This window comes from Pezoporus flaviventris, unplaced genomic scaffold, assembly GCF_033815535.1.
Source record: "Pezoporus flaviventris isolate CSIRO_AGI_PZ_B2104156 unplaced genomic scaffold, CSIRO_AGI_Pfla_v1 ptg000025l, whole genome shotgun sequence".
Taxonomy (NCBI): Eukaryota; Metazoa; Chordata; class Aves; order Psittaciformes; family Psittacidae; genus Pezoporus; species Pezoporus flaviventris.
The window spans coordinates 7,535,258-7,821,915 of record NW_026892573.1 but is presented as its reverse complement, the minus strand read 5'-3'; the positions used below and the strand labels follow the sequence as shown (position 1 = coordinate 7,821,915).

At 42.4% G+C, this 286,658-nt stretch overlaps 9 protein-coding genes and 1 long non-coding RNA gene across 21 annotated transcripts; 4 read left to right on the top strand and 6 right to left on the bottom strand.

The window, feature by feature from the left end:
* Positions 1–7,457: 7,457 nt before the first annotated feature.
* Positions 7,458–11,799, bottom strand: KCNRG (potassium channel regulator). The gene is made up of 2 exons (XM_061457397.1): positions 9,780–11,799; positions 7,458–7,911 (listed from the first exon to the last, which is right to left on the bottom strand). Exons 1-2 carry the CDS (start codon positions 10,355–10,357, stop codon positions 7,659–7,661), a joined length of 831 nt encoding a protein of 276 aa, XP_061313381.1. The 5' UTR covers positions 10,358–11,799; the 3' UTR covers positions 7,458–7,658.
* Positions 11,800–11,902: 103 nt separating this feature from the next.
* TRIM13 (tripartite motif containing 13) lies at positions 11,903–18,058 on the bottom strand. Of its 3 annotated transcripts, none has more exons than XM_061457395.1 (2): positions 17,711–18,058; positions 11,903–13,234 (listed from the first exon to the last, which is right to left on the bottom strand). In XM_061457395.1, exon 2 carries the CDS (start codon positions 13,229–13,231, stop codon positions 12,002–12,004), a length of 1,230 nt encoding a protein of 409 aa, XP_061313379.1. In that variant the 5' UTR covers positions 13,232–13,234; positions 17,711–18,058; the 3' UTR covers positions 11,903–12,001. The 3 variants fall into 3 exon arrangements, with proteins under 3 accessions (XP_061313379.1, XP_061313380.1, XP_061313378.1); XM_061457396.1 differs by having other exon boundaries at positions 17,900–18,032; XM_061457394.1 differs by lacking the exon at positions 17,711–18,058 and adding an exon at positions 17,533–17,651.
* Positions 18,059–26,295: 8,237 nt separating this feature from the next.
* On the top strand, positions 26,296–35,994 carry SPRYD7 (SPRY domain containing 7). Its single transcript, XM_061457393.1, has 5 exons — positions 26,296–26,431; positions 27,738–27,854; positions 30,910–31,076; positions 32,109–32,211; positions 34,764–35,994. The coding sequence occupies exons 1-5, from the start codon at positions 26,311–26,313 to the stop codon at positions 34,859–34,861; spliced, it is 606 nt and encodes a 201-aa protein (XP_061313377.1). The 5' UTR covers positions 26,296–26,310; the 3' UTR covers positions 34,862–35,994.
* A 37,493-nt stretch (positions 35,995–73,487) lies between these two features.
* On the top strand, positions 73,488–126,931 carry KPNA3 (karyopherin subunit alpha 3). 2 transcript variants are annotated; one of them, XM_061457386.1, is made up of 17 exons: positions 73,488–73,654; positions 93,312–93,356; positions 106,496–106,585; positions 107,094–107,123; positions 107,216–107,268; positions 107,358–107,453; positions 109,650–109,735; positions 112,577–112,663; positions 113,049–113,218; positions 114,311–114,355; positions 116,932–117,063; positions 118,350–118,478; positions 120,133–120,237; positions 120,373–120,444; positions 120,543–120,705; positions 121,602–121,696; positions 124,206–126,931. In XM_061457386.1, exons 1-17 carry the CDS (start codon positions 73,571–73,573, stop codon positions 124,302–124,304), a joined length of 1,581 nt encoding a protein of 526 aa, XP_061313370.1. In that variant the 5' UTR covers positions 73,488–73,570; the 3' UTR covers positions 124,305–126,931. The 2 variants fall into 2 exon arrangements, with proteins under 2 accessions (XP_061313370.1, XP_061313371.1); XM_061457387.1 differs by lacking the exon at positions 116,932–117,063.
* A 10,929-nt stretch (positions 126,932–137,860) lies between these two features.
* Positions 137,861–139,963, bottom strand: ARL11 (ADP ribosylation factor like GTPase 11). Its single transcript, XM_061458177.1, has one exon. The coding sequence runs from the start codon at positions 139,192–139,194 to the stop codon at positions 138,589–138,591; it is 606 nt and encodes a 201-aa protein (XP_061314161.1). The 5' UTR covers positions 139,195–139,963; the 3' UTR covers positions 137,861–138,588.
* A 3,801-nt stretch (positions 139,964–143,764) lies between these two features.
* LOC133271402 (uncharacterized) lies at positions 143,765–146,435 on the bottom strand. Its single transcript, XR_009744125.1, has 2 exons — positions 146,328–146,435; positions 143,765–145,058 (listed from the first exon to the last, which is right to left on the bottom strand). It is a non-coding gene; the product is annotated as an uncharacterized LOC133271402 (long non-coding RNA).
* Positions 146,144–171,892, top strand: RCBTB1 (RCC1 and BTB domain containing protein 1). Of its 4 annotated transcripts, XM_061457379.1 has the most exons (12): positions 146,144–146,215; positions 151,794–151,964; positions 152,792–152,942; positions 153,421–153,587; positions 155,519–155,677; positions 156,636–156,743; positions 157,660–157,802; positions 163,760–163,950; positions 166,645–166,771; positions 167,257–167,408; positions 168,108–168,238; positions 170,948–171,892. In XM_061457379.1, exons 2-12 carry the CDS (start codon positions 151,821–151,823, stop codon positions 171,086–171,088), a joined length of 1,614 nt encoding a protein of 537 aa, XP_061313363.1. In that variant the 5' UTR covers positions 146,144–146,215; positions 151,794–151,820; the 3' UTR covers positions 171,089–171,892. The 4 variants fall into 4 exon arrangements, 2 of the variants coding, with proteins under 2 accessions (XP_061313363.1, XP_061313365.1); XR_009744124.1 differs by lacking the exon at positions 167,257–167,408 and having other exon boundaries at positions 170,948–171,085; XR_009744123.1 differs by lacking the exon at positions 170,948–171,892 and having other exon boundaries at positions 167,237–167,408.
* Positions 171,893–173,520: 1,628 nt separating this feature from the next.
* On the bottom strand, positions 173,521–192,096 carry PHF11 (PHD finger protein 11). 2 transcript variants are annotated; one of them, XM_061457391.1, is made up of 10 exons: positions 191,947–192,093; positions 190,766–190,901; positions 186,692–186,799; positions 185,815–185,948; positions 183,134–183,180; positions 180,334–180,392; positions 178,218–178,284; positions 177,096–177,218; positions 175,790–175,861; positions 173,521–174,415 (listed from the first exon to the last, which is right to left on the bottom strand). In XM_061457391.1, the coding sequence occupies exons 2-10, from the start codon at positions 190,871–190,873 to the stop codon at positions 174,276–174,278; spliced, it is 858 nt and encodes a 285-aa protein (XP_061313375.1). In that variant the 5' UTR covers positions 190,874–190,901; positions 191,947–192,093; the 3' UTR covers positions 173,521–174,275. The 2 variants fall into 2 exon arrangements, with proteins under 2 accessions (XP_061313375.1, XP_061313376.1); XM_061457392.1 differs by lacking the exon at positions 173,521–174,415 and adding an exon at positions 175,462–175,535 and having other exon boundaries at positions 191,947–192,096.
* An 11,741-nt stretch (positions 192,097–203,837) lies between these two features.
* Positions 203,838–220,881, bottom strand: SETDB2 (SET domain bifurcated histone lysine methyltransferase 2). 4 transcript variants are annotated; one of them, XM_061457382.1, is made up of 14 exons: positions 220,753–220,881; positions 219,952–220,011; positions 218,457–218,579; positions 216,936–217,001; positions 216,041–216,143; positions 215,202–215,768; positions 213,826–213,945; positions 212,465–212,634; positions 211,805–212,033; positions 210,110–210,197; positions 208,460–208,568; positions 207,389–207,717; positions 206,099–206,187; positions 203,838–204,169 (listed from the first exon to the last, which is right to left on the bottom strand). In XM_061457382.1, the coding sequence occupies exons 1-14, from the start codon at positions 220,763–220,765 to the stop codon at positions 204,052–204,054; spliced, it is 2,184 nt and encodes a 727-aa protein (XP_061313366.1). In that variant the 5' UTR covers positions 220,766–220,881; the 3' UTR covers positions 203,838–204,051. The 4 variants fall into 4 exon arrangements, with proteins under 4 accessions (XP_061313366.1, XP_061313367.1, XP_061313369.1 ...); XM_061457383.1 differs by having other exon boundaries at positions 210,113–210,197; XM_061457385.1 differs by having other exon boundaries at positions 212,465–212,607.
* An 18,501-nt stretch (positions 220,882–239,382) lies between these two features.
* Positions 239,383–286,262, top strand: CAB39L (calcium binding protein 39 like). 2 transcript variants are annotated; one of them, XM_061457378.1, is made up of 10 exons: positions 239,383–239,619; positions 239,825–240,056; positions 248,691–248,833; positions 260,794–260,958; positions 265,604–265,722; positions 271,329–271,497; positions 275,109–275,168; positions 276,686–276,751; positions 277,415–277,558; positions 284,784–286,262. In XM_061457378.1, exons 3-10 carry the CDS (start codon positions 248,732–248,734, stop codon positions 284,961–284,963), a joined length of 1,005 nt encoding a protein of 334 aa, XP_061313362.1. In that variant the 5' UTR covers positions 239,383–239,619; positions 239,825–240,056; positions 248,691–248,731; the 3' UTR covers positions 284,964–286,262. The 2 variants fall into 2 exon arrangements, with proteins under 2 accessions (XP_061313362.1, XP_061313361.1); XM_061457377.1 differs by lacking the exon at positions 239,383–239,619 and having other exon boundaries at positions 239,642–240,056.
* The last annotated feature ends 396 nt before the right edge of the window (positions 286,263–286,658 follow it).

Below are 286,658 nucleotides of genomic sequence, written 5' to 3'. Positions count from 1 at the left end.
TAATCAATATTGCAAACACTGATTTTGAATGGCAAGATTTGCCACAGGCATCTAGGAAGAAATTTAGACGTGGTGCAGTAGGGACCATTTATGGCAACAGCAACATTTCCAGAGCCATCTTTTTGAGAACAACTTCTTTATGGGTTTTTGAATTAGAAGCAGCTTTGCAGTTTGTTTGTATAGACAAGTTTGTGCACGCTGTTCTGAGGCCCCCAGGAGAGTAAACACCAGTTCCCAAGCACTGGTATCACAGAGCACACAAGCTTGCTAGCCACGCTGACCTACATGCCCTCCAGGAAAGCAGCACAAGATTTGGAAGAGATAAAAACCCGATTTCTTTGAGTGTACCAGTTCACCTGCTTCTTTCATCAACAGGGCAGAGTGTCTTGCTGTTTGAGCTGGAACATTCAGAATGTTTAAGTTCTGCCTTTTCCTCCCAACCACTGAAGTGATTTTGTAACAGGTTAGTGCCCACAGAGATGTAAACCAGCCTGAAGGAGCTGTGTGGTCTTTGTAGCAGGAGTCATTGCCTTCAGAAGACCTGTGTCCTTGTCACCACTTATTTTAGAAGAACAGAAATCCACATATTCATATCCTGAACACTCCGGGTGCTATCTCCTAAGAACTGTTACATCCTCCATTCATGGCTGTATCTTGGTGCTGGGTGTAGACAAGAAATAAGTTTAGATCCATCCACAGAATATAGAAGATCAAAACTGTAGCAGACTAATGTTCTGCTAGCCTTGTGGGACTTCATGTGAAGTTCAGCTTTTCCATTCAAAACCTACCTCAAAAGTTCAGTGAGAGCATGGGTCAGGCTTTCAAAAGGGAAGCACAAGAGATTGCTACAGTGCAACTCTTATAAAGGGCAACCCACAGAAAACAGAGCAGTCACACAAGTGTCCCTGTGCCTGTTTTTCCAGTCATGTTCTGCAGAGAACCCCTGAAATAAAAGATGAGCCTAGAAAAAAGATAACCTTTTGCCCATCCTTTTCCTTACATATTCGTAGAGATTTCAGGACTGTGTATGAACACTAGTGAACAGTTTTCCATTTACATTCTTGGCATGGCCATAGTAATTGTTAAGCCATTAATGTGTTCCAGGGATGTACAGTTTACTGAACCATCTTCAGAAGACAATCTTTTGAACAATTGTAGGTAGCAAAGAAAAATTACATGGCTTAAGGATTGATTTCCAAATAGGGGAAAAACTGTAAACCAGTCTGCTCCAGGTAGTTTACCAGTTCATGGAAAATTAGGAACTTACAAATAGGGTTACTGCTCACCCTATTGCACCTGAAATTGAAACAAAGGCCACCAATAGGATGTACCCAGGAGGCTTATGACCCCAGTGCTATGCTTTTGTTCTGCCCTGCAGAGTTTGTCTGTCTGGCCACCAAAAGCTCAGCCTCTGTTCCTAGATGTGAGGTACCAACACGATTAACCCATCTTATGTCCAGATACTGCAATGTTTCATTTCACAGCACAGATGCAGAAATTACATCCAAGACAGAAATTCTGTTCTTCAGGTATGTAAACTATTGGCATAGGATGTTCTGCAGATCCACTTACTGATCACATTAGGGAAAAAATAACACATCCCTGTAGTCTCACGAATGTTTAAGTCTCCCATCTAGTCATTCTGTGCCTTTTCCATGTTCCTTTAGCAGCTATCTCCCACCCATTCATTCACACTCATAAGATCTGCTTTTCCTTGTCTGGTGGCGCTGAAATTTCTGACAGCTCTGTTAACTGCTCTCCCTTCAATACAATAAGTTGTGTCTCTTTGGTCCCACAAAGGCAGTGATTCTATCCAGCCACATTTTATTCCTTAACCCAATCTCTGTGATGGGCAAGAAGGGAATTTGCTGCCTTCCATGGATCTCTGCCTGCCCTTATCACATAGCCTCTTCCTCTATCCTACTAGTGACCTGGCTAAGGAGCAAGGTGAAGGCACAGTATAAAGACACAAAGATTAAAGGATAGAAGGATCAGCGTGCCTTCCATTTGTTGTTGAATACAACACTGTAAATAAAATGGTATGACAGCAATTATTTTATTACTCAGTTTAGTTATCACTGGGGAACAAAAACCATAGGCTTTTCAGAGGGCTCTCAATGAAAGCTACAAACTGCCTTTGGAATTCAGAGAAAACTGAGTTCCCATCTCCAAAGTGCTAGTAAAACACCAGACTGGATGTTTCCAATCTATCCCTTTTTTTTCCAATGGAGAATCAGGATGGAACAATGTTGCAATGTTTTATTCTTCATAGTTTCAGCCAGCGCTCAGCTGACTGGTGTAGCAGAAACTTGCTTAGAGAGCAAAGCTCCAACTACATTCTCTACAGCAGACTTGCACGCATTAGTGTTTCCAGCCTTTAGGGCTACATTCATCATTCTTCTGACCAGAAAGAAGCCACCAATTATTGAACTGTTGTGTTAGAATGGGAGTAGAACTGGAGGAAGGACTCTTGGAAAAATTTACACATCAGATCATATTTCAGGGGTTATTTCAGCAGAAGCTACATGATGGTCTAGAAAATGGACATGCCCTTTTATTTAATAGAAGTCAGATTTATTTGTATTTTATATGATGGCTAGTGATTTACATCCCACCCACCCATTTGAGAGTATTCAGGGCTCCAGGCATATCTCCAGCCAGTTCCAGACTATTCAAATCATTGTTGGTCCATCCATTTACTAGTCACAACAAGGCCTTCTGTGACTAATTATGGCCTGACTGCAGCAGGAGAGGCAGCTTCAAAGAACGGGTCTCTTCAGACGCACTAGCAGTTCTCTTGATTCCCAAATTCTTTGTTTATGTGGATTACACTGAGTTGACAGATTTAACTGGGCTGTTGAAGATATGTCAGAGAAGCAGAGTCACTCCCTTTTATTGTTTTCCTAAGACATAACAGTCATATGCATCTGTCACTAGAGAGAGGAAGTTCTCCATCACTGGACTTCATTTTAGGATTTCATATGCTTTTTCAGAAGCATCTGGGAGTATATCAATATAATATTTGGTAAGGAGTTGTATTTCCTCATGATGCACTGTAAATCTTTTATTGTAGATCCTCCCACTGTTTATTGTTGAAAATCGATAAAAATAAACCTTGTAAAGCTAAAGCCTGGCAATGGTTCAGCACAAATCAGAGGGAAGGAGTAAGAGGCAATGAGTTTCCCTCTCCATCTTGGATAGCTCCCAGCTTGTTTCCCAATGAATATTCAATAACACTTTCCAGCAATCTAAGAACAAATTAAATAAAAAAATAAAAAAATCAAAGCTCTGAACACTTTGTTGTAATGTCCAACAGAAATTCTGTTCCACTTTGGTGGCTTCCTGGTAGTGAATTCAGCTGCGAATCAAAACAGCCTCACCCAGATTGTGTGTTGATATACCTTCAGCTCGCCCCCTCCAAAGACAGACACAAGCACATCAGCCTTGCTCAGTTCAGACTAAAGGAGTTATTTTTGTGCACTGGAGAACTGGAAACCAACCTAAACAGGTAAAAAGTGGGAACAGCCCAATGTGGAGAAAAGTTTCTTTGAAGTCAGAACCCTTGTTTGCCAGTCTGTCCAAGCAGGACAGGATGCAGTTACTCCAGCATCATTCTTTTGCCCTGTGGCTATTAGTTCCTCATATACTGCACCTTAGGGTGGAGTCTTGTACTATTTCCATGAGGTTCAACTATGCAGGGATGTGAAAAATTGTTTGGAATTATTTAGTAAAAGGGAAACTTCCCAGTACTACGGTCAGCACTGAGATCAGTCGTTTTTAGTCTAAATGTAGTGTCAATTGCAATAGCTTTATTTAAGCATCAATTCTGAATCAATTACACAATCTTATGAGCACAGAGTGCAGACTGTATAAAGAATGCAGAGACTGCACTTCCAAGAAGAATAAAACTCCTCATGAATCAACATGGAAATCAATCCTCAAAGAACATAGAGGTATTTCATGTCAGACTCTCTCCTTCCTGGCATCAGCAGATTACTGAATAATTCAGGTGGAGAATAAATGATATGGCCCCCAAAGAGATAAGAAGAACATGGGAGAACTTCCTGGGATGTGAAGAAGCAGTCATAAAGTTACTTAAAAGCACAAAAATGTAACCAATCACTACGAAAGGAAGCAAACGGGGCAAGAACAGGGGGATGGAAAAAGTGACGTGTCTTTACCTTGTTGGGATATCCAATAGGCACCATGAGACTATTGATAAAGCCTTTGGCAGCCTTGAATATAGAAATATAGGATGAAACCCAACTATAAATGAGGGAAAAGTGATTAAAATAAAAAATATAAGACAAATGAAGTGTTGTTTTTCTGAATCACCTTCCTTTGCAAATCCAGCAAACTGTCACCTCTTTTCTGATGATGTATTTCTGCCACATAAACCTGCAGTCCACGTAGAACAGAGGGGCAGTGTTATCTTACTGTTGAGTTTGCTTTCCTCCTAGTGATCTCACTGTGCTGGCAGTCCCCTTGTGTGTTAAAAAGCAGAAGAGGGCTCACTGCTTGCTGTAAGTGAGCGGCAGGACTGACCTCCAGCACTACAGCATCTCAGGGAGCAGAACAGTTTACACATCTTTGCTGGATCCAAGGAAGAATAAAAAGGCAAACACAGCAGTAAGTCTACTGAAATGAGCAAATCTTGCACCTTCCAGGAAAAAGGAATTCTCTTGATAAAGTTGGCAATGGCTTGAATCATGTCAGAGATCCCAAATTCCAACTTCATTGGAAAAAGATGTATAAATGTTTCAAAATCCCATTGCTATTGAATATAGACCAAGATGTGAGCAATCAGAGCTCCTTGTTCTGTCACATGTAAAAGCATGGCTAAGCCACCTACAATAAACTTCCCACACTGCAGAGATCCCATTTTGAGTTACTAGAGCTATTAGTTACTCTTTCTTCTAAATAACTTCCCCAGTGCCTGCAGAATATGCTGTATAACACTCCAAAGAGGGCACAGAAAAAATTGCCATCCTGGTTCAGCAACACTCTACAGTCTTACAAGGTGGAGGGCAGCAGCTACCCAGGCCAGCTGAGGATCCTCATAGTAAATTGGTGCTATTTTCACGTTCATTTGTCTGCAAATGAACATACTTTCACCCCTTCCCTGTGATTACTGCCATTTAGTTGTAGCTTGAAGCTATGCCACCTGTAGGTCTATCAGTGCTGCTCCCACTTTCTATAAAGAAACTCAGGAATGTGCATTTTCCAGAGCCAAAATATTACATTCATAGGATGATGTTTGTGCTGAATAAAAATTAACCCATGAGGGGAACCAGGGAGTATTCAGTACTAGCCCATCACAAGCTGTTCCTGAAATGGTTATTCCAACTAATCACTTTGCTAAAGCCATGGAGCATCAGTAACGGCATAGTTTAAAACTCCAGGGCTTTTTAAAATTGAAATATTTCCTATTTTCTTTCAATTTATTTAGAAAAAGGTAATCCAAACTTTAGTCTTCAAAGTGGCTGCTGCAGTAGAAAAATAAACCCACTATTTCTGTGGTTGGTGAAGTAGCCAATTTTGTTACTACCAGGTGTTCTGATACTATTCTCAGTTAACACTGCTGCTATCAGCAATCACTGAAGGTGTGGTGTTTAAACACAGCTTCAAATCCCTTTTTTTGCCTTTCCCTCTTGAAAACTGTCATTTTTGTCTTGTGCTTCTTGCTGTTGTTGGTAAGCCTCTTCACCAGCAATATTCACAGTCGCTCACCCTTTCAATGCCTGTCATTAATGGTTTCAGTTTTATCTCAAGTTGAGGAATGGGAACTTTCCTGGAAAGTCAGTACATGGACCTCAAAATGAACTTGGAAAACTAGTGCTGTCTTTGTAGCACAGCAACCTGTCACAACAGTCACCCCATACAGCTTGTCTGCTGTGTCACCCAAATGCTGCCCTCAGCAAACTGACCTTTCGAAGGCCACCACAATAGGCTTTCTGACACAGACCTTCACAGGTCTTCACAGAACAGGCTGGGCTGGGAGGGACCTGAAATGATCATCTGTCCAGACTTTGGTGGGAAAGGGAGCCCAGGGGAGATCATTTCACATCCTCTCCAACCACATCTTGAAAATCTTCTGCAATGGGGACTCCATCACATCCCTGGGGAGGTTGTTCCAGTGAATGATGGTTCTCACAGTAAAACATGTATCAAGATGAACATATCGACATTATTGACAAAAAAAAATCCCATTTGAACTGAAAGCATCCACTCTAATGTTCCTGAACATTTATTACATTATAAAACTTGTAAGCAGTTTAAGAGCTGTAGTCCCATAATCACATTAATCTCAACCCAGAAGGCTCTGGAGAAAGAGGACCTCATTGTTGCCATTGAACTTCTGAACTTGTGTTAAGCTAAAATGCACTGCAAAAGAAAACAGCTGCCTGATAGCGGCACCACCAGCCTGGGAAAATCCCATTCATGGAAACTCCTAAGGGCAAGAAACAGACGGGTAATTTCCACTACCCACCCCATTTTTAAGTGCTGCAAATAAAGTTATAAATTCACACTTTAAAGCTAATGAAAAGGCAGGTCTCGGCTGTAACTTTGGGAAGATGGTGGTTTATCAACATCAAAATTCAGATTCAAATAATGAACCCTTGAAGTTATTGCTGTCTTTCCCTGTCTTGAAGGAAGGACAAAAGATTTTTATTTCTAAGGCCTCATTAACTTACCTCTCCTGGTACTTGAGCTAATTTTGGCATCTTTACAAAGCATTGTACAGGGCTGATATTCGCAAGGCTTTTAAAGCCACTTCTGCCAAGCCTTCCTCCTAAATATGTTTTGCACTTGACAAGTTTCTTAATCCTTTGTACTATGCTTAAAATTGTACTAATTCTCCCATCTGAGGGACTGTTTATCACATTTTCATTCTGTTCATAGTTCTAAAAATCTTGTATAGCTCTAGAAATCAGCTGACCCTTTGTTCACAAAGAACTTTATCATTTCATTCTCAGCACTACAGAGCAGTTTAATGCCTTTGGAGTGGGAGGAGAGGACAGAGGAGTATTCTGCAAGAGACAGTAGTAACATGTTATTTCATGACTCACTATTTGTGGCTTTACAGAGCCACTTTCTCATGCCTGTAGCCATCCAGCAATACAACCTGGGGTGTTTCCCTTCCGTTGCTTTCTGCTAACTGCAAGAGAGTTAAGTGTATGTGCATCTCTTGAAAGCAGAAGCAATATTCAGTCGTTGAGGTTTGCATTCCTCCTCCAGCCACTTCTCCAAACTGCTGAGATGACAGTTGTGTCGATCTGTTATTTTCTCATGTAGTATCATGTATTTAAAATCCACTTGCAGATTAGCACAGGACATAGAAATGATTTTCTAGCAGAAACAGCTGATTTTTTGTGAATCCTAATATGAATTTTAGCCAGAGAGAAAAAAAAAAACCAACCTCTGAAAATGGTGGAATCTGGTCCACAAAACCCGTATTGAATCTGTGGTTCTTTTATTTAGAGTTGAAGAGGGTGGAGTAGTAAAAAGCAGGAAAGCAATTTTTTCCTTCTGAATACTAGAAAAAAAACAACTTGTTTGTTCCTTCCCTCAATAGTTGCAGTTTGAAACAAGTCAGAAAAAGGCCACTAGCACTGACACACCCCTCTTCCACCTTCAGCAGATGAAAATAAAAGCTTTTATTTCCCTTTCTGCACTTGGCTTCTCTTTGCCTGTGCCACCCTGGAGCTCCCTGCGGTGTTCTTCAGTGTGAGGGCAAGGCCTGCTGGCCTCTTCACCCTTTCAAAACTGAAGCATTCCACTTTGTCTTCACCAGAGACTGTCCTGGTGCTTATGAGGCGAAATCCATCTCTGAGTAAAGTGTCAAGTAGCAGGCCTAGCACGTTTGTACCATTAATCAGCTTTCTATTATCTGGCTTTATGGAAACATACCTAAAATAAGGAAAAAATAATCAGTTACAACACACTTCAGTGACTTCCTGAAGAATGGAATAGATCTTTCTATAAAAACAAGCCAGCCCTCAGACAAGGCAGGTCAGCACAGTTGCACGGGTTTATGGCCACCAAGGTTCCACGTTTTTTTTTACCTCCTTTAAGGACAATTTAACTCTTCCCCTCATTATTAGAACAGTAATTCCCAGCTCATCCAGTTACATGTAGGGAAAGAAGCACTTTTCTTTCACCTCCACCCCAAAACTTACTTACTTAAGAAATAGCTGTGATTGACCTCCACCTCTTTTCACTTATGTAACACTCTACGTCATGCCACAACAGTTCTTCAGGTAAGGGTAGATGATGGAAAGGACAGTGAAGTCACATTCACCCCAAGAGCACCACTTTTCATTACACAGGATCTCTCTACAAACAGTGCCATTTATTGCAAAATTACCTTGTACAGCAGGTCTTGTGGTAAGAAGTATGAAAATCATTTTCACATTGCTCAAATTATTCTACTTGATATAAAGTAAGTTTAAGAATCTATCCAGACACTGTGAGGAACAGAAGTCAGGTAAAAATACTATTAGAAAATACATAAGTTGACAAGGGTGAAACTGTTCCATGGTTCAGAGGAAAGTACAACAAATTATCACAGAAAGCACAAAAAAGGTGAAAGAGTATGTGCCATCACAAAGGATAAGTCAATAGAAATTCAGCAGGCAACATAATCAAACTCAACTTGTTTCATTACTCAAGATTCTACAGAGGAATACTTTTACTAAGTGTAAAGAAATAAAGTAAAGGATCAAGAATATTTTCCCCTATTTAAGTTGCCATAACCTACTCAACCAGTTGTTGGTCCATTAAAATGAGTAATGCATTATAAAGTTAAGGTCTAGCCCACAAATGTATGTTGCTTTGCAAATGCAAAGTAGTTTTTCTTCTACTTGCTTAGCTAAAGGAAGCTAGAATATAAACTTTATTATAAATCAAAAGACTGCTGTGTTGATTCACATACTCAGAATAACCCTTTTGGAAATATTTCAATAAAATCCCAGATGTTCTAGTAGCCACAGAGAACAAATTAGGTTACATTTTGTTATACAGTAAAAACGTGTCTCCATACAGTAGAGGCATCCAGCAAAAGCTTGTTTAAAAAATTTAAGTTGTCATTAGAATACAATACTGCCACCACAAAAATCACTGATATACAGTAATCTTAATAAAAACAAAACCTGGCACTTGAATTGAAAGAAAAGCCACTGTGTAGCATAGAATTAATAATCTGCCCCTTCTCCCTCCCCCTAGGAAAAGGTTCTACAAAAGCTTTCAGCCCCCAAATTGGTATCCTACTTCCACTGGTGTCTTTAGCCCTGTTCAGCTGTTCTCTTTTGCCTCTTTTCCATATGAAAGTCTTTTGGATCATGAGCTAGTAGAGATTTTAGGCTTCCCCAGTACTTCATTCCTTATTTATTTTGTTTGCTTTGCTTGATTTTACTCTTGTGCTTTTCAAGTCCTCTAGAAGGTCACTGATGCTGTGGAATTCTAAAGCCTGAGAGAGCGAATGAGGAGGAAAGGGCAGAGGGAGAGAAAGACCCAAGAGAACTCAAACCCAAACATCAAGATCAGCATTTTAGAAAGCTGAAGAACAGGCAAATCCGTGTAACAAATTAAACTTGAGTATTTCAGAACTAGAAAAAGATAAAACTAAACTAGCAGAAAGAAGGAAACTTACTTCTTTTCTCTCAGACAGCTGTCCGATAGCTACCTTAAAATGATCTTTGCTAGCATGTAGCATGTACTTTATGAGCTAGAAGTCATTAAGACATCTCCATAATGAGAAGCCACACAAGGGAGAGTACCTGGCCACAAACCGGTCACCAGCGGAGTAGTCAGTACCGCACCGAAAAACCATGTCATGGTGAGAAGGTCTTTCCAAAGGAAGTGGAGCAAGTGGTTTCTGAGAAGGAAAACAGCTGTTCCAGCTCTGTCCTGACTGCTGCCCCATGAACACTGTGATCTGTTCAGCTAGTGTCTCAACAGTGGCACTGCAGGAACTAAAGATCCGGAAAAAGGCCTGCATCTCTTGGAGAGAAAAACGCACTTCCAAGATCTCCAGCCTTGGCTTCAGCAAGTGTTCCTGGCTCAGGAGGTCAGCCAGAGTGTAGAGCCCATAGAATTCTGCTTCCCTCTGCAGCCTCTGATAGTCCGAGAAATCAGTTGGTAAGGAGACCTGGAGAGTCCTCAAGAAGTCCATGATGTAAGTAAACAAAGTTCCATCTCTGTCCACAAAAAACTCTCCATTCACCAGATTAAATTCCTGGTCATCGTCATTCAACATCCGTGCCAGCCTGGACTCTGGGAACTGCTGCAAGGTAGAAGTCCTGGTTACAAATCTCACCCCTCCCACACTCAGAACCACCACCTCTCGATTACTCATTGCTATCTCAGCCACTCACAAATCGTAAGTCTCTGATCTATATGTCTGTGACTTGGTCTTTCCTGAACTGCAACGCATCTGCAGCTGCAAGAACCATTCAGTGATTTTACCAAGTGTTTGGAGCGAGGTGTGGAGCAGCGACAGTATTCCCAGGCAACAAAGCTGTAAATATCACGTACAATAGCTTTGTTTGCAGGGTTTGGTTGCTTGGAAACTTTGATTCTTGGAATTTAATGTTTCATTTTTGAAATGAACAGCATGCAAAGACTACTGGAAGACAGTGAATTGACCGTCACAACTTATTAAACCTTGAGAGAGGCTAATGAATATCCCCAAAGTATGGCACACTTCATGTTTGTTTCCCAGAAAAGTCAACTATGTGTTTTCATTCTATATATTGGTGCTCACAGGATGACTGCAAAAAGAGGTTAGATGCTCTTCAAGCAATACATCTTAGTATTGTATGCTCTTAATGAAGGGCACTTCAAAGAAGTCAAGCTTACAGTTCACTCTAGACCACTGTTAACCACGGCCAAGACAATACACTCAGAAAATTCAACTAACTCCTGAAACAAGGTACCCAAAAATACAGTAACACTAGAAGAACCTATGTATGTTCCAATGCTAAAGCACTAACAACATCCATACTCCTGTCACTTTATGCACTCTGTTCCAAGGAATCATCCCATCATTTTTCCTGGCTTTTGGAATGACGATCTGGAGTCAGAGACAAGTGGGAAACTGCTCTACCTGCCACCTTCACAGGGCTACAGTGCAAGCTGCCTTCCTGCAGCTGACCCAGGCATGCCTTTCCCTGCACTAAACACATTAAGGCCACTTTCAATAAAGTGTGGCTTCAGAGAAACATGAATTTAGTAAGACAGCTCAGTTATCCCTGCAATTTGATGCTGGAAAAGTAGACTGCAGAGTATGTACTACCTGTAGAGCACATACTACCTTGTAGCTTGCTCTTCTCTTACCAACCTCAACTGATTTCTCTTTACCCTAGAATTTATGCTTGTCCTGAAGATACATTTTTTGATAGAACATGTAAACAGCAACCTACAGTAATCTGAATGCACAGGATATTCACAACATCTGGTTATACAAAAAAATACATATGTCTGTTCTAGGAAGAAGTAACATCCTCAGACAGAAAGTGGTTCCGGAACGTGAAGGATGCACACTATATTCTGCAGTGGCAGGGCTGTCCTCAGCCAGCCTCAATACAGTGCTCTTCTCAGTCACAACTCATCTTCCTCTTTGCCAACCACCTCCCATTTAGTAAAAACCAGTGTTTTTAACTATGACCTCTGAGGAAGTGACACTTTTTATCTTATTCTACAATTAACATTAAACATACATACACAGTTTCGCCCTATATTTTGGTAAGAAGAATGATTTACAGCGAATAATATTCCCGTAATCGCCACTAAAAGGAGAATCCAAAACAATGTGTTTTTCAAAACTTCATTTCATCTTCCAGTTAATCAGCACTCAAACTATGTGAACTGTATGAATGTTTTGGAAACATTTTGAATCTCGGAATGTTTTCACTGGAAGACTTAAAAACCCAATCAATTTTAAGAAGTTCTATGTTTTGCTCACCAGATCTCTCTTACTTCTCCTATTCCTGCATGGGCTTCACAACAGTTTATACTTGCACACAAACTGTGCAACATTATCTAGTACAACCAATGTATAGTTTTTACACTTTTCTCTTAGAAGTGAAGCTCCATCTGTCATCTGTTCCCAGTAAAAGACTGCGTGATCTGCTATCTCCACCGTATCTGCCAAATAGGACAAGTTAATTGCAAAGAAGTGAGATCTCCAGCACTGGAGATTGTCAACAACTGACTCCACAAAGGACATCCTGGTGACAGCAAGAATAAGCAAGCAAATAAGAGAATTCACTATAAATCTGCGCGAAAAGACTGAGAAAATCTTGAATTTAAGAGTGTTGTTTTCCTGAGGCAAGGAAAGTTTGTCCACATCAACTAGCTTTATGCCATTCCACTGGCTGGTATCAAAGCTCTTCATTGTAGGGCTGATGTCCACACTGGAACAAGGTAAAGGAGTTTCTTTAAGCACCTTGATTTTTTCCCTGAACTCCTGCATCTGCTGCAGAAATATAATGGGTTCAGACACGTCTTTGAAGGCCTCTGCAATGTTAAAAGCCATCCGCTGCTCCTGCAGAATGGTGTTCAGTTTATTGATTTCCGGGTCATAGGCCTGCATCACTGCAAGCTTCATGGTCTCAAAGTCAGAGAGGATCTCATTGCGCTTCTGCTCCAGCGTGTGCTGCAGCTTCTCGAAGAACTCCTTCACTTTGTCCGAATCTTTGGTCAGCATCTGCAGAGCTTTCCTCTTACTGGTTTCTAAGGTATCCAGCCGTGAGAGGGCATCTCCACAACGCCACGTTTCAAAGCCCTGAAAAAGGGTTTCAAAGGCCCGCTTCTCCTGGGAGTAAGCTTCTTCAATAGAACAGAAAACATGCTTTGTATGGTCACCACGGGTGGCACAAACCCCACAGATCAGCTGCATGTCTGTCCGGCAGAAAATGTTAAGGGGTTGCCCGCTGTGCACTTTGCACACGGGCATTTTTGGAGTTACTTTGATTTTGTTGTACTTCTCCACGATACCTTTCAGGGAGTAGTTGACTTGCAAACTGTTGACGCCAGTAACAGGAGTTTCCTTCCTGCACGTGGGGCACTTGAAAGGGGACGGCCTCCAAAGAACATTCCGCACGTTTCCATCAAGAATTCCTTCCAGACACTTTCTGCAGAAATTGTGGGAACAGGGCAGGACACGAGGATCATCAAACAGGCTACAGCAAATGGGACAGGTGAGATCTTCCTCTAGGAGCTCCATCATATCCTAGGAAAGAGAAGAAAGGTAGTAACAGGAACTTAGGAAATTTATTTCTCTTCTAGGGAAACCATGAAAAAACAATCTGCATCTGAGACACAGCTCAGTGAGAAAAGGATCTGCCTTTTTCTCCAGTACCTCTAAGACAGATATACCCCTAAGACAGCTGGGGTCCGCAGCTAGCCCAGTTAGCAGTGGTATCTGGCCACCAGATGGTAGGCACAAGAACAGCTCAGTGCCCAAGCAGAACCATTTCTGGACTCCCAACTAAAATTCTGGGAAAAAAAGGCTTGCCAGACCCAGCAAGGACTCTGAATGAAAACAACTCAGGTACTCATAACAACAGTTCAAGACTTATATCTTTCCTCACTGACACAATACACAGAAACTGGATTTTCACAGAAGATACTCAGCCAACATGCCCTGCTAAGATTTGATTACACTTCACTTGCTCAACTCCTCCAGGCCTTACAGTTTCAAAGCCCATCTTCAAAATTTCTTCAGCTAAAGAGTATGTTATGTGGTTCTGTGCTCTACCTGCAAAGCCAAAGGTGAGTCACCACACACTTAAAAAGTCAGCTTTCCTCTTGCTCCTGCAATATACTTAAATAACCAAGTGAACATGGTATTGTGCAGCTATTCAGCACAAAGTTAAAATACTTCCAAGATCAGCTGATAATTCAACAGGAAACAAAGCTGTTCACCAGTTTTCCTCATCTGCAATCTCTATTTCCAATTCCACTCTTAAGGCATTCACACCTCAGTAATTTCTTTCTGTGGACAGGACCTACACGAAGAGGATTTATCATGTAATTCTTTCAACTGGAAAGTCTCTGTGAAGGGACCCAGTGCTACCCTCACAGTGCCTCTAACCAAAGCCAAGTTCTCATTTGCAGACACCTTGTAACTTCCAGCAAACTCTAAGAAAACACACAGCTAATAAAGACCAAAATGGGTGACAATTTGTATTAGCCAAAACTCTCACTTAGTTTCAAGCTATAATTACAAAGATGCTTCCCTTGCATAAATTATTTCCATATTATACAATATGCAGTCATATATAAGTAATACAGATATGTAATAAAATTCCATTTATAAATGAAAAGATGTATCACAAAGAAGGAACATCAAAGTACTGCTGTGACAGCAAGGCGCATGAATGAGCTCTTTTAAATTAGTTTTGAAGTTATTACTAAGGTTTCTGTCCCCTCAAAGAAATATGAAGTTGAAAACATGGGAGCCAAGAGGACAGCTGCAAGGGAAGATCCATGCATGTTCATGCACAGCACTTGGGAGTATTGTGTACAGTTCTGGCGTCCTCAACATAAGAAGGACATGGAACTGTTGGAACATGTCCAGAGAAGGGCCACGAGGATGATCAGGGGACTGGAGCACCTCCCGTATGAAGACAGGTTGAGAAAGTTGGGGCTGTTCAGCCTGGAGAAGAGAAGGCTGCGTGGAGACCTCATAGCAGCCTTCCAGTATCTGAAGGGGGCCTATAGGGATACTGGGGAGGGACTTTTCATGATGGACTGTAGTGACAGGACAAGGGGTAATGGGCTTAAACTTACACAGGGGAAGTTTAGATTGGCTATAGGGAAGAAGTTCTTTACTGTGAGGGTGCTAAGGCACTGGAATGGGTTGCCCAAGGAAGTTGTGAGTGCTCCATCCCTGGCAGTGTTCAAGGCCAGGTTGGAGAGAGCCTTGGGTGACATAGTCTAGGCTGAGGTGTCCTTGCCCACGGCAGAAGGGTTGGAACTTGATCATCTTAAGGTCCTTTCCAACCCTAACCATTTTATGCTGCACAGAAGAATGAAAGCAATACCATTGATCCAAGGAAAGCAAAGACCACTACAGGTAAGAAAAGCAAGGTCAGTTCTGAGTTTCTTTCACAAGAGGACCCATACAGTCACAGTGAGACTTCTCAGTAAAAGCCATTCTCGAGAAATGTGGTTCTGGGTTGCCAGCTGGGCTTAAACCATGACAGGTGTAAGCAAACCTCACATGCTTTTCCAGTGACAAGGAGAGATATTCCCTTGTTTGAACAGGGAGAGTTCGAAAAAGTTGCCAGCTTTTCTACTCAACCTCAGGACTAAGGTCATTGGGCAGAAGAAACCCAAAGAACCATTACAGCTAGGGACAAAGCCTCAGAGAAAAGCTCTAAGGACTCCACTACTACCTAAGGTTTCCTGCAAGACCACAGATCCCATCCAGTAAGTTCAGTTTCTGTGAGCGTGATTTTGAAGCACTTCTCAACACCAGAATAAGCAATGCTTCTCTTCCATCCTCTTACTACAGCTAAATAGAATGGGATGATGAGAAGATCATGATTTTGCCCTATACTCTTGAATCTTCCTCTTTATAACTAAGCCTCAGCAATAGCACAGAGATCGGTTTGGCTTGTGTGTTAAGGGAGTAATAACTACAAATGTCAGTTATTAAAAGGTCAGCTCTCCATCTCTTAGTAAACGTAAATTCACATTGCAGAAAACATTTGCTGTGCTCCACCTCCTTTAGCAGGAAGGATTTCACTTCTCAGGGAGCTGGAAAAGCAGCTCTGCATGCCTGAGAGTGAGGACTGCAAATCACTGCAGAAAATGCTTACTACAACATGTTCCATTAAAATTGCAAGACAAACACAGAAGACTTTCATGCTCCTAAAAATACAAAAAAGATACACAAAAAGGTTTCAGGATCCAAAGAAAACTGTTCTGTTTCATTCCAACCCCACTTATCCAATTAAATAATTACGCTTTATAAATATAACTGAACTTTCAAACCATTATATGACATCATTAAAACCCTTGGATTTTTAGAAAAGGAAATGGGCAAGTCTACAAGGGTTTTTTTTTTCCCCTTCTTACAACACCACTAACACCAAACCAACAATACTGAAAACCCGTATGACTGGCTGGAGCAGCTGAACTTCCGTCTTGGTTAGGACATTAATTGCAGCGAGTAAGTCATCCGTGGATTGAAATATCCCTTTGTATTAGCAACCTGGTCCTTGTGTGAGAAACTGCAGCAACATTTCAACTTCTCCACTGGGAGTTTCTCTGTGTAACTTCTGATGCAGGTTTGGATGGCCCTGGAATTCTCCACACGTAGCACGTGACCCAAAAGGCACAGTGTTTTTTTTTCTGTCATCTGAGCTACATAAGCTTTCTGGGTACAAATCCAGCAGATGTCACCCACTTCAGAAAGAGCCACTTGCACAATTTATCATTAGGAAGATGAACAGCCAAAGAAATCAAAACATAAATGCAAAAATAACCACAGTAGCTTTTCCCCACACTCCAGAGACACTCATTTAGCGTGCTTCTCAGCACAGACACTGGCTAATGCCAGAAGCAGGCTGAAAGCAAAACCCAAACTTCACCAGCCGTCAAGCGAAACAAGAAGGTAGCTCTTGAATTACAAGCTTCCTGCAATAGCGTGTAAGGGTTCCAAATAAAACCTAATCGAGTCATGTTGCATTTCCACAAGCAACTGAGCTAGTCAGAATTCTTGTCTCCCTTCCTTTGCAAGGACCCCCGTCCTTGTCAGGCCTCTTACAAGCAATTTCCTCCGCTTTCTGTCAGGCTGGTGTGTTGAATCGGCCCAGAAAGGGGTCTCGCACAAACAAGGTAGGAGGAACGGTGATGGGAGCTCCTCCCTCCAGCAGCAACGATCTTAACCACCATCAAGAGGACCCACAACCTAATGGAGGGTCAATGTAGACGCTTGAAACATGGGACTATCGAAACCTGGGTGCAGCGGGTATTCAGGCGGCCAAAAAGAGCTGAGGAAAGTGGCCATGCTTTAAACCATGGCCAAACTTTTTCCAGAAGAACCAGGTGGATCAAACACGTTCAGCCTTCAGAACGCCTGAGAGGCCCGGAGGAACAAGCAACCCTGGTTCGGCGCAGTCGCAGGCCCAGGCAAACGGTGTCCTCCCCAGAGCCCGACATGCCGACCGCGCAGCGCCAACGTCCGCTCCTGCGCTCGCTGCCCCGTCCCCAGGCAGGCTTTCTCTGCCTGCTCCGGGCTACAGCCCCGCTCCTCCGGGGCCCCCGACACGCGCCTGGAGGGCCATGTCGCGCCCGGCCCCGCTCCCGGCTTCACAGCTGCCCCACCGGCCACCGCTGCTCGGGAGGGGCCCTCTCCGCAAGGCCCAGAACGACGGAGGCGGGAGCAGCGCTGCCACCCGAACCAACGGCCGCGCCGGCCCCCCGCCGACCGCACCATGCCGGGGCCTTCACCCGCCCGGCGGGGCCTGCCTCTCCCGCCGCCCGGGCGCGGGCCGCATCGCCGCTCCCGCTACTCACCATGCCGGCCCGCGGGGAGCGGAGAGGCCGGGGCGGGCGCAGGGAGCGGGCAGCCGCGGAACCCGCACCACGCCGCGTCCAGACCGGCCCCCTCGCCGGGCCCCAGCCTGTCGGCTTCCGCTCCCGCCGACCCGCCTGGCCCGGCCCAGCGCGGCCGGGCCCGGTGCCCCCCTCTCACCCCGGCGAGCGCGGTCAGTGGCGGCGGGCGATGCCGAGGGCCGCCACCCGCTGTCCGCCCGGCCGCACGCCCCTCCTCGCCGCCGCTCGGCACAGAACGAGTGGGCAGGCCGCGGCCCCGGCCTCTGCTGAAGCTGTCGGTGGCTCAGGAGCTGCTGCCCGCAGCCCCGGCCCGGGTGCGCCCACCCACCTTGGCCAGCGGCCGCCGATCCGACCCCGGGGCAGGCGCTGCTGCAGCGGCTCTTCCTCCTCCACTCGCTGGCGGGAGGCAAAGGAAGCCCCCGAGGCTGCCCAGAGGGAGGAAGGGAAGGAAGAACGGGCGGCCTCGCTATCAGGCGGTGGATGCCTCTTTCCTCAGCCCCTGCGAGTGTCTCCGGCGAGATGCTGACGGGGTTCTGTTGTTTATTAACCCTGCCAAATTAAGCTTGAGGCTACAGCTCACCAACGAGCGCTGCGCAGCCTAAGGAGGAGCACTGCTGGGTGGCGATCCGGACGAGCATCTTCCACATCCTGAAAGCACTCATTAAACAATTAACATCATTTTAGCCAGGTATCCTTATGTGCTTCATAAAAGGATAGAGATGTATTCCTATTTGCTTTAACGCGCTAGCTGTACTATTTCCTACCAATGAATCTGTTAGAGAGTACCATGGCCTCTTATAACTATGCAGGTCTCCTGCCCTAACATGGGCTAGTCCCAGGGAGATGGAGCACGATGGATCCCACATCTGCCTGGGAGGACCCTCAGCTTACAGGTCTGTGAAACCGCAGCTGGAAGTGCTGAGACCACAGAGGATCTTTGTGCTTTATATCTTCCTTGCAGTCCTTCTGTTAGATCTCAAGTCAACAAGTCTCACATCAAAGCCAAACTGAACTTCCGAGTTAGACTTTGTGAAACACTACATCAAAAGCTGTTCCCAAACACATGTACTCTGCCTCCTGCACCCCTGTCACTCCCGTGCTCTTCACTCACCCACTGCAGTCACGTCACTCATCTGCACGGTGGAGTCTATTCACATTCAGGAGTACCCACACAAGTACTGTCACAGGCTATACCGTATTTCTCTCAGACGGAGTTCCCTCATGCAGCTGACATCTTTCTGCCAATTGTTTAGGAACCTGGAATTTTAAACCCATTCAATAACATGCCAAAGCTGTGGTTCCCCAGTTCACTGCAGCCAGAAGAGGAAGCAGTCTCCTCTTCCTCACCTTCCCTCCTGATGCCTGGCCTGGCCTCTCAGCTGGACTTAACAGGAACAGTTGGATCAAGGACAAGTGTTTTTGGAAACCCCTTCAGAGTGTTCATACACTGCCGTATTTCATCCACTGTCAACCAGAAAGCAGCCCTGGAAGGCAGAGCTGCTGCACAAAAGCAACCAAGACCTTCAGGTGCTCTTAACATCCTGCTTGTTTCTTCCTAATTGTCCATCATCTCCTTTGTCCATCTGTCCATCATCAGATCATCCCAGTTTCTGAAAAGCGATAGCTTAATCCACTCTTCCACTACCCAGACTGTGTTCAAGTGATATCCCAGTGCTTGTACTTCATGTTTTCAAAGTACCCCTGGTCTACACTTTCCCAACAGCCATTTTTATATCAAGAACTTCCTGATTCTTCTAATCTTCTCTGTGATTTTATGGTTAAAAACATCATCAACAATAGGGCATTTTAGATTCCTCACTCATTATTAAGTTCATACATTTCTCATACAGCTTTTTTCCTGAGATATTTTTAGAGTACATTTTATTCATCACTAATTCTTTGCACTGGTCCTACTCTGTCCCCTTATAAAAGAAGAGGAGCTGTATCAGCATGAGTGGACACAGAATCCCACAGAATCCAAAGAGTTGGAAGGGACTTCAAAAGATCATCCAGTCCAACCCCCCTCCAAGAGCAGGGTAACCTAGAGTACATCACACAGGAACTTGTCCAGGCGGGCCTTGAATATCTCCAATGTAGGAGACTCCACACCCCCCTGGGCAACCTGTTCCAGTGCTCTGTCACTCACCTGCCCATCTGTGATATCTCCTCTTCATTTGAAGATGTTCTTGTCCCTCTTTGCCTGGACTTCTTTCTTTCAAAAGATGAAAGCCTAAACTTGGGCAAACACAGCATGGAATTTCTGTTCTTGGTGCATGGAGACAGCGCCCAGCCAGTGCCATGCTTAAGTGTACCATGACTGTCCCGAGCACATCAAATATAATTTGGGCATTTTACTACTATCTGATCACTAGAGTTGCACACAACCACCTGTTTTGCACACACATGAGTTCATCTTTCTATACTCTTTTTAACCAGTTGTTGTTTATAGAGGTCTTTTGATAGCAGCTTGCTTATGAGCTTGCATTCCCACATCTGAGAGCACATTGTGTTCCTGAAGCAACATCAGGGACCATTTGTTGAAGCTTCTGAGAAAAGTTCTGGCTGATGCAAAAGAGCGTTAGTAGATCTGTGGCAATATTTCCCTATCTAATAAGGAAACAAACCCAAGGGAAATCTAGGCTCAAAGGAGAGGCCCACTTGGAGGGAAGCGTTAGGACAGATGTCACCCACAGGAGGGTTGAAAACAGGGAGGAGTGTGGAAGGAATTATAAACCAATGGCAACTTCAGCTTTATGAGACAAACACCATGTTTGTTGTAAGACAAAGGGATAGTGCCTAATGTCATCTGTAAACTGCATAGAGAACCCAGATTGTGACTCTTCTGCTTAAGCATTACAACAGGGATTTCTGAGCCTGAAGCTGTGTGCTGTGTTCAGTCAGAGGCCTCAGAGCCAGCTGCTGCTGCCCTCCCTGCCTGTACCAGCTCTGCAGCCTTGGCACATGTGTTACTGAGCTGATTCACCCACTAGGCCAGCAGAACGCTGCTCCTTTTTCTTTGCCAGAGTGAGCTTCCTGCTGATTCAGTGGGTTACACCAGTTCAATCAGCAGGTCTAACGTGAGAGGAGTGAGGAAAACAGGAACAAGATTCTTCCCTTTCTGTCGAAGCAAGCCGTTAAAGTGACTCAAGCTGTAACAGGTAATTTTACCCTGCGAGGTAGATTCACGGGGGTTAAGGCAAGCTGAGATGTGCTATTGGCAAAAGACATTATTCCATCCTTTTCCCTTCCCTTAGTCATGCTTTCCTGATGCCTCCTCTCTGCTGGCTCCAACATTCATGCAGCCACATGTTAAGCTAGATCAGCTAGCCAACAGAGCTGAAAGCTAATCTAGTTTAAAAACAAAGGAAAAGTTTTTAGTGGGATCAGTTTTGGCATCCAGCTGATCCCGCAGCCGAGCAACCACCAGTGCCAGGACGAGCCAGTGAGAGGGCCTGTTTTGGTGGCAGCCGGCACACACGTCAGCATAAAACACAAGTGCCCCCACAGGCCATACTTTTCACAACTCCTTCCAGCCAGCTATTGCCGGCGCTGCTGCCAAAAGTAACACAGCCTTGCCCTTAGGCCACACCAGCTGCTCATTCCGGGCCCCAGGCACCCCCTGTGCTGCGCTGGAGATGTCTAAAACAAAACTTATTGATAAATGTAGCTGAAGTTAAAAGCAGCTTTTTTGTGTTTGTTTTTTGTCCTCCTGGGTTTGTATTTCCCATCAGTAAGGCTTCTCTGAAGCCATGCTATCAAAAACCTACCTGTCAGACTGTAACTGTCTTCTAGAGTGAAAAACCAAAGAAAAGAGGTAGTTGGGGTCATTTTCCAGTCTCACCCTTGGCTGCCCTGAAGGAAGTTAAGGCTTCACCTCCTATTGCAGAATTGTCAGAGTACACTCCTGGACAGTGACTTCATAAAATCAGACTCACAGAATAGTTTGGGTTAGAAGGAACCTTTAAAAGTCATTGGCTCCAACCCCCCTGCAATGAGCAGGTACATTTTCAAGTTGATCACACTTGAATCATGCTGCTTTATTCAGCTATGCTGGTGTGAGCCTACCCTCAAATGGAGAGGGACAATCGGACATGTATGATGCAGTTGCTGTGAGGAGCTAAATACAGACATAAACCTGCAAGAGCTTTGATGCAGATAGCAGCTTGGTAAGACACTGTAAGCTAACACGAATAAACTATTCAAAACAGCTCTGTGTATCAAACACCTTACTCATGTACATGTTTCACAATTATATCATATCTGACCACATTTCTTTTCAACAGATACATCTAGACTATATTAGACACTCCAAAAGAGGAATCAGAGAATACATATTCTTGTTATTATTCCATAAAAGCTACTTTTAATATGCATTGTAGAAATACTAGGCATTAAAAATCCATGAAAGGTCATCAGCAGTGGAAATGATCAACTGCTGTTTTGAGGTCTGAATTTCAGAGACTGTTTTGATACTTGCAGGGTCCCCAGTGACCATTTTAGCAGTACTGGCAAGCCCTGTAGTTCCAGGTACAGAACTTTGACCCACACAGTTAACTAATATTCAGCACTTTGCCATGTTTTATTTGGAGGAGTGGGAGGGGGGATCAATGATGAATTCAGTTAGCTCTTTAGCGTAATCCTATTTATTTACAAAGAATGTACAGCCATGTCCCATTTCCTTGCATGCAGAGGAAGCAAATGGGAGGGAGTGCTGCGCGGCAGTCCAAGTTTGCTGCTCTAGCAAGGATTCTTGCCCAGAAGAAGCTGTCCCTTGGCTTTTTCTCAGGGCCATACACCACTGCTTCTCCCACTGTCTGCTGGCTCTCGTGTGGTGTTTCCGGCCCCGGACATGCACACAGGCAAACACAGCTGCAACCAATCTGTGCTCTTGCTGCTGCATCTGCGAGCAGTCCCTCGAGAAATGGCTCTGACTTTCCCCAAATTAGTGCTTGCTCATACGAGCCCGCTGGTCCCAGTGCTTGGCCACACACCCCTGTGCCATCGGCAGTGGTTTCCAGTCTTCAGCAGTCTTATGCCATAAAAGAATTGAATTGCTCCTTCCTGAACAAAGCACGGCCAGCGTGCCTGTCAGGTTTAATGAGGTTTGTGATTGCCTGGAGATCAAAGCTCTGCTCTGGTGGGTTTTGCTTAGATTGCATAAAGAGGAAAGGAGCAGTGACCTCCAAAGTAAATAGAACAACGAGGAACAAAATTAATTTTCATATACAATTTCTTCTATGATTTGGCAAGCATCAGATTAGCTGTATAAACCAGAAGACTTTCTACAGAACATTAATCCTCACAAGAACACATTATAATGAAGATTTCAAAAGTACAAGCACAACCTGTTTTTCATCTGAGACCTTGTCTGTATCATCTTCCAAACCACAGGCCTGACCCTAGGAGTGGGACTGCTTTCAATAAACAAACCTTGATTTTCCAGTCCTGCACCATCATTTTCTTCTGTGCAAGCTGCATGGAGATGTTCCTAAAGCCATTCCAGCATATTTAACCACTATTTTTTTTGCTGGTTTGCACAGGTGTAAGTGCCTCTGCAAAGCCTGTGGCAGCAGAGAAGCAAGTCCCAGAGGATTTTACTCACAGGACGAAGAGGAATTATTTTTCTGAGAACTGGTTCATTGTGTTGCATTACATACTGAAACAATGGGTGAGAGAGTTCCCCTCTTGCACACAAATTTGGTGGTATCAGGGAACCTCTCTGAAACATACTCGTCTGCAGGCAGTGTAGATCTACTTTGCGGGGCTAATGAGAGATGGTTGTATTTTCTGAATGAAGCTGTGAGCTAGAAAACAAAACAAGTCAATGACCACCATTTTCTTTTGGCAGGACCTCCAAATACGCCTGCATTTGTGAAATGGACAGGACCAGTCATTTTCCTGTTCTTCTAACGTGGTTCCCAGACAAAATGTCTCTGCTGCTACTGTTCAAGGAAATAAAGTTAAAACCCTGTGAGCAACAAACATGTTTAGACATGCTGAGCATAATTTTGCTTCCGGTGTGGGAGGGTTCTAAACACTTGGCCTCCCCAGTGAAAGAAATGCACATTCAAGAAAGGCAGAAGCTGAATTAACCCTTCATTACCAAGCACAGTTATACTTCTAAATACTGGAGCCCAGATCTTCATTTCCTTGGGGAAATGTGCCCTGTAAAAATGTCAGTGTTCAAATATGCTCTGAACAGGCTGACAAGCACATTTACAGATAAAATACTATCCTGCTAGAATTGCTCACCTCATCCTCCAAGACAGGCATATGGATAAGCAATGTTTCTTATCAGCTGACTTTTGCCTTACTTTCACTGGACCTATTATCTGCTTGATTTTGTCTAGCACTGGAGCCTTCACAAACATCTTTGCTGCTGTTCCTGCACAATTCATTGTATCACCAGCTGCTGACAGGGTGCTCAGCAGCCAGGCTCCAATCCTGCAGGGAGAGAGGATGGGCGCAGGGATAAGGGCTGCACTGACCTTGGTCCTCCGAGGCTTCCTGCCTGCTGAGCGCATCAGCACTGGAGTCAGTGTGCTCCGAAGAAGCACCGGCAACTTTTCCAAGCTGTGGCATGTACTTCACCCCATAAGTGCTGCAGTCTGCTCACCTGTAAAACCAGCCTCTCAAGTTAAGAAAGAAGTGGAGCAGGAAACTGGCAGGAAGGCACAGCCAGCCACTGCTCCCCAAGGCCCCATCTCCTGGAAGTCCAACTGATTCGGCAATGCTGACTTCATGTGGTGAGATGTGTTTATATTCCAGTGCTTCTTTTGGGGAAGAAAGGACTTCCTGGGTCTCAGAGGAAAAAAAATGGGATGGGGAGTCATCTGGAGTTTGAGTCCCCTTCTAAGTTTGGGGTTTGGGGTTTTTTTAACCATATTAACATTTGTCTTTCAGCATTTACTGCAGCAAACCCGCAGTGTGTGACAGACAATAAAAATCCCGCAGTGATTTAAATAGGTCTAATTACATGAACAACAAGCCACCAATAAGAATCATGATGCCCTCCATATGAAATAAACATCAGTTTCCACCTAATATGTACTTCTTAGAAGTTCAAGACTAATCCCATTTGGCGTATTTTAAGGAAGTGAGCTCTTGACCCCAAATGTTTATGGGCTGTAACAGTAAGGCCAATAAAAGAAAGGAAGCATATTTTAAAGCTGCTCTTAAAATCAGATTGGTTTTAGGCACAATTTTGAGAAAGTGTTTCACTTCATATTTCAAGTAATGGGGTAAGTGTGACTGATACACCCCATCCAGACCAGTAAGATATTTCTTGCTATGAAGATTTCTTTTAACAAGGGTTTTTGAATATTCGCTTAACCCCTTACCCTCCTAAAGACAGACAACGCTGTACCACATGGGTTACATTAGTTGCATCATATTATATACTGTAATAAAACAGTAAGGGAGTTTTGTAGGTGAAATGCCACGGAATCATGAGAAACAAGAGTTTTATCCCAAATTGGTTTGGAAAGAAACAGACCTTTAAATGTAAGTATTTAAATTATCTGCAAAACATTTTAGGACAGCAATTTATGGCACAACATGTCTTGGCTATTTGCCTGTAGATAAATATAAATGTGAAGTAGATACAGGTGGGCTTCTATAGCCATGTTATCACTATTTGTTATACTTGTTGGAGCCCAGTTTGTGGCCCCTGTTCTGGATGCTGTAGGGACAGCTCTAGGGCTTTTGCTAAAGAAACACTTGTTTAACCTGAGGCTACAAGCAAAGCTACAGCTTTTTTAATTAAGTGGCATTCTGCCTCTATGAAAGGGACGCAAAGCTGGTTCCAAAGCTTGCTTTGCAAAACAACTGCTAAGTGCAATGATAGTATGTTGGCTTTTCACTGCAGCAGTCTTTGCGGTTCAGTTTCACACTTACCAAAGCTTCTGAACGAATGAGGAGGTGCTCTAGAAGCAAACAGGACCCAGAGAAGTTAACACTCACAAGCCAAACAGGTCTGGAAGATGAGGAGAAAAGGAAACACACAAGGAGCAGACACCATCAAGGCAACCATGGTAACTGGCCTTGGCTGCACAAACCTTTGCTTCAAGGAGTCCTGTCTCTGTCGACTTTTCTGAGAAAGAATTAAAGAAGGGAAAGAATGAATAAATGAATAAATAAATAAATAAATAAATAAATAAATAAATAAATAAATGGGGTTCTTATGGGGTTCCTGTTACTTGGAGACAGAAATAACTGCCCGGTACATTTCCATGCCCTTCCATGTGGCCCAGCACTGTGGAGTGCGCTGATGTGACGTGCACTACCTGCCCATCATGATCAGTTTCCTCTTTCATTCATGTAGATATATATTCTCACATTATATATATATATATATATATATATATGTCACTTGTTCTTTAGGTGGCTGCATGCAGAGGCTTGTGTACTGACACCTCAAGCCAGCACCACGTTACCCCACAGCTGCAGAGGAGAGGATTTCTGTCCTGCACTCGCTTCCATTTGAATTTTCACTTCCTGAGGAAAGATGGAGGTTTAATGGGATTTTATTTTTCAGGCCGTGCTGGATTTCACGAGGCCCCGCGTGGACAGCTTGTCCCGGGCGCCGTTGCTCGCCGCCTCCCGCCATGCCGCACCGGAGCGGGCATACGGGCAAGAACGCCCGCCCGCCCCGCTACCTCCCGCCCGCCAGGGGGGGCTGCCCCGCCCGCCCCACTGGCCGCTGTTGCGCCTGCGCGGCGCGGCAGGGAGCGGCCAGTCATGGCCGCCTCCATGTTCTGCTGCTTCTCCTGGTGCTGCTTCTCCTGGTGCAAGGATGGCGGTGCCGGCCACATCCCGCTAAAGGAGATGCCGGCGGTGCACCTCGACACGCAGCGCATGGGTAAGCAGGGAGAGGCGGGACCTGGTCTCCCTTCGGCCCACCATGAGCCGCTTGTGACGGGCCGTGGGGAGGGAAGGAGAGCGGAGAGTGAGGGTTGGCAGCGGCGGGGAAGGCCGCAGGTCCGTGGCGCGGCGGGGCTGACCTGTGAGGCGAGCGGGAGGGTTGTACCGGGGAAGCCTGGGCGCGGCGCTGGTAGCGGTGTGGAGTTATCTTAATACCGTGTAACCATACTGGCCGGAGGGGGAATGTGCCCGGCCCCAGGCGCCCTCTCTCCTCCCAGGGAAGTGTGCTGGGAAGTCGCTTTTGGGCTACTTCTTCGGAAGGATTTGGCAGTTTTCAGGAAGAAATCTCACTTTGGCTTAAATTCAGTCGAGGCTTATCAGCAGAATGAGTATGTAGGGGTGCATCTCAGTCTCAGAGGGGTTTCCTGAGGAGAGAAGGCAGCCTGATAGGGCTGAAGATTCTGGTCATTCCACAAGGGATGGTGATTCAGAGCAGGGAGTTGCAGCAGTGAAGGTGCAGAATGAGCCACGGGAGTCTGGGCCATACCACGTGTTGAGGATGAGCTGTCCACAAAGCTATGCCTGGGAGTTGTTTAGGAGAGAAGGGATCTGGGTCAGCTGCAGCAGAACAGGGGATAGAGCTAGGGGGAAGGTGGTGTGGCTGATCCCAACCACTCAATTATTAGTCTGGTTTTATTCATTTGTATCAGTGAACTTTGACTGTTTCCCATGTTTCTCACAGTGACAACAGTGCCTAAAGATGAAGTGTTCCACTGGAGAAGAAAAATTTGGCAGAGGGCTTCTTTTCTTCTCTCTGTTTTGGCAGGCATGTTTCTAATAAAAGGATTTTGTCAGAGAATAACTAAACACCTTGCAGTTCCATCCAGTGTTTCTACCCAATATGCCTTTTCTTCTCTTGGCAGACATATTTCCTCCAGTGTATAGAGAGAGGGTACAGGGTTCTGGTCTCGTAGTGAACCCTTTCTGACTAAATAGTAAGTTATTCTTCTGATGTGGCTGAGCAAAGGTTGTAATCAGCATGGTGCCGTGAAACCCAAGAGGCAAAATTAGAGCAGTGTATAGATTTTAAATAAATAAGCCCTAGTTGGAAGATGAACTACCCCATAAACAGCCTTCCTTTTCCTACTTCAAAGCATAGCCTATCATCATTGTTCTCACAAGCTAATGAAGCTCTTAGGTGGGGAGAAAGAACAAAAACAGTTCTCAGTGTTTAGGGCTTTTAAGCGCTGCTTCCAGACTTCTAAAGATGTTTTGAAGTTTTGCGGGTGTTTTTCTTCTTGCAGGAACAGATGTTGTGATTGTTAAAAACGGCAGAAGAATATGTGGCACGGGAGGCTGCTTAGCCAATGCACCTTTGCATCAGAACAAGAGCTATTTTGAGTTTAAAATCCAGTCCACAGGTTAGTCAGCAAAAATGTACAACTTTAAACCTGGAAGGTGCGTTGGTTTGACTGCGGGTGGTCGTATCTCCAGTGCCGAGTACATGAATCTTTCTGATTGCATCCTTGAACTTGTGAATGTTGGAGAGGTCTATAAGCTGACATTGTGTAACAGGAATTTTTTTTTCATTTTTATCATGGCTCTGAAATATTAAAAAACATGGTAAGTATATTCTAAAAGAGCGCACACCCTAAAAAAACACCATATTGTTTTATATGCTGTTATGTGCATGGTTTTCGGTTAGCATATGTTAGAAATGTTTTTTGGTAAATAAATGCTTATAACCCCATAAAATACTGTCGCTGTGAAGTATTTTTTTTAATAGTGCAGTTTATCCAGCAGTGTTTATAGCTATTTGTCTACCTCCATTTGCTTTTAACATGCACTGTGTTTGCCCAAGCAAGGGTAACACTCCTTGTGCTACACTTCACTCTTCAAATCAAATGTGCAGCACTTACTCCAACACCGCCTTATCAAGAGGAGCCTTTCAGCACCCTGTTTCTTCGTTTTGCACAGATACGGTGTAAGGCAGCTGAAAGTGAATGGAATTTGGAAGCATTATGTTTTTACTAATACAGTCAACTTCACTAGTACAGAGCATGCTCCAGGCTTGCCTGTTTTCTGACATTAAAAATTACCCAGTATTTTTAAAAAAGACACTGTGAAAATGAAGTGGTTCTTTCCCTAACTACATAGGGAGAGGAAAGAAGGGAAGTGTTAGTCCAGAGACAGACAGGCCTTACAGTACCAGCTGGAGCCTGAATATGGCCTTTTCTGGGTAAGGGTTATTTGTGTTCAGTTGGGTTGGAGTGCAGGCAGCATGAACACAAATCTGTCCAAAACACCTTGCAGTCAAACCAGTTGCTTGGTTTTAAACTGTATGTAAACCCCAGATCAGTCTTAGTTTGGCAATTTTAGTATCCTATATGTTTGGGCAAGAATCCACAGCAGCTGTTATTTATATATGGTCATTACTCACACAAATACATATCCATGTTCTTCTGCTTGAGAAACACAGGAAATAAACTCTCCTGGTTCTTGTGACAGGAATAGACAAGACAAGCTGTGTCTTGTCTATTTCTGTGCCTCAAGGCAGGAGGACTGTAGATCACTTAACTTAAAACTTTGATTCCCAGAAGTGTTACTATGGGGTCACCCTGACTATTGGAAAGTCATTATGGGGTCACCCTGACCATTGGAAAGGTTTTAGGAGTGTAATCTGAATCTTGTTCACACTTTTGTCCTTTTCTTCCTGGGTATGTAAGAATAAGAATAAATTGGTTTGCAATTTTGTCTTTTGAAACTGATTTTATTATATTTTTGCCTCATTTTAGTCTTCTCCAGATTAAACAGCCCCAGGCTGGTTTGTTGGTTTTTTTTTTTTTTTATTCTCCTTATAGGTGATGTTTTTACATTTTTGATTGGTTTTGTTCAAGAATATTTCTAATTGAACTAATTTGTCTTGAGATATGATGCTCAAAATGGATGCTCTACTCAAGCTGCAGCAGCAGTAGACATCCTTCATCTGTTGTACATACAGTGTGTTGGCTTTACATGTGCCATATGTCCAGAAGTTTTTCACAACAGTAGGGCACAGGCTCGTGCTCAGCATGTGGTCTATGATAACCCCCATATTATATTCATTGAGCAGCCTGCCAAGCCACTATTGTGTTTGTGCCACTTAGTGTTCCTACTGTTCTTCATAATTCAGAAAAAGCAAATGCATTTTCCTTCAGACCTCTTACCAGTTTGTCAGGATCATTTAAAACTTGAGGGGCCTCTGAAGAGGTTGCAGTCCTGTCAGGTTGGTGTTGGCAGCACATTTAACAAGCACATCATCACGTTACCCAAGTAATTGATGTGAATATGGAACAGTATCTGGCCTTGTGCATTCACTGCAAAACCTCAAACCCCACTTGAATCATCTTTTTTGATTTGATTTGACGTGATGAGTAGTCCTGGAATACAGTTTTCTAACCAGTCGTGCATTTATATTGCTGTAAAGGTCTAGACCATGTTTTCATAATCTGAAAAGGTCTAGACCATGTTTTCATAATCTGACTATTTCAATGTTGTATGAGTTTCAAAAACATTACCAAATCAAGATCTGTCATATTTACAGTTTCTTCTTTTTCCCTAAGAATAGTCTCACCAGTGGGAAAAGGAAATATTGTTCACAAATCCATGCTAGTTTGATTTATTTTTTACATTCTCCTACAGTTTCAGAGTCTCTTTTCGTATTTTTCTGGGAATAAAAATTAAGCTAAGTGATTACAATTCTCTGGATTTTTTTTGCAGGATACATGCTGGTTACTTCTATTGATTGCTTGTACTGGGTCTGTCCAGCATGGAGATAACTTCCTTCATAGCAGCTCCTGTGATGCTCTTAGATTTGTGACCAGAACAATACTGATAACAGGCTAATGTTTTAGTTATTTCTGAGCAGTGTTTACACAGCATCAAGGCCTTCTCTGTTTCTCACTCTGACCCTCCAGCAAGAGGTGGGGAGGGGACACAACCGGGCAGATAATCTGATCTAACCAAGTAGATCCTCCATGCCATGTAATGCCATGCTAAGCAACAAAAGGGAGAGGAGTGGCTTTAGGGAGGTTAGCCATCTTTTGCTTGGGAATTGGCTGGGCCTCAGTCTGCCTGTGGGAGGTGGTGAGTGATTGCCATTACATTCTTTTGGTTTGGTTTGTTTTCTTTCTTTCTTCCACTTCTCTTTTGCTTGTTAAACAATTTTTGTCTTTACCCACAAGAAAAATTTTCTTGGTTTTAGTCTTCTTTCCCTCTTCTACCATCTCTCTGCGGCCTGTGGGGGAGAAGTGAGTGTATGGCTGCTTGGTGCTTAGCTGCCTACCAGGGCTAACCTGCAATAGTTCTGCTATGTCCAAGAGATAGTAGTAGTATGGCCATGGCACTGGCATTCTGTATTCTGTCCTGATTCAGGCAGTCTTCAAAATAATGAGGTTGGTTTGTTTGTTTTCTTGCCATGTTACTGTCACATTTTAGGGATTTGGGGTATTGGAGTTGCAACTCAGAAAGCAAACTTGAATCAAATTCCACTTGGTCGAGATGTCCATAGCCTGGTGATGAGAAATGATGGAGCTCTCTACTATAACAATGAGGAGAAAAACAGACTACCAGCAAACAACCTTCCTCAGGAAGGTGATGTGGTGGTGAGTTCCTTAAGCCTTTACTTTCCAGATGTTCCTAGATTCCCCTTATTTACAGCTCTGTGGTCATACTGACCATTTCAGTACAGTTCTTCAGCTTGCATCTCCCAGTTTGGGAAGTGCTGATACAAAGTCCCATTGTGTTTGGATGGATTAGCAGCCTGGATATCAGTGGACTTCAGTGGTCTTCATTCTCATTGATGTATTTGTGAACGAGTGACAGACTTTGCCAGTGTTTGAAAAGTAGCCTCTAATGCTCTCCTGCAGTGTAGTTGCAGTATCTACCTGATGGATAACTCCCATCACAAGGATCCTACATTGAGATGGGATCTTCCATTCTGTGATTCTATGAAAAGTAGCTGATGTATTACTGCTAATTCCCCAGTTTTCATTTATTTTATTATGTCACAGAAATAGATTTCTGAAGTACTGAGGGACAACACAGATGGTCACACTCAGCCATACCAAAACAGTGACAGAAGTCATTTACCTAACAAGTAATTTATTACCTAGTTAGTGTTTGCTTTCTGCTGTGTAGTTGACATATTTATAGTGTTGTGTATGAACCCATGATCTCCTGCTGCTGGCAGAGTAAATGTGCTGAGAGAGGTTTCTGTATGGAAGCATGGACAGACCGCTCTATACTAGTTATTTCCATGAGGAGATATAAACAAGAAGCCCACAAACTGCTTAATATTGAAATAATTGAAAATTTTATATATCCTAAACATTTGATAAGGAACATGTTGAAGAATAGTTTGGAAAATTGTTTTGTAAACCCAGTGAGATATGGGATGCAGTACTGTGCTGCATCCAGACTGAGTAAGCATTAAGGAATCCTGAGTATCTGCAAATACAAATGTTACTGGTTGTTTATTAACTTCTAGTCTTTTGCTGGAATATTTCATGCAGGGTTTTCTAGGATGCTGCGGTTTGCATGATGGTGTTGCCTGTGGCTAAGAAAGCTAAATTAAGCAGCAGTCTTACATGTATAAAGTTGTTGATGGGTTTTTTGTTAATTTTCTGTGCTTTTAGGGCATTACATATGACCATGTAGAATTAAATGTATATTTAAATGGGAAGAACATGCATTGTCCAGCTTCAGGAATCCGAGGGACTGTCTATCCAGTGGTCTATGGTAAGTCAGAGATTTTCAAACTGTTTCTTGGTATGGGTCCAGAAGGTTGGGGAGTTACTGCACTCAGTCTGAAAATCGCCAGGTAAAAAAATTGTGAAGCAGATGGAAAAAAGAAAAACAACAAATTCAAACTCATGTAGACTTGTGGGCTAATCTGCTTTCTCTCTGAAGCTTGGTATTTATGCCTGTGAATTTCGCGTACTTCATAAATGCATTCAGTGTTAAATGCAAATAGATACTGAATTGCTGTTTGTATTTTCTTCTGGAAGTAATAACTTTAATGTAGCACTAGTACAGCTGCTGCTGTAGTGGTACAGCTCCTTGCTGCTGTACCAAATCGATGCCCAGTTTTGAAATCCAGCAATTGGTGAGCAAATTGTGGTAGCTGTTTTGCCAGCAACCATCAATACAGCACAGCAGTTTTGAACAAGAAACAAATATCATATCCAATTAATCCCTGCAAAGGCAGTTTAAGAAAGAATTTATGAATTATGGAAATTGGAATTTGGCCAAGGCATGTGTTAACAATTTACTTTTCCAGAACTTGGCGGTTGTTTTGTAGTTCTCCAGTAGTCAGAATTCTGTTTAACGTCTCTTCTGAAAGGCATCACTTCCCCCAACTCAGTGCGTAATCAAAGCTACACTTGTGGCTTGTAACATACAGCAAATGATAACTGCTCCTTGGATTCCCTCTGTTACATCTACAGCTATCCCCAGCTGTATTATCTTTATTCCTGTAAAGTAAGTAGTAGCCTCTGCCAGGATATCATTAGCTATGTGATGTGGATAATTTTTTCCTGTCATGGTTGGTTCCTGATGAACTGTGGTCATGTTCCCATTGATACATTTGTAATATTGAATTTTATGAGCAGGAAGAAAATCCCCTAGGTGTGTTGTAGAGCCTTTGAAGTCTATAAATGTACATGACAAATTTTATCTTTCCAAGTTGCTAGAGTGGAAATTTTGTCTGTGATGCGTTCTGAAGCCCCATGATGGCGCTGCTAAAAGGCTGTTGCGGGCAGTAACTGCCCTGCAGCACTGAGGGATCTCGTGCCGAGCACTGCATGAGCAGCAGAATTGCTGTGGTAATTCATTGGTGCATCTTCCCTCTGTTTTGGAAATGGTGTAACATAGAATGAAGGGTGCAGGTGGATCTCAGAAAACATTTGGTGGCATGTTAGTCTACCATAAATAATTTTTTCTCTGACTAAAGAAGTTCCATGCCTGGAGGATGTGCAGACCTTTTATTGCCAAGCTCTTACTATCATCTTCCACAAGTGGGCATAATTTCATCATAATTATCATGTCTTCTACTTGTAGCTATAATAATTGAGGTCTGCAAATAATTTTTTGTGGTAGTTACTTAGTATAAGCTCTAACTATAGATGTTCTTAATTTAACGTGAGCTACTTCTAATCACGTGAAGGGATTTGAACATAGAAAAGAGAATTCCATAAGCATTACTCTATCCATAATTCAGACCAGAACTACAGAAACCTTTTAAAAAGAAACATCATAGGGCAGGCAAACACAGTATCAAGCCTGAGAATGTAGAACAGAAAAATGGATTTAAAGGTTGTTCTCGGCAGCAGCTGTACCTCAGGCACTTATATGGAAGTGAGATGCAAACACTGTGTAAGTACTGCAAAACTGAACAAATATACTAGTAGGAGTTTTAACTGAGCCTAGGAGGTGAAAATTCCCCTTGCCTCTGAGATATCTAAATTCTAAGCCAAAATAATGAAGGTGAAGCTTTTCTGTTTTAATATTGCTAGTGTACCAGGTTCATCTTGGAAAGAAGTTGCCTTTGAAAGAGATCTTGTTTTTCTGACTGGTATGGTATTTCCATTTGCTAATGCAATATATGAAGGCTTTGCTGTGAAAATCCTCAGCAGTTTCTTTTCTAGAAAGTGTATCTACATTCAATGTAGAAACACTCGCGTCTCGGATTATGCAAAGGATCAAACATTGGGAGAGGTATCGTAAAAAAACCATTAACTTCTAACTTAAAGAAGCAAAGATGCTTGCTTTGCATCAGATGGTCTTTGCTAAAAAAGATGGTCTGACACCAACCATTGCAGACGTCTGAAACCTTGTAAATCTCCCGAAAAATCATTGCACTCCAGCAGAATTAGAAAGTAGACAGAAAAATATGCAGCTGAGGAGGTGACACCTGTGCCATGGGTGTCAGTAGTGTCCTTAGTCTGGAGATTTCTGGAGAAATAGAGTAGAAGATTTTGAGGAAATGGTCTAAAGCCCTGCTAATGCTTATAGTGAAATCAGAGGCAGCATTCCCATTGACTGCACCAAGGACCATTACTGACTAAAGAAAACAGCAGAAAAGAAGGATGATTTCCTCTCTGTGGGTGTGTGTGTAGGGCTTTAACATGTTTGTTGAAGGGATGTCTTTTAAATGTATTAGATATATATAATGGATGAATTGGAGAATATTCCTGGTTTGGGCATGGTGTATAACTTAGTAAGACAGTGTGGTAGAGGATCAATGTGTAAGTGTTCCTTCTCTGATTCCTTCTTTCGGTTCTCTTCTGCAGTTGATGACAGTGCCATTCTGGATTGTCAGTTCAGTGAATTTTATCACACACCTCCACCAGGGTTTGAAAAGATCCTTTTTGAGCAACAAATCTTCTGAATGTCTTCGTACTGAAAATTTGCACCCTGCACTGTTAGAAAAGCTTTGTCATCTTAAATAAAGCTTCACTTTACATTTAGGAACCATATCTGTATTTTAAGTAAGTACTTGTGACTGTGGTCTGCAGAATTAATGTGTTGACTGCAATACCAGGTAACTGTGCTGCAAATATGAGATTTCTGGCAATGGTTTGTAGTTGAAAATGAGTGTTTGGGGCAGTGTTTTTCTCCGATTTGTACTTGATGCATAAGGATACTAAGGGATATTATTGTCATCAGTATTACATTCAGTATTTTGAAAAAGCCTGGAGCTCTGTAAAGCAAATAGTTCTTATGCATACGATAGCTATGGAGATGGATAGTTCTCTTGATTTCCCCCCCCCCAACTTTTTCACCAGAAGTTCGTGCTTTGTTTAAAGGGAGCACTGTGTGTCCAGCATGTGAGTTGGAGTTGCGGTGTCCCAGTTGTGCACAGTGACTAACCATACAATGGCATAACTAGCAGATAGGTACTTTTTCTGCAAGGTATAGTTGAATCCATTCCCTCAGTCTTAGACAAGCAAATGTAACTTATTTATTTCTCCTAGCTTTTAATTTGCTTTTATTGACACAAATAATAATGACACTCTCTAGTAATACTTTTTTGTTGGACCTTAAAAATGAAACCTGAACACTACCTGTGTGTTTGAGGACCACCACGCTGCATTACTGGTGTAGGAGAGCAAGTACAGATCACTCAGTTTGGTTATGTGAAGAGTCAGGTGGGAAGGCTAGGAGATGTTAGAGTGAAGCCTTACATCTTAAACTGTAAGTTAGATTATTCTCTTATGGAATAGCATATTTAATTTCTTTGTGAATCATTTATGAACGATTGATGGCTAAGATATTGTTCTAAAATGTGATGCCCTTGAATATAAATTATGAGATGCTTTTTTTTTTTTTTTTTGCTTTTGTCTCATTTAATATACTTCCTAAAAGAATTTTTACTGTGAAGAAAATCTTCATACTGAATGTTTGTGTTTTGCTCTTCCTGGGTTAATGCATTTTCATAAATGAATTATTTTATTTAAATATTTTTAGAAATTACCTGATTCTGGAATTTTCAAATACAAACAGCTTTATCAAAGCCTTTCACAGTATCACAGCATGCTAGAGATTGGAAGGGACCTCAAAAGATCATCTAGTCCAATCCCCCTGCCGGAGCAGAAACTCCTAGATAATGTTACACAGGAATGTGTCCAGGCGAGTTTTGAATGTCTCCAGGGAAGGAGACTCCACAACCTCCCTGGGCAGCCTGTTCCAGTGTTCCGTCACCCTCACTGAGAAGAAGTTTCTTCTCAAGTTTAAGTGGAACCTCTTGTGTTCCAGTTTGTACCCATTACCCCTTGTCCTATCATTGTTTGCCACTGAGTAGAGCCTGGCTCCATCCTTGTGACACTCCCCCTTTAGATATTTATATACACTAATAAGGTCACCCCTCAGTCTCCTCCAAACTATAGAGACCCAGCTCCCTCAGTCTTTCCTCATAAGGGAGATGCTCCACTCCCTTAATCATCTTCGTTGCCCTGCGCTGGACTCTCTCCAGCAGGTCCCTGTTCTTCTTGAACTGAGGGGCCCAGAACTGGACACAATATTCCAGATGCGGTCTCACCAGGGCAGAGTAGAGGGGAAGGAGGACCTCTCTCGACCTACTAACCACCCCCCTTCTAATACACCCCAGGATGCCATTGGCCTTCTTGGCCACAAGGGCACAGTGTTGGCTCATGGTCATCCTGTCGTCCACTAGGACCCCCAGGTCCCTCTCCCCTACACTGCTCTCTAACAGGTCGTTTCCCAACCTATACTGGAACCTGGGGTTGTTCCTGCCCAGATGCAGGACTCTACACTTTCCCTTGTTATATTTCATCAAGTTATTCCCTGCCCAACTCTCCAGCCTGTCCAGGTCTCGCTGGATGGCAGCACAGCCTTCTGGCATGTCAGCCACTCCTCCCAGCTTAGTGTCATCAGCAAACTTGCTGATAGTACACTCAATTCCCTCATCTAAATCACTGATGAATATATTAAATAATACTGATCCCAGTACTGACCCTTGAGGCACTCCACTAGTTACAGGCCTCCAACTAGACTCAGCCCCATAGACTACAACTCTCTGGCTTCTCTCCTTCAGCCAGTTCACAGTCCACCTCACTACCTGATCATCCAGACCATACTTCCTCAATTTAGCTGTGAGGATGCTGTGGGAGACTGTGTCAAATGCTTTGCTGAAGTCAAGGTAGACCACATCCACCGTGTTATTTCCTCATAAAAGGCTAAGAGATTGGTCAAGCCATGTTGACTGCCCCTCTTAACCCTCTTATCCTTGATATGCCTTAAGATGGCACCAAGGATAAGGTGTTCCATCACTTTCCCAGGGATAGAGGTGAGGCTGACCGGTCTATAGTTACCCAGGTCCTTCTTCTTGCCCTTTTTGAAGACTGGAGTGACATTTGCTTTCCTCCAGTCCTCCGGCACCTCTCCCGTTTCCCAAGACTTGGTAAAGATGATGGAGAGCGGTCTAGCAATGACTTCCGCCAGTTCCCTCAGCACCCGCGGGTGCATCCCATCTGGACCCATGGATTTATGGATGTCCAGATTGCTCAACTGGTCTCTAACCCATTCCTCATCGACTAAGGCAAACCGCTCCATTGACCTGACTTCATCTAAGGTCTCAGGGGTACAGGGCTCTTCAGGACTGCCTGCAGCAGAGTAGACAGAGACAAAGAAGGCATTCAGTAACTCTGCCATCTCTGTATCTTCTGTCACCAGGGCCCCCATCCCGTTCATCAGTGGGCCTACACTGCCTCTGGTGTTAGTTTTATCTGCCATGTATTTGAAAAAGCTCTTTCTGCTGTCCTTGACCCTTCTCGCCAGGTTTAATTCTAAGGAGGCCTTAGTCATCCTAGCTGCCTTCCTACATCCTCTAGCAGCAGCCTTATATTCCTCCCAAGTGGCCAGCCCCTCCTTCCATGACCTGTAAACTCTCCTCTTCCACTTAAGCATACCCAGCAATTCCCTATTTAGCCACGCAGGTCTCCTGGCCCTCTTCCTTGACTTCCTACGTGTCTGGGTGCTCTGATCTTGAGCTCGGAAAAAGCGATCCTTGAATGCCAACCAACTATCTTGGGCCCCTTTACCTTCAAACAGCCTTGCCCATGGGATTTCCCCTAGCAATTGCTTGAAAAGGCCAAAGTTTGCCCTGCTAAAGTCCAGGGTTGCAATTCTACTTGGTATTCTACTAGTCCTACCACACAAGATCCTGAATTCCACCATCTCATGGTCGCTGCAACCAAGGCAGCCCTCAACCCTTACTGCTTCGACCAGACCCTCCTTGTTAGTGAGGATGAGATCCAGCAGTGCTCCTCTCCTGGTTGGCTCATCCACCATTTGCAGGAGGAAGTTATCATCCATACACTGGAGGAACCTCCTGGACTGCGGCTGGGTTGCCGAGTGGTCCTTCCAGCAAACATCAGGGAAGTTAAAATCCCCCACGACAACCACAGCTTGTGACTGTGAGGCCGCTCTCTGCTGCCTGTAGAAGGCCTCATCAACTTCCTCACCCTGATCTGGTGGTCTGTAACAGACACCTACGACAGTATCCCCCCTGCCAGCCTGCCCCTTAATTCTCACCCACAGACTCTCAACTCGCTCGTCATCTGTCCCTGGACAGAGCTTGGTGCATTGTAGTTGCTCCCGTACATAAAGAGCAACCCCACCACCCCGCCTGGCTGGCCTGTCTTTCCTGGAAAGGACATAGCCCTCCATGACTATATTCCAGACATGTGAGCTGTCCCACCATGTCTCTGTAATTGCCACCAGATCATAGTCTCCTGACTTAACACAGGTTTCCAACTCCTCCTGCTTATTTCCCATGCTGCGCGCATCGGTGTACAGACATTCCAGGGAGCGAGCTGAGCACACCGATTTCACCCTAGGATTATAGGAGGCCTCCCAGTCTTCATCAATTCTGGAGTGCTGCCCCACTGGGGCAAGCCCAGCTACAACCCCATCCCCCTTCGAATCTAGTTTAAAGCTCTCCAAATGAGCCCTGCTAATTCGTGCCCCAGCATCCTTTTGCCTCTGTGAGATAAACCTTTCTCACTTGTCATTGTCCAGACTGGTGCCCTATAAAACCAGCCGTTATCAAAGAATCCAAAGCCCTGCCTGTAGCACCAGTCTCGAAGCCAATCGTTTATGAACTGAATCTTCCCATTCCTTCCCACATCATCAGTGGAAGATGGAAGGAGTGAGGAGAAGATCACTTGAGCCCCAGACTCTTTCACCATCCGCCCCAATGCCCTGTAGTCTTTCTTCATCCCCCTCAGACTGCGGGAAGCAGCTTCCTCCCCACCTGTCTGGAAGACCAGCAGCGGGTAGTAGTCCGTCGGGTGCACCAGGTTGGGGAGCGCCCTGGTGATATCCCTGATCCGGGCTCCAGGCAGACTACACACTTCCCTATGATGAGGGTCAACTCTGCATATCGGGCCCTCTGTTCCTCTCAGAAGGGAATCCCCTACTACAATGACCCTTCTTTCTTTCTTAACAGAGGCAGTCTTGAGGTGCAAAGTCGACCCCCTTTTCCTATGTGGCCTCGTGGGCTGGCCTTGCCCCACATTCTCACCTACCTCTCCTTCAAGATCCAGGGCCTCGAAGCTATTACCTGGGGAAGCAGGGCAGGAAGGGGGGAGGGTTTCCCACGACGCTGAACTGGAACTCGCTTCCAGCCCTCTTCGTCTTTTTGGTCCCCTACCTCTGAGCAACAGCTACAGGGCAGGGGGTGGCTCGGGCTATCCCCCTCTGTCTGAGAGGGCAGGGGGTCCATCCCCTTTTGGGGGGTATCTCCCTGGAACCGTTCCGACTGGCCCGCCAGGGAGTTACTCCACCAGTCGATCTCCCTTTCACACTCCCTGATGGTCCTCAGCGTCTCAACCTCCTCCTTAAGTCTTGCCTCCAGGCTAAGCAGATCTTCTACCTGCTCACACCTCACGCAGGTGGAATGCTGTCCTCCCTCCCCCGGCAGCAGCAGGCTCTGGCACTCCCTGCACCCAGAGACCTGAACAGCCACGGTCTGGGACAGGGTCTCTGTCTGAGTTGCTGCAGTCACCTTACTGCAAGCTCTCTTTCTGGAGGCAACCATATTGGTGCGCAGTCTGGGACACCAGCAACACGACCTGCTTGTTCCTCCCTGCGCCCGGTGGGCAGTGCCGCGGCGCTGCTCTCTCAGAGGCTCTTTCAAGGCAAGCGGCAGGGGAGCGGTCACCGTCACCGTGGGAACGCCCCCGCCACGTCAGCCGCTCTGTCGCAAGGGCTGCTGGGGCTTCGGGGATCGGGAGATGTCGGGAGTCACTGTGGGAGTGCGCTGTCCCCTCTGATTTTCCTCATCTCCGTTGACGCTGGCGGTCGCTGAAGCGTGCCGGCTGTGGTTCTAGCTGGGCTAGCTCCGATCAGCTGACTGACTCTGATCACCTTACAGTTTTCTGCATCCGTCTTTTCATTTGGAGTGGTCCATGTTTTCCTTCCCTTTAGCCTTTCTATCAAATGACGGTGTTGGGTAGAACTTTTTGGCCTGAAAGGAATGATGCCCTTGTCAGCATTATGGTATAAAGCTCAGCTTTATATAAAGTGCAGTTTTATCATCTCCCCTTCAAATCTGCTCTGCTTTGCTGCGGTTGGATACATAATCTAAGTTAAATGAAAATTCCTGTGTTTTGCTTCAGTTTCCCCAGAGGACAGTTTTGAGCGATTTTCCTGGTAGATATTGCTAGGACAAAAGCTTCTGTGGTAGGCTGGACACTGGGTACCCACCAAAGCCACTCTGTTACTCCCCTCCTTGGCTGGATAGAGGAGAGAAAATACAATGAAAGGCTCATGGGTCAAGATAAAGAGAGAGAGAGTTCACCAATTACAGTGATGGGTAAAACAGATTCAACTTGGGGAATTCGGTTCAATGTATTGCCAATTAAATCAGAGTAGGATAATGAGAAATAAAGCCAGATCCTAAAATACCTTCCCCACACCCCTCCCTTCTTCCCAGGCTTAACATCTAAATTTTGTTACCTCTTCCCCCCCAGCAGCAGTGCAGGGGGATGGAGAATGGGGGTTATGGTCCGTTTGTCACACATTGTCTCTGTTGCTCCATTCTCCTGACGGGAGGACTCCTCACGCTCTCAAATGCTCCACTGTGGGTTCTGTCCCATAGGAGACATGAACTTCTCTAGCATGAGTCCTTCCCATGGCTTCTTCACCAGCTGCGTCAGCATTGGCTCTATTGGACAGAAGCTTCTGGCAGCTTCTCACAGAGGCCATCCTTAGAGGCCTGCTGCTACCCAAACCTTGCCATGCAAACCCAATACAGCTTCCAGACAGACTGAGCTCCAGATGGCTGATGCAGCCCTCCAAATCCTGGTTGGCAGGGAGTGGCTGGGACTGCTCTGTGGGGCCAGGAATGATGTCCCTCTGCTCTTCAGTAGAGGTGCTGTTCTGGAGAAGCTGTACTGCCAAATGTAGGAATTGCAGAATGCAGTGAGCAGCCTGCACTGCATCAGAGAAGATGAAATAGAGATGGGCAGGATTTTCTCTGAAACTTAACAGCTTGAAGAGCTTCAGATCCCATCTGCAGCAAGGAAGCAGGCAGTGTCTTACCTTGCACTATTAAGGTAAGCAAAACCTCTGGAGAAGGGGAAGGATGGAAGCCAGGGACTTCTGGCAGCAACAAGGTTCCTGGCCCACTTAACACAACTGCAAAATAGGCTCACTGCTCTCAGAGTTGATGAGGAGCTAGACGTGTCTTCAAGCAAAGAACACGGTCCACTTAACTCCAAACAATGCAAGACTTACCAGGAATAAACAGTGAGTCATTGTAATGAGTGACTCCCAGCTGCAGGGGACAGAGGTGCCCATCTGTCAACCCAACCAATTGTCCAGACAGGTTTGCTGCCTTCTGGGAGCCAGGATGTGGGGTGCTGTGGAGGAACTACTGAAGCTCATCCAGCCCTCTGACTATGACCTCCTACTGTTACTCCATGTGGGCGCAAATGATACTGCCAGGGGCATGGGAGCCGAGGTGCTGGTGAGGGGAGAGGGAGTGAGGAGGAGGGCACTAACAGGGCAAGCCAATAATTAGCCGCAGAACTGGTGTTGGCAACAGGGTTTTGGGTTTTATGTTTGTTTGCACATAAGCTCCTGCTTGGGAGAGATGTAGGATAAAGCTATTTTTGCCAATAGGATGGCTGATTTCATCAGGAGAGCTTTAAACCAAGAATGACAGAGGAGGGACAGAGGGATGGGGTGACAGGTTAGCTGAGCAAAGGGCATGGGTGGTGTGTTGGAAAGGGATCACAAAATCAGCAAAATAGGGTTTAGGATGTTACTTTCAGCACTTGCATGTAAGCAAGAAAGTGCCTACAAGTCACCATTATGGAGAAATCCCCAAGCTGTTTCTAGGAATTCAGCAGGCTGAGATGCCTCTCTGAAGTATCTGGAGAAGGGTGATTAAAGATGGTGAAGGTATCAGAGCATCTCTCCTATGATGAAGAGGCTGGGAGAGCTGAGCCTATTTAGCCTGGAGAAGAGAAGGCTCAGGGGAGTCCGATCAATGTATATAGATACCTGAAGGGAGGGTGCAAAGAGGACAGCGCCAGGCACATTTCAGTGATTCCCAGTGACAGGACCAGAGGCAATGGGCCCAAACTGAAACACAGGAGGTTCCCTCTGAACATCAGGAAACACCGTTTTACAGTGAGGGTGACTGAGCACACTGGCACTCCAGTCCAGACTAGTTGTGGAGTCTCCATCCTTGGAGATACTCAAAAGCCATCTGGACATGGTCTTGGGCAACTGGCTTTAGGAGGCCGTGCTTGAACAGGGCAGTTGGCTCAGATGACTTTTGGAGACCCCTTCCAACTTCAGCCATTCTGTGATTATTCCTTGAGGTGATGCTGTACTAGTTGACACATACCATAATGTTTCTGTCATCAAGTTTGTCAGCTCTTCAAACTTGAACTGATTATATATGAATACAGAGATATACATACATAAAAGGAATGGGAAGGCATGTGTTCTTTTTCCTTTTGATAGCTTTCAACAATGCCTTCAACAGTGGTTCTTTGCCATGAAAGACTACTGAGATGAAAGTGCTTCTTGTGGAATGATACTTCCCATGTTTGTGGGCAAAGGAGGAAGTATCTAAAGAGATTCTTATCACTTTATCTAACTGCACCCAGAAAACAACTTGGTTTTTTCAAGTCTGCTGTGTTTAAAAGTATTTAACAGTAGAAGCTGCTACCTTGAGCTTAATGTAGACTTCCTTTAAAATTTAGAGATGACTCCTTCAAGGCTGGTGTTTGAAATGGAAAATATTTTGATAAATGTAAACCATTCAAAATAGCGGCTAAATTCACCAAAAATATGAAAAGGGCCTGCTCTTATAGCTCACAGTGGTTAATTTTTCATCTTAGACAGAGATACGCATTTGTAATACCACACAATGTAACTACCTCTCTTGTGTAAGAACAGAAAACTTCTGGTTTTATAACTGGTGACACAGGGAAACTCTATAAAATAAGGGGTATGTGTGTGAATAAAAGATTACTACCATCTATTTATCAAAACGGGAAAGAGAGCACTGCTTTCACCTGAAAGTCAGTTTTGTGGTGATAGTTCATGAGAGAAGCAAGGGTCCATTGCACAGATCAGAAGATGGGCCACAGAAATAGAATGTGAATTAACCTGTCTCTCAGCATATCATTTCAGTATCTGGCAATAAACCCAGATGTTTTCCCAGGTGTGTTCCAAGTTCCATCTTTGCCCAGAGGAATCAGCTTCAATTCCTGTTTCTAGAAGTTGCACTAGAAAGTAGCTTTCAGGTAAGATTTAGCAATATATTTACTAGTAGCAAATTCTTTTTAATACGAATGAATCATGCTTCCCAGTGAAATGGTTGAGGTATTTCCATTAATAGTTTATACCCAAGTATCTTCTTCATCTTTGAATGTTACAATTCAGACACTATTTCTTGGAGTGCAAAACTTTGTATTGAAAAATCCTGTATGTTTTCTGAGTGCTTTTGAGATTATACTGTGGCAGCAAGATACAAAGTCTTTCTTTGTGCATCCACAACAGAACTGACAGGGCACGTAATACAGGTTGCATATAGTTCAGTTGAGTTGTTATTTTTTGTAATACTGAAACAGTTTATGGTGCTTTGGGGATAGATGAAATCGGGTAGTACTATTCCAACAAGCTTAAAATCCTACTTAGATAATATAAACCTAGAAATACTGTAAAAATTGCCTGGAAAGGTACTACTTCACAAAAGAATCATGCCAGGATATGGCAACGTAGAAGACCTGCAAAGAGAAACTTTGTGATGTGCACTGGGTCCTTTAAATCCCATTGAGAACAGTTCTACTCCCAGGCCTACAGAAAGCATTCAGAGATGGCAGGATCTGCTATTCAGGTGCAAATGTTCCTGAGAATACAGACTTCCATGAGCATTCTTGCTGGTTTTCCTTTTCTTGGGAACGTACTGCCATGCATACATCTGTGTGCAAAAACAATAGAAAGAACAGGGTCCTAGTAGTTGATGTGGATTTCTTAACTTTATCTGAGTAAGTTCTTAGTTTATTTTTGTAGTACTTACTCATCTTTGTTATCATTTTGTGTTGGTGTTGCTTTGTATACTGACTGTCAAGCTCATGGCTGAGATAAGGTTTCACAAAGGTCTATGATCAGATTAGCAAAACAGATTTTTACGTCTTTCTGAATCCAGGCTTTACAGTCTAAGGATCCAGCCCCCCCAAGATACCTAATGTGTTAAGAGTCAACATGGCTTTTGGAAACAGTTAACTATTACCTCTTGCTGTAGTGAGGGACCTGGTTGCATAAATAGATCCAGAACTGTGCCACTAAGATATTTGCAGGAAGCCTGTGATAGAAGATTTGGTATACATCTAAGTACCTCTTCACTGCTCCTTTCTTTGCCTAGTTCCACAATAAAATACTTCTCAGGTTATTGACATTTTGGATATGGATTTCAAGGCAAAAGCTCAAAGGGCTAGAGATCGTTCTCAGATGCACAGTGTCTGACCTTTGTTTTTCTTGAGTCCTTCATGTAAGCTGTCTGATGTGGCAAATCTTGGTGTCTTAAATGTTGAATTTCTGCATGTTGAACATTTGCAAGAACAAATAGTAGGACCAGTTCCTTCCTGAACTGGCTTCTGTGAGAGCCCTGGTTTTCCCCCCTTTCCTCCCTCCCCCTTTAGCTTTTCCTAGCCCCTTTTCTAGCCCTGTGTTGGACCTAAGGAAACCCACCTGATCAGGCTGCCAAATGAGTCAGCAGAAGAGCTCTTTATCTCCCCATGTGGCCCCAAATGTCTGACACTTCCAGGGAAGAGGAATAGTTGCTTAGACACTGGAATTTCCTTTGCTGCAGTCAGGAGAGGTGGGCTGGGGATTGAATGAAAGAACATTCTTGTGGGGAGTCATCTGCTAAAATGCCAGAAATTCAGTGTGAAAAGAAGTGCATAAATAAAACTAAGGTCACTTTTCCCTAATACCATAACATGCCAAGAAGAAAATTATATCTTTGTGTATATGTATTTAGGTTGCATTGTGCCTGCAATCTAATTCAAGATAATGCAGGGAGAGCAAAAATAGCAGCCAAGTCACATCCATGGAAAACTCTGGCATGTTTAGCAGACAAGACAGTTCCTAGCTTCAAGAAACATGAAGACTTGAGTCATATTTCTTGGATGCGCTCATTAAATTGGCAAGCAGTACATGTTAAAATCCCCATTGTTGAGAAATCTAAATTCCCTTTTGCCTTAAAATATCTGCACTTATCAGTATAAGATGGCTTATGACCTTTCCATAAGTGAAAAAGAATTACACTGAATAATGCTTGCAGTAGTTCAGTGAGGATTTTGTGTGGAAAAAGGGCAGCTCTGGGCCAAAGTAAATTCTGGCAAAATCGAGATAAGCTGGTGGAAGCAGCTTGTTGGTAGCGTGCTCCAGACAAAGGCATCTTTTCCTGTCTGTGGATGGAAATGGTGCTTCCCACTCCGGGGGTGGGGGGGGTGTCAGGAGAACACATCTAGAGAGTGTGAGGCCATGTTCAGGCTGCTCATACCCTAATGCCTGTCACAGCTCCATCTCCATTGTCTGAGGAATCCTGTCTGAACAGTCTGAATCATTCATGACTAATTTGAATGTAGTAGTTATAACTCCTAAACTAAGCTCTCCTAGTAGGGGGTGTGAGCACACCTTCAGACATTACAGTAAAGGGAGGGCCATCTAATTATCCAAAGAGTCTGTATTTTGCTAGAGATTTCTTTAGGAAATGATTGAACTGCCTGTAACCTGTTTCCTCTCTTCTTATCTAATTCATAATCTTTTCTTCATCTGCTGTAAAAAGGCCCATTTTCCCACTGGTATTAAAACAAGTGAAGTGCCAGTGATTTATTTGTCGCAGGCTAACAATTCCCAAATTTTGGGAAACTTAGTCTCTTCTTAAAAAGTAATGGTCAACGTAATCCTGTTGGCTAAAGCCCCTGCGGGAGATGTATGTCGCACAGCAAAAGAGCTCTGCTGATGCTGCTCGAATGATTTTCTCAGAGTGAGCAGTTGTGACAGATGGCCTTTTTTTCCCTTTTTCCATGTATTGCTGGAGCTTTTCCTTGCAGAGCCATGCTAGTTGGGATAAGGAGGCAAACTGAGCTGCCTGGAGGCTTCTCAGCAGGATCAGCACAATGAAAGTTGGGGCTTCAGGGAGAGGAGCCAGAGCTGGACCAAATGGTGAGGGCAAAGCCAAAATCCTCTGCATTTGCTGAGTTTGCTGCTGTCCTGGTAAGGTGAGAAGGGAAGAGTCAGTGACTAACTGGTGGGAAAGCACACCTCTCCCACTCCAGCAGCACTCTGGTAGAGCACTCCCCTAAATATTTTATCCCAGGTCACACAAAAAGTCTGAATCAGGTGAACCAATCCAGCTCTATTGGTGAGGAGAGGGAAGGGCTGCTATCCCCAGCTAACACAGTGTGCAAGTGGGGAGGAGCTTCTGGGCTAGTGAGTGTTAAACTGTCAAAAGCATTGCTTGTGGCTGCATCACTCCTTACTGCATTCAGGAGGGTGTTGCCCTGCTTACAAAAAATATTCCAGTTTTACTGAAATAGCTCTGTCTTCGCTAGACGTGCTTCGCAGGATAGCACGCTGCTATTCCGGTACTGATAAAGCTGTCCTGTTGTGCAGATAGCCTTAACACCACTGCTATTTCTTCTCCTCTGTAGAATGGCAATCATAATATTTCTGTTCCCTCATCCTTTGTCTTCATCCCAAGAGCCAGGGATGTCAGATCCATCCCAGGGAAACGGGCAGATCCCCCAGGTTTTGCTGTCAATTCGGCTCTGCATCTGTTGCTCCACAATGAGCCTCCCACTGAGGGTGGTTGTGGGGGAAGGTAGACTGTGACCTTCTGTAGCAGTGATCTGCTTAGCTGTGCTTTATTGTTTAGTACCTTATTGTTGCTTTCAGGATTGCTCTGTAAGTAAGTAAGTTCCCCTTTAGGGCCATCTCTGTTTCTGCCCTTTGTTTCTCTTCCTTCCATATTTTCCTGTCTCTGAATGCACCGACACACAGTATTTATACCAGTGCAACCCCTGTTGCACTGATATAGAAGGATCTGCAGTTGCTGGTGTTAGCTTGACTGGTAAATTTCTTGGTGGCTTGGGCTGCTCTTAAGAGCCTGGAATCATTTTGCACCACAGTAACTTACACTGCAGCAGTTTCTGTGTGGTTCCTCTCTCAGTCTGTGTGATCTTGTCTTTGTGTGGAGTTGTGCTGGCCTGCAGCCAGGCTCCACTTGTTTGTGTCCATGCGCTCCAGAAACTATAACACATTCTCCTAGTTAGCTCGATGCCCTGCCTAGTCACAGTGCTTCCACCTGGTCCTGGTTTCCTTATCCTCTGAGGAGAGAAATAAGCACAAGTCCTGATTTCTCAGCAGAACTGCTTTGACCATACACAAAGATGCTACTATTGCAGTGGCAGAGCAGAGCTACAAGCAGGGTGGCACTTTGTGAAGAACAAACAGGAAGAGTTAAAACTGGCCTGCAAGAAGGCTGAAAAGCAAAGCCTGATCCAGGCACAGTGCATCTCCCAGCCAGTTAGCCACTTGCCTGGTGTGGGCTCCCTTTCCCTGTGCCACACACGTTCCCAGCCACAGCAGGTTAAAATAAGGGCAGCTTGCTCTAGAAATGTGGTTGTGCAAATCCCAGCATACCATGTCTGCATTACGAAGCACATGATGTATTCTGATCCCATGAAGGGTGCATTTAGACAATAGTGTAAATCACTAATTAATAAAAATTCTAGACACAGATTCTGTTCAGTATGTCTCATCAAGGCCTTTTGTTGTTGTTTTAATTGGGAGACCTTTAGCAAGGCTTTTTATTTTCAGTCTGTATGTGTTTGAAAAGGTGCCTTTTATCAGCCACCTTTATCTGTGCGCTCTCACAGTTTGTTACCAAAACCCATCCAGTAGCAATATTCAAAGTCCTGAAAGCAGTGTCTTGCACAGCACAATGTTTAGGTGCTAAAAATGAGCTTGAAAGTTGCCTAAATGCTTTTCAAACTAGCACTGGAGAGGGACTCTTCATCAGGGCCTGTAGCGATAGGACAAAGTGTAACAGGTTTAAACTTAAATGGGAAGTTCAGGTTAGGTATAAGCAAGAAATTCTTTACTGTGATGGTGGTGAGGCACTGGAATGGGTTGCCCAAGGAAGTTGTGAATGCTCCATCCCTGGCGGTGTTCAAGACCAGGTTGGACAGAACCTCGGGTGGCATGGTTTAGTGTGAGGTGTCCCTGCCCATGGCAGGGGGTTGGATCTTAAGGTCCTTTCCAACCCTAACCATTCTATGATTCTATGATTTTATGATTCTATAATTCTATGATTAATTGCTTGTTCAACCTGGATGGTGCCATTAGGCAATGGTTGGTTGATGCCAGCTAGAATCAGTAGCAAACAGCTGGCAGCAAGACTGCTTTTTCCCCTTTCCCAAGTTGGCCCATTCCCAGGGGAGTCTTTGGAAAGTTACTCAATAATAGCAGAGGGAATAACTGTTTCAATCCCAGTTCCTGGAAAACAGGCAAGGGCATATAGCACTTGTGCAGTTAGTTTCACACAAATTAACTTGAATCTTTTGTAACACTCAAGAAATATTTACATAACTGACTTCAAAGTCCACACTGGCACCAATAAGGGTGTCCATGTTCATCCTCTTCCTCATGCTGGCATTAGGCTTCCATAAAATCTCACAAGCTGTCCAGGCCAGGGAACAGACTAATTTTTGAAACACTGGGGAAAAAAGCATGAACAGCAGCTATGTCAGCTCTGAGGGGAATAAGGGAAGAAAGAAAACGTCTTTTTTTTCCTAGGCAGAAGCCTGAAGTCCAGTCTGTGCACCACTTCTCTGCTGTTCAAGAAAAAGGCTACAGGAGAGGGGTGGAATTTCCCTCAGAAACACACACAGAGGTGTAAGAGGTGTAATTCTGGGCGCCATACACAGGTACTTTCGCATAATAACACATTTCACCCTTTTTCGTGGATGCAGGTTACACTGCTAATACTTTTTGGCTGGAATATCTGCTTCCACACTCAGCAACAAGAAAAGGAGGCATGGGGATTATATAGTGGTAGAAGAAAGAAAGTAAAACTTTTGTGTTTGAACAGGGCCTGAGTGTCAGGAGCAGCACTACAATCTGGGAACAGTTTTGCAGAGCCGCATGTTTCAGACTAATTCTAGGCTGTCAGTCTGTGGCAGAGAGAGCTTTTGTTACTTTGGGTAATTCCTTTTCTCATGCAGTTTGAGGGAGCAGCGTCCTACAATTGAAAGCAGTTTGCTTTTCAGTCTATTGAGAAACTAAAAGGTTCCTAATTCCAGTTCCAAGAAGCTTAGCTCTATGGCCACATGTTTCTTCTCAAAAAGGAGCATGGACAAGCCACCTGCCTTACAGATTTTCGGAACGACTGTGGTAGGTCATGTAATGCATCCATCTGACTTGTAAGCCATGTAAAACTATCTCTTCTTAGTTGAGAAATACCTGTTTTCTTCAATGCATAAGTGCAAATAAATGCACACAAAAACCAAGGGACTCCAATGGAGGTGCAATTGCATCCTTTTAAAGATGTTAATTAGTTAAAGCTAAAAGCTTGTTAAAACTTGGAACCAAAAGTGCTTATAAATTTTTTCAGTGCAGTCTGAACACTGGGGCTGTGCAGGATAAGGGGGGCTCCAACTCTGCAGAGCACCTTCAGTCCTGTAGCTAGGAAAGAGCTGATCTTGGTGACAGGTTTCTGGACCCAACATAGAGAATGGTCCTTCTCCCGTCCTCAGGAGTCACCTGTACAATGACACTGAGCTTTCCTCCTTCTGTGCAGGCAGAGAGCCTGGGAGTTACCTGGAAGTACAAGTCCTCCTGCCAACTTCACAAGGGGATGGGGAGTGACAGCAGCATGCAGGGACTTACTCCTCCAGCACTTTGCTACTACACAAGGCTGCAGCAGCCAAGTCGTGTAAGGCCCCAGCTTCATCCATTCCCCAAGTACGGCTCCTCCAGTTTACAGCTCCCTCTGCAGCACCTCCCTGTGGGAGGCCACCAACATGCCCTACCACGCACAAAGACATTGTTCTAATTAATATCTAATAGTCATAAATGGGATTGTGTATAGGTCTGTGGTACCATTTGAATATGTTGCTGTTGAAATCTGATTTCTAATGACATCAGTGATGTTAACAAAGAAGGAAAACTGTTTCTTTTTAGTTGCAGGAAACAAACAGCAATCGTGTCTGCTTTCAGATAAGTCATAAGATCTGGAAAAATATCCACTAGCAACATTATTTGCATTTGCAAGAAACATTGCTGCTTTGTCCCAGTATATTCTAATGAATTCTTTTAGTCATGGTAATCCCTTCGTAAATATCGAGAGTGACAGATCACTGGAACAGGTTGCCCAGGGGAGTTGTGGAGTCTCCTACGTTGGAGATATTCAAGGCCCGCCTGGACAAGTTCCTGTGTGGTGTACTCTAGGTTACCCTGCTCTTGCAGGAGGGTTGGACTAGATGATCTTTTGAGGTCCCTTCCAACCCTTAGGATTCTGTGATTTCTGTGATTCTGTGATCCCACAGTGTGGTAGTGGCATTTTAATCAGCAAGCTTTGTGGAAGGTGAAATGTCCGAAGTAAGTGATAAATTTGAGTTTCAAGTGTTCTGGGAAATAGGCTGTTTTGGGAGGGGGCGACCTTCACAACCACTTTTGAGATGAGCCCCATAAAAACCTCCTAAAAAGCCTCTGGAAATGAAATGAGCTAATGTAGCAGTCCCCATGAGAGGACAGACTTGCAGTCAGATGGGAACAAAGGCCACATGAGAGGAAATACAATTTAGTGGATGTTAATTCACACCTATAAACTACTGTGTGTAAAAGCAGCTGGGATTCAACTCCCCAGTCCTTTTTCCAAGTTAAAGTCATGACAAAACATTTGCAGCAATAATGACTTAGTCACCCTTTGAGAATGGCTCCTGGGGGGAACTGAACAGGGGCAGGATTTAAGTCTGGCAGCAGCACCACAAGTCTGGCTACAGATGCCCAGAAAGGTGTTACTACTTCTGCTTCTTCTCCCACTGATACTGTAGTAGTGCAGCTGCATTGTGGAGTACACTTCTGTTTCAGCAATGAAATGGCACATAATCACTAAGGAGTCTAATCCTAACAAATTATTATTATTATTATTGTTATTATGGTTGCTCTCTGAGAAACCTATCTTAAGCATGCCAACGTCTCCAGTTTGCATGCCAATGTCTCCAGTTTGCATGCCCTGAGTATGTACTCAATGTTAATCTTAAGTGATACATTCCTGGGTGTCCTTCAAATTTTCACACTAGTTTTTTTGCTTGGGAAGGGGTGGGACACTTGAGAGGGTTGAGCTGCAGCCTGCCCCAACCTTTCACAAAGTTCGGAGAGCCTGTGGTGCTGGGGTTCTTACCTGTGACGTGCTCAGCTCACCAGCTCCTCTTCCCTCCTGAAATCTGGCTCATCTTGGGCAATAATCAGTCCTTTCCATTTTTCCTTGTGAAACTCCCTGTAATGGCTTCAGAGCTTGGATGCAAACACCTCTGTTCAAAATGCAAAACGATAGGAGCAGATGCCTTTATAGCCAGCAAAAGGCTTGAAGAAGGGCAGATTAAAGAAACAGCAAAAATTGAATATATAACATTGCCACACAGAGAGGAGCTCTCTCTTCGAAATGAAGCAATTAACATGTATGGACTCATTCTGCCGGGCTGGGAGGAAGCAAGAGGCACGTTATTTAAACGAATTTCCATGTAGCCCATGATTATCATTAGGATTCATTCAAACACAGGCATTCAGTAAAGCTCCTGCTCTGTGGCTGGCTCTGTGCTGCCTCTCTATCAGTACCTATTGTTTCATAATCTCACCATACTCGACGCTTTTTTTACCCCAACCAAGTCTGCCTTGTTTATTACCGTCCCCACTCACTAAGCCGAAGCGTGATAACAATGCACGGATTCATTCCCCTCTTTTCCTCATGTTAGCTGAAAGAGTGATGTCTTCTCCCCTAATTGCAGAGGATCTCTTCAACTTTGCGATTTCTGTATGGAAAGCTTGTTTAGGGGAAGGCGTGGGGATATACATAAACCTGAAAACTCCCTGACAGAGGAGATAATTGCTCAGAACCCTCCTAAACAGCTCTGCACAAGCAAGCTTCCACACGACAGACGGGAACCTTGCATACGCTCAGCAGCCGTGGGCTCTTTTCCTCTGTCCCAGCCAAATGGCTTCCCTCTGCTAATAGCAGTGCAGCTCATGTGGGCTCTCTGTGGCCAGATCTGGCTGTTCCTGGCTACACTCTGCCCAGCTAGATCCCATATTGGCCTGCAGTCGAATGGGATGGGGATGCACTGCCAGGGGCAGAGCTTCTGCCTGCACAAGCACCAAGGCACCAGCGCAGCATGTTTCCTGCAGGCAAGGAATCATCTGGGGGCAATTCCCCTCTCCTTCACAAGACGATGGAGCTTGTCACAAATACACAATATGCAACAGGACAAGGATTAATGGTTTCAAACTAAAAGAGGAGAGATTCAGGATGGATGTGGGGAAAAAAGTTTTTACAATGAGGGTGGTGAAACACTCTCAGGTTGCCCAGAGAGGTGGTGGATGCACCATCCCTGGAGGCATTCAAGGCCAGACTGGGTGTGATTCTGGGCAACCTGACCTAGTGGAAGGTGTCGCTGCTTATTGCAGGTGGTTGGACCTTCGAGGTCCCTTCCAACCCAAACTATTCTATGATTCTGATCTCACAGTTTTTAAATTATTCTCTCCCTCTGTTCTGATTCAGAACAAAGCCAGGGTCTTTCTGTTGTTTTGGAAGCACTGACCTCACTGAGGGGGAATCTGGCTTCCCAAATGTCAGGGGAGTCCCCCTGCACTTGCAGCATCCTGTAGCAGGTGGGTTGCAGCATCAGGAATCCCATCCCTGCCCAAGCCCCAGCATGCTTACATCTCCCTTGGCACCTTCCCTTGCCCTTTGTCCTCTTCCACAAACATCTGTGTCTCCCAGCATGGGCTGAGCACATCCAGCAACCGGGCAACCCCACTGCATGGAAACACAGACCATCACTCACCTCTTTCCTGCTAGGAATATGTTGCAAAACCACCCCTCCTTCCTGCAGAAAGCTAGACCTTTGTCATCTTCCACAAAACCTCTGCATTTCTCCTATCAAAACCTTAAAACAATATTTTCAGGAGCAATTTGGAGCATGCCTCAGTGTGGATTAAGCCCACTGGAGCTGGGCTGTGTTTTACCTTTCAGCACGCTGTGCTTCAAACATGCACTCTTCACAGCGTCAAAGCCTCTCCACCCACAAGTGAAAGGAAAATGAAGCACTAGGCACATAAACCACAAAATGTAACATAAACACATACATATTTCATATATAATGTGCCTATATAAAAAAAAATTATATAGCTTATATATCTATATATACACACATGTGGAGTATTTATACATAAAACATTGATACTCTATAATACAAATCTATACTTCTATACTATGTTCATGTATTTACATTTATAAAGATATAATATGGCTATGCAGTGTATTTGGGTCATTGGTGTTTGCTCAAATAAGATGTTTTTCAGACTGACCTTTTCCCACATGTCTGAGAAGAGAAGCCTGTGCCCCAAGGTGGATGTCTGTGGTTCAGGTACCGCAAGTGGGGATGGACAGAAGGTCTTGGAAGAGCTTCGACACAGTAAACAGAGAGACCTTTAGCAAGTGCCGGCCCAGAGCTTTGCTTTAGATGTCCCTTATGTGAGGGGAGAAGGTGCTTGCTCAGTTCACCCCACTTGCCTGAAGCTGTACCTCTGCAGGTTATGGTAACCTTGTGGTATCCCAGATCTGACCAAGACAGGAGGAGGACCATGTCCAGTGGGACAAGGAGCCGCACTCAGCACAATGAAAGGTCACCATCACCCAAAGCAGTTCTCTATGGCCCAGGCTCTCCAGGGTGGGTTTGGCTGGGCTGCAGGTTTCTGGCTCTTGCTTCTTCTGCTTTATAAGTGTGAGGTGCCCTCAACTCTGAACCCTCTCCAAGCTTCAGCATCAGCGTGAGCAGGATTTTGAGGTTCACAACTTTTGATTTAGAGTTGGGAGCTGTGGACTGAGCTAACCATAGCCACTAACTCCTCCTCTGGAGCAGGACCTTGGAGTGTTGCACCACAAAAAGTACCTTCCACTGCAAGACAATCACTGGCTGCTATGTGACTCTGAAGGGACCTGGAATCATGTGTGACATGGCAGCTGGCCATGGCATCCACCTGAGGGTGCTGAGGGAGCTGGTAGCAGTTCTTACCGAGCCACTGTCAATCATTCAGCAGCAGTCCTGGCTGACTGGGGAGGTCCCAGCTGACTGGAAGTTAGCAAAAATGATGCTCATGTACAAGAAGTACCAGAAGGAGGATCCAGGGAACACCAGGCTGGGTCCCGGTGCCAGGGAAGGTTATGGAGGAGATCATCTTGATGCCGTCACACAGCATGTCCAGAACAGCCAGGTGATCAGGCTCAGTCAGCGTGGGTTTGTGAAATGCAGGTGCTGCTTGACAAACCTGATCTCCTGTGATGAGGTGACCTGTTAGCAGATGAGGGAAAAGCTGTGGTGGTTGTCTACCTAGATGCCAATAAAGCCTTTGACACTGTTTCCCATGGCATCCAGCTAGCAGCTGGTCACAAGTGGTGTTTCCCAGAGCTCAGTATAGGAGCCAGTTCTGTTTGATATCCCTATCAGTGATCTGGAAGAGGGGACTGAGTAGCGCCCTCAGTAAGTTTGAGGATGATGCCAAGTTGGCTGGGAGTTGATTTGCTGGAGGATAGGGAGGCTCTGCAGAGAGATCTGGACAGGCTGGAGGGATGGGCTGTGGCCTATTGCGGTTCAATGAGGCAAAGTGCTGGGTCCTGCATCTGGGCCACAACAACCCCCTGCAACGCTCCAGGCTTGAGGGAGAGTGGCTGGAAGGCTGCTCAGTGAAAAGGACCTGAGGTGCTGATTTGACAGAGCTGAACATGAGCCAGCTTGTGCCCAGGCAGCCAAGAAGGCTGACAGCATCCTCACCTGTACCAGCAGGTGTGGCCAGCAGGGCCAGGGCAGTGATCATCCCCCTGTACACAGCACTGATGAGGCTGCACCTCAAATCCTGTGTTCATTTCTGGGCCCCTCGCTACAAGAGAGACACTGAGGTGTTGGAGCAGGTCCACAGAAGGACAATAAAGCTGATGAAGGGCCTGAAGCACAAGTGTGATAAGGAACAGCTGAGCAAACTGGGGGAGGTTTAGTCTGGAGAAGAGAAGGCTCAGGGGGGACCTTATCACTCTTTACAACTGCCTGAAAGGAGATAGAGCAAGATGGGGGGTCTCTTTCTTCTCCCACATAACAAGTGACAGGACAAGAGGAAATGGCCTCAAACTGTGCCATGAGAAGTTTAGACTGGGTATTAGGAAGAATTTCTTCACCAAAAGGTTTGCCAGCCATGGGATAAGGCTGCCCAGGGAAGTGGTGGAATCATCATCCCTGGAGGTAATTAAAAGATGTGTAGATGTGGCTCTCAAGGACATGGTTTAGTGGTGGACTTGGGAGTGTTGGGTTAACGGCTGGACTCAAAGATCTTAAAAGTCTTTTCTGACATAAGCAAGTCTGTGATTCTATGATTCTATGTGCTCACCTGTGTTAAAACAGCAAAAATGCGGAGTCACGAGAAACAAACCCAGGTATCTAAGAAGGGTTTTTGCCTTCAGTTTGAGCCTTGAGAGCACAGCCAGATGTGCTAAACAAGCCTTCCCATCCTAAGGCTGCTAGAGTTAATATAGGCAGACAAAACCCCTAAACAGAGCAAGAGAGGAAAATGTAAGAACCAAAATAGCAGCATTTTGCAATTTCTGTTTTCTGAAGCATGCAGACATACTCACGAAGACATCTTAACTCTGTCCTCCCTCCAGCAGAGGAAAGCCACAATAAAATACTAATGGCAGTGCCTTATTGTCACTGAATGCTGATTTTTCCACCCCTCATTTTTTCATCCTTATCCCTTGTGAATTCTGAAGTTCATTTCCATATTTTCTGAAATTTTCATGCCTCATCTGGCACTGAATTTCACAGCAATTAAGTCCCCAGGACACATCAGTTGTGGAAGGGAAGCCTGGGAAATAAGCCTGTCCGTACTTCAGGACATGCCTGAAGATGGACATTGCACAGCTAATGATTAATCATATCATGCATAATAAAAAGGATGGTGACGACTGTGCAAAGATTAACATATGGAAATGACACTGTAAATATTCTTCACTCAGCCTTTTTGCTTTTTGTCTTGATACTGCATTTGCTTCTTGGAATGTTAATATTGAGAAAGAATTAAACGGATTAAATTACAAATCCATCAGCACAGACGTATTGTGTTCCTGCATTTAGGGTGTAAAAAAGATACAAATAACTTCCTAATTATTTCAAAATATTTAAAGTAAAATAGCAAACAAGCATTAAATTAGCACTCCAGTACAGATTGATTGATGCTAGCTTATCCAGACTCAGGGAGATTTTTTCTTCCTTGGATAAAATGAGCACTGCAACGCGGTGTTGCCAAAGCATGGGCTGACTATGGATTCTTTGGCCCAGCTGATCCCACCAGAGTTCAGCTTTCAGGTTCCTAAATTACTTGTGCAATCCCAGCTCCTGTAATGGATTCACCTGCCACTCAATGTCCCAGTGTCTTGCTTGGGCCTGGCTGGCTCTTGGCATGAAATCCACAGCCCTACAAACTGCAGCGATGCTCCTCGTACCTGCACAAACCCGTCAGAGCTCACCCAACCCAGCATCTTGCAACCTGGCATGACCCAGCACATCAGCTCAGGGCATCCATGTTCTCCCTTACTCCCTTACCACTTGAGCTCTGCCCACCATCTCCTTTTGCAGCAGGCTACAGTAGCACCCTTGGGGAACAGGCACAAGGCACATTGCAGCCAACATGACACATCCCAGGCCATCATGCTGGCCTACAACTGGCCACCCCAGAGGGCTGCTCTCATCCCTGGCACATTGCAGAGGACAGACAGCACTGAGGATGGAGGTGCCCAGCTGTGGGGCAGTACTCCGTTGCATCCAAATAACTGTGACTAGGAGGGGACAAGGGGACCAGCTGTGTGAACAAGTGAGACAGCGCAGCACTGGGTGACCCCTGTAAGCACCATCCAGGCAGAAGGTGCTCCGGGCTCCCTGTGATGGCAGAGGCTAAAGAGACCTTCCTCCACCTTAAACCAGACTCACCTTCAGCACAAGGCTAACAGGGATGTAAGCAGTTAATCCCTGTGACTTTCTGAGTGCGATTTTACACAGCCCTGCCCCCTCCTCCTCCTTTCTACCCCACAACCTTAACATCATACAGTTTTCTTTCATTTCAACTTTATTTCAAAGAAAAACAATTACTCTCTAGCCAATTTAAACAACTGTCAAATAACCTGCCATGACCAGGCAGAGGGGAAAAAATACCCTGCCCTCCCCTGCCAAGTTGCTTTCCGAAGCAATATCTGCTCCTCCAGCCGATTACAGGTGTCAGGTTGCTTCAGGATCCCTTGGTGTGTTTATAGGATGATCCATCAAGGAAACACATTACATAACTCTGAGCTCATAGGTTTATCCAGGCAACTGCCAGATCTGTGCCTGCAGAAATACAGCCTGGGCCATGGGCCCCCTTCCTAACATAGGGTGACTTTGATGCAGACCTGGGTTCGGATTCTTGGTCCATGTCCTGCCTGGAGACCTATACAGCTGGAGCCTCTGCCTGGGCAGAGGTCCAAGTGCTCAAGGAGAAAACTTTAGAGGAGGAGGTAATACTGTTTAGGGCAGCACCCAAAGATGGATTTTAATTCACAGCAGTGTGGGAACCTGGAGAAGGTCCTTTTCTCTTGGGTAAGCCACAAGTTCTCAGCTTACTGAAGATAAAAGAGGTAGCATTATAGTTCTCAAAATATGGTAAAACTGTGATTTTGTAGAACTTCATTTCTTGTCACCCAGAAGAGGCAGTAGCTTTTCCCACTTTCTTTCCCCAACACACTGATGTTTACTGTGCACCAGAAACAGCCCTTGTGCTTCAGTGTCTTCCTTGTAAGCTCACCTAAAATCTAACACTGTCAGCAGTTTGCCATGTCCATCACCACGAGACAGTCAGTACCCTGAAACAGTCATGCTGTTGCAAAACCGCTTTGGCATATAATTCAGCAAGCACTGCTGCTCATTTAACCTTTCCATCCTGCGTTGTGCCAAGAACTGCGAATGATTTTAAGAGGGTGACTCGCATCCCTCAGCAATTTCCAAGGACACTGTCTTCTGTTTAAAATAATGAATATGTGATTCATGGTCAGTAATTTCATTGTTTATATGTGCTTTTCTGCATTTAAGAAGTCCCTGTCCACGGAGGATGTGTGTTTGTGTTGAGGCTGAAGGTGATGGGTACAGCCCATACCATCCACACTTGCTCAGGCAGGCTGAAGGAGATAATCTGATAATCTTTAATCTTCCTACCTTCTCCCCAGATTAAATAGATACCAAAAGCTCTTGGGATTTGGCTTAAATCCGCTTCTGATCTGGGTAAACTGAGTTGAGATCAGGTATTTTTACACCATAGTGTGTGGTTTCTTACATATAAACCTCCTCGTATAAGGACAGCTTGGAGAAAGGAAGGGAAGGCAAATTAACGGTCCTACAATGACAAAGCTATTCCCATATTTCCTGGGGAAAGCTGCTTGAGGGCCCCATCGGAGCTGTCCAAAAAACCCCACACCAGCCAAACTCTCTGTGAAGAAACCCATGTGCAACAAAACCAGCACCAATGCCCTTTACAGGAGTTGTGCCTGCTAAAACTAAAGACAAAAGATGATGCTTGGAAAACAAATTACTTGAGCCTTAACTGGGCTCTTTTTTGCTGCAAGCAAAATACTGTAGATGAGAATGGCAAGAAGTGGGGTCTGCCAAGGTGATAAAGAAGGGTCCCTGGTGCCACCAAGTGCAGGGAAGATCATTGACCAGAGCAGGCACCAGGCCTTTAGAGCTAAAATATAGTTAAAATTCATGAAGCAGCATTTGGAAAGGCACTCACAGGGTGTTATTTTGAAGGGTATGTAGAGAAGGAAAGGTGGTGGCCAGTCTAGATCTGAAACAGTTCAACTTGTGCCCCTGCTTCATTAGCAGCAGGCATCTGCTGTGGGTCTCTTCCCCATTTTTTGCTTCTTGCAGGTGATTCCTTGAGCCATGGACAGGGCTGGTACCTTGGAAAGTCATTGCTGTATTAGACTGGTTTGGACCTACACTTGTGACAGTTATCCATATTGCTGCTGGCATTCCACATGTCTATCACTGTGGCATCTTTCATTGCCATGACAGAGGTCTGATGATGATTTGCCAGAAATGCAACCTGGACAGCAATTAAGGAGAGCTGAAGAAAGGCATCTGCCTTCTAATTTATTGCTTCATTTCTTGACATCCTTTTGGGGAATGAACTGAAATGTAGGTGCTAAATAATACTCACTATGAGGGATTTATTGCTATTTTAATCCTCTAAGTAACTTACAAAAACTACAGCACCAAATAACATGTGTATATTGGTCAAATATATCTAAGACGTGACATTTTAATAGCTGCATCTGTCTTCCTGAATTGCATTTCTACTGAATTTACAAAGTGTAATCGTATTTCATTCTCTCCCTACCAATATGGGTTTCTAATGATCTCCACAGAAATCTTATCATTTCTGCATTAGCTGTTAAACATAAAAGTTAAATGTAAAGTGAAGGTGAAGAGTAAGTGGCCTTCTTCCCTCCTCATAATTCACAAGGATTTCCCCCCAAGCTTCAGGACCCCATTGTATATTCCCAATGTTTGATACCACTCAAAAACGGAACTCTAATTACTAGCAAACCACCAGCAGCACCTAACGAGAGCCTGAACAAAACCCCAAACATATTAGCTATCAAACCAGGTATTTACATCTAACTGCATCTCAGTCTTTTGAGCCTCCGTAGTAAGCACAGATGTTATTTCTGGAACTTTCCCCATAGCAACCTACCAGGTTTTGGATATAACAGCCATCAGTCACTTCAGGTTGAGCACTTTTGGAGCAGAGAGACCCCCTGTATTGCTGTCATGGCTGTAAGTTTAAATTAAAAAGCACAGTTACCTATCTTTTGTAGCCTGGAGCACTGTTACCTCTTCAGATACAAGGAAGCCGTATTCCTTTTACACTGCCAGAGCAATGCCAGGGATTCACCAAGCATTCTCTATACAACATTCAAAATATAATAATTAAAATCTGTGGCACTGACATAATTATCTGAACTCTCACTTATTACCAGTAAGGACAGAAATCCGATGGGAATTTTGGCAGAGCCGGCACTGATTTTCTGCCAGGGAAGGAAATCCCCATAGCCAGGAGGGTGGCTTTCAGTTTCAATTCCACTTGCCCTCCCTCTTGTTTTAATGCCGCCATGCTGAGTGCTGACAAAGGACGTGGCAATGTGCAGAGCAGAGAGGCAAGAGGGAGTGCAGGGTCTGCCAAGGAGCTCTCTGAAGGGGACCCACCCGGGAGTCCCTCCCAATGGGGGCCCCTGTTGCTATCGTTTTTCAAAGGGGATGAAGAAGTCTTGCAGGGGGTTGCGGTTTACCATTGTTGGTTTTCCTCCCTGCTTGCATTTACCTTGGCAGCAGGGGAAACACTGAGTCATGTTGCTGCAGGGTCGCTGGAGGGCTTCTGGGAGGCCCTGGTGGTCTCTCATTTAGTCGCTGGCCAAGAGCAGGAAAACCAGCCTGGGAAAAGGGAAAACAAAACCCCAAACTCTCTCCCTATCGCTCTTTCCCCTGGATCAGTTCTCTGACCTGGTTCACCACCAGCCTGCCAACTGCCTCTACTGGCTCATGGTGGAGGGCTCTGGAGCAGAACCATCCCTTGAGGCTGGGCTGGCAGGAGAGGTACTGCCCAAAAGGCAGCACTCCTCTCCTCACCGAAAGAAATTGGTGTAAAATACCAGTTTCAGCTAAATTTTAGTAGCCACACGGGGATGGCTGACACCCAGTTCAACTCAGCCAGATTTTACATTGACTACATTGAATCACCATAAAACTATCTGCAAACAAATGCTTACAAAGAGCTCCCTCCCCTCAGAATTACTCCACACTCACTTTTCTTTTCATGTTATGTTGTCATCATCATGCTTTGGCTTACACAGAGCATTGCCAACACTCACAGTGTTTGAGGCTGCACTTGAAATCCACTGCAGCTTAAGACACGCAGTGAAGTGCTCCTTATTGGTTTCCTTCCTTCTTTCCTTCCTTCCTCCCCTCCTTCCTTCTTCCTTTCCTTCCTCCCTTCCTTCTTTCCTTTTCACTTCCTCTCCTCTTCTTTCTTCTCCCCTCTTCTCTCCTTGCCTGTTTTTCCTGCTTTTTATTGTCTCTGCCTGTTTCTTCTTTTTCCTTGCCTTGCTTTCCCTTCCTCTTTCTTGTCTTGCTCTGCCCTCTTATTTTGCCTTGCCTTCCTGCCTTGCCCTCCTTTCTTTGCCTTGCCTTTTCCTCCCTTGCATTGCCCCTTACTTGTACCTTTTCCTTGCACTGGGAAAGATAAATAAAAGCTGAAATATCCCTGCCAGGCTCACCCTGAAGACAAAGCCAGACTCAGGACTGGATTAGCTCAAGGCCCGCTGCTGGAAAGGAGCGGTTGGTGAGTCTGTTTCACCAGTGTGTCAGATGTCCCTGTCCATTGGTGGATGCCAGGACAGGAATGGCAGTCTGCTGCAGCGGTGCCTCTGGGCTGCAGCCAGGCACCCCGTGCGAAGCTCAGAGGTCACAGACCCCTATTTCCTTCAGCAGGGCCCTGGCAAGTCTGGTGAAGCAGCTGGCATTGCCCCATTCGTGGTTCCTTGGATGCCTCAGCCAAGATCCATTGGGACACATCAGAGTGCCCTTGTGCCAGTTGGCCTGTGAGAGCCAAGCAAGGAGCTGAAGGCACTTTCAATTAAGCAAGCTCCCTCACAGCTGGTGAGATGCCATTGTAGGAAGTGGTTGTTGTCACCCGCTCTGCTGGTAGTGATAATAATTGAGACAATTTAGAGCTGTACAGCTCCATTTGGGAGTGCTTCCCAGCTCCTGGCTCTGCATGTACCTCTCAGCCATGCTCTGGCTTTGCAGTGTGCCATCCAGAGCCTGAAGTGTGTGACACTAAGGGGTCCTATCTGCAGCTCTGCATCCTCCTCACTGCTCCCTGTCTCCCATCATGCCGCTGGCTTCTCTGAAGACACTGAGTGGTGGGCTTCCCTTGTGTCAACCTATGTTGGTTTTGTCTCATTCTCATGGCCCTGCACCTGTGAGCCCTGTTATGAGTCTCCTATGAGAAGTGATGGCCACCAGTGTGAGAACCACTTTCCTTTCCCACCTCTCTTCCGGTTCCTGAGCTGTTGCTCTCAGCTTACATTAGGGGACCTACCAAAATGCATGCACAAAGCTTCACAACCAACCTGTGTGACCCATCAGCATGTGCTCCCATCAGCACTAACAGCTTTGTGAGCAGGAACAATGAAAAGGGAGCTTGAGGGGGTGAAAAAAGAAAGGATACATACAGTTATCACAAGAAATCTGCTTGCAGGGAGGGCACCCACGCCAGCAGAGAGGATGCCGAGGGGAGGACACTTCCCTAGGGACCTCCTGTTCCTTCTCCTCCCAGCTGGCCACGTGGGCGAGTTTTCCTTTCCCTCTGTTTCTCTCCTTTCATTTTTATATGTTTCCCAAAAGGCAGCTATTACATTGAAGTCAATGCATGCCACCAGCTACAGACCCCATGAATAAATCTTTGTGCAGGTCCATCTAACTCAACATCCTCTGGACAACAACATGGGGGAAAGCAAATGGTCCCCATCTTTCCACAGGACCCAGTGCTCCCCCAGCCCCTGGCACTCCTGCACTGGGATCACATAGAGGGCAGGCTCCATACAGAGCTGAGCAACCAAGAGATGAGGTGCATGTGATACCTGATGGCCTTCAGGAAAAGGTCCATCCGGGAGCACCCTCACAGGACCAAATCAGGGTCCATATGAAAGGCAGATAGCCTTTCATATAGCCTGTGTAGCTGATTCTTCCTTTATCACACATTATCTTCAAACACTTAAGTTAGCATCAAAGATTAAAACCAATTCCTATTCTTAACCAAAACACCTCACAAGGCTTCCCATTTTCATTAACAGCTCCAGTCCAAAGGGGAATACATGAATATACAAAATGAGGTTAGGATCTACTTTCCTGCCTCTCCTCTTTCATGGCACAGTTTCAGCCATGTTTCACTGGGAAGAGCAATGCCTAATGGGTTCCTGTGCACACGAACCACGTCAGGTATCATTAGAAAGCTATTCAGAAGCATGCATGCAGGCCTGTTTCAAAAAGTGATAATGTAAAAATAGCACTCCCTCCTTTGACACATCTGACCAAATAGAGCAGATCTCTACATGTGCTTGGAAAATAGCTACTTTCATGACCAAAACAAAACTCTCTCCCTGCAAGCACGCACCCATATGCTCGGCCTTACGCATGTGTGGCGTCTGGTTTATTCAGTCAAAATAGCTGCACACATTGTTATATTCAAGATTTGAGAAGCTATTGCCATGGGGACTGAAGATCCAAATAGATCCTGAGATCAGATCACAGGAGGTTTTAAAATAAAATTGCCATTTCTGCCAATAATCATGTGAAACCAGCTTCAATGTGTAAGCGTGGGGACTCGCGTTTTAGGTGACTTCTTACAAACTGAAGTTACTGAAACAAGAAGAATATTATATGTTGTTCATAACAGCCTTGTACCAAATGTATAATTATTTAAATATGCAGAACATCTGCTCAAATGAGCAGGAGATATTGGCAGTAGCCAGCTGTATTGGGTCTGTGGTGGTACCAGAAGCATAACTACACTTGAACATTTTTCCATCAAGGCATACAAAGGGAGTTGTCCCTAGTTCTAGATTCACATAGCACCGCATCTGTGAGTTTCTTACCTCTGCATAAGACAAGCTATTATACATATCTATATATATGTATATAAAATTATACCAGAGTAGAAACCAAAACTTGCTTTGCAGGACAGAAGTTATTGGAATCTGCCCTTATTTCTGCATAATCTCTGCAGTGAAGTGATCTCAGACTGTGCTACCAGCTCTGTCAAATGAAGTGATGTCAGGGCAGATTAATACTTGGGTATGAGAACACGAAACAAAATCCACCTTTCTAAGGATGCTGTAATCAGAGCTGCATTAACCTGGGATGGAGACAGCCTGCTCTGGGTGGGCGGGGGGGGCAATGGTTGCACAATATGCTCACAGCATGGAAATGCATGTTGTGTTGGTGGACTGAGGTGAGCAGGGCAAACCAGAAGCCCCCCAGATGCACCTCAATAGATCTTTGCCTTGTCTGTCATAATTGTTTGTATTAAATTGTCTCTGTTTATACAAAAAAAAATTAATCTGATTTAGCAAAATCAGATCAAATACAAGTTAAGGCTTGTATGTGATAACCTTTAACAATGTGAGCACTAAAGATACTTTGGGATCACTGCAAGTCCATTTTGAGATACTTCTGCTAAAAAAACATAGGCCTATTTTCTGTAGTGCAAATGTAATCCTGCAGCTCTCAGGGACTGCATTTAGGAGAAAAAGTGTATTGCTAACAGGTGCCAAAATCTGAAACTGGTCATCATGCTTTGAGATCGTGTGGTGGGTTGAACCTGGCTGGACACCAGGTGCTCACTAAGCTGCTCTATCACTCACCTCTGCAGAACTGGGGGAGAAAAAAAACCAAAAGACTCTGACTACAGCAAAAGACTCATGGGTTGAGATACAGACAGGGAGATTACTTACCAATTACCATCATGGGCAAAACAGGCTTGACTTAGGGAAATTAGTTTAATTTATAGCAAATAAGATCAGTAGGCTAATGAGAAATAAAACCAAATTTCAGAAAACACCTTTCCCCCACCCCTCGCTTCTTCCAGGCCTCAACTTCAAACCTGATTTGCTCTGCTCTGGCACCTGGAGAACCTCCTCCCCTCCTGCACTGACCTTGGTGCCCGCAGAGTTGCTGCTGTCATATATTCTCATTCCTCTCTCCAGCTGCAATTGCCCAGTTGCAGAGCAACTCTTCTCCTTTCTTGAATATGTTATCCCAGAGGGGATACCACCATCACTGATGGGATTGGCCTTGGCCAGCAGTGGATCCATCTTGGAACAACTGGCATTGGCCCTATTGGAAACATCTGGCAGCTTCTCACAGAAGCCACCCCTGTAGCTCCCCTGTAACCAAAACCTTGCCACCCAAACCCAATACACATGGTAATGTGCTGGCTATTCATATTTGTGCCAGCCAAATCCATCTGACTATAGTGGATCAAACCACCATTTCCCCATCCATCCACGGACATGTGTCAGTTAATGTGTATTACTCAATATCTGTTCAAAACAGCAGTGTCACAGCACCATGCTGTTTAGGAAGTTGGCAGAATGGCTTCACATTATGATTTGGAGGTGATGAAGGTCACTCCATCCACAGAGCTCCAAATCTGCAGTTAGGTTTCTCCAGAAGTGATCCTCCAAATGGATCCACCAAACAAGAGGCTACAAAAGAAGAGCCATCTTCTACCCTTGCACTGCTGAAATACAGAGAGCTTCTAATGCACTCTCATTGCTTGGGGCTGTCAGCACAAGGAGGTTTGTTAGCCTGCAACTTTGCAGACTGCTGGCATTCCAGAGACTTTACAAGTGTTCACTAAAATGAGGTTGTCTTGTCTGGATTGCCTTTGGAGACCAACTAGAGCCAACCAGGTCACTCACACATTTCATAGTCCAACTGTAGCCCTGAGATGGGCATACAGGCTGGTTTACAGGAGATTCAATACCTTTGGTGAGCACAGGCCATGGGTGTGTGTCCTGTCAGCTGGCAGGAGTGGGTGCTGACAGCACTGTCCACTGCTGAACCTCACCAATACCAGGCCTGGCAAACACACCCAGCTCCACATTGATCATCCCATGTACACACTGTGACCACACGAGAATGTGCAGTACCATCACCCTGCTGCAAGTGATACTGGTGAGGTACAACCATAGCAGATTGCCCCAAGCACACCCACAGTCTTCAAAGAGAGTCCAGATGGTTTGTGGTAGGTGGTTCCTCCTCATGCTAGAGCTTACAGGCTGAAATATACACTGTGGCTGATGACAGTTGTCCCCATGAGCCTAGTGACCATCTCCTCATAGATGGAAAGAAACCTTCAGTCAAGCCAGGACTCTTGTAGGATGGAGTGCAGGTGGCTTTGGGTGGCTGAGGCCCAGGGCTCCAAAGGAGGCTTTTCCTCACCCGCTGTGACAATATCCACCTTGCCGCAGTCTCCATAGGTCCTTTGAGGATCCTTTTTGTCTAGAGGATGCACTGAGACAGGCCTCTCCTGGCAGCAATGCCACAGCCTGGTAATGGCATAGCTAAAGAGCCTGGTTTCTTGGCCAGAAGGAACATGTTGGAAGCCATATGTGATCATACAGCTGGCACAAGGTTATACCTGCACCATGCCCCCAAGGTTATAATACATAGGCTTGCACCATTAAGGTTGTCACCCAGGAGTTCTGACTCTCCCCTCCTCTTTACCAAAGAAGAAAATCTCTCCTGATCCAGAGGGTGAGGAATGTGACATCCCGTATCTTGTGACTTGCATGTTTAAAGGAAATCTTTATTACCTCTGCAGTTTCCCAACTAGGATGACATTATTTACCTGGTTGCATACTACTTCTGCATTCATCTCTGTCCCAGACTTGCTTCCCTCTTGCCGTCTCTACTACCATATTCTATACATCCATAATGAAAAGAAGAAAATTCCCAATTATGCCAGTTAAATTATACACTTCTGTTGTATGGACAGTCACTCCCAGGTCCTCGGGGACTTTTACTGTATACTCTGCATCTCTTTGACTTCTCCTTCAGGTGCAGCATAGTCTGCACCAGGGACTTCCTGGTCCTTTTTGGCTCTGGGAATGGGCTTCAACCCATGCACCTCCAGGCTGCTTATGCTGAAAGCTCTGGGCCATGGAGCAGACTGCCTGGAGCTGTTCCTACCACAAAAAAAAAAAAGCAAGCCGTCAGGTTTTGCTGTTTGTGGCACAGCCCAGCCTAGCCCAGCCTCCTGAGCACCTGCAATCCAAGGCCAAAGCCTAGGAGGCTCAGCAAACAGTATCTCAGGAGCTGTGCTTGGTCTGAAGCTCTGGGCAGCAGGGCATTCTGGCTCCTGATCACCATCTGCCTTAAATGTGGGAAGGCTGTCCAGACCCTGTAAGTGTCTGTGACCCCTCTGGTTCCATGGCAGCCTGGCGCTCAGGCATCAGTACAAAGGGATGTCTTCAGCTCCAGGTGGGTGCCCGAGCCCTGAGCACATCCCCCTCCTCCTGGGGCTTGGGCTGCCTGGGCCCAGGGCCAGCTTTGACAGTGCAGCTGCCTGGCCTTGAATCAAAAAGCTGTTTGAGCACAAGCCTTGGCAGGGATTCACTCCCCTTATCTCAGGAACTGCTTTTAAGCAGGGCTCCTGCCCTTGGTTTCTGCCTGAGCTACACTGCAACTATCCCTGTAGCTGGCCATATGACTCACTGCTCTGGACCCTGACATGAGCTGGCACCTGCCTCATCACTATGGTCTTATCTGGTGATTGGGCTTTTGACTGACCTCAGCTGCTATCACTCAACCAAGCTCTTTGTTTTTGCATACTGTGACAGCAGACCCTTGTCCATGAAGCCCCCACCCCATGACCACCTTCCCATAACTCTCAACAGCAGCCCACCTTCTTGTGTGGAGCTGCCTGACAGTGGGAACCAGCAGAAGATGAGGAACCAGTGTGTACTTACTCTGGGGTTTCTTGTGAGAATAGCAGAGGAGGAGAGTGATGCTCTGTCCCAGGAGGAGCTTCCCCTAACTCTCCTTCCAGTCAAACCATGGACAAAGATGCTGAGACAGCAACTTGGCTCAGACTGAACACAGAGGGCCTACAAATAACCAGGGGTTTTACAGTTCCTCCTTCACTAACAACATCCCCCAGATTCTGGAAGCACTAGCAGACCAGCCAGCTGCTCCCTCAATGCTTCTGTTCCTGGTCTGCAGATAATGAAGTATTTGTAAGTGCCAGCTCCGGGATCCTCACTGGCTCTTCCAAAGCCAGCCTCACACCAACTCCTTCACCAGCTCTTTGTGTCACCCACAGAAGTGACTTCTCCCAGCAGCAAGGGCAGCTCTCTGGGACTGATACTGGCATAGACATCCTGAGAAGGGTCCTCATTTCCCTGAGCTCCGTACCAGTCCACCCCCCTCCTGAGAGCCCAGGGAAGCTGCCTGGATTTGCAAAGTGCCATTGACTGTGCTGTCTATGAGTAACAGGATATGGTGTACTGCTCAGAGAGGTATTTAAGAAGACTGCCGGTTCCTTGGAGACACTGTGGGAGGACTGGTGACACCCATAACCTACTGCTTTGAAGCTGGAGGACCACGCTGTACCTTGAGAGTATTCAGGTGACAAATTCATAGTGATGTAGTTCACTGAACACTAGTTTTCTGCTGTAAGTATAAGGACTATCGCAGGTCAGACCAAAAGTCTGTCTTATTCAGTATTGTATCTCCAACACACACCAGTAAATGGATCTCTTAACGAAAACATAAGAACAGGAGAAAAAAGTGATGCTTCCCCTACCACTTTCCCAGCTTCCAACCATTTTCAGAGTAGGGGTTTCCTGACCTGGGCATATGGATCTTTGTACACAGCAACCTTCCATGGGCTTCTCTTTGGCGGACCTATCTCATCTCTCCTTGAGCGTGTGTTACCTCCTAGCATCCACAGTATTTCAGGGCAGCCTTTGACAAAGCTGGAGCCTTTACTAGGATTTACCTTGCATTCTTTATAAAGCCTTAGTTACCATGAGGTAAGAAGGTAACTATTTTCCTATGAAGACAAATTTTTACGTCAGTGATAAAGAGAACTGCAAACATGCATTAACAGTCTCACCAAAATTATACATGTATCTTAAAACGAATGTCAAAGGCATTGTTTGTAGGGAACTTTGCCTTAGTTTACATTATGAGTTACTCATCCCTTTTGTCAGAGCAACACCTGATGAGACTCTGCTTAGCAGGTTGCTGAAGAGCTATACGAGTGGTGGGACAGAGTGATCTGAACAGGGACCCCAGACATGCACGTGTCTGACCCTGCACTAGTCACTCTGCCTCTAACAGACACGAGAAAGCAAGGCATGGGAGTTAACATCTGCTGGCAGTTAGCACACAAACAGTGGCAAATTTTGCAGGAAAAAGCTTCCTCTCGCTCTGCCGTGCCAACTGTAATACACGATTACAGCTGTCATGTCACCCAAGTCAGAGATGATCTGGGATCCCATTTTGAGATGGGCAAACAAGACACGAGACCCATGAGTGGTTAACTTAATGGGCTAAATAACAACTCTTGTACCTTTCTGTTATTACAAGTTGCATGATTTTACAGGCTATTCTTGATGGGTGGTTTGTAGCCAAGTCAGCAGCAGCAGTTTCAGATGACATTGCCAACTGCCAGTTGCCAGATGCCTTGCCAACTGCCCCACTCCTCTGCTGGGGAGGCATCCTCACCTCCTCCAACCCACAGGTCTTGGCTTCAGCTGCTCATGGCTGGGAACAGAGAGACTGAGGAGCTGACACGTTTTATTTGCCTCTCCTGCACATTCTAACACCTACTTGCAAGGTGGGACTGACAGCAGGCAGCATCTTAAAGTACTGCACCTATCTCCCCAGTCATTCTTGGAGGGACTGCCAGTAAGAGCATGACTTGGGTTCATTACATTTCATTTACTTGCTGGTTTTCTTGCAGCTCTATTGACTGGTGGACATAGACAAAATCATTGACTGAAAAAAAACAAGTGACTGACTAGCACAGTGGTAGTGCCCTCTGACTCTGAGCTGCAGGTGGGTTTCTGAGCTAGCCATGTGCACTTCCCAGAATATGGCAATATCACTTGCTGGGTTCATTTCATTTTGCTGAAGCCAGCCAGTCATCCCAGAAACAGGCATAGCTCAATTCTGTTCAGTAATGGGACACCCAAAGAGTTGTTATCACCCCACATCTTTGAATTATGAAAGATCTTTTCCTCCCCACAGCTCTTTAAGCGATAAAATTTATGTTTTTGGGACACTGAAGGTACCCAATGACCTCAGTGGCCTAACCAGTCTCTTTTTCCCCCTTTCACTCCATCACCCACGTGCCCCATTTCATTCCAGCCAGGATATCAGCCTGTGCATCTGGGCCAGGGCTGCAGTAGAGCTGGAAACCAGCACTGCTGCAGCATCACTGGAGCAGGGATCTGAAATAGAGTGCAGGGCGGCTGCTCAGGGCCAGTAAATCCTATTAATGTGTTCACAGCCCTGACATATATTTCACAGGTATTGGTGACAAAAATATGTTGATATGAAGCTCATATGGTGAGAAAGAATGGCCACCCTGAACCACACAGTTTGTTCAGTTTTAAAGTATCAAAATGTTCATTCCTTATATTTTAATACTGTCTGTTACTTAACAGTGCCGAAAAATAGTATTTGCTTAACTATATCAAAATATTTTTTTTGAGTACATGCAAGTTTAATTATCTAGTCAAGTGCTCCACCAAGAAGCTTTATTCAGGCAGTATAACTAATCAAACTTTCATGCAGCTCTGTTTAAGAGGCATTCAATTCCTGAGTGTCTACTAAGACTAATGAAATGCACTGCAGAAACTCTGAAAGGCTTATATCATGAATAGGAGAAAATGGGAAAGAAAAGACATTGCCACAGTTGTATCTATAAATCCTATCTAGTGGAATGGGTGTAGATTTATGGATTGGTAAATTGAGTTGTCCCAGTCTGGAGACACTTCATTTTTTTATTTGCAAGTCTTCCTTTTACCTCAGAGATTATGTCGGATGGAGCTGAACAAAGCTCTTTTGTTCAAGCAATGGTGAGCACCTCCTCCAGAGGATAACTGCAACAATCTTGCCTGGCAGGGATTGGATTGGCATTGCTCAGTTGTCCTATGAGGCCTGAGTAAGCCACAGCTGGCAGCTATGGCTACCTTCTCTGGCAGGTAAACCGAAGTTCTCAGCTATGGAATCTGCTCTAGCTGCTCTCTTGAAGACAGCTGGACAGCTGGATCCAATTCTCCTCCAGAAGAGCAAGTGCCAGAGCCTAGAAGCCATCTCTGACATTACCAATCTTGACAAACACCAGTCACATCGGTCATGCCATTTGGGCTTTTGCTGCTTCTGGCTCCTTCTCTTCTACTGCTAGCAATAACGGTGCAGCACATGCAGACAAAGCGTTAGGTAAAGGCGTGTAGGAATGTGCACTGGAAGCTGAAACGAGAGGAATGGAAGTGCTACGTTGATCCCTCAGATAAGAACATTTGGCACACAGCTGAACGACAGTAAAGAAGAGCATTAGTCTTCCAGATTTTTATTCATCTCCATCAGGCTGCAAGCCTTGTTTTGCCAGAACTGTGAGTTACAAGTTACAGACATTTGAATGATATAAAGAGGGGCTGGGGGGAGGCAATTAAAAAGCCGAGCTGTCAATTAGAGGGAGAGACTCTGAGAGAAGTCTGTGAAAGGCTTATATATAGCTATAAGGGTCTGTTGCAGAAACTGATGTGGCATAAGATGAGCTAGATATGAACATTACATGTTTTTGTTGTTTTGTGGGTTTGGTTTTCTTGGATAATTTTCTTCCAAAGAAATAATTCTCTGCTTTGTAGAGGGTGTTAAGATCACTGCTGACCACTGTCTACAGCTACACCACCCCCACACATCCTCTTTACTAGCGGGGAAATACTTGGTGTGACTTTGACTCAGTCTGCTCTGCCCAGGCTGCTATTGATCTGAAGGTCCTGAGTCTGTTTGCAGCATATACAACTACCACCACCGCCACACTAGCAGCTTGGGGGGTTTGGATGCAGTGATTTTGACACTCTGGGGAGAATTTGTTGGACTGACAAGAGACCATTATAGCAGGTACAACACCCTAGGGAGGCACACGTCTATCGTGTGCACGCGTGGTACGAAGGGTGTGTTTGCAACGCACTGGATTTGCCTTCCACGTAGCTTGCTTGCATGGCGGGTGAGCTGAAGAAAACTCAGGGCTTCACAAAACATCTGGATTTGCTGGGTGCGTGTTGTGAAGCATTTCCCAGGCAACACACAGAGATGTCAATGCGGTCATGGGACACAGAGGGAAGTGTGTAGCAGGCGCCTGACACACTCCTGGCAGACAGAGCTGCCAAGGACAGCTTCACAGTGAGCCGCGCCAGCGAGGTCAGCAAACGGTGCATCTGGGGGGAACAAAGCTGCAGCCAACCAGGGTGCGGGGGCTCCTGGAGGCCGGGGTTGCCCTGAGCCCGCTGCAGGCCCTGTCAGGGTTGATTCCCCAGGCCCCCTCATGCGCACGAGGCCACAGAGGAGCCTTTGCGCTCCCTGCTAGGCCCTCCCCGCCGCCCTCAGAGAGCTACAACGTTCAACATTTAGCCGGATCCACTAGAGCGGAACAAGGGCCGAGGCGTGAGGCCGGCGGGGTCGCCGCCCGCTCCACGTGAGAGGCCGCCGCCGAGCCGGGACTACAGCCCCCAGGATACAGCGCGGCACCGCCGCAGTGCAGGGCGGGAAACGCAGTCCGCAGCCCTCGGCCCCGCCGGGCCCCCTTGGGGTTGCGACGCGGGGCGGGGCGAGGCGGAGGGGCCGCGCCGCGATTGGCGGAGCCCGAGCAGTACGTCACGTGCACTCGCGGCCGCACTCCCGTCACTCAGCAACGGCGCGCGCGCTCGGTCCCCCGCCCTCCTCCGTCCTCCCCCCCCGCCCCCCCCCCCCCCCCCCCCCCAGGCTCGTCACGGAGCGTCCCGCTTCCCCCCGCCCCCCTCTCCTCCCCCCCGCCCTCCCCTCGCGCGAGCCGCCGGGAGCCGCCTCGCAGGAGCTGGGAGCCGTCGCCGGGAGCTGCTGCCGCCGCCGCCATGGCCGAGAACGCCGCCGCCGCTGCCGCCGGCCTGGAGAACCACCGCATCAAGAGCTTCAAGAACAAGGGCCGCGACGTGGAGGTAGGTGCGGGGCCGGCGGGGACCCGGCTGGTCCCGGCCTCCGCCTCCGGCGAGCGCGGGAGGAGGGGCCGGGGCCGGGGCCGGGGCCTGGCAGCGCTCAGGTCGCCGCCGGCGGGCGGCGGGAAGGCGGGGAGCGGCCGCCGGGGCCGGCGGCGGAGGGGGAGCCGCCGCGGGGATTTTTTTCCCCTTTTTTTCTTTTTTTTTTTTTTCCCTCCGTCATGCGGGCGCGGCCGGCGGGGGGTGGAGGAGGCGGTGGCGGGGGGAAGGGTTGGCGCTGCCGGGCCGAGCGCGGTCCCGGCGAGCGGCGTGCAGGCCTCGCCGCGCCCCCTCCACGGCTCGCCGGGATGCGGGGGGGGCCGGTGGGCCTCTCGCCGGCCGCCGTGCCTGGGCCGGGCCGGCGGGATGCACCCCCGTGAGCCCCCCCAGCTCCCGGCTGCCGCCTTCCTTCCCTGCCGTCCTTCCGCCCCCTTCCCGGTGCTCGGCGGGATCGGGGCTCGGATGGGGAGGACAATGGTGCCGGCTGCCTTTTGTGCCAGTCCCTCTGGGCGGTAACAGCGCTTCCGCCGGGGCGAGGGGCTTCCCTGACCGCCCGGCCGTGCCTCGCTGAGCTGCTGCCGCGGACGGGGGCCTGTGCTGGTGGTGGGAGCCGCTCTCGCTCTCCGATCGGCCTTCACAGAGTGCACTGGGCTGGCCCATTCTGCTTCCTGCACTGCCTTAGATCAACCCTTCTTTTTTTTTCCTCCTCTCTGTTTTTTAAATGCTGGTAGGCACATCAGTGATGGTGTGCTGGGTGTCTCCATCTAAATCGGGAAGGAGTGCGGTGCTTACTAAGGCTAATAGGGTAGTAGGTTACTCCTTCAAATTTGAGAGATGCTAAGTGGTTAGAAGCTTATTCCCTGGAGGTATTCCAAAGGTCTTCTGAATCTGTGTGTCATTCGCGGGGACATCTTCAGTTCTAGTCGCAATTGAAAAGGGAGGAAATCCCAAATCTTATGTTTAGGTTTCTGTAAGAGGAAAAAAAAGGAGGAGGGAGTTGTTCTGAAATCAGACTAGGATTGGAATCGGATTAGGATTTGCTAGACTGAAAACCTAAATACGTGTTGGATTAGTTTGACTTCACCCCAGGGTGTTTTCCATGCTTCTGTTGATCTTATCACTTAAATTCACTTCTGTAATCAGCAGGACCGGAATTTTAGTCCTTTGAAAGTATGTTTTGTAATATAGCAGAATTCACACCTCTACTGCTATTGTTTGGGTGGGGACAATTTTATGCAGGTCAGGCTTAGCAGCAGCAGTGTCTTTAAGATGACATTCACAGCGTAAAATAACCTTTATCTTAGATTTTGCTTAACTTGGTGACAGTTAATCTTTCTCACAGAAAATATTGTATGTAAAGAGTATGGCAACTTCAACACTTCGGGCTAACATTAGTAAATGTTAGAAAGGAACTAAAAATTACCCATCCTTCTGTTTAGCAGTTGCTTTTCAGGGTAAGGAGGAGGCGTGGCGGGTCTCTTTCTCCCCTTCTCATCCAGTGAGACTCTTCCTGCTGTTCCTCATTCATTTTGTCCTTGTCTCATCTCCCTGTATTGGTTACTAGCTTTGTTGCTGCTTTCTCAGTCATTGGCCTGAATCCATCAGAGCTCTAAACAGGGAAAGGTTAGGTATGTTCTTGCCTAGTGCGAACCGATCTGTCATCCATACTTGCTTATATTATAGCATGCCCGAGACTAGGGGAATTAAATATCCGCCTCTCTGGAGGCAGGGAAGAAGGAAATTGACTACCTAAGCTGGACCGAAATTAGTTATACAAGACCAGCTAAGGTAGCTTAGCTCTCATTTCCTCCTGAGGAGGAGCAATTATTTTGGAATAGGGTATTTGCTGTTACAGAGGACTGTGTCCTCTGGGGTTTTCTTCCAGTGTGCTGACTGACTTCCTTTTGTGGCTGAGCCTAAAACTGGTAGGTAGGTAGTTCCAGCATGTTAATGTGGTTAAAGCTTTCACCCTTGCTTTTGAAAATGGTTAAAATCTAAGAAGTATCTTTCTTTTGTCAGCAGCAAAGAGATGAAACACAGAAATATATTGAAGTTGGACACCTATGGAAACATCCTGTAATGAAATGTAGATTCATTAAAAGGATTGTAAAGTATTTGAAATGTGTCAGCATCTTTTAAAACTATTCATATCAAATATTTGAATTTTTCTCTTACATGTTTTTGACTCTTCTGATCATGGTATTTCTTTAAAAGTTTGTTTTAGAAGTACCCTTCTAAGTAAACTGTAGCTAGTCTCTAGAAGTAAAACAATGTAAGGTAACTGAAAGAGGTTAGATTTAGATTAGATATTAGGAAGAAATTCTTCACTGTGAGGGTGTTGAGGCACTGGAGCAGGTTCCTCAGAGAAGCTGTGTCTGCCCCTTCTTAGCAATGTTCAAGGCCAGGTTGGACATGGCTTTGAGCAGTCTGGTGTGGTGGAAGGTGTCCCTGCCCATGGCAGGGAGGTTGGAACCATATGATCTTTAAGGTTCCTTCCAGTCCAAACCAGTGTGATTCTGTGGTGGAGAACGGAAGGGCATAGCAATGCTATAGATGCATTACTTACTGTGCCTCTCTTTGAGATAGTGGTACACAGACTGACCTGCTGATTGGACAGTTTGTTTAGTGGAGGTTATTGGTTCTCCACAAAATGTTTCTTTTCTAAATCAAATATTATATGTAATTCCCAACTGTGAGCAATAACATACACTTGGTTTGGTCTCTGTGCTATCATAAGGAGTTTTCTGTAAAGATCCTGCCTCCAATTTTCTGTACCTAACTTTGGAAACCAGGAGGCATCATCAGTGCCATCATTGGCATTGATCTGCATCTACACATTTTGTCAAATTCCACCAAAGAGAAACAAATGGTTGGTAAGATGGAGCAATAAATCATGGTATGAAATCTAGATTATATTCTTTGGAAAGTCCAGAATATTGAAGCCGTAAGTTTGAAAACAGTGGCATTTGAGTCACCTTCTGCCTGGAAACAGTCGCTGCCTTTGAAGACATTAGGCTTGAATACATTCTTTAGTAATCTTGCTTTGGCTTCTAATAAATACTGGTGAGTTATTATTGATCCCCTCTGGGTGCATACTCTTCTGGCAGACCAAAATACTTGCTCCTTTAATTTGTAGTTAACTCATATTTTATTACTGGGTTTGCTGGGCCATATAATTATCTTTGCTTTTGGTTAGTGCAACTTTAAGGGAAGCGAAAGGTGAGTAAGTACTTTAGATTTATGTTAAGACAGACCTCAGTGCCACATGCAACTTCTCGCTGTGCTTTTTCTAAGAGCAAAAAAATGGGTCTGTAGAGCAGAAGTGAAAGCTTCTGAATCCTTGACCTGCATAGCCTCACCCTACGTTTCCTAGTTTCAGATTTGGGTAGAATTTTCTTGGTTTTTTGTTGGCTTCCTCTGTTAAGGAGGCAGTGTTGGGGATATAGAACTGGAATTCTGATTTTTGACATATTAATACTTCATAAAGTATTTAGCCCCCAAAAGGGATGATAGCAAAATCAAATGCCAGAAGCTAATTGTTAATCCCTTAATGTGAGTTTTTACTCTTGCTTTTATTAGTGAGACTCTTCTATTTTTATAGGTACTGACATGTGATTAGCAGCAGACAGAGCTAACCTGAACCTGCAGAGCTGAGCGATAAGGAGCCAAGACACTAGTGGCTTCATCTGGACAAACAACTGCCAGAACAGTTTCTCCTCACAACCTTCTCAATTTTCTATTCTCCAGGGGTGTGAAAAGGCTTTTTAGTTCCTCCCATATATTGAAGAGAAGGCTTTCCAGTGTTCCTCATAGGCATGCAGTCTTCGTAAGTCTCTGTGGGTTTCTTCTAAATGTATGGTACTGATTATTCCAATACAATTCAAGCTTTATAGGACAAGATTAAATAGGTGCAGTCAATTTGTTATGCCCCTTGTAACTACTCCATCTGTTTGTTTATCTTGACATCTAAGATAGCCTAGCTTTTAGAAAACCTAATTTGAACCTTCTGATTTTTTCTGTTTGCAGTTCTTCAGCCTAGTAACACCCTTAAACGTTTCGACTCCTGTAACTTCCTGGACTAGAAGTGTTACCTGTTTTTTATTACAGTAGCAGGTACCCATATGTTAACTCACTGGTCTGATGTTTAAAGTGACAGATCAGACAATTCAGCCTATTTATTTTTGTAATTAGTTAGCATCCCTCTCTAAAACTGAGGGAAAATTCTTGATGAATGGAGATGCTGTGATTTGTAGTGCTGTCTGCATGCTTTACTTGGAGGGGTGGGGGGGTGGTGTGGTACAGTGTGACTGTGGTCATGTAATTAGCAAAATGCTTACTGGATCAAAAGTAGAGCTCCATGTGCATTCATTTAGAAAAAGAATACTGAAACAAAAACCTCACCATCAAACTAGTGAGGAGTTAGTGTGTTATAACTGTTTGTCAAAACTGGGATTAAAATTTCATTTTTTGTTTACTTGTCATACCCTAATCACAAGTCAGAAGAACACAAATCCTTGAACTGCGTTGCTTAGACCATAGGATTAACCTCCTAAATTTGTTGGAGGCTATTTACCAAAAGGAGACATGACCACTCTGTCATCCTTCACCTACTCCTGCTCTATTTGATTTTAAGCTTCAGAGGTCTTGGCCACTGATGTCTTTTCCTGAGTTTACAGTTTCTTTTGGGGCAATTCTATCACCTTTTGCTCTGTATCACCTGTGGGTCCAGGAACTTTCAAGGATTATTTTTATTCTGTGCCTTCAGGACCCCAACTGCAGCAGAGGCACAGGAGGAACCTGAGTTTATCCCAGATCTCCATCATCCGTTATGTCAGGTTCAGTGTAATTACTGTTGCTTCTTTGCTAACAATGTGGATCTGATTCTTGAGGTTGCTTGAATTTACTCACATTTTTTTTTGTCATGCTGCTACGAATTTTTTTGCAAGCTGAGGAATATTCTGTGGAGATCAAATCTGTACAGTCTCTGGGCATCTAAGAAAGGTATAGGCTGACTTAAACCCATGTTCCTGTCACGTGTCAAAAGCTTATTGCAGTGGAGGTACAATAGCTGCACAGTGCTAACAAATGAGCAGACATGCTGCTACCAGCTCATTTCTTGATTCTTTTATGTGCACTGACAAGTCTGTTTGCTGCCTTCCTGTACTTCCCTTCAGACATTACCTGAAACAAATAAAGCTTGTAGCAGTCCCAGAAAGCCTGTTACTCCCAGCTACTTTGGAAAAATCCAGTTTCTTTCAGGAGCTGAGTTTTGCAGATTGATCAGCTTTCTGCCTTTCACTTTGCTGGCACAGGAATGTATACCCACAAAAGGATGCCTGGGAGGCAGTAGGGCTGCAACAGCTGATTTAGGTTCGTTTAAGGTCCTGTGGACCTGCTGTCTCAATAGCCTCACTGGCTTCCTGAATCTCAGTAGGTTAAGTGAAAACACGGGTGTCAGGTAGGTTCCTGTTGAGAACTGGATTTAATATATGATCCAGTACTCTCATGCATTGTTTCTAAGCTCTGACTCCTGCAGCTTTATTACCCTTTAAAGCCAGTATATATACTCTTGGGAGAATACAGGTGTATATGTTTGTACCTTGGAAAGAATTACATGGGTAGGAAGAAGAAGGTAATGTGGGAAGCCGCCTCTGTTACTATTGCTGCAGAATGCTCCAAAGTTTAGTTTGCAAGTAAACATGCTGTGAAATGTTTGTGACTCTTGCCAGTATATCCATTTAGATATACTGTCTTAGATTTTCCCTGTCAGGTTCAAAATCAGTTGAATGCATTGCATTTTAAAATGCTTAAAGACACACACACCTTAAGAGGTTATTGTTCGTTTTGGCAATACCTGTGGAGAAAACAATTTGGAGATGACATCTCATGATAAACATAATCTTCATAAGCTGATTGGGATCTGTGCTTGCTGTACTGAGGCCAAATTATTGCTGTTTGTTTTTGTGATATACCAAGCCTTTGCTAATCTCCCTGTAATTACAGGATTTGTTTTCCTTCGTTCTTGTGTATCTCCAACACTACAAGTAACTAAGAGTTACTGGTTCTTACACTACTTTAGAGATTGGTATCGCGAAAGCTTCTTCTATTAAACAATTGATTTTTGAACTCACAAATTGTTGAAGTCTGGTCTAAGTTGTAGCATTAGCATACTAGCTTTAAGAGCTCTTTAACTATTTTTACATAAGTTTTTTGAGGCTTTCCTAATATTTGTGCAGTTCCAGCACAAATCTAAGCAGGACATTCTGTTCCCTAAAACTGTGTTATCTGAAAAGACAGTGATTAGGAGGCTATACCAGCTATGAGTGATCAGGTTTGTATTTATTGTGGGATTGGAAGTGAAATTAGGCATCTAATTTATAAGATTAGGCTAGAAGAAGCAATGAACTGGTTGAAGCTGGTGGGGTGTGTCATCAAGGAGTAAAGACAAATTATGAGTGAACTGACTTGAAATGAAAGAGAAATGTAAAATGCATAGATTTTCCAAGAATAGTCTGTCAATTGTCTATCAAAATACCCAGCACTGTGAAACTTTGATACTGAATTTATATTTCTGATTACTTCTGTAATAGTAGAAGCTGTGAGCTTTGCATTCCACTTCATAACATTTGACATGGGTAGTCAGAAGAGCTTGTTTCTTCCAAAAAATTAGTCCTGCATCCAAACTGTCTGTGCCTTAGACTGAACTAGTTGCAAAGCTATTTACTTCTTTATTTTACTACTCCCTTAGCTTGCTGAGCCAGCCCTTCAGATCTGGAGAAGACTAGTGGCGGCTCAAAGAGGTCAATGTGAAGGAGAGAAGGTATACCTTATCCAGTGATACTTAACTGCTGGATTGTTATCCCTTCCCAGTCAGATTGACACAATTAAATCTGCTGGGGAAGCTCTATATCATTTCTTATGGGCCAGCTGACACTTTTCTCCTTTCTCAGGTTAAGCAAATGTTACAGTCAGTTTTAAACTTGTTTTTTTGTGTGTTTAGTAAGTACAGCAACTAAAAATAGGAATATATATTGTATGAATGGCTGTGGAACAGGAGACAAAATTCGTATCTTCCACATTCAAACACTTATTGAATGATTCATTTCCCTCATATTCTGCCATGTCTGACCAGCTGAGGATCTCTGGTGCATTTTTAACCTTGGTTTTGTCAGATTTATTAGCAGATGGATGTTGTGATGGAGGTGGTGATAGGTGATTAGCAGAACTGGAGGAGTGGCTTCCTCATAGTTTGACTTGTTAGCCTTGATGGCGATGTATTTTAATGTGTGCTCAAACCCCATTGTGAACTCGCTGGTGTGGAACATAGTCAAAGCTTGTCTGCATGAGGAGAAAGTGGTTGGAAGGCAGTCAGACAGGGTGCTAGGGTGACTTGTGGCCAGGCTTTCAGAGATGTAGTAAGGGATTCCTGGCCAGGTGCAGTTCTCAGAACATCCCAGTCCTTTTTCTTAGTCAACTGCATTGTAAGTCAAAGTTGAAATTATGCAGAGAGACATTGTGTGTCCCTCTCAGGTAAGCAGAGGTCACCCTAACCAGCAGATACGGTCTTTGCATGCAGCTTTTTCACATCAGGGTCTTGCTTCTTTTCATGCCCACAAATGTTAGATGCAAAGTCAGTGGTAGTGATTTCTCTGCACCAAAAATCTGACTTGCAGCCAGATAAAGAAGTGTTTCCACACCAAGAAAGAATCTTGAAATGAGAGAGCCCTGCTAGGAGTCAGCAGGATCCTGTTTACTGCTGTTCGTTCATCAGGAATGCAAGAAGAGCGTAGGCTTGTAGCAGGTAATGTTCATAATACTGAACAAACAGCAGTGAAGAGCAACATTCCAGACAAGAAGAGGTGTTTAAGGAGCTCTGACACATGCAGTCAATGTGAGGGTGTCTTTTAGCAGTTGAAAGTCTGGCAGTACCCTCTTGCCATGCGCATTGATGATAGGGGTATGGCTCACTTTATTTCTGTACTCAGAGTAATCTGTATTTTGGTGGACCCTGTAGCTGTGAGGTTCGAAGGAGTTTTGTACTGGTCCTTGTTTATTAAAATCAGACCACTTTTTGTAGTCTAAGCAACTTCTTAGGACTAGCTGATACCATTCTTATGAAAGGATGCATAAATAGGAATTCTGAGAAACTGAAGGTATCCTCAAGGAGAGATGTATGATACCGAAAATGTTCAAACGACAGAAACATGGAATTAAGGCTTATGTCACATTATGAAAGTGAGGTAGAGGAATCTAAAATTCATGATACTGGAATGATTAAATCAGGAAGGTTGCTAACATGACTGGGTTCATAAAATACTGTGGGATGTTGCTGGAGTGTATTTTCTAATTCCTGATGTTCCATCTTCTTCCTGGGTTGTCAGCTGGGTTTATTGTTTTCTCTTGCATCTTAAGCAGAATGATCTCTTCATAGGTTTAATTAGGCAGCTAGCGCATGTTTAATCTTTTTTTTTGCCTTTTGATTATATTTTTCAAAAACCAGAAAAAATCTGATTTCATTTGGGCCATGTAATACTATACAAAAAAAACTTGCTGTGGTTGAACACAGACTAGCTCTCTAGGGACTTGATTTGTTGGGGTGGTTTTTTCATGCCACCCTGTGAATGTATGCAAATTGCAATGGGATTTTTTTTCCTCACTTCACAGGGAGATGGTTATAACAATACATCTTGGAATCGTAGAATGTCTGAGACTTTGATATGACAGTTGAAGACTGTTTAAGTATTTGGAAAGGGAGTGTCTTTGTTCAAACATAGATTTCACAAGAAGGTATCTGGCTACTGTTTAGCCTAGTAGGTTTTCTTGGGTTTTGTTTTTTGGGTTTTTTTTTTTCTTCCTAGGGGAAACTAGTATAAATATTCAGCAAACTGAAGAATGTCTGGTCTTGTGTGGCATTTGCCCCAGAAGTCTGAGGCCTTTCTGACCAAACACTTCATTTTGTAAGTAGATTCTTGAAAGTTGTTATCTACAATCTATAAAAGCTTTTACATTAACAAAAAAAAAAAAAAGAGGACACAAGTCTTTATGCTGATCCAGAGATCAAAATTTTAGTCTGATGTATGCACTGAGTTACTGTGAGCAGTCATCTTCATTTTGTTCTGTTTTCTGATTTCATGTCTTGTACGAAGTGAAGACAGTATTTTGGCTGTGAAGTATGACATTAAAAGTGGTGGATTTGTTTTCTGGTAACATCTATTAGAAAAAATCTGAACTTATACCTCTGAATTTGATACGCAAGTGTAGACAATACTTCTTTTGCCGGCTCCTTCAGGACCACAGGTGGGTTTCATCAGGTCCCATACATTTGTGCACATTCAGGCTCCTAAGATGATCTCAAACCTGATCCTCTTCTACAGTGGGCCTGAGGTCTTCATTCTCAGTCCCTGCATATTTGCCTTCCAGGACTTGGGTGGCGTGGTCATAGCATTTGCCAGTGAAGACTGAGGCAAAGAAGTCATTGAGAACCTCCACCTTCTTCATGTATGGGGTAGCCAGTTCTCCCATTTCCTTCTGGGAAGAGCCCATATTATCTGTCTGTCTTTCTTTGCAACATACCTATATAAGTCCTTCCTGTTATTGATGATCTCCCTGTCCAGACTCAATTCTAACTGGGCTTTAGCTTTCCTGACCTGATCCCTAGCTTCCCAGACAGTGTCCCTGTATTCTTCCCAGGCCTCCAGGTAGCATTAAAGGTGGTGGATTTGCTTTCTGGTACATCTATTAGAAAAAAAACCTGAACCTATACCTCTGAATTGGGGTCTTCTAGGCTATAGAATAGGAATGGGACTCCTGCTCTTTTGCAATAGCAATCCAACTGTTCTGTTCTGCTTCTCTAGATAGGTCGGTGTACTTGCCCTGCTGGGTAAGGGAATGGGAGGGATGCTTAGAAATTCTAGGAGAGGACAGAGTTGTGTCGGAAGAGATCAAGCAGTCACATAGGTGATTTGCTTGTTGTCCCTCAAACAAAGGATAAACTTTTATTTCTAGGAGATTCTAAATCATCCGCTGCACTGCGCATGACATACAGGAAAATAACAAGTATCTTTTTAGTGTTCACACATCTGAATAGAAATTTATGTACTGGCAAAAGCAGATTACTGTAACATAAAACTAAACCAAATTTCAAATCCTTATATGTGTTTAGAGTGTGTCAAGAAGCCTTAATCTTCTAACTTAAAAAGTGTGAATAGGAATCACTTGTAATTAGGCTGTCTTGGTTATCCAGTGGTTTTGGTGCTTATTTGGCATATCGCACTATTCAGGTAAGGCAGAGCTGGCATCATTGTAAAATTCAGTATGCCCTTCTGTTTTCAAAAAGTGCGGGGAAAGAAGACAGACTTGATACAGGTATCCTTCAGACCAGTAGCTTCTTTTGGTCTGTAGCATAAATGATCACACTCCACCATTAAGTTCAAGGTGGGCCCTTGTCAGACTGGGGTAGCAGTAGCTGCATTGCCACTACTCTTTGGAATACTACATGGGCAGGTTCCTTGCTGTGTTAGGACCATAGGACAAAAAGAGTACTTTAGTTGGTGATCATTGTTGCCTGCCTGTTGGTCTGCACAGACCAACTGTTGCACTGTGATGAGTTAGCTTGGGGTGCTGTGGGATTACCTGGGAACTTAAGTTTGACTTCAAGTGGAGCCCATGTGACTGCATTATGGTCTTTGGTCTGATGTCAGTAAAGGTGTGATTAACAGTGTTAAGATCTACATCTGAATAGAAATGCTGTAAAACTTTTGACAAGGTATAGAGTCCTTAATGCAAGAGCAGTAATTGGAAATCTACTAGATTCTGCCTTCCTTCCTTCCCCCATTTGAGTTTTAATATAGGAAAAGAATTCCAGCTCTCTTATATTGTTTTAAATCGGCAGATAACATGTTGATTGTATTCTGGACTGCTTTGTGTCCTTCAGTATTGGTTCAATTTGTGTTGAATGCAGCCAGCTAAATTGCTTCAGGTCCAGTCTCCTGAGGGTTGTTTGATATGTCTGTACTTGTAAACTGGGTAATTGGTATATGGAAATTAAAACATGAGTGATCACATCTTGTTCCCTTGCTGGTGGTAGCTCAGTCTGCAGGTTAAACAAAAACAAATGCAGAGTGGATATTGAGACCTCGAAGTATATGATTATGGAACAGCTGCTAAGAAAAAAAACTTAGCAATTGCTTTTCTGCCAAGATCTTATGGAGCAGTAGAAGTATATAATGTGGATGGGCAGCTTTGTGTGCTTCCATAGAACTTTCAGGTGAGTCAGCACCATGAGCAACAGTGGTTGGAGGCTTGTGGCTTTCCACATTGGCATGTATGTCTGCCTTCAGCGAGTCATTACCCATCGCAAACTAAGGGAGTTCCTGGATGCAGTCTCATGCATCCAGTTTGCTGAGAGTAGCCAGGTTCAGATAGTTGAATTATCTTGCCACAGACTGGCTAACAAAAAGCAGCTGGTATTCATTTTAGGGGCCCCAAACTGGGGGTTAAAGAAAAATAAAATGGTGTGGCAGCTCTACTAAAGTTTTCTTTCAGTGGCCTTTATTAACCCTGAGGAACATGAGTCCCAGACAGATTATGGCAGTAAAATATAGTAGCGTAAATACTGTGCTCTGCTCCTACATAAAGCCAGAAAGGAACTTTATAGTATTGATGTTCTGCAGCACACAAAGAGTCTGGACCAAGTTCTGATACTTTCTGCAAAATAATAGAATATTTCCCTAAAAGAGGAGCAAATACGTTTCAGGTCAAATATTAATCAAACAGAGTAAAACTCCCTTGGAGTTTTAGGTCAGGGTACAGGCATATTGTCAGCGTATTGGGATGCTTTGGTAGATCTGTTGCTTGTACTGTGGAATTCATGCCCTCTGCCTGCATTTCCAACTGGGTCAGCATCATTTAATATGGAACTTTGATAACAAAGCTGGAGGTGAAGTTGTTCTAACTTTGTAGTCTATACGACTGGGGATGGGGAAATAGTTTTTCCTAGACAGTTTGGAGCTTTGTTGGGAATAAAGTTTTGGAATTGGGTAAAGCTTAAAATTCGGTGTGGGGAAGAAGAGTCTGCCTAGACCATAAATGGGGATGCGAGGGGGAAGGCTGGGTAATAATCCATGGTGTAACTAAAGGAATAAACCTAGCAAGAAAGGTTAATTTTGGCTAAATTGGTTTCACCTGGATGTAAAATCTTTTTTGCATGCCCAAAAGAAATAGAGGGGATCAGTGTACAGTGTTGTTTGGTTTTGTTCTTTCAGTTGTGATTAAGTCATTGCATTCAGACCATTGTGATGCTGTCCCAGAATTTCAGTTCAGTAGTCCCAGAATTTTTCCTTCCTGTATTGTGATTTGCTTGCAATTCTTGGAGTAAGCTGTATGCGCTTTGAAAGTGTGAACAGGTAGAACATCAGTATAACCTTCTGTCAGTGTCCCTTTGTCTCTTGTAGGTTTTGGCTGAGGCCAGCTGTACCAGAACAAGTAGAACAATATTATCAGCCTAAGCTTCAACTTTATATATACTAACAAATTATATTCCTGTGCAAATATGGAATATTCAACTTTGAATGTCAACCAAAGATGGGCAGCTGATGACCTTAATAATCTCTATTATTGTATACAAACAAGTACTTTTTCTGCCCACAACCAGCCCAGTTCCCGAGGCTTCAGCGTTTTCCTGTGCATTGCAGTGTTTCATGTTTTTTAAAAGCTGTCAGAGAAAGAATAAGGAAAAAAGCCCAGTAAAGTGGTTTCTAAGGAAGAGCAGCATTTACTTCACCAGTGCAAGCACCTTCTTCTTTCACTGTACTATACCTATGCCTATGTTGTAAATTATTTAAACTGTACTCTTGAGTATGTTCATATACAAGAGAGGAAGTATTATTTAAATCCAGTCCAGCTGTTGGAACTGGGCCAGATTTTTTTTTTCTTTCAGTTAGGCAGGTGGAAATAGTCTGGAATTGGATTGCAAATGCCAAAGCTCTTCAGGTACTCTTTATGTTTAATCAAACTACTTTGCTATACCAGCTATGTATTCAGGGTAGCTCTTTTCCTGTAAGCATATGTCTTCTGGTTTTCTCAGACTGGTTCCTGTAGTGTTGAGACACAAGGGCAGAAATAAAGAATTTAAATGACAGTTATTAATAAAGTTTTGTAGATGCAGAGAAGTTAGAATCAGTGAACTTGTTCTGTCTTTTCCTTTAATAGCTGGATTTTCAAAAGCAACTAAATGCACATCATACTAAAGTTCCTGAAAATGTATCTTTTTATATCCACAGAATAGCCAAAACTGGCATTGGTGTGTGGTGTTCATCTTGTCGAGGTGAGCCTGGCTTCTCCACTTCAGTGGGCTAGCTGGAGACTGATGGATGCTGGTTGGCTGCAGGAGAGCAGGGGCAGCCAGCTAGCTGCTTTTGGAGCAGCTGGCAGGCCAGCCATGCTGGCAGTGTCGATATGCTGGCTGGCATAAACACATCTGTTTCCTGCTTCTCTATCTGTGATGTTTTCTGGACTTGCTCCTGTTGCAGTGGAAGTGGTGTAAATGTGTTGATTAGGAGATGACACTCTTCAGGTATCGCATTTAATGAGGTGGCTAGTCTGGGTGAGCACCACACTGAGATCCAGATCCTATTGTTAGAATAAATGGAATTTTAGTTGTTAAATGATGATTATGCTTTAATCTTCCCTCTGACAGGGTTGCTATAGCTAAAAATGGTTAAGATTAATACCACTTACTCTTGCAACATTTGACTATTTTTTTCTGTACAGAGAATGTACATTATTAAACACCTTGTACGTGAAACTTAGTTTTTAATTTCATTTAAGAAGATTTTATCCTAGCATAACAAATTGAATGGAATAACTTGAGCTTCTCACTAGTTGTATCATTCACACATTTAGATAGTTTGTGGTTTCTGATTTGTACTGTAACTGGGAATGAAGTAATCTTATCAAGTATCCAGAATTTCTTGCCTCTGAAAGTGATACACTTAAGGGAGTTTAAATTGCTTATAATCCATTAAGATTGATTTTTAGATACGGAGTAAAAATTTCAAATTAATAGAAACCTTAAGACTAGTTCTGCTATTTCATTGTGAATGAGATCTGATTTGCATCAGGTGGTACCAATGTTTAGATCTTTCTTTCGTAGGCAGAAGGACTATTTTGAACACTTTGTTTCAGATTTGGTTTTGTCCTTTTCAGTTAGCCTGAATTTTCTTGTTGTAGTCTTGTATAAACTTTGGTAAGGTTTTGATGGGTTTGGTTGGTTGGTTTGGTTTGGTTTTCTTCATCCCGGCAAAAAAACACTATATTCTGTATTTGTTACAGAGGATTTTGGAAAGTGTTGTCTTGTTCTTATGTACATTAGATATGATTGGGTTTGGGATTCTTTGAAATTTATTTATTTATTTTTCTTTTACAGAAGCTATATGAGTTGCCTTTTCAGGTAGTTTAATGTATTATGCAGTTAAATGGGTCTTCTTATGTTAAAGGCTCAAGAGCCAGAGAAACTTGCTAGGCTTAACTCTCTCCTTAGAATCTCAGTGCTATTCAAAACTTCAAGGTAATCTTTTGTTGTTGTTTGTTTGCCAGGAAGGTGCACATGGGCTGTCTTAAGACATCAGGTGGTAGTGTTAAAGCAGTGATACTCGCTCTTTAACATGTAGCGAGCATTTTGTGTGCCTTTGTACAGGATTTCACAAATGGTTCTTGTGAAGTATGTGTGGTTGAGCCAGAGGGTCCCAAATGTCAAGTCACTTAAAATAGTTCTTTAAGTAGCTGGTGGCTACTGTTATGCTGATAATTAAGAATTTCACGGGGTTATCTTTAGCCTTTGCTGTTTGATATCAAGAGGTTTGTGTACATTTTTGTGCTTTGTCATATACCAAATACGAACTGAGAAATCAGGAAAGCATTTCCCTTTCCACAGGTGGCTCTGAACTTATCTTTAAGTTTCTTGTCAACTTCTTGTTGAAAGAGAGGTGCCAGAAGTGCCAGAAACACTGATCTGATGAGGATGGCTGTATTCCATGTTGCATCTGTCCATTGCATGTGTCAAATGCATTTTTAGGGACTGTGGCATTTTTGAAGCCTTACTTTGGGCATTAACTTGGGGCTTTGCTTTGTTTTCAAGGTCTGGTGTCTCTTAAATACCGTCTTCTGTAAAATTAGCATTTGCGTGTTTACATTTGTGTGTATCACCAGGAAAGAAGGTTCCTTTGGTGCTGGTAGCATGACAGCCCTAATGTGTGTGATGATCTTCTTTATTGGCATTTGAAATTAATTTTGGTGTTTAACTTTGAGGGAACTTGGGAGTATTTTTCTTTCAAGTGAAGGGTGTTAGGGAGAGGTTCTTGGCATGTAACACTTTGTAACTGGCTTTGGAAAAGGATTCAGAAATTCAGGGTAGAAGTGAGAACACTAGTTTATTTAACAGCATCTCGTAGATCTTTTGGGTTTCTTTCCTGGTTTATTTTCTAAAATAACGAAATGCTGAGGAACTTGAACTTAGACATACTTCTGAACATCTACTTTTAAATTGTAACAACTTAATGTATGTGGTGCATTACTGTGGTTATGCACAGCCTGTCAAACACACTGTTAAGTAATTGTTCTTCAGAGATGGTGAATGAGGGAGAAGAAATGCCTTGTTACAAAAGCCTTGGGAACCTGAGTTCGACTGGAGTATTGTGTAACAATTGAGATGTAGTGTTGTAGCAGAACTTCGTAAGTGTTCTGTGTTCTTGTGTCATAATAGTACATGCTGACTGTTACTCTTTTTTACTTCCTACCTTTATGTTTATGAGAAGCCTCACAGTTCAGGTTCTGCAGAAATAAGTTGCCATCATTTATAGGATTTTGCCTATGCCGAGTTTTCCTTTTCAGAGATTGGGAATGATTTTTTTTTTTTTTTAATTCAGTGAAACAGTTCAAATTTGTGTTAGGGGTGGTTTTGAGATGAGCTGTTTCAGTATGTTATGAAGTTACTTAAGCTTGAGTACATTAAGATAAGAAGTGACCAGTCAAATGCTGTAGGTGTAAAACAGTGTACTAGATCCATTGGTAACATCTCACCAGGCTTCAACTGTTGTTGCGGATGCAGACTTTAGCAGGTGGTTGTCCTCCCAGCTTGAAAGCTGGTAATGAATCTGTGGGGTTAAATTGCAGAAAAATTTTGTCTTTTCTCTCTGTTTTAGCTGACCTATATTAACTGGGAAAAATGTTCAACCTTTCTACTATTGTATAAATCTCTTGTAAATGCCTATTGGTTCCCTGCAGGCTGGGGCTTACAGGTAGTTTAGAAGCGTGGTATTCTGCTTACAATGTTTCCTTAAAGGAAGGCTTGTAGTGATACATAAACTGCTTCTTTTAAATGCTTTTGGCTTATAATATGTTTACTGCTTCTGAAGCTTTAGGAAGGCACTGATAATCTGCTATATTTCTAAAATGTTTCATCTGAAACATAAGCTGTAAATGTATCCTCTCATATTGGGGGCATAAAGTGTCAGGTTAGAAATAACGTTAGCATATGTCTAGCTAAGAGCACTGGTCGTTATGAGACCATGGCAACCAAGTTTAACTGCCAGAATGCACCATAGGCTCTTTTGGGAACTTCAGTCCCATATACTTGTAGGAAGATTCTAGTTCTAACTATTACTGATTCTTGGATGATCCTGGTGACACCAGCATAGGCTGAATTTTTAAAGATGCTGTGTCAGCAGGAGACTCTGCAAGACTCTGAGCCCTTAGTTCAGTGGTGGCCAGATAACACTCATCAGTTCTGTGAAGGCTAAATGATATCCCTAGTTGTCAATCTACTTGGTCTGTGAATGGAGAAGCAGCTCTGGACTTAGTGGTGAGTACTGCCTATTCTGCCTTTTGAAGGAGGAAGGAAAAAGAAAATGTACCACAGTTGTCTTGAAAGAGAAACTACATATATTAAGTTTAAAAGAAAATCTAAAAGAACAGCTGAAAGGGTAAACCCCAGGTAGTACGGAGGATGCCTTAAGAGTATTAAAGTTCAGAAAATGTTTGCTACAAGTCAGCAAAAATGTCCATGTAGTTGACAACCTTTTTTGACAACCTCCAAAGAGTGGTAGCTCTCTAAAGGAGGGGAAGGTTCTTATACATCAAATGTAAAACCATAATGGAGTAGTCGTATTTTGAAGATCAGCTTGATAAAAGCAGAAAAACTAGTAAAAAAAATATTGAGACAGAACTGTAATAGGGTAGGTTCAGTGGGGCTGAAATAATGGAAGTATGAAACAAAGATAAACTCCTAGTTGAAAACCTGAATGAATTGTTAGCCTTAAGAAAGAAGCTTAGTCTTCCCAGTAGACCCCTTATAGATGGATGTCTCTGAGTAACTGTCTTTAGTCAAAGCATTGTTAGAGAAGGTTTTAGAGTGAATTGATGAAAAGAATAGTAATGTCTTGCCTGGGACTGAACTGTATTTGTTTTTTTCCTAAGCCAAAAATACTAAACTTTTGAACTGTTGAACACAAAATATGGTCATACTTTAATCTGCCTTGCTTCCAGAAGAATACTAGGTGGCGAATGTTATGGTTGACCCCCAAGAAGCTCCACATACAGTGTGATGTTTCTGCTCAACAGAAAATATCCTAGAGTCCCATCACATCAATAAATGAAAAAACATAGGGGTATATTGTAACTAGAGAGTAAATTTAAAAGTAAGTTATGCTTTGCATCAATTAAGTCACTGGGATGCCAAATCTGGCATGTACTATACTGGATGTTAAGGAGAAAACGCTAATGGACACTTGGGTTAACTGCTTTGTAACGCAATGGAGTACCTCTTAAAGTTTAAGATAAGTAGGATTAAAGATAAGTAGGATAAAAGATTAAATTTAAGGGGGTGGTGTTACTAGTGGAAGGTCCTGTAAAGAACATCAGTGTCTAGCCCATTCAGAATGATCAAGAAAAGGAGGTATTACAGCAGAAATGTAAGGCAGCCTTGTCTTTCTTCCATTGAAATGCAGTTATTATAGGGAGGAAGTATTGAAAAACATTTTTAGCCTATTTAAGGGCATATTTAGTGCCCTTAAATTTGACACTGTTAAGATTATTAAAATATTAAATTCTAATAGAATGGAAAGCTTGAATGACTGGTCTTGTTAGTTGCAGTGTCTGCTCAGGTTCTTCATCTGTTCATTCCCTGCCTACCCAGTGCCTTCCCATTCCCCAGCAATCCAGTCCTGTCATACTGAGCTTTTGCAGCAGGCTCAGAAGGACACAAGAACCAAATGATTTAGCAAAATAATGGAACTGGGGGAAGAAGTGTAGTTCTGGTAGATGCTGTGGTGCTAGTGTCCTCTTGCTGTGATGAGGACTTGCTTTGTTTAAGGTAGAGTATCTCGTGCTCGTAGAAATAAAAGGAGGATATTTGTGTCTCTGCTTACTTGAGTGAATTGGTTAATCAAGCAGTGGATGGTGAACCAAGCCTTCCTTACTCTCAAATCAACCTAAGGTAATTAAATAAATACTGCTAAGCAAACTGGTTGAGAACAGTGAAGCTAAGGTAATGTTCTAAGCACTGGAACTGTGCCCTCTCTATAGATTCATGGTGTGAAGTCTGCTCATTTCATTTACCTGTGTTTGAGCTTCAGCATGTTCAGTATTTCCTTTGATGGCTTATGGGGAGTGCTGGTGTTTTCTGTGTACCGCTGGTCTTCACTGATACTTTTTAGCTCAGGGATGTTATTTGCCCGAACTCAGAAGGAACATGATAGGTTGGTAGCAAGGATAGGACATAGAAAGTATTTTAAAAGGCTAATTTTAGTTGGTGTGGGTGACCTTTCTAGGCTGCCAGTGGTCATCCAGTCCTGATTTCCTCTGAATTGCATTCTGATGGTGCATGTCTTTTCCACTGACTGTAAAATGAACCAAGGAAGATTGCCTTCAGTAGGCTAAAATTGTTCTGTGTTAAACCTTGAAACCTCTCTTAACTAAGAGGCATAGCAGCATTGTAGGGAATGTGTCCTGAGTGCCCTGTATCTTTAAGGAGCTGAGGTGTTTATGGGCTGATTTTCCTTTACAATGTTCAGGCTGTAGGTCCTAAATAGACTCGGTGCCACTCTACTACTCTGTTTCCTTTTGCCACAAGCCTGATCTTGTTTGCATTCAGCTCAGTCATCTTCTGTCACTCGTGGTTGATTTTGGCCAGATAACTGGCATAGGTTATATGTTTAGGTTATGAATATGATCATATGTGAATATGAGACTATCTAACCTCTATTTACTGCTTCTTTTGATGTGCACGTATCAACAGCTGGAGAGTCATTCCGGTGAAACTCCATGTGGAAGTCAATGTTTTCTGCCTTTGGGATACTTACTGTGGTTATAACAAAGCTTTTTGTAAAATAGACAGTCTTCAAAAAAAAAAAAACAAAACAACAACCAAACCGACAAAAAACAACCAACCTACAAAAACCCAACTTGTGCATCTAGCCAGGAAAGATTGAGTTATAAATTATGCACAGTTTTCCTTATCTTTTCTTATCTTTTGATGAATAACTGCACTTTTGACCTAGAAACAACTGATTCCAAAACAAAATAGTACTTTCATTACATACAAGTAATTTTTATTTTTTATTTACAGACTATGAGAAGACACAGAAATGAAGTTACAATTGAATTGCGGAAGGTGAGTCTGCTTTTATTTATCAGCTGTGTTACTTAGCTAAGACACCAGGGATTATTAGCAAAATCTTTTGCCATAAGCCTTATGGCCCCAAACTTACACAGAAAAGTTGTAAATTTGCAGATTGCTAATTGTGGATTCTAATGTTAGTTTTAATCTCCAACTCATTAAGCTCAGTACAGCAGAACAGTACTGCTTTACTCCAGTGAATCTCTTGGAAATAATCCATATTCAGTTTCTGTACCAATTCTCATATTATTACAGTGGAGCTGTCAGCTGTTCAAATGTTTAAAGTCTCCAAATGGGAAAAAGGGGGGGGGGCTTAGCATTTAGAAAAAGTGGATGTTCTTTTGTTTTCTGGAAATTACTCCTTCTGTGCTATAGAGGGAGTTAATTTTAGGGTCGGATTTTGGTTATATTGGGTAAATACCAGTATAGCTGGGAAGATCACGAGCATGAGAGGTGATCTAGTTCAGTGCTCCACCTAAATACAGCATTTGTTGCACCCTCATCATTCATAACTTTTCCAACAGCCTTTCTAGGCACCTTAAAGGCTTGCTGTTGGAGGACATGTTCACAAGCTAAACTACTCTTGGCGGTTTATGTGAAGAGGAGTAAACTTTTATCTGCCTTTGGGTATCTTCATTATATTTGAGAACTGATACTGGCCCCTTCAGTTTTATCACATTGAGACAAATACAGTTCTTTATCCTTTCCTTGAACATTCTGTTTTCCTAAATTAGATTTGTTGCTTCTCCTCGGATCCAAATTGCCTGTATCTTTCTGGAAGCATGAAAGTCTGGAAGGATGCAGGCCACAGCTGAGGTTTAAGTGGGACAGTGAAAACCAGTTCTTAACACAGTATTCCTATTTATATTGAGTACATTAACAGACACAACAACATTCTATCCTGTTATATCGTTTGGATACTTCCCACAGTACCACAAAGCAATGGTAGTTGTTTATGTTCTCCATTTGCATAGTTAAATAAATGCAGAAGTTTTAAACATGATTGCTTCTTGTCTTTTAAATTGCATCTGCTTTTCCCAAGCTTTCCTAAGTTGAATTCCCATTATGTTCCCCAGTATGCTTCAAGGGCTCCTCAGCTTGGTATCACCCATGTTTTTTAATATTTTCATTAATGACTGGATGGAAGTGCTTGCTTTTGACATTCTAGATATAGGCCAGCCTCCTTTGGGTCTCCTATTTGATGCACATTTCCAGTTTGCCAGTTGGATCATGGACAGTCTGAGTGGTTCTTGCTTAGAAATGCATACCCACCCAATTTCATCTCATTTTTTTTTCCATTATTTGTAAACAGAGAGAAGACAGAAGCCTTGCTAAAATCAAGGTGAAGGATTGTAAATACAAGTTATGTTGATAGAAATTAGCTCAACTTGACTTTGAGAAATGTTGTCTGCACTTATCACATGAATGTGTAGGAGCTACCAAAAATCTTGTGCTAGTATTTTCCAGGGATCCTTCTGTTCTTTAAAAAAGAGACTTTTTCGGTTTTGTGTTGGTTTTGGGATTTTTTTCCCAGTTCTTCCAGAAAAACTTCAGTTAACTCATTACAATATAAAAAATAAGTATTAGTAAGCTTCATCCTGAGACTGTAAGAATTGGTTAAAGAAACCTAATTGGACCCAGATGACTGAAAAAAAAAAATATCTTAGTTCTTACATGAGCATGATGTGTCACCTAAAAATTGTTCAATGCTTTCATATTTTCCTAATCAAACTAGCTGAAGATGTCTGAATGTGTTGAGTAGCTTAAGTTGGTTATGGCCTCATCAGTACTGGCAGATGCCTGGGGTGTGGAGAAACCTACTTTTGCATACAGTGACAGGTACCAAGTGAAAAATGAAATTGGCCAGTTTTTGCTTAAAATGAGATTCAGGTAATGAATTTTGATAACTGAATTATCAGCAGTTGAAGATAATGCTGACATGTTAGAGGCCCTTTCTGTTCAGAACTAGTGTGTTGACTCTGTAAAACTCTATGTAACTGAAATCTGTCCTGGGAAGAGTCATTCATAACACTTAGGCTATGCCAGCTAGCAAAGCAATGCTGTAAAATATGGCTTAGCTAATGCAGCATATCCTCATTCATCTAATTAAATTGAAACCACACACGAGCATTCCAGTGCAGTCTTTGGAGAGAGTTTTGCAGTGCAAAGTGAAGATTTTAACTTTAATTCTCAATTTAATTGGGTTTTGTAAAGGCCATATAATTTTTATAAAGGCCATTTTTTATTTTTTTTATCATTGAGGATAGTCAAGGGCTGGAGCACCTCCTATATGAAGACAGGCTGAAAAAGTTGGGCCTGTTCAGCCTTTCAAAGAGAAGGCTGCATGGAGACTTTACAGCAGCCTTCCATTATCTGAAGGGAGGCCTACAAGGATGCTGGAGAGGGACTCTTCAGCAGGAACTGTAGTAATAGGGTGGGTTTAAACTAAAACAGGGGAGATTCAGGTTAGATATAAGGAAGAAGTTCTTTACTGTGAGAGTAGTGAGGCATTGGAACAGGTTACCCAAAGACGTGGTAAATGCTCCATCCCTGGCGGTGTTCAAGGCCAGGTTGGACAGAGCCTTGGGTGACATGCCTAGTGTGAGGCATCCCTTCCCACATCCTGGCAGGCATCCTGGCATCCTGGCAGGGGGGTTGGAACTTGATGATCTTAATATGATTCTATAACAGGTCACAGTTTCAAGGCCATTTTATTAAAGAAGCATGGTGGGCAGTGGGTCATACACATAAGGCAATGGATTGTTCAGTGTGGAAGGAATCTTATATGTGCCAGTAATGCATGGGTGAAAATGAGGAAGAGGAAGCCTGTGAGCTCCTAGTTGACTTTTCACTGAAAACTGCACATGCAAAGGTCAGTTACATATTTAGAGGAGCCTGAGCTCTGGATCAAGAGTGATCAGCAGCTGCAGAACTCTTAAGTGCCGGAAGTTGTGTTCTTCTGGAGCGTTTGCCGAACACTGTCTACTGCAGAGACCAGAAGAAACCTGCTATAATGAGAGATTCAGCATGTGTCTGAGTTGGTGGTTTGCAGCAACTGAACTGATGCTGGTAGGCAGCTGGTTTGCTGTGAGAACTCTGTGGCAGCTGTGAGACCATTGCTTCTGGTATGGAATTGGGACTGAAATATAAAGGGATATATTTTATTAAGCTCCAGCAGTGGAAAGGGTAAGCTGTAGTATCATTGCTTCCGTCTTCATCTCTGTAGCTAACACTGCTATTCTAGCATGAGTATGCCAAATTCAGGAAATATGTGTGGCATGACCCCAGTAATCCACCAGTGCCTCTTCAAAACAAAGGGGTAGGGGTATCTTCCCCTTTTCCCAGCTATTTACAGGCTAAGTGTACACCTGGCTTTTGAAGAAAATGAGCAAATTGAGCATATTTTTGATCTGTACAGTTGAAGCACTACATAGTCATGGGATTGTCTTTTGAATCATCATGTGTATAAATATTAAATGAATGGATCTGATGAAGTTGCTTACATCTCTTTTGCAAGATGGAATAAATAAAATCGCGGCTTTGAACAGTAGTAAACAATTTCCGCATGCATTAGTGTGAGGTGTTTATTCCTTTGAGATTAGACATCAAGGTGCATTTGCAACACATTCCGTGTTTCAAAAATGTATTGCAAATATTCTTTTATTTGCAATAGAAATATTTTTATTTCTTTTTATTTTCGCATCTTCACTGTGATGTGAAGATTCACTGTCTTCACATCGCATCTTTTACTCAGAGAAAAATTTACTTCTTTACTGACACCCCCCCCCCCCCCCCCTTTTCTTTTCCCAATCACTTACTTGTTTAGCATTTGAGCTAATAAAGCTATCTGTGACATAAAAGGGTAGCAGTCATCTGGCATAATTCTGGCTGAGACATGGGTTGGCACTGTGAGCCAGTCAGATGACATTCCTGATGGTCAGGTGCCCTTTTCTGATTCCATATTGGCCTTGCTGAACATGTGTTTTATGTGTTTTGGGAAAGGACCTACTACATTTCTGGAAGATGGTCTTTGTCTCTGGCTATATTGTTAGTACAGCAGAGGTTCTAAGAGCTTAAAAAGTAGGCATCTTTCGTTCTAGAGAGACAAGATAATGCAATTTTTGGTGATGGAGACTTAGGATTTAGAATTTAAAGGTCTTGATGTAGTATCTTGACAAAGCCTGGTTTAGAACGTTTATCACTAAATTTCAGCATCACAGAAACCCAAAGTCTGATGTGTTAGCAATAGGGACCCTGGAATTAACTGGCTAATTTGGCTGATAAATCTTGCTTTAAAGGGTAGTGAGGTGGATGGGTAATGGTTAGGATTCAGTTTAAGGTTTCATATCAGAGTGAAGCTTCTGCTTTAAGAAAGGTAGTCCTTTGCCAGGTCAGTGCTATGGTCATTGAGTTAGATGTCACCCTTCAAAGGAAGCTTTCATACTCCTGACCCCAGCAGAAACGGAAGATTCTGTCCACCTTTAAAGCCTGATAACTAACTGGAATCCTAAGAACTTCCAGGATTTCTCACAGGGTTTATTTTTGACTTCCTTGGCAAACTCAGCTGCCTCTGAGAGCTCATGAAAGCTCTAATTGCCAATTAAGTTTGATGCCAGGCAGAGCAAAACAAGTAGTGGATTCAAAAGCCATGGGCATATATCTTTTTTACCTGTTTCTCTGGCATACTGTACCTGTCCTTACTCTGATCTTTCTTAAATAAGATTGCTTATGCTCATAATAGCTCCTAAATAAAGTAGTGAGTCTTGAAGAAAGGAGTCTGTGTTTATGTTGCTGGGAGAGCTAAAGTGGGGAAGAACCTTTTTCTGATTCTCAAGAAGTCTGAGAATGCAAAAGAAAACAACAAAAAAAATCCACATAAACTCGCTTTCCGTTTCACATGTTTCCAAGTTCAGTGTTATTGTATAGCTTTTCATTCACTCTGAAGTTCATTTCTCATGCGTAAATCTACCAGCTTCCAAGAAGTAGCTACAACCACAGGGAGACTGAAGGCACCATTAGCATGTTCTTCCAGAGGCTTCCCAATCCAGTGTTAGTAGTGCAGATTTTTGGGACAGAACTTGCATTTTACCCTGTCTTGACAGATCCATCTTTTTTTGATGGATCAAACAAAAAAAAACCCAACGCATTCTAGGAGGAAAATTGTATTCCTAATGTATTCTTCTGGCAACCTAGATGAAAAGGGCTATGAAGAAATTCCTTGGAGGCTTGCTTGAATCCATATTACTAAGAGCCTAACTTAACAGGCCTCAGTCTTTGCACTCTGTGCTTGGGGCTGTTGGGCCACTCACTTGGTGTACACGTACATGTCTACTTATTTTTCAGTCAGCCTGCTCATCTTCTGAAAAAGATGTGCACTAACCAAACGGGAACATTGTGATTGCATGTGGCAGAGGAGTCAGGCACTTTGCTTGTGAGACAGAAGCAACAATAAATGGATACAACAAAATTCAGTGGTAAATGTGGCAGTGGCTTAATGTGATTTGTTGGCAACGTTCACTTTTTTTTTTTTTTACTGCATAGAGGACAAGGTTAGATAGAAGTGTCAGGTAGACCCTCCAGTTGAGTCATGAGATTCAGAGAGGACCCCCTTGCTTTCTAAACTCCTTCTCAGAGGGGAGTTTAGGTGTTACTGTATCTACTCCTAGTCCCAGATTCAGTTAAAAATTTTTGTCTATAGGAATACATATATATGCACAATCAGACTTTTATATCACTTAGTCAAGATCTCAGAGTTTAGCATGCTATTTAATCGCTATTGCAAAGGCCCACAAAACTGACTTAGGTAGGTTACAAGCCCCAGAGGAAATCTATTTAATAAAAAATCATTTAATACTCTGATAACGTCAGAAAAGTACAGTTTCTAGATACCAGGCAGAATCAAATACTACACAACCAACTTAAGCTTAAATTTCAGAGGCAACCCAAAATGGTTTCCCAGTCCCGATGAGGGCTCCTGGCCTCGAGGAATTACCTCGGACAGTATCCCAACTCAAGAGTCCTTGGTTGCAGACCTGCTCCTCTGAGGAGGACTGACCCAAGCTCTTGCCCTTTGGCAGGACCCCATTTATATTCTAGTCAAATCTGATCTGTGATCAGAAATATGGTCTGAGGGTTCTTGGCGTTTGACCAAAGTGTGGGTCTAGGAATAGCAAGTTGTGCAACCCTGTTGTGACCAAAATCAGCAGATTTTGTGGTTACCTGAGCCAGACCAAAGTCAGCAGATATCTGTTAGACCTAGCAGATGTATTTTTATATTTCTTCAGAGACCAGAGTCAGCAGATGTATTTATTATCAAGAATGGGGGCTCGGTGGTCCTCCCATCAGGATGTGTGCAGCTGGCACACTGCTGCTTGTTGTTAGAAAGGTGAGTTAGCGCAACTCAAAGGCAGAAAAGTTTGTCTTCTAACTGCATATTTAGCTATGTTGTATATCTGAAGAACAGCCTTGGAATCTGTTTGACTGCCTTTGGGTGCAGGAGACCTAGTTCACTAAGCTTGTAGGATATAATTTTGATATCTGTAATTGCAGGATCATCAGTTGACCTGTTCAATCTTTTTACATGTTTACAGGAGTTTTCCTTAAATCTGTCTAGGTGTTAGTGAGTTCTGAGACAGTGAGTAGAGCCAACTAATAGTCCTTTCTCAACCATTAAAGAAATTAAATCTTTCCCAGGTTCATATTTAAGAGCTGTTATTAGAAATCCATTCAGGCTAGGTAGTCCTCTTAAGGAAACTTCCATTAAGAGGATATTAAGTAGAGGTTTTCAGAGGTTCCCTTGAACATGATGAGGTTGGAGTGGTAGACATTTTCTTCATGATGGACTGTGGCAGGTGCCTTCACCCCCCAAAACCAAAATTGGAGATTACATGTAAGTGAAACCTAGAAGTTCAGCTCAGTCTGTTACAGCAGTGGTATCTTAAAAGGGACATCCAAGTGACCTGAATCTGTCTCCAACACTGGCCTGACCCGTTAGTCTTTTGTAGGATATAAGAGCAGAGGAAAGCTGATGTTGTTGTGTGAGTATAGCTAATGCCAGCCACCACTCCAGTTCCTAATGTTGAGATGTTCTTGACATTCTGCTCTCTGTCCCCAGAGGACTCAAACATAAATATCTTAACTTTCATGCCAAAAGAACTTATTTCTACTAGCTGCTGAGTTCCTAAAACTTTCCCTAACCTGAAGAAACAGTTCATAATGATGTTTGTTACCTGAGGGCAAAGATTTTCTTGTTTATTTCTTTTCCCTGTTGACCTTGAAGCTTCCCAACAGAGTTGAGAGTTTTCACAGAATTCTCCCGTGTGTCAAATGCTGAGAAGCATGTATGAATTTATATTCAGCACCTTTCACAGCTCCATTGGAGTATCCTATTGGCCATGTCATATAGTACTAGGTGTAATGCAGCACAGAGTGTTAGGGACATCCTCTTTGCCCACAAGAATTCTTCTGCTGTCTGTCATGCTGTCTTTGGAACTTGTTTGCATTGATAGTTTTTCCTTTTTTTTTTTTTTTTTTTTTAATCCTGTGGCTATCTTCTAAGAAGGTAACCAAGAATGACCAGGATCTGCAGGATTTGCATATTTACTGTTCATGCAGTCTGACCTTCCCTCTGTCAGTGAAGCAAACAATGGGCATCGGTTATAGTGGGATCCCTGTCAGAATGTTGACATGCTTGAAACCAGTGGATAGCTGCTGTTTATAAACTATCAGGCCTTACTGTACATAGTACACATGGTTCAGGCAGTGGTTAAGGATCCTCCCTTTTGAAGATGTGCTTAGTTTCGTTGGTGGCAAGGTCTTACCTTTCATCAGGGATTCCAGCCTTTGAAAGGGCACTCCACCAAGCTTTGAACAGGATAGCTGTATACAGGTATGCTTATTTTTCTTCATTTTCGCCACAGGAGCTTGCAGAAGAGGCTGGTGCTACGATTTAGGCAAAAACTTTTCAGTTTGTCACAGTAGGACAAAATGCAGACATTTTAAGGTCATGCCAAGCTGCAAATCATGTTCTTTTTACCTTATGCAGAGAGTTATTGGTCTATCAAATTACTGTTTACAGTGGTTTAGCTGTCTAGGAATTAGAAGCTTTTGCCAATGGACAGAGCTGTTTCAAATAGTCTTAGAGCCATTTTTTAGGACTGGAAGGTTTCGTAAACACTTTTGACTTCATAAGAAATGCTAGTAAGAATAGCTTTTCCTTACTAAGAAATTGTTAGTGCTTCTCAGTATTAGCCTCTCTGCTTCAGGCTGCTGTGGAAGCTCCTCTGTATATGTTCTTAAGAGTTTTTCCGCCCAACCATCTGTAAACAGTGAGTAGCTACAGGAGCATTCTTGCTTTCTCTTACTTTTCCTGGCTAAGGTAATTTTCCCTGGAGCCTCTTGCACCATATGACTGGAGCAATTTCAGCATTCGCAGAAAACTGTAGCATCAGCCTGCGGTCAGTTATGACCTATGAAGTTCAGCTCTCTGTCTTAAGGAAGGTAGAATTTCTCAGCATTAATGTATACAAGCTTACTCATACTTATTTTGGTTAACTGTAACGTTAGGAAGCATTCTCTTAGGCATATTCATGTTGCTGAAGGAATTGCATAGTTATGTGCAGGTATAAAAAGCTCTCTAAGGAGCTATTAACTTGCATGCTGGAATGGGAGAGAACTAGGCTCTTGGTTAGCTTAATTGTGGTGTATATTGTGGCCTTCTTTAACACGTAGCTACAAGTGGAAGGCTTTTCATTGTTTCTCAGTCTTACCATACTAAGATTTCTAATTAGTCTGATTTAGTTTTGCTTCTGTCAAGAGACCCTGTCCTACAGTTGAACTTAAACCTAGATTATGTATGTATGATGAGCTAGAACTTGAAAGGATGTTCTTTTGTAACCATCTTCTCCATCAGTGGCCTCCCAGTGGGATATCTCCACTCCTGGTAGCTGCAGTACAGTTAGTTGGAGTTATATTTAATTTTACCTCTGGGCATGCTGTCACCATTAGAACAGTCCTTCTGTGTCTGTTCATCTAGGGATTCATGGGACTCTTCTCCAGGTAAATGGAGTTTTTGGAGGTACCCACTGCATTGATGTATGCATGGACAATTGCTTTAGGAGAGAAACAAATCACTGCTTTGTTACTGTTCTTTCTAACTATGTGTTTATATACCACCTGCCCTCCTTTCCTTTTTGGCCAAGTCCCAGCAGTATTTATGGGGAATTAGAAGAACTTAAAAGTGTTCATCATCAATTCTGTGACCACAAGCAGAGAGAATTTGTGCATGCTCCTCTAAATACTATTCAAGCAAATTATTTCAGCTAATGGTACTTTTATAGAAGCGCACTCACCATGAAGTGTGAATTGAATAAGGGTTACAGGCAGGTAGTCTTTGTAACGTTCTTCGGGTGAAGCGGCATGGAATAATCCAGTGCTTTGTCCACTGGCATGCTCTAGACTTACTGCCTGGTGTTTGTGGAAGGTGATTCTTCCAGCTGTTCGCCTGCTGAAGGCTGTGCAGCTCATTCCTGTCATTCTGTGATTATGCTGTTCAGTCACCCACTGTGGGACCCTTGCTTTGTTCCAGCTACATATTCTGCATTGTACTGGGGGGTTAGACTAGATGAACTTTAAAGATCATTTCCAGATCAGACTATTCTGTGATTCGCTGCTGTATTCCAGCCTCTGCCATGCTGATGTTTCAGGAGGTTTGATAGAGGATCTCAAGATACATCTTAATTCTTGCTTTCAAGAATAATTGGATACCATAGCCCATAGTGGGGAGCAGTGAGGACTGGCAGTGTACCAGTTTCTCTTCCGAAATACCAGGCTAGTTCTTAAAGGTCAGAGGATTCAATGGTGGGGGAATCTGCTAGTACAGGGGTGTGAATCACTTAAATGGGAGAATCTACTGTTTGAGCTCTTAAAAAGCGTTATCATTTTTACTGTCAGAAGAAACTTCAAAAATAACAAGTGAGGTAATGTGACATTTCCTAACTAGAATTTTCTTTTCAGTAAGTGCAATAAAAATTGTTTGTTTGCTAGATTCTTGACTATTCTAGGTATTTCATCTTTTTTTTAAATCAAAGGATCTGCAAGAGGCCTGCATCTAAAAAGCATTTTTACCTAAATTTATAAGTAAAGATCACCTGTCCTTATTGCAGGATGTTGCAGAACACATACTTGAATGCCACTGATACTGAATCACTTTTTTGAAGAACAAGTAGATATCACCAGGTGGATTGGTGTGGACAACAATTCTTCCATCAAAGATGTTTTAGAAAAAAACTCCCTGAATTTTCTGAGCATGGTAGAAAATCCAACCAGATACTTTAGAAGGAACAGAATTGGAAAAACCTTGCCTTGTAGCACAGTAGTTTGCCACTAGTGACAAGGAAACTTTACTCTTCCCAGTAAATGATTTGATTTGAAACATTTAACTTGCTTCAGCAGACAGTGGCAACAGTTCTGCACAAAGACCCTGATTCCTTCAGGGTGCATCTTGTCTGAAGTCAGGGAATATCTGCTGGACCAGTGTCTGCTGCCCTTATAACTGAATATGTCTCCCTGTACATGCATATGACTTGCTCATAACCATGCTCTGTGATGACACCTCAGGGTAGGAGGAGGACGGTGTGCTGAGGACATCAGGACCTTCCTCCATCTTCAGTTCCTTCTCCCAGTATTGGCTTTTACCATAACAGCTCAACTGATCCAGAGGAGCCGTTCATCCAAGGCAGGAAGGAACTGCTTCCTCTGCAGATGGATGTGTGTAGTAGCTTCACTAGGGAGAAAAGCCAACGTAATCATGGAGAGGGTCCCTCTGGAAACTGGGTCCAGTCCCTACAGTTGCCAAAATACAGGCTATGGTTTAGACAAACAGTAGGAAAAGGAATTGTACTTGAGCAAAACCAGATTGACTGGGGTTGGATGTTTTTTGTTCTTTGCTTAGTGCCAAGGACATGGTGTGGAAAAATAAGGGAAATACATTACATAGGTCTGTACAGTGAACCCAGCTGTCAGAATGTACCTGCCTGATCCAATTTGTCTGCATAACACTAATTTCTCAGTGCTTAACTGCCTGCTCATTTCTGTCTTCCTTATCTCCAAAACACTTGACAACAAAATACCTCTTTAGCGCTTGTCTGTATGATGTGCTCTGAGTATGCTGCTATTACTGCACAGCTCAGGAAAGGCTGCCATAGCTGATCCAGGTGATCTTGGGCACTCTTTGAGGATTTAGTTTCTGTACTTAGACTTGACAAAAATTAAACTATGCTAAGTTTGTGGAATGTCATCTTCTGCATTCAAGGGTGTCCTGGGTTCAGCAGTAGCAATCATTTTTCTCCTACTTAGTAGCTGGTGCAGTGCTGTGTTTTTGACTTTCAGCCTGGGAACAAATCTGATAACACCGATGTTTTTAGTTATTGCTCAGTAATGTTTAGTCTGACCAAGGACTTTCTGAGTCTCATGCTCTGCCAGGAAGGAGGGGAAGCTAGGAGGAAGCAGAGACAGGACACCTGACCCAAACTAGCCAAAGGGGTATTCCATACCACAGCACGTCATGCCCAGTGTATAAACTGGGGGCAGTTACGTGGAAGGGCTGAATCGCTGTTCGGGTCGGGCTGGGTATCAGTCAGCAGGTGGTGAGCGGTTGTATTCTCTTCCCTTGTTATTTCTCTTACCATTATTATTATTAATGGTAGCAGTAGCGGTTTGTGTTATACCTTAGTTACTGGACTGCTCTTATCTCAACCCATGGGAGTTACATTCTTTCAGTTCTCCTCCCCATCCCTCTGGGAGTGGGGAGAGGAAGAAGTGAGGGGGTGATCGAGCGGCTCCATGGTTCTGAGCTACCAGCTGGGCTTAAACCACAACAAAGGGTTATTTTGGTGCTTTTATATTGTTTAGCATCCTCTTATCTGGAAAAAAAAATAACATATTGCTTGGGAGCCTTTCAAACTGGAAAAGGTGTTTTGAATTCTTTTTAAAATGTCTAAGGAACATATGGAAGTCCCAGAAATTTTGGAGCTGAGGTTTCTGTTTTTTCTAACATGAAATATTGGGGACTTCTTCAAAATTTGATTCTGTTTAGAGGCTTTTTTGTATATTGTAAGCAGGGCATGATATAACACAATCTCTGTAGTCAGTAATGCTTGGTTATCAGATAATTGTTTGAAGACTGAAAAGCCTGCCTTTCCTTGGTTGTGTAATAGATTTATTTTAGGTGGTGTAGCTGTTTGTTACATCTTTTCAGTGTTTTGCTTCATTAACTATTGAAATCTTAATGTGCTTATTAAAACAAACAAAAATAACCAATCAGACAAAAACCACAGGAAGTTCTTCAGCTATGTATGCTGCATCATCATGTTTCATTGCCCTTACTGCTTTTTGTTGTACCTCTAGACATACCAAACAAAAGATAGTCTAAAATTTAGAAAAGACCATTTAATATTTTTGGAATACTTTTAGTGGCTTTTAGAATTTAAATTTGTCAAAAGATGCATCTGGGTACGGTTACAATTGACGATTTTATTCCTTTCTTTCTAAATTAGGGCTTTGGATGTTCGAATGTTCTAATTATCAAGCTAGAAATGTTAAATAGGTATTTTGCCAGTGAAAAGGTATTCCTTAAAGGAGCTAGGGCTGGAGGTTGCTTTGTTTTTATTCTGAAATTAGGCTAAGGCTCACAGTGTGAGTGGGAAATACTCCATGTCTGTGTGTGCATGGAGCATGCTGCTTTACACACAAGATGAAAATACATGTAACTGGGTAACTTTGAAGCAGGTTTAGCTGAAAACTAACTTTACACTGGAAAATAATTTGTTATGTATGAGTAAATGTTAATGTCAAGAAAGATCTTTGTGTAATGTAAATGTCTGTTAGAAAATTGATCCCCAAACTGCAAGTTTTAATTCATTCAGATGTCATGGATTGTCATAGTTCTGTCTATGATTAGCAAGCTGTTAATTTTTTACAGCTGTGAAATACTGCAAATTCTATTTGCATTTACAAATGCCTTAAAAAAAAAAAAAAGCAATTTTATATAAACTGTTATTTAGAAAGGGGCCATTATACCATCATCCTGTACGAATAAGCGTTAAGTATCTTTATCTTTTGTTATGCCTTTCCAGAACAAAAGAGATGAGCATCTTTTGAAAAAAAGAAATGTTCCCCAAGAAGAAAGTTTAGAAGATTCTGATGTTGATGCTGACTTCAAAGCAGTAAGTTCTTTGATTCTTGACTTATTTTAAAAACTTTGGTGGTGTCTCAGAACAGTGTGTTCTGGTTTTACTTTAACACTGAAATTCTTGCAGTTATAGAATCATAGAATAGTTAGGGTTGGAAAGGATCTTAAGATTATCAAGTTCCAACCCCCCCTGCCATGGGCAGGGACACCTCCCACTAAACCATGGCACCCACCTGGCCTTGAACACCACCAGGGATGGAGCATTCACAACTTCCCTGGGCAACCCATTCCAGTGCCTCAACACCCTTACAGTAAAGAACTTCCCCTGTTTAAGTTTTAACCTGTTACCCCTTGTCCTATCACTGCAGTCCCTAGTGAAGAGTCCCTCTCCAGCGTCCTTGTAGGCCCCCTTCAGATACTGGAAGGCTGCTATACAAGGTTAGGAATTTATACATTGTTAAAATTAGTTTGATTGGATTCAATGTTTAAAAAGACTATAGCAACAAAATTGCTAAAACTTTTCTTTTTTTTTTCTTTTCAAGCAAAATGTAACACTAGAAGCTATCCTGCAGGTATGTTACCTTTAACCTTTTTTTTCCTTTTTTTTGGATTAGAAGTGCATGTTCAGTGCATTTTTTGGGTTTACTGTGGTGTTTTTTTCCAGAACGCCACAAGTGACAACCCAGTGATCCAACTGAGTGCTGTCCAAGCTGCAAGGTAAAAATAAATAAAGGCACAGAAATGTATTTCCCATGCACTTCTCATGATGAAAGTTACTTACTTTACTTTTACATCTAATTTCACAGAAAACTCCTATCCAGTGACAGAAATCCACCTATCGATGACTTAATAAAATCAGGAATTTTACCAATCCTGGTAAAATGCCTAGAAAGGGATGATAAGTAAGTATACTTTTACAAACGCTCACCTTTACCAAAAATTTGCATCCAAAACCACATCTCATTACTTCAAATTAAACTGTGGGTTCATAGCACCATGTAATCTGACATAGTCAGTCACATTCCATGATGATAAACCATAAATTGTCCAGGAGTGTTTATTCTGCCACTGAAATGTCAGTTTAATTTTTAGAGCTTGCATGAGCATATCCAACTAATGGGGAAATAACTAGATTTCTATTTATTACATTTCTCATTTGTTTTTAATATTTTGGACTTTCTTGTTAACTGTTTTTAAGAAACTTGTCTCAGACATATTGTGTGTATTTGTGTGAAGGCTGAGAATATGCCTGGTTGTGAAGAGAGCTCTTCTCTTTGCCAGAATGCACGTGTAATCTTTTTCATTAAGGTCATTAGCTTAAGTTTCCAGCTTCTTTTGTGCTCACTGCAAATTGGGTTTCCATCTGGCTCTGTGCTCCCTCATGTGATGGTAGAAATGAGAATGCTGTCTGTTATGATTCTTTGTTGGAAAACAAGAGCTTTAGTAAAGGAGGTAGAGAACATTGAGCATGTAGTTGCACGGATTTAATGGCATGTAGTAAAAATGCCATGTTCTACAGTCCATGAGCCTCTTCTTCAGATAAATGGGGATTAGCACATTTGAAGTAAATGTTTTAGCCTATCTTTGGTCTCAGCCAGCTATAAATATATTTGCAGTATTTAGTTTTCAAGGTTATTTATGCAGCCACAAAGGCTGGAAGCTTCAAAATTGCAAATTGGCATATTGGGTATAATTTGGTGGTTGCAAAAAAATGAAGCATGAGTATCTTTGTTTCTAGCTTGTCTAATAAAGCAGTTGCTTAGAAGGCAACTGGCAATGATGTTCAAACCAGATAGCATTTAAAAATGGATCATGAATGCCTGTCTGCTCTAGACATAGGATGTTTAGTGCTGTGAAATTTCTTCTAATTTTAATATTTTGTCTAGTTTTTGTGTGATGTATCTTTGTAAATGTTTAATAGGCCTTTCAGAATTGAACTCAAATATTTTCTTAATCAGTTCTTTTAATTGTGATTATTATATAATATTTAGCAGAGGTAAACGCTGCAAAGACTTTCTATAACAGATTGTTAAAGCTATTGTTCATGTTATACCTGAATGCTTATCAGAAGGGGAAGAAAAGTAGGACTGACCTAAAACTAGAATTTCAATGTGTTTGATCCTAGAATGTAAAGGTTTATAGATAGCTGCTGACTGGTACTATGTTTTTACACATTGTATTTACACATCTTGGGCCCTCCTATCAAATTCTTTCCCAATCCCATCCCTAATAAAACCTTAAAATACACAGAAAAAACTAAAAGGAAGCAGGTGCTATGACACTATATAAAACATAATTGATAAGAGACCCAGGAAAGCATGGAAATGAAAAAGTCATCAACCAGTAAATATTCTCTGCTCCTCCCAAAGCCACTTTACTGTTATGTTAACCACCGTAAGTTGTAAATTCTTTTATAGCTTCTAGAACCCTGAACCATTAACATTTGCTTGAACAACAGTTTTCATGCAAACTGTTTTACTAAACTGCTGTTTGCGTAAACAACAGCTAATGGACGTCTTAGAAGAGATGTTCCCCCAGCTTTCATAATACTAGCAACTAATTTTATCTGCATTTAATAAGTCAGTTCTAATACAGGTATGATGCTGTCATTTGATACTGATACTAGATCTTTCCCCTGTCTGTGATGGAGCAGGAAAATGTCTTTATCCCAGTATACCAGCTTACACTTGATCTGGGTTGTAATGTTAGAAGGGCCAAGTTTTTATTAGTTGTGGTCAGGCATGGTTAATGTATTGAGAACTAATGGCAGCAAGGCAGTTGCACTTCACTAAATATGAATGTTGTTTGGATCAGTTGGATGTGAAGAGCTCTGTTACCCAGTAGAGAGGCATAAATAAATTTTATGATGAGGGGTGCTAAAAACCTTTCATACAGGAGATAATTGGTTGGCTTTTTATTCTTACAGCTTTTTCCCTGCAATATCCAGGTTTAGATTTTTCTTTAACTTTTAGCCCAGTGGCACTGCTTAACTGTAGAGTGTCTGTCTCAGAGTGGATACAGCTAGTAATCTGAAATGAACCATGAAATAATTTGCAGATCGTGTTTCAATTTATTACTATAAAATTGTTTCATTACAGTCCTTCATTACAATTTGAAGCTGCATGGGCATTGACTAACATAGCATCAGGCACTTCTGCGCAGACTCAAGCTGTTGTACAGTCTAGTAAGTATTACAGTTTGTTTTGAGGGGTGGTGGATGTTGTGGAGAAAAGGGGGAATGGGATAGTTGGATAACAAATGCCATTTGTTAATCATTAAAATAATAAATGCATGTCTGTCCTCTTTCTCAAAAAATTTCTGCATTTGCTTTTAAAGATTAATCTGTTTGTCACTTACAGTTAATAGTAAGGGTCCCAGACCTCATTTTCCAATAAAGAAAATAGAGAATGACAGGTTATATTGTATTATGACAAAAAACGACAGTCCTTTCTAATTCTTGTGTTGATTTCTGAAATCGTGTACCGTTAAATCCCCTATGGGATTATGCTGCAAAGTAATGCTTTCTACCTCAAAGATATGTTCGTAAACCTTAATGAAGATGTTAAACACGTATCGTTATGTAAGATTATGTAAGTTAAAATTTCCATCCTGTGCTTGACCATATGATTAGTATCTCTTGTACACACTGAGTTTGTTGCGCTGTCTTTGTTTCTTGTTTAACCAGCCAGTGAGACTTCCATTATGAAAAGAGATAAGAAAGAAATTCTGAAGTTAATGAAAGATAAATTACTCAGATTAATTTTTCAGGATTATGTATGTAGCTTTTATGTATCAGCATCCTAATCTTAAAACAGTCACCTATATGCTAAATACAACGTTTTGTCATTAAACAGTGACACAATAGATAAGCAAATATATTAATTGTCTTGGCTCATTAATATTTGGTGGTTTTATATAGGAAAATGGTGACTTGATTATTGTACTTTTTTTTAGGTATATGAACTTGTGTTTCAAATCAAAATGCTGTTTTCTATATTTTAATTGCTAATATCTCACTAATTTTAAGATTCTGTATAGTTAAGCTATTGGAGCAATAAGAATGCTTATCAAAATGCACTTTGGTTAAAATCCAAAGCCTTTAAAAAAAAATAACATCTAAAATTTATTTTAAAAAGTCCTGATGTGATTTGCGCACCTGGTTTTAGATTGCTTTTCTGGCATCTAAATGTCTTTGAAAATCTAATCCCAAATTTTTTCATCCTTCCCTACCTGTTCATTGTTTCCTTCCAATGTTATTATATTTAAATGAATGAATCTAATGAAAAGGCTGTTTAGAGGCTTAGCTTTGCAGAAAAAAATCTAGAAAAAATAGTAAAAACTCAAATTAGAATGAAAAAGAGCATTGCTGTCACCTGAACAATTGCTTAAAGTTCAGGCTGAGACAGCTCTCTCCCAAATTCTGTTTAGCTAGTGCTTGAAAATAAGAAAATGGATAAAATGACTTTAAAGAAGCAAAAAGTATTTTGCCAGCTTTACTTCTGAAGAGAAAATGGAAGAAGTTTAGTCTAAAAGTTGCTGCTTTGGCTAGGAGATTACTAAGGGAAACAGCCTTTCCAGCTGCCATTAGGTAAGGGATGGATTGATGAAACAAAGCAATAGACCCTTGCAGCTATAGAAGAGGCTAGTGCAGCCTAAATACAAAAGAAGGTGCCCTCCTGCAATCAAGAGGGACAGATGGCAGTTGGAAGGCCCAGCAAAAGAAAAATACTGTGTACACAGAGTAGATCTCATCAGAAGACAGTTTGGAGCAGAAGTAATTAATTTTAAGAGAGCAGTAGATCAGATAACCTGCAGCTCCTGCTTTCTCAGACTGCCCTCCTGCCTGAGTGCTGATATGAAATAATTTCATTCCTGCTTTTGAAAGCATACCAGGTTTGCAATCTAATAAAAGCTACATACTTGACCCTCTTCTCTGAAATATGTTGAATGCACATATGACTGAAGTATAATCTTGATAATCACTAAGAAAGAAGCTGGAATATTTACTTGAGCTAATGGAAGCAGGATGATTGTTGAAAGAACAGAGAGTGTTCTTGAGCAACAGTGTGCTGCTGTCCCTCCTAACTTGTCAGTTACAGGCAATAGCTGAATTACTCATCTAGGCTAAGGGAGGAATTTCAGGTTACCTTTATTCATTACTCTGTTTTTCAGGAAAATACATGAGGAGTTTTTGGCTTATTTTCACTTACATTTCCAACAGGATATTGATTCACAGTTGCTCACAAATTGTGTTAGTTTCTTAAAACTTGTGAAGCTCTTCGTACAAGAAGAACTTATTTCCATTCAGTAGTATATAAATTGATCTGTTTACTTCACTCAGAAAGACTATAGGACAAGTATGATCATAAATAAAGTTTAAAAATTGCTGCAAGAATGGGTGTCTTGCAAGCAGTATGGCTTGTTTGAAGGGAAGTAGTCAATGGGAATAGTAGCGGGATGGTTTCTTAGCTCTATTAAATGTATTTAATTTAGCAGAGGCTGATATTTAAAATCAGTAACACTTCCTTAATCTGGTATGTTGCCTGCATTATATAAGAGCAAATTAAAACTTGTCTTAGGACTGGCAGATGGATGTAAATCTTCACTGCATATGGAAACTAACTATAGCCACCTCCTGGGAGGAAGCTATTTTCTAAAAGTCAAGCACATTTGCACAAGCAGGCCTGTCATTCTTTTACGTATGTATTGTGATATCAGGTTAACTAGGAAATCTGAATTACCAGGACATGAAACCTATCACCTACATCCCTGAGGCTCTTGCCTATCACTGAGAAATATGTGAAAATCTTTAAATGTGGAGAGCATTGTTTAATAGTGGCTTGTTCTCAAGTCTTTTTTTCCCTCTCTATAGATCTGATAGAAATGTTTAACTGAGGTTTTGTATGCTCTTCATAATAGAAACATGTATAAAGCATGGTAAGGAAAGTGGTTTTTGTTAATCAATGAAAGTATTGCGCATATACCATGTTGCAGTAAAAACAAATCCAATCTTTGCATTCTGCAGACGCAGTACCCCTCTTCTTGAGACTACTTCATTCACCACACCAGAATGTTTGCGAGCAAGCTGTCTGGGCTCTTGGAAATATTATAGGTAACTTTTGTCATTATAGTGATTTGAATTCAGGGAGTGTTTCTTTTCATAATTTGACTTTTGAACATGGGCATTATCATATGAGACTATGTTTCCTCTAAATTCTGTGGCTTAATATAATCTTTCATGTGGCGAGAATTACTCATGTACATGTATTTTTCTAAAGAATATCACTTGCTACACAAATATTAACAGAATAAAGTTTATATCTTGTAAAATATACATACGTATCTATACCTATGTATATGTAATTGAACATGACCTTTTAGTAGTAGACGACTGGTGAGGAAACATAGAATTTCAGTATCCCAACATGTCATTGCATACATTTCAAGATTTTCCATTTTTAATGTAATTTATTTTACAACAATTTTCATTTCTGTAGGTGATGGTCCTCAGTGTAGAGATTATGTCATATCACTGGGAGTTGTCAAACCTCTTCTGTCCTTCATCAATCCCTCCATTCCCATCACCTTCCTTCGGAACGTCACATGGGTCATTGTAAATCTCTGCAGAAATAAGGACCCCCCACCGCCTATGGAGACAGTTCAGGAGGTAAAGAATTATGGGACAGATAATTTTTTATACTCTGGACTAGAGGCAAATGTTTTACATTGTCATACTGTAAATTTATGCATGTTTTTTTCAAGTGTTTTGTGCCATTTACCAATTGTTAAAGGAAGTAATCTGACCAATTTAATGCTTTTTACTAAGGCTGTAACAAAGGTATTTGTAACATCTGAAACAGTAAGACTAAAGACTGATAAGCCATATATTAAAATGGACACAACAAAAAAATTAACACACTAGAAAGCGTGTTACTCAGCATTTCATGTTTTTATCATAAAAAGGCTACATGTGATTCTGTTCATAGAAATATTCTTACTGAAAATAAATTAGTGAATGTAGTGTACAGTTTGTGTTTTGACTAGCTGTGAACGTGCAGCCAGTGTCAAGTCCCCAGTTGAGAAGAGAAGCATCTGAAAGTTCTTTTAAACTGGTGAACAGAGCAAATGCAGTGTTTATAGAGCAGACACAGCTAGTAAAGTGATGCTATTCGACTAGAACTAGAGTTGTAATGTACATGAAGTTCTTCTTTTTCAGATAAATTCCAATGTGTAGGTACAGTTCATGAAGCCATGTGAACTATACTATTGTTAGCAACTAAAATTCAATGAATTTTTAGAAATTAAGCAGGGAAACTTTTACAAGTTTCACCAAATAGAAACCCCTGTTCTAAGCAGTCTTACCATGTCTCAGTTTTATGTTTTCTCCAAACATGAATACAAAAATAAAATTTTACTTTAGTCCAAGAGGGTCTTATTTATTGATATAAGGGTAATGATTTTCATTATATTCTATGGTAACAAAGCTTTTAAAATAGCAGGGGATGTCTTATCTCTATTCTTTGTTTCTTTTCCCTCTGTGTCTATGAAATACAATACTGTATTGTATTTTTACAAATTTTAAGTATTATATATATGTATATTTTTATACATACTTTGAGGAAATGAAATGACCTGCTGAAAGTTTGTGAATGCAGTATGGTAATGCAGTCTCAAGCTAAGCTTTGTGACTGCAGTACTCGCATGTATGATTGTACAGCCAGTTTTATTCTACTATAATGACTGATGAACTTCTTTTCAGATTTTGCCAGCATTGTGTGTTCTCATTTACCATACAGATATAAATGTAAGTAATTTTCAAAGTTTTAGCTATCTAGATTCTTCATTTCTCTAGAGAGAGAATTCTGCAAGATTGCGTTTAAGTGGCAAACTTGGGTTTTTGTGTTAATGTATAATTAAGTAGTAAATGCACAATTTAATATGAAGAATAATATAATTGTAGTCATTCAGAGCATGAAAAGGAAAATGCAAATATAATTTCTGAAACATCTTTTCTAAAAGTGTTTTTTTTTATCCTTTACACTAGCAACTACATTTTAAGAGCCCCTGTTTTGTGGAATTGAGCACAAAAAATTTAAAGTGCCAGCTTTACCATCAGCTTCACTTCAGTTCTGACCCATTTTATAATTTTACGTAGACAGTATGTAATGCATGTGTAGAAAAGAATATATATTATTCCATTTAACAGTCCAATCAAACATTGTGATCATACAGATAAATCTGACTTTTGTAACCTGTTGGGTGCCTGACTTTGCAACCTGTTTGGCTAAGGAAATCGCATAGGAAAATATACTTCAATAAACAGCAATAAACTGTTGGTTTTGGCACCTTTGACAACTTTTCAGGGTTTTAATACTAAACCTTCACTACTTCCTACATTTCTGATCCATGAGTTTACATACATTTTCTGAGTAAAGTCCTAGAGGGGTGGACTTACCTCCGAAAGTCTTATATTGGGAGTTCAGGAGCAAAGATCTGTGTAAATAAGGGATACTGAGCTGCTCTTCTCGTCATCCTCCTCCTGTCAGGACTTTGTAATGTCTTTGACTCTTGCTCCTGATAATGATCCTTCAACTTAGAGAAGCAGGATTGAATCCTTGTGGCAGGTCTGGGGATAAAGCATAAGATTGGTGGAAAGGTCTTTCGTTACTTCCATGCTGTGGTAGTGGTGTTTCTGCTGCTCTTTTAATGCTGAAGTGGGCTTGGCTCCACAAAATATTTGCAAACAGTTTAATCTGGAATTTTGCCAGGGTTTTCCCAGTGTAATGTGAGTGGGAGATAGCAAATGGTGACTTTCCAATTCATAATTTGGACAAACTTGAATGGAAATTCATAGCAAAACCAAACATACATCTAACCTATATGCTTTTTTTCCCGGCCAAATTTGAAAGCTTTTGCAAGCAATGATTGTATGAGAACTTTTTGAAGTAGATAAGAGACCATGTGATGCCAGGTTTTGACTAATCTCAATTAGGGTGCCCATCTTTCTGATCCTGAGAGTCAGGTGCTAGTTTGGAGGTACCAGTCTGGTCCCAGCCTCTCTGTACTGGAGCAGCAAACCTATCTTTGGAGATGAGTCAGTGATGCAGGTAGGTCAGCCAACAGTCCTGTGAGTGCTTCTTGCGGCTGCTGCTCTTGTCACCAGCAGGGCTGTGGGGCAGCAAATTGGTGAGGCACCATCTCTCACTGCTTCTGCTGTGATACTGGCTCCACTGCAGCACATTCTGCTGTTCCTGTGGCATTAGCAGGTGAGGGCAGCAGCAGGCTGTGTTAAGAAAGCATTAGGTCTGTACAGTCTGGTCCAACGAGCTGGGTGGAAGCAGCCTGTGGGTCAGGACTTGAAAGTCCTTCCTGCATTTCAGCACTATGGTATTTAGCTGTCTTAATAGCTGGGAATTTTAAATGGGTGTCTTGTTTTAAAAGTAGAGTAGATCTAGGTACCTCAACAGGTGATGTCCTCAGTGGGGTTCAGATTTCTCTTCCTGCAGTTCCTAACATCATCTCTAAGTGATTTGATATCTCTCTTTCTGCTGGCTTTGTTTCTGCATCTGAGACTACCTTTCAGTTACTGCACCTTTTGTACCTTTCTTCTTTTTGAGGGCTCTCAAATCATCCTTATCAAGTCATCAGTGACTTAGTCTTTTTTTTTTTTTTTTATATACCAAGATTGCCCTGCATGATAGTCATTTCTCTGTGGGTTTTTGCTTTGCTTGAACAGTTGTCACCTTACAGTAGCTGCTAGTCTTTTAGCTGAGATAAGAGCTCTTTTCCTTTGCTGTGGATTTTAATGTTAGTACGAAGGCAGGAAAAGGCATGCATCCAGAACAGTTTGCAGTTTCCCTGCAGAGCTGCACTATGGATCAGAAATACTAACGTGTAGATAGATGGATTAAGGACTAAGAGTATTTAGGTATTCTGTAATCAAAAGCACACAGTAACAAATTATAGTAATGCTAAGAGGCTGGGTTAGTATTTTCTTCAGAAAGTTACTAGCATGACTGCTTACCTGAGCTGGCTGTCTATCTTTGGAATGCAAATCAAGCCCAACAGTTTACCTTTGTGAGATGATGTATGCTGTCACTTTATGCACCAAAATGTGGTACTGAATTAAAAAAAATTGGGAGGACATATATAAATTATGGAACAAATGGCCCCTGTTTTCATAATGGTACATAATCTAACATTTTACAAGTTAGGTCTCATCGTAATCATGTTTGAGGTTTTGCTGTAAATAAATTGCATGCTCTTCCCCCTCCCCCCCCCCCCCCCCCCCATGTAGAATGTTTGTCACTGAATTAAGCCTTCATTATGTGGATTTTACTGTTCAATGTGTAAACAAACCATGGTCTTTCCAATCTGTAGATTCTTGTGGACACTGTTTGGGCTTTGTCCTACTTAACAGATGGTGGAAATGAACAGATACAAATGGTGATTGATTCAGGAGTTGTACCTTTTCTAGTTCCTCTTCTGAGTCATCAGGAGGTTAAAGTTCAAGTAAGTCTGGTTCAGTTGCTATTCAGTAGTCTTCTGTAAGGTATTTTCTAAGAAAGCGTGCCTTAAAGTATCTGTTAGTGAAGTACTGAGATGAACATTTATAGCTATATCTGTTACAGGTAAAACTGAACAAAAAGAGTTACCTACACTAGGGAAAAAACATTATTAAAATGAAAGACAACTTGAGCAAAACAGTTCTAATATAGTGAGTATTTTAATAACATAGTCTCATTTTAGTGAAGTGACAAGTTAAACATTAACTTGCAGTGTGTGACTATCAAGGGTGCCTTGCTTTTTTAGTCCTGAGATATTTAGCAACAACAGATTTTGCATTTTCCAGAATTAAGTCACATGTGCTCTTTTCTGTTGCTGCACACATGGTTGTGCATACTCTTGTCTGAAGAGCTCATAGAAATCAGTATTTTGGGACCTGTGGAATGTTGGCAGGTGCTGAGTCCTTTTAGTAAGGTAAATTTCTAATTAGCTGTAAAAGGTAGCTTAACTGAGCTCATTTGATTGATTTCAAAGACAAAGGGAAACAAAAAATGTGTGCTTGCTTTTTATAAATGAACAGTTGCAATTGGGGGGGGGGTATGTATCTGTGCATTTGTCACATTTGTTTAGTTTGCACTCTGGATGAGACTTAGCTGTCTTGAAATATGTCAGACCAGAGTTCACTCAATGAAAAGGAGTCTCTCCACTATTCTGTCACGTGTAAAGCATTTCCCTGGCAGTGTTCAAGGCAAGGTTGGACAGAGCTTTGGGCAGCGTGACCTAGTGTGAGGTGTTGGAACTAGGTGATCTTAAGGTCCTTTCCAACCCTAACTATTCTGTGATTCTATATACAGTCCATTTCTGAAAGACAGCTGAGAGTCAATAAGAAGAAAAGTAGTTGTGGGGTTTTTCATTTGTAGTGGAGAGCTGAGTGGAGAAGTAAGCAACCTTAGCAGACATAGTCAAAGCATAGAAGCAGTTCATGTAATTGTAAATCAGATCAAATACATGATGAATTAACTTTCCTAATGGTTTAATATCCTTTTAATTTATAATGTTTACACTTGTTGAGTTGAGCTGCAGTGCATCTATTCAGTAAAGTGCTATACTGTGTACTTCTGTTTTGATGAAACAGTACTCATTTTGGGGATGTAGCTCAGAGGACGAAGTGCTAAATTGTATCTTGCAAAGTGTTTTTATAGAGACGTCTTCAAATGATCTTTGTTTTGGCATAAGTTAACAGCAATGTCTTTAACATGCAATTTTTTTTCCTTCCCACTTTGGATATTCAGACAGCAGCACTGAGAGCAGTAGGCAACATAGTAACTGGTACTGATGAACAGACACAAGTTGTTCTCAATTGTGATGTTTTGTCTTATTTCCCAAATCTCCTGACGCATCCAAAAGAGAAGATAAACAAGGTATGATTTGTTTCTTCCTACCTTGATCTTTCTGTTTAAGAAATAAAACTGTAGAATTACAGAAGGATTTCTTACAGCTGTTATTTCCAGCAGTGAACTATTTTGTGTAAAGGCACAGCCTTTGAGCCAGGTGCTTCATTAGGACTAAAGCCAAACAGCCATAGTGAGCATCCATGCATTAGTGTTGATGCCTAATGCTTTCTGAGAGGACTGATGTTTTTTTGCTTTGAAGTGTGATACTTTTTTTGTATTATAGTTGCATCATAGTTTTTCATAACTAAATGTGTTACTTTTGGTTGAATCCAGTTTAATAAGACCGATCCAGGTTTTCCACTACCATTTCATAGTGGAGTTTGTTCTCTTGTCCATGTTCACATTCAAGGAAGTAGGGTGTGCTTTTCTGAAGCTCTCCCTGCATTTCCTTTCCTTCCTTTTGGCGGAGGTAACTTCACTGCTGTGCAGGGACTGGATGGAATAGGGGGAATTTGAGGAAAGAAAATGATGAGTGCCCTCTTTTCCAGAGCTGTAGTTTGTGTTACTTGCATTTGTTTATTTTTCATTGTGCCATCTTCCACTGCACAGATGGGGCTGGCTGAGGAGGAGGCTGGTTTTGTTTAGCTCATGTTGATTCCTCCGCTTAGGGTACCATTGAGGGTAAATCTGTTTGTAAGGAATTCGTTTCTTCAGGCCCTGTCAAGTGTCAGGAGACCTAAAGAATTTATCTTTGAAAGTTCAAACTGCTGTGATTTGTTTCTGCCTGCCCTTGTAGCTCTCACAAAAGAAGGATGAAGAACTCTTTTGAGTGCCAAAGAATTACTTTTGTATAAGGGGAGTCTAGAAATTTTAAGTTTGTTGTGAGGTGCAAATACAAATAAAAGCAGGATGCACATCCCTAAAAATTGGAACCCATTATGTTTTTTTCATAATTGGCTATTTGCCATGTCTGGTTGTTTTTTATTTAAGATTGGAGCCTTTTTAAGATGTTCTGGATTGTTTTGACAGGTATCCCCCTTTGTAGCCAGGAGTTTGGAGCTGCTGTTAGATAGATACTAGCATTATTGATGAACCACCTGAAGGAGATAACTGCTGGGTGAAGTCTCAGGACTGAGCGTCCTCTCTGATACTTGAATGAGCTTTGTGAGCTCCCCTTTGTGTTTCAGGAAGAAAATGGTAGTTGGATTTGGTGGTCTTTGTATCAGCACAGAAAGTTACTACTGAGCTGTTACTACTGACCTTTTTATGTGAGGTTTTACCAGTTTTCCTGCTTCCTTTGCAAAACTGACCGAAAGTTTAAAACATGGCTGTGACTCCAGCAGTGCAAAGTGGATGTAAGGCTGAAGTCAGTATTGCTTTTGATGTATGAAGGCACTCCTTGTAAGTAATAATCTGGCCCCATAAATTAATCATGTCTATTTTAGATTAATCCTCTGCATGTTTGGTTTTCACAGTGCAATAAAAGTTTGTGTGCTAGAAATGCTATTTGAGGAGGAAACCTGTAGGTTCAGTTCAGTGATTGGTCATGGTATGGTTTTAGGTTTTAAGGTTGTTTTGTATAGTTTGGTCGGGTTTGGGCTTTTTGGTATGTTGGTTTTTTTTTTTTAATCTGTTGACTAGTTTCTAAAAGTGTTTTGTTTTTTGTTTTGCCCAATTGTAGGAAGCAGTTTGGTTCCTTTCCAATATCACAGCAGGAAACCAGCAACAAGTTCAGGCTGTAATAGATGCTGGGCTAATCCCTATGATCATACACCAGCTGGCTAAGGTCAGTCAAACTATCAGCTATGCAAGTTGTCATCCTCTTTTTATAAATCTGACACGAGGAGTCTGTGGTTTTTAATAATAAACTTGACAGATGTTTCCATGCTGATTTTAATGAGCTATTAATTTTATTTTTCAGGGGGACTTTGGAACACAAAAGGAGGCTGCTTGGGCAATTAGCAATTTGACAATAAGTGGGAGAAAAGATCAGGTATGTGTAGTAGGATTCCGAATTGTCACTAAAACATTGCACATGCAGCCATTTGTAAGAAACACAATGTTGAAAGTACTTTTTTGTTTATTATTTAGGTTGAATACCTTGTACAGCAAAATGTAATCCCACCATTCTGCAATCTACTCTCAGTAAAGGATTCTCAAGTGGTACAGGTGGTGCTGGATGGTCTGAAAAACATCCTGATAATGGCTGGTGATGAGGCCAGCACAATAGCTGAAATTATAGAAGAGTGTGGAGGTTAGTACTTATTAGGCTTTCAAAAAATTTAATTTGGTGGATGTTATTCTGTCTTCCCTTTGCTGCTGGTCACGTTTACTGCAGCATTTTTTTACCATGGCTATTTGAACAAGTAAGTGAGGCTGGTTTGGTTTAGAGACGATCATGTTGGAAGAATTGTTGAAGGAGCTTTCTGTAGCTTGAGTATTCTTTAGGTTTAAATGAGAATTGTACTTCTTTTAATTTGATTATTGCGTATACTTTTGTCCTGTGGTAAAACACAATTCTCTCTCTAGTTCACTGCCTTGGAAGCTGTTGTTAGGATCATTTTATTACAAACCAAATCAGGATGAGGAGTCATCTAGATACTGCAATCCAGGTTTTAGCACATGATAATTAATGTATTACAGTAAGATAACAGTAAAGGGATATTGAAGAACTTTCTGCACTGGAAGTTTTTCCCTTGTATTGTTCCATATCCTGTTTGAGAATGGGACTAGTGTTTTAATTTGCTCTTAGTTTGGGGTTTTGTTACCTTGCTGCTTTAAACTCTTATGCAACACACAAAAGTAGCCATTTTCTTTTGATGGTATACAGAAAGCACAATGACTGAAACAAAAGCTATGTAGTATGCATGAGTCTTAAATACGGAGAGTTTTACCTGACAAGAGAGAAGATTCCATTATCCCTTCTTCATAAAATGGGATATTCCATGGTATACAAAAGTTCCCAAACTACTTCTCTTTTCTCTTAAGAGGTAAAGATAGCTACTTTGTAGATAGTATTTGCAAACTGACCTACATATTTTCTAGTATGTTTCAGTAGTAATGTTTTATTATTTTTCTTATTTTTTTTCAAAGTAGTCAGTAACTCCAGTTTAAACTTATAAAACTCTTTTCCATTTTCTTTTTATTCAGGGTTAGAGAAAATCGAAGCCTTGCAACAGCATGAGAATGAAGACATTTATAAACTAGCATTTGAAATCATAGATCAGTATTTCTCTGGTGATGATGTAAGTATGCTAAAGACTGACGAGTTTATGCGCTGTGCTGTTAGCTTAGTAAGTACATTGTCATTGTTCCTCAGTTCCGATTGCTGTGAACATAGGGAACGTCTGGGAAGTCAGTTTTCCTGCTCCTTTTTCAGTACAGCTTCCCTTAATTGCAAGTCTTTGAAGTTTCTCGATACCAAGAATTTTCTTTAACAACATCAAGATGACTGCTCTGGTTTTGCCTAATAAATCGATTGACACTGTCCTAATTTTGTCACACTGACATATAAATTTACATGTAATTTCTTGAGATTAGAATCTAAACAGTTCTTTGGCTCTCTTTTTTACTTTCTCATACATCAGTCTGGAGGGAGGGGCAGATCCTTAGTTTCAGGTAGATTAGTGTATTTCATGTCTGTAATTGTTCAGTCTGGTTTCTGCATTGAAAAGAGTCATCAAAACTGTTAACAAAACTGTTAACACTTTCTGCAACTGATTGATCTAGACCATCTGATATTTTGTTGCACCCTGGTTAGGTATTTTGAGGCTTTGGGTTCTAGCTCTCTCTGCCACTGGCTGTCTGTGAGTGCCTCAGAAGCATTTCAACAAGCAATTTGAAGACAGATAATAATTATAAAGGCCTTCCAGGGTGTCTGTTGTTCTGCAGCCTAGCAGAGCTATGCCTTCAGTTCCTCTTAAATTGAACTCTCCAGATACCAGCTCTAACTTTAGGACTTGTTAATTTTCAATTCTTGGGCCCACCATGGGATTGCAAAGTTAGTCACCAGAAGCTGAGATATGCGAAAAGCTCCCTATGCTTGTAATGATTCTGTGAGCAGTGTCTAATAGTCTCCAGAATAACTCCAAGACTTCTGTAGCTAAAACCAAAGAGTCTAGTGGGGAGGGTCAAAAAATATCTCTTTTAAACACTAAAGGGAGTTAGTGCTCCCTTTTGTGCATTTCCTTCTTACTTAAATGCAATTTAGTTTGTGCTTGATCTGCTGAATTTAGCTCCTTTACTCAGGAGCAGGACTTTACTTCAGATTATTGCTTATACTTCTACCGTGTTGGCTTTTAAAACTTAAAATGGTAGAAATTCCATGACTGGAAGATAGGAGTTCAAACATAAAACCAGACAAATTTTCAGGTGGTAATTACAAGTAGGAAAATAACCCATCTCATTTGAGGATTAGTGAAAAGACAAGGGAAAAAAAAAAGAAAATCCAAATTGGTGGTAAGAGCCTGGTTATGTTATCCTGCTTGACAGTGTCAAGATTGACTGCCCATGAGAATTCCTGCCTTCTGTCACTTCGGGATCTTCTGTATTCTCATGAGATTTTGCTGGCTACTCGATATCCCTTCACTTTTAATCTCATCTGCTCCTTTGCTGAGCCCTGTAAAGTGCACAGCTTCTTAAAGGACCAGCAATAATGGCTTCCTGACTTCAGTTTATTGTGTTAAAGGCCTGTGAATTTAGGTTATTTTGTAGTACTCCTGCAGAAGGCAGAAGTGCTGGTTTATCAACTGGCAAACATTTTGCAAAGCATTCTGAAACCAGATTTGATCTTCCTTTGGGCATGACATGCCCCACCCTTGCTCATGCAGATTGTTGCTGTCACCAAAGGCCTTAATTTCACCCTCCAATTTAGGTATTGTCTCCCAAAATAAAGAGAAACAAAGATTTTAGATGAGTCGTTTCTGACTCTGGACTGCTACAAGGTCAGATCTCAGAAAGTGTGGCCCCCCCCACAAAAAGGCTCTTAACCTTCTTCAGAATGATACACAAGTGGTTCCTGCAGCCTGGTTTGTAGAGGTGGCATGTTTGGAGGGTAGATGCAGCTGGTGATTGGAGGAGGATGGGTAGCGTTTTAAGTCCTGCATATTGATAATACTGATCATGTTATTTGCTGTTCTAGAGGTGGTAAATACCTGCATTCTAACAGCTCTGAGGAAGTTGGGTGAAGTTGGATACTGATGCCTTTCATTCTGTATGCATAGAGTAATGATGTACTTTTGGATTCTAAAAAAATCAGATTGGCTATATAAAACTTCTCTGAAATGTGTAAGAATCCATCAGATTCTTACAGGAGATACTGAGTACTCTTTTAAGCTTTATGCAAGTATTTCTGTCAGGTGCTGATAGAGATTATCTTCATGTTGAAAAAAAAATAACGGGAGAAGGTACAAAACCGATTTTGGAATTCACAACCAGTGATCAGCCAACTCCAGAAGTACTAAAAATTGGCATTGAAAATTGACTCTCACAGCTAAAATAGTAACTGTTTTGACCAAGCAGCAACCTAGTCTCTAACCATTACAATTTTTTGTTTCCCTAATAATATTAGAACAGATTTGATGTGTTGTTCTTTTTCAACATACCTGAGAAATGGGATTTGAAAAACTGATCTAATTTTATTGCAATAATATTAAAAAAAGAAAAAAAAAGTTTGGCATTTGTGAATCTCTTCTACACGTACTGAACTGTGCAGGGAATTGGCCTCTCATGTGTTTTTGTTGTTGTATTTTATAGATCGACGAAGATCCGAGTCTCATTCCTGAAGCCACTCAAGGAGGTACTTACAACTTTGACCCAACAGCCAACCTTCAAACAAAAGAATTTAATTTTTAAGTCGAAAAAAGTGCAGCTTCTCTGTCCCACACCAGAATGAAGCACCACCAGATGGCTACCAAGTGAAGAAACAAAAGGCTCCAAGACACACATGCCTCTTCGTTTTGATGCTTCTAAAGCAAGCCATGTATCGGTCACTTTGCAGTTGCCAAACATCACTATCACATGGACTGTAAATGCATATGCATGATCTCTTAAACTGTTCCAGAATTCTTTTTAACAGTCCCAACCACCTTTTTTTGCCTTTCTCCTGGTGCCACATGCTGAAAACCGCAATCTGCAGTTTTGTTAAGAATATTCCATAGTGGTGGCACATTGGCTTTCCACGGAAAAGTAGCTTCTTTGGAAAACGGTGCGCTGTGGATCAAGACACTTTGGTATGATGCATACATTTTGGAAGACTTTACAGGGGCCCAGTTTCTCTGAGCCTCCATCATTGTCCTCCACAAACATATTTTCATATACTTTATGTGGAAGAATAGATTCAAAAATGCAAGCCAAATGAATTTCATTGGTGAAACTGAAATAAAAGTAACTTAAACAAAAACAAACACTTGGCAATTGATTAAACACTTAAGTTTAAAACAAAAAAACTACTTCAGCTATCAGTAATTGATGTGTGTTCATTAACTGCCTCAGAAACCAGGGTTGGAGAATGAACTGTAGATTTGGACTGGTAAAGCTTTTGCCATTATACCTAATTTTTGAGAACAGCGAGCCCTATTTGACCACTCACTTCAGCCTGTGTGTTCCTGCTGTTTTGAAGTAATCAAATGCTGTGCATGGTATTTTACCTGAGTTACAACCTGTTATGGACTTGAACTTCTGTTTAAGCTGAAAGCAAGAGTCCCAGACTGTAGAAAAAGAAAAAAATACTGTCCAAAAATGTATTAGTTAAAAAGAATCTTGCTTTCAACTTTCAGTAGTCAGTATATTTTGTTTTAAATTGATAATTGGATATGGTTGATTTTTATTGGGTTTAAACTGTGGAGCTTTCATGTTTACTGTAATTTAGTCTTAAACTATTTTTTACTTAGTAATCAGTGCTTATGATGATGTGGTTGGCAACAAACCAGCAACTACTTAGAAGCGTCATAAAAGCTTCATTCTTGGAGTATTGGAAGAGTAATTCAGAAGTTAGTCTCAAATCTTATTCACATGATTAGAAAAAGATACAAACTGGTTGACGTGTGAGGCTGTATGGAAGCTGCCGCTATTCAGCATCAACCTGATGTGCAGCGCACATTAAATAACTTTACATAAGGTATGTAAGGTCATTGCTTTTGGAAAATTGTCTGACCCAGTCATTTTCAAAGGGATTTTGGTATTGCTGGGGTGAAGATTGATAACTTTGAAATTCTGTAAGCTGTCACACAAACTGGTTTTGTTGCTGTTGTTTACTGGGTGTAATTTCCCAATGCATTGATGTGAAGGGATAGAAAAATCTAAACTAATTTAGTTATTGGATGTGGGTTGTATTTACTGTGATGAAGATAAGGACAGATGCCATCAGAGCTTTGTGGATCAGCTGTTTTTCCACTGATGAACAACGCATAGCAGGTGTGCATTCATTAAATATATATCTGCCAAGGTGGAGCCACTTTAAAGAGTGAGTTGTCTTGTATCTCAACTGGATACAAGCGTATGTTTAAACTGCAAGATTTTTACTTGCTAGATAATCTGTTTTAATATAGTGGTTTGGCCTCTGATTATTTATAGGTTTTATAAATTTTAGAATCAATTTCTCTTTAAGGTGGCTCAGATTTTTCAACTCTTGTGCACATAAAATTGAGTTGAAGTTCATTGTGCCTTTTTTCTTTTCCCAAAAGTTGAGTTGAAGCTTCATATGGTAACTGCATCCTATTCACACACTATAGTCTAAAAATCTTGAAACTGTGTGGTGTTCGCTAAAAAACTAAACAATAAAAAGTCAAAGTTAGGTAAGGTCACAAAGTTTTTGTGAAATTAGAGTTCCAGCAGTTGTTAACATGAACAAATATTTCCCCCCTTCTAATTCAATTTAGTCTCCCTGTATGCCATATAGACTGACGGATACCCTGTTCCGCCTGCACTAGCTTATTATCCTGGAGATGACATACAAATTGATACTGAAACAACAGTTTTCCACTACTGTGAAGATTTGATCCTTTTCTTGCACTCAATGCATTACATTAAAAGTGAACATCAGAGAACTGGGTAAGGCAGGACAAAGCGTTTGCTCAGTTCTTTCTGTTGTGACCTTATCAGCTTTTGATTGGGATTGCACCATTTCATAGTTAATAAAGGAAACAAAGTATATTGCTGCACTTTTACGTTTTCAGAACAGTGTTTAAAATTGCATTGTTTTTATTATTTTTTTAAACTATCAGTTAAAATAGACTAAAACGTTCTTTCAAAGAGGCATCTAAATGTGTTCCTAATTTTGTATATGGGCTTAGGTTTTGTAACCAATAAAAAGCTGCTATCAAATACTATAAAAAATTCAAGAACTTATTTTGAAGATTCTGAAACTGCGTAGTCTTCACAGATTGACTTAGGAGTTTTTGTCTTTGACTAGATATTAGTTAGCAGAACTCCGCATCAAAGTTTGAAGTATGTTATACAAGAATGAATAAAGTACACTAATGTAGTCATCTCTGAAACTTTGGATACTGTTCCAGTATGGAGTTTCATACTTTTTAAGGAGACGTTTCCCAATCACATATACAAGGCTGTGGTAAGTGGGCTGCAGCTGATTCGTGTAACTATTAAATAGCAACTTCACTTTAAAGCTTTCACAGTCCTTTTCTACCTCCAGAAATGTCCTTTCCAGGCTCCCAGTGCTGATTCAACACTGATTTTAAGCTCAGGATGGTGTACAAGCAAGCCCAACTCCTGCTCAGCGTGCATTGGGAGGTGTGCATCAAGAACAGCCTTAGGCAGGAGACTGGTCTTCCATGGTACTCCATAGCTGGAAGGGATGGACAACATCCCTCACCTCAGGCATGAGTGACCCCATAAAGGGGGATGCTCAGAGACAGATCAGAGGTTTCAGCCTTGCACTGTCCAGCAGCCCCCTAATTAGTACTGCTTTAATTATATGAGAGCTGCACTGGAAGAAAACCTCTTGAACTGCTTGAAGGTGGGTGCCTGTGATTCTGCAGCTATGGCTTTGCCATCCTTGCTGTGTGTCAGTCGTGTGAATCACCCTCTCTCCATGGGTACGTTGATGGTGGAGATGAGCTTCCAGGGCTGTATTTAAATCTTTGCAAATGGTCTTCCAGGGGTGTATAAAGGATAAAGATTTCAGAAGAACCCAACTCCCATTTCCAAAAGCAGTTCAATCTCTTCCATTTTCCATCAGCTTTCAGTTGACAAAATGAATGGTCATGGTTTTTGGCAACCTGTTAATCATCCAGTTAATCCACCTAGACGGTTTGACAGGCACTACCTTGGAATAAAGAATTTTAAGAGACATCTCATGTCCACTGATAGGCGTATTGTTTAAAAACCTTTAAAAATATCAGTGGACTGAATGATAGTTCAGGCCCATTTTGTCACTCTAATCTGAACCATTACTCCCTCTAGATTCTGAGGGTGTTTCAAACCAGTTATTTCTACCAAAGCAGCCTAGTTGCCTTGTGTTCAAACGTCTACTTTACGGTGTAAAAAGTACTCCCTTTTGTGTCATAATTATGCTTCAAGCGTATATAGGACAACAAATTATGCCAAGCTGTTAGAAAGCACTTTTCATGATGAAAAGGAAAAAGAATAGAAAACTCTGGGCTCCAGCAGGCAAAGCCTTGGGAGATTTTGCTGCAGGGATTTGTGACGATTGCCACCATCAACTCGACAGCAGCATGGGTAGGGTTGAGCTGGGACTGCCTGAGCTGCCCAGGTCTGCTTTGGGTGGTGCGTTAGTTCAGACTGCTCAGGAAAACTACCTCGTGTTAAGATGTGGGTTACAAACTAGAGCAGCTTTGCACTGCCCTGATTGTGCTTTGTGCTGCAGAAGCAGTAACGGGCAGATAATGATCCATGCTGCTGGCCTCGACCCAGAGGTGTCCAGCTGTTGTTGCAGCACCAGCAGCTTCCTTTTTTAACGCATTCATGATACAGCTTGCTTGAGCAGCATCAATTTTATAAAGGAGCATAGGAGTTACTTTTCTCAGTTTTTAAAATACGTGTTGGGGACATTACAGCCTTGTGTATTACACCTAAAAATACTAACCCCATGATTCTTATGTTTTAAAATGAAGGCTAAAGTCTTCACGGCTCTCTGCCTTCACCTGCAGCAGTAAAATAGGGTCAATGTCACTACGCAAGCTCAGGAGAAATGGCAAGATTCATGGAGGATTAAGACACCCTGTAGGAAGGCTCTACCCTGGACACAGCAAGGAAGCTGCAGGAGGAGGAGGTTAGCCTTCAGTCTGCTCTATGTGCATTAATCAGGGCTAAGGATGCATGAAGATGCAGAGGATGAATTAGCTGTCCTCTTTGCTAGATGGAGTCCTGAGGAAAACTGATGTTGGGTTTTTGTAATGTGCAGAAATGGAGCATGAGGAGCTCATGCCTGCATCTTGGTTATTTGCAAGGTGATCACCTGCAGTGGGTTTTTTTTTTCCCTTTTGGTGTTTTTTTTTAACCCTACCTCATGAAGATACATGATCCCTCACACAGATTCTGTACAGGAAAAGGGAGGGTGAAATTGAAATATTTGCCAGTGGCTTCAGCAAGTTCAGTTCTAGGTTTGTGCAGGGAAATACTTACGGAAGCTGGTACCTCTTGCCCTAGGATTAGGGTTAAATAATATACTGCCTACATTGAAACTAAGAGATAAAGTCCTTCTGTTATCCTTGCCATGGTGACCTTAGGTTACAAGGGAAGGACTGCAGTGAGGTCAGGCCCCATTCCTGTAATTGTGAGAGTATTTGACATTAGCTCTCTGGGAATGGTTTGCATGGTCTCAGGCTTTGTCACTGTAAGCCCAGCAGCACGCAGGAAATACGTGGATGAAATGTGGGCAGGAGTTGTCTTTGGACTTGTCAAATTCTCATGTTTAAATAAAATATATACAAAATTCCCAAAAAGCGTGTAGTTTCATCAAGAAAGGTTTTTGCATCCCTCAATCTCTGTCATGTTCCACACCTCTGAGCCGTTGCCTTTACTGCTTTAGAATAAATATTCAAAAATAAGAGGTTAGAAACCTATCTTTTTTCTGCATGTTTGGAAGCAAACAAAAATGGTTTCAACTGCTGCTAAAACACAAGCTGATGCCTGCGTCTCACATGGAATAATTTCTGTCCAAAGAGCTCGTTTGTGAACACTTACAAGAAGCTGGATGTGCAGACATGGTTGGACACGTAGCAATAACACTCACTTCCAGCTCTGTAATCTCAGCGTTTCAGGGCTCTGTGCTGAAATGTTTAACCCTTTGCTGAGAAAAGGACACAGTCCAAGGGGAGTATGTAGTGAGGTGGCATCTTGCTTCTGCAGCAGGGGCATGTTCCTGGCCACCCTGTAGATCAAACTGCTGGGGTTTTAAACCTGACCTCCCTGTCAGCAGCACAGAGCCAAGTGTCTGCACTGAGCTCTGCATGGCTATTGCTATCCAGGGAGGTGGCTTAGGGGAGCTCAGTCAGAGATCTGTGCTTGAAATACTAAAAACTGATGGAAAGGGGGGAAATCACTGCTTGTAATAGTCACTGTTTTTTCTGTATTTGGTATTTTAGTTAACATCTGAGCTCTTAGGAGTTTTCCTGACTGAAGCAGTTGCATATTTATAAATATATATATATTTATCCTATATGTATTTCTGTATATTTGTAGATCTCTTGTAAGCCTCCTGTAGATATTGGAAGATTGTCACAAGAAGAGGCTCTGGGGAGACCTTAGAACAGTCATCCAATACCTGAAGGAAGCCTACTAAAAAAGCTGTAGAGGGACAAGGGCATGTAGTAACAGGACAAAGAGTATTGGCTTTAGACTGAAACAGGGTAGATTTAGGTTAGATATTGAGAAAAAATTCTTCACTGTGAGGGTGTGGCGGCACTGGCACAGGTTGCCGAGAGAAGCTGTGGCTGCCTCATCCTTGGCAGCGTTCAAGGCCAGGTTGGACGGGGCTTTAAGCAACCTGGTCTAGTGGAAGGTGAACCTCCAGACCTGACCGGCATATTCTCCTCTGCCTGCACCCCTGCCTGCCTTTCTATAGTTGGACCAGAAGCATAAATCTCTGCTCCAACCCAGTCTGACACTTGTCACCTCCAAAGCTCTAATGCTTTAAATCAGTCTGGTAGCATCAATGTCCTGTCTACTTGTTGCCGTGAGGAACAATCGCTCCCAGAGTGGATGAAGTGTTCTTACATTTCCCCTTAGGCCTTGGATTTTCATTACTTATTTTTTTTGCCTGTGCTGGCTAACCACATTTGGATGTGGCAATATAGCTGTTTTCAATAGGCCACAACCACTTACACAGACAAAAACCGCTTGGCAGTTGGCGCCTCTGCAGTAATGCTCCACTTCTTTGCCTTGGAAGTAGGAGCAATGTGTGCTGCTTAACCAAACCACTGGGTTCTGCAGTGAGCGGACAAGCTCATACAGACCCATGTGAGGTTTGAAAATGGAGGGAAAAGACTTGGAAAGAACAAACTGGAGGTTTCCTCATTAACAAAAATACCAGCTGAGAGCAGAGCTGGGGCCCTCATTTTCCAGGGACATAGGATCAGGAGAGGGTCTATTCTCCTTGTAAGGACACGCACTTTACACCTCATTATTTTCTGGCTTTTGACAGTACTTAACAGTAGTCATTTTCTTTGGTAACAGTGTAAATGAAGACCAATGCTAAAAGTCCATCCCCCAACACAGGCAGTAGTTCCAGAGGTTTGGGTTAGTACAGGGATGGAGCAGGAGTCCAGCACTGCACCAGCTGTAAGGTACCTGCATGGCACACCTCAGGGTGGAGCTTTCACAAGGATGCAAAAGTAGCTTCCCCCTCTCCCTGGGGGAAGGTCAATACCAAGGCAAAACATGACAGAGCATTCTCAAGGATGCTGCATTATTTTTGCAAGATAGCATGGACCTGTCACTGGCAAAGCAAGGGAAGCTCAGCAGAGAAGAGCAGGAAAGTGGTCCTGAGCCTCCAGAGCTGCCCAAGGAGGGATGGGAACAATATCCACTCTGCCCCTGAGGAAAAATCTCTTCAAAGACTGCGCATGGGAATGACTGGGAGGGTTGGGGACATGAACTGGTGGAGATGGCTGCATGCAACACTAGGGCTTTGGGCAATACAGGCACCACAGCCTGGCAGGAGGGTGCTGTTTCAGTCCTTTGTTTTCTTCTGAGCTTTCCCCCTTAGAGAGACCTTTATTCTCCTGAATCTTCACCCTGGATGAAGCACTTGTGACTCCCTTCTATCAGATGCTGCTCTGTCTTCAATATAGAAAACAGCCTCAATGTTTTTGTTGCTCTTTTCTGTGCTCTACCTTCATCCCACAGTAAAAAAAAAATGCCTCGCATTGCTATTTATCCCCCCAGCACCATCAGCAGAAGTAACAAATGACCTTGCTGTTCCCTCCCCTTGCAGAGCTTAAGATCCCATTAGGCACCTCTACCACTGCATGGCAGCTCATGTGCTGCTGCTGACAAGAAAATACTAATGCAGGAAAATTGTTGAGGAACAGGACCTTAGAGTCTTAACTCTTTGGGAAAGATCAGGGCCTTGGCCAGAGGGACAAGCCAAAAATGCCACAGATTGGCTTATGGCAGGCTACACCCTATGTGTCCTCAGGGCTGCTCTGGCTTGCCTTGCTTCTGCCTGTCACTTTGATCTCATCACCAGCGAACAGCAGTCTGTGAGATTGGGTCCTCCTGCCACCCAGTTCATGGCCACCAGTGTTCCACACAGCCCCTGTCGTCTTCCTCATGGGAGATTCATTTTGGTGCTGGAACGTAATGGAGCTTCTTGCCATTTTCTTGAAGGTGACGTCCCCCAGGAAAGAAAACAGGCACAAGGAAGGAGCTTTTGAGAACATAACTTACTGTGAATTTCACATCAGCACGTTGTACCCATGCTGCTGGTACAAGCCCTGCACTGAAAGTCATGTCAACCTTTTAAAAAGGGGGAAAAAAGTAAAGAGCAATGCAAATAACACACCTGTAAAAAAAAAAAAAAAAAAGCCCAGCCAAGCAACCCCTCCAGACCACATAAACCAAGGGCAGTGCAGGAAGTTTCAGCTTAAAATTAAAGCTAGACCCAAATCAGGCTTCCTCATTCAAGTCATCAACTACTGACTCAAGAAAAAGAGGAAGTTGGTGTCAGACTGTTTGGTTTCATCATGTCCTGCCTGGATTTAGGTTTATTTATACTTAGTATAACTAGCATTATGCATTCCCAGCACTGCACATCTCTGTATTCAGCAACTGAACCCAGCACATACAGTGCTTGGAAATAAGCCGCAGCCAATATAGCAGTACATGTTCCACGCTGTAGCTTCAGGACAAAGATTTTCCCAGTAATGGAAACGATCAGTGCTCCATGCAGCCACCCACTTCACAACCCCGAGCAACCACACTCTGAGTAAGTCAGGAGGAAGTTACGCACACACTAAGTTTCTCGGGTGTAACAGAGGTGAATAGCCTGACCTGGGATGTCAGCCCAATGCAGCTGGCAGTGAAACCTGCCCAGCGAGGAACTTTTGCCTCTCTGCAGCCATGTTTAGCTCTCACACAAACTTAGCTTGGAAGGACCACTGACATTGATGCAGTACAGCAACCGGTTCTTCTGATGGTTTCTGAGAGGGGAGAATAAAAGAGCCCCCAAGTCCTCAGTGTTAACACTTCGACGCTTACAGCGTTTCTCCTTGTTTAGGTGATTGGGGTTGAGGTTAAGAGCCAAAAACTGATAGGCTCAAGGGCTCTGAGGAACACCTGTAACATGAGAAGCAGTCCCCAGGTTCCATCAAGAAGAATCATAGAGTTTAACAAACTTCCATTTCTAAACCTGTAGGATTCACATTTTCAAATTTCTCTCCTATCTTTAAGGCAAATCTTTCTTCTGTTAAATTTAGGCTGATATCATAGAACCACAGAATGGTTTGGGTTAGCTGGGACCTTAGAGATGGTTCCAACGAACCATCAGGCTGGCGTCACCTTTCACAGCAGTTGGCTGATTTAGCTTTCTTCTTCCCTTTTGTGTGAAGTACGAGGTGTGGGGATGACATGCTCCCAGCCACACACACATCGCTGAGGTCCTCGCCCAGACATCAGCCTTCACCTGGTGTTTTTAACAATACTTCCGGGGCGTAAGTCAAGCAAGTGCACCATGAGAAAATCAAGTGTTGGAAAGTTTAGATGAAGGCCGGTTAATTGACCTTTGGAAGGGTGCAGTGTCTCAAACAGTTCATCATTTGTCATAGTCATAATCACATGACTGGTTTTTAATACCATTTGACAACACTAATAATGTTATTTAAGATGTGGTGTCACATGTGGCTTTGCTCCTTGTTTTTTCTTAGTGAGTTACATGTTATAGGTGGTATTTCAGGGTTTCTCTAAGAGGAGGAAATTAATTTACAGCTGTTAGGTGCACTAAAGCGATAATTAAGACATTCCACTGCATTGTACAGCCTGACCCCTAACTAAAGGTTTGTATTTTCAATCTTTTTCATGTTGTGTTTGAAAAGAGAGCACTTCTTAGGGTTTTTCTTTAAGTTCTTATTGCCCTTTCTTCCACAGCTGTTTCCCAGGTCTCTGTCTGCTGCCCTAGCACTCTTTTCCCAGCATTACAGCAGGTCACAGCTCACTCTCACTGCCTGTTCCCTCTTTAAAGAGCTCACTGTCACCCATTTGTGCCTTCGCCCTGCAGCCCTGGCATCAAGTGGCTCCCCTCTGATCTCAGACCCCTCTGCAAGACCACGGTGAAACCCATCAGAGAAGCTCCATCAGTAAGTGAAGGTCAGGTGGCAGGTAGGTCCATCCACGAACAAAGAAATGGTGCCAAGAGCAGAAATCAGCTAATGTGCAAAGAGAAACCGCTTCGTGTCATAGAATAGCTAAAACACGGAAGTTGTGAAGAGGGGAAAGGTGAATCATCCTTCCTGTACTGGTGAAGGGAAGGGGAAGAGGTGAATTGTCCTTCCTGTGCTGGTTTTAACACTGGTTGTTGTTTTGTTGGGTTTTTTTCCAGCTTGCTGTCTCCTTCTCTCTGGGAGCAAATGGAAAACTTCTTGCCAAAAATTCAAACAGAAATCTGTGCTGGCTTTATAGTCATGACAAGGGTTTGTTGAAGCTGCTTTGAAAAGCAGCTCCTCAGAAAGGCTAGTAAATCAGTGGGTAATTAGCTATGCCCTTTCACAGGAGAAGCTGCAGCTGCCCCGTTCCTGGCAATGTTCGAGGCCGAGCTGGACAGGGCTTGGAGCAACCTGGTCTAGTGTGTGGTGTCCCTGCCCATGGCAGGGGGTTGAGAACTGGATGAGCTTTAAGGTGCCTCCCAACCCAAGCCAGTCTGGGGTTGTATGTGTCCATAAACAGTGTGAAAGATGGCTGAAGTGTCTTCCTTCAAAGAGGCAGCAGGACACAACGGCAGCTCCCACTGCAGTGATCCCCACAACACAGAAGAAGGATGGGAGGTCCCAGGACTAGAGGAGCTGATGGGCCTGGGCAATGGAGACTGCTCTGAGAGCTCCAAAGAAAGGCAGATACTTTCCAGTATGGCTCTTCTCAGTGGAGTGATGGCTGGAAAGAGTAATGCAGTTATGGATTCCAGTTATGTTACTGTAAAGGTTAATATATACCAAAGTGCCTCTGAAAGTGTTGGGTTGTTGAGCCTCTGTCCTTGGAGACATTGAAGACCGCTGCACCAGGCACTTAAATCAGGTAACCTGATTTAAGCAGGGCTTTGGACCAGATGTTTTTTCCAGACCTTGCTATCTTGGGAGCTGGCCATTTTGCCAATACATTTAGCTCATAGCCACCAGGTTCATGATCACAGAAAAGCAGACCACATTAACACTAAAAACTGACCAGCTCCATTAAAGAGAGCTGATGCAGCTGTAGGAAGCTACTAGCAGAGTCTGGAGGTGGGATGTCAGTTACAACAAGGGGGTGGGGGGGAAACAGCAGTGAAACTATTCCCAAGCAAATACTTGTTGCTGGGGTGGTGGGGCCAAAAGAACAAAAAACAGAAGGAAAAATAGAAGGAAATAAAAGAGAAGCAGGCTGCTTTTCTAAAGGTCTCCCTTTGGCTTTGAAACAGCCAACATCAGGGATAGCAAGTGGATGTAGTTAGCATCCAGAAAAGCCACTAAAGGGAGATCCTGAGCAACCAGAGTGGGTTCTGGGGCCAATAACCCAAAGGATGCTTCAAATTTGTGTGGAACCTGAAACAAGGAAGTCTCTGAAGGATTTTTCTTTTCCTGCTACTAAGAGAGAAACTGTGTTATTTTGGAAACTAGCGCAGAAGCTATGACATCTATCACATGGAAGATGGAGACTGTAAGTCTAAGGGTGCCCTCCTGGCTGGGGTCTGTAAGCACAGATGTTTAAGGGATTAATACTGCTCTGTGTGGCAGAGGTTCTCCTGCAGAATTACCAGGAAAAAGGGGTAACAAACGTCCCTCCCCAGAGATGGCTTCTTCCTGCAAATCTCCATGCTGCTCCCTTTGAACCAGGCAGCGGTATTTGAAACTGAAGCATTTAAGTACTGCTGCAGAGCGTCCCACAAGCTGTTGATTAGAGCAGTGCAGGGCTCATTAGATTGACTTGTTTTAACATGCTTTCAACGCAGGAGAAAAAAGAAAATAATTAGAAATAAACTCTGCGTTGCTGTTTCAGATATTATGACCCATCATCGTTTTGACAGTCTCCAACAATGGCATAAATGAACTGAGTAATGAGACCGGGTGTCCAGAAAAGCCTCATTCCAGAAAACAAGGATGGTAAATCACATGACGCCCCATGAGATGGCGTATTTTGCCAAATTACTGTTTCAGGGGAAGTGACCATTTTCAGTAACCAGGATGTTCCTTCATCAGTTTCAGGCATTCAGGGTTCCAGTGCCAAGAACAACCCCTTCTTCCCCACCTCCTACCTCGTTATTTTGATTTTTAATTGGTGGTGTCTACCAAAGACTGGTGGTTACCTCTATTAGCTGCTAGAAGGCCCTATTTTTTCTCTTTAAAGGGCTTAAAAAACACTCATGGGATAATGGGAAGGCTTCAGTGCCTTTTTAAATCACCATCAGACAGTCCTGTAGAGTCAAATGGTCAAACCTCATTAAGAGTAAAACATCATCAGGACAACTCAGTCTGAGTTTAAACTATTGCTGATCCCCCATGCTAATGCACAATACTCTGCCTTGTACCAGTGAGACACAAGACCAAAATACCATGAATTCAGCAAGATTTCTTTTTGGCATGGCAATGCAACACAAAGAGTATTTTGGCTTGTGCCTCTGGGACTGGTGTTCAAAATAGCCAGATGGGCCACCAAGAAGATGTGGCTTTTTCATGTACCAGCAACCAGGCTGCACAGATGACCTGAGTTTGTTCATCTATGTATAGGTATTACCACTTGGTTTGTCTCACAAAAACTGCTTGGTCTGGCTCTGACAGTCAAATGCTCAACATGTGCGTTGGAGACTTGTGCGTTACAAATGAGCACCTCCAGCAAGCCAAAGGCAGATCAACCTGCTGATGTTAACTGCAAAGATTTAAAGACGTGATTTTGTCCTTAGCATGCACACAGGTTTGTCATATAATGAATTATATGATTCAGTGCTAAGTATACTCATAACCATGATCACTTTGGCCAGATCAATATAGGAGCACTATTTTATAGCATATACTAGTTCTACATTAATACAGTTAAAAAAAAACCCAAGACTTTTTCCATTGGAAAGGATTACTTTTATTGAGATCATCCTATAAATGTCAGATTCTATTTCTTCATGACCATTTAAGCTCTCTTATTCCAGCTGCTGCCTTCTACAAAATGAGGCTAATAACAGCAGCAGTAACAGCTGGGTGATTAACTCCTTAACAACTGTAGAATGCTCTGGTAAGAACAGAAGATTTTGTGTGTATTTCTCCTTGGTGTTTCTAGGTTGAATATGTTCTTCCTTGAAAGAAGATGACTTCTGCTGTCTGAAAACGTTGTGTCCTTTCTCGTCTTCCCCCCCCCCCCCCCTTCCATTCATTTCATAATGAAGTAGGGAATACTGTGACATTTCTTAATTAAAAAATGAAAACCAGCATTTTGGGTACAGGGAGGCCTCAGGCGCGTATTCTATGCAGGCTGAGCAGGGTTGGACAAAGACCACTACTGCAGTAAGGGACCCACCTAGCCCCACTGTGAGCTGCCAGGGGCATTTCAGCTACCCTGATGCAGCTGCGTGTGGAGGTCCCTTTGGTTGCCAACCTGCCTGTGCCCATAAATGCCCATGGTTATCAGTCATTGCATGTAGAGTGGTCTTGTCCAGTTCAAAAAGTCTGAGAGATGGGATTTCATCTTGGCTGTTCAGACCACCATGAGGATATTTAAAGGTTGATGGGCCATGCAGATGTGTTTCCAACATCTGGAAGTCAGGTTTAATTTCTTCATATTTAAATAAAATACAAGGAAGATGAGGTACCATTTTCATTAAATCGGTTTGGATAAAAGTAGCGAGTAGAAAAGAAAGACCCAGAACAAGAAACGCAGAAATTACATACACATCCTCAAACCGCATTACACCATCAAATCCTTACTTGCTTCCATGCCTTGAAGTTTATACCTGCAGATGCTGCACTAACATCAATTAGCTTAACATTTCAAGTCCTGCGCTTCTGCTGCTCCCATTTAGCCATTTCTTTTAGAGGCTGTTTGCTTTTCCACCAATGAACATGTGATTCAAGCAAAGACAGAAGCAGCGTGGGACACATTCAAACACCCCCCTGTGGGGATCACCCCATCAGGATATCTGCATCTGGGCTGGGAGCCACAGAAAGAATAAAACTTCTTCTGTCTGTTGTGCACATCTCTGTTATAGTTTATATCAATCTGACAAAAAGCATCCCCACTGAAGCACTGGACATGCACACAGTGGATGAACAGAGCCTGGCAAAAGCAGACAAACTGCAGCCGGTGATGAGAGTCCAAGCGACGGGGCCAAGAATGCTCCATGATGGGAGTTCTGCTCAGAGGTTGTCTTGGTGGGTTTCAGTGGTGAGTGGCTGGGCGTTCCATGGTGTGTACCAGCTGCAGATCTGCTCAGGTTAGGGGGTATCCAGCGGCTGGGATCCTCCATGATTGGGAAAGATGGTTCCGAGGTTCAGATTTGCTCTGGAGCTTGCCTGCTCCCCACTGGCCCTGTGAAGGGCTGCTCTTGGGACGGTAAGCTCTGCCCCAGACCCCGCAGCAGCAATCCCAGGATGGTCAGGACTTCCTGCAGGCCCTGCCCAGTGTGGGCACTGCATCCCTGGAGCACCCAGCGGCGCCTGGCCAGCTGCCCCCAGCACAGCTTCTCCTCCAGCTCGGCCGGAGCCAGCACTCCCGGCACATCCTGCTTGTTGGCCAGCAGGAGGACGGGGATGCCAGCCATGCTGGGGTGGCTCAGGGCATCCTCCAGCACTGCCGCCGCCTCAGGCAGCCGCGCTGTGTCTGTGCTGTCGAGCACGAAGATGAGGGTGTTGGTGTCCTCCAGGTAGTCAGGCCAGCTTGCCCGCAGGCTGTCTTGTCCGCCAATGTCCCAGAGGGTGAAGGATACACCACAGGGTGTCTGCAGAGACTCCACGTTGAAGCCAACCGTTGGGCAGGTCTCCACAGCCTGGCCGCTCTTGAGTTTGTACAGAAGGGTGGATTTGCCAGCCAAGTCGAGCCCCAGCATGACAACTCGAGCATCTCTTTTGCGCCGGTCTTTAGAGATCAGCTTCCCCATCAAGATGCTGCCACAACTGTAGCACAAAAATTGCAGCCAAAAGAAGCAAGCAAGCGAATTTCCTCGATAATGTCAGTTAATAAGAGTGCTCAGTCCTGCCTCTCTGAGAGAGCACTTAGGTTTGCTGAAGAAAGACACAGGCAGCTTGCTTTTGCTTGTCTTCGTAGCTAAAATGAGGTGAGAGCTATTATTTATGAAGTGTAGAACAGAGCCAGGGAGCACCGTTTGAAACAGTTTTTATACCCCAGCTCTGCTGCTACTCACTTCCATTTTCATTCATGACCTGATCAGTGCAAAAGAGAGCTAGCACTCTGCAGGAAGAGGTGGAGAGATGCTGGAGCAAGTTTCCCCTTCACCACGTCCAGAAATAAATAAGCTTTTGTTCATTGGCTTCTCAAGAGGAAATCCACCCCCGGCAGGACAGGACAAGGAGGAACCCGGGTTTCAAACCAGTGTTACTCTGGGAATTTGCTGAATCACAGCTTATGGGTGTGGATTTAAACATGAGCAACAAGAGAACTGACCATTTTTCTGTCAGTCTCGTGTTAAAAAGTACAATATCAACCTCTGCAGCATCAGCTTTTGCTGCCTGTTGTGCAGAGAGAAATGACAGCAATTTAAAAAATGCACACAAGCATGTTTTTTAACGTCTCATTGAAATACAACCAGTAAAAACGCCTTCCTTGAGGTGAAAATCTACAAGGTTTTTACTACATTTTAACTTTTGTAAGTGAAGCCATGTCAGTCAGTGGCTGAGGGGGTAAAAGAATTCTTTAAAATAAGGAAAAAATGTTTTAACAAGGCAGCACACTTGAACTTTACATGCCAGAAGCAAAAATGTGCTGCTGAAACGGCTCCCAGAGTCACTTCTGCAAGAGCAGCACCAGGCAGAGTCCCAGCAAAGCTGGTATTTACCTTCTCTATTGGTTGGGGTTTGTTCCTAAAAGGCTGCTCAGAGTCATGCAGAACTGAAAGCAGCTGCAGATCTCATGTCATAGCGTTAACACAGAGCTGTTCTCCAGCCTCCTTTGAAAGGACCTCGAGTTAGAATGGATTCAGCTGAAAGGGAACTTAAAGCTCATATAGTTCAAACCCCTCTGCCACAGGCAGAGACACTTCCACTACACCAGATTGCTCAAAGCCCCATCCAACATGGTCTTGTGATCACTGGCAAACTTCATCAGGGTTCATTTGATCCTATCACTCACATCACTTATGTTCCCATTGTCAGGCTTTTGGTTAGTTCAAAAGCTAATGTTTATTTACAGCAGTTGTTGCAAAGTAAGCTAACAGCATAAATGCACCACCACACATGTGATACATCACGCACTGTTCGTCTGCGTGTGATTTTTTCTAAAACCAGTCTATAAGTGCAAAAAGGGCAGGAGACTCTCTAAATAGGAGTAAAAAACAATAACTGCAGCACATAGCACATCGTAGCCCTTCAGAGGACTCCTTGTATATTCTGAAGTGTGTGCTTCTGCTCAAGGATTACCCACTTGTCCGTGTTCTTCATTTTTTACATTAAGTTACATTGTCTGGCTCCTTAACCTGCTTGTTCTCCATTCTGGGAAAACCTGCCTGCCCATACTGCATTGTACTATAAGGTTAACACAGTTAGTATTTTTTATGTACCAATAGGCCAAGTGAATTGTCTCTTGATCTTTTCATGTTTCTCCTGCCTTTGCTACTTCTCATCTTCTCTGAGGCTTGACAGGTGGCTGTGTAACCAGTGTTACACCTGACCCAACATTCTTAGCACCGTAATTTCTTTTATGTAAACTAAAACATAGATACAGGAAGCAAGGTTGGAGATTCTACCATGTGATGAATAATTGAGTATTTGAAATATGATGTGATGGAGTCTTTATTGCATCATTCTCTAACAGGCTACAGAAGCATGCTGCTTCTGTTAAAAAGATATAAAATATAAAGAAGAAATAAAGACAGAATAAAGATTGCAACCAGGGTACAGTTTTACTGAAATTTGCTTTTAGGTTTTCTATGGCACGGAATAGAGAAATTCATGGGAAAATAGAGGCAACTCTATAGTCTTTGAGTTTTTTTACATTCTCATACTCCATGTGTTGAATTGCAGCCTATTTTCTTTCTTCCTGAAAATTATCCTGAATATCGGGTGCAATTTGTGCCTATAGACTCTGCTCCACTCACAGCTATGTTATAAAAGTATAGTACTTCCAGTAAATAATACACAGGAGCAATTACAAGTCTGTTTAAGAAAGAACAAAAGAAAAGAAACTAAAAGCAGCCAAGATGAGCTCTGAGTGAGTCTCTTGCTGGAGCAGAAAGACCATATGCTAAATAATTCAGAAACTGTGTTCAGACACGAGGACAGCCCCTACCCTAGCAATGTCTTACATGGGTGGAACTAATGTTCTTGCCTCATGTTTCATGTCTCTGAATTTACAGGAGCAAAGCCAGTGGTCGCTAACGTTCACAGTTTCATAGAATTACAGGCAATTTATTTGTTTCTGTTTGTTAGGCATGCATCCCCCTGTATCCTCGATACTCATCACAAACAGCAATAACCAGGACTAGTACTGAATCCCCCTCCTCCTCATGCCCTAATTATTCCAGTAACTGGAATTTTGTCTTGATCACTATATTCATTGTCAAAGCACTCTGCCCTCACACCAGAGGCACAGACGGGAGAAAGGAAGAGACTTTAAACTGTGAGAAGTTTCTACTGGATATAAAGAAGACATGTTTTATTATGAAGACGGTGAGGCCCTGGCACAGGTTGCCCACAGAAGCTGTGGCTGTCCCATCCCTGGCAGTGTTCAAGGCCAGGTTGGATGGGGCTTTGAGCAACCTGGTCTAGTGGGAGGTGTCCCTGCCCGTGGCAGGGGGTTGGAACTATGCTCAATACTGCATACATGCTGTTTTCACATTATAAACTAGTTAAGATACAGCTCTGACTAGCCTGAAATGCCTTAATTACAATTCTACCATTATTCTTAATGTTTCTAGTTGAAAAGCAAAATAAGAGCAAAAAATGGGTACATCTACAAAAGTTATGTGTGCCAAAACCATCCTCTCACATATCTTAGTATTCGCTCCTCCACCTGTTGAATGTAAGAGCTATGAACCAACGACTGGTTTTTTTTTTTTTCATTTTCTTTTACTATTCCTTCAGTTGCAATCAAGAAGAACACCTACAGGGGCTATTGAATGGTGCTTAACCACACTGCCTACCTGCACTATGTATAATACAGGTAATATCTGTTACTTCTACGGGAAGTAAAAATTATAGCTTGGAGGTATACTGACAAAGCTCCCCTCTCCAGATTAGACAGGAGGAAATTGCAATATACAAATCCAGCTCCCCTTAAGGGGCCTTCCTTCATTCCAGTTCCACAGGAAAACAAAATATGTGATTAAAATGACAGTGATGTAAGCATGGACCTGAAAATGTACTTCCTACAACTTGCTAAGTTCCAAAACAACAGTGGAGTCTCACTGAGTGCTCCTCAGACTCAGGGATTCCGGATACAAGGTTTAATCATTTGTTTCTAGTTTTTATCTTAGCTTACATGTTTAGGACATTTTTATAATAATAAAGGAAAGTTATTGAAAAGATACTGGAAATTATCAACAAGAATGAAAGCTACAAACTGATTTTTACTACATGGTGAAATGGATGAAAGCAAAAAAAACCTGTGAAAATCCAGAGACTGCATTTTATCTGGCTGGCCACAGAGTGTCAATGTTACCCCACACATTTCTCAATGGAGAGCCTATCAGTGGAATCAACTCCTCCCAAATGGCAGATGCCAGAGTCCCTCTTTTGATTAGGGGAGAACTTAAGAGCCCTGACGCCTTTGGCACCGTTTTGCAGCAGTATCACTTTGAAAGAGGTTTTGCTGAATAACAGCTGTTTGGGTAGCTTGGGTACCTGTTCGGGTAGCTTGGGTACCTGTTCTTACACAACCACAGAAAGTTGATGGTGAGGACTGCAGAACAGAGTTGGATTAAGATGCCAGCTCCATGCAGGTGACATTTAGCTCCAGATAGCTTATATATGAGATTTAGCTGGCACCATACCCTAGGGCTCTGCAGTTTGAGTGAAAACAGTTAATCAACTGGTGGAAAAAATAATGCTGAATGAGAGAAACACTTTGAATAATGTTCTTCTTCCAATATCCTTCAACGGATCACTGACAGTTGCCATCATCACTCTTCATTGTGGTCACTTATAGAGCTGCAGATACAGAACAGAGCTTTTAATCTACAACTGACAAGATTATAAATCCTCCTAAACTTGGATTTATCTATGACTACACACACTTTAGTGATATTCAGTCTGGACAATGGATAGTTAGGAATGAAACTACTGATTTAAGGTGCATTAAGGTTTGGGGTGTAATTCCATGCTGTGCTATTGTCCATTTTCAATCTCCAGTGTTCCCAGTTTGGTCACTTGAGAAAAGCACATCAAAGTCACCTGCTACTGTTACCAAGGGAGATGTTAGCTGAGACTATCAATATAAGAGAGAGGGTAAGGCCAGCGTCTCAGCTGACCCACCAAAGTCAGCAAGAGTTACACACATTGTCTGTATACTGTCTTTAGCAATATTTCCTTTTATTCCACAAAACTTGTCTCTGAATATCATGGTTTTGTCTAGTTGGCGTATTTAATGCTTTCATAACATTTCCAGTTTGTCATAACTTTTCCAAGACGGATATAAGGTTTCATATCCCTTTCCTTTAAGAAAAAATGGTTGGGGGATGGTTGCTTTTTGTTATCATTGGCTTTTAAAAAAAGCCAAACTGAAAGACAAAGAACTGAAACTAGTTATTTGAGAGATTATAAAATTACTTCTGCTCCATACAGAGCAATTTTTTTAGCTGTTTCAGCCAATTGTAAAGTTCTGGCACAGTATAAACTGTCAACAATCACTGTTTAAGGACCTACTGCACAGAGTAAAAACTGACTAGTGATAATTAATAACAACAAACTTAAACCCACATGAATAAAAAAACCTGACTGGAGGTTTGTGTTCCAGTACTTGCTAGAACAACCAGGTTTCTTGTGTATCGTAACTAAGCAGGTCTGTTCTACAGGTACTAAATAGGATCAAAGTTCTGTTTACAGAGCTCCACCTACAACACCACTCCCTAGCACTGTCAGGAAAGGCAGCTGTTCTTGATCGATGATTCCTCTGTGGAGCTACAAACACAAGCTGAAAATAAGCATTGTGTATGTTCCCATTCTGGCTCTTCTAGGGCTTCCTGTGGAGGCTCTGATGACACTTTTCAACATATCTCCTTATTTATGCCTTCTCTTTCTGTTGCTCCAGAATTTGCACAGCCAATTCAGCACTGCTTTGCTGATGCCAGCTAAGGTCACACAAGAGCACAGCAAGCAGGAACTTAGCAGGGAACATCTCTTTTTGCCCCAGACCTACTGCTGTGCTTTCCTCGCTTCATATTCCAGGGCAGAATTTCCTCAGCATCACTGACTTCCTCTCAGAGGGATCCATCCAAACTTGATTCCTGGGTAGTGAACTTGATTTTTCTTTTCCCCTTTTTAAATCATAATTTCTTCTTTAAACAGTTTCCTCCTAATCTGACCAGCCCTAAACTGATACTTCCAGTGGGCCCTGCCCTACTGCTTTATGTTTCAGACTGATCAGTTCCTCTCCTGCTGCAAACTCCAGCTGCCTCCTGACCCTGTGCACTGTCAGGAAAATAAAGAAATCTTGAGAAAAGTGGAAGGCATTTCCTGGTAACAACTTTGTGTAGCAAAAGAGCTTTCTTGGGATGGCTAGTCTCCAATCTTCCCTTTCCTGGATACTCCCCCAGCTTTGTCTCCTACTTGATCCACAGGTGTAGACACAGAACTGTAACAAGACAAAATTACAGAATCATAGAATAGTCAGGGTTGGAAAGGACCTCGAGATCATCTAGTTCCAACCCCTCTGCCATGGGCAAGGACACCTTCCACTACACCAGGTTGCTCCAAGCCCCATCCAACCTGGCCTTGAACACTTCCAGGGATGAAGCATCCACAGTTTCTCTGGGCAACCAGTGCCAGTGTCTCACCAACACTCACTGAAAATAGCTTCTTCCTTACATCTAACCTGAATCTCTCCTATTTAAGCTTTAACCCATTACCCCTTGTTTTATGTCAATGCTAAGTTGTAACAGGCACTTATGTACTGGCTAAGTATCTTTGAATGGAGACAAGCCTTTAAGTGCCTGGGTCAGAAGACAGTCAACACAGTCTATGGGATGCAGCTGGTTTCAGACACTACAGACCTGCAGCAGAACCAGCACATACCCCATCACAGCCCTGCTCGGCTCTGTCCGCGGAAGGAGGCCTGGGCTGCTTGCGACTTCATCTCATTCTCTCCTCACCCTCACGCCAGTGAAGGTGTGGAGGCAGAAAGGTGCCATTCAGCCTTACCGCTAAAGGGAGCGGTGGTCGTGCCCGCCGGCCTGCCCCTGCCGCGGACCCAGCTACCGAGAGCAAAGACAAGCTCCTGGGCCCTCATGGGCGCCCTCAGAGCGATGCCTGCGCAGGGGGGATACCGGCCAGGCCAGGCCAGGAGCCACAGCTGAGGTACCGAGAGGACAGGACGGGACAGCCAGAGGCAGGCCCCGAACAGTGACAGCCAAACCCGCGGAGGTTGAGCGGAGACGTCACGTGGTCGCGCTTACCGCGTCCAATAGGCGGTGAGAGGAGGGAGGAACTGCTCATCGTCGGACACGTGACGGCGAGCGCGAACGGTCAAGCGGGAGGGGTCCCTCCCGAGGCTTGCCGTCACGTGACACGCCCCCCAGTCGCACTCGGCCCCAGCCCGCCCCGCCGCTGTCACGTGCGCGGTGCAGGCTCCCACGCTGCGCCCCCAGTCGTGCCCGCTTAGCTCGCGCTGGGGCTGGCGCCGAACGGCCGTAACGGTTCCAACGGCCGGTAGCACAGCGGCTCTGGCGGGGGCGCCTCAGAGGCAGCGGGAGCGGCCGCGGGGAGCCCGCCGGGGAATGCCGCAGGGACCGGGTGAGAAGCGCTGGGCGCTGTGAGGGCCGCGGCTGGGCGGGCGCGGTGGGTCCTCGGTGAGGGGCGGCAGGGCCCGTGGCACCCGTCTGGAGGAGGAAAGGGTCCCGCTTACGTAAACAGGACTCGGTTGGGGGTCATCATGCGAGTGACTTGGCGAAGCTTGCCCTCGGTCCGCCTGTGACTTCTCCCGCACAGCCGTCTGAAAGGCTCTCTTCCTGCTTGACATAGCTCACAATATGTGCTCACAGTATGTTTTGGTTTGTTTTGTTTTTTTTTTTTCTGTTTCGTGGTGTTTCAGTTTATCCTTCCCTTTGTTGTCTGCTTCCTGAAGGCTCAACATCTTCTCCCCCTCGCTGGGCTCGTGAAAAAACACGAATAGTGTTTCTTCAGTTATTAATACGGTTCTTCTAAATTTAATATTGAATTAATATTTACTTTATAAAAGGAACATTCCGAGTTCTGATGTACAAAGTTTAACTGACCTCTTTCGGAAAGCATGTTGTCATCTACTGATGAAAGGTAAAATCGTATTGAGTCATTTAAACTAGGGGTGGGCTTATGAGAAAAATAAATGGAAATGTGTTTGAAACACGAAGGTTTTTAGGAAAAACAGCGTTTGGAAGATGAAGTAGTTCTTTAGAGCCTTAATGTGAATGTTTTCCTTTGAATGCTCTCTCTATGCATTGGTTCGGAATACAGGTATTGCTTTAGAAGATGTCTTGTCCTGAGTGAATAGTTCAGTAAGTTGCAGTGATGGCTCAGCTTAAAAAAAAAAAAAATGAAAAGAAGGCACATTGTGATTGTAACTACAGTTTTGTTATGGTGTGTGGATGATTGCTATCTTACTAAGGGTTTTTTCCTATGGCTAGAACAGTCTTATGTTCAGTAGTATTTATTTGCATAGCGTTTTTTACTTGTATCTCTTTCAGATGGTTACTCAAAGCAAATAGGAGGTTTACTTGTCAGATCAGAAGGTTTTTCGTTCCCTTGCTTGCTCATAAGAGGCATCCAAAAATAAATCGTGCAGAGGTTTGAACACACAGATTTTGTCATAGAAATCTTGCCTTATGTAAGGTCTAAGGAAAGTAAGCTGAGGCATGTGATTTCAGGGAGTGCAATATCCTTGTTTCAGTAGGGAGAAAACCTCAATAATATGACTTGGGTCACACATCTAATTAATGTCAGTCGTATGTATTCTTTCCAAATTCTGTCTCAATACTGAAATATGAGATTAAAACACCAGACATAAACTGGAGAAAACATGGAGAAGATTAGTGTTACATCTAGGATTTTACTCTTTCTTGGTTGATGTGTACTTAAAAAGGTCAAGTGTGCCAGTTCTTTCGTGTTGATCTAAAGCCAGATATCCCAGCTTTTGTGTTCTCACTTCTGTTTATAATTCCTGTAGACAACTAGGAGAAATGAAGGCCTGACCCTGCAGTTTCTTTCTGTACTGGAGAGAATCTGCCCAGCCAGAATAAACTGCAGCACTGTAGGGGCTGAGGAAAGAGTGAGGCAAACAAACATGCAATTGTGTTGAAATAGTCTTTACAAATTAGGGGATAATCTTTGAGGAGTTAATTATATTTTTTTTTGTTGCAATGACAATGGGTACTGTTTTCCTGGTAGGATATTGTGGTAGGCTGTTGTTATCTTCAGCGTGGATTTGTGTAGCTGAATATAAACTCTATAAAACTTCGTGTAAAATCATTTAACAAAACATTTTGTAACTACTGGTGGGTTTTCTAGTTTTGTTTTGTGTTGTTTTTTTTTTTTTTTCTTTAAGGCAAGGATGCATGTTTGCCTGAATGTATTGTTGAGAATCAGCCTGAATGCCTTTTCTTTAAAAGGCAAACTAGTGAGAAGTTGAATGCATAGGAAGCAATTTAATACCAAATTTTTGAAGGGCTTACGTGTCTGAAACCATGTGGGTTTTTTAAATCTCGAGCAAATCTAGATTTTTTTTTTCCCTAATCTTGTTGACTGCTCTGAGTTCAATTTCTTTTTATCCCACTGTACAGCCAGTTCAGTTTCCTTCTCAACAAGTCATCCTTTCTTGCTTTTTTTTTAGCCTCACTGAAATTCAAACAATCATCTTTGTTTCTGTTCCTGTTTGTATACCAAGATTGTTGGATAATTTTAAAGATGTCAAAGTAGTTAGAAGAGGGATTGCTGATATAAGTGCCCTCTGCTGGTTAGCTCTGCATTAGAGTAAAGGTACATGGTGTATAGTTGTTTATCACTGGATCATGCAGTAGAAATGAAAAGACAGTTAAAGGCAGTGACATACAGTATTTCTGAAAGCAGCTAACTACCAGAGCACCAAATTTAAGCTTTTGAATTTTGTACTCATAAGGCTTTCAACTGCAGTTAACTTAAAATCTAGATGTTGATGTGTGACAGGTATGCCTCAGAGCTGCTGCTGCCGTGTTGCATATGGAATCTGAACAATAGCTTGAGAGTTAATACATTGAAACAGCTATTTGCTTACAGTTTAAAATAACCATTACTTTGGACTAAATCTAGTGCATTTGCTACTACATTTGCACATACAAACTTTCAGTTAGGATGCAGACAGTGCATTATATGTAATGTGGCAGGGTCCAGGCCTCTATGTGATTATCAGGAGACGTAAATAATAACCTTAGCTCTCTTACTGATGCAGTACACAAATGGTGAGTGAAGGATGCTGTGTTTCTTTGTGCCACTGCTTGCAATGACCTGACTGAAGTCTCCTAGATCAGCCCTTCATAGCAAATGTTTGCCCAGAAGAAACTCTGCACACACCTTTCCCCTTGTATCTAGGCAAACGTTGTGCAAGGGTGGAGTTTGAGTGTGATTGGTGTGAGAAGTTAATCACTGTATTGCAGAGTGTCTGCCCTTTTAGAAAGCATGCAGTATGTCTTAGAGGATGCTACAATTAATTAGATTTCTGTTTTGGTGGTGCTTATGCCTAGGTTGGGCACTTACTTTTTGTGGAAATGGAGAATAAGTAGTTAAAGCAGTATTCCATGCAGAGTTAAAGCTCAGGAACAGTAAGTCCCAGAACTTTCAGGTTTATGTGTAATTTCACTCATTTAGATATAAGCAGGAACAAAAATAGCTGCTGTTCCTAGTGTAAAAATGTTGCAACTGAATAATGACAGGTACTCCAACAAATGGCAGCATGTAAGGGCAACATTTAATAGTTGTAGAGGAAGGGAAAAGGGTCTGTGTTTAGGAGAAACAGTGCGTATTATATAAAAACCAAGAGATGTCTTCTGTTTGTTTAAAGATTTTTGTGCTAAAGTTGGAGAGGTTTTAGGCTTGAGATCTATTAAAGAAACTAGCTTGGCAGTGACAGATGAGTTGCCATTAAAAGCCTTTTAAGGAAAACCTTTGAAATAACTTTGTAGGGTTGTAGTAATAGTTGAAATTGGAAATATACAGCACTGTTTTAGATAAAGCAGTATTACATAAGTCAGAATGAACTTCTGTGGATGAACATCTGTGGATGGAGTTCATTGCTCATGTCTTCAATCTGGAAATTCTTGTGTGCTTGAAAGCTTTTCTTTTATCTACGGGTATTAATTTGTCTGACAAGATACCCAGTTCAGCTTTGAGGCATAAAAAATGCAGTGTGACTTGGACAGGTTTGAGAAGTGCTTGGAAATGTTTTGTTGAAGAGGAGTGATTAACTGAGTCGTACAGTAGTGGAAAATAAGCCAAGCCGATTAAAGACCTAGTGCAGAGATCATTAAGAGGAGCACATTTTAAACTGGATATTAAGGATAGAATATATTCTCAGGGTGCTTTAGAAGTTGTTAATTTACTAGGACATTCTCCATCAAAATAAGATTTTTGTCTTCGTATCTTAAATTGATAGGATATGTTGAAAAGAACTTCTGTGAAGAAAATAGTGTTTTGTAATATCCAATTTATGACAGTCTTGTGCATTGTTAATTGTACATTATACAAGGCAAAATAAATAGGGAAAGTCAGAAGGAACAATTACTTGGTCTGCGCAAATGAGCAAGTCAGCACTGTCTCCTTTTAACTGATTGACAGTGTCATGTTAAGAGATTTGCCAAAGCAAGGTAACAGATCTTGGCACCTGGCGGCCTGAGTTTGTAACGTGACTAGAAATTAAGAAGGCTTAAGCGCATTGAGATCTGTTTAGCTGCGCAGAACGTGCTGTGGTCTCGATATCACATAGACTTTTAAAAGCTGTTCTACAAATATAATTAGTATGAATGTGCCATCTGGAGACTTCAGGTGTTTTCAAGACCTGCTTCAAATCTGAAATGTAGCATGAAGGCAGGCTCTTAGTGGGAGAAGTGCCTGTAGAGTAGAGCTGGGTTTGTTGGAGCAAGGTTACAAAATCTAATCAGGAGACAAGTCTGGGTTTTGTTTGTGTTGGTTTCTTTTTGCATACAAATTTATAATGTGACCCCAGTGTTTCTCAAACTTCTTAAAAATATAACAAGCCCCCTCCTTCCACTAAACATCTGCACTGAAAGACCTGTGCTTTGGGATTGACTGCTGGTTTTGAATAGCTTTCTGAAGCCGTGTCTTGGTTTCAGCAGTTTTGAAAATCATCAGAACCAAATGATTTATCTTTTTTTTTTATGATTTACTGTAATTTCTTTCATGTCACTGACATTCTGTGGCATTCTCTATCTAGTGCTTTTAAGATCTCACAAAATTTGCTGATACTCTTGAGCATGGATCATAGGTTGGCAGTGGCAGAATCCCTTCAGGTTATGAGCAATGTTACAGTTTTTATGTGCAGGATTGAAAACCTAGATAAGCTCTGTGTGCTTGTGTTGACTGTCAGCTTTGTTCTTGACCTGGTGCAATTGTCCTAGGGAGACTGGGAAGATGGAGCATTGTGGAAGGATGGTTTGTGTAGTCTGTGTTCATTGACAGATAATGTCTATACCCAGTTCATATTTCCAGCTTTTCATGTTGTCAGTCTGTTTTTAACAGATTATGACAATTTTACTTGATCAGTTCTCTCTGTCACTGCTTAATTGTACAAACTTGTGAGTTTATCTCATGCTTTTGTGCTCTCACAAATAGTTTTTGATCATAAGAAAAGATTTTGATTATGCAAGAGATGGCAGATTTATGTCATGTGCTCAACAGCTGCTTTATTTTTATTTGCAGATTTGACATACACATCAACAGCTCGCTTATATGGCATATATAAGTTGTAAGACTACAATAAAATTCGTGAGTGAAAATTTTATAAATAGGAATCCCAGCTGAAATGCTCTCTGAAAATTCCCTCAGAAGTCCCCTCTGCCACAGGGGGTGTCACAAAGTTTGTATGTTTGATTGTAGAACAGCAGATGTTCAGTTGTATCAATTACAATTTACTTATTCTGTTAAGAAAAGGCCTGTTCTTCCAGCATCCTACCAGTGACTTGCTATTTGTCCACCTTCATTCATACATGATTACCTATTTCTTGCAGAACAGAATGTTATACTTTCAAAGCTGCAACACGTGTTTTCTCCCACTTAAAGGAAGTTTTCTTACTGCCTGCTGATTGAAGCGCAGAATACACTTTCTAATAAGTTTCTGTTTTTATTACAGCAGTGTCGTCTTACTTGTAGAAACATTATGACACACAGCAGCATCATGGTGGATGTAAGCAAGTGGCCAATATTTACCTTACTGTCACCTCAAGAAATAGCATCTATTCGGAAAGCGTGTGTATTTGGTACATCAGCCAATGAAGCTATATACGTAACGCACAATGATGAGGTAAGGCTGTGATAAAGTGGAACATATACCCTACAATTAGTTGTTTTCATAGTCCACTGAATACTTGTAAATTAATAGCTTATCAAAAGCATTGTGTGAAAATTGTGTATTTCAAAATATGTTGGATGTAACTTTTAATTTCTTTTTTAGTCCTGTATGGGGACAATATAGATGGAGTATTTAGAAAACTTGCAAATGGCAAAGGCCAGGATGGATTACGTGCACTTTTGAAGACAGTCAGAATTCAAAAGAAGTTGTTGTAGCTTGAAATTAAGTGCAAGCGCTCCAGGTATGAAGATACGTAATTAGGTTATGGCTTGCTAAATAACAGTACAGCAGAAGATTATCTGTGGATTTTAATGATTCTGAAACAATGCGAGTTAGCATTGTGCTGCTGAAAGAGAACAAGCCAGGTGTTTTGGGGTGTATTAATGGGAAGGTTTCTTGTAAGACTGGGTAGAGTAGGACTTCATTTTTTTTTCCCCTAAGTCCTGTCAAAGCTGCCTGAAGGATGAGCCTCTCACAGTACAACTGTGGCTGCTCTTTGCAAATTGCTGTTAAAAGAAGGGGCTGTCTTCCACTTTCACAGTTTAATACTTCTTATAGTACAGTTCCCACAAATGAGAGGCCTTCATGGATGTGAAGAATTTAATTTCATCATTTAACTTCCAAAGTGTCTCCATGCTGGCTCTTGAGCTTGTTAACTTCCATGAGTGAAGTCTCTAGCCCTCGAGAGTCCATAGTTTCATGAAGAACTGGAGATTGCCACATCTGTCCATACCTGAGTATAAATCACTTGAAATCAGTATTCCTCTGTTTTTTTTCAGGTATTTGTTTTTGGACTGAATTGCAGTAATTGTTTGGGAACTGGAGATAATCAGAGCACAATAGTACCAAAGAAATTAGAAGCCTTATGTGGAAAGAAGATTTCCAGTCTCAGTTATGGAAGTGGACCCCATGTTGTACTTTGCACTGAAGGTAGAAAATTAACATTTAGTATTGAAACATCAGTTACGGATTTTAAGTTCCACTTGCATTTAACAAGAGTGGGTTAACGTGTAATTGTATTTTGTTAATTAGGTAATGCACACTAAGGGTTTCTTATTGTTCTTAAGTGGAGCTAAAGGTACTCAGGAATAGGTAAAGCAAGTTTCCATTTCCATTATGTTGCAACTATAAAGCTTTACTCTTATCATTTATGACGTACTTAGTCTTACCTGTGCACTTCCATGTGTTTCCACAATAAACCTAGAGGTTTATTTTGTGATATGTGTATAAAATAGTTGCATATGAAGTATATAGTTTTTTAGTATACAGATGATTTTTGCAATAGTTTTGCTCTTTGTTAATGCCCTTTCACTTTCTTGTTGATGTTTTTAATCTCTTAGAATTCTGTCTATCTCAATTTCCTTGGAATTTTTGGTGGTTTTTATCACAAATGTCAATATTTTTGCAGATGGTGAAGTATATGCTTGGGGACATAATGGTTACAGCCAACTCGGGAATGGCACAACTAATCAGGGCATTACTCCTGTTCAAGTTTGCACAAATCTGTTAGTAAAGAAAGTGGTGGAAGTAGCTTGTGGCTCTCATCATTCCATGGCTCTGTCATTTGATGGGGATGTAAGTTGAAACCTGTTCAAATCTCTTAATCTCCTTCTTGATGTGAGTAGTGCAAGGGACCTTGCAGTCTGACATTTTCTCTGTAGTGTAGTTACAACATAACTTTTTTTTCTACTGTCTTAAACTAGGGTGTCCTTCTCTTCAGACCAGATTTGAAAACAACTCAAAGAAACACCCACCCACAAACCCCAACAAAAAAACCCTGTCCAACCACAAAAAAAAATGGGATAAAAGCTTAATAAACTATTGTGTCTTGCATTTGTGGTGTGTCCTACAGGGACAAGACCAGAAAGCTGTGTCACAGGTGAAATAATAGTTTATAAAGTGCATAATGTAACACTGATTTACTTGCTGTTCTGTTGTTTAAGAGGTATTATTGTGTTGTTTGTATTCACTGCTTACTTTGGTCTGTTTCTTGTAGTCTTCATGATTTCCAGGTTTTTACTGTGAAAGAATATTGTGCTACACACCTCTGAATACCTTTGTGTGTAGCTAATGAAAGAGAACCTGGTTTATAACCAGGTTTGCTTTGTTCTATTCGTTTACATGGCTTAAGGCTAGATGTCACAGGAAACACATAAAATTAGTTTCCAGTTAGTCAGATTTGAGCAATCTGTGCATATCTGATTTGAGTTGCATGTTACTGCACAGCGGAAAGCCTCGTTTCAGCTCTGCTTTAGCAAAAGAAGAGTTCTAATTTTAAAATCTTCCTAAAAATGAAAATGTAAACTACAGGTTTTTTTCAGCCTGGTAATCTGAGCATGCCTCTATTATGGTTCAGTAGAGTCATAATGTAACAGTAATACAAAGTAGCAAATCAGTATTTGAGGGTAGGAAAGATGTGTTGGGTTAATTTAAGTGTTGTATTTGGAAGGAGAGCCTATTCTTAGGGGAGATCTTCATGCCATCACGTTTAACTTGGTTAAACCATAAAATCTGGTGTGTGTGCAAGAGGGAGAGGGTGTTCATGCATTAATTAAACTAGTGGTGCCAGCTACTGTAAGTGGCTGCTGTGGTGGCCATGCTGTCTCTTGTAATGAATGTCAGATGCTTGAAATGTCTGTGGAAGCGGGGAAGTTTCTTTGTATTTACCATGGAGTTGGGATTTACAGCTTGCTTGCCATTGTGGCTAGCTAATGTGCTATAAAACTGTCCTTAGCATACCTTGCAGTAGTTTAGTCTGTTTGTGCTCTGAGGTTTAATCTCTACCAGAACTGATTGTACAGAAAGCAGCAAAATATGTTAAGTAGAGTTTTACTTATAGAAAGATTTGGCTGCAGAAGCCCTTGTGTCTTGGTACATCTGGAGGGTCATTGAAGTTGTAAGTATTCATGGGAATACTTGTCATAATGTGCTGGTTTTGACTGGGATGGAATTAATTTTTTATTATAGAATCATAGAATGGTTAGGGTTGGAAAGGACCTTCAAATCATTTAGTACCAACTCCTCTGCCATGGGCAAGAGCACCTCACCCTAGACTGTGTCACTGAAGGCTCTGTCCAGCCTGGCCTTGAACACTGCCAGGGATGGAGCATTTATCTCTTCTTTGGGCAACCTGTTCCAGTGTCTACAGTAAAGAATGTCTTCCTTATGCTTCCTTGTTCATAGTAGCTGTTATGGGGACAGTCCACTAACTATGTTCTCTGTCTTGTAATCTGACATATGTTTAATACAGAAATATGTTCCTTTGTTTTCCTGTTGTAGTCAGATACTCCAGTTCTGTAGCAAGAAGCTGAAAAAAGTCCTATGTTCATATTTGCTAGCTCAGTCATATTGCTGTTTATAATTTTCAGCTGTTGAAATTTGATTTTAAGCATTTTAGCTTGTTCAGTAGGATAATTTACTCTGTCTGATAATAACTACAGTAAGATTATAATTTATTACTATCATTACGGCTTAAATTGCATTTTTTGTTTGTTTTTTATGGACAGCTGTATGCTTGGGGCTATAATAACTGTGGTCAAGTTGGATCTGGATCTACAGCAAATCAGCCAACTCCTCGTAGAGTTTCAAACTGTTTACAGGGTAAAGTGATAGTTGGCATTGCTTGTGGTCAGACCTCCTCCATGGCTATAGTAAACAATGGCGAGGTAAGCATTGCTGTGTTCTCATGGTCTCTGTTACCTGAACTTACAAGGTTAACCTTTGAACATGGAGAGATGCTGACATGGAGTGCTGAAGTTACAGAGTTGTATTGATAGAGTTATATTGATAACTTCTGTGAGATAAATTTAAGGAAAATTCTGCTATTAACTGGAAATACTGTCTTCAACAGATTCTTTAACAGATGTCTTAATTACGTTGATTTTTGAAAGTGTGCAGAGTTAAATAGTTAATCTTGCTACAAGAATACATTGATATATCCTGATTCTTAAGCACATGGCTTGACTGCCAGCAATAAAACTGAACCCAGCGTTTGCACATTGCCCTAGTATTCTGCAACTGTTCTGTTTCACAAAGGTTTATGGCACTATCTTGCTTCTAGGTATGAACTGTAACCTCAATCTTACTACATTTCATCAAACTTGGAGTGTAGCATTTCTTTATGGCTGGAGGGACTGTAAAAGTCCTGTGGTTGAGATAAGCTTTCATTGTACATATTTTTGTCTTGATATGTCCACTGTAACAAAACTAAAGTAAAAAACAGAGCCAAGCTGGGAACTTCAGTTTAAACTAATCCAGTAGCTAACCAGCTGATCAGAGTAACTAATTTCTTTTCTTATTTAAAAAAGAAAGTAATAATGAGAAAGGAAGGTGTAGAAGTCCACTGAAATGTTGACGCTATGGCAGAGACTTTGGTGTACTGCAAAATTTCTAGTGCTTTAATGACAAATATATTTTAAACACAGGATGGAAAAGTTGAGTGCAGTCAATCGTAGTATATTTAATGTCTTTCAGCCTTCTCAATACTGCTCTTGAAATAATGTACAGTGTTTTTTTTCCTAAGATGTACTTTTCTGACTTGTGTTTGATACTAAGTCTTAAATGTTCTGTACTTCTGCTGAGGAGTGGCTTTATTTAATTTTTTCATTTTCCTTTTGCAACCAGGTGTATGGCTGGGGTTACAATGGTAATGGTCAGCTAGGTCTTGGAAACAACGGCAATCAACTAACACCATGCAGAGTGGCAGCGTTACATGGTGTGTGTATACTCCAGGTATGTCTAATGTGGGAATGAAAATGCATTCATGTTACTAGCATCTGCTAAAACAGTATTTTTGGAATCATATGCCTGCTTCTAGATATCACAGTTCAAATACTGATTTTTTTTATCTCCTGTGAATTTTTTTAGGCTTATGAAAAGTGCAAGTAAGCTGTAAAATACTTGATTTTGTAAGTGTTCTGAATGATTTAAAGTTAGCTAGTGTAACTATGAGTAAATTATGCTATGGATACATATTGCATTTTTGTTATAAACCTGAACGAAATGCACTAGGCAAAGACAAGAAAAGAAGGGGAGCAAGGTATTCAAATTATATTCTACATGAATAGTCTAATTAGTCCTTCAGAAGTGAGAGGGAAAAGGAAAATGAGTTGTGGTGTGGGTTTGGTTGTTTGTCGGTGAGTTGTTTTTGTTTTCCCCAGCTAAAGAATTAAACTAAAATTTGGGACTTCCCAGGGTTTTAGTAAGGTTCTGTGGAGCCTCCTGTGATAACTTGGGTTGAATGGTTGTTGGCTGTTGACCTGCAGTTCTCATAGTTTGTACTGTATTAAAAATATCAAATTCTGAATATATTTCAGAGTTACAAGACATAATGATAGAGTTCACCATTTGTGTGACGATTCTGCAACTGAAAGCAACTAAAAGCAAGTAAAAGGGAGACTTTGCAAAAGTGTAGTAAATAATTTATGAGTAACCAATGAACATTAATGAATTTGGGACTTTTCTGGTATTTACAGTTAATGTATTTTGTTAGCTTTAAATACCGAGAAATAAGGCATAGTAGCGCTAAATGAAGAATGCCTGAGAAATTTAACATCAGCTAGACAAAGGCAGTGCGTGCTATAATTGTATTTCTCATTTCTGATTTTTTTTTTTTTTTTAGTAGTAATGCTTATATATTTACTTACAGATTGCCTGTGGCTATGCGCACACACTAGCACTAACAGATGAGGGCTTGCTCTATGCCTGGGGAGCTAACACTTATGGGCAGCTGGGAACTGGCAATAAAAGTAACCAGCTAAGCCCGGTGCAGATCATGATGGAAAAAGAAAGGTAATCTTGCTGATGCTGTTTCTGGATTGGTAAATCTGAGCATGTGTTATGCAGACTCTAGCACTTGAAGCATGCTAGTGTAGGGCATGGTTGATTGTTTTTCTATGGCAAATGTTAAAAGCATAGGAAAGAATGGTAATTTGTTGTTTACTATAGACTGAAAGCTTTTTACTATCTGTAATGATTATTGAAAGTAAACATGCTTTTTATTTACCTCATACTGAAAGATAATGAATGACTGTTAGGCTATTCTAAATATGGTTGCTTTGGTTAAAAATATGCAGTTATGAAATCAACAAGCCAAGCTTTTAAGCTGTATTGAGGCCTATGTTTAACAAATAAAAGGGGGGGGGGGGGGGAGAAGCACTGTCTTTGTAAGAAGTGACATGAGGAAAAAACAGTTTTCTGAAAGGCTGACAAACCATGTAAACACAACTCAATTTGCAAGGTTGCTAGAGCCAAGGACTGATAACAATACTTTTATCAGTGGTACCAGTTAGTAGTTTATAGTTTCTTAGTTTTCTAGACTCATAAAAGAATTGCCCTTACCCTTGTACCCCTTCTTCCAGCACCCTTGTCATCCTCATATTTAGGATGGCTTTTGTTCACTACAAGCTTGGACCTCAATCCCATTCTCTGGGCCCATGTGTATACCTATAGATTAATGTACCTCAATTTGGAAACTTCTTAATCCATAAATTCCTTAACCTGTAAATCTCTTAACTTGTAATCTCCACTTAACTAAGAAGCATTTGTGGTTGGTTTTTGTCCTCCATTTCTGAACTGTCCTTCTGGGAAGTCATTCCTATTTTTCCTGTTTCTCACACTTAAATTAAAAGCTGCACAGAACTGAGATTGTTTAAGAGCTTAAAAAGGGGTGGAGGTGAGAAAGAAGAAAGGAACCATTGCAATAGAAACTACTGACGTTAGGCTGGCTTGTCTGTGAAGGAACTGACACTAGCATAGCAAAATAGAATCATAGAATCATAGAATAATTAGGGTTGGAAAGGAACCTTAAGATCATCAAGTTCCAATCCCCCTGCCGTGGGCAGGGACACCTTACGCTAAATCATATCACGCAAGGCCTCGTCCAACCTGGTCTTGAACACTGCCAGGGATGGAGCATTCACAACCTCCCTGGGCAACCCATTCCAGTGCCTCACCAAACTCACAGGAAAGAATTTCCTCCTTATATCCAATCTAAACTTCCCCTGTTTAAATTTTAACCTGTTACCCCTTCTCCTATCACTACAGTCCCTAATGAAGATTCCCTCCCCAGCATCCCTATAGGTCCCATTCAGATACTGGAAGGCTGCTATGAGGTCTTCACGCAGCCTTCTCTTCTCCAGGCTGAACAGCCCCAACTTTCTCAGCCTATCTTCATACAGGAGGTACTCCAGTCCCCTGATCATCCTCGTGGCCCTCCTCTGGACTTGTTCCAACAGTTCCATGTCCTTTTTATGTTGAGGACACCAGAACTGCACACAATACTCCAGGTGAGGTCTCACGAGAGCAGAGTAGAGGGGCAGGATCACCTCCTTCGACCTGCTGGTCACGCTCCTTTTGATGCAGCCCAGGATACGGTTGGCTTTCTGGGCTGCGAGCACACACTGAAGCCGGCTCATGTTCATTTTCTCATCAACCAACACCCCCAAGTCCTTCTCCACAGGGCTGCTCTGAATCTCTTCTCTGCCCAACCTGTAGCTGTGCCTGGGATTGCTCCGACCCAGGTGTAGGACCTTGCACTTGGCATGGTTAAACTTCATGAGGTTGGCATCAGCCCACCTCACAAGCGTGTCAAGGTCCCTCTGGATGGCATTCCTTCCCTCCAGCGTATCAACCGAACCACACAGCTTGGTGTCATCGGCAAACTTGCTGAGGGCGCACTCAATCCCACTGTCCATGTCAGTGACGAAGATGTTAAACAAGACCAGTCCCAACACCAATCCCTGAGGAACACCACTCGTTACTGGTCTCCAGCTGGACACTGAGCCATTGACCACAACTGTTTGCATGCGGCCATCCAGCCAGTTCTTTATCCACCGAGCGTTCCACCTATGAAACTATCTCTCCAATTTAGAGACAGGGATGTCGTGTGGGACAGTGTCGAACGCTTTGCACAAGTCCAGGTAGATGACATCAACTGCTCTACCCCTGTCCATCAGTTCTGTAGCCCATCATAGAAGGCCACCAAATTGGTCAGGCAGGATTTCCCCTTAGTGAAGCCATGCTGGCTGTCACCAAGCACCTTGTTGATTTTCATGTGCCTTAGCGATTTTCATGTGCCTTAGCATGCCTTCCAGGAGAATCTGCTCCAAGATTTTGCCAGGCACAGAGGTGAGACTGACTGGTCTGTAATTCCCTGGGTCATCCATTTTCCCCTTCTTGAAAATGGGGGTTATATTTCCCTTTTTCCAGTCGTCGGGAACTTCACCTGACTGCCATGATTTTTCAAATAAGATGGACAGTGGCTTAGCAACTTCATTCACCAGCTCCTTCAGGACCCGCGGATGGATTTCATCAGGACCCATGGACTTGTGCATGTTCAGGTTTTTAAGATGGTCTCGAACCAGTTCCTCTCCTACAGTGGGCGCAAGGTCTTCATTCTCACAGTCCCTGCGTCTGCCTTCCAAGACTTGGGTGGTGTGGTCAGAGCCTTTGCCAGTGAAGACTGAGGCAAAGAAGTCATTCAGAACCTCAGTCTTCTCCAAATCCAGGGTAGCCAGTTCTCCTGATAGCTTCCTGAGGGGTTCTCCCTAGTCTGTTTTTTATTTGCTATGTACCTGTAGCATCCCTTCCTGTTATCTTTAATACCTCTAGCTAAGTTTAATTCTGACTGGGCCTTAGCTTTCCTAACCTGGTCCCTAGCTTCCCGGACCACATCCCTGTACTCTTCCCAGGCCGCCTGTCCTTGCTTCCACTTATTATAAGCCTCTTTTTTCCTTTGAATTTTCCTCAGGAGCTCCTTATCCATCCAAGGAGTTCTCCTGGCCCTCCTGCTGCACTTCCTTCTAGTTGGGATGCAACACTCCTGAGCTTGCAGCAGGTGATCCTTGAATATCAACCAACAGTCTTGGGCCCCCCTGCCCTCTAGGGCTGTATCCCATGGAACCTTCCAAAGCAGGTTCCTGAAGAGGCCAAAGTCTGCTCTCTTGAAGTCCAGGGCAGTGAGCTTGCTGCACGCTCTTCTCACTGTCCTGAGGATCTCAAATTCGAGCATCTCATGATCGCTGCATCCAAGGCTGCCCTGGAGAGTCACATTTCCAACCAGCCCTTCCCTGTTGGTGAGCACGAGGTCAAGCATGGCACCTCTCCTTGTCAGCTCCTCTATTACTTGCAGAAGGAAGTTGTCTTCCACACAATCGAGGAACCTCCTGGATTGCTTGTGCTGGTCTGTACCGTCCTTCCAACAGATGTCATGGTGGTTGAAGTCACCCATGAGAACAAGGGCCTGTGAGCGTGAGGCTTTTCCTATCTGTCTATGGAGTGCTTCATCCACAGGTTCTCCTTGATCAGGCGGTCTGTAACAGACCCCCACAGTAATGTCTCCCATAGCTATATTCCCTTTAACCCTGACCCACAAACTCTCTGTGGACTGCTCACCTGTCCCCAGACAGAGTTCCATACTCTCCAGCCTATCCCTAACATAAAGGGCAACTTCCCCTCCCTGCCTGCCAGGCCTGTCTTTTCTAAAGAGCCTGTAACCTTCCATTCCAACACTCCAGTCATAGGAGCCATCCCACCATGTTTCTGTGATGCCTGTTATATCATACCTCTGTAGATGTGCACACATCTCTAATTCCTCTTTGTTCCCCATGCTATGGGCGTTTGTATAGAGGCATCTGAGCCGAGCTCCAGATGAAGCCGGCTCATTGGCTGGAGCCAATGAAATACTATTTTTAAAAGCACTGAAACAGAAATATGTATGTTTGCAAATAGAGCAGCTTTGTTTTCTTGGCAGTTTATTTCTCAAGTGAACTAAGGGGAACTGTTGCATTTAGTGTTGTGTATGTGAACTCAAGCATGGAACTGTAATAATGCTGGCATTTGTTCAGGGACTCAAGGAGGGAGAAAATACAAAATTTCTGCTTGGCATCTAAGGGCGATGTAAGTCACTTGAACTTACTCATCTTGCTTGATGCAGCTCCCTTGGAAACAGTGCTGTAAGTGGGTGAGCTGTCATTTCCCATGAAGCATGTTACTGCTGCTTCTCCTGGTCTTTTCATTTATAGCACTCTTTTGTCATTTATATGTAATGCTGGTGACAGTTCCTTAGGAAGTGGCATATGATGCTATCTCGAAGAATATTGCACATATAGCTTGTAAAGAACTTTTAGACTTTGTGTTAGCTTGGAGGAGCAGTTATGAAGGTCAGCTTCCTGAATTCTGATGTGAAGTGTTTGCTTAACATGTTATCCTGTGCACGTACTGTAAGTATTCAGTACATGTACTATGTATGTGTTACAATACATGTTCTACTATACTTTTTAAGTATAGCATAGTTTGCCTTGGAAATAAGAATCTGTTCTGCTAAGGGAAGAAAGTTTGGGAAGGAAGTAGTTTAGGTGGACACTTAAGATGAAAAGTTGTCCCTGAAATAATTGCTTTATGATGTCTCTTGCAGAGATGCTGAAATACCATAATGTTGCAAACAAGTTCTGAAGTTGATAATGGTTTAAAATAACCTGTTAGTCTGTTATCTGCCAGAAATAACTGATACATACACTGAAAGTTGTTGGAGATTCTTCCTGTGTTTTATCTTGAAAAAGATTTTGCACTTAAAATGAGGGCTTTGTGCTAAAAAACCTTTTCACCAAAAAGCCAACTCTCCATGTTATTGTTCTGTAAAGGAACAAACATTTTGATATGTACATCCGTAGATTGCTTGGAAAGACATTTATTTGTCCCAGTTGATCTGTTTCTGGCACAAAAGCATGAAATCCTCTGATGCAGTTTTAGCATGGAATAAAACCAGGAAAGTGTAACTTTTATTTTGAACTAACACTGGAACTTCCCCTGGTTTTTGCTTATTGTGTAAACAGAGACACTGGAAACATCCTTGCAGTCCTTTTTAACGGAAGTGTGGTTCTTCTCAGTTCTTGTAATGTTTCAGATGGCAAGGTAGGGATTGCCTGAGCAGTGGGAGAACAGAATAGATAAGTGTGCATCAGCAGCTCTACTATTTTAAGGAACTATGTGAGGTGGGTGAAAATACTATATAGACTTCATTTGAAAAACAGCCATAGCTCTCAAGAATATGAAGTGTGTGTGTGTTCACCTCTCCTCACATGAAGCATTGTCCATGTTCCCTGCTGAACTTCAGTGTTGAGGAAAGGAAACTAGCAGCAAAATAAGGAGGCAGAAATACAAGCAGTAGGTCACATCTCTGTCTAAATAAAAAAAAAAAGAAAAAAAAAAGGGGAGGGGTTAAAAAGAGGGAGGTAGAAGGGTTTCTTAATAAAGCATTTATTGAAAAACACCAAAGAACTTAATGTGAGATGATTTTTACATCTGTTTGAGAGATGTTCTGAAAATTGTTCTGTAAAAATCTTAGTACTAAAACTTTTCTGCTTATTCCGGAACTGGAAGTTTCATCAGCTCCATAAGCATTTCTTTTTGAGAAAAAGTGATGTGCATTGGTTTTAAAGGGGAAACCAGAACTTGGTTTTTTTTTCGTCTCTTTCCCATCTTTATGGAAGAAAAGGAGGAATGTCAGATGATGAGAATGACATCATTGAAGCAATACATAAGTATAGTAAAATCTACCAGCAAGCTGAAAATGTCATTGCAGTTTCAAAATATCTATTCTAACAGTATCATCACATTCATGCAGGGCAAAGAAAGAGATAGTACAGGAGTCTAGATGCAGTTTGGTTGGCTGTTATTTTGGTGAGGTATTTGGAAAGTCACTTGATTCTGTACCTGTAAGTATCTTACAAGGGTTCTTCTGTTCACAGGGTTGTGGAGATTGCTGCCTGCCACTCTGCTCACACATCAGCTGCCAAGACCCAGAGTGGCCAAGTGTACATGTGGGGCCAGTGCCGTGGGCAGTCCGTGATCCTTCCCCACCTCACGCACTTTGCCTGCACTGATGATGTGTTTGCTTGCTTTGCTACCCCGGCTGTTATGTGGCGTCTTCTGTCAGTAGGTGAGAATAAACTCTAACATGGCAGCCAGTGCTGTAATCTCTTGTGTACATTAGTAGTGATTAGTACAGGATACCACTCCTGTTTTAAGGAGAACTGGCAACATGAAGGATTGAATCTCTCTCTTATGTTTCATGTTAGGAAAGTAAAGTAACAGAATTCCAGGTTTTCTTTTTTTGAGATGATTTATCTCAACATGGTTTAATTTGACTTTTATTCAAAGACAGGCAGATTTATAAATAAAAGTCCCTCTAAAACAAGACCCGAATAGTTTCCTCTGTCGGAACTCTCTTTTTATGCTACCTCGGATTGCACTTTAGGATACAGTCTCTGTGACCAACAGATAAGCCCAATCCTTTCTTCTTGATTATCTTTGATTCACATTGTGCTAATTCTTTTTTGACCCCAAATATGCTATAAAGTGCTTAGCTTGTTTTTCCACTTCCTTGAAAACATGACGTCTTCATGCTCAAAACGTTAAGATGTTTTCATTTTAGACCTGCTGCTTCAGTTCTTAAGATCATTTAGGAGCTCTAATCTGATTTCATATTGACAACAGATCCTAATTTTGTTAGTTCCTGTACAAAATTGTTTTTGTGGACAGATCACATCCTGAGTGACCTTTCTGCAGTCTCAGTCTTTAACCTTGCATGTGATTTGTGCTAACCCTGGTTCTCTACCTTTTCTAACTTTTCAGTTAGCCGTGTTATCACATTCATAGAGGTCCAGATAACAGCATCTCGTGTATAGAGAAAAACTGAATAGTTTCACTAGAGAGAAAAGATTAGCTTGGAGTGATCTGCTTCTGGGTAAATCCAAGTCTTGTTTTATCCTACTCTTGCTTTCTTCATTTTCTAATCCTCTGTGGTAGGTGTTAGTCTTGTCCTCTGTAGAGGTCTGATGGTTGTCCAGTCTGTTGCCTGTTGCTGATAGTGAAGACTGTTTAAATGAATAAATCTCCCCAGTTTCACTACCTTTCAAGTTCTTGGTTTTTATGAAGTATTCCCAGACTGAGTATAACAACATGTTTTAACTTTTGTGTCTGCTTTTTAACTCCTCTCGCCTGTTGGGGGTTATTCCCTTCTTATTCTGATAATCCTACTTATTGAATATTTAAACCAAAAGCATTAATTGTGGGTGTATTTTTAATCTCCATCTTCCCCACCTTTTTATTCATACAAGTTAAAAAAAACCCTCTTTTCTTTCTATGTTTGGGGGTTTTTTGTTAGTGAGAGCTAACTCTGCATAAAGGTTGTTGTTCTGCTTCCAGTTATGATTGCTCTGCCAAAAAAAATGAATCAGTCACTCAGGATTGGCTGTGGTGAAGTACAAATCTGCAGCCTTTTTTGAGGAATGAACTTAAGATATTTGGAGTGAAAGTTGATCTGCTGCATAGCTTAAGCTAAGCTGATGACCTGGGAAGAAAAATCACATGAGCAAATGGAGAGGGATTGGAGCATGGTTTAGTTAGCCCTGGTGAGCTGCAGGTTCTGTGGGTGATCTATGTAAATTGTAGGAGTGTGTGGTCTTTGTGGCACAAACATGACTTGTCTGTTACAGCAATTTGTTACAGCAGTATTCCTTTCAAAATGACAACTAATTCAGCTGTCCCGAATGGTGAAAGGTAATTTGTGGATTGTATATGGATGAATAATCTGCAGTCCTGTGGGACACAGGAGGTAGACCACATCCCATTATAGTGGAAATCCACTTATTTTTCTTTTCCATACTTTGCCTCTTAGAGGCCATATGTTTTGAAACACACTTTTAAGATGCATCAGTGTAAGCTTCAAATAGTGGCTTAAATTAGTTTTTCTAGAACTTCAGAGATCTTGTTTTAACCACAAGTCTGAGCTATCTTATGCTGCAACTCTTGTATGATTTCTAGAGACATAGAATGGGACCCCTGTGGGACCAGTGCCATGAGCCTTAATGTGAAGGACTGTCAAAGAGCTGAGAGCTTTAATCCACTTCCAAAATTGCCAAAGTCCTATGTCCTTGGTTGTACCAAGCATACAGTATCTACTGTCACTCTTCTTCAACAGCACTGCTGTTAGGTTTTGTGTTGTCATAATTGACTAAGAACCTGAGTATAATGGTGTCAGTGATAATTCATGCTCTTGAGCCTTGGCAAAGACCTTGACAGACAACCTGCAGGCTATATCCGGTCTGCCAGCACAAACAAGTGGCAACTGGTAACACATTTTCTTACTGTTTAGGCCACACCATGTCAATGCAGCAGAAGTACTGTACACTGTGTCTCAAGTTGCAGGTGATGCTGTAGACTCCCATTAAGAGCAGTGTGCAACTGCAGAGGTAGTTTGCAGGTTGTGGATCTGAGCTGACTAGCATGAGCACTAGCAGTGCGCTGTGAGGAGGCTGGCAACCTCATGAGTGGTGCCCAGGAGGAGAAAGTTCTCCAGGTGCCTTCCATGGTGTTCTGCTACCTCTGTGCAATGAGCTGGAACGGGAATTGCTGACCCCTGCTGCCTGTAGCTGGCTTGTAGCAGCCCTTGCCAACAGGAAATAGTACTGGATTAATTCATTCCTCCCATTTCACCGTTTAAGCCAGTGGAGCTCTAATACTGACCTATTTTCCTTAACATGCTCTTAGTTGAGCTTCTAGCATTAGTTAGTGATGTGTATGTTCTAAGAAGCTTAACATGTTTTTGTTTGTTTTCAAATTGTTTCTGTAGAGCATGAGGACTTTTTAACAGTAGCAGAGTCTCTGAAGAAAGAGTTTGACAGCCCAGAAACCTCAGACCTAAAGTTCCGTGTGGATGGAAAGTACATCCATGTCCACAAAGCTGTTCTGAAAATCAGGTAGTGGTCATGTTTCACAGCTCTTGGTTATTCTGTATAAACTCTTAGTATCACATCTAAGGTGGGGGGAAGTAAAGGATAGGGAGGGACTCCTAAACCTGTAATATATAATATCTATGTATTCATAATCACTTTAAATGAAGTGATTGTGAAAAGAGTTGAATCAAAACTCTTGTCTTAAAATGGTCCATAGTCAATTTTCAGTAAGCCCATCTGTTGTTCCCAGGATAATGAATTCTGTTAAGTTGGTCTCATTGCAAGGAATACATAGACATTTCTGTATCATAGATCAAATAAGAGTTTTATCTTGATGCATAACAATGCCCACAGTATTAGGAACCAAAATGTGGACCACTGGCTGTGATAGAGTATGGTAAAATATTTGTGAATATTGCAGAGTGCCCCAAATATGTATTTCAGGGGACTGTAATGTAATGTTCATGTGTTCATGTAATAGTGTTCCAGATTATGTCTTTGTCTCTTAGGTGTGAACACTTCAGAACCATGTTCCAGTCATACTGGAATGAGGATATGAAGGAAGTGATAGAAATAGACCAGTTTTCTTATCCTGTGTATCGTGCCTTTCTTGAGTACTTGTATACAGACAGTGTGGACCTTCCGCCTGAAGATGCAATAGGTATTGCTTATGGTCCAATTATGTTAGAAAGCAGCATCCAGAAAAACTGAGGCAGGGAATGCAGTATATATATATTAATACAAGCTTCTGGTCTGGTCTGGCCTATAATGCATTTTACTGGTGATTAATTAGCCTGTCTTAAAAATACTGTTGTAGCAAATGTTCCGTGGCAAAACTGGTGCATATTTAGAAATAATCTGTGAGCATTTTTTTCAAATTTGGGAGAGAAACTGTTTGGGTTAAAATACTTGAATATTTTACTAAATTGAGTCAGTTATTGTTCAGGGTAATATCAAAGAATCTCAGTAGATCTAACATAGAGGAAACTTGGACAGCAGTGCAAAGAGCAAGCCGTAATTCAGGCACAGATTTTTGTGATGGTAGCTTTTTGCTCATGTTGTGCTGCTTGTTCTGTGATATTTCCACTCTCATAAGCAGTTGGGTGTGCAAAGCAGGAGAACAGCTTGTGTATTTGGAGAGATTAACAGGATTATGGCATGAGGGAATAAAAGGCCTTTCTTCTTGTGTAACAGTAAAATTCATTTTCCTGATAGTGGCCCACTTGCAAAAAGCATCTTTCAGAGCCATAGAACATTGCACACAGAGTGCAGATGCAGTCTGTGCCCAGGAACATAAGCTGCTGTTCAAAGAGCAGAGATCGTTACAACGGACTAATGTACAATGGTGTTTTAATTGCAGGGCTTTTGGATTTGGCTACTTCTTACTGTGAAAATAGACTGAAAAAACTGTGTCAGCATATTATCAAGAGAGGAATTACTGTGGAAAATGCATTTTCGTTGCTCTCTGCTGCTGTCAGATATGATGCAGAGGTAAACTTCTAAACTTCAGTCTCTTAAATAGGTGGCTGCTTTCTGACTTAAACTATGGAGAAAAGCTGCCAGTTATTTTTTCATTAAGCTTGTTCCTTTACTATCTCAGATAATACTGTTTCCCATTGTCAGAATTTGAGAATGTTGAACTTAAAAAAACCCTGTATTTGCCATGAGAGATGTATCTTCCTCCACCCCCATAAACCAGTACTGAGAAGGTGGACTAGTACACAGATAGCTAAAGATGACTGAAGTTCCAGGCTGAGACTCATTATCTGTAAACGTTTGCATTGTGTAATTTCATGGTAAAGGGTTATGATGCTGTGCCAAACTTCATGAATTACTGTTTGGGGGGAGATGAAGATCACTAAACATTCGGAAACACTAACTCTGAAACAGGGGAGGGGTTTAAATACAAAACAAAACCACTAACATTGAGAAAAGCAATCTTGTAAGCCTGAAGTTACTAAGGTGTAAGGTTATGTGTTGTATGTGTTGCCATATGGTGGTGGGTTTGGGGACTGAGTGCATTTAGGTTTCTTTTGTTGGCTTGTTTTGTTTTAGCTACCATTAAATACACTTTCAGTCTTCACAGTGTGACAAAATGGCAGGATAAGAACTCCTTTGTGGGCCTGATAAATGTTGAGGACAGAGAACAAGTGTGTGAAAAGGGGGGAAGGCTAGAGAAACTTCTCTATTGCACCATGTCTGACTTCATTACTACATCGCTAACATGCTGCTTTGTGGACTAACCAGGATGTATTCCTGGTCTTGCTGTGGTTATTTGTGTTCAGCGTAGTATCTGTACATCATGTTTGCAACTTTGGTTGGCTTGCTACTTATGCTTATAAAGCAGTTTTGGTACTCAGTGTATCAGCTCATTGCGTTTTCTTGTACTTAATACCCAGTGATTGGCGTGAAAGTGCCCTAACTTATTTCAGAGCCTTGTGTGTTGCTTTTTTGATAACACCTTACCTAAAGGGCTGTGTTAGTGTCTGAATTGTAGCTTCAGTTCTACTGTGAATAACAATTTCTTTGGTGAGATTTCATGGAAAATAGGAAAATTTCCACATTTTAGCCTCAAAAGATTGTTTAAGGGATGGGTGTTCAGTGTGTGATTGATTCTGCTTTTAAAGTGTAGGAGAAATCCAGTTACTGTGCCTTGGCTGTACCTCACTAGCAAAATGAAGTTAGAACCATAGGCTTAAATGGTACATCAAGGAGAGAATGGGTGACACCTAGGGTTTGTTTTTTAAACAAAAAGTGGTTTTCACGTGCAGTAATGCTGGATGGGAGCTTGAAATTGCTTGGGTGATGTAGTGCATTCAAGGAACTGCATCTGGAAGACCACAGTTAAAAGAAGCTGCTTCGCTAATTTGAAATACCTCTATGACACAAAACTCTCCTATACTTTCTTTTGGTGACTGAGTTGAAGTGGCTAGAATTACGTCATGTGTGGCTGCTTGTAGTAGCTCTTAAAATAATCCTTGGATGTACCTCGTGCCTTTACTCATTTAAGCCTATATTTCAAGGATAATTTGCTGGGAGTGCATCCATCTGCAAATGAAATTCAGCCTTTTTTTTCAATACAGAACTTTTAAATATTCCAGAATTACTACTATTACAATATGTTTATTGTATGCTTTTGTTACATTGACTTGGAATATGATTTTTTTTAATAAAGCAGTGCAAAATATTGTAATGTGTATGATGCAATTTTGTTACAAATGCTAGCTCATTCTGCTCTTTAAAACCAAGAAAACCATCGGTGTTCAGTTCTAATAAGCTTGCCTTTTTTCATTGCACAGATGCCACACAAGCCAGGATCTGCAGCTTCAGAATGCCTGGTTTTAGGCCAGGATATGTTTTTGTATTGTTGTTGTGTCAAGAACTCTCACTGGCACACAGTTGCTGTAGTGTTCAGTATTGTGAATATTAATCAATGGCTTAAAGAGCTCTGCAAATGTATTGTGCCTTCCTGCAGCGCCCCAGGTGCTGAGCAGCTGAGGAAGGGAGAGTTCTCACATGTGAAGTACTAGTTCTACAAACTTAAAACACAGTAGAGGAATTAGAACAGGGTGGGGAGTTGCTATTTTGTAATTCTCCTTATAACAAGAGTCTGTTTCTAAGGCACAGAGAGGCCTTCTGCCTAAACTTAGCTTTAAAACTATCCAGTTAGTATATGCTTGCAGTGATCCTGGGGGACATGTAACTTCAAGGCTTTAGTTAAGCCCTTAACTAAGCAAGAAGCCAAGCAACCTTACAGATAGATAGATTTCAGTTTGTTACGGAACAAAAGAGCTGAATTTTCTAAATCCACAGTCTTGGTTATATATCATTACCCTGAGGTCTCCTGTTTGTATTGTGTTTTAGTAAATGTCAGTGAGTGCAGGTGAAACTCTTAAAGTGGGGAAACTTTTAAAATACATATTGCTCGTAACAGCTGATTTTTGTGACTGCAGCTACATAGTGAGAACAAGTTATGGTTACTGTGCCCCTTGTAACCATGATACATGGGTAGAATTATTATTTCTGTTGCATTTACATAGTGACTGTTTGGGGGAAAAGCATTGGGAGCCACTGGGTTAATGTGTTGGGCTCATCTGTAAAAATAAAGCATATACAGGTGTTTGTGCCTAAATGTCATTTTCTGTGCTGGAGAAAGTAAAGATAATGAGATTTTTTTCTTCTTTTCTTTTTTCTGCTTAGGACTTAGAGGAATTCTGCTTTAAGTTTTGTGTCAATCACTTGACAGAAGTGACACAAACCACAGCGTTTTGGCAAATGGATGGTCCTCTGCTAAAGGAATTCATTGCTAAAGCCAGTAAATGTGGAGCCTTTAAGAACTGAAATGAGGCTGTAAGTTATGGCTGTTTGCAGGGATTTTCTGCAGTTATAACAGCATGTTGTAACTGTACAGGTAAAATTGAGTGTTGCCTGGCTCTCATACCAGAAGATGTGAAAAGCCACAGTGGAAACAAAAATTTTCCATGCTCAAGAGTGAACTGTTATAAAATGTCAAGCAAAATATTCACTTGCATTTAGCAAACCTGGATAGTGGAACAAGTTCAAGATTTCAGCTGGAGAGAGGACACATGGTGGTGTGCAGAAGCTACCAGCCAGCACTGAGGATGCCTCTTTAGCCTGGGAAATCAAGAGTTCTAGCACTGCCTCTCAAGACTTCCAATTTCTTTGGGAGTTGGAGACTAGTCTGACTGTCACTTAAATAATTAACTCCCTGGGATTATAGAGAAGCAAATGGCATGGAAATCTCGTACTGCATTTGCATGATTGTGAATGACTTTGCCATTTGCTGCGTGTAATTAACCAAGCATCTGGTGCTTAGAAAAGTGTGCACAAATAATCCATCCGCAAAGCCTACACGAGTGACTTTGAAGAAAGGGGTAACTAGCAAATCTAATCAGAAGTCAGTCTCTGTATTTGAGTATACCTTAATATAAGCTGCAATGTATACTTCACATAATCCGTTCAAGCAATATTTATAATGACTAATGGAAAAAATTTCCTCTTGAATGACTCCAGATTGCATCAGTTCCCTTGAAAGGGAAGGGATGCAGTCTTCTGAAAGCAGGGGGTTTGCATTTAAGTGTTGTCTAAATGTAAGCTACATGTAATAAAATTAACTTTTTTTTATACCTGTCACTCGTGAACTTCTTTAGCCTTTGAAGAAACTGGCAAGCTTTTTGTGTTACCTACAGCACAGAAGTTGCTTTACCTGAAAGAACAGCCTAGGTATGAATGACTGAGGCTTACCAGTTTCACTGTGCTTGACAAATACCTGTAATCTCAACTTCAGAAAAGGGTAGCTTTATTTGTAGACACCAGTGCTGACAAACTATGGCTCTTCCATATGTGACTTCAACCTTACAGCACATATGTATGGACACAGCCTTCTATTTTTACTGAATACTTTTAAGGTGCTACATCTGCACCAACTACAGAGTAAAGCAGAGGATCTGGAACGTCAGAGTTGAAGTTGAGGTTAACTGCAGGTCTAAGTCTGGGGTTGTGACTGTGCAGAGCCTAGAAATTTGGGTGGTTGAGAGAGGCCAGGGAGCTTCTACAGCATGATGGAGTTCAGCCTAGGACAGGCTGACAGAATGCTTCAAAATGTGTCAGAAATGTTTCCAATAAACAACTTGTTTTGGATTGCAAATTCTAGGCTAAAGGTTGAGCTTGGCAGGGGGTGGAACACAAGAGTCCAGGACTTGTCCTCTAAGCTGCTCAGAAGCTCATCAGTAAATAGTGAAAAAGAGCTCATGTGAGCTTGCTTTTAAGTCTTTTACTAAAAATTTGTATCTTTGCCCCCCAACAGCAGATAAATCCAAGCTCCATGTGTTGTGGTTTAAGCCCAGCCATAAATCAGAACCATGCAGTCATTCTCTCACTCCCCTTGTGTCCTCCCCACCAACTCCTGGAGGGACAGGAAGGAGAGTCGAAAGAATGTTAACTCCCACGGGTTGAGATAAGAACAGTCCAGTAACACAAACTGCTACTGTTACCACCAATAATGATAAGGGAAATAACAAGGGAAGAGAATACAACCTCTCACCACCTGCCGACCAATAGCCAGCCCAACCCGAGCAGTGAACTCACCCTTCTGGGTAACTGCCCCCAGTTTATATAGTGGGCATGACATGCTGTGGTATGGAATACCTCTTTGGTCAGTTTGGGTCAGGTGTCCTGACTCTGCTTCCTCCAGGCTTCCCCTCCTCCCTGGCAGAGCATGAGATTCGGATAGTCCTAAAGTCCTTGGTCAGAGTAAACATTACTGAGCAACAACTAAAAACATCGGTGTTGTCAGCACTGTTCCCAGGCTGAAAGTCAAAAACACAGCACTGCACCAGCCACTAAGAAGAAAAACGACTGCTACTGCTGAACTCAGGACACCATGTTAATAAGACTCCTGTAGGTGGGAGTTGCTAGTGAATCCTTGGTGCAAGCAGAAGGTTATATTTCTAGCCCTGCACAGCCAGCAGGCCTGACTGTGTAAGCAAGTAAAAATACTGGTATTTTGTTGGGGCCATGGCCTCATAGTTCTACTTCAGGAGCTTAAGTTGTGAAAGTTGTTACTTTCCATCACCACCTTCATACAGAGCAGGACTTTTTACCAGTCACAGAGAGAGTATAAGTGTTTAACAACCAACAGCTCACTCTGGATCTGCGACTGAGAGGCAAGGTGCTGCTGAACCATGGTGAGAAAACACACCCCTTCCTCTGGTGTGTCCTGTGGGGCAGGGGAGTATGACTAAACACACAGCTTTCTTATAAAGATTTTATTTTGTTAACTTACCCTTTTGTAGCTAAACAATGCTTTTTTGTATTCAAAACATTTTTTTAAAGACAAAACAGATGGAAGTCGTATCCTTTCTTAATAGTGAAAGGAAGACACAGTTTGTTCCTTGACCCATTTTACATGTTGTTTATGATGCCCAACTGTTTTGGGTCTGCTTGCAAACACTGTTACAACAGAACTGGTTATATGTTGAGCAGTCAATCAAGAATCACTGAATTAAAAAAACTCCTGTTTATAATTCAGAAGGCTTCTTTGAGTGCAAGTTCTGCTAATTTTATCTTCTTTGGAAAGCCGAAGCAGCAACATGATCCTTAAACCATCACTGTCCTGCAGACAGTGAAGCAGCTACAGCACAGTCAGAAGAGGGCTCCCACAGCTGAAGTGACTTTTAACAAGTGTTCTGTGGCAGCTGGTGGTCCCTTGTCTGAGAGGAAACCAAAGTCTTCACTGGAGGGTTTCACTGAGCTTTAGAAAAAGCTAACATTTGGTGTGTAATGCTCATTGCTGCAGGGGAAAATTTAAAGAAAGGGACAACTTAAAATTACCGCGAATTTATATGAGGTATAAAAATGAGTAGAACACCCACTTCTTGCCTGTATCCCTATCTTGGGGTAGGGGTGAGGGCCAGAGGGAATTACTCAGACACTGACCAGATGGGCTCTATGGTTTCTACCATTAGAAAATCCTAAATATTAACACCAATACAGACAGACTTGGGGGTTATTCAGACATTGTACTAGATGTACTCGCAGTGTTCTCTTGGGTAAGAAGGTCAACTTCTTTCAAGTCCTGCAGTAGCTCAATCTTAGTATCCAGTTTTTTTCTGCTTTCCAGAAGTTCCTGGATTTTTTCCTCTGTTCCTATTACAAAAAAGAGTGTTAAAAGCTTTCATTTGTATGTAACTATTATTAATTCAAAATACATGCTATATATGCATTAACATTCAAAGGCTTAGTCTGTCTTTCTGCAGCAGAAGCTGTAGTCTAACACCCCCTATGCCTCGTCTCTTCACGAAAAGATGGACTGTGTCCTGTACACAAGGACTAGTTGAAGTATCGGTATGTCAGAAGAAAACACAAAGCAGGACAGTCACCACTTTGTCACCCGTATACTGTAAGCTCACTGGTTCATTTTAAGAGCTCTTCTTGGATCAGTTTTGGAATCAACTTGATGTGTGTTTCCATTTTTGACCTTCAAATTAAAAGTAGGCTGGCAGTATCAGAAAAGAAGATTGTGAAGTACAGGAAGAACTGAACCACTCATGTAGCAGGGAACTGGAGAGGGGCAACTTTTATGCACAAGAATCACAGGGTTGTGTGTATGTAGGTGCCAATATCAAGAATTTCTCCTGTAAGCTTAGAAAAGGATGAAATAATTGATGCAGCTGTGACAGAACCAAATGTCATCCACAGCTGCATCACACAAGAAGTTCTGAGCAGAGATGTGTTAATGCCCTCAGATGATGCACTGGTGGAACTCTGTCTCCAGTAACTGCAACACCGATTGCTCCTGTTTCCAGAAGGGGAATTTAAATGTGAGAACAGGAGGCAAGAGAGGAGCCTGGCTTTTTCCAGTCAAGTGAAAGTGAAACTGCAAACATCACCTTCATGCACTGAACCTCAGCTCATTAAAGCCCCTTTCCCTTTTCACAGAGATAAATTAAAGCAGAAGTTAGAAGAAGGCTGCTAACTGTCAGAGGGAAACTGAGTAAGAGACTTGACTTGCCTATCTGAAAAACAGTTTTAACCTTGGTGCTTACAAGAGCTGAGAGCAGAATCCACAACCCAGAGTTCCCTTCTACGCTGGTGGTCCCGAGCAACTGCTCCTGCCCTTGTTTTCATTTCACTCCAGCCACTCGGTCAAAACTGCCATCAGGTCCACATCAGTTCTGCTCAAAGCGTTTTAACACTCTGAACTGTGTTTAACACAACTGTGGAGGAGGAAGGGCAATAACCTGTAGATGCAGGATGGGTGAGCACCCTGCAGGAGAGGGAGATCTTTGAGAGCTCTGGAACTGTGACTTGCCTCCCCCTTCAGGTCAGCCAGCCACCTCTAGCACTGCTTCTAAAGATTCCGGTACCAGTGGCTTTTTTTCAGCTGTTTAGATAAATGTCGGAAAAAAGTTCCTTGGAATTTTCATTTTCAATGGTCATTTTATCAAAACACCCAGACAACCAGCCTCAGTGCCAAACCCCAGAGCAACTGGTGCTGCTCTGACAGCTGCGCTCACGTACCCGAATGAATATTTGTCAGTATATTTTCAAACAGTCCACAGTCAAAGAGTGACATTACTGTCTCTTCATACTCTAGGGAAAGAGAGAATTTGATTTAGTATTATCAAGTAAAGGTTTACAGAACCCTCATGCTAATGCAGAGCCCTATGTTAGGTGTAGCACAAAACAGTAATTACTTCATACTGACTGCTCAAGGTTTTAAGATCTCTTCCTTCTCATATAATCCATCTTAAGAAAGAAGGATCAATTTGTCAATTCTTTTTTCTTTTTTTGTGTAGTTTCCATACAGAGAATAGGAAAGGGGACCTGCCTGTAATTCCCTTTTGGGTCTGCACCACCTGAACAGTCCATTTAAAAATGAGCAACAAGTATACACTTCAGTTATGTTTCATTCAGGACTGCATGAGTAATCGCAGGGCTGCCCCCACCAGCTCCTCCTGACAGACTGTGCAACATGCAGGACAGCACTAGCATTGCTCAGTGTTAAAACACAGCCCAGGATGATGCCTCCATTTCATAGCTGGGGTTTTCATCAGAACACAACACAAAACACCTACAGAGTTTGCATGACTATTAAGACATTCTTAATGTGAAGACTGTGAGCCCCTAAACGTGTCCTGGACCTCACTGCTGCTTCCAGCAGCTGCTGTCATGTTACACACAAGCTGCTCATGATGAAGATTTAGCCAGGTAGGACTAATGCTCAGACATGCGTGCACTTTGCATTAATCAGCATTCTTTATCCAATGGTATTATTCATAACTTTGTAAAGCTGGGAGGACAACAGGAAAGGAAGGTTTCAAATGTTCTTTTTAGCTGTTGTGGACAGCGCAACACTGGAGTGGAATCCTCCAAGAACAAAGAGCTAATTGTTCTTGGAGGATTCAGCTAATACTTAAAAGGATGAAACCCTGAAATACACATTAAGAGTTGACAATAAAGTTCTAACTAATCATTCAAAGACTTAAAATGTACATACTCGGGGATTTTTCTCTCAAAAGGAAGTGCTGATATTAACAGATAGCTGGTGCCTCTCGTGAAGCTGTAAGAACGACACAGACTTACAACCCAAAGAAAACCTTCCAGTTTCTCCTCAGGACTTCTAAGTGCCTGGGAGAAGTGGCCTGGCTAAACCTCCCTATGCTTATGCCAATGGGCAAAAAGTGGCTTCAAAAATTCAAGTTGGAAGGCCTTGCTAGAGCATGCTGAATTATGATTTAATGCTGTGGAAGTATCCCTGGGAAGGTGACCCAGGGCCTGGCTGGAGTTCTGCTCTGAGAGCAGATTCTCCCCTGGGTCTCCATACCTGTTTCTGAAGTGTTGTCATCCATCAGTTTTTCCTGTGCCAGGTGAAGTGTGTCCAGCATTTCTTCAAATATGTCATCCAGGAGCCCAGCTTGCTTACATTTCCTAAGAAAGTCTATTCGCACTGTTGAAACACAAAAACACTCGTCAGAAGTGATCTCTATAGTGGCTTTTACTTGCTCACTTCAGAAACTAGAACTTTGGCTAAAGTCCCCCTCCCAGAAACAACCATTTTGGCAAATCTCTGGCTCCTTCATCTATCCACTCAGCCTTTTCCAGTGGGAACAAAAATGTGGTCAGACAAATGCAAGCATTGCACTGGAGGTAAAATTTCGCAAGCACCAGATTTAGCTTTGTTCATCCAAAGCAAGTATCTCCACAGACCTACAGGCACCATTCCCAAAGCTTCCCACTATCCACAGTATAGGAAACCAAGTGATTTGTCTTGCTTTTTTTTTTTTCCTTCCAACACTCAGGACCACCCTGTGGATTGAAAGATAGATAGAAAACAATGCAAGAAGTGAATCAGTCTTAGACTTGGTAAGAAAATTGAGGCTACTTCTACTCCAGGTGATCCAGGCATGAAACTCATTTATCGCAGCCCACTTTAGAGGGCTGCTTTGTCAGATGTGGATTGTTAGGGAAATAACCACCTATTTTGTCTTCATCTCAAAGCAGCAGGTCAGGGACAGGTTTCGGTAAGATCCATCCAATGGGCTGTTCAAACAGAAAGTGCTGTGGGACAGCTCAGGGAAGTCTGCCAGTCTCTATTAGACTGGTACATTTTATTGGAGACTGTTGTGAGAAAAGAAACATCATTTCACTTACACCAGATGCCCCATAAGTATTCCAGGATTCTTGACATGTTCCCTGTTCTTTATGGGGGTAATAAAGATTCAGAACAAAACCTGAGGCAGCACGTACTGTTCCAATACATGCCCATGCACTAAGCACAGCCATGGGAAGGTGAACAATCTCCACTGAAGCCTCCCAACCAGCAGCATAATCCCAACATGCAATGGAGATACTTTTGCAGCATAGCTGCTATCACCCAGCTCCAAGCTCTGAACTACAATACAGCCCATCACAGTATCTCCAAGTTGTTCTATAAAGCAAGTCACACCTTTATGCCTGTTGTTTTTTCTTTTTAGTATTCGTAAACTGTTTTCTTCTGCTGTCTCTTGTGTGCTCTGCAAGAAAATCAAAATTACATATTTTTACATCATACTGACATTTACTGCTTTGTTTTTCATTACCCTGCCTCTACAATTGGCAGGGAGATAAAAAGCAGCCCATATACCTGTGAATGCAGTCAGCTTCTCTGCAAAGCTGGTGATACTCCTCTCCAGACATTGTTTTTAAAAAGGAAAGCAAAAATTGCTTCAAAGCAAAATCTCTTTCAGAAAAGCCCAACACCTGGGACACCAGTCCCCAGAATTATTGCATTGGCAAATAGCACAGACGTGAGCAAATGCCTACTGCTGCCTCCTGGTGCAAACAATGTTTAGCTCCCTCAACCAATGGAATACCAGCAACCATACCCTGGGCTGCATCAAAAGCAGCATGACCAGCAGGTCAGAAGGTGATTCTTCCCCTCTGCTCTCATGAGACCCCCACCTGCAGTGCTGTGTTCAGCTCTGGGGCCCCCAACATATGAGGGACATGGACCTGTTGGAGCAAGTCCAGAGGAGGCTATGAAGATGATGAGAGGGCTGGAGCACCTCTCCTGTCGAGATAGGCTGAGAGAGTTGTGCTTGTTCAGCACTGAGAAGGGAAGGCTCTGGAGAGACGTTACAGCAGCTTCCAGTGCCTAAAGGGCCTACAAGATATCTGGAGAGGGACTTCTTAGAAGGTCATGTAGAGTAGGACAAGGAGGAATGGCTTTAAACTGACAAAGGGGAGATTTAGATTACATATTAAGAAAAAATTCTTCCCTGTGAGGGTGGTGGAGTCCTAGCACAGGTTGCCCAGAGAAGCTGTGGCTGCCCCATCCCTGGCAGTGTTCAAGGCCAGGTTGGACAGGGCTTGGCAGCAACATGGTCTAGTGGAAGGTGTCCCTGGCCATGGCAGGGGTGTTGGAACTAAATGATCTTTTAAGGTCCCTTCCAACTCAAACCAGTCTGTGATTCTGTAATTCACAAAAGGGGAATATTTTTCCTTCTTTTGGACAGGATGCAGTCATTGTCAGTCGTTTCATGTCATATCGCAGGACTACAAACAATCCTTAAGCTCTGCACAGAACTCCACCAGTGCAAACATACACTGCTTACACAATGGTAAACAGTATATCCTGCAGGTATAAATCCTGAAGCCACTAAGCTTCTTATTTGCAGTGTTTGTATTGATTTCTGAGATTGCTAGCACTGGAGAGCAGCAGAAACAGCACATTACTGTGGGCAACTGGTGAGATGGATCTGTTATACCACTGGGAATGTATGTGGATTTACAGCTGAGAAATTCTTGGAGACAAATAACCTACCCTCAAGAGAGTACTATATAAAAGTTGTGAAGATTGCCCACATCCCCTCACACAATCTCCCTTTAATCTCAAGCCCTGGGAAAGGCATTTTTTTCCCCAGGGAAAGCTTGACAGCAATTCCTCTAGAAAGGAGAAAGTCCCTAGAGTCAATGGAGTTCCCCATGCATACTGCTGTGGAGACGGGTCAAACAACAGCCTCTAAAACAACTATCCCTGCAACCAGATAGATGCTCTGCTTCACAGCTCCCGAACCCATAGAGGGCTGTCTTCACCAGCAGAGCTGAGAACAGTCTGATGGGCACTGAGAACATTCTAGCTACCCTGAGCACAGGCTTACAAACCACTAAATGTTGGTTCAAAAGGCCAAGTGTCTCATGAAAAGCAGGTGTTCGTGCAGACTGTGTCAAGCTCTAAGCACATCTGAGGGGCACAGTACTTCCCAAGAAAAGTAGCCCCCAAAGGGAAGCTCTCTCCAGTCACTTCACGACCACAGCCACAGAGCCAGCCTGGTTCAGAGGCTTCTACTGCATTTACACGAAGTTACCCGAGGGCAGCACTGGCTCTGCCTGAAGCAGCTCCAAATGCAAATGTGTTTGTTTGACAGAATGACAACATGAGAACAAGGCAGCTGTAAAGGAAAATTTACTGCTTCTGTGAGGACATCTGTCTCTGAGCACACTGTCAAAACACTTCACTAAAGAAGCCCTTTGCTGTAGCAAAAGCGGGTTCCTGGTTTAGAACTACTTAAATTCAGAATTACCATTTGTTCCGCCATGGTGCAAGATTTCAGTGTATGTCTTCTCCTCTTATTAGCTGTATCTAGAAATCAAGAAACAACAAAGCAACAAACGTGTCAACCTCAGACTGATGATTTCCCATCATTCAAACTCTCTCTTTTCCCAAAAAGCTACAGAAGTCAGGCACTTCAGGTGGCAAGGCAAGAGTATGCTTCAGCTTCCCCAAATACCCAACATTTTCAGTGGAATTCACATCATTTCTATGTAAGAAAAATAACAAGCCTGAACCATTAAGGAGAAATGCCAGTACTGTTGCATTAGGTTATCACTTTGCCTTTTAAACTCAATATAAAGCAAACCCCAGTTTTTAACATACGAGTTTCGATTGTGGCACAGTGAACGCCGCAGCAGCACTACCACTAAGAGGTAAAAACTTCAGGTAAATTTATTAAAGATTACTCGTTTTTTCCCCAGTCAATTGTTGTTTAAGTTTATACACCCTCAAAACTGAGACTACATAAATAATTCAGGTGTCCCAAAGACATGCAAATGGCCTTAAGTTTCTCACTGATATAATGACTCTCCCAGAAGCCTTGTCAGTTTAGTAGTATTTATGCTACAATGCGTTTTCAGTGACGTGGCATGAGAACTCTGCAAAACCACCTGCTTTCACTCTGCCCTTTCTGTCAGCATGCACCAGCCTCTCTCCAACATCTTAGCTGGCAGTTGCTAGTAACAGCTACAGCATCACAAGCAGAGAGAGGTAACTGCAAGGAAGATATGGCAGGAGCAGAGAAAGCCAAAGAAGGAAGGGTTTAACCACCTACCAAAACTTGAAGGTTTTACATGCCCCTCTCCCATTTAACTATATCCTTTGGGCAGCACTTAGGTTTTTTTTCCTGTTCCTGATTTGTAACAGGAAAAGAGGCATGAGGAGTTGGTACAGGAAGGCTGTTGAAATAGGTTTGGGTTCTAGGTACTAGTGCTGTACATTTGCTTTTTTCATGGTCTGAAAGGAAATCTGCCTCTCGCTTCATCCAAAATAAAGCTGAACTATTTTGGAGCAGTCTAGGAGATGCTAGTGCAGGCACAAAGTGTTCCTTGCTGCATAGCATGACATCGTTGACATGTGGCAGGATTCTCCTGATGTTTGCTTTAGGGATGTCTTATAAAACAAAAGGAGCACAGTCGAAAGAGCAGCCCAACTCCTGATGCCCACAGTGTTCTCCACTCTTCCACCTTTGTCAGCCTTTACTCTAGGTACATCCAACACTCCCAGTTAAGCAGAAGTTGGAGCCCGTTTCAAAGTCCAAATTGCCCTCCCATTCTTGCTACAGAGATGCAAGGAAACTTCTCAGCCACTAAGGCACCGTGTCCCCTTTCAACTACACAGCAGCGCCTCAACATTTCAGCACAGAAATGTGTGTCTGAACCAAGAACCAGGGGATGTTCCCTCACCCCATTTTCTCCAAGCTACCAGGGAAAACAAGCCTGGAGAGGCAGCCCTTTTGTACAGCTCCTGCTCCCACACAACCCTCCCCCAGAGGAATGTCTGAGCTGCTCCACCCAAGTTGGATCCTGAAAGTCAATACACTATCATGGAGCCACAGCGCTCACACATGAGCCAGGACAGCTACTACCAGCAGAATCCATTTACCCCTCATAAAACAAAAGGTCTCCAAATTAAGTGTCTCTGGAAGATCTCCTCCAGAGGATCCCTCTTCCAAATGAACAGCCCATGCACTATACAGACGGCACTTGCAGACACAAAGACCTTCAACTTCATGAGATTTATGCCTTCCTTCTGAAGGAGGTGGTCTAACAGGGCTGGACCTAATGCCTGGATCTCATCTTACGCTGGACAGGCAGCAATCCTGGCTCTGTCCAGTAGTCAGGCAGGAGACCAGCCTGGACAGATCCAGCAGAGTGACAATCCTAAACCCAAAGGAATCAAATTCATTTTAAAAAGGGAGGGAATGTCAGGCCTCAGAACTACAGATAAATAAAAAGCAAAACTACTGAGTGAAATAAAGCTGCATTTGGTTAGTGAGCCACAGCAGTGTCAGGTGTTAAATGGACTGTATGGCTGGCAAAGCAGCCCCAGACCTGTGACTACAAGTTTAAATGACGATCACCTAACCCACCCCGAGTGGCATGAGGGTGAAGCCAGGTCTTATCATGATTAGCCAAAGTCTGCTCCATTTCAGTGTGAGCACCCCACTCTTAGCATTGGTGCTCCCAGTTTGACTGAGCTTATCTTCAAAGTGAAGGCCAGGCTAGGACCCCACTCCATTTTGAGCAGGACTGTGTGCTTTCAGTTAACAAAGTCACCACTTCAGCTGGTTAATTCACTGAGATTCCCGACTACCTGTGAATCAGCAAGTACCAGGACTGCCCAATTCAGCGGCATTTCTGTAGCAAAGGAAGCAATCCTTAAACAGGGGTTGTATAACCCTTTTGTTACACTTAGAAAGCTGTTTGGGATCCTTCAGAATGAAAGGCCCTATTTAAAAAACCTACTGCAGTGAATAGAGAAGATGCAAATGTGAATATCTGAATGTAAATACACATTAAAAATCCCAAGGTGACCTCTCCTGTAGCAGCCCCTCTTTGCTAAGCAAGTGCAAGCTTGTGCATCATTCATCAGCGTGACTCTCATGTCACACATGGATTTTACAAGCTGCTTGAGCCTACCTGCCCGAACAAGTCAGAATAATTCAATATAAAGGTGGAACAACATTTATTTTGTTCAAATAAGTAATTGACTTTAGGATGCAAACTTTTAAAACAAATTAAATCAATGAAGCCATTAAAGAAACTCACCATAGTGATTGGTCCTATTGCCTGGGTCATGTTTTGGGCAGAACACTCTAAAATTTAAGTTTAATTTTAAGAAAAAGAGAAAAAGTATTAATAAATATGTAAACAGAGTCATGCTGACTGATTTTAACAGATATTTTCCCCTCTTTTCATTGAAAGATGCTTAAAAAAGAATGATCAGGATTTTTGTTCCACATTGCCCACCTAGGAAAGCACCTGCCTTGAAATCCCACACATGCACAAGCTTGTATTTGTACTTTTAGAACCTCAGTGGACTCTGAGCACTGAAGCTTTGAATCATCAGTTCCATTATCCCACTCTGTGTGGACCTGCTCCGTGTTCCAATCCCAAGTCTGCCACAGCGATCGCCACACCAGGTGAAATGTGTCTGAGGTGCTCTTGTTCAAATGCCTTATTAAAATGAGATGGATGTTGTCAAGATGAAATACCATAGTACTGATACTGCTCAATTTTAGCTACTGCGGTTCTGCCCCTTTGCCCTGTCTGGCTCAGGCCAGGTCCAGAACCTCTTTAGATATATCTGCTTCCCAGTCAGCTTGAACTGGTAAGCCCTGCATGACATGCTGGCACTGCCACGCTTGGAGATCTCAGTGCCATTCCCTTTCCCCTGCCTATGATGTGCTCCCCAGTCCTGAGGCAGTAGGGCACCCTGTTTGAGATCCAGTAGCTTAAAACTGATCAATCTATTTGTTCCTTAAAGACTTTGGTAATATATGAGATGGGAATGTTTTTTTCTGGTTCTAGGAGAGCAAGGTGAACTCCTTTGAAGAGGCAAAATGCAACAAATACAGCTAGAAATATTCTTTATCTTCTGAATACAATAATAAACCAGCTTCTATAATATGCCTTTCTTACAGAAGGATCCCAAATCATTTTTTAAGCAAAACTGCTTTGTCAATAGTGTGATTTAGCTGATCTCTTCAATACAGATGTATTTGCCCAGACTAATGCTCAAGTGCTTGGAAGCAGTTTTTAAAGGAAACTGCTTTTACTAGGATATTTCTAATTATTGTAATTCCTTTAACAAAACAGAAGCAGCGACTTAAGAAACGCAGCCTGATTCCTTGAGGGGCCAGTTGTTTGGCATTAAATTCATTCTGGTGCACAAAAAAACCCAGATCTATGCATGCCTAACAATTCAGTCAGAGAGCTGAGTATAGAAGACGCCTTATTTACATTGCTGAATTTCCAATATTGCCTTTTGGAGGTTGTTTTTTTCCTCCCACCCTTTAACTCTATTCTTCTCAGTTAAAAACAGTCTTCCTAAGTACAAGAACATCTTTGGAAGGGTAGTATGTTTTAGTACTCCGGCCACTTTACTTGGAAGCACATCCCTACTACCATTTCTGCAGGATGGCAGTAAAAACTACAGTTCTTTCCCACCTCTCGTTTTAGTAGCCACTTCTACAGCACTGCATGCCTCCTGGTTTTGATAATCACTGCTGCTCATCACAACAACAGCAACTCAGAATTTAAAACCACCATCTCTCTCTCTCGACGGAATTCTCTCTTTGGATATGTTTTTTATCAGCTCAGAAACCCACCAGACCAAACCATGTATTCAACCACTCCTTTACCAGTTAGTATCTAGACTGTTATCAGCCCCATTCATTTTCAACATCATAAGAAGTTCAGTCTTCTTTGGCCTGAGGCATCCTTTCTAAAGCTGCATGATGACAGCATTTACTTTGCGATCACAGAAGTTTCCCTCTCCCCAGCTATACTCTTTCATGAGCTTTGCAGGCTCCCAAAGACTTTAAGCATAAACTAACCATATAATCTTCTCTAAGGCTGGGCTTACAGCTTACCAGAAAGACCTATTTATTTTGGACTGAGAGCCCTAGTGAAGCAGCCAGGAGCACAAAAAGACCCATCTTCCACTGCTGCTGACTGCACTAGTCCACATCCTCCTGAAACAAGTACTGATTAGATGGTCTACCAGATTAGTCTAGGACTAACATGGCCTGTGATCTCTCTTGCCTTGCACAGAGTCGGACATTAGGGTGTTGGTTTTTTTACCTCAGACTTTATTATAACTTCAGCTCTTTAAAAAGTCAAAGTCCCGGTTCCTCAACCCCTTCACCTACAGCCTCCAAACAACTTGTTCCATCTAACAGCAACACAGGCAATGCAAGGGAAGCGGAGACCAGGGCTCGCATGGTCAGGATAAAAATATTTACTCGAGGTCTGATTAGTTGTGCTAATACTAACAACGTATTTGAAACAGAAGGTGGTGTTTGATGGGCATACAAAATTCTCTATCAGAATTTTCCTAATGTGAACAAAGAAGTGCTCTGTGCTCAGAGCACATTTAATTAAGCTTCTGAGCCAACAGAAATTGAGAATTTGAGTGACATTAGTAAAAATCTTGGTCCTTGAAGACTGGCTAGCTAGCCAGTAAGGACTGACCTTCCTCAGTTTTGGCCTACTGATCATTCAGGTGTGTTGCAGGCTCAAACACTGAACAGATTCCCTCCCACTACTGTGATGTTTTCCTTTGAAAGGAAAACATTTCCCCTATTGCTTGTGAACAGAGGATCAAGCATCACTTCAAGGGAAGATAACATATTTCCTTTTAAAACAACACAATTTGTAAGTCTCTCCTCCTGACACCACCAGCAAACCCTTGACAATCATTAGTTAGAAAATACTTGGTTAAATACCGGTAGACTCCATTTACTTCATCTGTTTCTATGGCTGCGTCGTCACAGAGTGCACAGAAGTAGTGGTAGCTTCTGCGACAGGCTCTTTCCTCACAGCCCACAGTGGCTCCTTTCTTGCGGCAGAAGTTGCACACCTAGAACAGGATGAGGTTCCACAGGTAAGCATTGCACACAGCTCCTGATAATCTTGCCACACAAGGCAAATGCTATCCTGCGGGAAAAAAAATCAAATCTTTCATTGCAGTCGCCTCTGTGTAACTCATGCAAGTTCACTCCTGCAACCTCCTATCCTGGTCATTATTTCAACCACCTTTTTGCTATCTTATCTCTATTTCATACTGATGAATTTCTAAACCGCTGCAAACGTGACTGTACTGGGCAATTTTCCCCTTCCCCTAAATCTTGCCCAAGGTTTTTAGTGCTTTCAGTGTGCTAGTGTATTTATGTTTTCCAGGCTAACTTTGCAATGGAAAGACTTCCACCCAGGATGTAAGGGAGGAGGACAGCTGAAGACAAAGCCAGTAAGAAAACCTCATATAAATAACCTTCCTTCTGCTAAAACCAGAAGGTGTTTCCCCTTACACTCATGGATTGCATAATTTAGTTCAGGCACTACCTTAGTCCTTTACAAAATCTCTTAGGAAACTTAGACTAAGGACTTGAAGGCCAGGTATCCAACAGAAATTTAATATAAAATTAACTAAATTTTGCCAAATACAATGTCAAATCAATGTTTCTAACTCTTAAATCTGCGATTTCCCCAATTTTAGTAGACCAAGTAAGTACTTTTCTGCATTTTTTTTTTTTTCAAACATAAACTGACTAGACAACCTTCAGTACTTGGAGACAGGACTAAGTGTAGAGAGAAACTCCTTACCAGCCGCTTTCCTCTCTTGAGTTCTTTCAACACTGATGCCACATCAAACCTTAGATCCAGGTTATCTGGGTTATATTCTTCAGATTCCACAAATCCTGAAGAAAATAACTAAAGACAAAAGAGATTATATTAAAATTTAAGAGGGATTCAGTCACCAGTGAAGAAAAGGGAGGAAGGGCACATCTTTTCTTCTTGAACTTGCCCTAACCAAGGCTGATTTTTCTGGTTTAAAAAGGCTTCACCTACACTGAACAAGGTGCTTAAACCTTTTACTAGTCAAAAGTAGCTCTTCTGTACATATAGGAGATTTCAAAGGAACTGAAAGCAAGCTAAGAAAAGATAACAAGATGAGGAAGTGAACTTAGCAAAAAGTGTGAATGAAGGAAGTCTGCAAGTCCAGGCTGGCCAGAGTAAGGAGAAGCTAGTCACCTGACGGACCTCCACACCTTGAACATCTTGTTGTCTACCCAGCTGCTTCACCTTACAGCTGGGTGCAGTATTGCTCTGTAATAAGATTTTCATACAGTCCAATGCTGACAACAGTTGACTATAGGAGAAACCTAGGAACATTGTATAAAGCCTGGGAGAAACCCACAGAAAATGTATACATGTATATCTGGGCCACTATCATTGCCACAGAAGTGCTGAGCCATGACAGTAAGAGAGGAAAGGAAAGTTCTTAGCAAGATTTTCCTTTCCTTTTCCCTTTCCAAGGGAAGTTTTTCCTAATCATAGAATAGGCTAGGTTGGAAAAAGACCTTTAAGGTCATCAAGTCCAACCGTTACGCCATTATAGAGAGAGAGATATATATATATAGAGAGAGATATATATATATACACATCTGTCCCAGCTTCAGCTGTAGCAGTCATTTTTCTCCTTCTTTGTAGCTGGCGCAGTGCTGTGGTTTTGACTTTAGCCTGAGAACAATGCTGATAACACTGATGTTTATAGTTGTTGCTAAGTAATGTTTACTCTGACCAAGGATTTTTCAGTCTCATGCTCTGCCAGGGAGGAGGGGCACAGGAAGCTGGGAGGAAGCAGAGACAGGACACCTGAACCAAACTAGCCAAAGACATATTTCATGTCACAGCACATTGTGCCCAGTATGGCAACTGGGGGAAGTTACCTGGAAGGGCTAGATCGCTGCTTGGGTTGGGTATCGGTCAGCAGGTGGTGAGCGGTTGTATTCTCTTCCCTTGTTATATCCCTCATCATTATTATTATTGGTGGTAGCAGCAGTGGTTTGTGTTATACCTTAGTTACTGGACTGCTCTTATCTCAACTGTGGGAGTTACATTCTTTCAATTCTCCTCCCCATCCCTCCAGGAGCGGGGGGGGGAAGAAAAGGGGCAGTGAGCAAGCAGCCGCATGGCTCAAGAGTTACCAGCTGGGCTTAAACCATGACAATACCTTACGTATTCTAGCATTGTAGAGCTAATTCCAAACAAAATTGAGCTGCCCTTACATCAACAGGCAGGCATAGTCTGTCTGCTCAGAAGGTGATAGCTAACTGCAAAATCCCAAACAGCACAGAGAAGCCTAAAGCAGAGAAATTGGTACAATTGGGGTGGGGGGAGGGAGGGGAAGAGAAGAAGGCAGAAAGAAAATGTTTCAATACTGGAGCAACATTATAGCCCTAACTAAACCTGTTGCAAAGAAAACATCCAAGTAACACTGTAAAACAGTGTATCAAATGTTCGAAAACATTCTGCTAAAAAAAAACACCCAAAGCAAGACAAGGGTAGTAGAAAAATGAGGAAAGCCAGAAAGCTGTTGCAGCCGCAATCACATCTCCTGCACAGAGTGGCTCCCACAGTAGGAAAAATACAGCATCTATAACGGATTCTGCACAACAAGAACCAGCCCCACCGAGACCCTGGAATAAAGGGGAGGCATACTTGCTGCAAGAAGAATGAACACATTCCAGATCACAGCATGCTTAGAGCTTGACAGCTATTTTTATACAATCAATTTCTGGTACTTTTATTCCTTATTTTAAATAAGGCACAGACTGGGAAGTTTTTTACCTAGGTATATCAAGTGATATGAGTATTTTCCTGCAAAGGTGTAAGTGTGGGAAAATCACTTGTGGAGCACGCGGTGGAGCTAGTGTGTCATGGTTTAAGCCCAGCCGATAACTCAGAACCATGCAGCTGCTCGCTCACTCCCCACACTTCTTCCTCCTCCTGCTCCTGGAGACATGGGGAGGAGAATCGAAAGAACATAATTCCCACGGGTGAGATAAGAGCAGTCCAGTAACGAAGGTATAACACAAATCACTGCTGCTACCACCAATAATAATAAGGGAAATAACAAGGGAAGAGAACACAACCGCTCACCACTCACCGACCAATACCTAGCACAACCCGAGCAGCAATCTAGGCCTTCTGGGTAACTGCCTCCGGTTGCTATACTGGGCATGACGTGCTGTGGAAGGGAATACCCCTTTGGCCAGTCTGGGTGTCCTGTCTCTGCTTCCTCCCAGCTTCCCCTCCTTCCTGGCAGAGCATGAGACTCAGAAAGTCCTTGGTCAGACTAAACATTACTGAGCAACAACTAAAAACATCGGTGTTATCAGTGCTGTTCCCAGGCTGAAAGTCAAAAACACAGCACTGCACCAGCTACTAAGAAGGAGAAAAATGACTACTACTGCTGAACCCAGGACACAGAGAAAACTGGGGTCTAACAGAAGTTGCAGTAATACAGAAAACTTTTTAGTGTAAAATACAGTTGCCACTTTCAGGACTGTTGTAATGCATGGAATCTGCTCCACAATGGCTCCCTGGGTAACACAACCTGCTATCTTATAGGAGCAAGGGAGGGTGGACAGGAGTGGAGACACTGTGGCCAGGCTTTGTTGTGCTCCCAGCAGGACTGGGAACATGATGGTACCATACAGATGATAAACTGCATAGCAGCTGCCAAATGGGAAATACCAGAGATGTCCATTGCTGAGCCAGCAACTGTGGCAAAAAAAAAAAAAAAAAAAATCACTTGCCTTAGGTAAATCTTGCTCATTATATCTCATTGTAATACCAAAGCACACTTCCATCCCAAAGTTCCCCACCTCCAAGGTACAACCACCCCTCACTCAGCATGAGCTTTGTATTTTTTATTGGCTGTATCTTTAAGTGAAAAGCATTTTACACCAATCGGTAACAACAGTATGTATGACTGGAATCACATCTAAACATAAAGAAATCATATAAAAGCAAGCTGAAGATGGAGGAAAAGTCAGGGAAGACTCCAACATAACTGCTGGGATGAGACTATGGGCTGAACCCATCTCCCCACCCATAAGGACACCCACTGGGTAAGATTTACACTCCAAGCCCACTGAACACTTTTATTGGAGATTAGAGCTTGTCTGTGTAATGCTTTAAATCTGTTTTTGCAGTCAGGTATTATAACCTGCAATCCATGAACCTGAATTTGTCAGGATTTGATACCAAGAGTGTTATTTTGCAAATTGTCAGTGTTAATCCTTCATGGGAGCCAGCAGTCGCTGGCAGTGGGTAACACATTCAGATGGGCAGACCCGCTGAGGGGTTGCCCTGATGCTGTTGGCGCATTGTCCTCAACAGGCCAGTGGAATCACCCTCTGATCCACAGCAGGACGGGATCAGAGGTGAAGAGTCACTATAATGGGATGCTGACAGACTGGTCGGGCATGAGGGTCTTGGCTTTCCTGGAGCACTGATTGACAGAGCAAACACTAGGGATCGAGAAAATCTCCCCTTTCTCATGACTTTAAGTAAGCACACAACTTTCTGTGTGCTGAGAAGTATCTCAAGAAGGCCTATTCCTACCACTAGACTAGATGCGTGTCTAGAAACACTGACCAGGAACAGACACACATGAAAACGCCACAAATCACTATGCAGCAGTGTCCTCCCTCTCTCCAACATTCCAGCCAAGCCTGTTGCTTTCAATCTAATACAAGCTTGCTGATTTGGATAACCAACTTTTTCACTCAGACACCACTGCAGAGTTAAAAATGGACAAGCAGTGGAAACTACCACTTTAGTCCTTTTCCATTCCTCATAGGTACCAACCAGCTCAAAGCCACTCACCAGACAATCCTGATGAGCTGCAATATTTCGCTCTTTGGCAATATACATCACAGAACCAGCCTCCCCATCTGAGCAAAACGCACATGTTCTTCTCACCATCTTCTCCATTATGCACAAAACACCTGGAGCAGGAAAACTGTGACAAAACACAAAGCAAACTGAGGCCAAGCAGGACAGAGGACAGCAGAGCTTGCTAGCACTTGTTCTCCAACTGCTCCTTCACCTGCATCCCCTGAACCTTGGTGCTTTGCTCCTCCAGCAACAACTATGAGTAGAAAAGGCAAAGCCTGCTCTTGGAATAGCAGTGGGATGGAAACCAGCTCCCAGGAGCTTCAACAGTTACAGGCAGGAGGAAAACCAGCGTACTTCCTCTTGGAAAGCCACACACAAGTCATAAGGGGTAACACAAGGATTTTCAAGGTTGCTCAGCAAATACCTGATCCAACAACAGGCTCAAGGGCGGGCCAGCAAGTCACACCCTACGTGTTAAACCCTTTTTATTTGGGGGAGGACAATCATTCATAGCAGTGTCTTCCTTAAGCTAGTTCTGCTACATGAGACTCTGCAAGTTAACAGAGGAGAGAAAAACAGCTGTCCCCAAATTTCTCCAGTGCCCTCCATGAACTCACAAGGAAGAAACACTAATTCCTTCCTGTCCTCCAGGGAAACAAGTAAACACCAATTCCTTACTGAAAAAATAGATGTAGCAAAGAAGCATGGAGAGGTTTGCAAGTAAAAGAGGGCCGAAGACAGAGTCAGAAACAGAAGATTTTAATATTCTCTCTCAATGAGGACTCACATGAGCCACATCATTTTCTCTGTGCGCTGGGATATCCCCCATGGACATCTGTTCTCTTTTCCTGGCCATATCACAGAATAGTTCAGGCTGAAAAGGACCTTAAGATCATCTAGTTCAAACCCCCCTGCCATGGGCAGGGACACCTCACTCTAGACCATGTCACCCAAGGCTCTGTCCAACCTGGACTTTAACGCTACCAACCCAAATCTTAATAATTCTTCTTCACACAGCCTCTCTTTTCCACCAGCTGCTGAAAAATGTTAAGGCCAGCTACTTATTTCACAAAACAGCCTAACTGCTTCTAAATAAGCCTTTACTCCTTCCCCCCTCCCCTCCCCCAGAAGCTGAGTGTCACTCAGTAGTAGCAAAAATTTTACTTTACCTGTGGTTTCTATGCAAGTCCACTGCAGAAATCTTCAACAACTTCCCACTATTACTAGGTGCGATACTCCAACCTGCCCTTTGCTGGAGACGTCACCTCTGACAGCACAAACTCTTGTAGGATAACGTAAGAAAAGTTTGCTTTTACTTTCAAAAAGTAAGAAGACTTGAAGTTAAATTATTCTAGTGAGAGAGGAAGCAAGGCCCAAGTACAAAACAGGCAGGAAATGACAAAGTCCAACAAATGTCGTAACCTTTCTGTGGCTTTTAACAGCCAACCACTATTTTCATTAGTTCCTATCTCCCTTCCATAAAACAGAGAAGGTAGTCTCAAGTAAGAACATTAGAGTAGAAGAGGATTTATTTGGGGGGGTTTGGGTTTGTTTTGTTTTTTCCTTTAACTCTGTCATCGAGAATTTGCTTAATCTTAAAGTTACAGCAAGTGACTTTGCCTCCACACACATCTGTTTTTTTTCCCTTGTCCTCCTGTCCTTTGTATGCAAGGCAGGATAGCAGCCAATTTCCAATACCCATCACGTCAGTCTCAGAACATAAGCACAAAATAAATACCACAGAAATGTATAGAAATGTTAGAAACAGAACAGAAAACAAAGACAGAAATAAATTGGAAAGCGGAACAAGCTAGAGTTTGAATGCTCTAGAACTCAGAAGTTGTTCTCTGAAGCAAGCTAATACCTGAAATTCATGCAGACACATAGGTCCTGCTCAGGCCCAGTCAGAGGATCCAGCTCCAGAGGCACCGGGAATTTCGTGAAGAAGAGGCTGAAGGTTGAGTCTACTGTCTCTGGTGCTCCCACAGGCTCAGAAGAAATCCTGGTGCTGCAGAACAGAGCATGCTCAGTCAAGGTCAGCCTTGGGGTGGCTCCATCACCTCTGCAGGAATCCCGAGGCAGTGGAAAGACCATTCTTCACTAAGGAAGCAGCCAGCCTTCACATGCTGCCCTGCTGAGCTCAGTGTCATGTCCCCCACAGGACCACTGCTTTAGCCCTGTCCCTTCCCCAGCTTTCTGCTAGAGAGGGAGAGGTTACCAGGAGCTAAATGGGGCAATGGATTCAGCTGGCTGCTCTCAAATGAGGAGGGAGAGCACATGGTTCCAGCTCCACACTCCACATTTCGCCTAAACAACACCCTTCTTTTGCAGGTCTTAAGTCTCCTCTTGAATTCTATTTGAGACCTTTCATTTGAGGATCTGTCTGAAAAGGTGAGAAACTGTTCCTTATTGAGCTCCTCCAGTAATGCTTGTGACAACATAGATCTGTTATTCTTTTATTCTTTCTCCTGCTGTCTCTGTTTCAAGTTGAAGAATCTGAAACTACTTAGTTTTTCCTTGTACAGAAGAGGTTCCACCCCTGTCATTCCCAATCTCTTCTCTACTCCTGCTATGCTCTAAGAGGAAAAAAAAAATCTTCAAAAATCGTGGGCTACCATTTGCAGTATAAAGTCACAATGCATTCTGTATTTTTCAATTCTCTTCTTAATAAATCTTCATTTTCTCTTACAGTTTAGACTGTGTTTCTGAGCACAGAGCTCATGCTTTAGCAGTGTAGATCTCTTTCTGTGCAGAGATATAGCGTTTCAGATCTCTTTCCTAAGTGGTATTAGATAGTATGGAGGGCACCAGTGTTATGACTGTTGCTCCTGCATCATTTTCCGCTTGTCAGTGCTGGATTATTACCTGGTATTTTAATAGTCAAATCACTGGCTGTAACAAAGTCCTTCTGCAGCTCTTCAGAACAGCTTCTGCTTTGACTGACACAGAAGCAGACTGTGGGAACCAAAGGAGACTAATTCATATGCAAGAGGTGGAGACCCTTCCACTACCTCCCACTAACAACCGAGCAAATGAAGCTGCAAAACAGAAGACAGGAGAAGCAGCTGACGGATAGAACCAGTCACAGCTTCTGGCTGCTCCTCTGGTACTGTGCCATTTCCTAGAAGGAGTTTAGGTTTTGCTTTGAACCCAGGACAAAATGGAACAAGAAATGAAACAGAAAGTAAAAAGAGACATAACCATCACTGCCAAGTGTGCAGGGACTGTGCCACTTCCAAATAGACCTTGCTAAACATTACCAGTTTGTCTAAGTATTTCTGCTCCAGAAGCAATCCTGGAAGCATTTATGTACATAATACATACATTTTACACAGAAGGAAACTAAGGCACAGAATGTCACTTGGCATATCATAGTATGCCTGGAGTAAGGAAAAGAACCCACGTCCTCCAGCTTCCAGTATGCTACTGAAACCCACTGCCCTATCTCCTGCCCTGTTCTGCTCTCCTCTTCGCCCCAGTGTGGTCGAGGATTTGATGTACCAGAGTATGGAGAAAGGAAGTCACACACCCCTTACCTTCACTGCATTCTCCATTTGCATTTTGTGGGAACAGAAGCACAGAAGGTCATAACCTACACAAGCCCTCTCCCTGTTCTCCCTAAATGATTAGCAGCACAAACACACCCAATTTTGCAAGGCTTCCAGAACTTACTATAGTGTCACTACAAGACCAAGACAGCCAACGGTCACTAGTGGTCACTCACCGGTCATTCTAGTCACTTACCCATTTCCATATATTTTCACCTTAACTGGGACGGTTAGGGGGTCTTCACTGTAACCCCCTGTAGGCACCTCTCAAGTGCTCACCATAACCCCCAGACACCCCTCACTCACACTACAACCTTCATGTCTCACAGTGTTTCAGCTATCAGTGAGGCACGATCAGCCACAGTATAACATGGCTGTGTCTCGAAATGAAGTCACATAAACTCCTTATTCGTATAACATATTGCATTCAGATGTTCCTGTCACTGACTGCAAACTCCCTTGGCTGGGGTCCACATCCTGGAACCCATGCCCTACAGACTTTCTGTTGCACCTATAACAAAACTTCCTGTATTTTTGTCACACTATACCTTCGCTGCAACACCAAGATAGCCAATGGTCACTAGTCAGAACAAAACCAAAGAAATCTTTGTTATCGCCTTTTGCCCGTTAAAGGGGAAGTATTTTAAATATTATATATAACTTTTCAGAAAGGTATATGTCAACATATCTGATCCAAGTGATGAGTGACTGAAGAGTTCCTCATTAGATACAAACTCTTACCTTTTCACAAGATGACAGAATCATGGCTTGGATTGGAAAAGACCTTAAAGCTCATCCAGTTCCAACCCTCTGCCACGGGCAGGGGTACCTCCTACTAGACCAGGTTGCTAAAAGCCGCGTCCAACCTGGCCTTGAACACTTCCAGCGTCACCTAGTCGGGCCTGCCCCGGGCCCGAGCCTCCCGGGGCTGCTGCTCATTATATTTCCCATCCCGGGAGACTCATGGCCGGGCCGGGCCGGGCCAGGCCTAGGCGTGGGGCACCTCCAAGACAACATCCACGGCCGCTGAGGTAAACCCGGGGTCGCGCTCACAGTCCCGCTCTCCCCCAGCTCCAGCAGGGCCCATTCACTGACACGCGTCGGGAAATGGGTAAGCCACTGAGGGGGCACCGTCCACCGTGCTCTCCAGTCCCCCCGTCCCGCTCCCGCAGCAGACTCACCGCGGGGAGGCGAGAACCATGCACACCGCTCCTAGCTCGCAGCCCGGCCTCCACACACCAGATCGCTTCCCCACCTCGGCCCCTCTGCCGCGCGGAAGTGGGCGTGCTGAACAGCGGGGACAAGCATGCGCAGCAGAAGCGCGGAGCCAAGTGCGCCCACCCAGGGCTGATGGGCTGAGGCTCCAGCGGGGGAAGGAAAGGAAAGGAACGGAGCCAGAGGAGCGCAGCCGCTCCACCGATCACGTGCTGAGGGAGGGGGCCCTCGGCCCATCCCCCGCTCCTTCGGGCGTACCGGGATTCTAGGTTCGAGACCCGCGCCCGCCGCTGTTTCCCCCTCGAGGAAACGGGCATCCTACATCCTCCCATCGCCACCCGTTTGTTTTTGCACGTCTCTTAACCAGGGGAGGTAGGAATGAGTGAGGAGCTGGGTATAATGGGGAGGTCACGATCAGTGCTGTAATAAATTGGGACCACAACGGATCATAATCCAATTGAAATTTTATTAATTATAGCAAGTAGAATATGAGCAAAGACAGCGCTGGGCGACAGGGGAGTCTATGTTCCACCAACTGCCGCGCCGAACAGTTCTAACAGTCCCTTTTTATCAGTCCTCCAGTTCCGCATTCGTATCTTCAACGGAGTACTCTGCGCATGCCCCAGTTGTTGTTAGGGGGTCTTTTTCTGCCTCCTGGTGGTCCTTGAGGCTGAAGGCTTGAAGTCCTCCTCGGTTACCTTTAGATATCCTTTTCCATATATGGTCTTCAACTTGCTGTGCAATAATTTTTAGAATTGTTTTGCAAAAGCCCTTAGTAAGCGTCCTGCGGTTTGTAAGTAATTTTGGTGTCAACTTATGCAAGTAAAGCACTTAAGCAAAGCAATAGTTGCCCCCACCCATATGTCTGCCAGTTTTTTTAGAACATCTTGCAGATATTTCCTCAAAACTTGCAGATATTTCCTCAAAACTTGCAGATATTTCCTCAAAACTTGCGCAAGCGGTGTCTGGTTTAGTCTGCACAAGCGACCACGGTTATCTTTTCTTTTGTTGTCTAATCTTTACATCAGGCTTAGCATAAATCTTAATAAACAATACCATAGTCCCTAGTTTTTCACAAGTGCCCAGTGTGGGGCTCTCAGGGTGACATCTCTTCAAGCAGCTGATCCAGAGGATGCATAGGAAAGGCTGGGACAGGGCGCAGTGCCTTCCGCAGCCATCAGGCCTTTGGCTTAGTCTCCTCCACTGCCTTCATACCTGGCCAGCACGCTAAGGACAGGACCATGACAGTGCCACCAGTCAGCACTTCCCTTTGTGCAGGAGGTCAAAGACAGGCTTGTCCCCAGGTGGCAGATATAAGACTACCGATCATGACAGGTCCTTGCTGCAGGGCGTTGCTGGTGCTTCCTTGCTGGTAAACCTGACAGCTCATGTATGGGCTGATCCTCTCCCGCTGCCTGTGGTGGCAGATGTCAAATGGACACCATGTAATGCAAAGCATACGCAATAGTGGGAGCAGCTTGCGGCTCTGCAGGTCTTCATACACACCACTGGGACGTTTCCTCTTCCTGCTTCTCACAGGTTCTTCTGGAGTCATCCTCATGGCAATGGCTCCCTTTTGTGATTAACTTTTCCCCCTTTTATAAGGAGTTGGTGGGAGTACCTCTGTTCTTTATGTCATGTATTACACATTTTCAGCCTGGAGAAGAGAAGGCTGCATGGAGACCTCATAGCAGCCTTTCAGGATCTGAAGACGGCCTATAAGGATGCTGGGGAGGGACTCTTCATTGGGGACTGTAGGAATAGGACAACACACACACCACTGGGAGATTTCCTCTTCCTGTTTCTCACAGGTGCAATGATTCTGCAAGCTCTTTGAACAGCAGTGGCTTCAGGCAAAATCAGAACCACAGTATGTCAAACAGGGCCATGGGAGAGGAGAACTGAGGTTTCATTCTAAGCAGAATGGTTTACAGGTCTGTTGTCTCTGTTGAAGGTCCACTTTTAACAAGCTTAAACTATCCTCATGCATGGCGAGACTGTTGAGAAATTTGAGAGCATTGTGTGTTGCAGCACAAGTCCATGTTTTTTAAACTTGAAGCATCCAAAACAAACGCAAAAACCAGCTTAGGGCCACAGGTATCACATTTTTCCACAGTTACGCAGCAAAGATGCAGCCCAATTAAAAGAGGAGTAACCCAAAGCCACATAGACATAAGTCATCTGTTGCCTCTTGGCCTCAGGGCCAAGCACTTGTTCTTGCTTCTCTTTCAGTTTGCCATATAGCTAGAGGCTTGAAATCTCTACTCCAAGGCTATGTTTTATAGATAGATAGGAACCAGCCTCAAGCTTGCAGGCCCTTGTCCTTATGGGAGACTTCAACTACCCTGATATCTGTTGGAGCAACGGTACGGCCCAGCACAAGCAATCCAGGAGGTTCCTCGATTGTGTAGAAGACAACTTCCTTCTGCAAGTAATAGAGGAGCCGACAAGGAGAGGTGCCATGCTTGACCTCATGCTCACCAACAGGGAAGGGCTTGTTGGAAATGTGATGCTCCAGGGCAGCCTTGGATGCAGCGATCATGAGATGGTTGAATTTGAGATCCTCAGGACAGTGAGAAGAGCGTGCAGCAAGCTCACTGCCCTGGACTTCAAGAGAGCAGACTTTGGCCTCTTCAGGAACCTGCTTAGGAAGGTTCCATGGGATATAGCCCTAGAGGGCAGGGGGACCCAAGACTGTTAGTTGATATTCAAGAATCACCTACTGCAAGCTCAGGAGTGCTGCATCCCAACTAGAAGGAAGTGCAGCAGGAGGGCCAGGAGACCTCCTTGGATGGATAAGGAGCTCCTGAGGAAACTCAGAAGGAAAGAGCCTTGGGTGAAATGGTTTAGGTGTCCTTGCCCATGGCATGGGGGGTGGAACTAGACGATCTTAAGGTCCTTTCCAATGCTAACTGTTCTATGATTCTATGACTCCTGGTGGACCAGTTTCCCTGGTCTTGCAGCCAGCTCTTCAACTGCAGCAGTTCTTGGGAAAACAGGCAGCAATTCCTCATACCAATCCTCTGTAATGTACAGAAGAGTCTTAGCACTTTCCCACTCTTTCCTCAGGCAATGGACAGTGGAGTCCCAGCTCAGCTCCTCACACCCTTCTCCCAGGCAATGGATATTGGAGTCTTAACACAATTCCTCCCACATATCTCTGAAACAAAAGATAGGTGGAATTCCATCTCAGCTTCTCATACCAATCTTCGAGACAATGGACAGTGAAGTCTGATTTCAGATCAGTCTCCCACACATCCCTCTCCATGTTTATGACACAAAGAGAAGTCCTTGAGAAATCCAGTGTGCCTCATTTCAGTGTCATGTTGTGCAGTCTGGGACAGAGATCCTTGCAGTGTGGTATGAGAGAGAAAAAAGCTACGTAAGGTAACACTTAGTGCAGATGTAGGAGGTGGCTCTGAAACGGAACAACAGATGGGTGTGCAAATATGTGGTGTTGGATCCTTGTGCAAAGAAGGTGATGTTGCAGACTGCTTGAAGAACCAGCACCAAAGATGTCAGCAAAAGTGGTTTAATTGAAGTAAGATGTTGTGAAAGTGAGATAAGACAAAGTTTGATAGCAAGGTTCACTCTGTTACAGCAGAGAGAGGATATAATAATGATTCAAAGTTACCAACACAAAAAATAGTGCAGTATAATACGAGGTTGTGTGTGATACAGGTCACGTACCAAAGATCTGCAGTTGGTAAGGGGTCTCTCAGCCTCAAGGAGTAACCTTGAGAGGTGTTCCAGTTCAAGGGGAGATCACCAGCATGCAGTCAGCTGCTTAGCAGAGAGAGCTCAAAGAAGGCTCACTTCAGGCTGTTGTGTTCATGGAATAAAGTGGTTGGCTTGCAGTCAAATTACATAATATGGAAAAGGTAAACATGAGACTCCTTGTACTCACAACATTCTTTGTTCCTTGATAAGTGAGTCTTGGAAGAACCACCTGCTATTCACATGTTAATTGCACAGCTGGTGTTCGGTTTCCAAGCCCATATGCATCAGTGCTCACCATGACACCCTGTTCCTGTGCGGAGTTTCAGAGAACAGGCTGGAACTAGAGAAGTTTTTGGCTTGGTTATAGCTGAAGTGTTTGCTTCCTTCGGACACTGAACCAGAAGACCTCAACTTTGGTCAAGAGTTGAGAGCACCCATCACAGATGGATTTAAAGCTGACCCTGCAGTTCACCTTACCTTCACTGCCTGAATTTGTGGGAGGTCGTGTGCAGCAGATCACGCAGAACTCTGTGTTGGAATTTGCTAAGGCATTAGCAGGTTTTGTCATTGGATTTCCTGTTTTACAGAACTGAAAGAACTGCTGTTTGCAAGAGTTAGTGATGATTCAGGTAAATGTATATGGGACAGAAAACTGCCTGTGAGAGACTGGCATAGAATCACAGAATAGTTAGGATTGGAAAGGACCTTAAGATCATCTAGTTCCAAACCCCTGCCATGGGCAGGGACACCTCACACTAAACCATGCTACCCAAGGCTCTGTCCAGCCTGGCCTTGAACACCGCTTGCCACAGCCTCCCTGGGCAACCCATTCCAGTGCCTCACCACCCTTACAGTAAAGAACTTCCTCCTTATATCCAATCTAAACTTCCCCTGTTTAAGTTTGAACCCATTACTCCTTGTCCTATCACTACAGTCCCTAATGAAGAGTCCCTCCGCAGCATTCTTATAGGCCCCCTTCAGATACTGGAAGGCTGCTATGAGGTCTCCACACAGCCTTCTCTTCTCCAGGCTGAACAGCCCCAATTTTCTCAGCCTGTCTTCATACGGGAGGTGCTCCAGTCCCCTGATCATCCTCGTGGCCCTCCTCTGGATTTGTTCCAACAGTTCCATGTCCTTTTTATATTGAGGACGCCAGAACTGCACACAATACCCCAGGTGAGGTCTCACGAGAGCAGAGTAGAGGGGCAGGATCACCTCCTTCGACCTGCTGGTCATGCTTCTTTTGATGCGGCCCAGGATATGGTTGGCTTTCTGGGCTACGAGCGCACACTGAAGCCGGCTCATGTTCAGTTTCTCATCTACCAATACCTCCAAGTCCTTCTCTTCAGGGCTACTCTGAATCTCTTCTCTGTTCATCAGACAAAGATGTTGAACCAGTCCCAACACCGATCCCTGAAGGACACCACTTGTTACTGGTCTCCAGCTGGACACTGAGCCATTGACCACAACTGTTTGCATGCGGCCATCCAGCCAGTTCTTTATCCACCGAGCGTTCCACCTATGAAACTATCTCTCCAATTTAGAGACAGGGATGTCGTGTGGGACAGTGTCGAACGCTTTGCACAAGTCCAGGTAGATGACATCAAATGCTCTATCCCTGTCCATCAGTTCCCTAGCCCCATCATAGAAGGCCACCAAATTGGTCAGGCAGGATTTCCCCTTAGTGAAGCCATGCTGGCTGTCACCAAGCACCTTGTTGTTTTTCACGTGCCTTAGCATGCCTTTCCAGGAGAATCTGCTCCAAGATTTGGCCAGGCACAGAGGTGAGACTGACTGGTCTGTAATTCCCTGGGTCATTCATTTTCCCTTCTTGAAAATGGGGGTTATATTTCCCTTTTTCCAGTCGTCGGGAACTTCACCTGACTGCCATGATTTTTCAAATATGATGGACAGTGGCTTAGCAACTTCATTCACCAGCTCCTTCAGGACCCGCGGATGGATTTCATCAGGTCCCATGGACTTGTGCACGCTCAGGTTTTAAGATGGTCGTGAACCAGATCCTCTCCTACAGTGGGCGCAAGGTCTTCATTCTCACAGTCCCTGCGTCTGCCTTCCATGACTTGGGTGATGTGGTCAGAGCATTTGGCAGTGAAGACCGAGGCAAAGAAGTCATTAAGAACCTCAGCCTTCTTCAAATCCAGGGTAGCCAGTTCTCCTGATAGCTTCCAGAGAGGACCTACGTTGTCCCTAGTCTGTCTTTCATTTGCAATGTAACTATAGAATCCCTTCCTGTTATCTTTCACACCCCTAGTTAAGTTTAATTCTAATTGGGCCTCAGCTTTCCTAACCTGGTCCCTAGCTTTCCAGACAACATACCTGTACTCTTCCCAGGCTGCCTGTCCTTCCTTCCACCTTTTATAAGCCTCTTTTTCCCTTCGAAGTTTCCTCAGGAGCTCCTTATCCATCCAAGGAGGTCTCCTGGCCCTCCTGCTGCACTTCCTTCTAGTTGGGATGCAGCACTCCTGAGCTTGCAGTAGGTGATTCTTGAATATCAACTAACAGTCTTGGGTCCCCCTGCCCTCTAGGGCTATATCCCATGGAACCTTCCTAAGCAGGTTCCTGAAGAGGCCAAAGTCTGCTCTCTTGAAGTCCAGGGCAGTGAGCTTGCTGCACGCTCTTCTCACTGTCCTGAGGATCTCAAATTCAACCATCTCATGATCGCTGCATCCAAGGCTGCCCTGGAGCATCACATTTCCAACAAGCCCTTCCCTGTTGGTGAAGCACGAGGTCAAGCATGGCACCTCTCCTTGTCGGCTCCTCTATTACTTGCAGAAGGAAGTTGTCTTCTACACAATCGAGGAACCTCCTGGATTGCTTGTGCTGGGCCGTACCGTTGCTCCAACAGATATCAGGGTAGTTGAAGTCCCCCATAAGGACAAGGGCCTGCAAGCTTGAGGCTGGTTCCTATCTATCTATAAAACATAGCCTTGGAGTAGAGATTTCAAGCCTCTAGCTATATGGCAAACTGAAAGAGAAGCAAGAACAAGTGCTTGGCCCTGAGGCCAAGAGGCAACAGATGACTTATGTCTATGTGGCTTTGGGTTACTCCTCTTTTAATTGGGCTGCATCTTTGCTGCGTAACTGTGGAAAAATGTGATACCTGTGGCCCTAAGCTGGTTTTTGCGTTTGTTTTGGATGCTTCAAGTTTAAAAAACATGGACTTGTGCTGCAACACACAATGCTCTCAAATTTCTCAACAGTCTCGCCATGCATGAGGATAGTTTAAGCTTGTTAAAAGTGGACCTTCAACAGAGACAACAGACCTGTAAACCATTCTGCTTAGAATGAAACCTCAGTTCTCCTCTCCCATGGCCCTGTTTGACATACTGTGGTTCTGATTTTGCCTGAAGCCACTGCTGTTCAAAGAGCTTGCAGAATCATTGCACCTGTGAGAAACAGGAAGAAGAAATCTCCCAGTGGTGTGTGTGTTGTCCTATTCCTACAGTCCCCAATGAAGAGTCCCTCCCCAGCATCCTTATAGGCCGTCTTCAGATCCTGAAAGGCTGCTATGAGGTCTCCATGCAGCCTTCTCTTCTCCAGGCTGAAAATGTGTAATACATGACATAAAGAACAGAGGTACTCCCACCAACTCCTTATAAAAGGGGGAAAAGTTAATCACAAAAGGGAGCCATTGCCATGAGGATGACACCAGAAGGACACCTCTCTAAGGACACTCTCCACCGATGACTATTGCAGGTTCTGAGGGACACCCTCCATAAGACATTGCCATGAGGGCAATTCCACCAGGACACCTCCAAGGGTACCTTCAAGGGGTGACTCCACCAGGACACCCACCTCCAACGACTACTACCGGCTCTTGGGGACACTCTGTTCCAATACCGACTACGAACACTGAAGGACTCCCACCAGCAATGCCGACAGATCCCCGGGACACCACTGGATCCACAGTGGTGACTCTTTCTCTGTCTCCCTCTGCAACCCAAATCCTTGCTTCATCTCCATCCGTTCTTCAATCCTTCCTGTCGCTATCCTCTTTATTACAATAATTTCCTTTTTTTTTAATAATAATTTTCTTTTTGTAGTAAACCAACTGGTCGATTACAGTACTTGACCTCTTTTGTGCCTTAATTTCACTCGTGGGATCATGAACAAAACAGGGTCTGACACTGGGTTTTTCTCCAATTGGACTCTGACAGGATGCAGCCCCCAAAACCCCAGTTGTTTCCCTCCTGCAGCAGCAGGACTTGCCCAGCTCACTATGTAGCACAAAGCTCTGAAAAACTGTTCTGATTAATCTCATCCCTGCTCAAGATTATCTGTCCCGCTGCATCCATCAGGCTTAGGTATATTCTAATAATTCTTAGCCCCCAAATAGGCAGACTTCCATTTATAATGGGCGTCAGAAACCTGAGCTTTGCTGACTCACCCTTGTGGAAGGGCACAGAAAACATCAACCAACCGTTGCTTTACATCAGGCATGTCTCTGATTTTGGTGACAACGTGGCACAGCAGCCCGAGCTCCTCCACTGCGCTGAGAACTCTATTTGTGAATGGAAAGGGGGGGGGGGGGGGGGGGGATGACAAGACTAGGAGCATAGGAAAATTTTGATGCCTGTTGTTATGACAAACAGTTCAAATTCTGTAAACTAGAAAAGTGTCATTTAAATATAAATTTAAAAAAATGATCAGGTGAAAGGCATTTTAATTGAACGTAATTAGCTCCACAGACTGAATTGTATTGTTCACTGTGCAGTAGTCCTTCGAGCATATTGATCTCCAGTACATGTGTTGGCAGTAATAAAGCTTTGCCTATAGGGTTTTTTTCCTGCACTTCTGAACTCCACACTCACAGGAAATCTCTATCTCTGGCATGCTTCCAGCTTCATAACCATAATCCCATGTGAGTTCAGTTCCAGCTTTCACATGCCTAAGAAACAAAACAGTCAATTTGTTTGAACCAAGTGAACAATGCTATGCTTGCAATTTGTCACCAGCCCCTCACGTGCAACCCCTAAAATCATAGGGGCAGGAGCTTGTTGGGAAAGAGCCAAGAGATAAAAGGAATCTCTGGGACATGCATGCTGCTTTGCCCACCAGAGCTATGCAGTGTGCAAATAGCCACACCTAGGAGAAACAAATTTATCAAGCAGTGCAATAAGGTCAGAGCCTAATCAGTCTGGTTTAGCCTGCTCTAGCTTAGAGGCAAATTCTGGGAAACAAAAGCAACAAAAACAAAACAACAAAACCTCCAAACGAAAAAAAAAAGAGGAAAAACCAGAAGTGAATAAATCTAAATGAGAACACAAACAGTTTTGTTATTTTTACTACGTACAGTGCATTACTAAGATTCAAACAGATCTCTAGATACATTGATGAGGAAGACTATCATCTCTGGTCTGACAAGCCAGGTTTTAATGCAATTGCACTATCTATATGCAGGAAGCCTAAGACTCAGAATTAAGCACATGCTACTCATGAATCAGCCACTCTGACACAGTACATGAAAGAGAAGAAATTTCTCAGGTAGGCAACTCATTGCCCCAAATGAATGCTGAATTAAATATCTCAGTCTAAGATGCTGAGCCATAAGTGAGGAAAACAACAATTAAATAGGAGTATTACAAAGAGAGTAATTCTCCAATATAAGGAACATTCAGTGAATTACAGGCAGCAGGCTGAGAACAAAGAACGAGGACTTTTCAAATATCACATAATTGCAACCTGGAACTTATTGCCTTAGGATGTTCTGGAGGCCAGAAACATCAAACAAATTAAAAGGTGACTGAGCAAGTTCGCAATTAAGCTAAACGATCCAGATTCAATCCTTAATGTAGAAAAGCTGCAAAAGGGTGACTGCCAGAAAGCAGGAGGCCCAGCCAGGGGAACTTTCCTTCAACAATCTTCCCTAAGTGTCTTTTGCTGACCACTGTTACCTCTCTCCACTGGCTTCAGTCCCCATTAAACAATTTTTTACCGAGTACCCGAGCAAGAAAGACTCTTGCTAAACAAAAAGCTTTTTCTGGTACATCTCAAAACATTGTCTTCACAGTTCTTGGAAGCCCTCCTCACAGCGCAGTCCACAGCATCTGTGCTGATATGGACCACGGCTGCAAGACTCCACAGAGGATCAGTGCTCCCTGGGGTTTGTTTGGAATGAATTCTCTCCTGTATTGTAAGTTTTCACCTAGCACACCTGCTGTCACATGCATCAGCTAGCTTAATTCACACAATCTTTTCCCTCCTGGGTTTAGCTGCTGCCTTCTCATGTCTCAATGGTACCAGCTCTCTGTACCTCACTTCCTGTCATCCACTAAGGGAAGACGCACATCTTCTGCTTTCAGAGGAAGTTTTCACCATCATAATGCCACCTCCCCAGGACACATGTGGCTACACAAAGTCCTGCTTCTTTTGGCAGCTGCAAGGAGAAGAGCTGGAACCAGCTTGTTTGGCCCACAAAATGTCTCAGCCTTAAGACCCTGTAAGATCTAATCCTGCCCTACAGGACACAGATCTGCTGACCATTCCTTGAGACACAACACTGGAATCAGTGAATCCTGGCTTTTGTATGACCATACTGAATTAAACTTATTTTACCACTGAAAATTATCACTGAAATGGACCCATCAAAAATCAAGCTTTCCTCTTTATATTTCAGTGCAAAACTGAATAATAACTCATTAGTGATAAACAGCTGTATTTTTTCAATGTTTAATGCTCAATAATAAGTCACCAATAAAAAGGTAGTTTTACGGTTTCATGATCCAAACATATATTTGTTGTTATTATTTCCTAGTACCTAAGCACTGCTTTTTTCCTAGTGCCTTGAATGGACAGCATTCAACTTCCAAAAACTCACCTGTTTGTGAAGAACGCCACCCATGGGAAACTTCTGTTGTGAGTCTCTACAAAAATGCACTGTGCAAAGAGATTTGGGGAGCAGCTGTGCTGTAAAAGAGAATACCTGAATTAGAAGCAGTGCAATACCTCATCATAGGCCAAAGAACTTATTTTGTATCAGATACCTGTCACTAGTAAAGGTAGTTTCTTCCTTCCCTTCTCCAGCCCACACAGAATCTCAGTTACTCAGTGCCATTGCCACTAATGTTTGCAGAAACTATGCCTCTTTCAAATATTATTTCCATCATATTATGAAAGTATTTTTGCCTAGGAAAACCAAGTTATTTTATCAAGCTGTCCTCCAGAAATTTATGGATAGAATTCATCTTAGATTTAGGATGCACCACAAGTACTCAGTACATGACAGATGCTAATGCTGGCAGCCAGGGGAGCAGTACTAGTATCAGGGAGCAAGGAACAGATTAAATAATTGTGTATATTGGCAAAGAGATACAAGATGTGAAAGGTCATTCAGGTGCCCATAGAAACACGTGTATATTCCTGGATGCAGAAGAAAGGTTTCAGCAAGATGTGCTACTAATCTTAACACCATATTATCTCTGCAAGGTGGAACACCTTAAATATATGCAAAGATTTTGCTGTAACACACATATTCATGCCAATGAAGAGAAACAAGTTACTTGCAGAGTACATGCAAACGTGTCTATGAACTATTTGTCTTAGTTGCTGTACTTGGCAATTCATTACTTTTTCTTGGCAAGTCAAAACTGAGAGTTATTTACCAGATATGTACGCAATATGACAGACTACTTTCTGAACATATGATGGAACAGTAGGGAAATTTCCTACAATATCACAACACTTACCCTAAATCAGCAGAAGCTAGAATATACAATGGCTGGAAACAAAAACCAACAAGGCTGGGAGAAAGCTTGTGGTTCAACAAAATGTGCCATTTGATCTCTGGACCCCCCAAAAAGGCTGTTCAAAAATTTGGGAGAAAGATGTCATTCACTATTGGGGAATATTTCACTTGGGTAACTAGTGGTGCTAAGAATGACAGCTAGTATATAGTATGCATCATCTTAGGGAGGCACTAACAGCCGGTGTGACCTAGCCTGCTGTTGTCAGTTCAGAATGCAAGGAGCACCACACACTCTGCCTTGTCATGCACCTACCACATGTATATGTTTGCATTTATGTGCAAAAGCTTTCCTGTTTATGCAGATGCACGATTTATTTATTTAAGCTAAGACAACCAAGAAAGAACATGCAACTTTTTACTTACATTAAGAAAACGACCCACATTTCCTTCTTTTGTGGCATCCAGTACATAAATATTTCCTTCATTAGCATTTTTCAGATGCATCCTGTCACCATCAGCCTCCTCACAAAATGGGTCTTTCGACTGCCTGTGATTTTCCTTTTTGCAGTCAGCCTTTAGTGGTACGTTTTTGAATGGCCTCATAACACACATGTCATCCAGCACACCTGACTTGCCACAATCAGCACCCTGCAGAGACACATTCTTTCTTTTGCATTCTGCACTGTCCACATCAGCAGACTCAGTCTGTCCAGTTTCCACTGGATGTGCTTCCTTTTGCTGTTGAGCGGATTCTGTCAATGGACACACAAGTTATTTTTCAGTGACAGCCTAAACCTTTGCCTGGTTTGTCCCAGGACTATTACCCACCCAACCTTTGTTCTCCAAAATGTACACAGCTTCCTTTCTATTTACAAGTCTATAACACAGCTACCCTTTTCCATGTCCCTCATCAATCCTCCCACAAATAACTGATTCCTGCTGTGGTGCCTAAAGCACTTGCTCACATGAGTAAGCTAGTCTCTCATTCTTAAATCCCACTCCAGACTGACTTTTTATCTTCATTTTATCTCCACCGTAATTTCTGAGAGAATCACAAACTGTTACTAAGACAGAGACAAGATGCAAGTAGTTTCAAACTGTCTTCCCAGCTTGAGGTCCCTCCACCCCTGAATTATACCCTCTTAATTTTTTTTTTTTTGTACTAGGTGTAACAGTAAGATTCACAAGACTGCCTCTCCCACAGTTGCACTGGATTTGAGAAGTTGCTGTCAGGACTGTTTGACATGACCCAAGATCAATTTTGCAGGCAAAAGACTGCCCTGTACCAGTTAATGCAATGTATCATGCAAAGCAGCAATACCTCCTGTACCACTGAGGTCTCTTAAGATAGCCTAAGCATTATGCAGACAACATCATTCTAGTCTGAGAACAGGCCTGCCCATATCCAAACATCGCTTTCTACATTTCTACATCTATGATCTGATGGGGCACAAATGCACTAAGACTGCAGTATTTATAGCTCTGCAAACCTACTTTCTTTTCCTGTTTTTGATCCACTGGTTAGTTTTGTTTTGCTTGACTGATGAATCTGAGAACTATTATCTTCATCTGAGGTGGCACTGTCCACCATTGTATCAATTTCCTTTAAACAGAATAAAAGATAATGAATAGGTTGTGATGTATTGTTGCTGTATGCAACTCTGGATCAACACAGTGGCTTTTAGGACTCCAGGGCTGAAGTTTCAAACCTACTGTAATGGCTATGGCTATGTTTCAAAAGTTACTGCAATCCAACATTTATCTTCATTTCAAATTATCATTCAGAATAACCTGGAAAGCACTTGCTGCTCAATAAAATATTCGAGTAAGTGCTTAGGTCCCACAGTCTCACCACAATTTAAATACATTTGTGTAAGTTGCTGAGCCAGAGCCCAAACAAACTTTTTACACCATTTCAATAAAATGAACAGATATGACAGCATTTCTCGTCTCCCACCACAAAAAGGCAGTTAGTTACATGAGCTTGAGAATGGACAGTGCTGCCAAATGTTAGTGTGAAAATCCCACATGCATTTCTTAAGTGCAATGAAACCAATGATACCTACAGAGTAAGTTTCCCCAGATTCCCTCCTTTGCAAGTATTAGCAGGCAACACTTCACACCCATCAAACTCTCCCAGCTGCTGCACTGTATCACAAAACTGTGTCCAGCTCCTGAGATTTTCCTTCTCTCCCTTCTGTGTCATTTGTTGGGGAGACATCGCAAGAATATTATAACTCTGCAGTTAATTACAGGAGGCAGTGGAGGGGGAGTGTTGTAACACCAGCCAGCAACAAAACACCACACAGCCACTGTCCACCCCTGGTGGGATGGGGGAGGAGAACTGGAAAACTGTAAAACAGTTAATAACTGAAAAAAGTTAAAATTATTATTAAGAGTAACAATAATAATAGTAGTAGTAATGAAAAGGGAGATGACAGAGAGAGGAATAAAACCCAAGTCAGACAAGTGATGCACAATACAATCACTCGCCACCTGCTGACCAGTGCCCAGCCTGTCCCTGAGCAGTCCCTCCTAGCTAACTCCCCCACTTTATATAGTGAGCATGATGTTCTGTGGCAAGGGGGTTGGAACAAGATGATCTTTAAGGTCCCTTCCAACCCAAACCATTCCATGATTCTATGAATATCCCTTCCGCTAGTTCAGGTGTCCTGCCTCTGCTTCCTCCCAACTTCTTGTGCCCCTCTTCACTGGCAGAGCATGAGACTGAAAAGTCCTTGATTAGGGTAACTGCTACTTAAAACTAAAACATTGGTGTGTTATCAGCACTGTTCTCAGACTAAGGCCAAAACACAGCATTGCACCTGCACAGGAAGAAAATTAACTCTAACCCAGATGAAACAGGACAGGGAGAATGATTTAAGACTCTCAAGGCTGGAGTGTAAATGAAGGGTGGGGAAGGGAAGGCTGTGAGAGTAGTTAATGCTGGTCTCAGGGAACATATTGAAAGATTGGTAATGGAGAAGGGATGGGTTATAGCTTCCAGCACACCAGTTTAACTCACAGTGTGATACAGTTCCACGAAGAAAGATCATTAGAACTATTTAAATGTGTAAAATGAAAAGTTCAAAATTAACATACATACTCAGCACAGTGAAAAATTAATCTATTAAAGCCACTTACCACCTTTTTTTGCCTGTGATTATGAAAAATAACTGTTCTAGTTCCAGGCCTTCTTGCAGTGTCAAGGCTTAAATTCCTTGGATGAACCCTGTACAGAAAGGTCAAAAGGAAATTATAAAGACAAAAAGAGCCATAAGTATCTTTTACACATACATTTCTCTAACAATCTCTAGTTCATAAAGAACAGACTACAGCAGAGCCTGCTGTCTGGCCTTGGCCCAAGTTCTGTGACTATTTTGCCTTTAAGAACTGAGGACACAGATTAGATTATCAATAGCATCTGCAAAAAATCCCCATTTTTTCATACTTTTTTGAGAGATGAGCGACTGCTTTTACATCTTTTCCCAGTTCTCCTGCTGAGAACCTACAGACAAGAGTTTTGCCTTTTTTCTGCTACCACTTGCAATAGTTTTGACAGTGCAGCTTTCAAACAAGAAAGCAAAGATGTTGTGGGAACAAGGATAGAGAGGAAGACAGAGGGGGAGATGGGCAATATATACCAGATGTAGAAAATACTCTCCCACAGAACCTCACTCCACATCAGCAGAAGGTTGAGGAAGGATGGGAAGCAGTGTTTGGCATATACATTTAAAACATCTAAAATCACATTAATTTGGATTACATTCAGAGTGCAGCAGAAAACACCACTTTCAAAACTAATCTTAGTAACGGTGCAATGTCTAGCAAAAAGTAACAGCTCTTATTTAAGAAAAGTTTCAATGTAAAACATTTAGATGTGTTTTCTTGCCACAAAAAACCAACATGGTACTTCTTTGGGCTACTGGTAATGGCAACAAATGCTACTCTCTGAGGCTTTCTTAAGATTTCAACTCCTTTATAAATTCAAGAGGTGCAGTAGCTGCAAGAAGTTGTGACAATATTACATAACATTGTTTGTCCTTTTAAAGGCAATCTGTTTGAGTGAATGACATGTCAAGCTTAGCACGTCCTGAGTTCTACAATATTATCTACAATAATCATCTACTATGAAATAAGCAAGAATTTGCAGTCATTTATGAGCAGTACAGTTTTTACAAAGCAGTGTGGCAGAGCAAGGAACAAAGTCTAACAAAACAAGCTCCTGACTTCCCTCTGAAAAGGCTATTCACAAAAGCACGTGGTTATTTTGCAATAATTCAATTTTAAGAACCCTGATAGTCTATGAAACCCTGACTGTAAAATGAACACAGGATCAGAACTTTTGCATAAATCACTGCAAAAGTGAGGTGGTGTCATACACCTTAAAGGAAAGGTGAAGGCTCCCAGCAGGAAAGATTACGTCACAAAGAACAAGAGGTTTAGAGACTGGGAGCAAAGGACATGACAATTGGTGGCTCATTTGTTATCAACTTCTTCAGTGATATCAAGTATCTTTAAATCATTTATCTCAAGTATTTTCTATTAATTCTTTCAAATCAGCACAGTTATGAATGCCCTGAACAGACCAAGTACACCCAGGAAAGAAATTGGAATTCTAAAAATGCCAAGTAGTGCACACAGTAAGAGAAATTAATATAGAGGAAAAACTGTCCCATTAAAAGAAATAATCAGGAATTAACAAAAAAGTTGAGAAAAAAATTCCAACAAACCACCCCCAGGTGAGGACTTTCAGCTGTACTTTAAGTTTTACAAAGGACTTTCTAGAACAGCAGAATATTAGTCTTGTTGTGCCTAAGTTTGCTTTGGTAAACTTACACGGTTGATTTATTTTCATTATCCACAATCTGAGACAAAGATCCTTGCTTCTCAGGAATGTCATTTTTGCCAGTCTGCACTAGTTCAATCACAGAGTTTGAACAATCAGTGTCAAGTTTTCTTTTTTTGGAAAAAAAGCCATGGCCTCTGTTATTCACAGCATTCTTTTCTTTCAGCTCTTGACCAGCATCTCCCAGTACTTGAACTTCAGCTCTGCTCATTAATCTGCCTGGGGAGAAAGGACGGGGGGAAGATAGATACATTTTAAATTGTTTGGTTGCTAAGATGGGTCACGCTTGCTATTGCGGCTCAAACTTACATAAGAACAACCAGCAACCACAAACATTATTTGGGAAAGCAAAATATGAATGAATTTATACTGAAGAAAAACTAGCCCTGGCACACAATATGCACAGACCTGTGAGGCAAAAATCAACAGTCTGAGATAGCCCTTGCTCCGGAATGTTTTTGATTGCCTTGCATCAACACACTGCAGAGTTCTTCAAGGTTCTTCATCCATCTAACCATCTTACAAGTTAAGACTGTTGAGTCACTTCTCTTCCAACCCTGTACTTCCCTGTTCTCAAAAAAATTCCAGGGCACAGGCCACAGGATAGGGAGTATTACACTCTACATATTCTATGGGCCACCGTCTGTTACCTGAGTAAGTACAGACAAAAGTCCCCTTGTCGATATCATCTAGGCAGCGGACGCCCCAGCCTTTCTTCTCCGTGTTGAACACTTGCAACCTGACTTGAATGCCATGCTGTACAACTCTGTTCTGACACATCATCTTGTCACACCTGCACAACACACTACACTCATAAATTCTGTCAAGAGGAAGCAAAACAAAACAGTGTCAAAGAATGCATTACCAAAACAAAGTCATTACTATTAATTTCCCTCCTAAGCATTAACAAAGCAGTTGACTAAAACTGATTGTGGAGCAGTGCTCTGAAGCCTGTAAATTTCTTGATGGCTGATTCATCAATTTTAATAGTCTGTCAGCCAGATTTTGGTATAAGTAGACAAGAAAAGTAAATGCTACCTTTTTATTTTATAGGATTTAATCACACAGAAGCAGAAAACCCTGTGAAGCACCTTTTTTCTATGGTGGAACAGATTATAGCAGAGCCAACCTGTCACCTGTCTGGTGACTGTACCTGTCATAGGTTTTAGAATTTAATGAAACATTTGTAAAAAAATTCACAATTGTGTTTTGTTTGGTTGAGTTTTTTTTTCCATTTGTTTCTAGGCTTACTGGCAGCTTTAATTCTGCACACCAACCATAAACTAACATCACAGCAACAAAGGACTGAAAGAGCTCCTTAAGCTTATGGGTCCAGCCCTTAGCTATTGCAGCAAGCTACTTTGCACAATTCCTCTCCTAAACATCTGAGTTCCTGGCACCTTCCCTAGGCCATATATTAATAATCCATGGGACCTGAATAAGAGAAAGGGCAAATACTTGCAGCACAGGGATGGCTTTAGAGACTCTTGGAAGAGTCACATATAACCAAGTCTGGCAACAGCAGCTGGCTCATATTTCTTTAGGACTCTGGTCCCACTGAGCAAATGGGTAGACAAGACACAGGGCAAAAAACAAGGGTGGCTACTGCTTCCTACTTCTTTGGCTGACACATGCCGTAATGCTCTTGTGATAGACCTCCTTCCCTTGTGGAAAGTTTCCTTCCTGTCTCCCTCCTCCCCTTGCCATGCCTGAATGAACCAGCATATGTGCCAGATATGGCCTGAGCTCCTGGACCAGGTAATACTTCATCCTTTTCTTGGACCTTGAGCTAAGCTGTGAAAATTGTAGTTCCTGCAGTACAAAAGAGTTTTATTGCTTCCATTACTCAAGTCACATTAATTATTTTTCTGTCATCCTGATCTGTCAGTAAATTGTGACAAAAATGGAAGGTTTCAGTAATCTAGACACTGCAGATATTTTAGTACTGTAACACACTACAGGAGGACAGTAAGAGCAAATGAAATAACAGTTAATAGTTGGTCTTTCTTACCCACTAGGAACAGGTCGCTCTAGTCTTTTGTAACTGTATCCATAGGATGTTTTACCACTTGGAGATAAAGAAGTTTTACTACAGCCTCTTGCAGTTAGCTGTAGGCATGCACATTTTGACCTAAAAAAAAAAAAAAAAAAAAAAAAAAAAAAGAAAAATCAGTAAAACATCCCAGAATGTATTTGGAGCAGCGTAAATCAAACATACATCTAGACAATTTAAAAAGTACTTGACTGTACACACCCCTTTATATATACCTGTTTTCCCTCTCACCCTTGCCCCAAGGAAGTGAAGAATTTCACACTGTGGACTGGAGAACGCAGGCAACAATGCTGGGCTTCACCACCTCATGTCATGACAACTCCAAAGACCCGATGGATCAAATCCTGGACCCCAAAACTGCATATCAAAAGCATCTCAGCTCTTGGGAAAATGAAGTGCAAAGAATCATCATGCTATGTGTTTCCTGTTCCTCACTGCTCAGCTGAAACTAAGTAATTTTAATTACCGAATCTTCATTATACTCGACTGTGATTTCAAGCTTTATTTGGCTTATGGGCAATTATACTGCACACCAGCACATGCAACTGCCCTAGCTATCAATAATACAAAATGGATTCAACACCAAATAACACCTACAGGCATAGATCACACAAACACCCTTCAAGAAAGCAGACAAAATTATCAACAAACTCACATTTGCTAACTGTGGGAAGTTCCTACTGAGTATTATGCAGCCCAGAGTTACTGAGCTTTAGAAAAAGACAGCAATGAGCAACAGAACATTATGTGTTCTGCGACCCCTAGTTTCTGTTTAGACAAGGGGAAGGATGAGATGCAGAGGGTGTGAATGGGGATGTTTCCTACTCTGTCCTCAGTAACCTCCTAAGTTCCAAATGATCTGGTCTCTCCAGCTGTCCCATTCATCTATAGGATAACATCCCAGCAGGAGCTGAAGCAGAAGTTGTCATGCAGGATCTTTCCCTGCCTGCTAGGAAAATGAGCTTTCCTCTGCTGGCACAAGACTGTCCCTCTCCCACTCCTTTCCCAAAGTTGAGAAATCTGCCTCCCAGCTCTATCAGAAGGAGCAGCACTGTTAATTTAGGAAGAAAGGGAAAGGAACACAGTAATCCACCTGCTGATCACCTCCTCCCCTACAACAGAGGCTGCATGGGTAGGAGCACCCAAGTTCTGCAGAAGACAAAGACACAGTGGTGTCAGTCAACACAGAACATGGCACAAGACAACTACCAGATACTCCAGCAGTGTTGATCCTATGTTATTCAGCACTGTTTGGTACTGTATGCCTCCACACTTACACCACTACCCTACCATTGAGCCATCATGCACCACTTGACTGGAATTTTTCTACCTACCTATCAATGCAGCCATCTGTGCAGCCACATGAATCAACAAACATGTTGGATAAGTTGTTGAGGTAATATCCACGTGGCCACGATGCCCTCCGATATTTGAAATAAGGTAACCTTGCACAGTCAATATCGTTGCAGAAGGAAACAGGCACAGACTCGGCTCCATGGCTAATATCAGAATCAAACACAAGGGGTTCTGGATTTACAGTGTTCCTGCCCAACAGTACATATGTGTTGAAGGAGAAATAATCAACAAATAAGAAATTGCACTCAGTTTCAAACAAATAATTTTGTACATCTTGAAAGCTTCTTAGACTCCGACCGCATGGAGCTTTGTAATTCACATCCAGTGATTTGGAAAGGCAGTCTGCTTTTGCATGGCGTCTTTGGAAGCGAAACAGGATCGGTATCTTAAGAGGATTTTCCCCCTTGTAGAAGCCTGCTGCTCTGTTGGCAAGACATGCACTAGAGCACTTGTGGTTCTGATACTGCAGGTGTGAAGGTAAATCTTGAATTTTACTAGATGCTTCTTTACTCCCTGAACCTGTTTTTTCCACCTCCTTGTTTCTGCTATTTGGAATAAAAAAGAAAGAAAGAAAGAAAAGAAAGAAAGAAAGAAAGAAAAAAAAAAAAAAAGCAGCAGCTTAGAAAACAAAACTACTCAAAACCTCGGGTTTTTCATGTAGGCCAAATTAAAAATACTTTCACTTTGAAAACTGGCAGTATTCAAAACTGAGTTGAAAATGATGAATTTAGAAATAAAAGAAAGAGATTAAAATTTCTCAAATGCACTAAAGAATATGGTAAATAAGGAACTGGAATAAATGAATAAATACACTGACCTTTGAGAACCTTCTACAGACTTTGCAGTGTTGTCATCTGTAAGAAGAGGCTGCAGTTTGGGTTTGGTTTCCTGTATGCCATCTCTGTCAAACACATCACTTACTGCAAAAATTTGAATGCAAGCAAAACCTTCATCAATCCACATTTCTAGTTATAATAAAACTTACTTTAGACACTGAAGAGATAGTTGCCAAAATACATTAAAACCAATACATTGCTATGAACTACAGCTAACAAAGAGCATGCTAGCAAGTGCCCTACAAAAAAGCCCTACTGCTTTTTATAATTTATACAAAAGTAATGTGTTTACATATCCATTCGCAAGTGAGTGACTAGCTGACACGAGACATACTCTTATACCTTCTGTCCTGCTCCTCCTCTCCCTCTCTTTCTCCTTTCTTTTCCCCCAAAGGGTAAAACTTAGGTGTGCACTGATAAACCCAAGGCAGAAATATATCATGAAAATATACCCCCTTTCACAGATGACCACATGATTTGCTCATTTTGCTTTCAAAGTTCACGGAGACAACATGCATACGAAACACATATACATATTTCTTTTCATTATTTGAGGTGAAAGGCTGCTAGGGTATTACACCTAGTGGAGCCATGCACAAGATGAATCCCAGCTGTCTACAAGCAGAGTTATCAGGCTTACTAACTCAAACTCTCTTCACTTGGTACCAGCCATATACACATACACACAAACCACAAAAGTACAAACCCAGGTCCAGTACCTGAGGAAACTAATAATTACATTTTTTTCCCCTTGTAATGTTAGCAGGCTTCTCAGAATTATTTTACCGATTTCAACAAAGGGATATAAGCTCCTAGTGAGTAAAACAAGACAAATTAAATCCACACACCAAATAAATGTAATTGAGATGCACATACCATTTGTCAAGGTTAAGAGATCACCTACATTAGCTTCATTCACCAGTGCCCAAGCTTGCCAGCATTCTGTGCAAACCCCAAAACAAAACAGATATTAAATGCAATTTACGTAATGATAACAGGGACAATGATAATAGGGAAAACAAGGTGCAAGTCCTTTAGAGACACTTGTTTCCTCACAATAATAAAATAGAGCATTGCAAGACTGATACTATTAGAAACCTTTTGCACCACAGTCTTTAATTACTACAAAATTACAGCTCGTATTAGTAGTTGTGAATCAGCACTGAGTATCTTCTGGCTTTTGGAAACCTGCTGGAATGTTTCCAAGCACACACAAAACAGTAGCAGTAATGGCTATAAGCACAATTTAGTGCAAGTTTTTCTCTTTAATTCGTCATCAGACTAGTCATCTTCTGGATAAGAAGAGCTAGATCTTGGCAGACTTACTCCTAAATTGATGGAAATGGCCTTCAGATAGTAAGAACACAAAGAGACCAGCTCTGTCTCAACCTCTTACCCCATGCAATAAATATTACAAGGTAGCAGACAAATGGCAGCAAAATCCATGTTAATATTTTAGTTTGACATTTTTACAGAAGAAAGCATAGAAAAAATGAGATTTCACTATGTTATAAATTCATTGTGTCATCTGGGGATTTCAGTTCAACTTTTATCTATGCACTGCTGTAATATTTTGTCACAAAAATCACAGTGTGGCAGCTCAAATACAGAAAAAAAATGCGCTCCCAATTTAGAGCAAGCACTACAATGCAGAGTGTGTGGCTCTACCTGTTTAAAAGCATATTACACTATCGCACATTTTCTTGCACAAAAAAAAAGTGTAATAAGATCCATATAATACATGTACATGGGCAACTTCATAAAAAAAAAAAGTTTTTTTTCACTTAAATAAGCCAGTAAAAAGAAACTTGTGTAATGCTCCAAGCTTATCAGACTTCTGATTTTGACGTAGATAAAGGAAATTTATTTCCCTGGAAATCACAAACAATCTTTAATGCATCGCTCTCACATTTTTCTACTAATGTTTCAAGTTACAATGGTGTCTCTGACAGGAAATAACCCATGATCCCACCTCAAACCCATTCCATTCACCAAGATCAACTTGAAAGTCTAAACCTTCTGATAGACAAAACACAAGGCAGTCCAGACATTTCATTATTTCTCAAGAATTAATCTTCACTTGGTACAAGCCATACCAAGAATAAACATTATCATAAGTGTTTCTCAATAATAAACATTTCAGTTTTAGATGCCTAAGAGCCACATGTTGTTTGAAAAAGTATACAGGCAAAAATGAGAAAACTGCAAAATGCACCTGAAATTATTAGTATTTTTTCAAAGAAAGAAGGTATATATTTTTTAAAGTTCTTAAAAATGCCATGTATCGAGTAATTTAAATTCAGATATATCTGAATTCTCACAGATAACACACAGCCCTAGACAGAGCAGGCCACAGCTCCCCAGCAGTCCAGCTTAACCGTCACAAGGATTTCAAACCTTGGTTTGTGGCAGTTCCATTCTTGATCTTTTCCTTTAGCAAAAGCAGCACATTTTGCACCTGCTCAAATATGGCATCCACTCTTCTACCTCCCAACTGTGTCCAAAAGGTCTTCAAATCACCTGAAATGCAAATTCCCATTTACAAGTCTGTACAGCTCCTGAGACGTCTAAAACCATCAGTAGCTCCTAGTGGACTTCTGAAAGGCTCACGCTCATTTAATTGGGAGGCACTTCTGAAAAAACAGGCAGGACAACTATCTTCTTCTGTAGGCTTAAACTTTCAGAAGTCTATTCCTAAACCTAGTAATGAAAGTGAAACAGAAGCCAAGTGACAAACTAGAACAGCTTCCAATGGCCCACGATGATTTTTCAAGTAATTTTCAAGGACATCTACAAAAGGTGCTCTGGAAGCCTTTCTCCAAACACCAGCAAATTAGTACCACTATAAATTAATCACCACTGAAACTCATAGAAATAACACATGAGCTGAACGTATTATTAAATAAAAGACATCTGGATTTTGTTAACAGCTGTAACTCCCTTAGCTACACAAGCTATCCTGCCCCATCGATATTTTTGTTATGGTTTCTAGGGAAAAAAGGTTCAAAATGTTTTCATATAAAAGCAGTTTGATAAATTTTGTTGACCAAGTGATATCAGTTGCAGTAATTCATGCAACCCTAATATCGTGCCTCCTTCCTCCACTAGAAATATTTGTAAAGAACATTTTGTTTAAAGAAGTGTTTTTTAAGCTACTGGTTCAGAAGCTCTTCTCTTCCAAGTGGCTGTACCTTTGAAGGTGGGGCAAGGAAGGCCGGGGCAGGGCAAGGCAAGGCAAGGCAGAGCACAGCAAAGCAAGGCAGAGCACAGCAAAGCAAGGCAGAGCACAGCAAAGCAAGGCAGAGCACAGCAAAGCAAGGCAGAGCACAGCAAAGCAAGGCAGAGCACAGCAAAGCAAGGCAGAGCACAGCAAAGCAAGGCAGAGCACAGCAAAGCAAGGCAGAGCACAGCAAAGCAAGGCAGAGCACAGCAAAGCAAGGCAGAGCACAGCAAAGCAAGGCAGAGCACAGCAAAGCAAGGCAGAGCACAGCAAAGCAAGGCAGAGCACAGCAAAGCAAGGCAAGTGAAGGTGGGGTGGGGCAAAGCAAGGCCTGTTTTCAGTTCTGGGCCCCTCACTACATGAGAGACATTGAGGTGCTAGAGCCAGTCGAGAGAAGGGCAACAGAGCTGGTGAAGGGCCTGGAGCACAGGTGTGATAAGGAACAGCTAGAGCAAGAAAAAAAACCCAGCCAACGGCATGGCTACTCATGCCAGCTACTGGAAAAAATACTTGGGTGCGTGTTTCCTCTACAAGACCTGTAGTGCTGCTAACCGACATCTTTTACACTATAGAAGACAAAACTATTATTTTCTGGTTATCATTTTCACACCAGAAGTGGTGCTAAATATATACTACTTTCCCCTTCCCCTCCACAAATTCAAATTATCCTACATTCAAGTCTCTCCTCCCCAGAACTGGTAAGGTTCTCCACTTCAAGGAAGTCACTCAGTGCTGCGAGAGGTGCAGAATGAACAAGAGATCAGGTAAGAAATTAAAATGGTTGTAGCTACTTAGTTTTCTAAAATTTGTACCAGTAGATACTACAGCAGGCATCAGTGGGAGGACTGTGTGGTGAAACAGCCATTCCACTTTCAAATAGCTATCCCACGTCTTGTCAGGACTTAGCTGACACTTAGATGAAACAAGCTCTGGGAGGAAATTCTTTTTTACTTAGGTAACTTCTTATCCCTCCAGCATGAAGCTGTCATGGGATGACCCATACTTTTCAGCACACTCGGCCGAGCCTACATAATCCCCACTGCCTCTTAGCTCTCACATTTATCTCTTTTTTAAATTAATGCTGCCAGAACAGCAGTATTGCAACTAAATAAGATTTATTTAGGAAAAAAATAAGGTAAAAAAAACCCAAACGAATCCACTTCTCAACTGATAAAGTGAGATATCTGCAGTGTAATACCACTAGGGAGAGGTAAAGCAGCATTCTGCAACCAAACTGAAGACACCAAATTTCTATCACCTTTAACAACACAGAGAACATAAAATGCATCTTACTTGTAAGTTAGCTACTTAATCTCTTCTATAACTGAAAAAAAAACAAACCCCAAAACATATCCATTCATTCTGGCACAGAAATTTCATTTGGTTGACAGGGAAAAGACTGCCGATTCCTAGACAGGTTTCTCACATGATCTGTCCATTGACTATTCAAAACGTATCTGTTTTAAGGCTTACTTTTGTCTTCCATCTTCTGGGGCGGCTGTCTGGAGGGCTGTCACACTCTTTGCGGTATCACCCAGCACTGAGGCCAGCTCAGGCAGGAGAGCCCTGTGTTGATCTCGCTGTCCTCCAGCACCGTTGCGGCGGTCTGCTGACACGAGCTGCTCTGCCAGTCAGGCTGGAAAAGCTGGGCCAGCACTTGCCCTGGGCTGACATGGGGTGAGCCTGTGGTAGGGCCAGCCTCCGGTCAAGGCCCAAGCTGGGTCGGTCCTGGGACACTCGTGCACCACTCGGGGCCTTGCTCCAGCACCTCCTCTGGCCAACGCCTCTCAGCTCGTCTGGGGACTAAGCAGAGAAAAGGATGAAAGCCATGGGGTGCCACGCTGAGGCATAGGGGTACCCACACCCCGCTGCTCCTCCCAGCATGCGTTTCTCGCCGTCTGAGAACAGGCTGCGGCCTGGGGAGGGCCGGACCAGGCCCATCTCCCCCGGCGACTGACAGGCCCCATGTACCGCAGTGCTGCGCCCACAGGGGCAGCCTCCCCCGGGGCTTTGCTGATGGAAGGCGCGGCCGCGGCAGAGGCGCAACCCTCTCCTCTTGCCTCGACCCCGCTTTAACGGTACCTGCGGACAGATCGCAGCCGGACCGTGCCGAGCTGCACGCCCGCCAGGGGGCGCCGCGCCGCCGGGGAGACCCCACTATCTCCGCCCCGTCTCCCTCCTCAGGGCCATCACTCCCACCCCCACCCCCACTCCCACCCCCACCCCCTCCCCCTCACGGCGGGCACCGCGCGCACGCGCACCAGCGCTCACTCCTCCTCCTCCTCCTCCGGACCGGAGCGAGGACGCATGCGCAGAGCCTACAGCCCCGCCCCCTGCGGCGCACGGCAGGCGCTTGATGATTGGATTCCGACCCTTCCGGGTTACGGCGCTGAGGCGGTGTCTTCTCTCTAGTGCGCATGCGTAAGGCGGGGCTGTGTCTCGTGAGCGAATGGCCGCACGCAGGAGGTGGACCACGCGTGTAAGGACGCCCTCCTTTCTTTGTTGCTATTGGCGAGGCTTTGGCCAATGGGGCAGCGCTGGGTGGGGAGGGGGGCGTGCAGCAACCGGGATGCAGCGGCGCGGGGACGCCATCTTGTGGGAGGGGCTGTAACTCCTGAGTGCTGGTGGCGCTGCTCTGTGGGGACGCCGCCGTCTTAGCACGGTGCCGACCAGCTGGCTGGGGAGGGTGAGGGAGGAGGGCCGGGTCAGTGAACGCTAGGCTGAAGGGATGGACTCGGACGTTTATTTGGGCTTGGTGGGGCCTGCGTGGCCTGAGGTGTTGGGGAATGAGCTTCTCAGCGGTGGTTACGGGGCGCGGCAGCTTGCTGTGCTCCCCCAGTGCCTGTGGATCTTCCCACAGCTAGTGTGGAGTCCGGACAGTCACTAGACTCTTGTGAGAAGTTGTCTTACTCAAAGAGTCAAGAGAGGGCTGGAGCACATCTCCTATGAAGAAAGGCTGAGGGACTTTTTACAAGGGTATGTAGGGACAAGAACAGTGGCTTTAAATTGAAACTGAAAGAGGGTAGACCTAGATTAGATATTAGGAAGAAATTTTTCCTTGAGGGTGGTGAGGTTGCCCAGAGAAGCTGTGGCTGCCCCGTCCCTGGAAGTGTTCTAGACCACGTTGGACAGGGCTTTGAGAAACATGCTCTAGTGGAAGGTGTCCCTGCCTGTGGCAGGGGGATTGGAACTACATGATGTTAAAGGTTGCTTCTAACCCTAGCCACTCCATGATAGCAGTCGTAGCCACTACTTGAGCTCAGTGGCACACAGGTGGGGAGCATGGGAGAATAAAGGCCAGTTACTGAAGGGTGTTTGGGTCTTTGATTCCAGTTAAGAATATTTAGAAGGTAAATCTGTTACATAACTTCACTGCTGGCCCACCTGTTTGCCTTTGCTGCTTGCAGCTGTACCCTCTGAAGTGCCACATTATGAGTGCCTTTTTGACTCAAAATGTGAAAAGGTTTACATTACCCTTATTTTTTTGAGCACCATTGCTATACAAGTGTTTGCTCTGTGGCTGTATAAAGTCTATATTGTTTAGGGTGGCAAAAATTAACCAGGTTTTTCAAGGTGGTTTGTCATTGCTTTATGTCACTTCTTTACCACGAGTGCATGGCGTTATCCTGCAGCTCTGAGCAAGCTGCTGGAGCATATTCTACCTCCCACAGTGGGGTCTTGTCAGAGAACATGCACCACTATGCTCCATGGTGGTCATGGAGATACAGGCTCCAGAGAACAGAGCGTGGGAGTGCTGACTCTGTCCTTGGGAGGCCAGCGCAAGGAATCTGCTGAAACGAAATTTATGACTGCTTGAAATCAGACCTTTTCATTCATGCATCTATAAATGTACTTTATGTCAGTGTGACTGGAAATAGAGTTTATTTTAGCAAGTGAATGTAGAGGACATGTAGTGGAGAGGTTAACACTGGTGTAGTCTGTGTTATTCCCTGTAAAGTTGCACTCAGAAGCTTTTATAAGCAACTGGGAATGGTGGAAGAAGCTGGAAGCACATGACTACATGTCTCAGAAAAAAGAAAAATCAGTAATATATTTTGCTTGTTATTTGAAGCAAAATAAGTGGGAAATGGGTCTTAAAATTAAGGACTATGAGGAGACAGTTTTGAAGCATACCTGAGTTTCCTTGGTTTTGTGTTCATCTACTACAGTGAAATAGGCTTTCTGCAACACAGAGCAAATTCTGCCAGTGAGCTCAGTTCTTCCAGACTTGTTAGGTGGCAGAAGCTCACAAGTGATGTTGATCTGGTATTGCAGTAACCTGCCCACAGCATTCTTTCAGCAATGGTTTGAACTTCCTGGGGCTCTGCAGTCTAGACCTGGAGTGACTAACTGCACCAAAGGTGAGGCCAGCCCATTCCACATGATTATGGGTTTGCTAGCACCTTCGTTAGGGTGACACTGAAAGGGCTGACTATCCTGTGAATGGTGCTCTTGATGGAGTTGCTGAATTATGCTTGTGTCTGGTTGTATTGAGAGACTTCAAGTGAACAACTTCATAGGTGGGCAGACCACAAATGGCTCCTTTGAGTGGGAGGAGATGAAGCTGGTCCAAAAGGAGCTGTCTTGTCCACTTCTATTCTCCAGTGATATTTTTATCGTCTTGAATGTGGTGGGGATTTGGGTGTTTCTTCATATGGCCACATAGGCTCGGGTGAGGTGCAGAGACACCAGTTGCACTCCAGAAAACAATAAAGCAGTCTAAACCATAGACTTTGGAAAGCCAAGGGCATTCAGAAAATGTTTCATAATTCTCATTTGGCTTATTGTCCTTTTGTGATGAGATTTGCTCTTTGTTTTATTGTGTCTTATTAAATCATCAGTTGAGTACTTCTCTGTCACATCCTTCCTCTTACCCTTCTTGGTGAGTTAACTTGCTCCCTTATAGATTAAGCGCCCACACCTTATTCTTTCAAAATACAACTTTAACTTAATACTCTCTTTTATGACATTGATTAGTTTAAATACGGTCTATATGTAGTCTCTTGTTTTCATGCATGTGATCAAAATGCATGAAAAGATAACAGGTCAGAGAAAAGGCAATTTTATACGCATCATACATCATTGCTTCTTTACATATGTGTTCAGTGAGGTATCCTTTGGTTTATCTTAGACATGATGTAACACATTGTTATTTATGAAGACAGATTAATATTCCCTATAGGTACCTTGCTTACTAATTGGACCACAGACTATTTACACGCCCTCAGTATCTTTTGTTACTCTGTTCTGCGATTCTATTGCTATTGTAGATGTGGTAGATTTCAATCAGGTTATTTGGATGTTCATTTTTCCCAGACATTAAATCAAAGAAAGGGAAGATTTAGGGTTTCCAAAAAGCCTGTAGAATGATTTTATTCTACCTGTGGTGTAAGCATGTTTGCATTCCTGGCAATTTAAAGTCAAACGTCAGTTTGAGAAGTTGAGCTTCTAAAATCATACTGTTATGGTCCTAAGGGAATCTTAAAACACAGGCAGAGACCAGCAATGAAAAGGAAAGGGAAAATTTGTGTCACTGTTTAAAACAATAGACTTCTTTCATGTGGAGGACCTAGATGTCTGTTAATTACCAGCTGGCTTGAGGGTTTTGGACTCTGGCCTAATACGATGAAACTCGTAACCATCCACTAGCTGGCTTATCCCTCAAGGCCAGCATTTGGAAACTGGTAATGCAATGGATTTAATATTTATAGACTGTTATGTAGCAGAAACGTTTTAATTTTTAGCGATATTTCTGTCTTACTATCTCAGTATTCATTGCCAACGTAAGTTTCAGGCAGTTGCATGAACACATAAAGTAAGGACTGGTTTAAATGTTAGATAATGTCAGACCAAGCAGAGCAGCATGCATAGTCTTTGCTGTGCCACAGTCCCACCACAATACACTGGTCAAGACCTAAAACTGTGTCCTCTAATTTTTGGTAATTTGGATGAATTAACAAGATCTGAAAGCCTGTGATTACAGTTGCACTTGAAAGAGCCTGAGGTCGCTGGACACCAGGCAGTGGATGTATGTGATGAAAGGAACCCAAAATAAATGGATGCCTAAAAACCTTTTTATCTTTATTTTTCCATGTGAACATAACTATATATTTATCTGAAATAAATTTTAACTTAAGCTAGTGGTTGCAATGTATTCTGATCCATTTGATGGGCTCTGTGGGTTTGCATGCAGATGAAGTATGTGCACAAAGTATTTTCATTAAATGAAGATGTAGCAGGCAGAATTTTCTAAGCAATATTCAAGATTTAGTGAATTTGCAGTGTTAGCACTCTTAAGAGATGTTCCGTGGAGTGCTCCACAACTTTTTGATCTGCTTTTTATTTGTTTAAATCAAAGCACGGCTGAAGCTGTCCTTGTGATGCCAGCTGGTGTAAGCTTGATGGCTTAGTGCTGCTCTTGGTAGCAGCTGTACAAAGGCAAGGGAGGCAGTGCCTGGCATAGAATTGGACCTGACCTAACAAAAGCTGTCAAAAGGAGGCCCATGACAAAAGCTTGAAGTCATTACTGTAGATGAAATAGCTGGTTTCAAATAAAACCAAAATCTCTAAGGTTTCAAATATACTGAAAAGAATTGACTACAACCATAGAAAACAGGATAAATACATGTCATGGTGTAGAGGCTCAACAATAGGGAACTGCTCAGGGAATAACGGGTTATTTGGCTCAGCTAATTTTAGCTGAATAACTTTCATAATCTAATTTGCTGTGCAGCCACTTGGTATTTCTGCTTCTCTCAGGGAACTGGGGTAGCCCAGGTGCAAAACGAGCATCTGGAGACAGATGGATTGCTTCCTTATTTTATTGTCAGTGCCATTTATCCCAGTTTAAAGTGTTTGTGCCACTGCTTCTTTAGTACGAGCAAAGTGGTGGTATAGGCAGAAGAACATTTACTGTATCTAGGTTACTGTGTATGGTCATCACTGCATGGGAGGGAGCCGACCTTACAGCTGCACTGAATAAGCAAAATGGAACTGTGGGCCCAAACCTTTGCAGCCCTTTTTCATACGAAATGTCACGTAAGTGACCCTAATGTATGAATTTGGCACTTCTTTCACAGCAGTGGATACCTATGCTGTTTGTTACAAAGTAATACCAAACCAGTTTAGGTTGCATGCAGACTCACATTAAAAAAAAAACAAACCAAAACCCAGCTTTAGTAAGCTTAACTGCTGCTAAACAAATCAATTTCATGTGTATCTGCCCACCTTCCCCCCAAGAAATGTCCACCAAATACTGCTGGTTAGCTTACTTTAGTGTGCAGATATGGTTTCTGCCAAAGTTTATGATGAGCCAGTTACGTGAGTTGTGGTTTGGTAGTATAAATTTTAAGTGAAGGTTTGTTTTTATGATGAATTGATTTTGTTGATGAACTCATAGCAAGGTGCTATAACCCTTGCATTAGGATATCATAATGCATGATTGCAGGCAGGGTATAGGAATGAGGAAGAAGGGACAGGATATTTTTTGTTGTTTACTGGTTTTGCTACAATGTATTGTAGGAATTCTTTAAAATTGCATTCCCTCCTCCTCCAAAACAGTGTTCATGGGTGATGGATTTTTTCTTTTCCTTTGTTCTTTTAGTACTGTAGCCTGATTGTCCACTTTAGAAATGAATAATAAAGGTAGTTCCAGAAATTTCACACCAGTTATGTTTAGCAAGTCCCTCCACAGTTCCTCTTTCTTCTTCAAAAACTGCATTTTTATGGGAAATGAGAGATTTAGTTTTTTCCAGCTGTTAAATGTTCAGGGTGCCCAGCATGCTGATCTGTCCCCCTCTGCAGTCTTGCCATTCCTAGAACTGATGTAAGAGAGGTGATGGCATTAAGGGCTAGACTTCCCTTTTTGGCAGCAGTGTACTCTTTGAGCAACTTAATTGTGAAAAAACATCTATAAATTATTTTGTAGCATGACTTTAAGAAAACCTGATATCTCAGTAATGTTTGTGTCTTGTGCTTCCTGTTGCAAGAGGTAATAATTAAGATGGAAGGAAGAACCATTGTGTAATCGTTTTTTGAAATGTGGGGACAGTTGAATGGTCTTTGTTAAAGACCCCATGTCAATTTAGCACAAAGGTACTTGTACAAATTCATATGTACAAATTTATTGCAGTAAAGAATATAGTTCACTTGTGCTTAAGTGTGGGAAGAAGGTTGTGTGGGGCTTTTTAAATACGAGAACTGGAGATCATTGCATAGGGAGAGATTAAAATTATGTGGAGAGTTCACTTCCAGAAGCTGTAGTGTTTAGAGCAACGCGTAACCTTCAGATCTTCGTTACACCTTTTTTCATGTGTCAGCAGGGAGGCATGGTGATATCAGCTTTACCTCCTCAAGTGTACCTTTTCATTGTGTACTCTCTGCAGTACATTGGCAGCGAGGCAGCTGTCATTCACTTCTGCAGATCAGCAAAGACCGATTTGTGATCATTCACTACCTGTTGCTTTTGGATGCATGAGAAGCTGTCTGCAGTGTATGATTTATTTGTTGTAAGAAAGAAGGCACAAAATTGAACTTTATATAGTGAAGGCAGGATTGGAGGATGGTTGAAGTCTTTTGTTAAGGCAAATATTGGGTATATCACAATCTGTGGGAAAAGTCTGTGGGGTTTGGGATTTTTTTTTATAATTTTAGTTTTGTTTGCTTTTTGAGTTTTTCTTTGACAGATTGGTTTAAGAAATGAGCTTAAGTAGGGCTGAACCTTCTAAATGCAAGTTTATGACACAGAAGTTGTGCTGACCTTTGGTCCTGCTCCTCATCTGCAGGCCATTAATGTCTTGTCTTTTACATTGCAATCCATGTGTAGGTCTGTAACTGCCTGAGACATCTGTGCTGCTCTGTTGCGAGTGTCACACACATCCTTGGGCAAAGTATAAAAGTAAAAGACAAAAGTGTTTTTGGTCAAAGACAAGTTTGAATGAAGACAGGTTTGAATGAACTCCAAGGTGAAATTGGCTTGGTAGTCTGTAGGTTGTGCGTTATTTGGAAAAGGTTTTTCCCTTCAAAAGCCAGCATTAATCCAAGGAGATACATGCCCCTGTGATTCATCTGTGTTCCACCCTTTAGTCAGGGAAAGGAAGATGTTGCCAGAGGATTTCTTGAGTATCCTCATGCTATTCTAGTTCTTAGGCAACAGTTAAATGCTAAGAAACTCCATACACAGAGACGTTATACATATTTTTTTCGTCTCTCACTGAACTCTCTCCACCCTGTAAACTGAGTCTCTCCTCATCACTGCTCATAAAGTCTCATCACAATTCATAAGGTTATGGGAGAAGATGGCTGCAAAACTATGTGATGTTCCCATCTTTGAGGAGGAAAAACATGAGGGACTTGCAAGTCTTCTGTTATGCATGATGTGACATGCTATTACATCACTAATATACTTCTAACATCACTTACAAGAGTATCTCTCAAATTTAGGAGGGGGGATGTGAGAACATGAGAATATGCATAGCTAAATACAAAAAGATGTTTAAACAAAGGAAGAGTCCTGTCTTGATTTAGAAGTGGTTCAAGGGCAGGAGCCAATATATAGGAAGAAGTAATTTTTTATAAGGGTGATTAAAAAAAACTGTCCAGATTTTCTTTAGGATCTAGGGGTAATGAGAAGTTCTAAAAACACCAGGAACAAAAAGAACAGTGATCAGACATGCGTCTGATGGCTGAGCTAAAGCTGTCAACAACAATGCTGAACAGACAAAACTGTTACGTACATCTGTAGTGAGAATGAACCTGAATAAGACAACGGTATAACTATGAACAAGTCCATCATATTACAGCAGTAAATAAAGACTGAAAGAACACTTCTGAAAATGTGTTACAAATTTAATGGAGGCTGAGGAATTATTATTTTTTTTGTTAATGGCTATTGTAAAACTATCCAAAATTTTAAGTATTTTCATGTAGCAAATGCTATTCAAGATGGCCAATAGAAAACAGGTATTATAAAATGTCTAGTGTATCAGTTGGATTAAGGGTTTGATCTAGTCTGTCTGGAAACTGACTCCTAAAAACGTTACACTCGAAGAATCATTGAAACAAGATATGATTTTGTGAAGTTTGTTTGCAAAAAAGCCCCTGGCCCCAAATGAACACACAGTTGGATATTAATGCAAAATCCTTCCTGACAGTTTTCATCTAGGCCAGGTAGAGTAGAAGAATGACAAATGGTGCCATAGCCTCCTGATTTTGAATTACAGAGCACATTAGCTGACTTTTTTGAAAGATGGACTTACAGCTTTGGGATATCAGTCACCATGGAAAAAGGCTGGATGCACCCTGGAAGGTGAGGAACAGTATTCAAAAAAGCCCCAGTACTGCAAGGTATTGAGGCTTACAGGCAAAAGGCAGTGGACTGGGCACACGACACACTGTGGATGTAAGTGGTAGCCAACAGCTGATTGTAGTTGAATACAGTGAACACAGAATGGGAGATTTCCTTTCTGATATTCCTCACCTCACTTCTGAATTCACTTCAAGACATATTTTAAATTTAAAGACAGTACCGGTTGTAGGTGTTGGAAAAACATGCCTGTATACTTAATGTAGATAGTGATGAAGAAGTAAATCCTAAGTTTGTTGAAAGCATTTGATCATGTACCTATGCATGAACAAAATGGAGAACAAATACAAAAGCTACAGTGGCACAAGGCAGAAAGTAAAAAATATGAACTTGCATAAAAGGAAAAATCATTTAGAGTGGCAACTAGATAAACTATTGCACTGGCTTGTTGATGAATGTCATAGATTCTCCAGCACTTGAAATTGGTATCAAGATACAAGATCTTTTAAAAAGCTGCTCTTGTTCAGGAAGCTATTGAGCTAAGTCATATAATAATTCATGCTTTGTGAGAACCAGAGTAGATCTTTCAGTTTTTTAAATCCTTTTGGTAGTAACAATATTCATTTCTCGTTTTGAGAAGAGGAAAAAAATCTCTTTCAAACTTTTATTTTCCAAATAAGATCTTATTTCTCAAGTCTATAGGAAGCCTATAGAATTTCAATTTTCATAGAATCATAGAATAGTTATGGTTGGAAAGTCCTTAAGATTATCTAGTTCCAACCCCCCTGCCATGTGCAGGGACATCTCACACTAAGCCATGTCACCCAAGGCTCTGTCCAACCTGGCCTTGAATACTGCAAGGGATGAAGCATTCACAACTTCCTTGGGCAACCTATGCCTCGCCACCCTCACAGTAAAGAACTTCTTCCTTATATCCAGTCTAAACTTCCCCTGTTTAAGTTTGAACCCATTATCCCTTGTCCTATCACTACAGTCCCTAATGAAGAGTTCCTCCCCAGCATCCTTATATATATATCATATATATATATGTCATTTGATATGTGTATCAAAATAAATAATTTTGAAAAAAAAAGCCAGTTCTGTGTAAACTGCCACAGGTTCTTACTACTTGTTACTTTTAAACTTCCTAACCATGTTATCTGTGTTTTTCTTTAAATAGAAAAACATAAAAATAGGTAGTGTGGTTGTTGGGTTAAAAGATGAAGTATTAAATATTAAATAGCTTAGGTTTATGACTTTGGTTGCTTGACTGATACGCAGCTTTTTGGAGACAGGTCTTTGTGTGCTGAAGTCTTTCAATGGAAGTTCTTACACTTGTGAAAGTAATTCCATCCCATGATGACAGCTGGTAGAGACCGTCTTGCTGTGGTCATGGAAAATTGAACTGATCTGACTCTCACTAGGTGACCTTCTCACAGGATTCTCCCTGCCCTAAGAAAGCAAGCCTTTTCTTCTCTCTGGCACTGGGGTGGAAACTCCAAAACTGGAAATTATGCCAGACATCATTTTATGTCCTCATGAGCACTGCTCTTTTGAAAGAAATTATGTGGGGAGTTCTCTCTCTCTTATTTCCTCTATCAGGCCTACAGCTCTTGACTACTTGAGTATAGGAATCTCTGCTGGATTTAAGAGATACGAGATTTTGTCTCCTTGTGATGTTAGGCTTGGGCATGACTTTGGGGAATGTCATACGAGAGAAAGAATAGTGATCCTGAATATGTATATGATACTAGAAAATGTATTCTGCTAGTGTTCAGCTGACTCAGATAGCTTCTGACTAGGATATAAGTAGTATTGTTTTGCAAAGATACTAGATAACTTCTTGTGCCTGAGCTGATACAGCTTGAGTCTCCTTTTCCATTTGTGAAGTGGTACACCTCACTTTCAGTGCTAATTGTGATCTTTTGTTTTTTTTTTCTATTGGACAGTAGCAGTGTTTTACTCTTTAGAAGTACAGATTTTGGTGGCAGATAAAGTTATTTTATGAATGCAAAAGCACATGGGAAAAATTGTCACTTCCCCCAGGAAGAGAGACAGTGTGTAAGAAAACTGTCCTGTTTCCAGAGGGGATGACAATGTTTGTAAGTATAGATCTGTATGCTGTGCAATAAAGGAGCTGTCAGATTTCATTCAGAGATTTGTAGCAAGTGATGTTTGCCAAGATTTCTGTCAGTATGTTTGACCTGACACAACGTATATATCTAGAGCTTGCCATTTATGTTATGTGCTGAGTTATTTTCTTCCAGGTATCCAGAGCCTGTCAGGGATCTTCACTGTTGAGGCTACCCAGAAGTAGAGTTTAATCAAAGCATACCCAGGTGCCTCAGCTGCTCTCTGAAACAGAGATTGTCCTGAAGAAATGCACACTGCAGTGTGTTGGTCCTTATTCAGGACAGACTTCCTGCGCTAAAAAAACCACCATAGTATCACCAAATGGTTTGTGTTGGAAGGGACCTTAAAGATCATCCACTTCCAAACCCCTGCCACAGACAGGGACACCTTCCACCAGACCAGGTTGCTTGAAGTCCCATCCAACCTAGCCTTGAGCACGGCCAGGGATGGGGCATCAACAGCTTCTGTGGGCAACCTGTGCCAGCGCCTCACCACCCTCGCAGTAGAGAACTTCTTAATACCTAATCTAAATCTACTCTCTTTCAGTTTAAAACTATTATTATGTGTTCTGTCACTGCTTGCTCTTACAAAAAAATCCTTTTGCAGCTTTCTTGTAGGTTCCCTTTAGGTATTGGAAGGCTGCTGTAAAGTCTCTTCAGAGCCTTCTCTTCTCCAAATGCCAGCCTGCTGCCATTTAAGGAATTTAAGGAATGACCCTGGTTTATTAACTGAAACAAAAGAAATTCAGCCCTTAATTGGACACTTTGTAGTTGTATGTGTCTGACATAATTAATTTGTAATGTCAGTTGTTGGGCAACACAGATGGGGAGAACAGTGGATGGCATTTTAGTAGGCTGGGAAATGTGCGTGGTTAGATTTTCCATGTTGTGAAGTAACAATGTCAGACTTCATAGAATGCTGTACAGGGTCATTGGTTCAGGATAGTCAACTTTTGGCCAGGATGGACTACATAGCTCTTTAGGTAGGCCCTGGAGGCCCCACTATGGGATGAGAAGAATATATGACCAAAATCTGTGACAGGGGATTTAAGACAGCAGGTACCATTTATCACCTAAGATGTAGGGTGATTAAATTAAAGTAATGGTCCTTATTGTGGTCCAGAAGTAAAGCAGTGTTGTATTGTCTAGTGTTGCATTGACTGACCATGTATCTACTGCATGAAGGCAAATGTGTTTGCAATCTGTCAGGTGGTGAATATACTTCATTGTTTGTCAGGAGGAATGACTTTGGGGTACTTGTGAAGACAATGTCTCCATGTGCAACTTGATGAATTATCAAGGTTCTCTATCCTGATCCAATATGTTAAGCTAACAATGTTGCAGGACAAAGACTGATGAAGAGCAACCCATGAGGAGATCTGGGTTGTCTTTCTGCAGGGGAGCAGTGTAGATTGCCAGAGATTTCCTTGAGTGACTTTGGGCAAGTTGGTTTAGAGCTGTACTTGATTAAATATATAAGCCGTTTATTGTGAAATGTAATAATGCATAGATTTCATTGTTTGACACTGGAAAAAAACTGTAGTTCTTCATCTGAAAGCAGATGTTTAGGCTCTTGTAGCCTAATATAATTCTGATTTTTGGTTCAACTGCTCTGCTTTAATATAATTCTTAACTTGAATAAGAGTCTCAGAAGTTTGTTTTGTCTGTGGTACAGTTTCTGGAGATGTACAGAAAGAAAAGGACGCAGCAAGCTGGGCACTGCCTAGTATGTTTCTTTGGGTTCCATCACTAGTGTCAAAGCACCTTGTGGTGCTAACTGCATTCATTTTCCCACGGGGAGACTTAAGTGGCTTTTCCAAGATCATGCAGAAGTGTATGACACAAATAGGAACTGACTCTTGGTTTCTTTGGTCTGAACTCATCTCTTCATCTGTATGACACCCTACCTCTCTTATGGGACTTCGTGGTAATTGTTGTTCTGTCTGGGCAGTCAGTTGAAAAATACAACGGTTCTGCAGGTAAATTCTGGTCTTTGCTGCCCTGAAGAAGTAACTAACTGGAATGCAGTAAATCACTGATGATGCTGATTTCTTGTTTGATTCCCCATTGAGAGAAAACATCAGTGTCTGAGCTCTCTTGGCTGCTCAGTCTTGATAGTCAGAAGCAATGCAGAATGATCTGTTACATCTGAGTTTTGCAGATACAATTTCAAAGTCCCCAGAAAGAAGAATAGTTGCTCTTTTTAGGATCTTTAAAGTGAACAGGTGTGGAGCCATTTCTGTCTGTTTAGCATGATGATTTTGGATGACACTTCAGGAAACCTCAAAGGTGCTAATTGCCAGAAGCAGAAAAAGATTAGTCTTTCTTCTGGTATATATTTCTTTTCTACTTTGCACTTGGTGTCAGCTGCTCTTGGGGATGGGATTTGATGGAGCTTTGGCTGATCTGAAATGGCAGTTCTGTCTGCTGACATTCTTTGACAGTACATTTTAGAGTGCACATCTTTGGGTGTTTGCTTGGTGCCACCTCAGTTTCCTCATGCTAAAATGGGTGTTGTGGTGAGTGCCTTACAGGAGCGTTTAACTTGCATTTCAGAGTAAACTTAATTTTGTTTGTTTGCAAGTTGTCTTGAGAGTATTTGATGAAAAATGCTTTAGTTTTCTATAGTAGCAGTCAACAGAGGAAAAAGCTTTTTTGTGTATATGAGCATGTTGGAAGGGCATGTCTTAACATGTAGTACTCCATGCTGTCTTGCTAACTTGTGCCTAACAGTAAGAAAATTGCTTGCTGAAGTTACGTGGAAACCAGCTACTAAACTCAGTATTTGCAAGAAGACGAAACAATATTGGTATTGTTTGAATATTTCAGAAATGGGAGATGGCAGATAAATGCTCTTATACACATGAAAGGATTTTTCAATCTAATTGAGGAAAGTGCTAGCAGTGGTGCAAGGATTATCTTCCGGCATACGAGACAGCGAGGGTTTATTTGTATAAATTCTGTTTGTTACTACTGTGAACAAATTTTTTTTGGTTTTAGTATGCTGTGATACAAACTGTAAGATTTGTTCACATGGGATGAGAGGTTAAATTTTAGATCTTCAGCAAAGCTCTTTTTGTTGTTCCACATTTTTAATTCTGTGAATGGACCTTTCACACAACCACTGAAGTGGTTGACTCTACAGAGCTGGGATAGAAACAGTTTGAAGAGGTGAAAGCTTTAATTATATTAAAAATACCTGCTTAGCTCTTCAGGGAGTTACTGAATTTGGAGGACTAGTTTCTGTTTGCGTATGTCTGCAGGCAAAAAGCATGGTGATGTCAGGAGTTCGCTGTTCCTCCACGCATGAAAGTGGGAGTACAAGTATGGTTCTTAATTGTGTTTTATATTGGGACACAGTAGATAAGGGGTGTGATTAACATGTTAATAAGTAACTCTTCAGGCATAAAATTTTAATCTGTTTTATTTTTCATCTGTTGGGCTTTAGTAATCTTCTGGTTAGATGTAATTCCTGTTTAGGCGTGGAAATTAGCATGGAAATGGATCAATTTTAGCTGATTTTCTCTAACAATGGAGCTGATGGATACCTTTAAAATACACTAGCCTGTAAATAAACTATTTATTACATATAGGTTTCTGGTAGAAAGGCCAGTGTCGATATGTGATTGCTGGGATGATGTGCAAGTGGATAATATGTTCCTTAAAAACTCCTGAGCACTCTATGAAAGCTAGTGCAACTCTAAAAGAACCTACAAAACCTCCTAAAACATCTTAGCAACTGTTTATTATTTGCGTTAATTAAAACAGGAAGGCAAAGGCAGTATATGCAGAAAAACGCTAGAGGGAGCCAGGAAGAAGAAGAGGGAAAAACCACTGAAGATACGTTTGCATTTTTAGGAATAGCTTATAAAAAGCATCCCTTTAAATCCTTCTGCTTACTTCAGCTAAAATGCAGATACAGGTCTGCTGCTGCCTCTGGCTGCTCACTGTTGCCACACGCTTCACTAAAGAAATGTCAGTTTTCTATTCCTGAGAGAGGCCGGAAGCTTTGCTTCTTTTTAAATGGCCATAGGGAAAACCACCTGCCCTTCGATGCATTGTACTCCCCTTTTTTGCCTTGTTTTGTGTTTGGATGCGCAGCCAAATGCTAATTTGCCTTCAGGTACTGGTGACTGTTTTGGGGGGACTGCTGTATAGATTCAGTTCTAAGTTTGTCTCTCTCTGTGATTCTGTGGGGAAAAAAATAGTGAGGGTGTTGGTGTTTGCCTGTTTAGGAATTGATTAGATGAAAAAGAGTTTTGACGGCATTAATTTGGAGTGGCCACATGGCTCTTGCAGGGGACCTGAGGAAAATGAATACCTGAGGTTGCAGAATAACGCAGAAACACAAAGTTATTATAAAGTTGGTCTTATTTTACAAGGTTTTAGAAGTGCTGTTGGGCACACTTTTTATATCACTTTGTCATAAAGCTAAATGGCTTGAGTTAAAGTGAAGCAGTTTATGATGTAGATAATAGAAGTAGTTTGGTTTTAGTTCCCCTCCACCCTGATAAACTGCCATAATGTTGATATCTTGGGATCTGCAAGAGTAGGATGAAATAATGGGTAAGAGGAAGTGTCTTCAGTTTTCAGGTTTTGGAGGATGGGGGAACTTTTTAGTATTCTAAAGTTTCTACTCTTGATATCCAGTATTACACAACTAAACCTCTTGCCATAGAAAACTGAGTTTTGATGGCCTGGGTCTTTGGCACTGACCAGTTTTGGGTTAAGGAAGGATGGATGATGATGATTATTATCATTTATTTATTGTTAGTATCTGAGCCTGCTTAGGGTTTTAGAATCATGGAAGTCATCTCAGAGGAGGTAGACAGACTTGAAGTGGGTGATTAAATGAGGAGAATTAATATATATGAACTATGTGTTTATCGCCTGCTGCTGTAATTTACTGCTATAACACTCATTCAGTTCCCTAATTTCTCTTTTCTAGTTTTAGAAAATAAATGGAAAGGGCAGAAATAATGGACTGAAGTTTTCTTCGTCTTTATTAGATGGCATGATTTTAAGTTACAAAGACAAGGACGAGCATTTCTCAGAAGTACTCTGACTTAGCCTGAGGACTCTGCTCACTTTAAAGGAAACAAATATAATGGAATTCAAATATGTGGAGGTTGGAGTCCTTTAGCAGTGCACAGACATTTTTTTTTTTAAGGCACTTTGAGACTATAAAGACTTGTTGGCTGTTTATAATTACAACATTCCAGATTTGAGATGGCTACAAATTAAGAATTGAATAAAACATTTCTTTCGAAATATTTAGTAACATCTTGGCAGCAAAAAAATAAATAAATAAAAAAGACCAAACAGGTAAGAGCACTAAGTAATTACAGCTTAATTCCTTTTGGATAGTTCAGGGCTTTTTCCTGTCATCTGAGAATTAACTGCACTGGAGATGAAACGGAATATTGGAATAGCAGAGAAATGCTTTTCCCTGCCCCTTTAGCTGCTCTGCTTTGCACTGTTTCTCCTGCTGCAATGCAGGGGTGGGGGCAGGCATGTTTCTTGCTCTCTCGGTGTGTAGATGGCTCCTGTTAAAGCCCAAAAGTATTTCCCCAGGTGGAAGACTGGCAGAGTTGAACTGTAAATGGAGCGCATATTCAATGTATTCCTCAGAACCTGGAAAACAGGCATATTTAGTCCAATATAGAGGATAGTAATTTTCTAGATAAACTTACATTTCCAAAGGACTGCTTACTCAGAATGGCATGTGAATACTTCAGGGAACTCAGTGACGCACAGATTATCCAGTAGGGCCCCATAATGTGCAACTGAAGCAGCCTTTTAGTGATTATTCAGTCTTTTTTTGTGATTATTCAGCTTCAGGGTAGCACCCACCAATGCTGAACTCCACGGGGCAGCAGAGGGGTGTTCTTTTTACCTGTTGAAGTGGTGGATGCTTTATGGAAAGGAAATAATTTCCCTCAGGAGAGTCAGAGGGAAGAAAGCTATTTGCTTTAAAATACACAGTAGAAATTAATGACATGGTGTGCTTCTTTTTGTTGCCTTAGGAAAAGCTGGTTCCTTCAGTAGTTGCCCAAGGGCACAGTTTTTATCATTTGACTTTTGCCATGACGTTTACCCAAAGGCCGTGGTACCCGATAAACAAGAAAGACCCAACTGAGCTGGGGCAGAGCAAGGCGCCCAAGAAACAGAGCCCGGCACCAGGTTTTCTACCTAAGTCCTTCACATCATGAAATGTCAGCCTGCGCTGGTTGTGCATGTGCCTGCTAAGCTTTATGGAGAAAGATGGTGTTTTAGAGGGTGGCTCATCCTGCTCTGAGCTTGGCATCCACAGCATCCTTCACTGAGCTTTCTCTGGAGGTGACCTAGAGAGGAAACCTGGCTGGGGGTGTCTGACATGAAGGCTTAAACTGTTTGCTGGAGAAATATTTCACTACTGGTTTGGAGCTGAAATAGCCACTTGGTGTCACTTGTTGCAGCACATTTGGGCGCAGCGGGAGTAGTGCTCGTGCATCTTCCCAGTGCTGCTGAGGGCAGTCCAAAAACACAGGGCTGAAGTATCTTGATGATGTGAGGTAAAGCATAAGCACAAATGGTGGTGTGCTTCACAGATAAGTCAAGAGCACAAATCTGCTAATCTGAAGTTGGCTTGGCACCTCCTGTGCAAACGCAGGAGCAGATGCAGGGAGGTTGAGGGAGCAGGGACTTCTGCCTCTGAGACCAGGAGGGTTGGGCAAATTGTTGATTCTTGTACCTTCAGAATGAGGATTTTGGATACTCCTGTTTTCCTTAATTGCTGGGATCACTAGCAAAGGATGATAGCCCTTTAAAAGGTGGCTGTTTTGTCAGTATTTCTCAGAAATAAGGTTTCTCATGCTTTTTTTGGTTGCTTGTAATGAAGGGCTGTGAGTAGCTGCTGCAGGTGAGCCCTAAATCAAGATATGATGCAACTATAGTGCTGCTATGCGTCGGGGGCTGAGATGAGCTCCTCAGGCAAATGTAGCATGCAGAATTCTTTTTAATAATGTAGGACTCTGACTGGGATTTGCCCTGAAGAAGCAGGGATGAGAGGTGAAATCACTCCTCAAACTGGTGAGCTCAGCAGAAATACATGCTGGGCTCTCATTCCTTCTGGGGCTCAGCCGAGATCCCATGAGGATGGGATTTAAATCCCGTCACCAGTACCCACGGTAACTGGTAAAGCATCCTCCTTTCCCTGCTCTCAGTGCCTCTTAGACAGCTGGAGGGGAGTAGAAGGCACTTGCCACTCCTTTGGGAATATATGGCATTTGCTGAGCAGTAGTTGCCAAGAGAGAAAAGTGAAGCATTAAAAATTCCTTTAATTGCATTCTGCTGTATTTGTGTGCTTGGTTTCAGAATACTCTTAATTGTATGATTCCCCCCCCAACCCCCAATACAATACCCTTTAAAGACATACTTTAGGCTAATGTTTTTCTTCAGTGGGATTTAAATTTTGCTTAGAGTATCCTGTAAATTTATCTGTGCCCCTCCAGTATTATCGTGGTAAAGTGTATGGATCTTTATGTTACAATATATAGTCAGGCAGCTTAACTTGAGCTTCTCTGGGCAGGACTCCAGGGGAAGATGTGGTGCATGAGCATGTTGATTTTATTATTATCTTGTAACAACAACCCTCCGCTGGGCTCCCTTATTTGCATTTTCAGCAGGACGGCAAGGTGAATAATTTAATTCCAGCAGCCTCCGCCACGTGATGGTGCGAGGACCCGTCAGCGATGCCTTCCCTGTACCGACGGACTTCGGAGGGGAATGGAAACTTACAGAAGTGATGCGAAATCATCGCATCTCCTCCCTTAACACTGGGGAAATCTCTCAGCAGAACAGTCGCGTCTTCCTTTGCTGTTCCATGCGTTCCTCTGACGTGGAGGTTGGGGAGTGTGCGAGCCTGTAAGCAAGACGAGTGAGGGAGTGAGAAGCGGGGAGGGCAGTGGGGGAAAATGCACACCCAGCCACGGAGCTAGTTGGAGCAGGAACGGCGAGGAGCCGGAGCGAGGCCGGGACTCCGGCCGCAGGCAGCGGGGAGTGGAAATTTACAGCTGCTTCTGAGCGCCTGTGCATGTTCAAGCGATCCTTTCTGCTCACACTTTTCCAGAGGCTGACGGCCGCTTGGCAGAAGAGGAGCGGGAGGCTGAGGAGCGGGATCCCTTGTCTCTGCCACGTGTTGGTAATCAGCGTGGGGGAATAAAGAGAAATTAAATGGGAGATAACTGAAAGCGGCTGCCGGCGGCGTGGATTGCGGAGAGGTGGTAGAGCTGTCTTCAGCACCTGGCCATGGGGCTGCACAGGGCTGCCTAGAAGCCCCCACCTTCCCTCACACGGTAAGTGTCGGATGAGATTGTGTCCTCTGAGTGACAGAAAGTTAAGGGATTTAATAAAACTTTTCTTTTTCCAGTTAGCACCAACCTTTTCGTAACAAGCCTCTTGCCTGCTGGTTCTCGATAGTCACGCTGTTAGCTTTTTATAGCTTTGTAAACTGTGTTACCAGGAGTGGCTTTTTAAAGCAGGCAACCCTAAACAATGCTCCTCCTGTTACATAAGGCGCTGGCTCCGCGACCAAGCACTCTGTGTCCATGGAATATCTCTGGAAATGGCTTTATTTACAGTGCAGTTTCCAAAAATAAAATATCTGCAATATATCATTTCTCCTGCTCCTCTCTGCTGGTTGCCTGCAGCTGCAGACTGGCTCTTGAGATGCAGAGGAATGAGAGCGTGGCCACTTGCATAAGACAGTGGGAAGCAGTTAGAGATGAAGATGAACGTGTGTGTGAGCTCTTACAAGAAACGGCGTATGTAAATTAACCATCTTACAGGCATTAGGTCTTGTCAACCTGAAATGCGAATTTTGTGCAATGGGCGATTCGCAAAGTTATTATCAGGCAGAGCTTTAAGTGACCTTAAAGGAAGGGTTTTTTTTTCTGAGCAAATACTCTTTCTTGGGCTAATATTAGTAGTAAAGTGAAATTATTGCTATAGAAAATGATGCTAACGTGCTATGAAGCTACTGAAAGTAACACAGCAGGCTTGCTGAGAACATGGTCAAGTAATGCTGTGTAGAGAAGTAACTTTCAGTAATACCCAACAAAAAGCAAAACCAGTATTCACGTTCCTCCTGATGGGTTTAGAGGAAGTCCTATTCACTCTTGGCTGCTGATTATGTTATTTAAATTATATTACCAGTTTCCATTATTTCTACTGTTATTGTTACTACTAGAAATGGAAATTTAACTTGTTTTCCCTTTTACTTAAGTAAATGAAAAGCTGTTAAGTGCTGTTCTGTTAGAACTGTGTGTACTTCATAGACATTAGTTAAGAGACCTCTTTCTGCATGACTGAGGTTGTGGGAGTTTTGCTATGGACTACACTTAGGCATGGAATTTAATTCTTAATCTTAGGTTTGAAAGACCTCCATGGTGACAAATGGAAATAGGAATCCCAAATATTCTTGACTCTTGAATCCTGCAAACTTGGTGGTGTAAAGCCACTGGTTTCTTACATTTACAGTTTTATTCAACATAAAGTATTAATTTACTCCTTCTAGCTTCTTCATTAGCATAAGTGGGAGAGCTTGTGTAAACCTGTGCTAGAGATGATTAATTCTGGTGTGAGTATGGTGCCACAGAATGCCACTTCTGCAAGGGTTTAGAGTATGAATGCCGCCTGGCATTGCAGTGTGCAAATGCTGTTTTGTAATAAATATTGTATAATAATAGATGTGGTAGCACAGGACTTGCTGCAATAAAAGAACACTAGGCATCAAAATCAAACACTCAAAGAGTTCCTAACTTTGTCATTTATCTGTACCAGTGTACAGATACAGAGTGGATTATCTCTGTACCCCACTTGGGATACTTTCTTTATGTTTGTATCATCACAGATTTACACCCCTTTTCTCATCATCACCGTCTTCTCATTCTGGGTTTGGCTGATGAATGCCTGAACAGTAGCAGCAGCTCCAGGAGCCCTGTCCCTCTACCTTCCTTCAGTCCTCTTCTGACTCTCTTGTGTTGGCCCAGCTCTTTGTAAGACTGTGGGGAGAACTGGACTGGAAACCCTTGTCATCTTTTTTTCCCCACCAGGCCCCACGTGGCCCTGCAAACTCCTGTACCACTCTAACAGAGGCTGTGGGGATGTGAGTAGATAAGGAGCAGGATGTCACCATCACAGAACACAGCCTTTATCAGACTGTTGCCTCTGTGCCAGATTGCTGTTCAGTGTTTCATTCTACCCCTGTGTTTGCTGAAAGGCAAAGGTTTTTTTATTGAATGGTCATTCAAACACTCAATTAAAAATAAAATTATTAATTTCTTTGAGTGCCTCCGCCACAGCATTTGAGTGGAGCATCACTATGAATGCCTTCAGTTTCATGATGGTATTGAACCATTGATACGGGTATTCTCATTCTGTAGATGTGATCAGATTAAGGGCAGAGCTTTCTACATATTTTTCACGTCTGATCTTCGGGATGCTTGCCATCTGGTAAAAAAAAGACATTTGTGGTAATGGCAGGCATTGCTGCAATGTTTTATGTGTTCAGGTGAAGTTTCAGCCAATATCTACCTTCATTCCAGGTAATGCAACAAGTAGCCAACAGCAAGGCTTATGATGAGTAAATTCTTGACCTTTTGAAATAATCTTGTTGCCAGGCAGAGATGGCATTCATTCCCCTTAACCATAAAATTGCCCTTTCTTCTGTTAATCTTGTGTCTTATTTGCAATGTGCCTTCCAAATCTGCAATTTGTTGAGGATTTGCAGAGAAGTTATTTGTTGTGTAGCCCTGATTCTTTTTGCATATCAGATGAAGCATGGGTTGTATGAGGGGACTGCATGGGAGAGGATGGATTGAGCTTCTCCAGGTGATCAGCACACATGGGAGCTTCCATACCCTGGTTTGAGTTTGTGATCTGTGATTGCAACAACTTCCCCAAATATAGCAGGATTAAGAAATGAGGAGGGAATAAAGTGTCTCTTCTATTATGTAGAAGCTGAATCAGGCAAAATTATGGAGAAAGTGTGCTAATTCAAATATATGGGTCTTGGGTAGATTGGGGTGAATGGGAAATTAAAGTCTCTTTTTCCATTCAAGAAGCTCTCACCCAATCCGAGTTATTGTTTTGATTCTGATCAGTAAGTCACTGAAGGTTGGGAGCTCAGACAAGACAGATGTCTGATAGGTGACGGGAAGGAAATTTTTTTGCTTATTCATTTTTGAAGACCAAATGCTTGTCCAGAGGAACGTCTGCGGAGAGTGCATGGATGGGCTCACATGCTCTCCCATTCTTGCCTTCGTGGGCAGCAGGAAGCAGTTGTTACTGAGCTGCTTAACTGAGTCACTTTGTAGTGGGATGGGCTGGTGAGTAAAGTGATGTTGCTGTCTGCATTTTTCCTTCATGATGCTTACTAGCTCAGTTGCACTGTAATCTTTTGGGGAAGTATGAGATCAAAAGCAAAGACGCTGGGGAGGATGTCTATAAGCAGAGCTAGATCTCTTACTGTACTTTATAGTTGCATTAAAGAGCTCAAGTTACACTGTTGTTTTTTGTTTTTAATGCTTTCCCTTTATGAACAGATCAACTGGCAGAAGAGTTATTTTGAAAACTGATGAAGCACAGGTTTTGGTGTCAGATGATCTAGGTTTCATTCCTGACACAGCAACTGATTTGTCATTTTTTAATGTGGCCTTGGGTGTGTCTTCTAATCTTTCTGTGCTTCAGCTTCTCCCTTTGCGGACAGCAGGGTAACAGCAGGTATATGGGTTTTTGGTTTTTTTTTTTGGAAATGTGATTTACTCTCAGTTAAATGTTTGCAGAGTTGGAGACCTTTGAGGGAAAGCATGCCCTGACTATGAAGGAATGTTAGGTTACCTTTGACAGTTTACTGAATACACTAAAACTCATGTCTTGTAAATCTTGTCCACCTCTGGATTCAACTTTCTGCTTTAGTCTGTGAGATTATTTTCCTTTTTTTTCTGGCACACAGAAACAACCAAACATTTATAAAGTGGTGTTTTTTTTGTGTTTCTGTAACCTAGAATAAAGCCAGTGCCATTTTTTTTTTTCACCCAAACAAACATGGCGTTGTAAAAGTAGGGCTTATAAAATATGCTGGACACTCCAGGTCTGATGGCTGAAACATACTGTTCATACTGATGGCAACAGCAGGCTTTGGAAACCATCATTCCTCCTACAGTGTTGCCAGGGCCTTTTCCCCATGACCAGGAGAAAAAACCTCTGAGGCCAGGAGAGTCTCCCTGGTATGGTACATCTACAGCTGTTTCCTTCCTTGGTCTCATAAGCTCCTCACAAAAGCACCAGTAAAAGAACATCATCACAACTAAACGTTTCAGAAGTTGGCTGGTATCCGTTACAAATTCAGGAGTGTCCACAATGCGTTTTTTGATGTTATAAAAACACACACTGAATAACCATTAAATGAAAAAAATTTTCCTAGAAAGTAGGAAAGAAAGGGGCTCATTCAGCCCTGTTCCTCACTGCCAGATGGCAGTGTCAAAAACTTATGAACAGATGCTCTGTAGTGTGCCTGGTAGAGTTGGTGATTTCAAAATCTCAAAGCTCCAGTGGTTGGAAGCATTTACATTTTCAGCCTAAGTTTATTCATCAGCAGTTTATAGCCTTTTGCTTCTGCCTAAATAAAGTGTTATTGTTATTTGAGGTGAAATAACTTCTTTGACTTCCCTGTATTTTTATTCTAAGCTTATTAAGGTGAGCACTTTTAGCCTCTTAGACATGCTGGTCTTCCTGTTTTTTTGGCCAGTCTAGGGTCCTTGTCTGCACCCTCTCTAATCTCTGTTGATTTTACTTGATTGTGGGTGTTCAGGGTTGCGTGCAATTTTCCGTATGAAGTTTCATCAGGACTTTGTACAAAGAGATGAATGCCTTTGTGTTTTTACTGGCAATTACTTTCTTAATTCATCACAGACTAGTATGTGTCTTTCTCCTGTGTGTAAAATCTGGGTGTAATCACCAGGTGTCTGTCATTTCTCATAGTAAGTCCTCATCTTGAAGCAGATACGCACAGAGTCATAGAATGGGTTGGAAGGGACCTTTAAAGGTCATCTTGTCCAACCCTCTGCCAGGGGCAAGGATGTCTTTAACCGGATCAGGTTGCTCAGAGGTCTGTCCAACCTGACCTTGAATGTTTCTAGGGATGGGGCATCTGCAAACTCTCCAGCCCTTCTGCTATTCAGCATTATCTAGTACATTCTACTCTTATTTTTTAATCCTATTTTTATTATCTCAGTCCTTGAGGCAATCCAGTGTCTCAGGTAATGATATTCTGGTCCTCTTCTGTGTTGATAATATCTTCCTGTTTTGAGTCACCACAATTTTGGGGTAGGTTCTTCATTCTTGTGCCTTTCTAAATACAATCCTGTCCTCAAATTGCTCTTACCTTCTCAGACAATCAGTTTCCTGTAACATGATAATTTTCCTTCAACCAGTTTATTTTCTACTATATTTAATTTGGTGTATTTCCATGTTACATGCATGGGTTCTACTGTGTTTTCTCTGTCTAAAAATATATTCATAAGGGACTGTAGTGCGAGCTACCTTTGGTAAGCCTGCGTTACATTCTTTTCACTCATCTCTCATCTTTGTGTTTCAGTTATTTTTAGACTGATTTCTTGAGAAAACAAAGCTTATGTGGTCAAACTGTCTGTCTCTCATCGTACTTTTCTTTCCATGTTAACTTTTGAACTTCCTGGCCAATTTCAGGCAACCTTGACAGAGAACTAGACACTTGGGAAACATGGAGTTCCAAAAAGTGGACTGAAAATAAGCGATGAAAGGAATAGGGAATTTAAACCAAATTAGTGCCTCTACCAAAGAGAAGACCTTCCAAGTAAAGCTTAGAGAGCAGAGACTAATACAAGGAGGAGGATGGGGCAGAAATGCCCAGCTGTGGTAAGAACTTTAGCAAGACCTTGTGCTTCTTTGGTAAAGAATGCAGTCATGAGAAGCAAAGCGGGAGGAGAGGAGTTCTTGTTTTGCCATGTGCCTCATAGGACAACCAGCCACAAGACTGTGGAGTAGAGCTCCCAAATGTCAGCAAAGTGACTTTACTTCCATTTGCATCTACCTGTAATTATGAATAGCACATGTCCCCCTAGATTCCTGAAGCAAAAGGGACTGTAACCTGCAGCTGCCAGTATGTATTTTCTGAAGTGATGCATCATCTTTAGCCACATGTTGATGGGTTAAAACTGTGTCCAGAAAAGGGGTAAATCCAAAAACATTCTTGGATGTACATCTGGGGCTCTTCCCCTTTTTCCTGTGTCACTCCACTTGCATACAGCGGATGCTTCGCTTTGTATGTAAGACTGATAAATGAAGTGAAACAGAGACTTGGCTCTCTTCAGTGCAGGGATGACCTAAACAGTCTCTTGAGTCCCTTCCTGCCCTATTATTGTTGATTTTGCTGTTCTGATTAGGACACTGGTAGATTATGAAGAGAAGAGAAATGGTATTTTAGCACTGAGCAGTGCTGTGGTGACTTGGTGGTGGGATGGGAGCTATCAGTGGAAAAGTGCTGGCCTGCCTGTTGGAGTTTTATAGCAAAATTTGTGACTATTTAACTATAGACACCATACTTTAGACAGCTACAGAATTTACTTTGGGGAGGAAAATGTGTTTATAATTTAAAGTCAGCATTTCAGTTAGAAATGTGGACTTCATTTTTTTAAAATCTCAGAACCTTTAGCTCATGTGTACTTCAATTTAAAAATCAAACTGTCTCCCTCTTTATTTTTTCTTGTCTGAGACTTCTAAAAGGGGAAGTTAGAAATACTTCTTTTTCTGAAATGCAACATGCCTGTTCAGCTCCTGCTCTCTGACTCTCTTCCATCTTCACATCCTCATGACATTTCTTCACAGATAATAAAATCATGGAGGATCAGTTTCTTCCTAAAGTGTGTTGTGTATTGTTAATCTTCTAACTAGCAGCATGTGTGGGATTAGGGAATGCTTCATGCTTCCTAACAGCGTTGAAATGAATTTCTTTTATAATACTGGCATCCCAGTCTTTTCCAGTGGTTGTATGTAGCTGAACATGGCCAAAGGAGTTAGTTGTTAGTATACCCAGTCTTCAGTCTTGCACATTGTCAGGTTGAGGTGTGACTCTGCTCTGTTGCTAGCTGGATGGTACTGCCAAAGCTTGCAGTTGTGAGCTCCATGGGAGCAAGATTCCACAGGAGCCAAGGAGTGAAAGTTACATAGCCAAAACTGCAGGAATAAAAATGAGTTTGAACTGAACTGTGAGGAGTTTGAAAATGGAAATTTGAAAGCCATGAGCTTTCAGACAGTGAGCATGAACATATTCCTGTAAAACTGACCTAGCAACAAATGAGAAGCTATATACAAATTCCCCTGCTCTGGATGCTATAAAGGAACTTCTAGTTTAAATAAGACATTGAAAAATATTTCCTGTATGTCATAGAAATTGTTCTTACGAAGATGATCTGCAAAAATATTTTTAAGTGTTTTTAATAAGATGTTAGATCAGACTGTATGGATTTTTTTTGTTTTTTTAAAGTACTCATCTATGGTTTGAATTTTGTACTTGATTGGTTTATATGGCTGCTCTTTATAGTTGTAATAGACGGTATATCTAATCTGGGTATTTATTAATTCCATAGAACATTTGGGAATTAGTAACGCATGGATGTATGGCGTAAATGAGGCCATACTGCCTGATGGACTCTGTAGTGTGTCAATAGTAAAAACAAAGCATGAAAGGATTGGGATTTTTGGGACCACTGGGTTTTCTTCTTTATACTGTGTGTATTGTGCTCATTTAATACTTGCCTTTAAAAGCTCCTGTATAAAGCTCTTTTTTTTAATTTTTTTTTATTTATTATTTAATTGTAAAAGTTGAAGAAGTATAAGGAGATTTAAGTGGTTTGTGTATATATGCACAACTAAGCTTGCAAATGTGTGTGTGGAGAGATGGTGATGGTTGTCTTTTGTTGTGGAAAGGGATAAAGGTTTTTTCCCATCCCTTCTTTGTTACTGTACAAACTAGAGTGCAGCCAAAATGGTGCTGTGCTCCCTGGAAGCCGCCTTAACCAGAGCATATTCCCATCTGTAGTCTGTCCATTGACTTCAGCATATTTTTGTATTGGACCCTGAGCAAAACCCTTGAGAATTCACAACTTTATGCTCTGTAGAATCAGCAACTAAGCTATTTGGTTTTTTTTGTGTATAAATACAGTGATGTGGTATTTGCCTTTCCAGACATAAAGAGGAAGAATGTTTTAAACTAAACAAACAGAACTGTTTTCATTAAAATGCTTAATCTTTCATTTAAATGTCACAAAAACATTTGTGTCTGTATTTGGGCCTGATTCATTGTTCTTCATTTAATTCAGGCACTGTTTTACACAAGTGAGATCTGACCCACAGATTCTTGAAGTCTGTCGGGCTTAGGGGATAGCTTAAACTGCTTCCTCTTGAGAAGCTTTAGGCTGAAAAAGAAAAGCAGCTGAAGAAGGAGCAGTGGTGGAGAAGCTGGGACCTTATCTTGTGGTGCCCTAAACAGAGGATGCTTTTGATATGCTGGTGTTACCTGCATCATGTGGAAGCTGGTGAAGTTTAGCAGAAACCTCTATCAGAAATCTAGTGGAGCCTGCCAGATACTCAGTGTCCAAAAAATGTTGGACATAGGCATAGACTCACTGGGGTGCTGACCTGCAGATGAGCAGTTTCAGGAAACATTCAGCTCCTGCACTGGTGCTGAGTAGTAGATTTCCACTTGATAATGGTGGCTTGTGAATCCTGGATGAACTTGCAGTAACTGTACATGAGGAATTTTACTCCTCTACTGAGAAGCTGAAGCAAAATAGTGCCTGAGGCATAAGCTTTTCTTGTTCACTATGTTTTTGTGTTTTTTATTTCATTTTCATATAAACTTTAAAAGCTATTCTTGTTTCTTGTTTGATTTAAAGCAGAACTCTTCTGAAGGAAGAAATCCAGGTGAAGAAAAAACATGCCTTTGTTTAGTAAATCGCACAAAAATCCTGCCGAGATTGTGAAAATTCTGAAAGAAAACATGGCCATATTGGAAAAACAAGAAAAAAAGGCAGACAAGGTATGAAATAATGTTGTTGAAGACCAGTAAGGTTGTTATGCTAGTGATAAAATTGTGTTCGCTCACTGCCCTGATTCTGCAAGCACTTGCACATGAATAGTTTTGTGTTTGAATGGTTCTGCTGAAATCAGGGGGCTTTTGCATAAGTAAAGTACACCAGATATGGGGTCAGACAGAAAATCTTGAGATCCAGGAGCCTTAGCCAGAACGAAGGGTGATCTACTTCAAACAGTACTGCATCTAATGAAACAGCTTGGAAGGCTATTTGAAAACTACAATACTGTTAATTGTTTTCTTAGGATACCAAATGAGGCTGCCAGTTAATGTGTAAGTACACACTACCAATGAACCCTGTTTGCATAAAATGGCAAACCTGTATGTATTCAGGTATATATAAAAGAGATCTCACTCTGTCAATACTTTCCAACCTTCTGGGTGCTAGTGCTTCCTAAATGACCAGTGTGATCAGCAGGTCAGAGAAGGTGATTCTGCCCTCTACTCTGCTCTCATGAGACCCTACTTGGAGTACTGTGTATATTTTTGGGTGTCCCCAACAGAAGAAGAATGTGGAACTGTTGGAGCAAGTCCAGATGAAAGCCATGAGGATAATAAGGGAGCTGGAGCGCCTCCCATGCAAAGATAGGCTAAGAAAATTGGTGCTGTTCAGCCTGGAGAAGAGACCTCAGAGCAGCCTTCCAGAATTGGAAGAGTGCCTGCAAGGATGCTGGAGAGGGACTCTTCATCAGGGACTGTAGGCGTAGGGCAAGGGGTGATGGCTTTAAACTGATAGAGGGGAGATTTAAATTAGATAGCAATTCTTTACTGTGAGGGTGGTGGTGGGGAACTGGAGCAGGTTGCCAGAGGACTTTGAGGATGTCCCACCCCTGGCAGTGTTCAAGGCCAGGTTGGACAGGGTTTTGAGCAGCCTGGTCTAGCATGAGGTGTCCCTGCCCATGGTATAGGGGTTGGAACTAGATGGTATTAAGGTCCTTTCCAACCCAAACCATTCTGTGATTCTATGAGCTGTACTGTTCATGTTCTAATCGCAGTGCTAAGTTTCTGCTGATAATATTGCTCTCCTCCAAGTCTGTGACACAGACTTGAGTAACTTTAGCCACTTTTCCAGTAACCAGTTGAGAAGATGCACCCCAGCGTACAAAATGCTCCCAGTTAGGAGCAAATAATTTTTTTTTTTTCCTGGCATCTGAGACTCCAGCCTTCTGTAGTATTACTGTAGCAGAATTATATGATTTTAATTAACAACAAACTAATTTTAGGTTAAAACTGAATGTCAGTGGAAACAGAAATAGCTGCTAAGCTAAGTGACATTAACACTGTTTTTGTGCAGCTGCTGTTTGTGTGTGCATGTTGTGCTTCCCCCACCTTGTGAATGAGGCAGTATTAAAACAAGCCCAACCCAAAAGGTAGGCATGGAGTCCTTCACACTATGAGTGAAATCCTCTTGAAACTTTTTGGTTCAAAGCAAATAGCTCAGTGTGTGTTAATTATGTAAGATCAGTCACACGGATTTCAGGGAGCCCTCTGGTATTTGATGTATCATGCTGAAATATCTTCAGTTAACTGAAAGCACTGAGGGAATTTGACTCTGAACTAAAACTTAAAATAAGTAACTAAATAAACCAACAGAAACTTCTCTCCTCTGCAGAATTCATCTTTCGAAGCCTGATTAAAGAAGACATTCAAAGCAGAAGCTTTAGACTAGGGTTTCTTTTCTATTTGCTCTGCAGCATGACTCCTCTTAGTTGTGGTTTGGAGGATTTTTAGCTTTCAGCTGGTTTGTTTATTTGGGTGTCAGTGACAAAAGAGGAGAAATTCAGACTTAGAAAATCAAGAACTCAATGTGAATTTTTCATAAAAGTCAGAACAGCTGGTGTGTGTTTTCCTCACAAAGCAAAAGAGATGGAAGCATTCCCCTGGCATCCCTATTAGGGATGGAAACAGCTCATGAATTTAATGATGACACTTATTTTACAAGAGGGGGTTAGTTTTCAGTATTTTCTGCCATACTTTATCAGTATGGGATGGAGGCTGCTCCTGACAAGGGGAAAGGAGGGAGCGGGGGACAAGTCAGTTGCTTCAGCAGCAAGGCAGAAAAAGAAATCAGCCTGTTCTATGATGGTATTCACAGATACGCTTTATGTGACTTGTTGACCTGGGACTTTGCTTTGCAATGTAGAGAAAGCACACAGAAGGGAAGATGTTAGAGTCCTCAGCAATGCTACCTTTCATTGAAAGTGTTGCACTGAGCCTGTCCGGAAATACCTATTAAAGAAAATAGATGTATTCATTCTCTTGAGTTTAGGGAAGTGAATGGTAAGAAGCAGCTTAGGTGCAGTGGCAACAATAAACTTTAAAAATGGCAGGAAAAATAACTCTTGCAAAAAACAATCGCCCCATCGCATCTCTTACTATCCATACAGTTTTGTTAGCTTAGTAAAACCATTTTTAAGGGTTGTTTGTGTTTTGAGAAGAAAAGGCAAGGAGGAGACTTTCAATGGCACACAGATTTTCAAACCTTACTTAGTAAAACTGATGAATAACGTCTTTTCATGAGTATGACTAGAGAAATTTAAGTGAAACAAAAGCAAAGCAAAACAAAGCACAGTGCTGTACTCTGTGCTCTTCAAAACCTGGCAAGGTTCTAAAATTTACCTCCGGTTTGATTTCCAGAGGGAGAGGAAATGTGTCAGATTTTCATAAAAGGGCCCAGAAGTCTGGCTCCCTGCAAGAGCCAGAGACCCTGGATATCCCAGGGCTTGTTTTGGACCCTGTGGGCCTGCGAATGCAGAAGTCTGGGAATCGGGGCTCTCCAAGTTTTAGGGTTTTTGGCTTTTTGTCTGCTGCGGGAACTGGAGGGTTACTGTTGTGCCTGACCATAAACCCAAGGTTCCCAGGACTTCTAGGAGCATTCCTGATTCTGCTTCTGTGCAGAATAGCTTCCAACAAGGACTTGCCTCGGGTACTTAAACAGGAAGATTTATCCTGTGACAATTGAGCTGTTATTGTAGTACAGCCAATGTGGTATGTGGGCTGAGAGAGCTAAAAGTTGCTAATACAGCCAGAATTGGCAGAGAAGTGTGGCAAAGCCTGAATTAACTGCAGGGCTGGTGAAGAACCTCCTCATTTCCTTTCCCAGCTGAGAAATTCTAAGTTTGAGGTGAAAATGCTCTGGGCAGCTGCGGAGGCGCAAGGTTGGACAGGGAGGGGTTTGATGCTTCTAGCAGAACTTTGTGGGACTTTCAGCAGGAACCATCTGTGCCTTGGAGGGGCTGTTTTTAAATAATATGTTATTTAAAATGATCATTCCTAGCAAGTTATGCAGTATGCAGGTAGAAGGAGCTTTACAGCAGATCAGTTAAGGCTCTATGAGCAATGGGAGAAGGGGGAGGGACACAACTTGGTAAATAGGATGCAGAGAAGCCATTTTTAAGTGTAAAGGCAATCCTGCATATTTTCTGAGACTCCTTGCCATGTGCACACATCATATACAGACGTTTGCACCCTTTCTTAATGATACTTTTTGTTATTGAATAGGACCCATTCAGATTTTGACTGAGCTCTGTTGACTGGACTAGCATCTATCTTCTTAGATAAGGATTGAATTTAACTCAGTTCCTCCATGTATCTTTTTTTTAACTATGAATGCATGTAGTGTTGCCACAATGCTTTTTTAAAACTCTCAGCTGAAAAATAGGCTAAATTTGAATGTTTGGTTCTTTCATTTTATGGGTTTTTTTTTTTGTTTGCTTGCATGGATATATGTGTACCTAAAGCTTTGACATTTTCTCAGCTACATTCTGATGGTTCATAGAGCTCAGGTTGAGAAGTGCCACCACACATGGATCCTTTCCTCTGAAGTGCTCTTCCTAATATCGTGGTTTTAATTTTTTTTTTTTTTTAATGACATCTATTTTAAAGAAGATATTGCAGCACTGTCAAATCTAATATCTGGGAGATCAAGTAGGATAAGACAGAACTGAAAAAGTGGACTAAAGCTGCCTTGTCTTCTTTATCAGACATCCTCATTCCTTCCAACATTTGAAATATATAAGGTGTTCTTGTAGCACGTACAATTGCTGTCATCCTGTTCAGGCTTGATGTGGTGAAGAACAATTAATTACGTTTTATTATAGAATTCTGTAAATGCTATAAAAAGTTAATCTCTGTCATGCAGAAGCAAGATGTGCTTGGATTTAATGAGAAATACCCATTCTGGAACGAACTAGAAAAACAGGGCCATATTTAAATACCTAGGAGATGAAGCCTTCAGAGCTTAGACTCTGTTCCTTCTTTCTGCCATGAACTCCGGTAGTGTTTGGAGGATGCACGTAAATAGGGAGCAAGAGAGGAGAAATCCAGGTATCAAGCAGACAGATCTGCTTGAACCTGAGGAAGAACAGACAGTGTGTGACGTGCTGGCCATGCCACTGCATTTATTACTGATATGGTGCCATGTCCTTTGTTAATGGATGTTGTAAAAAGCACATTAATAGAAATGATGCCGGACCCATGTCACGAGAAAAGGGGAGTGACAACGTGACTTCTCCACATCTTGTGTTCATTGCTAAATCTGGTCTGCACAATGCGTTGCAGGTGGCATCTAGTATGTCATCGAAGGGTGTCCTTAAACACATCACTCTCACTGCTAACTAGACACCCTTGGGTGCGGCAGCTGTAACTCAGTGCCATCTGCAGTTCCTACAGGTTTGGTAACATTTTCTGAACCTGCCCTGCAGCAGAAGCCTGCAGAGTGGCACAGGCTTTTTAATTTAGTACAGCAAACAGATCTGGAGTCCATTGAAACTTGGCCCGATCTTTGTGCTTGGCCTAGGTGGGCTGAAAGTTTTACAGTTTCTAGCATAGCTGGTCTAAGACTTGGGTTTGTGGCAGAAGATGAACCCAAGTGAGTTAGAGCTGGTTTAGGGCACTGTGCTGACTGTTTTCCCTGGCAGGCAGAACTGTAGGCTGCAGCACCTTTAGTCAGTGTTCAGAAATGTAGTGAAGCTAGATGTAAAATAACCTGAAGTGTCTAGGTTCTGCCTCTTTCACTTGCATATATCTAACAAGACTGCTTGCTCAGGTAGGTCACTGCAATCTGTCTTTTGTTTCATCTCTATCTACTGTAACAAATTTGATGCTGTTCAAAAGGGTCAGGAAGGCAGCACTTTATTAAGGCTACAGTTGAAAGACTGTAAGATTTCCAGACAAATTTTTATGTCAATAAATCCTGCCCTTTTACCTCACAATAATGAAGCCATTATCAGCTCCTGTTCACCTTGCTAGCTCCTGTGTTGATGAAATGACTGGGGACCAGGGTGCAGGATGAGTTGCGTGCGGAGGATGTGATGTGCATTTTCATGGAAGAATGGTTGTAAGACTACTGTGAACATGGATAATCATGGATGTGATTCTGCAGCTGCCAAAGTCAGTTGTAAAATTGCCTTCAACTTCATTGCTGCACACAGAAACTGAGAGAACGAGATAAGAAGGGCTTGGCCTTCCTTCCAGCTCTGCATGTCGTGAGGTTTTGTGGGGCATTTCATGTTTCAGCTTCTCTGTTCTGCTGAAGCCTGTTAGTGCTCTAGAGATGGGAGAAACTCCAGATACAATTAGGTACTGGTGCTGAGAGTTAAAAGTCTCATCTGTTGCCTTTTTTTATAAGTATTTTTAAGGATTTTACAACCTCCAGTCCTGTGTTAAGTGCAGGATTACAGGATTAACAGTGGGAAAGGAATTTATGTTCAGGTGGGGCAAACCTGTCTTATTAATTTAATTATACGTCTTTTTAAAAGGCGTTTCCCTGTTGTGCTTGCTTGGCCAAATTGTCTTTGCCAGCTTCCTTCAGTTCTATTATTTTGCTAAATGGCAGAGTTCATGCCTCCTGACCCAAAACGTCCACAATTTGTTCCTGTATATCTGTTAAGCATGAAATTCTACCAAGAATAAGTCAGTTGGGATGACCCTGAAGCTACATAGATGTTGGATTTGCATTCTGCTAACGGCTCTTAAAGGGAGTCCTAACAGTTGCATGTAGAGAGAGTTGTATTGGCACTATTCTTTTAGGAGGAAAATTGGTTTGAATCACACAGAATATTTTTAAGCAAGATAAAGCCAAACCAAGGAGCTTTTTGCTTTTGGTTGTAATATATAGCATGGAATACTGGCAGTTCACTGAATCACGCATTGGAGTATTTAACATCACACTGGCAGGCATCTGTGTGTGTTACTTTCTGCTGCTGTGCAAGTAAGCAAGAGCTTAGAAGGAGATTTTTGCCCTGGAAATATACAAGGTGCATAAACAGAAGCTATATGATCCTATTTGCCATATTCTTATGAACAGTTGAGGATTTCTTGATCACTATGCAGATGACAGATGTCAGACATCCTGTATTTTTCTTATGTATATTTGGTATCTGAGTTTGGAAAGGTGGAAAAAGTTCATGCAGTCTGCTTTTTTCTTCACTGTTATAGTTGGTCATAAATGTTATATTAAGTTCCTGGATGAGTAGAAGTAAGAATAAGCCCTTCTGACCTGTAACGTATGTACATGTGTGTGAAACCTCTAACCTGTTGGTGAAACAGAGGTAAAATAGAGACAAGCCACTGAAAGCTTTGAAAAGTTGCAGTTCAGGTGTAGGAGCTTAGATTGTTGATTATTCAAGGCCTGATACTTTTCCCATTACGGTTTCTGTAATCTTCTTTGGAGAGGCATAAAAAGATGCAATGCATCTACATGGCATAACTGGAGATCCATCTGTCTCTGACAAGCATAACAGTTATGGACTGTGAGCACTTACTATGACCCTTTTAAGATAAACATGAAACTGCCCTAAGTGGCTAAGGAGGGGAAGGTCAGGGTTGGTCAACAGAGGTAATTTTTATTAAGCTAGTTGAAATAGCTGAAAAATTTAAGTTGCTGAAATTGAGGACTGTTGGTAAAGTATCTCTGTTTTTAAAAGCCTGACTTTATGAAGTTTTGATTTCTGAAGCCAAAGCTCTGCTTTTTGTTTTTTTTTTTTGCTTTATCATGCACAAACAGTGTTGCAAATAAAACAACTTAGCCTTTGAGTATAGAAAGTCCCAACTCATGTGATTATGGAAATAAAAATTCAGCTTTCTGTATGAAAAACAGGTAAGATCTTTGTTTTAGCCTTCCATGCTCCTCTTTAAAATCTCTCTGGAAGATTTTAGAAGAACAGAAAAAAAGACTTGTAGGATTTCTTTATAATCCCTTTGTGAAAAAAAAATAAGAAATTGTGGAATACAGAGAAAAAAATTAACCATTATTTAGCATTCTTTAATAATGCTAAATTACTGCCCTAAGAATGTTGTCATGCACTTTGGCCCCCCTGTAAAGATTAGTCAAAAAAAAATAGATAAAATTCAAAAATTGCCTTCTAGGTCTGGCAAAGCAATTTAAACTGAAGAACCTGGTATTAACACTGTGGGAAAGAAAGCTCAGCCCTGGAGTATGGAAATATTCCAGTGTAGGCATAGTAGTGCTACCCATTCTGTATATTAAAGGCTGGACCTTTGGAACCAAATGGGCTGGTCTTCACATGCATGGTAGCTACAGAAAGGAGAGTCCTGATGTCTTTCAGGGAAGATTTGTTGTTTTTTTTCATATAGAATTTCAGGGAATGATCTCTTCATAAGATCCTTTCTTTGTGTTATGGTCCCATTAAATCAACAATTGTAAGACTTGAATCTATGAGGAAAACAAGCTTGAGAAAAGTATGCTTAAGTCAAGGTTTCCAGGTCTTGTTGTTGGTAGGTTTGAAAAGACACATTGATGCTCACAAAAAATCAACTTTATAAGGGGAAGTTGAACAACCTTATAATTTGACTTGGAGAACTTATATAGGCTTATCTATGTTGTCAGTTTTCCAGCTCCAAGTCTATTGTACATCGTCTAGTCTAGCAGGGTTAGCAGAGTAATCCAAGGATTATTAGGTTTCAACATTTACACAAAACATTTTATTTCAAAATAGATCCAGAAACCTCTTGCCGGTCACTATAAACAATGCTTTGTGGATAAAAAGTTACTTCTTGTTCAAATTAACTTGTTAGTCCTGTGTTGGGTGAAAGCAGAGAAGAAATGGCCAGTATTGATAAAACTGCTTTCACTGTGCAGGTCAGTATAGGTAGTGCTCTCCTTTACTGCCCTTACACAGCTATTGCAAATCAGCCTTGTAACTCGAGACTTAGCCATATACCCACCCTGAATTTTAGTGTTCTGTGGTGGAACTGGATCATCCCAAGTTTGAGTGTTGTGAACTGAGATGCCTGTAGGCTATAAACCTGCAAGTTTCTTCACTGGAAGGATGAATAAGGCTGCCCAGGAAAGTGGTGGAATCATTGTCCCTGGAAGTGTTCAAAGACCATGTAGATGTGGCCCTTAGTGACATGGTTTAATGGTTGACTTGGCAGAACTGGGGTAATACTTGGACTTGATGATCTTAAAGGTCTTTTCCATCCTAAGTTGTTTTTGGAGGTCAAGATCCTGACATCTGTGCAGTGACAGCAATGCAAACACTAAATTGATCTGTGTGCTGGGAATCAGCTTGCGTTTCATCTTGTGCTTTGTTGTTCCTGTTTGCAACATTAACTGTCCAAAGTTCGGCATATCTCATTTTTGACATTTGCATGTAATATATATAAGCTGTTCTGTTCGGGATTCTTTGTTTAGTATTTTCCTCTCCCTGTTTTTTTTTCTCCTCTGTTCACACCAGCTTCTCTATATATAATGGCATACGTTTAGTCATAATGTAAAAGACTCATGTCTAGAAGCCAAAAGGAAAATCTGCTAGAAATAAGATTGTGCTTAATTGCAAGATTGAGGCAAATGGCTTAAAGTGCTTTGATATTTCATGAAACCTTTTCTTTTGCTCTGTAATTTCTGCTGAAGTGGCAGTTGCAGCGCTTTGCTATTGTTGCTTATGGAAAATAAAAAGTAGCATGGAAGTCGTGATAGGCTTTGGAATTTCTAGCAAATCTTTTTTTCCTGTTGTTACTGCAGTTCTGCTTGTGGCATTGCTGAAGGAAGGGTGCCTTGCTGAGGCTTTTGTTAGTTTTTGCACATCCTCCTAAAGAGGATAAGAATGAGTCTGGCTTCTTATGACAAAGCTGTTCTGCGGCTCTGTTTCTGTCATTTGTATTATTTGTTGTTTGTTTTGGACAGATCTTGGGTCTTTGGATCTTGGAATGTTTTTTTTTTTTTTTTTTTTTTCTTCTGAGTCTTGGACAAGTTTCCATCCCAGAACCAGTGCTTATGTACTAGGATATTATTGTAAAAATGCTGTGAGATTAAGTGGGAATGTCAAAATGGAGGGTAGAAGTGGCTGTTATTTTAAGAATCTGTGTTTGGGATTACAGTTTTCCTCTGGACAGAGTATGAAGGATAGGCACCAACAAGCTGTCCTTAAATTTGACCAGGAATGGCTTTTGGTGACGAGTTGAATGACAAACCAGACTATCCAGTGGATGTGAATGAGGAGGAAGTTAAACATGAAATGCAATTTGCATGAAGAAAAGCTGAGAAGATGAGCGGGTGGGATGGCAGATGATTAGAGAAATACAGCTGTGGTGCTCAGTTGTGCCCATCAACACCACAGTGTTCTGTAGTTTTGTTTTCTCTTTCATTTTGCTTTTTGCCCTCCTTTTGAAAATTAAACCTAAAGTTGAGTCTTGCAGAGATTTTTCTATATATCGGGACTACTTCTACTTGAAAGGAAAGGAATTAATGTGTTGTTTACCACAGAATGCCAGAGATTCACACCCTGCCCAGAATGGATGAAAAGCCAAAAATGTATGGGTTTTTCCTTTGATCTGAAAATATTTGCACAGCTCTTATAAAGATTTAGAGCTTTAGTTTCCAAGATAGCACCCCTGTTGTTAATCCCATCTGTACTCTGTGGGATATCTCTAGTGACATACCACTGACATTTGAGGTAAAAATAGGCTCTTTTGCTGAGTGATGGTAAGAAATAAGACTTTGCTGTGGTTAAAGTTATCACATAGTCATATTCATTTACACAGTGCTCATCATGACCTATCTCAACTAGCAGAAAACTGAGAGTAGGTACAAACAGATTGGGGGAGAGCATTTCTTTATTGTGTGCAAAATCAATCTTTGAATCTTCCAGGTAGGTGTAATGTGAAAGTGGCTTTTTATTGGGGTTTTGGTTTTGCTTTTTTTTTTTGTTTTTAAGGATTTCTAGGCTTTTTCTAGAATTTTTATTCACTGGTGTACCTGTGACTTAAATCTGTATTAAAGTGTTGGCAGATCAGCAGCACTTTAGAGATACCTCTCTGGAGCACTGTGGTTTTATTTTATGGAGATTAGTGGGGTGGTATGAAAGTATGACATTTTTCCTTTGAGTTTATGTGAGAGAGATACCGAAATTGCTGATCTGGCTTTGCATATCCTTTAATGTCCAGTTAGCTTTTATAGACGACTCCTGGGTTTTCTGTCCGTGTCCTTATGTATATTTTTTTCCCCTGCTAAACTAATGAAACACTAATTTCAAATAAAGGTTTTGCAGTATCGGTGTGAAATGCTGTCCTGTCTTCAGCATCTTTAACCATCTTGCCTGGCACTTAGTTGTCATTCTCAGCTTTGCTTTCAAACCTGTCCATTACTTCCTTCTTACTCCCTGCCAAAAAATCCAACGCAGGTTTGCTGTGGGTCATGCATGTATTAAATATACCCCAGCCCAGGAAGAGCTATTGCCTCCATAGCCCCATGGTTGAGGGTGGTGGGATTTAAAGCATGTACACATGTGAAAAAGTAACACCTTTGCTCCAGAGAATCTTTATTTATATGAAGTGGAACAAACCTGGCAGGAGAGTGTGAGCCAGACCATTTGGGAAATGGGCTGTTGTTGTTCTCTTTTAAACCTGCTGACTGCCACAAACACTAAGCTGTTACCTGTTTATATGTATTTCTCTTTCATTTTCCTGTTGTAATCTTTCTGGTCAAGACATTCTGCAAGGTGATTCATGATTTGTCCTTTACATTAGATACCTGAAACTGAATTAGCATACAGTAGATGGGAGCAAAAGATTAAAGACTTATTTTAGTTCATTTGGTGGCAGCTGTGAGCTTTACTAAAGCAAATTAGAATCATAGAATGGTTTGGGTTGCAAAGGACCTTAAGAGCATCTAGTTCCAACCCCCACTCCCATGGGCAGGGACACTTCACAGTAGATCAGGTTGCTCAATTGTTTCACTTAATGAATTCACCAACCTGAGACTGAAGGGTCTGCGTGCTCAGGAGGCAAATCGCTTGTGGATGATGGTAGCTCAAACCACACTTGATGAGGAGAGATAGGTGGTGGCAGTACAAAGCTGGCAGGGTATCCTGGTTTCAGCTGAGATAAAGTTAATTTTCTTCCTAGTAGCTGGTACAGTGCTGTGTTTTGGATTGAAGATGAAAGTGATGTTGATAATTCAGGGATGTTTTAGTTGCTGCTGAGCAGTGCTTACACAGAGCCGAGGCGTTTTCTGCTCCTTACCTTACCCCACCAGCGAGCAGGCTCGGGGTACACAAGAGGCTGAAGGAGACACAGCCAGGCTAGGTGACTCAGCTAACCAAATGGGTATTCCAGACCATATGATGTCATGCTTGCTATATAAACTAGGGGGAAAGCTGGTCGAGGGCTGCTGCTCAGGAACTGCCCGTTTTATGCCTGTGGTCTGTAAGTGGTGGCATGCTGTGTTTAAATTGAAAGTAACTGTGCTTGTGTAGGACCCGCAGAATCCAGCGTGAATCCTCCAGCCTCAGGAATTACATAAAGTTGTTAAACCGTTTTACAACAGATAACAGTCATTGTCGTTTAGAAGCTTTGGTTTTGAACTGCTTGTCTTTTAAAGTAAAATGCTTTTTTTTCTTCTTCCATTTTTTTTTTTTAAACAAAACCTGTGTGCTGGCAAACAGGCATCAGAGGAAGTGTCAAAATCTCTGCAAGCAATGAAGGAAATTCTGTGTGGGACCGCAGACAAGGAGCCACCTACAGAAATCGTGGCTCAGCTGGCGCAAGAGCTGTACAACAGTGGCCTTCTAGTGACACTTATTGCCAACCTGCAGCTGATAGATTTTGAGGTAGGTCAGCATCCAGAAACCTTTTCACCTCCTTGGTCTCAGTGTTGTCAGTGAGTAGAGCTGTATTTTTCTGAAGTCTAAATAATTTCATTGCATTCAAAACTGGTTTTCATGTGCTGTAGAAAGCAGCTGCTGTAGATTGGTCAGTGTCCTGATAGATACACTCAAATACTGGAAGTAAATGCAATGCATCTGATTTTTTTTATTTAAAAAAAAAAAAAAAGAGATTGCCATGTGTATCCAAACAAGATAGGAAATGATGCTGAGAATACTATTTATGACTGATGTTGTAAACTGTGGTGAACCTCCTTGGGATTGTGAACTAGAGACAACCACTGTCTTTGAAGAGCATGTCCAATTTTGAAAGGGGCAGGCACAGGGAATAAAAATAATTGAAATCATGGGAAAATCTCATGTGACAAACACTGCAAAAAATTTGTGTGCTTTATTGAGAGAAAGGGAGGTAAAAAAGGTGTTGAAAACTGACTTTGACAGCAGCTGGCAAGGTAAATTGGGTTGCCCCCACTTAATGATTTGGATTAAAAGAAGAAAGTAATATAACTTTTTTTTGAAATATTAAAATGAATATGTATGGATATATAATTTAATTTCATGTAGTTATATAAAAAAAATCTACATTCCATAGAACTTTGCCAGTTTTCTTGTTAAAGCCAAAAACTATGTAGACAACTACAAAGACCACTGAACTTGCTTATAAATAGTGAGAAGAATTATGGTAGAAAATATTGCAGTGATTCAGGATAATTATAAACACTTTTAACTGACCTTTGACTGGTAAGGACTGGGAAGAAACTTTGTCACTGACAGGTCATTACAGTGTTCCTGTGGTCTATGGTCATCTGGGATAACGGTCCACAGGGACTGCTGAGTCCCATGATTTCTGTGTTTCCCAGATGCAGTGAATCATCACAAATGTCCCAGAGTTTCCGAACAGTGAGAAATCCCCAGCTCCCAGGAGTCAGACCTTCACTGCTGAGGTCTGAAGCAGGAGCAGTAGCCAATGTATAGGGCATGGCAGCTGCTGAATTTAAAAATCGGTTCCCTAGAGAGATCGTCTGTTGCTCCCAGGGCCACTTCTTGTGGGAGTTACTTTCTTCTGAGAGTTTTCTTCTATTACTGAAGTTTTTGTTGTTTCATTTTCTTTCCATATTGTAAATGAATGAAAGGGAGAAGTGGTAGGAAAGTTATGGTTTCTTTTTCCCCTCTCTTCCTCATGCCCCTAGTAAAGCCAGGGTGCCCTATCCCTGCCAGTGTGCCCTATCCCTGCCAGTGTGCAAGGCCAGGTTGGAGAGGGTTTGAGCAACATGGTCTAGTGGAAGGTGTTCCTGCCCATGGCAGGGGGTTGGGGCTATGTGATCATTAAGGTCCCTTCCACCCCAAACCATGCTATGATTCTATTTATTTTGTATTGTTTTTTGCAAGTTGTGTTAGTGGAGGTCTCTTACTTTTCCTCAGGTCAGGAAGTCTGTTGGTTTGGGGTTTCTTTTTTTAATGTTAGAATTTATTGAGGTCCTTTAAATTGTCTTCTCCTGCTACCCCTGGTTACCGTTAAATGTCTTAATTACAAAAACAAACCCAAACCTCCAAAATCCAGTAGTTTATTTATTTAAGAAAAAAGGGGGGGAGAAAGGAGAGGAGATACTGTTAGCAAATATACCACAGAAGGGAAACTACTGCATTTTTTTTAGTTATGTGACAGTCTGTATTGCTTTTGTCAGGCAAAACATTCTGTATGGACATACTGAACCCACAGTCTTCAAATACCAGCACAGAATGAAATACCTGATGTGTTGCTGAATTACTTTTATTACAATCAATTCTAATAACTCTTACCGCAAAATAGATCTTTCCGTGATACAACCTTTCAGTCATTTAGCAGAGCTGATGGACATACTTTTTTTTGGCACAAGAGTGGAAACTAAATGCCATTGAACAAGAGGACAGCAAGAGCATGTGCTTCTTTGTCTTAATATCCCCGTGGACTTTTTCAGTGTATAAACTTTTCTGCTTTCATTTTGTTATGTTGATGGCCACAGTTGGTATTTAGGTTTCTTTGTCAAACAAGAGTTTCCTCACTTTAGAACATGCACATTATTTTTTTTATCTGTGTGTAATAGTAGAAAGCAAAATCATAGATTACTTGAAAATATGATTTCTGAAGGGAATGTTCATGTAGGTTACTTTGTTTTGTCCTGACTCCCTGCCTCCTCCTCACCAACCCTGCTGCTTGCTTTGATCCCAGTTTTGCACAGCTGTACTTCCCTTTGAAGATGTGCTTTCAAAGACCTCATGAAACCTGATGGCTGTTTAGAGGAGTGAGACCAGAGTTAGCACCCACACAAAGAAAAAGGCACAAGCACAGACCTGACTCCTGTCCCATTTATGTTTCACCTGCCAGTATACCTACAGCATGTGTGTCTGGGGGCAGGTGTGCGTACACATCCATTGCATGTCTGTGGAAGAAATGGGTTTATTGCTTCTACCACTCAAGAAACAAGATATAATTTTGGTGATGATATTATTATGAAGCACTAATGCTGGGTTTGGGCAGGAGCCCAGAATCAAGATCAGCCTGGGATTTCTGAAATTTAAAGGATGAAATTTATTGTTGAACTTTGAAGAACTGAGGGAAGTGGGCATACAGAAAATGTCAACTAAAAAAATAGGTGTTGGTAACTGTGTGTAAGCCTAAAGGTTCACAAGCTGTAAAGCCACCAAAAGAAGCAGTAAATAGCCACAAGCTCAGGACTGGTGACATTAGAAACTTTCCCTTACTTTCTCTTGAAACATGAGCTAAATTATGATATAGGGATAATGCAATTCATTACTTATATAATGACATCCTTTGCAGGTTTTTTGTTCTTGTCTAGCCACTTTATCTCCATGATGCCTTATCTTGTGCTTCAGTAGCCATATGTATTTCATTATAAGGCAAAATTATACCACAGATCCAAGTAGAAGTTTTCCTACAACCTTTATAGATGTCTGATGTTGAGGGAAATCTGCCTTGGTTCCATCCTATCTGCCTCCATTTCCTCTAGAAGAACCCAGAGAGACCAACTTCTTTGGCTTTCACCATCGCTGGTCTCTAGAAAACTTGGTATAATAGTGTGTGTGTGTGTGTATATATATATATGTTTTTATATTTATATATATATATGTGTGTGTGTGTGTGTGTGCATGTGTCCTCTCTGAGATGTATAAAGAGATCATAGAATCACAGAATGGTTTGGCTTGGAAGGGACCTTAAAGATCATATAGTTCCAACCCCCCTACCTCTGCTATTGCACAGAATGCTGCAGTGTACCTAATATTAAGTAACAGATATAAAACTTGGCATAGCAGAGGGGATCACTTAATTTCTAGCCATTTTCACCTCACCCTTTCAATAGCTCTTCTCTGGGTCGATTTTGTCTTGGACTAACTGCTGAAGCCGCTGGGGATCACAGGATTCCAGGCAGGCGTTACGGGTGTTGCAAAGGTAGGGGAGAATGGGATGACTTTATAAAGAATTAGCCTAATTAAGAGAATGTCCAAGGGTCAGAAGTGTTTCAGACAAAGGCATTTGAGCTGGCCTGCTCTGACTTGATTCTCCTATTTAATTCCTCGTGTCCTCAAGTCTCCAAGCCAGTTGGGTTGGAACCAGTAGGAAAGCAGAATATTTGTGTTTCTCAGCAGTGATTTGTTTGTGGAGGTGAAACCTGGCATTTTCCCTCTGTGTGAAACTGTCTGCTCCTTGGCTTCAAACATTCAATAAGTTCTTTGCCATGGAATGTTTCTCCTCTTGAGGCAGATGAATGATCATGTACAACTTACAAGTAACCTTTTGCTTTAGCTTGTCCTGCGCTTAGTGACCTGCTGTTGACTCAGTGGCTTGGTTACTGGTCGTTAGTAACTGGTCTCCCCCTCCCTGCATTTCATACATCAATTTGTCTCCTGTGGCTGTGGGAGAAAGCAGTGGGGGAGGAAGAGGACTTCTAATGCAAGATGTATTGGCAAACCCTGTGGCTGAATAGAACATAATTTGGAAAGAGCTTCTGAAAAGCTGTTTGCACACGAAAGCAAAACATGATTGTGTAGATACACGTATTCAGGGAAAAATTATGACAAAGTGAAGGATCTTACTTGTGACTAAAGCAGAGACATGTATGTGATGCAGCTGTTTTATTGGTAGTAATTGTTTTATTTTTCATGGTGAAATAGTGGGCACACCTTTAAATTTAACCCTGTAACCCTCAAATTTGGAGGCTGCAGGAGCAATAACTGTGCACCACAAAAGCATGTTTGACTTCAGTCAGCAGCTTGCTTTTTTGGTACTTTAATGCTGCTATTTAAGATAGCCAGTGACTTGTTTGACAGAAAAAAAGAGGATGCACATCTTCATTTAGAAAAAGAAAGGTGTACATGGGAGTGGCAGGATAAGTAGTCTTCAGAGATACCCCAACAGAGGAAGCCTTCTTGTGGCATTGAAGACTTCCTTCAATGCCACAAGAGTACGAGGTGGAGAACCGCCCCCGAAGAAACTGACTTGTTTTCATTTTCATTTCTACTTTAAATAGAGGTTATAGTAAATGATTATTTTTTATGTTTTTCCAGTTGAAGATATATTTTGCTTCTTTAACAGGGCAAAAAGGACGTTTCCCAGATATTTAACAACATCTTGAGAAGACAAATTGGCACACGCAGCCCTACTGTGGAATACATTAGTGCCCATCCACATATCCTATTCATGCTTCTAAAAGGGTGGGTGTTTTAATTTGATTTTCATTAAACAGCATTGCCTGGAACATGCTGGCACTGCAGCTGATCTTCTTTGTCACTTTTAGTTAACAAAAATAAAAAGAGATGTTGTTCCAGTTTTCTTACTTTGTTTCATACTGACTTTATTTCTACTTAACTGTCTACTTTTAATAACTGGATTTTTTTTTATTTGGCCGTTATTTCTTCACCAAACTTCATGTTGGAATAATTATGTGCTGGTTGTTCTTGACTGCTCCCCACATGACTGTTCTTCAGTTCTTGCCCTAAACTCTTCTGTGGCATTGTTGATGACTGCTGAGTTTCATTTAGACCGTTTAGCATTGCAGGAGTGACTTATAGCAGTGTCTGTAAATAACTGGAGTCAAACTGGACGACTATGTTATAGAAGCAAAAATGCATGAAAAGAATAGTTGTGTTTGGGGGACAGGCTTCTCCAGCCCTTGTAGCCACATGTGAACTTCAAATTAATTCTGTAATGAACTCCACAACTTTCAGCATTAACCTTTGAGGGAGTCAGTGCTCAGCTGTAACCTGGTGGTTCCCAAGGTAAGTTGGCCAAAGAGGGCTGTAGTTCCATTCAGCTGTAGTTGCATTCAGGAGTGCCCAAGTGTTGGCCTAAAAATCCTGAGGTTTCTGTCGCCTTTACTTTTGACTAAAAGCACCTTCCATTCAGTGAGAAGCTTTGCTTTTCAAACCCTTGAAATCTACTGTTTTCTGTTCCATTTTCTTTTACCTTTAGGTTTTTGGTTGGGTTTTTTTTTCCTAAATAAATGAGAATACATGTGATTGGGATTAAATAACTGATGTAGAAATAAGTTCATTTGTTAGCTGATCAGTATGAAACAGCATGGATTCTCATAATAGTTGTATGGTCACACTAGCAACAGCCTATCAACAGCATATCAAAAAGATGATATAAGAATGATTTTTTTCTTGCTTTTCTTGCTCCTGAGGTTGAAGATATTCGTGTTTACTATTTGCTCCACAGTCAGAGTTAGGAAAACACCTAATCACCATCTAAGGTTTGTGCATGACAGTTACAGCCCCAAGGGCAAAATTCCTTTCAGCCAGCCTCTCTCAGAGGCAGACCTGAGCCAGGAGAGGGATAGGCACGGGAGTTCTCTAAAATAGTTATTTCCTTCAAAATTGGTCACATTCCAGCACAGCTTAGTAGGGAAAATAGTAATGGAGGGATCTAGTTAGTACCAGGGATTTCAAGAACTGTGAGCTCATGGTTGAACATAGTGGCAAAGCTCTTGGTTGCTGCAATAGGAGGTGTGGACTTGCTGCCTTCCTCACAGGCAGGGTAGTGGAGAGCCTAGGCAGGCGACCAGGCTGAGCTGGGCTTTGCTCTTACAAGTATAGTGATTTAGCTTTAATTTTGAAACTCTTTATTTGTTTTATGTTACTAATTGCTAGCTTCCTCAGAGAGGAAACCACTCTGCCAGTTAAATTCATTCTGGTTTCATTTGTTCATTAAAATTGACCATTTATATAAACCTCAAACTACTAGTCTCAGGACGGTGATTTTAATTCTCTCCATCTTCGTTAACTTGTACAACTGTTTTCAATTTCATAGATAGGTACAGTCATTTTTTCCCTTTTCTCTGTCTTTGCTGTTTCGATTTTTCACTGATTTTGTTTTTGCACGTTGTGTATCGCTGCCATATGTCTGGGCTTTACTTAAAACTAAAAAATATTTTTGGATCTTGTCCCAGATCTTCTTTGGCATCTCTAAGAACTGAGAATATTAAGATGATAGTAAAGATTTTATGTTCTGCATATATGCTGCTGACAGACATTTTGCTGTAGGTGACCTGAGTCACTGGAAGGATTTAAATGGCATCACTTGGGTGCCGTTTTGGAAATTCCTGCTGAGTTGAGCAGTATGTCCATGTTAGTTTGGTCCTTGGACTCCTTGTTAATGATTTCTTGGCTATCTCTCCACAGCACTGAGCTGTATCAGAATTGCCATTTCTGCAGTTTCTTGTTAGAAAGTGCTGTTGAATTAATGAGTAGTAGTTCAGAAGACAGACCTGAACAGCCTGGTGGTACCTGAGCAGCTGCTGCAGAACAGTGTAATGATGTCAAATGTGGTGCTGCGTTACCTGCCTGTGTCCTGCTGCTGGGACTCTCTATAAATGATACTTAAAACATGTACCTACAGCAAGGCTGAGCCCTGAACACACAGCTTGCTGCATGCTGGCGGTGTGCAGTGCTTGTGTGCAGTCAGCTGTGAGACTGGGAAACCCACACTTCATGGTAGACACTACCTCTTGAAAATGTGACTTGAGGATATGTTTTAATATTTATTTAGTCCTAAATGAAATATGTGAAATGAGAATCTTCTGAAAGAAAAGTGGCTTGTATGTTCAGTGTTACATGACATGCAAGAAATCTGGACAGAGACTTTTTACAAGGGCATGCAGTGACAGGACAACAGGGAATGGCTTTAAGATCGAAGAAGGTAGATGTAGGTCAGGTATTAGGAAGAAATTCTTCCCTGTGAGGGTGGTGAGGCACTGGCACAGGTTGCCCAGAGAAGCTGTGGCTGCCTCAACCCTGGCAGTGTTCAAGGCCAAGTTGGACACGTCTTTGAGCAAACTGGTTTAGTGGAAGGTGTCCCTGCCCGTGGCAGGGGGGTTGGAACTGGATGATCTTTCAGGCTCCAACCCAAACCATTCTGTTGATGATTCTATGATTCTATGACATTATCTGGAGAGAAACAAAAAATACCAATTCTACCATGACAATAAAAGAAACGGCACAAGACTATTGCGAAAGTTTGTCATTGTTCTACTTTTATTGGATACAAAATTTCCTCTGCCCGCTGAGAGTCAATTTCCAACACCATCAACAAAGGGTTGCTTAATGTGAGTGCTGTTGAGCGGGAAGGATCCTGAATCAGAGCTCCCGCCCAATGTTTCCTGCCTAATACTCCAGCGGCACTGCCAGCTTGAGATAACTAACTGTTCTTAGCTTTTAGAATTCATTCTACACCAGCTACTTCCTTCCAGCTTCTCAGCTTCAGAAAAACATACAGCACATAGGTCACTACTTTTTTATTTTTTCACTTTTTTGGTAGGTTAATTTACCTTCCTGCTGCATGAGGACTTACATTAATAGTATCTTATTTTCTCTGTGTGCAGGCTTTGTGTTCGAGTAAGTTTTCAGATGGATACAGTGATTGATGTATATAGAGCACTCAGTAGATTTGAGACAGTTTTTTTTTCTCTGGTGTCAGTGTATTGCATTAACCCAGAAATAACTTTGCTATTTTATATTTTAAAATACTTTAGTGCAATGGCTGTAAAGGACTTGAAATTTGTGGCATTTGCATTGTTTCTCGCAAGTGACAGATTGATAAGCTCCTTTGTGAATATGTATCATGCCACATGCTATCTCTAATGTACTTAGGCACTGTCTCGATCTATTCTGTGATGACCTCTTCATACCATAGTGCAGTTAAAGCTTTAGTGGTATTGTGGCTGAAGTTGCAGAATTGCCCTTGAGTTTAGCCAGGCTTTAGAAGTTAGTGTAAAATCAGATTAGAATATAGCTATTTGTCAAGACCTTGTGTCTCCCAGGCTTGATGCCTTCCAAATCTCCTGCCTGTGCTCCTTACCTTGTACCATCTTCTGCACTAGCCATGCAAGTGTGGTTCCCTTTGCGCTGAGATACATCTCTGCTCTGTGTTGCTTCTTTCAGCCTCCATAGTAAGAGTTTTTAAATCTTTCAAGTCCATTATTTTATTTTCTGGTTGCCCCTAGTAGTCAGTAAGTGGGGGTCTCTTTAGGTTGTAAGGTCATCTGAATAGAGCTCCTCAATATTTTCTTCTGCTTTGGGAATGTGTCAGTATAGAGCACTAATTGCTCATTAGCAGTGATTCTGGAATACATTTCGGTCATTCCTGCCTGGTGGGTTTGCATGTAAGTGTGGGTGCAGAGAACATGCCAGTTATAACTGGGCAGCTTGTAAACTTCTTCCAGGCATATTCCAGGAGCCAAACCCAACTTCCCTTGCTTATGTGAACAGCCAAAGGTCCATAACCCACTTCCAGATAATGGAGCATTTGACTAAGAATGATTCTGTTGATACTTATGTTTTAAGACGTTATTGTGCTGGAAACAATGTAATTTGCTTTTTTTTTTCCAATCAAAATATTCCTTAGCCAACTATTAAATATTTTCCTGGCTGCACTCCTAGGAGCAACTCCTCCTCTTTTTCCTTGAAAATTAGTATTCCTGTTAATGGAGTTGAGGAGAGATATGCCTCAATGGGAGACACCCGCGAATTTCCGTTGTCTAAAGAGTTACAAATTCATGTTTGCAAATGTTTCCCAAAAGGAAACAAACAGGGACTCGAGTGCCTGTATTTCCTTGAGAGTGGGAAGTTCCATTTGCCTGTTCGGAATAGTAGTTCATTTTTCATTAAGCCAGCTATTGTTGACATCAGGTTGAGTATGCAGCTCTGGTATGCCCGCAAAACACTACCATTCTTTTAAATTGCAAGCTGGTGGTAAATTTGAGGGCCCACTCACTTACAGCACAGATGGCATTTTGTGTTTTTTCTTCTTTTTTTTCTCTTTTGGCCTGGTGATAGGAATTAATTGTGCAAAGGAAAAACAATGCTGATAAGCTCTGGGCGATAATACACAATTCTGATATAGTATAACCAGTTTATTGAAACAGAGCATGCTTTCTGTCCCCTTGGACTTCACCTCTTTCACATGACTGAAGATTGCTGGAAGAAGTTCATTTTAAGTCCTTTCTTATTGTTGGATTTCATCTTTTCTTTTTTTTTTAAAATATGTTTCTAACAGTTTTGTTTGAGGTTAATTTCAGCTTTAAAGAAATCAGGGCTTTATAGAAATAGAAGATAATCTGAATTACCTACCCCTCTCTCTCCAAGATGGAGAAGTGTGCTGGCTCCTGGCTATTGCAATGCATGTGCCATAACAGAATTGTAACTTGAGGAATGAGTACTTGTATACTGAACAAAGTCAAAGCCTTTGCAGGGGAGGGATTGGACAGAATTCCTTATGAACTGAAAAAAAAGTCTTCAGAGCTACAGAAAGCTTAATCCTATGTAGATTGCCTGGATAAACTCCTTCTACCTTCCCTGTTAGGTATTAATATTCTAGAGCGACATCCTCTATAAGAGGAGTGGGAGGTGATGTATGGTCATGAGGTGTTATATTTTTTTCAGATGAACTGAGGAGCTCAGCATTAAATCTGAAAAGGGAAATTGTTATGTTGTATTGATGAAGAAGCTCTGCTGAAACATTATGCACTCTACATGGTCTTTCCACAGAGAGGACATGAAATGCACGTTTACACCAAAATGTGATTTGGCTTGGGAAGACAGACGTGTGTGGTGGAAAATGCTGGCAGCCTTATCCACCCCTCAGCTTTGGGCTGAGGTCCTGAAGCTGAATGCAGTGCTGTGGCTGTGAGCTGCCACCCTTTTGTTGTGTCCCTTCTGGTGCACGCATTCCCTGTGCTACGAGGTTCCCTGTTGCTAGAAAAGTGCCTGTTAATCCTTGTTCTTCTATATTTTGATCTTTTCTGTTTCTTTTCATTCTTCAGATATGAATCCCCAAGTATTGCCTTACGATGTGGAATTATGCTGAGAGAGTGTATCCGGCATGAACCCTTGGCCAAAATCATACTTTTTTCGGAACAGTTCAGAGACTTTTTTAAATATGTGGAAATGTCAACATTTGATATAGCTTCTGATGCCTTTGCTACATTCAAGGTAAATTCTTTGATACCTGCTTCATAGTGTTAGTGTCAAAAATGACACTCTATCAGTAGTCATCACTGGATGGTGTGTTGCCTTTAAACTGGGTGTCTTTTTTATTGTTCAGTAAAGGATATAATTACTGCTTGGTGTGGTTGTAACAGGTTTCACAACAGTGATCAAGCTAGCAGAGAATCTTTAATTCAATACAGATTTACATTTCACTGATGTTCTTCATCTTGACAATCAAAGATGCTTTATGCAACCATTTAAATGTATTACATACAGTTCTTGTAAAATACATGACCTTTTCTCTCCCTGCCTTCCCCCAGAGACAAAATCACTGCCCATTGTGACCAGTAAATAGAAGAAATCATTTAAAATTCACTTGTGAAATCCTTGTAAGTTTTGCTGTCCCTTCTGAGAGCAGCAGTCAGTTTTAGATTAATGCCATGCCTGTGGATTATTTTACAATGTATTTGTGTGCTTACTTTTGTGACCCATGGTTCAGTGTAAGGACTGTACTGCTACAAGCTGAGTAGGTGGAAGCACTGTGTAGAGCCTGCGGTGTGCTGAAAATGAAGTTGGGTGAAGCCTGCCAGTTTTCTTGGAGTTTGTATGTGACCATCATCTTTCCTACATGGTGCCAATACAGTCTTTGAGCAAAACTGGTTGCTTAATGTACAGGGAAAATGAATTTCCTTCTAAAAAATAATTTAAGAAAGCTGGGAAAATTCATTTTAGGTAAAGGTTCTTCTAAATATAGATGCAACTCCTTTTTTCTGCTATCCTTGGGTTCTTTGCTGTCATAGAAACACATTGTTTAGTCTTTCCTCTCAAAGCTAATTAGAAACATGATTCAATAGATTTTAGGAATAACTGTAAGGAGAGTCATTGCTGAAATCTGGCCTTGGTTCTCACTAACCTACTGAATGGGGTAAAGATCTGCAGAATGGAGATAACGTTGCATTCTTCAGTAATGAGATGAGAAGAACCACCCATTTGTTAAGTGATAGCAGCATCTTTCAGTTATTTTGAGTTGTGCTGTTGTGGTGTTCATAAATGTGATGAAAATGGAAGGAGCATGGAAACAGGTAAAAATGCAGTGCAGGGCTGTATAAAAATGCAACATAACTGGGATTAAATCTTCTGTCTCTGGCATTTTACCCTATGCTTGGAAAGTGTTTTGTCTGTGGTCAGAAAAAGTGCCCCTGCACTTTGTTCCCAGCCTGACAGAAAAGATTTGCATCCTTCCCCCAGGTCCTGCTTTAAGCAGGACAGTAGTGTGTGTTGGCGGTGATTGACAGTCATCATCCCAACCAGGAGGCAGGACTGGGACAAGGGTCATTTAAACTGCAGCAAGGACCATACACTGCTGCAACCCTCCCTGCAAAAGAGAGGGATTGATGTCGTACATAGATCTCCAGCTGCAGAACTAACTTCTGTCCCCTGTGAACCCAGTGTATTTTTAGCAGGATTTAAAAATAGGATTCTACATCCTCACGTGTACTGGAAAGAGAGGAGTGTGAGGGCAGTTCATCCTCAGACATGGGTCAGAGATCACTTTTTAAAATGCTTGAGGAAAAGCTATAAACTGCCCTTTTTTAAAGAAACCTGCCCTTTAGCACCTGATACACGGTCAGTTCTGGAAATAAACCAGCTCTCAGCTCACCTCCTATTTGTCTGTTACTCTGAATAGCTGGAGCAGCAAGAAGTGATGTACAAGTGATTGAATTGTCAAATATGGGGCTACTTCATTTCTAATACTGTAAAAACAAGTGCTATAGTTACCCACAGAAGCTGTGGCTGCCCCATTCCCTGGCAGTGTTCAAGGCCAGGTTGGATGGGGCTTGGAGCAACCAGGTCCAGTGGAAGGTATCCCTGCCCATGGCAGGGGGTTTCGAACTGGATGAGCTTTAAGGTCCCTTCCACCCCAGACCATTCTATGATTCTGTGATTGCTCTCCTGCTGGATTACTGAGCTCATGTTTTCAGTTCTGTTGCCTCTGTGTTGTGTTGTGCCCCTGTGGTAGTGTTGCTACCGGGGTGTCTGGTTCAGAGCTGAAAGCCATGGATACTCTATGCACCAGAGGAGAGCTTAATTAAATGTGCTTTAAAGTCTGAGGATATTTATAGTAGGGACATACTGGATTTTTTGATGATCTGGAGATGTACTTCTTAATTAAATTCAGCCAGGTGTGCTGCAGAGAGGAAAAAGAGCTGTTAAAAATGCAGAGGAATTCAGCTTGTGTTTAGAGATATAGTTAGCTGTGGAGGGTACAAGCAGCAGTTGCAAAGAGAGCTGATAGAATGCTGCTGCTCCACGCTTTCTCCTGATTTTCTATGAAAAACTCATTTTGGATTATATTCCATTTGTGCCCCCTATTGAAAACTGTTGTACTTGCCTCCAAAGTGCCCTGCGTAGATGCTCATGAATCATCTATGTTGCACTCAGCCTTTTAAACTGCTGTCACTGCAGTCCTGCTGCATAAAGGAATGTATTAAAAAAGCATACTGGCTTTTATAGCACTCTACTTTCCTCTTACGATTGATGGCAAAAATAAATTAAAGGACTAGTATGTAAAGGATTTTTTTTTTATTTGTGATGCTGTAGAGGATGTGTCTGTGCATCTGCTTCAGCTACTCATCAGCTTCAGTCTCTGGGTAGGGAAACCAAGGAAAACTGATAAAAAGATAGCAGAAACTGATCCACCAGAAAAACAGTGACTTGAATGGACTTCATCAGGCATTTATTGTGATCAATGTTATGTTTTGAAAGAGGCAATAAGATAAAAATTAAATGCCACAAACTGGCCACTTCATTTTTAGCTATTCATCCAGTAAAGAGGCTTGATTTCTTCTGTAGCTGAACACTTGCATCTCTGTCACTGAGCACCAGCATTCCCATTCTGTGGGGAAGGCTGCTTTAATTTAAATTTGAATTAGTTGGCCTTTTAGCATGGGAGGCATCCAATCCAGATGTCTAATATGCTACTGCTTGTATCAGGAAGCCCACCTTGGGCAGAAAAAGAGCTGCAAATAGGATTCATCCCACTTCCCTGAGAAGCTTTTCTGGGGAGGGAGAGCCTGGATGGCTAGCTTATATTGGCGCCCAGTTTTTAGGCTTTAAATAAATAAATGTATTTATACAGTAGTTGAATTTAAATCTTCCTTGTATTCTTGGAGATGAGCAATAGCAGTTGATTCAGCTTAGCGTAATTTCTGGCTATGGGATAGCATAGCCATATCACTTTTGGCTTTGGGACCATAGCTGGTCCCTCCATAAGAGGTGTCTCCATACTTTCTTCCTTTCCCCTACCGCAATTTATTGTAAGTATTGTGCTCAATGAGCAATGACCCTAAGAAAAAGTGGAAAGAAAAAGGAATATAAAGAAAGAGTGTTAGAACAGTCTTATATTGATTCTGTTAGCATTAACTGAGTTCTCCTTAAAATCCTACTAGACACACAATGCAGTATTAGTTTTAAATGCTTTCTGACTATAGAAATCATATTGTAAATATCTTCTAAAAGGGGATCTAGTAAAAAGATGCTAACACGGATTGGAGACTCAAGGAACAATTAAATGAGCACGCTCGCTCAGGTAACCTTTCTCTGTTCTTCCCCAGGACCTGTTGACACGACACAAATTGTTGGTAGCTGAATTTCTGGAACAAAATTATGATGCAGTAAGTACAAAGGCTACAAGAATTTTTTCTGTTCATGCTTAGCTGGAAAAAGTGCCCCTTCAGTAGCAGGGGGGTTCATTCTTCAGGTAAAATAGTCACATAGGGCTGCAGAACTAAACACTGTTTTTACTAAAGCAGAATCCTCACAAGGCATTTGAAATATCCCCCTCTGCCCACACCTGGGGACATGCCGCAAGGTTTCAGGAGAACTTGCAGTTTAAAAGCAAGGTTCATTTCTCTCTGCATGCTTCATATCTCCTCATATGTAAATGGAACTGTAAACTTTGTATGTAAATAGATCATGGGAGAAAAAAAAATAAAATGTTTTTAAACAGTTTTGTGATATTCCAGCACTGGGAGGGCCGTACTGGTGTTATTTACAATACTTTGGGACACAGGGAAAGAGTTACTGGAAGAAGTTTTAGCATTACTGGAAATGACAGGTACCTAAGTGGGGGACTGAGGTGACTGTGCCTCTTGCCATCCTAAGGCACTTAGCCCCTTGGTTAGCTGCTGTTTTTTACTTTGATTTTTTTTTGCCTCAGTTTTGAACCAAATGTAGGTCAGAAAAATTCCATTGGAATCAAGCAAAACTGGACTGATATGGATCATGCAACTACACTGTGGGTTATACTCTCATGTTACCCGAGTTATTCTTTATTTCATTGCCAAAGTGAAAGAGCCAAGACTATCTCTTTCATTTTGGTTACCAAAAAGTTTAAACAAAGATCAGGCTTATTATTGCTGAGTCACAAATGCAGCTTAACTGGAGCAAAATTAGTGTCTCTGCCAATCTTTCCTCTTAATACTGAAGCACTGCATTGGAACAGTCCCCATTCTGCATTTATTTAATGTTGAACTTTCTAAATATAAATTGTGGAAGGGAGCATATTTATTAGATGATCTTGGACAGCAGTGTTGGGGTTTTTTTGGTTGTTTGGTAGATGGTTTGAACATATTGTAGACTTCTCTCTCAGTTTTCTGGACCACAAGATTGCCTTGTCCCAGTCCTGCAAAGCCAGCCTGTGCTCAGCTCCTGGTGACCCTCATTGGGCAAGCAATTTTAATCAGTGGCACCTCACCAAAGGAGCTTTTGGCATATGCCAGTATGAGCTGCACCATCACCTGTTTTGAGTTCACAGAGCAAGTCATGAGTGCAGCATGAGCAGACATTATGTGCTGGACCCACATGTCCTGACAGCATTCACCCTCCTGTAAGAGAAGGCTGTACAGGCACTGACTTACTTCTGTCCTAGTTGGCTCACGCCAGCTCCTTTTACATCCAGTCCATATGCGGTATCCCCCTCTGTGGTATTTGGAAGAGGAGTGTTCCTGAGCATTAATTCACTTCATGATAACCAGCCAAGACAAAAAGGCCACGAGAGCTGGGCCTGGCATGGCAGTCATGTGTTAGATGGCGGCACTACTGCGACCTCTGCTGCTGCTCTGGGGTGGGAAGGAGCAGGAGAGAGGTTGGACATGAATCAGATGCATTTTGTGTTTTCTTGTTATTCTAGATCTTTGAGGATTATGAAAAACTCCTTCATTCTGAGAATTACGTAACAAAGAGACAATCTCTAAAGGTAAAGTCAAGTTTCTCAGCACTTTCCTTCTAAGTTTGAACTCCATGTTATGCAGGATGCATGTATGGCAATGGAGCAGCCATGTAGTCTCTAACAAAAGAAGAGATAAGTGCTCAAGTGCTCTTCTTACAATACACAAGAGCTCACTGTGTCTTTTCTTTCCTGGATCTCTGGTGAAGCGTTGGGCCATTTCTATGGAATAAACACTGTCGTTTCTCCTCTGACCTCAAATCTGCACTTTGGTTTAGAACGTAGGTTAAAATGAACTTGAGAGTAATGTGATAGTCTCTGTTTGTCTGGTGCTGCTTGCTGCTACAGCAACCACGTCTGACGTGACCTGCAGATGGGATCAGATAGGCGTGTTAATGTAACTTTTGAATGAAGTGAGGGTGTCTTTGTGGGACAGCTGCACTGCGCTTGCTTCTGTCCTAGCTGGCTCTCACCAGCTCCTCTTACACCAGTTGATATGTGGGATCCCTCTCTGTAGTATTTAGAAGATGAACATTACTGGGCATAAAGTAACTCACTCCATGGTAACAAGTTTAGTTACTTTTTCTTAAAGGTAGTGACATTGAAACCTCCTAGGCAAGCATTAAAATTCTTTGCATTCAAAAATAAAGTGTTAAACCTAAAAAACTGTTCTGTTTTTAATTGTGTCTATAGTTGCTGGGTGAATTGATTCTGGACCGACACAATTTCGCCATCATGACAAAATACATCAGCAAACCAGAAAATCTGAAGCTGATGATGAACTTGCTGCGAGATAAAAGCCCCAACATTCAGTTTGAAGCATTCCACGTGTTTAAGGTGAGCTAGTATGAGCTGCAGAAGTGGCAGACTTTCCCTTTTCCTCATAAAAATGTCTTTCAAGGTGGGCAAGAGAGAGCCCAGAGAAAATTAAGGCAAAGGTTGGGGTTTACAGTAACTTCCAGCATTTGAGAATGTCTTCATTGGAAGCCTTTTTATCACTCAGCCTCTGATTTTTGTTTGCCTTCCTTCAAGTGAGATCAAAGTAGCATCATTTTGGTTTGGGCTAAGGGTGGTCAGTCAAGTAACAATGAGGTGGATGCTACAGGTAACAAAATACACAGCTTCTAGGTAGTGTCCAGGGTAGCTTCCCCAAATTCTTAGCTCATTTTATCTGGGCAAAGATTAAAAGCCAAAGTCTTAAAACTCTTCATTAAGACTAACAGTGCTGGCATCAGTGGGAACACAGTTTGCTTTTAAAGGTATTAAAAAGATTTGGTAAATCTGAGCTTGAAATCAGTTTAATCCTTCCGTACTTTTGCAGTGATCATTAATGCACTCTCAACTACCAGACCCAAACAGTGTCCTTTTTTTTATGGTGATTAATGTTTAAGTGAAATAAGTGAAAAGTTTACCATTTTCCTATCAAAAAAGTCCTCTGCTCTGAGACACAGGATGAGTTGGATTATTGTTATGCAAAACTACCTTTAATTTGGAATGAACACATTCATTTCAGACTATATAAACAGAGTTGTTAATGATTTTCAGTAGAGGACTATTAATCTATAAGGATATCCTTCCCCAAGATGGTTAAGAAAGATACCAGATCCCACCAAAAGGCACGCTACTGGAAAAAGGTTACATCACCCTCCACAAATACAGGGTGACTTGTTGGGTTTTGTACTTCTGCCATTTCTGATTTGGAGAAAAGCTTTCAGATCCTCAGTGGGGAGGCTTAGATGATGTGCAGCTTCTCCAAAAAGCTTTTAGTTTCCAAGAAAACAAGCTTCAAGGAGGATTAAAAAACCAAAATCCCTTCCTGAAATAAGCAGCTTGGTAAGCTGTTCCCTTGCTGACTTCCTCCATAGTCAGCTGAACTACTGTAACTTCTACTCCTTATCAGAAGGTATGTGGCTCCAAGATAAGTGAGAAGTCAAGCTCCAAACACTTGCAGCCTTTGAGATGCCTGTGAAGGGAAGAGATCAGAGGATTGGACTCTCAAAGCCACTCTGTGAATAAATGCCAGATTTTTATGTATGAAACCCAGGAGTTGCTGTTCCTGAATTAATGATGGGCCTTGGGAACAGCTGACATTGCTTAGTTTAAGAGGCATTTGAAAGGATTTGGAATAACTTGAAAGGACTCCAGTGTGCAACCATGTCACACATTGCTGTTGCTTCCACTCTGCCTTCCCATTCCTCCTTTCCTATCCTTTTCCAGTAATTTGCGTCTCATTTCCAGTTAGAGTGGAGATATTGTAGACTCAGCCTTGCTTGACCACTTGAAATTGCTATCATGTGGACATAATGCTGAAGCCTTGGGATGCCCAGCAAAATGAACATTGTGTGGTGGTAATGTTGCGTGTCTTCAGTTCAAAGGGCCAGACTGTGGCTGGATACTAACCTTCATGGGTTTTTCCCATGTGCTACCCATCAGCAACGTTTAAGCAGTGCCATGGCATTCCTCATGCTATGTTACAAGCATAGTGCTTGTGGGGAGATTGCAGACTCAGAGCAGAATCCAATCAGCTGGAAACTGCTCATTTATAACTACCAGCAGCACACTAGAGTAACTCTAGAGGTGCAGCAGGGCTCCCCTTTGGGGTCCTCAGGATCTGGGTTAGCAGGATGTAGCATTCAGCTTCTCTCCAGTGGGCAGAGTAGTTAAAGGGTATGTTATGGAAAACAGTTGTGAATTAGCTTTGTAGAGCATGTTAGAGAAGGCAGCTTTCCTCCAATTTCACTTCTTAAATTGAATTCTAACTCCTTGAGAACTACTGAAGGAAATCCTTAAATATTTAAGAGAATGAAGGGAAACAATTTTGGCTGGCTCTGCCCTGCTTTGTGGTGTCTCTGCCTCCTGTTTCTGGGTTAGTGTCTCTCAGACCGGTCCTCTTGTCAGCTGTAATAACTCTGTGCTAATGTAACTGGAGGAGGAATCTTGCCCTCAGCTTTTAATCTCATAAATTTTAAACTATGCCTGCCTTTTAAAATTGTGCTTGCAAAATACCTGTGTGGTGCTGGTTGAAATTACAGTAGACTGACCTCAAAGATTTGAAATTAATGGTCTGCTGAGAAGTGGATACTTGTTGCTCTGTCTGAGCTGCCAAAAGATTTGGGTTTAAATTACCTGATTTAGATGTATCACCAGTTAGACAAAGTTGAAATGAAAAAGGGCTTGTTCTGTAAGCATCTAGATTCCAACACTCCCATGCCCCAGATGAACCCCCTCCAAAAAAGGCATGTGATTCTTACCTCCCTGAGGCAATTTCCAAGTATTAAAGATTCAAAAGTGTAAGCTAGAGATGAAAATGATGAGCACCTCTAGCACAGAAATATTTTGCAGGAACATTTTATGGCTAGAAATGCCATTATTCCTTCAAGCTCTGAGGATATTTTAATTATCCAGGATGCTTTGAGTGGGAAATTGAAGACAGTGTCCACTTGCAGTGCCTCCTTCTGTTCTCCACTGAGGAGATGCTTGATCTTCCTCCTAGCTCCAGCTCCTGTTTTTTTTTGCCTAAGCAAAATGGAGCTTATGCCTTGCAGCACCATCCTAAAGGCCTATGGCTGCTTTGTAAAGCTGGATGTCCCAGACAGTGTATGCATGAGGATTAGCCAGTATTTAATCATCAGGAAAAGCTAACACATCTCACCCCTTTCCTCCTCCTCCATAAACTATCCACTGGGATCACCTAGAGCTGTAGGCTTTTGAGAGTCACCAGTTCTTGTTTGCATTGATTTCATTGGAGAGGTCTCGAGCTTGCACACTTTGAGGACTAAATATTGGGAAGGGCTCTCCAGTTCTTACAGTGGATTTGTGACAGTTTTTACTGAAGCCTGCTTTGAGTTTGCCTCCTGTAGGGGAGACCAGATGTTTCAGACATACGTGAATGTGGTGCAGGTGTTCCCTTGACCTTACACATTTACAACTACAGGCTAGTCACAAGCTCTCTTGGCTTTCACGTAAACAATTAGATTATTTTGAGGAAAACACCCTGTAGCAGTGAATTAGGATTATGCAATTTACTTGTTCTTAAGCAGACATTTAGCAAGATACATTTTATTAAGATCTAAAAATAGAATGGGTACACTATGTTTTGTGACCTTAGTTTTGTGTTTCCATTCTCTTCTATGCCCATTACAGAACTACCTCCTGCAGCTTGCTCTGCAAATGGTCTCACATAATTGAACCATACTGACAGTTCCCTCTTGGTAGGAAGCTGGAACCACATTTGTGGGATGTGTCCTCTCTGTTTCTTAGCTGGAGAGTTCAAAGGGCAAGAAGTGTTATGTGAATCATTGTGCTATAAGTAACATGAACCATAAGGCACTTTTGTGTGCAGTTTCCTGACACAGTAAGACTCTGTGTGACCCCAGAAGTAAGTCTTAAAATACCCACTCCAGGGTATCCAACCTCTGTAATTACTTCTCCTCTGCTATAATCCCAGAGGGTGGTGGTGCCTGGTTATTAGTTGTACAGCAACAAGGTTGGATTCTGCAGTCAAGTGATTTTGACGTTTGAAGAAATACAGTGACATCTCAATGACAGAGAAGAGGGCAACAGTCCCACTTTGGACCACTATTGAAGCTTCAGAGTTGATTTTCCTTCTAGCCCTTTTTCAGATATTCACAAGATGGAACTGTACTGAAGCAGCTATTTTTAGAGTTGGGATTATGAGTACTCTATACTGTGTCTCTGTCTCATCTAGCTGAATTAAATGCGCTGGTACATCCAACCTTTCATAATAAAACCATAGGTGAAACAAAATTCTCTGAAGTGTTTTAACTTCAGTTAAACTTCATTTTAGTAGAAATATCCCAGATAGCATTAATAATGATTTCTGTTGTCAGGGATTTATCTCCTCCTCTGTGACAATAGAGAGTTCTGAATGAGGAAGGCTCTTTTAAAAGTGAAGTCTCATGGTGGTCCTGCTCCTGAGCTTTGTGAAGCTGATGAGTTGATACTGGCAGAATTGATTTTGTTTGCTTAACTGAAGTATTGAATAACATTTCAGGATTTTTTTTGTGCTTTAACATTGTCTCTTCACGAGTCCCTGTCAACCCTGAGCAAGACTGGCAGTCAAGATGATCTTTGTTTGCATGGGCAGTTTTGACAGTTTTGCAAGAAGATTATAAATAATAAAGCAGGAAGATAAACAGGATACGATGTATTGAACTAAGTTCTTTAGTTTTGCTATAGTCATACCAGTTGAGTGGCCTGTGTGAAATGCTGGTATTTACTAGGTTTACCACTAGACCTTTCCAGTTCTCTTTGCAGACCAGGTAGCTTTTACAAGAGGAATGATTTCTTCATTTTGAGAGTCAGCCTCCACCTGTCCTTATAAGGAGGTCTAATATTCATTGAAGGGAGATGTTCAGAACTTCAAGGTCAGGCCTTCTTTAGAGGATTCCATTTGCATCGCAATCAGACTGTTTCTGAAGGTGTTGATCCTGCCAGTGTAGGTGATGGTTTCCTCCTGGTCACAAGGGGGAAACTGTCTGAACTCCAAATTAAAACCTTTTATGCAGATGTGTAATGGTTACTTTCCTCATCCCTGCCTGCAGGCTTACATACTGCTTTTCTCAAAGGAAGTTTGTCCAGACAGCTGGGAGGCTTATCACAGCCTGAATTCTGGAAGTACCCAGCCTCTATCAGTGTGGTGCATCAGTAGGTCAGCACATGAGGAGCTGCAACATGGGGCTGCTTGAGCTGACAGCGTGAACTACCACAGTGTCAGCCAAAGCCAAACATTCGTACCCATACAATTTCAAGAATTGGGTTTCCTAGATAAGGCACAGGCTGGAAAGCTTTAAAGAACATTCAGCAGTGATTTACATCCCAGACCCCTTTTATTCCCCAGTCTAAGGGGAACCAATGCATCAATACCAGGATGTCAAAGTTATTTGCGTAGGAGGGGTATTGCTTTCGGATGCTGCAGGCAGCAACAGAACAATCAGCTACTGACAGTCCATCAAGTGTAGTGAGAGCTGTGAACTGGCTGTCTGACCCACTGATAGATGTGTCCCTGGTAAGATGCTACACTTAGTGCTTGGAGTGTCATGCAGGAAAGCTGTTACTTTAAAGTGGCTCTCTGAAGGGATCATTGGGAGTTTGGGCTGTTGGTGCTACTTTAGAGAAGTTTTCAGTGGCAAGTAAGCATAAAAAGAAATCACATGAGATTAGCAATCAGATAATCAAGGAAAGGTGATGTGGAGGCCTGTGCAAAGACAGTGTGGATAATGGTAGATACTGTACTGTCAAATACCATGGACTGGCCACTAGAACAGGGGAAACTCTGGAGAAGACTTGGGGCCTAGGAGCATTCACCCAGTGTGGCAGAGGTTGCAGCTCCTTCCCCAGAGCAGAGCGAAAAGCACCTTGAAGCAAGGACTCCTAGGAGTGATGTGAGCAGGAGGAATCCAGAGGAGACAAAAGCATAGGCTCCTGTGTCATCAGGATGCCAGGGTTTAAGAGTAGATGCATTACCTCATCTTTATGGAATAAGACAAAATAAATGTTTCAGCCCAGTCTGGGCAGAAGTATTTAGTGTGGCACTGTTGATGTGTGCCCAGCCCCATTCTTTCCACACATTCCCCACATGGGACATTTTCCAAACCATTTGTATAACATCCCCTAATCGGGGGGCATGAAGCTTAACAATAGGTCCAGTCTGAATCCTGTCCCTATCTGTAGCGGGTGTTATTTCTGAGGGCACGTGGCTGTAACACAGCTCCCAGGGATGGTGTGTGCATGTTCCTCATCATGTAACACAGCTCCTCCCTGCACAGCTGGACCTGGCCCAGGTTTTCATGTGGGCACAATCTCCACAGAAATAGAGGAACTTGCAGAAGAGCTGTAGGTCAGGAGCCAGCAGCTCCAGGGCCAGGCGGGCGGTGGTGCTGCCTATGCTCGGCCAGACAACATGCCATTCTGTGTACTGTCAGCAGATGCTTGTTTTCATTCTGGTTTGGACAGGCATGGAGGGAAACTGGACGTTTTCCAGTCCTGTCCATCCTTAATTTCTTCTTGTTGAGTAGAGAGTAACTGGAGTTATTTATGTTGTTGCACAAGCGCTGGGGTGGTGTTTTGTTGTCCAGCCATGGAAACCTCAGTGCAAGACAGACACAGGAGCCCCTCCTGGGGTGGCCAGGGCTGTGCTGTGCCTGTTCCCACCGCCAGACCTGCATCCCGGCTGCCAATCCTGCATCCCTGCAGCCTCCTGAGGTCCCTGGGAAGAGCTTGTCACTGCTGGCCTTTACAACTGGCCTGAAGTTTCCTGTCGTCAGCAGGTGTCGTGCGTAAGGCAGAGAAAATGTTAAAGAAACAGTGTTGTGGCATAGGGAGTTGTCTTCAGAGCTGGGAAACCCTGTGGCTTTAGGCATTTGTGGAGGAGAAATGAGAACATGGCTAGGTTTATCCCTAAAACACGACTGTTTGAGAAGACCAGTAAGCCCACAGTGCTGGGCTGGCTGTACCGGGTGAGTATCTGTGTCTGTGTCTCCCTGCCTTGCCACCCTCCTCTGCTTAGTGAGGGCAGTGAAGGTGCCTGGTGCACCACGGTGCTCCTGCTGCTGGAAATTTCCACACTCCCATGAATGGATTAGGCAGAGGGAAGCAGAGCCTCTGACATACTTTTCCAAACCAAAACAAAGCTGGCAAGTCTAATTTTAGGCCTGGTTTAGTATGGAAATGATATCAGTACTGACACAAAGCTTTTCTGTTCTGGTAATTAATTTCTGTGTATTTAAGTCTTGCATGTGGAAGAGGCTGAGAATTGATGGCTCACTCTCAGCAGCTGGGTTTACAATCAAACGCTTTCATCAACAAAGAGCAAAATTAAAGGGAAGCGATACCACACACAGGCACAGCTTTGCTTCAGCGTGCTGTTGAACCAACATGTTTGTAACTCCTCTCTCTCTGCCTTGGGAAAAGGTGTGTAGCAGCAGAGTATCTGCCTGCCAGCGCTCAGCTGACTTGTTAGGACATAACTGACGGGGATGTTGTGACTGATGTTGCTCTCTCTCTCCGAGTCTCACTGTGCCTGGTTTTGTTTTCGTGTTAGGTTTTTGTGGCCAGTCCAAACAAAACGCAGCCTATTGTGGAGATCCTGTTGAAAAACCAACCTAAGCTAATTGAGTTTCTGAGCAACTTCCAGAAAGAGAGGACAGATGACGAACAGTTCACCGATGAGAAGAACTACCTGATTAAGCAAATCCGAGACTTGAAAAAGCCAACGGCATGAAGAACTCCTCTCATTTTCCACTGTAGGCATTAATCTTGTTTGTTAATTTCGTCTGTGTCCCTTAAATGCCACAATAGTGCTTGAGAAGGCACAGCAAGTGCCTGTTTTTTATTTTGTCTTTGTTCCTAGATGTAGGGGTTTTACATGAAAACTAAAAAACCAAAAATCTAGAATAATATATTCTTTTTAATCGAGACTATAATTATTTATGTCAATTTAGAATCTTGCTGTAATAGAAGCTGGTTTGATGGGTTTTCATTTGTGCTAGAGAAGAATGAACCTCTTTGCTTAACTTTATCAGCAAACTCAAGCTGTTGGTGAGTGCACAGCGTAGGTCTTCTGAGGACTGTAACATTGCTCCTTTGCACCTGTAATTGTGACTTTGTTCTAGTGCTGCACGCACACAAGACTGTGAAAGAGTATGTTTGTCTCTGGAGTTAGCTGCACTTCTAGATCAGGTTCTATAGTCAAAACAGTGGTAGGTAAAGAAGCAGTAAAGGTCACATTTTTGCTTTATTTTTTTGTGTTCTTTCATCTTTAAGGTTTTCTTTTCCCTTAGATCAGAGGCTCTCTATTCAGTGCCAAGGAATGGGGGAAGGCATCAGCCAGGTGAGCTGTTTCTGCCTGCCTCCAACCTTCCTGCATGCCTTGTGCTATCCTCTCAGCTCCCAGGCAGTCTGATGGGGAGCAGCTCCAGGTACACGGTGCTGTTGTGGAGCACCAGTGAGGGAGGCTGTTTAGCACCAAAGGCCACTTGTAGTCTGGTGTTTGCTGTCCTTGTTCACGCTGATGTGAATTCAGGTTCTGTGTTGAAGTTGTAAAAGATGAAACTGTTGCACTGTTAGTGAGTTAAGTTTAATAAGTTCTGTGGTCCAGTGTTTCCCAGGTGTGTCTGAAGAGTTTTTTTGGATCTTGAAATGAAAATGTTACACTGATGATTTATTAGGAAGTGGAGTTTGAGAGCAGAGAGTGGAAATTTCTTGACTTTTTCTGGACAGCTTAAGTTCCGAGTTTTCCTATTCGTTGTGAGACAGTTATCGAGCTAAACCTCTAGCTAATGCTTCAGATAAAAAGGTGACCTGAACTGTAAAAACAGAACAAGACCTTTTCATTGTTGTGTATTGCGGTGAGTGATACATCAATTTATGTGCTTTAGAAAAGGGATGAAACGGAGCAGATTGTTGACTCATGTTGTTTTTTTGGGATCTTGGATACACACAACAAATTTACATCCTAGTTGCCTGGAATTTAAAAAGAATAATAATATTTACAAGCTATTAAAAGCATGATTACTGATCACCTTCGTTTCTGTCTCTGTTTTTTCTCCTCTTGCTTTTCTGGATAGCCAGACTGCACAGTACTAAATTCATTCTCTCCTTTGCCAACCAGTGTCAGCAGATGGAGAGAGGGAGATGAGCACTGCCTTCAGAGCTACGGCACTCTGCAAGCATCACATCTGCAGCCCTGACTGGCAGGGGGCCTGCAACCCAGGCTGCAGTCCAGCTTAGCCTAACTGCGGTCCTCTCCCAGCCCCCTGGGCAGTGCTCACTATCAGCGGGTTGATAAAGGACCATCTCCAGAGTCACAGACCTCAGAGTAGTCATTTAAGTCTGATCCTCTGGGATTTGGAGCCTGAAAGTGAAGGGCGCTTGGCTGCGCTCTGAGCTCCTGGGGTGGAGCTGGTCTCCAGGGCTG

Bases quoted from the DNA above. Each gene is read 5' to 3' on its own strand.
- RCBTB1 (XM_061457379.1), top strand. From the start codon at position 151,821: ATGACACACAGCAGCATCATGGTGGATGTAAGCAAGTGGCCAATATTT. The intron at 153,588-155,518 runs GTAAGTTGAAAC...TTTTATGGACAG, and splicing joins CTCTGTCATTTGATGGGGAT to CTGTATGCTTGGGGCTATAA. The intron at 156,744-157,659 runs GTATGTCTAATG...ATTTACTTACAG, and splicing joins ATGGTGTGTGTATACTCCAG to ATTGCCTGTGGCTATGCGCA.
- KPNA3 (XM_061457386.1), top strand. From the start codon at position 73,571: ATGGCCGAGAACGCCGCCGCCGCTGCCGCCGGCCTGGAGAACCACCGC. The intron at 73,655-93,311 runs GTAGGTGCGGGG...TTTTATTTACAG, and splicing joins ACAAGGGCCGCGACGTGGAG to ACTATGAGAAGACACAGAAA. The intron at 107,269-107,357 runs GTAAAAATAAAT...CTAATTTCACAG, and splicing joins AGTGCTGTCCAAGCTGCAAG to AAAACTCCTATCCAGTGACA.
- PHF11 (XM_061457391.1), bottom strand. From the start codon at position 190,873: ATGGAGAAGATGGTGAGAAGAACATGTGCGTTTTGCTCAGATGGGGAG. The intron at 183,181-185,814 runs GTATTTAACCAA...CTTAAATTTTAG, and splicing joins GAAGTAAATGGAGTCTACCG to AGTGTTCTGCCCAAAACATG. The intron at 174,416-175,789 runs GTACGTGAGCGC...TTTTTGTAATAG, and splicing joins ACTGACAAATATTCATTCGG to GAACAGAGGAAAAAATCCAG.
- ARL11 (XM_061458177.1), bottom strand. From the start codon at position 139,194: ATGGGGAAGCTGATCTCTAAAGACCGGCGCAAAAGAGATGCTCGAGTT.
- CAB39L (XM_061457378.1), top strand. From the start codon at position 248,732: ATGCCTTTGTTTAGTAAATCGCACAAAAATCCTGCCGAGATTGTGAAA. The intron at 260,959-265,603 runs GTAGGTCAGCAT...CTTCTTTAACAG, and splicing joins TGCAGCTGATAGATTTTGAG to GGCAAAAAGGACGTTTCCCA. The intron at 276,752-277,414 runs GTAAAGTCAAGT...TTGTGTCTATAG, and splicing joins CAAAGAGACAATCTCTAAAG to TTGCTGGGTGAATTGATTCT.
- KCNRG (XM_061457397.1), bottom strand. From the start codon at position 10,357: ATGAGTAATCGAGAGGTGGTGGTTCTGAGTGTGGGAGGGGTGAGATTT. The intron at 7,912-9,779 runs GTACTCTCCCTT...TCCTTATTTTAG, and splicing joins GGTGACCGGTTTGTGGCCAG to GTATGTTTCCATAAAGCCAG.
- SETDB2 (XM_061457382.1), bottom strand. The intron at 213,946-215,201 runs GTAGGTAGAAAA...TTTTTTTTTTAG, and splicing joins ACAGATGGCTGCATTGATAG to GTCAAAATGTGCATGCCTAC. The intron at 210,198-211,804 runs GTAAGTTTACCA...CTTTCTGTACAG, and splicing joins AATGAAAATAAATCAACCGT to GGTTCATCCAAGGAATTTAA.
- SPRYD7 (XM_061457393.1), top strand. From the start codon at position 26,311: ATGGCCGCCTCCATGTTCTGCTGCTTCTCCTGGTGCTGCTTCTCCTGG. The intron at 31,077-32,108 runs GTGAGTTCCTTA...CTGTGCTTTTAG, and splicing joins CTCAGGAAGGTGATGTGGTG to GGCATTACATATGACCATGT. The intron at 32,212-34,763 runs GTAAGTCAGAGA...TCTCTTCTGCAG, and splicing joins TGTCTATCCAGTGGTCTATG to TTGATGACAGTGCCATTCTG.